The sequence below is a fragment of the Schistocerca piceifrons genome, chromosome 11 (assembly GCF_021461385.2).
Source record: "Schistocerca piceifrons isolate TAMUIC-IGC-003096 chromosome 11, iqSchPice1.1, whole genome shotgun sequence".
NCBI lineage: Eukaryota > Metazoa > Arthropoda > Insecta > Orthoptera > Acrididae > Schistocerca > Schistocerca piceifrons.
In genome coordinates this window covers 63,652,533-63,940,890 of record NC_060148.1, presented here as the reverse complement: position 1 = coordinate 63,940,890, position 288,358 = coordinate 63,652,533, and the positions used below count along the sequence as shown (strand labels likewise).

The window sequence follows — 288,358 nt, the reverse complement described above, 5'->3', positions numbered from 1 at the left end:
ACCTTTCTGAACTGCCTAACCTCCAACCTGCCAACAAGGAAACACAAAACCTGATTTCAGATTCTACTTTATCACTACACTTCGTCCGCACCACCTTCCCTGGCATTTCTGGTGGGATCCGGTGCAACCACAGTATGGGCACGCTACGCCCCCTCTTCCCAACGACGCTCCATTATGCTGTCTTCAACGCATTGCATAATTTAGCCCACCCTGGTGTTCGTGCGTCCGCCCGCCTCGTAGCGGAGCACTTTGTGTGGTGAAATGTCAGCAAGGACTACCAGCAATGGGCACACTCCTGCGTCGCATGCCAACGCTACAAAGTACACAAGCACACTTACCTTCATCCCCCCTCGGCGCCTTTTCGATCCCTCCTGGGCGTTTCCAGGATATTCACACTGACATTGTCGGCCCTCTCTCCCCCTCTAACAGCTTTCATTATGTTCTCTCGTCTATCAACCGAACAACTCTCTGGGTCGAGGCTGTCCCCCTCCCCAATATTACAGCAGAAACTGTTGCTTGAGACTTCGTCGAGTCATGGGTATCGCATTTTGGATGTCCAGCTATCATCACGGCTGGCCAGGGCAGACAATTTGAGTCAGCCCTGTTCAACAGGATTTATAACATTTGTGGCATCCGGCACATCTGTACCACAGCATATCACCTGCAAAGTAACGGGTTAGTCGAGCGCTGGCACCGCACTTTCAAGGTGGCTCTTCGATGCCACGACTCTCTATGGACGGAGGCCCCTCCTCTTGTGCTACTCGGCATTCATGAGATCTGTAAGGAAGACCTCAAAGGCACAACAGCCGAGTTTGTATACGGCCAGAACATTGTTCTCCCTGACGAACTTGTGAGCCCTTCCACTTCTCTCCCTCAGTCTGACTTACCTTCCTTCGTGGCCCGCATCAGACGCCACTTCATCAACCTCCATATCCCTCCACCCGCCAGTTATTCCCGCCCTAAGGTTCACGTCCCGAAATCTCTGGACAATTGCGAGTATGTCATGCTCCGAGATGACACTGTCCGTGCTCCCCTCCAACCTCCATATACCGGCCTGTACCGAGTTCTCAGCCAACACCTATCACATCCAGATAAAAGATTCAACTGTTACAGTCTCTCTCAACAGACTTAAGCCTGCTCATGTCGAGCCTTCTTCTACCACCCTTCAGGCCATGACCACACCACTCACTCATGGCTCACGACACTTCGACCACTCCCTCCACGTCGGACTTACACACTCAATCGAGTGACTTCCACCTCCAATCATTGAGCTCTCCTCTGACCTCACCTTCTACTCCAGTCTCACGCACTCCGTCAAGTGACCACATGCTCCCCACGTCATGCTTACGTACGATCACACCCTCGCTGCCGGGCCCTTCGCCGGTCCATTCGACCTCTCCACCATCGCCTGCCTCGCCCTGTCGAGGTTTCTCGTGGCCCCCCATCTAGAACGTGCCCTAGCTCGAGGTGTTTGTGCCTGTCCCCCCAGACATAATCCACAACATGTCAATAATACTGCGCGATTATACACTGTTTGGGTTGTGTTTCTCTTCACCCAGTGCTCATGACACAACCTCCGCCATTCCCTGCCACCCGATGAAATGTGTTCCCCTCCTGCCCGATGTCGACCTGGACATGCTTCGTGTGTTTGCCACACCCACCGGAGACGTCGTCGTCGCTCCGTTCCACCCACAAACCACCGGCCTACCTGTCACCGCACGACCAGCATGCCCAGTACGACTCCCGGCTCGCTTCAACGACTTCCAGGTTCGGTGGCCGAACTTTCCTTCATGACATCTACCCACACAGCTCCCTGACGATGCTTGACCCTGGTCCGGCTCCCGCAGACCACCCCTGCCGACGCCATAGTCACCCCTCTCCCCCCTGGCCTCTCAAGAGAACTCCTGGGGGACGGGCGGGAGGGGTGGGGGGGGTGGGGGGGCTATGTGCCGCTGATGAAATCGACACCAACATCGATATGCATTCATCTTTGGACTCTAAGCATTATCTTTGGCTGTTCTGCCATGTTCACTTCAGTTCTTTGTGATCCTTGTATGTGTTAAGGTTAATAAATGAACTATTGCTAAATAGGTGTGATCATTGGTGCAACCAGCCCGGTAATCCTCCTCAAATGAAACCCATGTCCTCTGATAGTTTCAGCACTGTATCTGGAAGTTTGTCACAGATTGATTGTAATTCAGATACTTCTGTTTGAATAATGGTTACATTTTTTTCTGACTTATGGTTCTTATTTCTGTAATATCATGCAGAAATGTTCCTTCCTCTCTCTTTGATATTTACACATGAAAGAAAAAAATTTACATTGTTAGTTTACATAAATTAATATTTTCATGTACATTTGTCCTGTCATGGTCACCGATTACAGTGTAATTTTTGAAAAGAAAGTGGTGATAGTTCTTATTAGAGAGAGTTTTTATCAAATATGTGGACAGTATTATTACTGTTCCTTTGTGAAATAACACTACATTGGATGACAGCGGCTGTGCCTATGATTCACATCATAAAGGGAAGAGAGAAATACAATTTCATTAACATTATTTATCAAAGTATCAAATACCTAAAATTTCGTTCCATAGCTGACCATTTATAAAAGAGATTTACAGTTTTTACACCATGACTGATGACATGCTGGCAGCATCTTGGCTTTGTTTTTGTCCTATTTATGACCAAGGCAATGTACATGATTTCTTCTCTGGCAGGTTGTAACAAATCACTTGACAAATAAATAAAACACACTTTGCTTTAACTTTAAACTGTATTTTTTTTTTCAGGAAATACATTCAGCATTCCAGTGATATTTTAGCCTGTTGGTAAGAAGAAAGGACAGACTGTGTTCTGGAATAATCTGAGAGAGTTTATAACACTACTGTCTGCTACTGCTATACCATAACCTTAAAGTTGAAGGCAGGTCGTGAAATAAAACTATCTTGTTAAAGCAATTATGGTATAAAGCAACAGAGCAGTGTTACCCTCTGAGAGGAATTTTGTTGTGTTGACCACATTGTACCTAACGGAGGTGGCTTATCGGAAGTGAAAGTCACAATTACATAAATATTTGAACAGTAACAAACAACACTTTTGCCTAGCTATACTGTTTAAAGAATAAGGAAAACGGTCGCCAGCCTAATTAGGCAAGAGAAAGATTAACGTTCTCATTTAAGAAAGTAGGTATGGGCAACTTTAACGGACAAACACAACCTATACTTGGCCACACGTGAGTGCAATGAACTCTGACACATACATATGTTTACGGTAAGATTGAAGCTAACAGCTAGAGCAGCACAAACTATTTGCAAAAATATAACAGATACTGAAACACACTATTATTTTCAGGGCTTGTTCAAACTGAATGGTCTTTATAAGATTACCATTAACATTCACTGCAGGATCATAAATTGGACATAGGTAAAGTCTCTCTCAGTGAAATACTTTACTATTTAAAATGAAAGTTGAGTGGAATCCACTAACAGGTTGCTTCTCGCTATCTTTTGAATAAAGAAATTATGATTTTCATAAATAGTGGTCTTCCCGTTACTTGTTACCTGGCATTAGCACAATAGACAAACTGTGGATTCTGTTATATTATTAATATGCACTTCCAATACACAAGAGAGACAAACACTTAGCAATCATGAACATATAATTTTCTACTATTGCAGTTTTCCACCTTTACCACAGTGAAACACAATGTTGACAAATTTGCAAGAAACTGACTCACCTTTTAAAATTTACTACAGGTAGCACTATGATCATTAACTAAGCAAAACTTCAACCTCAATTTTAAGTACTTTAATCTATAAAAGAAACAGCAAATTGTCTTTATTACCACAGTCTTCTACTTTCAAGTAAATGATTAAATAGGTGACTTTGAAACTTCACAAAGCTACATTTACTGCCTCCCACAATTTCACTAAAGCCACAGTAAATCTGAATATTCCCTTTTCATCAAAGATCAAACAACATTATGTAATTAACTGTCTAACTTTGAGGCTTTCATTTTTTTCCACAAAATAGGACACTCCGTAATCATAACTCAAATGGAGAGGAACCTGAGAGGTGTTGTGATAGGGAAAAAAATCAAGGTAGGTACATAAATTCAATTATAAGTTACCTTATATTTGTGCACACTAAATCGCCCAATAAGCTGATCCTTCACTGTACATTATTATAGTACTCCTTTACAGTGATTGTGCAATGTGGTGGCAACTGCATGTTGGTAGGCGGATTTGCAGACAGAATTGCTGGACTCTGTCCCTTCTTGGTGGCGATGATGGATACCAATTCCAGAATCGTTCCAGCTATTTGTCCATCCATCCGAGGCATTGGAAAGCGGCAGAAAAAACCTCTCTTGGAACCAACACAATATGCAACTTTTAAATGGCAGTTCACAGTTTGGTAGCTCGTCCCCGACTGACTCTCAATTCCAGCTTTTCTACCTAGGCCAACCATAATTTGCGCGCGCTACACAGTTCCATTCCTGAGGGGAACCACTACACCTTTTATATGCAAACTAACTAAGAAGCCTAAGTGAAGGTCAGCAGTTAACATAACAGCAAACATACATTTTAAATAAGACAGAACATTTGCACATATTGACATTTCTACAAAAAATTATTCACACAGGAATTACGATTATATACAGCAAGTTTTCTTTCCTCCAAATGGGACAAAGAATTTAAATGACAGATATACTACACTGCATATAATCAAACTGCGACATCAAAGTTTTAACAAAGGAAAGAGTATACAATTTTATGTTATCGATTCAAACACACACATTTACAGAAGCTCAACAATGTAACATTAAATAAAACAAAAGGCAAAATAAATCAGTAGAGCATTAGAGCTATGGTGTTACAAGTTTCTTGACATGTTTCATCCAAAGAGAGCCTCTAGCATCTAGAGGTGCACATTCACATGTACTGTCATCCATACCACTGCACTTGCAATAAAACAATCTTAATGTTATGAGTAAAACATAAATAAAAAATTAAAAAATTCCAGAGTAGCACTTGCAAAAATTTTCTTATCCTTTCTTGCTCCATATTTATTTATTATACTGCATTAACTTATGAGAAAGAAGAAAGTTCCATGCTTCTGATCACCATAAGCTTTAATATGATGAAATAAATGTAATAATTAAGTTATCTAAAAGACCAGATTACAACCAGTCAGGCTCTGAGTATGTCCTCTCACGTTCAGATAACACACTGCTTGCACAGCTGATGATGTTTATTTCGCTTGTGCCACTCTTTTGTACTATATGAAACAGTCAGTCATCAAGTCCAGAGCAGGATGCGACTGATGGAGCACAAAAGTCTTTTTCCACATCTGGATGGTGGAGCATATTTGAACATAACAAAGTCATTTGATTTGTTAAAAGCTTTCTGGCACTATGGTGTTCATATCTAGGGTACATTCTTCTTTAATAGGTCAAGCAGTTCTTGACTACTGAGGTGCTGTTTGGGAACAAAATTTCATAAGAAAACTCCTTCAACTGTTTCTTTATTGTAGGAAGAGGGAACTTCTATTAAGGTTTTATTTTATACAGGCCAGGAACAATCCTGGTAGCGGATATAATGTGTCCTAAGAATTTTATCTGCTGTTTGGCAAACTTTCATTTTCCAGGGTTGGCAGTAACACCCAATTCTAAAAACTTCTTTAATACTCTCAATAGAACATGCTCCCACCATGTATACATAACAGTCAGTAGATCATCCACATAAACGGCTATCTTTTCTAATAACTCTGGCTTGAGAACTGTATCAAGAGCAGGGCTAAACATACCAGAACTAATATTTAATCAGAATGGTAATACTTTAAGTCAATCTGAACATCCTGAGAGGATAAACACCATATACATTTTACAATCCTTTCATGAGTTCGCCTCCCAGTATGAGGATCTCAAATCGATAGTAGTTAGATAATTTGCTTCATGAAATCTCTGAAGCTGCTCCTTGAGCACTTCTGGTCAGACCCTAACAGGTACTACAACTTTTTTTATAGACCAGGGGTCAAAAACTATCCACACACTTGCTGCTTTCGATACTGCTAACAGTACACAGTTGTACACGGATAGTGAAGTTTCAGTGATATTCCAACCCAGCATGTTAAATACCTTCTGCTTCCACTGCATCCCTTTTCGCCCATGGAATGGAATAAGTTTGGTGTGGAAGGGTATTGTGGGGACTGACATTCATATGATATATGTAACCCCTCATCACTCCAGGTTTACTGTAGAAAATCTGAACAAATGACAGTACTAACTTTGCCAATTCAGCTGTCTGATGTTCGTGAAGGCACCCAGATTATTGTATCTTGGTGTAAATGTAGTCGGTATCAAGCAAATCTCTTCCACATTCATTGACACAGGTTCGTCACATTCATACAATGTCACCATCTGCCCACAGCACCTTGCTGGCTTCTATTTGTAACCTAAGAATCTGCCCTGACATGCTCTAGTACAAATTAAATTCAACATTATTTCTTCCCCCCCTCCCCCCCCCCCCTCCCCAATATTTAGTAGGCAGGTTCCACTTCAGAGGCTGACTGTTGCATCCCCACATTGTAGGTATTCCATATGCAGTGAGCAAGGCGCAGGTAACCTCTATTTGGGATGGGTCCATCACACTTGAGCAGTATTCTAGAACTGGTCATACAAGTGATTTGTAAGCAATCTACTTTGTAGACTGATGTCACTACCCCAGTATTGTTTCAATAAACCAAAGTCTTCTGTCTGCTTTACCCACAACTGAACACTGGTGTTATAATCATAGATTTCTGAAGTGCACAGTTTTGCAGTTCTGAACATTTGAAGCAAGTTGCCAATCTTTGCACCATTTTGAAATCTTATCAAGATATGAATGAATATTTATACAGCTTCTTTTGGATAGTACTTCATTATAGGTAACTGCATCATCTGAAAAAAGTCTCTGGTTACTACTGATATTGTCTTTAAGGTCATTAATACACAACATGAACAGCAAGGGTCCCAACACAGTTCCCTGGGGCACATCTGAAGTTACTTCTACATCTGCCGATGACACTCCACCAAAGATAACACGCCGTGTTGTCCCTAACAAAAAGTCCTTAATCCAGTCACAATTTCTGTTGATACCCCATATGGCCATACTTTTGACAATAAACGTAGGAGTGGCAATGAGTCAAATGCTTCTTGTAAATCAAGAAATATTTGATTAGAAGCTGGAAGCTGTTCTTCAGGGACCTTAATCACTTGTATAGGTTTGGAATGTTGCTATGGCCAACCAGGAGCTGGTTCAATGTAGGTTACTGGCCTATTGCATCCTATATATGTGGTGGTCCACTAAAATTATGTTGCTACTGATTTCCATTATTTGGAGGGGCCCTGTACTCCTCTTTAGGTGTATTTCTACCCATCTTGTATCCAGGATGGTACAATGTTCATTATTTTTGTTTTACCACAAAAAACCTGAACTGTTTTGCATCCGATTACGACCGTTTCCATTTTTAGGGGCAGCTGGATGCAGGGCGCCATTGTCGCAAGTGACAACATGATTCTGACCATTGTTACTGTGGTTCGTGGAATGCTGTGTTGTCATGCCAGCATCCCCCTGAATCAGATCGAGTGAATCTACTACAAACAGAAAGTTTTGTACAGTGTCTTCCAGTGCATGAATTGATTTTTCGCAAATGCAGTTTGCCTTTCAGTATTCCTATGACGCCTTTATATGCTACTGGATTATCCCAGTAGTGTGTTTCTCCTAAATACTTTGCAAAATGTGTTTGGAGTCTGTCTTGTTTTGAGATGTATGTCTCAGGACTGTACACCTCATATCTTAAGTGAGCTTGTATATGCTCTGACCAACACTTCACAAGGAAAGCCTGTTCAAATTGATCAAAAATTGAACGTGCTTTGGAAGTTGTGGTGGCCCACAGTGCAGATTCTCCTAGAATGTATGATACTACAAACTGTATTTTTTGTCTCTCACTTTAAGTTTTAGGTAAGATTTCCTCAAACTTGAAAAGATAGAATGTGGATACTTTTACTCAGGTGCATATACCTGGAAGTGCCAGTGCTTGGGAAAATTTTCCTCTAAAAAGCACACTCATTAATGTGGGTGCCTCAACTGAATCACATGAACATTCTGGGCATGCGCTACTACGCCCTTAGTAATGCAGAATAGACTGAACATATTGCGCTTGTGTTACCATACTTTTTTTTCATATGTACCAATGTATATATTGTTGGATTCAAATTAATGATATCAATATAATAGAAGGAAACATTCCACGTGGGAAAAATTATATATAAAATCAAAGATGAGGTGACTTACCGAACGAAAGCGCTGGCAGGTCGATAGACACACAAACAAACACAAACATACACACAAAATTCAAGCTTTCGCAACAAACTGTTGCCTCATCAGGAAAGAGGGAAGGAGAGGGGAAGACGAAAGGAAGTGGGTTTTAAGGGAGAGGGTAAGGAGTCATTCCAATCCCGGGAGCGGAAAGACTTACCTTAGGGGGAAAAAAGGACAGGTAGACACTCACACACACGCACATATCCATCCACACATACAGACACAAGCAGACATATTTAAAGTTGGTCTTTAAATATGTCTGCTTGTGTCTGTATGTGTGGATGGATATGTGCGTGTGTGTGAGTGTCTACCTGTCCTTTTTTCCCCCTAAGGTAAGTCTTTCCGCTCCCGGGATTGGAATGACTCCTTACCCTCTCCCTTAAAACCCACTTCCTTTCGTCTTCCCCTCTCCTTCCCTCTTTCCTGATGAGGCAACAGTTTGTTGCGAAAGCTTGAATTTTGTGTGTATGTTTGTGTTTGTTTGTGTGTCTATCGACCTGCCAGCGCTTTCGTTCGGTAAGTCACCTCATCTTTGATTTTATATATAATGTATATATTGTCTTATGCAGTGAGTACTTTATCATTTAACTTCCCGTTTCAGGACAGAGACCTGTGTATTGACAGTGTCACACCAGTCAGGTAAATATCTGTCTTATCTGGCCAAGCTCATGTTATATTGTCTCTCATGTAGTCCCTGGTTCAGATAGAATTCCTGCAGCAACAGATTGTACTACACCATGATTTTCCTTTTCAGCCTTCTCAAGAACATCAGTATTTTTCTCCGAAATACATTCATTAAACGTTTTGTTAAACTGTTCACCCTGAGCGGACAGGGTCTGATTTATTCTCAGTTCTTGCTCAAGTGACGAATATTAAGTTTTTGCTTAAATTTTAAAGTATTAGTTTCCACCCTAGTCTGAATACTTTTTATTTCTTAAAATCCTCTGACAATTGGCTCTGCACACCCAGTATTTCACAGTATGCTTCTGTAGGACTTGCTATTTCAGTTTTTATGGAAACCAAAGTGATGGTAATCTGATTCTTTATATCTCTACTTACATCACTGAACCTTTGTTCAATTCAGTTGTTTTACAACTGGATCCAATTTTTTTGAAAGGCCATATGGTTGAAAAATTTGAGATCTGAAAGATCTGAAATTGTTAGGCTAAGCAAAAAAATGCTACACAATTGAAATGCTCTATTTCATGTTCAGTGATGAACTTAATTTACTATACTTGCTATTTTTAAAATGTATCCTTTTATGTCTTCAGAGTAAATAAGGAATCCAAGTCAAATGGTGTGGACCCATGCAAGTTATTATATTATGTGCTAGTTCTTATTCAGTCTCTTCTGAAGCAAGTTATCATTCCCACCTATTCAGTTCAGAGAAAATATCTTGATACTGATTTCGAAAATCACCTAGATCGAAAGACATATCTTGCACACTTGTTTGAAAAAATATTCAGGAATTAAAAACAAAATCACCAAAGAAGAAGGAAAGAAAATATTGAAGAAACATGTGAAATTTTTTGTACTTGTTAAACAATCACAGCAAATATTGCTTGATAACATTGAAATACTGAGGAAATTTTCTCTTCTTTAAGTTTCAGAGGCAGTAGTAGTGATTCCTTAATTCCCTGTTCAAAAGCTTTCAATTTGATAATGGTACAATTACAAGGATTGAATTACAGTGGCAAAAGTTGACCATTGTACAGTGGGGTAACATTAACAATTCCTGTCAGTTTGTACTTCCTGGGTCGAATGGTGAGGTAGAAAGAATATTCAGCCAGTTGAATCTCCTGAAAATGAAGATAAGGAATTGAATGCGTATGGAAATGGTGAATGCCATATTAAGGATTGATGCAAGTCTTTGCAGAAAAATCAATGCTGCCCTAGCTATGTACTTCCTGAGTTAGTTCTCAAAACAATTAGGACAATTGAAGCATATAAATCAAGACCATCAACTTCTACTGTAGGTTCTCTTTCCCATGACGATGATAACAGTAATGATGAAGATGAAATTCTTATCCAATTTTAGGTAAGTTTAGTAAAAAGAATATTATTTATGCAGTCTATTTCTCGAGTGAATGGCATTCCATTATCACTTCTATGGTACCGAATAAAAATTTAATATCTAGTTCTTTTAAAGAATTTTAGTTTTTTACCCTCATTTCAATTGGAAAAAGTTATGCAGTGTGTGGCACTTAAAATCCAGACAAATGAAACTTTTTTTACAGCAAATTTATTAAACCAAATACAGATGAAAATGAAAATTCTTTTACAAATAAGTAGTTGTATGATTCAAGAGTAACATTACTTGATGTAACCCCCTTCAGAGGCAATGACCACCTCCAATGTCCTGAAGTGGTTGCATGCACTCTTTAAAACAGCGCCGATACTTCAGTAACAGTGTGTAGAGATGTGACATTAGGGTTCCTCGTCTTAGTATTAACTCTTTTGACTATGCTCTAAACATAGTAGTTGAGGGGGGTCAAATCTGGGCTATTTGGGAGCCAGAACTCCTTTGACCAGAACATGCCAACATTATATGAGAGCCAGTTTTGGACTAAATGGCTCATATGAGATCCTTCTCTGCCATCTGATGCATTGTTCGTTGGCTGACATTCAACACTGATGCCAATTTCCTCAGCGATTGCCCCAGGTCCTTATAAATCAGTGCCTGAGCTTTCTCAATGACTGCCACAGTTCACAATACACGTTTCCTTGAATGAGGTTTCCTTGCTGGTGTAGGGGTAATTTCACTACATAAAGGAAAACACTTGCGTGGATTATTTACTGGGAATATCACTTTTATTGTACTGCACAAACACAATACATACATACGTTAATGCGGGAATCGAACACACTGTTTCCTCCAAAGAACCTCACCCACAAAAAGAATGTTCCAGTGTCCGGTCGACTATCGACTTGTCACTCCCACAGAGGTCCCCCCCCCCCCCCCCCCCCTGAAGTGTGAAGCACCCGGTATGGTGGGGTAGTTAAACTTCAATTCTCTGTCTGCCCCAGTGCGGATTGTGCGGGTGTGGGTGCTGCTTGATGATTCCGCTGCTACATTAGGTCCCCTGGTGTGGAGCTCCGGTGGGTCACAGCTGTCTGGCTCTGCAGAAGGTGTGGTTTCATTGCGAGTTGTGTCTGAAGTTGTCTGTGAGATTGCAGTCGGTGCTGTCATTATCCTAGCGGCTTTTACGCACTCCGTGGAAACCTTGGTCGACTTTCCCTGGAGGAGAATATCTATTGTGTGTCTGCCCCGTCCTAACACTTGGTACGGTCCAGTGTATGGTGGCTGTAAAGAATGATGTACCAGGTCTGTGCAGAACATGATGTGGGAACAATTATCGAGGGACTTGTGTATGAACACTGGGTGCGTGCCGTGCTGAGATGTCAGGGCTGCACGTAGCATCTCTGCCTGCTTCCTCATTTGTGGGTGGGGTAGTTGTGTCTCATCTGGGAGAGGAACTGGTGCAAGGAATTCTGCTGGAACATGTAATGGTTCTCCATAAACCAACTCTGCCGGGGAACAACTGATGTCTGTTTTTAATGCTGTCCATAACCCCAGCAAAACCAATGGCAACGCTTGAGTCCATGAGTCCTCGTGGCACATCAGGGCAGTCTTTAGAGTCCGGTGCCACCTTTCCACCAAACTGTTATTGGCCAGGTGGTAGCTAGTTGTCCGGTTTCGTTGGAAGCCGCAGAGTTTCGACAGCTGTTGGAACAGTGTCAACTCGAATTGGCGTCCTTGGTCGGTGGAAACGAAAAATGGGCACCCAAAACGAGCTACCCAAGTTTCCAAGAATGCCCGTGCAGTAGTCTCTGCAGAAATGTCCCTGATTGGTGTGGACTCTGCCCACCGTGTGCAACGATCCACTGCCGTAAACAAGTACCTGTAACCTTCCGAAGGGAGGAGGGTTCCAACCAAGTCAATGTGTACATGCCGAAAACGTGCTGTTGGGGTTGGGAATTGTCCTACTGGAGTGTGAACATGGCATCCCACATTGCTATGTTGACACTGATAGCAGCTGCGGGCCCACTCCCGTCTATCTTTCTCGATTGAAGGCCACACAAAGTGGTCTGTCATTGACTTCACTGAGGCATTGGTTCCTGGGTGTGCCAGGTTGTGAATGCTGTCTAATACCTTTCGTTGGAACTGGGGAGTGACGTATGGGCGTGGTCTAACCATGGAGGTGTCGCACCATACCTTAAATGGGACTTATCCCGTTAATGCGCGAGAAATAGTCTGCCACAATGTTGTCGGCACCATGGGTGTGATGCACGTCTGTCGAAAACTGGCATATAAACTCGATATGGCGGGCTTGGCAGGGGGAACATGAATCGCTGATTTTGTAGAAAGCTGCCACGAGAGGTTTATGGTCGGTGTATATGGTGAATCGCCTGCCCTCAACAAAAGGGCGGAAGTGCCTGACACTTTCATACATTGCGAGGAGTTCCCTGTCGTATGCACTCTAATGAGTTTGACCCATCTGTAGTTTTTGTGAGAAAAAACTTAGTGGCTGCCAATGACCCTTCACTCCTGTTGTAGTGCTGCACCGATTTCAACTTGGCTTGCGTCCACTACTATGGCTAGCTGATCTTGTGGTGCAGGGTGTGCAAGCCCCACTGCGTTGTGAAGGCAGTTTTGCCATGCCTTGAAAGGAGAGTCCATCTCGGGTGTCCATGGGAGTGGGCAGTTGCCAGTTTTGTTGTGTTCAGCCAAGGCATTGTTCAGTGGCGTCTGGATTGCTGCTGTTCCGGGGAGGTGGCGACGATAGAAATTTATCATTCCTAGGAATCGTCGGAGATGGTGGTAGTTTTGAGGCTGTGGTAGGGTACGCAACAACTCCAGCTTCTCTGGCAGTGGGAAAATGCCCTGAGCTGACACTTTATAACCCAGGAAGGTCACCACAGGTTCCCCAAACCTGCACTTGTCCTTGTTCAGTGTTGCTCCATGAGTAATAAGCCTGCTTTGTACCTCGTTTATGTGTTTCTGATGGTCAGAAGCATTCCCTGAAAACACCAGAATATCGTCTAAATAGGCGATACAATATGGTAGCCCTCGTAACACTCTGTCCAGAGACCGTTGCCATGTTTGGGCAGCATTGTTCAGCCTGAATGGCATCACCAAAAATTCAAACAGCCCAAATGGGGTTGTCACTGCCGTCTTTGGTATGTCCTGCTCTGCCATTGGGATCTGATTATAAGTCTTACGGCAATCCAAAACACTAAATATGGTCGCCCCGGCCAGTGAATTGGTGAAATCCTGTATATGTGGCACAGGGTATCTGCCCGGAACAGCTCGGGCATTCAAAGCTCGATAATCACCGCATGGACGCCATGATCCATTCTTTTTATGGGCGAGGTGCAGAGCAGAGGACTGTGGTGTCACCGCCAGACACCACACTTGCTAGGTGGTAGCTTTAAATCGGCCGTGGTCCGTTAGTACATGTCGGACCCGCGTGTCGCCACTGTCAGTGATCGCAGACCGAGCGCCACCACAAGGCAGGTCTCGAGATACGGACTAGCACTCGCCCCAGTTGTACGGACGATGTAGCTAGCGATGCACACTGACGAAGCCTCGCTCATTTGCAGAGCAGATAGTTAGAATAGCCTTCAGCTAAGTCAATGGCTACGACCTAGCAAGGCGCCATTAGTAGTTTATTGCCTGAATCTACAGAGTCTCACTTGTATCGTCAATAGCGATGTACAACAAGGATGGATTAAAGTTAAGTATTCCAGCAGCTACGTACTTTTCTTTATAGCATTCATTACGTATCCTGTTTCAGACCTATCTCTAGCCTGCGTGAGTTAACGCGTGCCTTTCGGCTACTTCCGAGTGGCGTGGCTGTTAACCTACGTCACAACAAGGACCATGGACTGTTGGATGGCTTATAGTTCCTTCTTGTAGCATCTCGTTGAACGTGGTCTTGGTTTCCCACAAGTGTTCAGGTGCAAGCCTGCGAACACGTGAGGAGACTGGTGGGCCTGGAGTTGTACAGATGTGGTGCACCATCTCATGCTTCGCCCTGTTCTTTCTTGTTCCATGTTGTGGCTTAGGTGTCGCCTTTGCGGTTGAAGCAGCAGGAGCCTGTTGTTGTGCCGTCAACTGTTTTGATGTCATTTGAGTCATCTGCAGGTCAGATTCCTTCGTCGCTATGGTGTCCTCCCAGGTGGGTGCACTGAGGTTATCTACCCTTGGGCATGCATGAGACATCGGACATCCTTGTATTCCTAGGATAACCCATCCATTGGCAGAATGGACGAGTTGTGACTTGCGTAAATCCGCGGACAATGCATGTTTTGCCAGGAAATCAACACCTAGTATAGGTTGGACGATATCGGCCATAACGAAGGTCCAATTGCATTTTTCTGGTAGCCCAATGTCCACTGCCAGTGTTTTCTGTCCATATGTGTGGATGGCACAATCGTTGACTGCTTTCAAAGTGGTGTCTTCAGCACGTTTGTCTGAAGGGAAGAAATTTACAGGCAGAGTGCTGACATCTGAGCCAGTGTCAACCAAAAGCATCCATCCTGTAGAGCGATCGGGAACGAAAAGTCTGTTTCTAGCTTACAGCTGTGGGAGAAGGCCATCCGCATAACGTAGGCTCATGCTGGAACGGGGGTGTTCTCCTCCCATGCGTCTGTGAGATTAGGCGCAGTTGCTTGTTGTCACCGTCGGCTGCGCCTAAAGCAGGCCGTAGGATGCGTTTGGGTGCGAGCGCGGCGCCTTACACTTCGTAGCTTGCGCGCCGAAACGCTGGTGGAACCAGTAATAACCGGTGCCGTTGTTTGAAAGACGCGGCGGGCGCGTCGGCTGGCGACGACGCGTGTGTGTGTGTTAACCACCGCAACGTCTCGTGGTTCTAGCCACTGCAGCTGGGCAGCCAGCTGATCGATGGCAGCGCAGAGAGATCGGAAATCTTCGGTCCCGTCCGGCGCTCGCCGTCGCAGCACAAGTTGGAGGCACGTCAATCAGCTCCGGCCGTGCTCGGCTGGTGTCGTTGGCCGAGGTAGTTGCGGCGGCGGCCACTGTGGCGCGCGAGTCGAGCAGTGAGTGCGCTCTATTGGCCACTTGCAGCATCTCGCTTAATGGCGGGCCCTCGTAAGCAACGAGTTAAAATTTCATAGAGTGGCTACAGGTCCGCCATGTTTGAAGCAAATTGAAGTTCTGGCCGCCATGTTTTCTTTAGTCAAGGCTTTCGTCTGCTGTGTCCCGCCCCCTTGTAACTGCGTTTGACTTGCTTGAAATAGCCCATACTACCTTTATTTTTTCTAAAACAAGCAATAGACAGCAGTGATTTCAGTGTACACTGACAGCAAAAAGGGATGTTTTTGTCGAAATATGGCTAAACTTTTCGATGTAGATAACACTACAAGACAATTCAAATAAGTCTGTCCGTCCACTATAACGTTACTTGTTGCCCATAAATTAATGCAATTAGAGCAGGTACCACCAGAATATTACGGTGAAACTTCTAAACATGCTGTGGTTAACTATTAGAAACAGTAACGGGCGCAGAAATGCGATATTTTTGTCGCTATTTCAAAGTAAACAGTCAAAGCCTCAAAAACCAGTACACTGTGAACGAGAATTTATTTGAAATATGTGTTACAAGTAGTTAACACAAGCATAGTAATTCAATAACAAAATCGAAGCGTTCTTGGGTGGGGTAATTTCACAAATTTTCGTAAGTAGCTGTATTCCTTGGCAGAATAAAAGTGTAGGGTCAGGGCAAATTTCCTTATTTGCTGAGAATAATGGCATACGTTAGCACTGCACTGAAGTTCCAATAGCTCCTTCAACAAACCAACTACATGTTCACTGTTTAACATATCAGACACTGAACTACATAGCCTTCTTCTCAAACCAGCAACTAAAGTCTGTAACTGCACTATTCTTCTTTAGTGTCATACACTAAGTTGCTTCATTTGCTTTATCCGCTTCTTTAATCGCACATTCTCTGCTTATACTCTGTTATATTGTGTTTTCAACTTCTTAGGGCTTGGTAGACAGTAATTGTGGTCAGCAGAAACAGATGTGGGTTCGACAGGCACTGAAAGAATGTAGTTACATCATAAGTTTATAACAGAGTTACACCATAAGATTATAATAGAAAGTATGTAATTCAAAGTAATAAGAACACGGAGTAAAATTAAATTATTGACTTACTTTGTGTTAATGATGTCACTGTAATAGCACTATCTTGCAAATTGTCGAAAGATCGCTTTCTGGGTTGTGGTCGTAATACTTTATCTTGCTTTTGAAAATGTGGTGGAAAGTTAAAGATAGTAGGTACTGGTTTTGACAAAACCAGTACCAGACATTTGTGTGGTACATATATTTCTCTTCAAAATGAGCTGAACAGAGGTAACTGGCTGTAGTAGGAAACCAGTTTTCTCGCTTCATATTTATAACCCATCTTTTTGTAATTTCCTTATCTTTTAAAGGAAATCAGTAATCAACGATAAATAAATTACTTCCTGCATTTGTCTTAAGCATAATTACAGTTCCAATGCAAATGACTCTTTAATAAACATTAAAAAACGTGTGTCGTATTTCGGTACTAATATACTTACTTATAATATGAAATATTTGTTGTTTTATCGCTGCGATTTCTGCAGTTGAACGCTGAACACACTGCAGGCATGCTGACTTCATATTTTGTAACAAAAAAGTCAACTAGAAAAGTTAAATATTGCAGTAATATCACAACATCTGATACACTTCCAACACAAACAACAGTAACGCTTTCCTAATGTTTTGACTAAGGAGAACATGGCGGCCGAGTTAGCGTTGGTTGCCGCTAGGAGCGCTGTAACTAGTATCTCAGCCACTCTATGAAATTTTAACTCGTTGCTCGTAAGCAATTAAGGTTAAGCACACCTGTGGAGGTAACTGTTGTTGCCAGATGTGCACAAGTAATGTGCCTGAGAACGTGGAAGGATCCACTATAGCACGTAAATGCCACAGGTTTTGTGCAACGCGAAATTAACGCCGTCTTGGGGGTGGCGTAGGCTTGTTGTGGTGGGGGGTTACGTAATTATATCCGATACCACTGACCACACAGGTTGGTACTGGTTGCATATCACTAGCGTGAACTGTTCAAACTCATCGACTATTTGTTGCTGCACGAATATGTTCTCCATAATAGCGAACCAAATTTCCGGACGTTCGGGAACGAAAGGTGGGGGCCGAATTTGTTACCGCGACGCGGGTGGGCCACGAGAGCCGGCGAACGGAAAGTTTGAAACTCGTGGGAGCGGCACCGACGCGGGTGAGGAAAACGCGAGCACATTTGGTCTGATATCGGAGTGTCCTGCGGGCTGGTTGTGCGAGGCAATATCCTGTGGAGGCGGCGCAGGAACCGGCGGTTGCCGCGCCGCGGTTGGAAACGTAACGTCGTGGACGAATTCGGTATGAGATGTAGCAGTCCGTGGCACTGCGAACTGAGGGGTTTGCTGCATGGTGTCGAGCTCCTTCTTGATATTCTGGATGACGCCGTCGATGTCGCGGAAGAGGTTCTGTGCACACATGTCGATACGAGACGGCGCGGAAAATATCTAAAGAAACTTGTCTACTGCCACACCGCTTAGTTACAGGGTCACCACTTATATAGGGATAATTTCATTATATAAAGGAAAACGCTTGCGTGGATTTTATACTGGGAATAATCACTTTTATTGTACCGCACAAACGCAATACATACATACGTTAACGCGGGAAATGAACACTGTTTCCTCCAAAGAACCTCTCTCGCAAAGAGAATGTTTCAGTGTCCTGTCGACTATCGACTTGTCACTCCCACACAGTGTTACCTACACAGTTTTGAGGTGTTAGTGCTGATGGGAAAAGCATTGGAATTTGGTCCATTTCAAGTTGTCTTCGACAATGTTGAATACAACACCCAGACACTTGTTGGAATTAGTAGTTTCCATGTAATGGAGGGAATGTAATGTACCACACCACCCAAATATAAGCCATTTTCCACATTGTTGTTACTATAATTTTCCCATTGTGAAGTCTTGTGACCTCATTATTTTTAACAAAAATTGTACATTGTTTTCAACTCTACTTATTTACCTATTCCATAGTGTTAACTGAAATTAGTCATCTATTATCATACTTAGGTGTAACATACCTACATATATTCTCATTTTACTGATGAATTAAGTAAATATGGGGGCAGTGGTGCATAAATCGTGAAGAGAATGAAACTACTTTGAAATTTCTTCAAAATTATTGTATTAATAACAGAATATTATGATAATTATTATTACTGTTATCAAATGCAAACTAAAGCAAATTATTATATGATTTACATAAGTTATTTGAACACCTTTTGATTTTAGAAGTGATGAAAGCTTTCAATTTGTCATTTGAATGAACTTCATAACATATTACGAGATGAGGAATTGGATTTTACTGGTGGCGCCTAAAAATGAAATGAAATGTCGTGTGACGAGGGCCTCCCGTTGGCGCCTAAAATTATGCTAACTTTAACATGGGCCATACGTCATACAGTTGGTCTAACGAAAAAAGACGTTACAATCTATTCTGTGAGAAATTTTATGCTCTCTATTTTCAACAATAGACAACTTCGCCGAAAACTAATTCATTTCCGAGTTATAAGCGAAAAACCCAAAGAAGTGTATCTTCTGGGGTTTTTCCATTTTTGACTCACTTTCAGGATGAAATTTTGCTGGGACATTCAAAATTTGGATTCAGCACCCTCGAAAATACGTAGAAAGCTTGGCTATCTATCATAGAAGCTCGAAAATAGCGCCGAATTCTATGCGAGATTCTTATGATAGTTTCCACAATGAAACCTTGTCTAGAAACGTGGCAGAAAGTCCAAAGTTTCTGGTCATATGTGAAGTATGCTAGCAGCAAGAAACAATCAACGCCTTCGCTGTGTGACTGCAATGGAAATACTATCGACAACAGTACTGCCAAGCAGTGTACTAAACACATCCTTCCGAAATTCCTTCATCAAAGAAGGCGAAGTAAATAATCTAGAATTCGAATCAAGAACGGCTGCCAACATGAGTGACGTATAAGTAGCTATCCTCAGGGTAGTGACGCAACTTAAATCACTTAACAAAAGCAAGTCTTCCAGCTCAGATTGTATACCAATTAAGCTCCTTACAGAGTATACTGATACAATAGCTCCATACCTAACAAACATATACAACTGTTCACTCGACAAAAGATCCATAGCCAGAGACTGGAAATTTGCACATGTCACACCAATATTCAAGAAACACAGTCAGAGTAATCCACTAAATTACGGGCCCATATCATTAACGTCGATATGCGGGAAGATTCTGGAACATATATTGTATTCAAACATTATGAATTACCTCAAAGAGAATGGTCTATTCACACACAGTCAATACAGATTCAGAAAACATAGTGTTTCATAAGAACACAACTAGCTCTTTACTCACACGAAGTGTTGAGTGTATCGACAAATAATTTAAAATTTATTATGTATTTCTAGATTTCCAGAAGGCTTTTGACACTGTACCATAAAAGTGGCTTGTAGTGAAATTGTGTGCTTATGGAATATCGTCTCAATTATGTGATTAACGTCGATATGCAGGAAGATTCTGGAACATATATTGTATTAAAACATTATGAATTACCTCAAAGAGAATGGTCTATTCACACACAGTCAATACGGATTCAGAAAACATAGTGTTTCATAAGAACACAACTAGCTCTTTACTCACACGAAGTGTTGAGTGTATCAACAAATAATTTAAAATTTATTATATATTTCTAGATGTCCAGAAGGCTTTTGACACTGTACCATACAAGTGGCTTGTAGTGAAATTGTGTGCTTATGGAATATCGTTTCAATTATGTGATTGGGTTCGTGATTTCCTGCCAGAGGGATCACAGATGGTAGTAATTGATGGAAAGTCATCGAATAAAACAGAAGTGATATTCTGGCGTTCGCCCTCTGCTGTTCCTTACCTATGTAAACGATTTAGGACACAATCTGAGCAGCTGTCTTGCAGATGATACTGTCGTTTATCAACCAGTAAAGTCATCAGAACATCAAGATAAATTGCAAAACGATTTCAGAAAGATATCTTTATTGTAGAAAAATTGGCAATTGACCCTGAATAACGGAAACTTTGAGGTCATACACATTAGTGGTAAAAGGAATCCGTTTAACTTCGGTTACATAATAAATCACTCAAATCTGAAGGCCATAAATTCAACTAAATACCTAATAATTACAATTATGAACACCTTAAATTGGAACGAACACATAAGAAATGTTGTGGGGGAAGGCTAACCAAAGACTGGGTGTTATTGGCAGGATACTTAGAAAATGTAACAGATCTACTAAGGAGACTGCCTACACTATGCTTGTCTGTCCTCTTTTAGAATACTGCTGTGTGGTGTGGGATCCCTACCAGATGGGATTGACAGAGTACATCGAGAAAGTTCACAGAAGGGCAGCATGTTTTGTATTATCGCGAAATAGGGGAGAAAGTATCACTGAAATGATACAGGGTTTGGAAAGCGCATCATTAAAACAAAGGCGTTTTTCGTTGCGACAGAATCTTCCCACAAAATTTCAGTCATCAAGTTTCTCCGCAGAATGCGAAAATATTTTGTTGACGCCAACCTACATAGGGTGAAACGATCATCATAATAAAATAAGGGAAATCAGTCCTTGCACGGACAGACATAGGTGTTCAGTCTTTCTACGCACTGTAAGAGATTGGAATAATAGAGAATTATTGTCATGGTGTTTCCATAAAGCCTCTTCCAGGCACTTAAATGTGATTTGCAGAGTATCGATGTAGATGTAGAAAAATACTACAAAACGTTTATCTAAGAATCACCATCAGTCTCGGATAAGTAGTAGCATTGTGTACGAAATTGGCAGTATGCACATATGTGTACTTTTTTTGCTAATCATACATAAGATAATGTTGTTAATAGCAAATATACACCAACGAACCAGAACATATGACCACCTTCAACATGGCGACAATTGTGTGCTTCATGAATTTGACATGTCTCTAGTAGGTTTAAGGAGTGTCATTGATTTTCTATGGCAGTTTACACAGTTCCCAAAAATTATTGGCTGTTGATTTTTTGAGTGTGAGCCTGGTTCCATTAGCATCCCAGATGTGTTAGATAGCTTTAAGATCAGGCTAATTTGATGGGCAAGACATCACCATTTGGGGCAGCGGGTGGAATAATTGTTCAATGTTCCTATTATTTATTTAATGCTGTTGTTTGCCGTTCTCAACACTGGCTCTCTAACTACAATATTGGCAACCAGAAAGCGATTAGCAAAACGTGAAACCTGTAATTAGAATTCCTAGTGCCCACTTCATCTGAGAAATACATTTATAGCTAAAGCTTATAGCTCTGAGGAATTAGGAGATTGTCTGGGAATCATAATCAAAAACCATTCTCTCTGAAATGTTCACTATATTCTGAAAGTCACAGACCAAAAAGAATCCACACACTCCAACTACCAGAACAGTTCAGATTCTAATGTGCTGATGCAACTATAACTGTTCAAATTAAATGTTTAAGTGAATGCTCACCATAATTTGATGATAATGCTCATCAAACGCCACGCTAATAATAGTAGAATGTCTGTCCTGCGGCGGCACGTGAAAATACGACATACGCAAACTAAAGATAGATCATTAAAGTCATCCCAAAATTAACACTTCACTCGAAAACGATTTCATGGTTACGCGTATCCCGAGTAAATTATTACTGCATCCGAGGCTGTTTATATCAACGATACCGACGCGACGCGACTTCCAGCACAGGTGGTGTGCTAATCAGCATCTGGAGAGAACTGGGGCCTACCTTTTCTCTTGCAGCGCGTGTGGACGGCTAGGGGAACGCCTGATCGAATCTGCTCTTCCGACTAGCTGCTGGGCTAGTAATGCACCACTTTAAGTTATCGAATAAATCATTGCTTCCTTTGCTGATGGCCGATGAAGCTCTCAATTTAAATGTGCCATCAGCACACAGGTAGTTAATCATAATAAAAGTCTGACATGGCTAAGTCAAATATTTTGGGCGAGGGAATTAATTTAATTACACTACACGCAGTAGACGAGCTCTGAACTTGCTCTTTGGAGATACGCTATCGCTATAGTTTTATAGTTATTCAGTTGAAACTTCTCACATCTTTATGATTACAGCGGATCTCCCTTCTACTTAAATTTAAACATCCTAGCTTTATTTATTCGCCTACTTAATCTATCTTGCTTCCTTAATTTCTAAGACAAAAACCAGAAAATCATGAATTTCAACTAAAATTTTCATTTGTGAGATCCAGAATACTGTTTCTACTAAATTATTATGCAAAAGGAATCTAAATATAAATTTGTAAGTTTCTAGCTCTTTTCTGTTGCGCCAATGATTTTTACAGAAAAGCATTCAAATTTCGAAAATGGTTAAAGTTATTGAACTGATATTCAACACATATTGATTTTGTATTACTCCTGACATGCTAGAAACGTTTCAGCTTATTTACTTCATTTTAAAGTATTGCGGAATATTTATGATGTCAGAGCTAGTTACAGCAGACTGGCTGGCACACAATTGAAAGACTGATGTGAATTTTATAAGGCGTAAGTACGCTGCTTCCCTACAACCATGAGTTAACTCTCATGCTTCTCCAACCACTGTAGCATGATTCGCCCTTGTGGCATGGACATTTACCCCGCTGAAAGACGCCAGCACCAACAGGACAGACTGCAGGTAGTCCACAAAAATGTTCGCTTTGTCCACAGGTGTCACGGTACCCTCGAAGGCAACAACTGATCCCATGGTGTCTCAAGTGAATTTCTCCCATAGCATAATACTAGCCCGACTGGCCTGCATCTGAGGCACTGTTTCAAGCAGCCATTTGCCTAGATGATGGCATATCCAAACATGACCATTGACCTGGTGGAATCATGTAACTTATTTCTATTGATCTGGTCCAAACTCAATGATCCTGTGCTCACTGCAGTTGTTGGGTAAACACCGGGCGTATGGATCATCTGTGGTGTTCTCCATGTTTAACTGTGTGTGCTGAATGGTGTTCCCCAAAACACTTCCGGCTTCACCAGCGTCATAATCCATTGTTAGATCCACTACAAATCATTATTTCTTCTGCTTTAGAGAGCAAGCACGCCTCAAATGTCCTCATCTGACGTTCCTGGTCATAAATCAACTTGTGGTTTCTTGATGGCAGCGATCACAGTGAAAAATAATTGGCTGAAAATTTGGGTTGGGACAGCACTATCTACAGTCAATTATGTGGTCAATATAAATACACTCTTTGGTTCACAGGTTTCACTTCTATGATCGACAGACCCCCCTCCCTCACTGAATTAGTTATGGCCAGTCCATATCTTAATTATGTAATTAAGTCTCATTTACCAGGTATGCACATACAGCCCTTCTAATTATACAACAATAATCACTGTGCAGTATAATCTAATCAACCTGCAATGGTCTCACTCAGATGAAACAATACATGCGGCACTTTTAAATTACAGTTAGTCAGCAATCATTCTTAATTGTCCTTTACTGTTGGGGTTTTGCAAAAATTACAACTAAAGTTTCACATTGTTAAATACAAAATTTCGATCATTTACAATTGTAATTTTACATCTCAAATTAATTGAGGAGTGCAGAAAAATTGGTTGTGTCTGAACTTTATGTTACAATAAAAGTTTTGACTGAAATAAGCCTTCGTGATGAAGGTAACTGCAAAAATAGCTAAATAAACAATAACCTTCATAAAAGTGCCAAGTACCTGGAAAGTAATTTAGTGCTTTTGTTCCTATCATGTTTTGGAGATTAGCTACATCTGTTTACATGTCAACAATGTGACTGGAATAGGAAACAATTACTGTTAAGTAACTGAACTGAGCTTTAGCAAAACTAGTTACCTGAAATGGTTCAAATTAATTAGGAAATTATTGTGAGTAATGTAATTTAGCCAAGTTGGGCCGATCTTATCCTCAGAATTACAGAATTATCTCTTTATCTTTCACTAACACTAATGATAATTAAGATAACAAAAATGTATCATTCAAGGAGGCAAATAACAAAACAAAATGGGAATGGGTCCCATCTAATTTTGCTACACACCTCCTTTAGTGAGAAACGTGCAACACCCAGATCAAATTTGTCATCGTTGGTGATGAACTAGTGTAGCAGCCTAACATTTATTTTAATGATGGTTACTTAATGGATAACAGCTGATCGGATTTAACTGCTATGGGAGATGTTTCACCTGGAATTTAACTGCTCAATAATACTATGTTCAAGGTAGAGAGGTTTTCCAGTTATCCAGGTCACGAAAGTTTGCAGTATGTGAGTTAATATACTATCGTTAAACACAATAGGAGACAGTCGCTACCTATGCCATACCTATCTTCATGTCTAATCTGAACACAGGTCTAATACACTGAAATATCATCACTCAGTCTTATAATATTTTGCACATTTTATCCTCATTGCAGTCCATTTGCTGGTTTGTTAGATATGAATGCATAATATAGGCACCCTGTGTTTATAATCACATTTGCTAAAAATCCTTTGTGATCATTCAGTATAATTATATTTTATCGTGGATCAACCCACCACAATTGGGATGCACTTAGTCAGTATGGTATGCCTCCTCCTGCTATGTCACTGCAATCACCACACTCAGCTCACTGACTAAACTGCACATAACAACAACCTACAACTGTAGGTCCCTTACATCATTTCCATAAAAGACTTCTTTGGAGTCATGGGCAAAAAAGACAAGATAAAACGTTGTTGAGTGTTGCAAAAATAAGATAAACAACATTAAATTCAAGAACAAATAATAAAGATTGTGATGTATCATGGATTAAGTCCCTCTGACTTCAGTAGTGAACTGCCTGTACAAAAACATCATACAAAAATTTCAGCACATCTTAATGAAAAGTGGTAAACAATTTTGTAGCACAGTGCAACTCTCATTTAACTTCTTGCACTTGCCTCTTTGCTTTGTCATCCTTTCAGTAGGGCTTTTTTTGTTCATACTGACACCCTTATTTCAGCTTAATTTGGGCCCAAATTACGAAAGGTAGAGAAGAAATACCACAATTAATAACAATGCCATTTTATCCCTATCAAACTGTTGACATGAAATGTGAGGAACAAAACACAATTCAAATATATCAAATCAAGCAACTAATTGAGAATTCTTTACATTCTATTAGCTCAGTCGAAAATGTAGATGCTAACTTAATGTTCTAAAGATGATTTACAGAACTACACACAATTATAACTGATATGGTTGTCCAGAAATAAACTTTAGAAGAAATGGCCTTTTAGTTCGCAATAGAGTAATTATTGTGGTTAAATAGTTAAAATTATTGCCAGTAGGACTGATGTAGAGCTTCCTTGTTCAGTAGACATATGATAAAAAAACTTCAGCTGTTGTATTCATTATTTAGTAAATAGTAAAATAACTCTACTTATGAAGCTTAGTACAAATACGCTATTCATGAGAATAGTTTCACTTGTTATCTTCATGCTTTTTTCATCAGTTACATATAAATATATACAGATATAAATAGGACAACTCACGTGAAAACGAACGAGTGTTCAGGTATTAGCTCTGAAAATTCTTCATATTCAATATACCTTTCAAATCCCCATAAACGTTAAACATCCAATACATTCTCTCTCTCCCTCTCTCTCTCTCTCTCTCTCTCTCTCTCTTCCTCTTCCTCCATGCTCCTTAACTTCTGCGTTTTTTTTAAATTGGAAGCCCCATTTTTTATTACATATTCGTGTAGTATGTAAAGAAATATGAATATTTTAGTTGGACCACTTTTTTCGCCTTGTGATAGATGGCGCTGTAATAGTCACAAACGTATAAGTACATGGTATCACGTAACATTCCACCAGTGCGAACGATATTTGCATCGTGATACATTATCCGTGTTAAAATGGACTGTTTACCAATTGCAGAAAAGGTTGATATCGTGTTGATGTATCGCTATTGTGATCAAAATGCCCAACGGGCATGTGCTATATATGCTGCTCGGTATCCTGGACGACATCATTCAAATGTCCGGACCGTTCGCCGGATAGTTGCGTTATTTAAGGAAACAGGAAGTGTTCAGCTATATGTGAAACGTCAACCACGACCTGCAACAAATGATGATGCCCAAGTAGGTGTTTTAGCTGCTGTCACGGCTAATCTGCGCATCAGTAGCAGACAAATTGGGCGAGAATCGGGAATCTCAACACCATCGGTGTTAAAAATCCTACATCAACATCGATTGTATCCATACCATATTTCTATGCACCAGGAATTGCATGGCGACAACTTTGAACGTCGTGTACAGTTCTGCGACTGGGCACAAGAGAAATTACGGGACGATGACAGCTTTTCTAGCACGCGTTCTATTTCACGACAAAGTGTCATTCACCAACAGCGGTAATGTAAACCAGCATAATATGCACTATTGGGCAACAGAAAATCCACGATGGCTGCGACGAGTGGAACATCAGCGACCTGGACGGGTTAATGTATGGTGCGGCATTATGGGAGGAAAGATAATTGGCCCCCATTTTATCGATGGAAATCTAAATTGTGCAATGTATGCTGATTTCCTATGTAATGTTCTACCGATGTTACTACAAGATGTTTCACTGCATGACAGAATGGCAATGTACTTCCAACATGATGGATGTCTGGCACATAGCTCGCGTGTGGTTGAATCGGTATTGAATAACATATTTCATGACAGGTGGATTGGTCATCGAAGCACCATACTGTGGCCCGCCTGTTCACCGAACCTTACATCCCTAGATTTCTTTCTGTGGGGAAAGTTGAAGGATATTTGCTATCGTGATCCACCGACAACGCCTGACAACAGGCGTCAGCGCATTGTCAATGCATGTGCGAACATTACAGAAGGGGAACTACTTGCTGCTGACAGGAATGTCGTTACACGTTTTGCCAAATGCATTGAGGTTGACGGACATTATTTTGAGCATGTATTGCATTAATGTGGTATTTACAGGTAATGACGCTGTAACAGCATGCGTTCTCAGAAATGATAAGTTCACAAAGGTACATGTATCGCATTGGAACAGCCGAAATAAAATGTTTTAACATGCCTACGTTCTGTATTTTAATTTAAAAAACCTACCTGTTACCAACGGTTCGTCTAAAATTGTGAGCCATATGTTTGTGACTATTACAGCGCCATCCATCACAAAGCGAAAAAAGTGGTCCAACTAAAAAATTCATATTTCTTTACTTACTACACGAATATGTAATAAAAAATGGGGGTTCCTATTTTAAAAAAACGCACTTGTTATCCTTTTGACTTATGGCAGCGCCATCTACTGGGCCTATCATAGCGCTATCTGGTTTCCCCCTTCAAGGTAGATAAGTTTCGTTCTTTGTAGTTTTTTCGTTTGACGCTTATTTCGTGAGATATTTGGCTCGGTCACGGATAATGGACTACCCTGTATATTTCCTTGCAAATGGTTGACATCTTGCTTGATTTGCTGATCTTGGTTCTGCCTCTGTTTTGCTATCTCTTCCCTCTAATTCACAGTTAGATCAGTTTCCTCTGTTTCTAGTTATTAATAGTGATGTTGCTTTTTGTGGCACTTCTGTCATATCATTTAATGTGTTGGTCATAACGTATCTCATCTTCAATCTCCTCTTACATTTCAGCCTTAGCTTCCACAACATCTTTCTGTCCTCCTCCTGTTACCTCAGCTCTGAGTCTATTCATATCATCTCTGCCTCTATCTGAATTTCCTTGCAGTCTGGCACATCTTTCTTCATGGCCTTTGTTCCTTTTTCCTTCACACTCCTGCCACCACTTCTTCCAGCTTTCTTTACTCTCTTGGAATACTACCTTCATTCCTTTTAAATTTGTGTGATATCTTCTCTGTGGTTTCCTGGGATGTTTTTTCTAAACACTCTTTGGTTCTGTGCACACTTACTTTCTTGTTTTTAAAAACATTTCTAACTAGGGTTGTATCCTTTCCCCATATAGAGTTGGCTTCTCTCTTTCTCTTTTTACTGGCGTTCAGCGTAACTGGTTGACTGGTGTGTTGAGCTGTCAGCTGACAGTCGACAATTATTAATTTCTGAATCATCTCTATCTTCCTGTACAATCTCTCTTTTTCTTTACGTTTCACCCTCAACTCTTGTTCTGGCTCAGAAGACGTCTTGGTTATTCACAATGAGCTGAAAAGTTTCTGAATAGAACCCTTTGGTAAACCAAATGCTCCTCCTAATTAACAGTTAATTCAGTAAACCTTCACTGCAGCATTTCACTTAAACCAAATTAACAAAAAGGCTATCAGTACTGAATACAGTAATCTTCACAAGCCTACCAGAACCAAATCCGAAAATCAACATTTGGAGTTTTACACTAAACATTTACATGATTTATATCATACATTATAAACTGATCAACATATGAACATGTAATTCACCATAAATACTTCATCTGATTTGCTGCTCCTTCATAGCATCGCTGCTTAGTTGTATAAACATGCAAACTTGAGCATCCGATACTTCAGAGGAAAATCGTAAAATATATTGGAATTACTGTTTATAATTCTCTACATTAATGCAAAAAACGCAATTTGAAGCCATTTATTTGCTCTGAAGATTGCGTAATGTTGGTTACCATAGCGCCAGCAGATCGTATTCACTCATCCACTGACGCTAGCACAAGTAGCGATGTTTTGTATAACAACGGTGAGACGTGTAATGTGTGAGCAGATTTTGTGTCCGATATTGCCTGACCCCTATCTGTTTCTTTACAATTACTACTTGCTACATTGGAAGAGTATCAATTCACTTAACGTACAGTTGTCAAATGCAGCACAAAATTGCCTTGGAGATGGGTTGCTGCAAAAATCACCTCTGTGCCTTATAACTGAAAAAAGTTTTCTAATGTGTCTTGGTTAACTTTACGTGAGAATAATTATAATTTTGTTCCAGTCAGTACCTCATCAGCAAGCATTTTCAATGCACATATATTACTTGGAAGCTCCTTTACATATTTTATACTCTTGGAGTTATCTTTCCCATCACAGTCTAGAATTTCCAAGAATGAATCCATGACTTCATCACTTGTAGAACATCCAAATGCGCTGAATCACTACTGATATAATTTTTTAAAGGCACAAGCCCTTTGACACTTCATGTATTAAACGCATCTAAAACGTCATTAACTTTCTGAAAAAATACTGAAGTACCAATTGCATATAACGGCATACTACCACAAACACAAGTGTCAATACCAGCCGCCACTGTGTGGCTTAACACACAAATTGCAGTACCCACCTTCATTTTTGGAAAAGTTGACAGTTCCACAGCTTTTTTAGTGAGCTTGTGAGCTAACTTCTTTTTTCTTTGCAAGTCATTTGAATGGGGCTGGGAAATGTCCTTGCAAGAAGTAGTACCAACCGAACCATCATTTGGTGTATGAATTATGTCGTACTTATACAGATTGTTTCTCATAATCGTTAACAAATGTAGGTGTCATAGAAAAAATAGGTCTTCTGCTCCTCATATATCATACTTGGATTGTCCTGTGTAATTCCCAGTCCCTTTCTCCAAAAATTTGAACCCTGGTCAGTCACACAAGTCTTCACAACTAACCAAATTTCCTTACTTCTTTTGACTACTTCATGAATATAGCAGTCAAAAGGATAGCTGCCACTGTTCCATTATTAAAATAGCATAGCAATGGTTATTGAAACCTATTCGTCATTTTACTGTGCATGTAAAGTCCAAGTCCTCAAAGCTAATACCAGTCATAAGTGGTGTCATATCTTAAATTTGTCATTAGAGATATTCCATTCAATGATATATTCACTAGTCTACCAGTATTAGAGAAATGCTGCATTTTCTTCTTTAAAAGATGGATATATTGTCACTTATGCCACAATTTATTTTTATGCCTTCCACATACCTTTGTAATGTACGCATTGATGGAAGCATAAAACATTACGACGAAAACGTTTGTGGCAGTTTCCTTGTCACTGAGAGTTGAGATGGCTTATTTGGGATGTGAAACAGCGGCGACAATGTATTTCACACGAGTTAATTATTGTCTGCATTCATGAACTGGTTTGCTTTGAAGTGTATGAACAAAAGTTAACATTTTTATATGGCTAAACATGGTCTTTCTTCATAGGGTCTTCTCGTCTGCTATTCACAAGCCATTTTCTACTCCTAAAAAGAAACATTAATCGTAAATACATGCATAGTTTGCAAGCGAATCCTGATGATACAGATTAGGATCATAATGGTACATATCTCTCAGGGTCCTTAGGAAACTTAAAGACAGGCGGATGTGGTGGCGTCTTGTTGTTGCTGCAATTTATTTCGCCACAGATGCTCCCATTTGTAAAAATCATTGTACAAATAAAAATAAACAACTAGTAGTCACTTTGGCTTTCACGATCGCACTGTACTCAACAGTTTTACTTGTGCACCGCTTGGCGCGCTGCTAGCGAATTAAGCAACAAAATTGAGGTGAAGTGTCGCGACTATTATGTTACACTGTACCATTCGTGGCACTTGAAGTCGCTACTATCGCACGGCGCAGTGTGTGATTCGTGTGCTATGTCCAGATTCCTTGTACGTGGCAGGTGTAGTGACGTGTAGAATCATCTTGCCGCTTCCTGTTCTTTGGCTCGGTTTCTCCGGATGCTTGTGTGAGGTCAGTCAACAACTGCATCGCTGTCAAAACTAGTGTATACGTTATGGTTTATGGGTCATTGTAAAATCATCCGGTTTCAGCCTTTTGAGGCACAAAATTTTAGACAGAAAATCACAAGAAAAAACTGCTCTAATTAGTTCATAATGGGCATTTGGCCTTACTGGGTATGGTAATGTCCATAGAGGTCTTTCTTTAACGTCTGAATTTCACAGTTTTCTTACGCTGATTTTAACATTCACACTTTTAGACATTGTTCATTGTGACAGTTTCTACTGTTTGGCATTGTGAAAACACACATCATTCACGATATACAAACATTATTGCCCTGGACAGTCGAAATTATACTGTTGTTTCTGCAATTTTTGGCTTTCAAAATTAAGTTTTATCACACTCGCTGCAGTTTAATATTCATTATTATTTGATCCTAAGAATAGGTCCTAGGCATGGTACCCACGAAGCAACACCCCTGATTAAATTTGCTGTCGTTGGCGATCAAACAATGTAGCAGCCTAACCTTTTATGTTAATGTCTGTTACCTAATGGATAAGAGCTGATCGGCTTTAACCACTACAGAAGTTGTTTCAATAGAATTTTGGCAGCTCAATAACATTACGTTCAAGTAAAAGAGGTTCTGCAGCAATCAAGATCACAAAAGTTTGCAAAGAGTAAGGAAATATGAGGATGGATCAAAAAAATCATCTGATTTTAAAAAAAATAAATCATAACTACTTTGTTATTTGAGATATGTGCATGAACAATTTACAATTGGAAGGACCAAACTCTCAAGTTTTACATGGTTCCCACTAGGAAGCAGCAGTGTGTGGCCACTTCAGTTCTAGTAAAAATGGTGTTGGGACAATAGAAAGTGTTTCGAGTTCTACATTTTGCACAGTGTGGGTCAGTAATAACTGTTCAGCGTGACTTTCATACTACATGTGGTGTGGATTCTCCTACAGCACAGAGCATTAGATAATGGCGTGAACAATTGAGAGAAACAGGTTGTTTGTGTAACAAATCGCCGAGCTGTCCCCGAGTGTCTCACACAGATGTCAAACACATCCGCCATAGTTTCACAAGGAGTCCACAGAAATCCTTTCACTGGGCACCTCAACATGTCCTCAATGTCCGTCTATCGTGTGTTGCATTGACGTTTGAACATGAAAGCATACAAAATTTAGCTACTGCGTGCTCTTCATGAAGGTGACAAACAACAATGTGTGGAGTTCAGTAATTTCATTCTTTACAAGATGGAGGATGACAATTTTCTTCCATGCTTAGTGTTTAGTGACAAGGCAACCTTCCATTTAAATGGGAAGGTTAGCTGTCATAAGTGAGAATATGGGGTACGGAACAATGATATGAAGTTGCACAGCATGAGAGGGACTCTCCAAAATGTAATGTATTTTGTGCAGCTTCAAGGGAAAAGGTGTATGATCCATCTTTCTTTACTGAGAACACTGTTACAAGAAGCACATATCTCAATAGGCTTGAGAACTTTCTTTTCCCACAGTTGGAGACTGATTCAAATGAGTTCCTTTACCAAGAGGACGTTAAAAATGGGGTACAGCCACATTGGTAACTGGAAGCGCTCTAATTTTTAAATCAAGGTATTACTGAGCCATGGATCAGTCGCACTGGACCAAATGATTCAGCCTTATACACTACTGACCTCCAAGGTCACCAGGCCTGACTGTATGTGATTATTTCTTATGGGAGTTTATAAAAGACTCTGTTTATGTGGCTCCATTACCAACAACAATGAATGAGCTGTATGGATATGGTATCTGTTCTTTCAGACATGTCTGAAAGAACAGCTACCATAGGTGACCATGCAGTGCTCTAAAATGAAACAATAATTAAATCAAGACCCTACACTGCCAACAGGCATTGATATACGTCAATGGGGACAGCTGAAAATGTGTGCCCTGACCAGGACTCACATCCGGGATCTCCTGCTTACATGGCAGACACTATCCATCTGAGCCACCGAGGGCACAGAGGATAGTGCGACTGTTGCACGCTCCCCATCAGACCCACATTCCCAACCTAATGTGCACACACTACATTCATAGTGCCTCTGCCATCTTCATATAGTTAAGACTAACCGGCCATTGACCTCCTTCTTCTGTGCAGATGCACACATATTGCCTGAACTCTTACGGGACTCAGTAAGATTGTCTGCCATGAGTAATGAGTGTAAAGGGCAGGGGCACTACGAATATACTATGTGGACATTAAGTTGGGAATGTTGGTCTCACAGGGAGCGTGCAAGGGATAAGTCCCTGCAGTCGCACTATCCTCTGTGCCCTCGGTGGCTCAGATGGATAGAGCATCTGCCATGTAAGCAGGAGATCCCAGGTTCCAGTCCCAGTCGGGGCATACATTTTCAACTGCCCCCATTGATGTATATCAATGCCTGCCGGCAGCACAGGGTCTTGATTTAATTACCATTTCATGAATGAATTGAGTTGTGGCATAACAGCAGCTGTGGAAGCTGCAACTCAAGACATGCTCGCTGCAGTGTGGGAAGAATTTGAATACTGCATTGACATATGCCATATATCTCAAGGGAGCATATTGAACGCCTATGAAGAGGTATGAAAGAAACTTTTTGAGTTTCTCATTCACCAAAAAAATTCATTGTATATGTTCATTAGTTTCAGAAATATAGACAAGCATAATTGGAAGAATTTTTTTGATACACCCTGTGTTATCGTCAAACACCATAGGATACAGTCGCTACATTTGTCACACATATCTTCATGAGTAATCTCAGCTGAGGTACAGTATATGGAAATATCACCAATCCTCATTATAGTATTCTGCACACATTATCATTACTGCAATCCATAGGCTGACACAGTAGATATGAACACATAATATTGGTACTCCATAATTTTAATCACAATTTGCTAAAAATTATCTGTCAATACTCAGTATAATTCCTTTGGCTTACTGAGGGTCAACCCACGGCCATGAGAAGCATGGCTAAGAGGACATGTAGAATAGTGTAACCATAATAAGTGATTTAAATGGCAGAGCGGAGGTGTGCCCATAGGCTCAATAGCGCCCTCTTTTGTGTGACCTTACAGGTCACTATTACATAATGCTCAGTCAGTGTGGAAGCATCATATGACATGAAACAGTGAGGTGTATTTGGAACCAGTGGAAAGTAGAGGGCTGTACACTGATGACTGCCACTTGTCTGCTTGGCATAACAGACAGAAGAGTTTCACCCACAGTGTTGGTGTTACCTTGGAACACTGCAACGCTTATGGACATACCTTCTGCGGGCGGACTGGTGGCACACACGTGCCATTGCATCAGCTTCCATTGACCAGAATCCACCAATGTCGCAGGCTGCGATAGGCACATAATGCTGACACTGGTTTTCTGAGTGGCAAAATGTAGTGTTTTCAGATGAGCCCTACTTCACCTTATCCTACAGTGATTGTCGCATGTACATTCGATGCCACTGTGGTGAACACAGTTGTGCAGACTGTATTGTTGAGTGACGTAGCAGACACATGCCAAGTGTGATGATTCGGCCTGCCATTGCCTAGAACACACAATCCTTGCTCCTACAACTTGTGGGCAATCTGAACAGTTACTGCTAAATCAGGGAGGTTTTACAGCCTTCGGCACTGCACATCCTGCAGGCCATTCCACGTACCATATTTCAGCATGACAACACCCAGTCATGTTGTCAGAAATGTGTAAGCCTTCTTTGAAGAGAGCGGGTACCATTTGTTCACTGGATGGCCTGTTCACATGACATGTCGCCCATAAAACCTGTCTGAGATATGGTCAGTCAGCAACGTGTTTGTTCAGTTCCTCCTGTTGCCACAGTTGATGCTTTGTGGACTAGCCTACAAAACAAGTGGCAGAGTATTTCCCAACAGTGTATTCAAGCTCTCTTTGATTCTATGTCATGATGTCTAACAGCTCTGACTACAGAGTGTCATGATACTACTCTATACTGAATTTCCACAGTCACGATGCGTGTACAGGACTGTAATACTAATCATTTCTGTAGTATCATCATGAAAAATGAATTTCGTTATGACCACATCTCTCGGTCTTCGTGTTTCACTTTTTCAAAACAGCAGTGTATAGTTATCGCTGAGTGAGCCACCTTGGATCCCTCACACATGAACATCCAACACCAGATCGCCTACTCACAGTTTCACTATCCTTTAGTCACTTTCCATAGATGCTCACGAGAACAGCACTTGAGCAGCCAACCAGCGTTGCCGTTTCTGACATGCTTGTTCGCAGGTGCTGGGCCACAAAAATTTACACTTTGACAAAGTCACGTATGTCAGCTCATTTCTCCATTTGTGGCCTGCATTGTCACTAGGATGAGCCTGCATTGGTCTCCACTCTGCTTATCTGATTTCTGTACGGAATGCCTGCAGTGCTACCTGGCGCCATTCGTTCCTGCAGTGGACGGTGGCCAGAGTGTTTTGGTTCGTCACTGTACCTTCACACAAAAGTCAATTCATAAAATATATAGTACGACAAATTTTCCATCCTTGGTTGCCCTCTACACCAATACACTACTGTCTATTTGGAAGCAGATTGCAAATGAATCGCTTTTTTGTATTAAAAAGCACAGCATGCGATTTGGAGCTAAAGAGATTAGTTTTATACATAAATGAATTTAGTTGTTTGTGCGCTGTTTAGTACTGGGTAACGTCTACATACAGATAACTAGATAAGCATCTGCACCATCTAGCTTTAAACTATAATTTCATTTGCTAGTATAAAGCACATGGACAACACCTGAGAGAGCAGCAAGTGTGATTGTTCAGAACTGGAATTTAATTCAAATCCATGGTACTTAGGAAATCTATCAAAACAGTATTCTTTGTAATTGTCTCCTTTCTTATACTCTAAATATGATTTCATAGTTTGTATTTTTCTCACTTACTGTGAACAAACATGTTGTTTTCTCAAATCTCTGCTTTTATTTCATAATGTTTGTTGTTATGTAAGTGTCAGACTCTATTCCTAACTTTTAAGTTGTTATGACGTTTCTTATTTTCTACCAAATTCATATTGTGTCATGCCTGTAATAATGCAAAATATTCCTATCACATCCCAAGGGTGGAGTTTACAAGGGATATAGTGACAGGGGTGCCTGGTGCAGGGAATACAGAAGGTTGGCCAAAGTGAGAGGGAATCTTCTGCCCAACTGAACGTTTCCCCCTCGAAATTTAGGTACCAATTACAGCAATGGGGGTGGGAGGTGGATGACAACTACAGAAGTGAAACACTTCTATAGAACCAGTGAGCCCTAGCCCTAGTATAGAGAAAAGTGCAATGCGAAACAGCCCTAACATACTACAGGCTCAGGAGACATTGGAGAGTTGGTGGCGAGCATCAAGCACAGTTTTTTAACCTTCCCAGTGTCTGTTATGTGAGGCTATCTGCTAATGTTAGGATAATTTAACACATAGTGCAAAATTTTTTCAGAAGTTTAGAAGGAAATCCAGATTATGATTATGATTATTATTATTATTATTATTATTACTATTTTAGTGTTTCACCTCTTCTTGACAGGAGATTTTGTTAAGGAAACAGTTGTGCCATTGATGGAATGATATAACTTTAGAGAGGATTAGTTGCCAAGATTCTTGGTGGAAATAAGGGGTCAGGTGTTCTTTGCTGACTAGAAAGAAGGAGTTTCGCCTCTGAACCTGGCACTGAACACATAAATACATTGCAGGCAGCACTTTCAACTGAAACAGCAGAGTGGGGTCCAATGTTCGAGTACTTGCCACTGTGATTGTAGCATCGTACTGGATGGAACCCAGACATGGTGTCACATTGTGCTCATACTGCACTGACACCAATAGCGAACATGATTAGCGCCTCTGGTATGTTGGGACCTTCATGAACTAGAAGTTAAGTTTCACGATCTGTTTCACATTCCCATGTTTCTCAGTGCATTTTCGTTTGCATGGGCTTCTTCAGTTCTCTGTGTAGAAAATCAATCACAGTGATTGATGTGTAGCAGGATGAGGTAAATTTCAGAAAGTCAGATACGTGATTATTAACTAATGTTGACCCTCCACCAGCTAACTTTGCATTCAAATAGTTCACTTTAGAGATTCCCATAGTTAATATTCTAGGCTTGTAATTCTCATGATTTGACTATTTACTTATATGCTTGTCCATTCTAATGCTTTCTCCAACAAACTGAAGAGTTCAATTAAATCATGTCTTTGATTTGAGTAGCTGTTGCCTCCCATACCACATTTAGTATTTTTCAAAGATAAAATGCAAATTTCCCACCTAAAGATTCACTGCTTGGCCCATGACCTTTCATAGCGTTAATCGATCTGTTACATACATTTATTTCAGCACTGAGTCTCAAGAGTGTTATGTATCACGACTACTTCTGGTTCAGTTAAAGTCACACACACATATGGGGTTTTGCACACTTCATTTGTGTTCTTACAACAGTACCTTCAACTGTGAAGATTAAAGTTTGCCTCCTGATTTTTCTGGTTTAACAATCTCACCAATGAAAGTGAGAACATAGAGTTTCATAATAGAAATTAAGTAAAGTAACACTCAGTAGAATAGTTACAATGGGTTTTCGAAATTTCAAAATGGACTGGAACTTGGAATTTTACCAGGTTAAATTGGCACACTTCTGCACTTACCTTCAAGTCCGATGAAAATTAAAGGGTGGTGTGATTTTGTAAATTCAGTAGTATCACCATCGAAAATGTTCCCTGCACTTCCTTTCCTTGCATTGTCAGGTGAATTTCAATACACTACCTATGAAATGCTTTTCTCAAAATGCAGGCTGTAACTTTAAATACATTTATTACAAATTTGTAGCAGCATTTAAAACGTCTCCACATGACAAAATTTATCACAACACTCTGTCTCATACCACCATGCTTTTCCTATAATTTTGCAGTTATTAGAATTTCAGGCATATATTACTACTTGCACAAATTGCAGTAAGATTCTACAATCCTGGATAGCTAATTAGTTAATGCAGGAGCATTTCTTTATGAACGTTCATATGTAACAATAGCTTAACATAATTACACATGCTAACTTATTTGTCCCAATAATGCTTTCCACAAAAGTGTTAATTACTATCATATTATGTACTCATAAATACGCATGTTCCTAGCATGTTTTTGATTGTGTAATATGTGATACACTTACTACTTACTGAACCAGATGTCGAAATGGATCAATAACTGTGTTTGCTTATATACAAACAATGTTGGCGGCATTTTCAATACAATATTTCCATGTGCTGATTGAAATTTACACAATAGGTTGATCAATTACATTCAAAACATTCGTTTTAGTATGAATGATGCAAGAATAAAACATTCAAGTTGGATGTTGTATATGCACATAACAATTTGTGGTGTACTGCAGTTTCATTCTATATACATCATCACAATTTTCCACAGTACATACACACTCTCCCCACCCCACTGAATATCACACATAAGACATACAGATGAGACACTGACAGGGTATGCATGTAGTGGAAGTGGGAGATTTTTTACAAAAATGTTATGGTGTATGTCTGTTTGTACTAAAAGATAGTGACAACAAGCAATCTATCAATCACATTATATGAAGTTTGTTATTTACACAAAGTGTAAGTGTCAATCAATGTTTTTACATCAGAAATCAATTTACATAGACACACAATTTCCCATGTTGTGAAAGGTGTTCACCAAATCCTTTTCGATAGCACACGTGTGCCCCTCTTTCCTCACACAGTTTTAGAGTCACCTCCAAGATTCAAGTATGCACCTATCTTCATCATCTTGTCTCCTACTTCTTCCAAATCTGGTCTAGCACTTCAACCTCAACACATCAAGTAGTTTCAGAAAATTATGTATTGAACTCATTACCAAACAACCACTCACAGCATGATTAAAGGATAACAGACATCATCAAACAATCAATGCACTTGGGTAGGTTTAATAAATCATAATGTCACAATAATTCAGTCTTATGAAAGTAACAAATTATCACAAGCAATAACACGATTAAATGCAGGGATATACAGCTAAAATGTATACACCTCAAATAATATTAGTCGTTGACATGGAGAAGTTAGTAATAGTTTCTTTGCCATCCAACCAGTCATAATGCTATTTATAAGTGCAATTTATGCTAGCAGCAGGGATTTATGTGCTATATATGAATCAAGGTTACAAAATAAAAGTATTAATTAAATTTTCTACTAATTAGAACCAAGATTAAGTCATTTATATTCAGATTTATCTATATTATCTATTCATTATGGTTGAAGGCTCGTTCTCTATGTTTATTTTGTATGTGAGTTACATGGATAGACAGAGATTAATTCTCGCTGCCATGAGAACTTGGTAAATATATACACTTATGCTGTTTCATTACACCAATTTCGTAAAATCGATGAGTAGTGTTTACAGTGTAGACATGAGCAATGTGACAGCACAAATAGTATTTTAGTGTTTTATATGATCTTGTGAAGATGTGTTATGTAAAATCCATTTATCTCTCTCTGTTCATCTACTATGCTGTGTAATGATGTAGAAGGAATCCTTAGAACAGGTTTCCTCAGCTTAGATTATAAGTGACACAGAGATATAAATTATTTTTGTGTCCTTCTCTGAACTTTAGACACTGAATAGCAAAAGCTAGCAAATTTGCAAATAGATATCACATTAGTATTTACAATCTTAGATAGTAATTATAAGTCATGATCCTTAACAACAAGTTTCCTCTTACTTCAGTATATTCCAGTAGTAAATGAATCATAGTTAGGAGTGTTCCTTTGTAGTACTGTCATCTGTTCATCTTTCAGTCAACATAGTATACATCAGTGTTCTGGCATAATGTATGGATTAGAAATGGCTGAATTCAGTTACTGTGGCAATAATTAGTTGACTATGCTTCTGATATAATGATTGAAAAATAGTTTAAACAGTATCCATCAAATTCAGTTGGTTCATTGTATTTAAAAAGTGCTTTCACATAAATATAGATCATTCCAACAAGTTACTTGAAGTATTTGACTAACATTTACACATGACATTATGTGCATCCAGTCTTTCATACAGAAGCAACCATTAGAAAATCATATACTTAAATAATACCAGTTAGGTTGTACAAGCTGTTTCTGCCTATCCCAAATGATTATTAATCCACACTCATATAAAGAACGAATGAAGAAATGTTGAATATGAAATGTTGGTATTAACAAATGGATACTTCATGATTCAATAACACTTAGTACATGCAAGTACTCAACTGTATATATACTTCATATACGGCAAACCCTAATTGTAACAACATGAGAAAATGACCAATCCTGTTGTTCAGTAAGTATTTTCCAATTAAAATTTGAAAAATATCGTAACAAGTAATTTACATGCTTTACAAACTACCTCTGTGATTGAATGTGCTTCTAGACATCAATAGTCCATTGAATTTATCTTTTCACAAAATTATTTGATAACAGTAAAACTCCAAGTCTAGTATAGCATCAGAGACAACAATTTACCCACACGTTTTCTACGTCACAAATAACTCTCTGGCTTCATTCCTACTTGAGAAACCCCCAATTTCTCTTTGTGCATAATTCTCTTAAAGAGTCTAGACTTGCTACAAGAAACACTCAATTTGTATAAGTTTATTCCAAACGTTTTCCATAATTAACTGTTCTTCTATCTTGAGGATTGAAACACATGTTGCATCTCAGACCCATCAGATGTAATTCGTGTATTTCTTTATACAGCCATCAGACTTATAGTAAACACAAGACAAACCTCCATCTTATTCCCAGATACAAACATGTTACAGTAGAGAATACTACAACTACATAATAATAATCATCAAAGTATTCTAATACATATCATACTTCATGAATGTCTCAAAAAAAACATGAAGAAAATCCCTACATTCCATCATCACAGCATACATAAACCAACATGAACATCATAATATTCACATTCACACCCAATATGACAACATAGTTCCTCAATTCACTGCTTTCACATAGTAAAATATTCTGACTACAGTGCATTGATTTACAAATGACAATCATCCTGCACATGTTCAATACTTTCAACCTCTTTTGCAATATATATCAAACATTTATTCGGTTCACTGATAAAATTACACATACATGACACAAAGTACTCACATATTACAGTTCTCATAAATTACGCATGATCTGAAAAATAATATGCTCACTCCATGCATCACCCACAGTAAAATGTAGGCATGAAAAGAGACAAAAGTTGTTTAAGTTTGAAAACTGAGCTCAATATTCTCCTCTCACAACAAAATTCTACTAACAGTTCCATTTTCTCATAATAATTTCATTCAGATACTGACTTCAAATCTCAAACATGACAAAAGTAAACCAACAAGTCTGACTTCCTATCTTTCCAGCCACAAACAGAGCACAAGAGTTCCCTAAAACATTGAAAACTTTATGTTTTTCTGATTTCCATAAAAACAGATAGAACAGAAACCCAAAGTATATCTAATCTCAGAACATGCAAAATATCCTTTTTCTTCAAAATCAACCAAATTATTCCTTTTTAAAATAGAAGACAAATTAGTCGCTACATGAGCATAAATATAAACAGATTTTTCTATCTGAACAGCATAAAGTACCTTAAATGTAATCATATTACAGAATTCCTGAGAAGCAATATGAAATATTTCATTTCGGAAGCATAACATACTTTTTTAAATCTTTGGAAATTAATAGACAATCGTTTCAGTAACACTGTTGTGGATCCACAGTTGATAATATCTAATATATGTACACCTAGCACACGTAGGAGGAGGATAGCACAATAACAGGGGATAACTTATCTGTAGATTAGTCAGAGAATAAAAGTCGCAAAGAAATAGAACGTTTTCTAAAAGTATGCCACATTAGTGCAGGAACTGGTGTTCATCAAACACATAGTACACAAGTGAGTCTATTTCCACCTCTCCGCTCCCCGAGGGCACTGAAATTTTGTTTCATATAGATCATCGCTGTTTTTATCATTTTCTTGTACTTCTAACATGAATTTCTTTGAAAGCTCTTATTTCGACTTCACATTACATGTATACATCGAAAATGTGGAATGGTAGTTGGAGCTAGACGCAGGGGACTTTCTATTTCGGTAATCGTTAGGGAATTCAGTATTCTGAGATCAACAGTGTCCATAGTGTGCCAAGAGTGCCAAATTTCAGGCATTACCTCTTACAACAGGCAACGCCAACGACCTTCACTTATCTACCGACAGCGGTGGCGTTTGCGTAGAGTTGCCAGTGCTAACTGACAAGCAACACGGCGAGAAATAACCCCAGAATTCATTGTGCGACGTAGGACGACGTATCCGTTAGAACAGTGCGTTAATGGGCTATGGCAGCAGTAAACCAATGCAGGTGTCTTTGCTAACAGCACAACATCACCCGCAATGCCTCTCCTGAGCTGGTGATCATAGCAGTTCGACCCTAGATGGCTGGAAAGTCATAACCTGGTCATCTGAGTCCCGATTTCTGTTAGTGACAGCTGATGATAGGGTTCGAGTGTGGTGCAGACCCTAAGAAGCCACAGACCCAAGTTGTCAACAAGGTGCTGTGTGAGCTGATGGTGGCTCCATAATGGCGTGGGCTGTGTTTACATGGAATGGACTGTGTGTTCTGGTCCAGCTGAACAGATCATTAACTGGAAGTTGTTATAGTCAGCTACCTGGAGACCATTTGTTCCCAAACAATGATGTCACGTCACCAGCTCTGATGGTTCAGAATTGGTTTGAAGAACTTTCTGGATAACTCAAGAAAATGATTTGGCAACTCAGATCGCCAGCATCACTCACATCGAACATTTATGTGACATGATCGAGAGGTCCGTCCATGCACAACATCCTGCACTGACACAGTCACAATTATGGATGGCTATGGAGACAGCGTGGTTTAACATTTCTCAGGGGAATACCAACAACTTGTTGAATCCATGCTATGTCGAGTTGCTGTTCTATGCCAGATGCATGGTATTAGGAGATACCCCATGACTTTTGTCACCTGAATTATTACTATGTGTTTATGTTGTGTACAAAGTTCCACATAGTCAGCACGTACACAACTTTCCCACTAGAGCGCGCCCCGCTAAGCACAACAGTGCAGGCGCAGCGCTCGTCTGTCTCCGCACTACGAGATGGCGCTGCCTTAGAGACGGACCAAATTCTGCTTCTGCCGATCCGCATATTAATATGTAACACAGCCAATGAGATTGCTGCTAACGTAGAACCTTTTCTCCTCGCAGATCACACTCGCACAGGGATACCTGAACGCTCGAGGTATTATAATGAGTGTACAGACCTCCGATCAGTCAGTCTGCATTAGTCTGCACCAGTCTGCCTTAGTCTGTACCAGTCTATAGTCATGTTTCAGTCTGCGCCTAATAAGATTACCATATTCCTGTACATAGCCATGAAGATAAATGTATAGACACTTTGTCAAGTATCGGAGATATGTGAGAATAAGATTAACGTACCAAGACCAAAAGAACTTCAGGTTGTCAATTGTAAACAGCATCCAGAATCAAGTTACGTAATGTCTATTCTTTTTACTATTTTAATAAATGTGTGTGAAAATTAATCAAGTTCTGTTTAAAGTTGGTCACCGTCAATCTGCTACTCTAAGCGTGCAAGTGGCTTTTCTATCGTCTGACCTAACGGCAGAAGATAAACACGCCACGATAAGACCACGAGACATATTGCTGACGCTCGCCTACTTCGTTAGAGCGACAAGTCAAATAATCTGATGGTGTGTGTACTGAAGGTCTTACAGTACGCACATCGCAGTTTATTGGTATGTGGGTTCCGTTTTTTCATTATATGATTTTTGTACTGTGTTTGGGTCGAAATTGTTTATGTAGGCTATATATTGGAGTATACTTATTTCTTTCGGTATTATAAGTTGTTCTAGTGGTAGATTAGGAATCCCATTACTCATGGAATGGAAATACGTGTATTTTTGGGAGTCTGAATGATAAGCGTTATTGTGTCTGTTGTAGTTGCCACACAACAATCAGTAACATGCATAGATACGCAGACATTAGTGATGTCTCGCTGCAGTCGGCAACGATGAATAGGAGAGGCTGAAGAAGATACGCCCTCTTTCTCAGGACAGCAGCGTCCTCACACAGAGGTCAATATAGAGCCGAGCATGGTAGAGGTCTGTCCCAGTTCATGACCTCAGTTTCAGCTGTCAACATACATGATTAGGATTAAAGAGTTATTCAGGTCTTAGGTGGAAGTATACTTTTTTAAGTGCTGAACATTTTACTTTAAGGGATGCATTGTACTTTAAGTGATGTTTTAATAGTCAATGACATTTGTAAGTTACCAAGCACTTATGTGGAAAATAAAGAGAAGTAATATTTGGCATATTGTACTTCTGATGATTCATCTTCCAGAGCAATTAAAGAACCTACAGTTATGCCTAGATGATGGTAGCTTCGTCTGGTCATAACAGTACACGTTTCAGAAGTGTGTTTGTTGTTCTTGATTTTCATTTTTAATTCTAGGAGGTTAAAGATTCTTGAGCGTAAAATATGTTCCATAATTATCCAACGAATGAGACAATACGATATAGGCGCATAATTACTTCCATCTGCCCTATGACCTTTCTTTAAAACAGGAATGACCTGCGATATTTTTCAGTCACTAAGTAACCTCTGTGGCTCCAGTGATCAACGATAAAATCCTGCTAAAAGGGCAGCAAGTTCTTTCGCATAATCTTTGTAGAATCTTACAGGTGTCTTATCTGGTACTGATGCCTTTCCACTACAAAACGACAGGAGCTGTTTTTCTGTTCCGCTATCCGTCATCTCAGTTCTGCCATTTCCACGTTCGCACGATTATTGAAAGGAAGAACTGTGTGTTACGATCTTCCGCGGTGAAACAATTTCGGAAGGATGGACTCAACATTTCTGCTTTACCTCTGTTACCTTCCGTTTCCGTGCCAGAATGGTCACTGAGAGAATGAACAGAGGATTTCGAACCTGTTACTGATTTCAAAACTAAACTAAACAACGCCAGAACAGGCGATGAAGGCCCGACGGTACCGACCGACCGCCGTGTCATTCTCAGCCCAGAGGCGTCACTGGATGCGGATATGGCGGGGCATGTGGCCAGCACACCGCTCTCCCGGGCGTATACCCGTTTACGAGACCACTTACTGATCTTAGGTAAGACCAAACCTATTAGGGTTTTTACTCAGGTCGGTTGGCAAAATTTTACTTTCAGAGTCGTTGAACGCTTGTCTCATTGTTCCGCTTACACTCGTTTTCACTTCAGCTTTCGTTTGTCTGCTATGTTTTGACCCATCTTGAATCTGTGATGAAGCTCTCTCTGTTAACGTAGCAGTTTTATAACACCGCTATTAAACCATAGTGAGTTTCCCATCCCGTAAGTCCTCGTTCAGAACATACTTGTCTACAATGCTTTTGAATTTTTCTATTTGTGCTCCATATCTTCATCCTCATTATACTCTGCAATTTGCATCCTGTCTCTCTTGCTAAGTAAAAATGTCTTCCTACCCTTCTTAACATTCCTTGTAAAACCCGTAACCATGGTTGCTATGAGAGCCTTATGATCACAGATACCCACCTCTACGTTAACTGAGTCGATACTTTCAGATTTGTTTGTTGCTAGGAGCTCCGAGAGTTGTTTCGCTATCCGCTTGACGTAATTTTCTGATACGACATTCCGCATAATGTCACACAAATCCCTGTCTGTGATACCAGTTTAGATAGCATGACTCTCCAAAACTGTATCTGGCAAGGTGAAATCACCACCCTTTACAACCAGGAAAATTACTAACGATATTGCGTAAGCTCTCCCTGAAGTGCTGTACCACTATAGTTCCTGACCCAGGCGGGCTTTGAAAACACCCAAACACCATGTTTGACCGAGCTGTGATGCTTAACTTCACCCCATGGTATGGTCATGTGACTAGGGCCTCCCGTCAGGTAGACCGTACGTCGGGTTCTAGTCTTTCGATTTGACGCCACTTCGGTAACTTGCGCCTCGATGGCGATGAAATGATGATGATTAGGACAACTCAACACCCAGTCCCTGAGCGGAGAAAATCTCCGATCCAGCCAGGAATCGAACCGGGCCCTTAGGACTGACATTTTGTCGCTCTGACCAATCAGCTACTGGGGGCGGACAACTTGACCCAGATTAATTCAAATTCAGAATCCGTGATAACCTCGATGGATATTATCGAGTTCTCTACTGAAGGAAATACGCCACTACCGCTGGCGGACTAACCTATCCTTACTGTAAACATTCCATTCCTGAACTTGAGATTTCGTGATATTCAGATCCAGTTTCAACTAATGTTCTGTTCCTAATAATTTCTGAGTATCATAACCTTAAAGAAGCGATATTAATTCAGTGAGCTTTCCTTGGATACTGCTGCAGTTTACTGACATCATGTTAACCTTTTCTACACCCCACATGTTGGGACGAGCATGCACGAAAACATTGTGGCTGATATAACTTCGATTTTGGACGGCAATTCATCTCTGATCTCGGTGGAGGGGTGGGGGGCGGGGGGTGGCGGATTGGTCTAACCTAAAATCCCCCATGCACATGACATACACTCCGCTACACTATTAGCCGTTTCCTGCGTGTTAAGGGGACTCCTATAGTTGTGCAGTCGATAGCGGGGGTCGAGAAATTCGCATCCGATAGCGTCACAGAGGCGTCTGAGGCGCTGGCGTAGAGATTCCACTCTGCTACACACCAGAGGACCGCAATCAACCCTTGCTGTGTTTCCAGAATGAAATTTTCACTCTGCAGCGGAGTGTGCGCTGATATGAAACTTACTGGCAGATTAAAACTGTGTGCCCGACCGTGACTCGAACTCGGGACTTTTGCCTTTCACGGGCAAGTGCTCTACCATCTGAGCTACCGAAGCACGACTCACGCCCGGTACTCACAGCTTTACTTCTGCCAGTACCTCGTATCCTACCTTCCAAACTTTACAGAAGCTCTCCTGCGAACCTTGCAGAACCAGCACTCCTGAAAGAAAGGATATTGCGGAGACATGGCTTAGCCACAGCCTGGGGGATGTTTCCTTGCTGTGTTGCTATAAATAGCTTAGCCTCCACCCTGTGCGCAGGGAATATTGTTAAATTATTCTTGTAGTTCCTCTTTTAACCTCTCCCGTCTCAAGAGAGATATTAGAATGAGCACTAACAAGGGAACCTCCCCATCGCAGCCCCCTCAGATTTAGTTATAAGTTGGCACAGTGGATAGGCCTTGAAAAACTGAACGTAGATCAATCGAGAAAACAGGAAGAAGTTGTGTGGAACTATGAAAAAAAATAAGCAAAATATACAAACTGAGTGGTCCATGTGCAGGATAAGCTACATCAAGGATAGTGTGAGCCTGTGAGCGCCGTGGTCCCGTGGTTAGCGTGGGCAGCTGCGGGACGATAGGTCCTTGGTTGAAGTCTACCCTCGACTGAAAATTTTAATTTTTTATTTTCGCAAAGTTATGATCTGTCCGTTCGTTCATTGACGTCTCTGTTCACTGTAAGAAGTTTAGTGTCTGTGTTTTGCGACCGCACCGCAAAACCGTGCGATTAGTACACGAAAGGACGTGCCTCTCCAATGAGAACCGAAAACATTTGACCACAAGGTCATAGGTCAACCGATTCCTCCACAGAAAAACACGTCTGATATATTCTATACGACACTGGTGATGGCATGTGCGTCACATGACAGGAATATGTTGTCGACCCACCTAACTTCGAATGGGTTAAAAGATTCTGCTACCTTGCCCGATTTAGGTTTTCTTGTGGATGTGATAATCACTCCCAAAAAAGTGATGAAAATAAGAGTTTGTCACGTAAACTGCAACAAATGAATGCAACAGTTTCACAGTCGCAGAGTTTTCCCTGTGCTCTGTCAAAACATACGTTTTTAACGTTTTCAAATTTTTCCGTTTAGGTGTATCGTCCCCATGCTATGGCGCAGTCACCTCGCATCGGACGGACGGACGGACAGATAATAATTGTCTGAAAATAAAAAAATAAACTTTTCACTCGAGGGAAAACTTGAACCAAGGACCTCTCTCGTTCCGCAGCTGCTCACGCTAACCACGAGACCACGGCGCTCATGGGCGTAGGCTATCCTTGGTGTTCCCTATCTTGCGCATGGTCTTCTCAGTTTGTATATTTTGCTTATTTTTTCATAGTTCCACACAACTTCTTCCTGTTTTCTCGATTGATCTGTGTTTAGTTTTTCAAGGCCTATCCACTGTGCCAACTTATAACTAAATCTGAGGGGGGTGCGATGGGGAGGTTCCCTTGTAAGAGGCTTTTGTTATCCACCGCAACTAGCTCGCCATTCATCATTAATGTTCAGAGTGTCAGCGACTAAGAACGACAAGCACACAGTGACAGGATTGCTAGAACAGTGTGTCCATGGTTGCAAGTCCTTAAATAATTTCAAGCAAAGTCGGCTCCATTCAGCGAATGACGCCACACCTGTGATGGCGCCGTCTGTATGACTGATCTCGTGAGAACACGGTGCGCTGTCGTCGATTCCGATTGGGCAGACCGTTATCTTACGTGTCTGTCTGATACACCAGAGAAATACGAGCTCATTTCCTTTTTATGAGAAGCTTCTATTACATACGGCACCAACGAACGCTCATTCCCTCATGGTCACAAAATTTGTTGGACGCGATATCGTATTTGTAAACGGGGATTATTACTTTCGTAATTGTAAGATACGGCAGAGCTATAAATCTAATGTCCATTTAGCAACAGGAATAGGTAACCTTTGTAGCGTGTGTTGTACGCTTTGTTGACTTACACCATGGACATTTCAATGACATGGAACATTTACTGCAGACACGAACTCTACAAGCTGCTTCTGTCAATAATTTTACTTGCGAAGTTGTTTAACGTAGACCTCGTGCTGGAGGTTTGATAAAAGTTGCTCATAACGAAATTTTCAAGATGACGTACAAAATACAAAACTAACTCTCGGTAGTTATATTGCTAAGCAAAATAATTTCGCTTTGGTACCATTAACTTCTTGACCCGTCTACAATGCAGTTTCGATGGAGTTTCGATTTCTCGAAAAAAAGGCCTATTTATCTCATATTTATACTGAAACATACAAATAATGGGACACATAGGATATACGAGGGTAAGTCAGTTATTATCCACGAAGTACTTATAAGTGGTTCAAATGGCTCTGAGCACTATGGGACTTAACTTCTGCGGTCATCAGTCCCTTGAACTTAGAACTACTTAAACCTAACCAACCTAAGGACATCACACACATCCATGCCCGAGGCAGGATTCGAACCTGCGACCGTAGCGGTGGTGCGGATTCAGGCTGTAGCGCCTAGAACCACTCGGCCACACAGGCCGGCAAAGTATTTATAAACTTATATTGTTATCAAATAGGAAACTAAACAAGAACATCATTTTTCAGCATAGTCTCCTTGCATTGCAACACACTTTGTCCAAATTTGTACAAGCTTCCTGATGCCCTCATAAAAGAAGGTTCTCGGTTGAGCTGCGATCCAGGAAAGCACCGCTTCTTTCACTGCTTCGTCCGAGGCAAATCAGCGGCTGCTTAAGGCCTGTTTGTGGACCAAACAAATGATAGTCAGAAGGTGCAAGATCGGGACTATATGGAGGATGACCCAGTGCTTCAAATTTGAGTTTCTGGGGCTGAAACAGCGGTGTGGGCAGCAATATGCGGACGGGCATTGTCGTACAACAACAAAACACCTTTTGACAGCAATCCTCGGCGTTTGCTTCGAATTGCAGGCTTCAGCCTGGCAGTAAGCATCTCACCGTAACGTACACTGTTTACTGTTGTGCCCCTTCCCCCATAATGTTCCAGCACTGCTCCTTGTGCGTCCCAAAAAACCGTAAGCATCAGTTTTCCTGCGGACGGCTGGGTCTCGAACTTTTTCTTTCACGGCGAATTTGGATGTTTCCATTCCATACCCTGCCGTTTACTCTCCGGTTCGTAATGATACACTCCTGGAAATGGAAAAAAGAACACATTGACACCGGTGTGTCAGACCCACCATACTTGCTCCGGACACTGCGAGAGGGCTGTACAAGCAATGATCACACGCACGGCACAGCGGACACACCAGGAACCGCGGTGTTGGCCGTCGAATGGCGCTAGCTGCGCAGCATTTGTGCACCGCCGCCGTCAGTGTCAGCCAGTTTGTCGTGGCATACGGAGCTCCATCGCAGTCTTTAACACTGGTAGCATGCCGTGACAGCGTGGACGTGAACCGTATGTGAAGTTGACGGACTTTGAGCGAGGGCGTATAGTGGGCATGCGGGAGGCCGGGTGGACGTACCGCCGAATTGCTCAACACGTGGGGCGTGAGGTCTCCACAGTACATCGATGTTGTCGCCAGTGGTCGGCGGAAGGTGCACGTGCCCGTCGACCTGGGACCGGACCGCAGCGACGCACGGATGCACGCCAAGACCGTAGGATCCTACGCAGTGCCGTAGGGGACCGCACCGCCACTTCCCAGCAAATTAGGGACACTGTTGCTCCTGGGGTATCGGCGAGGACCATTCGCAACCGTCTCCATGAAGCTGGGCTACGGTCCCGCACACCGTTAGGCCGTCTTCCGCTCACGCCCCAACATCGTGCAGCCCGCCTCCAGTGGTGTCGCGACAGGCGTGAATGGAGGGACGAATGGAGACGTGTCGTCTTCAGCGATGAGAGCCGCTTCTGCCTTGGTGCCAATGATGGTCGTATGCGTGTTTGGCGCCGTGCAGGTGAGCGCCACAATCAGGACTGCATACGACCGAGGCACACAGGGCCAACACCCGGCATCATGGTGTGGGGAGCGATCTCCTACACTGGCCGTACACCACTGGTGATCGTCGAGGGGACACTGAATAGTGCACGGTACATCCAAACCGTCATCGAACGCATCGTTCTACCATTCCTAGACCGGCAAGGGAACTTGCTGTTCCAACAGGACAATGCACGTCCGCATGTATCCCGTGCCACCCAACGTGCTCTAGAAGGTGTAAGTCAACTACCCTGGCCAGCAAGATCTCCGGATCTGTCCCCCATTGAGCATGTTTGGGACTGGATGAAGCGTCGTCTCACGCGGTCTGCACGTCCAGCACGAACGCTGGTCCAACTGAGGCGCCAGGTGGAAATAGCATGGCAAGCCGTTCCACAGGACTACATCCAGCATCTCTACGATCGTCTCCATGGGAGAATAGCAGCCTGCATTGCTGCGAAAGGTGGATATACACTGTACTAGTGCCGACATTGTGCATGCTCTGTTGCCTATGTCTATGTGCCTGTGGTTCTGTCAGTGTGATCATGTAATGTATCTGACCCCAGGAATGTGTCAATAAAGTTTCCCCTTCCTGGGACAATGAATTCACGGTGTTCTTATTTCAATTTCCAGGAGTGTAGATCCATGTTTCGTCACCAGTAATGATCCCGTCTAAGAAGTTGTTCCCTTCGTTACCATAGCGATCCAAATGTTTTTTGCAGATGTCCAAGCGCGCTTGTTTATGCAACTGTGTGAGTTGTCTTGGGACCCACCTTGCTCGAACTTTATGAAACCCAAGTCTGTTGTGGATGATTTCGAAGGCAGAACAGTGACTAATTTGCAGACGATATGCCACTTCGTCAATAGTTAATCGTCTGTCTAAGAGAATCATTTCACGTGAACGATCAATGGTTTCTTAATTTGTGGCGGTAATCGGTCGTCCGGCACCTTCATCGGCGTAAAACTTGTGCGACCATTTCGGAACTTTTCAATCCATTCGTAGACAGTCTGTTGGGGCAAAAAACTGTTCCCGTACTGTATCGAAGGTCTTTGATGAGTTTCGGCCCCTGATACACCATCCGACCAGAAGAAAACTGATCACTGAAAGTTGCTCTTCTTTAGTGCAAATAGCGGAGCAGCCTTGATTAACAGCATGGCGCCGGCCTGAGTGGCCGAGCGGTTCTAGGCGCTACAGTCTGGAACCGCGCGACCGCTACGGTCGCAGGTTCGAATCCTGTCTCGGGAATGGATGTGTGTGATGTCTTTAGGTTAGTTAGGTTGAAGTAGTTCGAAGTTCTAGGGGACTGATGACCTCAGAAGTTAAGTCTCATAGTGCTCAGAGCCATTTTTAACAGCACGGCAGCGATAACGAAACGAACCAAGCAGCTTGATAATTGCGAAAATATAACAACAAATAAAAAAGCATGCGTCATCAACGTAAAACGGCAGTACTACCAAAATAAACAAAAATATAACTAAATTGCGGATAATAATTGACTTACCCTCGTAGTACAAATTAATGACGAAGTAGCATAAACAGTTGATGATGAGCTTTTTCATTTAGGACAGTCAAGGACAACCAGTGGAAAGAGTGGAAAAGAAATCAACAGAAGGGTTAAGCTAGGGTGCAGTAATGAACAGGATTTTCGAACCCAAATTTCGTAAACAGATTGAGCTTTATCAAATTTGCCAATTATATAACCTCGTTCTAAGATAAATGTTCTAAGAACTGTTATAGTTTTAAGTGTGGTAAAATAAGTTGTAGATTTTCCAGTGTAGTTTTTCACTGTTAAAGCTGAATCTTATTTTAGGTAAATGGTCTCTGCAAGACAGTGGTGACAAATGCTCTCAACGTATTAACCTTACTGCGCGCACAGTTATAACAAAGTGCTGTTATGCAAACTTAAACAAAATCGATACAATGTTACTGAATGAATGAAGAGAAACTTTTAGGAATCTACTGAACTGAGTTTACCCTCACTGTTAGGGTGTGAACGTGTTGCGTAATGTATACTGCTGTAAAAGAAATGGATAGACGTAATAATAATGATGAGCGTATGGCATTGGTGGCCGGGAGACCCCTCGCGGCCGGCCGGTGTGGCCGTCCGGTTCTAAGCGCTTCAGTTTGGAACCGCGTGACCGCTGCGGTCGCAGGTTCGAATCCTGCCTCGGGCATGGATGTGTGTGTGATGTCCTTAGGTTAGTTAGGTTTAAGTAGTTCTAAGTTCTAAGGCACTGATGACCTCAGTAGTTAAGTCCCATAGTGGTCAGAGCCATTTGAACCATTTTTTAGACCCCTCGCAGGGTGGTTCGGCCGCCACTCCACAAGTTCTTTGACGCCAGTACAGCGACTTGCGAGTGAATGAGGATGAAATGATGATGAAAGACACACGACAGCCAGTCATCTCGAGGCAGAGAAAATCCCCGATCCCGCCGGGAATCGAGAACGCTACCGCAAGACCACGAGCCGCGGACATGGATAGACGTATTTGTAGCTCATAGAGGTATACAGAGAGGTGACAAAAGCCACAGGATATCCCCTGAAATCTTGTTGGGCCTCCTTATGCCGGTTTAGTACAGCAACTCGAAGTAGTGTGGACTCAACAAGCTGTTGAAAGTCCCCTGCAGAAATACTGGGCCACTCTGCCTCTACAGCCGTCCACAATGGCAGTGGTTTTGCCGGAGTAGGATTCTGTGCACGAATCGACATCTCGATTACGTACCATAAATTATCGATGGGACTCATGTTGGGCGATCTGGCTGGCCGAATCATACGCTGGAGTTGTCCAGAATGTTCTTCAAACCAATCACGAAGAAGTGTGGCCTGGTGACATGGCACATTGTCATCCATAAACTTTCCATCGTTGTTTGTGAATAAGAAGCCCACGAATGCCTGAAAATGGTCTACAAGTAGCTAAACATAACCAGGATCCATCCCTTTCCTTACAAATCCACTCCACACCACTATGGGGCCATCGCCAGCTTGAGCAGTGCCTTGTTGACAACTTGAGTCCGTCCCTTCGTGGGGTGTGCACCACACTAGAACCCTACCATCAACTCTTACCAACTGAAATCAGGACTCATCTGACAGGCCAGGGTTGTCCAGTCATCTAGGGTCCAAATGGTACTAAGCTCAGGACACGGGCTACAGGTGATGATGTGCTCTTGGCAAAAGCACTCCCTTCGGTCGTCTTCTGCCATAGCCCATTAACACCAAATTTCGCCGCACTCTCCTAGTGGATACATCGCTCGTACGTCCCACATGGATTTATACGGTTATTTGACGCAGTATTGCTTGTCTGTTAGCACTGACGACTCTACAAATGGCTCTGAGCACTATGGGACTTAACATCAGAGGTCATCAGTCCCTTAGAACTTAGAACTACTTAATCCCAGCTAACCTAAGGACACCACACACATCCATGCCCGAGGCAGGATTCGAACCTGCCACCGTAGCAGTCGCGCTGTTCCAGACTGAAGCGCCTACACCTGCTCGGTAACTGTGGCCAGCGACGACTCTACGAAAATGTTGTGTTCTCGGCCGTTAAGTGAAGGCCTTCGGCCACTGTGTAGTCCGTGGAGAGAGGTAATGCCTGAAATTTGGCATCCTCGGCACACTCTTGTGACTATGAATCTCGGAATACTGAATTCCCTAACTATTTCCGGAATGGAATGTCCCAAGCTCCAACTACCATTCTGAGTTCAGAGTCTGTTAATTTCTGTCGTGCGGCCATAATCACGTCGGAAGCCTTTCCAGATGAGTCACGTCAGTGAAAATGACAGCTATGTATGTGCAGATCGCTATCGCATGATTTTTGTCATGTCAGTATGTTACTGATTAGATAATTAGAGGGTCCTTGAAATTCTATATTTTCGAGGAACAGGAAGTACGGAAACTCAATACACATAGCAGCTCTGAGTTTGTGACTAAGGCCAGTATTACACTATCAAATTTCTTTGTCAACTATCTTTGTCCAATATCTTTGTCAAAGATATTTGATGGTGTAATAGGGAACTTTGTCAAATGTCGTCCAATATTTGATCAAATCTAGGGCCTCGCTGTAGATTTGATCAAAGATGTCGCTTGTCTTCTGTTCACTGCAATGTGACATGTTACCACATGGAACGCTAGCATCGCTGCAGCATTCTGTCGTCTGTAGTGTTTTTATAAACATTGCCAGTAAATACAATTGGTGTGTGCTGACAACTACAAAATTAATAGAGATGTATGAAGCTGATGAGGCGCTTTACAATGTGAGGCACGCAGAATACAAAAATAGATTAAGAAGATTGGAGACCCAACCTGACCTGACCTAACCTAACCTAACCTAACCCAACCCTCTCCTGTAGCAAGGAATCGGAGTGTTACAGTGAGCCTGTCTTCTGCACATGTAGCAGTTCTTAAGTGAATATTGTGCTTTGTGATAAGAGGATACACTTCATTGAACACATACAGAAATGTATGTTCATCCATTCTTAAGTAATTGATGTACGACTTGACGTCCTCCACTATAAGCTCACGTAACAAGTTTTGTTGAATGCCCTTATTGTGTCGTCGTAAAACCCACAGCTTCACCCAGGTATGTTTCCTTTTATTCCCCCCTGCTTCTCCTCCACTGTGCACACAGTGCAACTGTGATACACGCAACTGCTGCGATTAATAACAAGTTGTTGTTGTCAACCATCTTCAACTTTGACGAAAAATATGGTGACTGTGTAATACCCCTTCTAGCGCTACGTCAAAGATCTTTGTCAAATATATTTGACGGAATATTTGATCACATCTTTGATCAAATCTTTGACAAAGAAATTTGATAGTGTAATACCGGCCTAAACAACGACGCAGACGGCGGTCCGCTGCGCAACACACGGGAGGCGGTGGCGGCGGTATATAAGGAGACGTGGCGGCTGGGGCTCGCAGTGGGGCAACGCCATCTGCGGTGACGACGATGGCTGTGCGCGCGCTGCGTCCACTGTTGGCAGCCCTGCTGGTTGTCATGGCGACGGCAGGTGTTCCCAAACAAGGTGGGTCTACGTCGCAGTAAAAATTATACACCGCAGATGAAACATCTGAAACGGCCAGACCAGATGTATGGTTAAAATTTTAATTAGCTTTTGTTATCACTGCAAAGCGTTAACCCATGCATCATTTCTTGACGTTTCTTATTACCTTTGCGTTTAGATTTTAACGGCACTCTCCAGTTACGCGCAATCATCCATTTTTATGGTTCTGTGCCTCATTTGGTAAAAACGGATCGCTTATAGGATCGCTTTGCTGCCCACCTGTCTCTGTCTGTCCCTCTGTTCGACTGTTAAGAACCATTTTTCTCAGGAATGGGTAGGCCTATCAAGTTGAAATTATATGGTGTGAAAAAAAAATTTTTTTTTGTTATTTACTCTCCATCCATCTGTTTTTATCAGGAACGGGTAGGCGTATCAGGAAGAAATCTACACTGCTGGCCATTAAAATTGCAACACCAAGACGAAATGCAGATGATAAAAGGGTATACATTCGACAAGCATACTAGAACTGACATGTGATTACATTTTCACGTAATTTGGGTGCATAGATCCTGAGAAATCAGTACCCAGAACAACCACCTCTGGTCGTAATAACGGCCTTGATACGCCTGAGCATTGAGTCAAACAGAGCTTGGATGGCGTGTACAGGTACAGCTGCCCATGCAGCTCCAACACGATACCACATTTCATCAAGAGTAGTGACTGGCGTATTGTGACCAGCCAGATGCTCGGCCACCATTGACAAGACGTTTTCAATTGGTGAAGGGTCTGCAGAATGTGCTGGCCAGGGCAGCAGTTGAACATATTCTGTATCCAGAAACGCCCGTACACTGGACTCGCATTCGGAAGGATGACGGTTCAATCCCGCGTCCGGCCATCCTGATTTAGGTTTTCCGTGATTTCCCTAAATCACTCCAGGCAAATGCCGGGATGGTTCCTCTGTAAGGGCACGGCCGACTTCCTTCCCCATCCTTCCCTAATCCGATGAGACCGATGACCACGCTGTCTGGTCTTCCCCAAACCAACCAACCAACCAGAAACGCCCGTACAGGACCTGCAACATGCGGTCGTGCATTATCCTGCTGAAATGTAGGGATTCGGAGGGATCGAATGAAGGGCAGAACCACGGGTCGTAACACGACTGAAATGTAACGTGCACTATTCAAAGTGCTGTCAATGCGAACGAGAGGTGACCGAGACGTGTAACCAATGGCACCACATACCATCACGCCGAGTGATACGCCAGTATGGCGATCACGAATACACGCTTCCAATGTGCGTTCACCGCGATGTCGCCAAACACAGATGCGACCATTGTGACGCTGTAACTGCAGCCACGGTCTCCGAGGTGATAGTCCGTGTTGCTGCAAACGTCATCGAACTGTTCATGCAGATGGTTGTTGTCTTGCAAACGTCCCCATCTGTTGACTGAGGGATCGAGACGTGGCTACACGATCCATTGCAGCCATGCGGATAAGATGCCTGTCATCTCGACTGCTAGTGATACGAGGCCGTTGGGATCCAGCACTGCGTTCCGTTTACCCTCCTGGACCCACCGATTCCATATTCTGCTAACAGTCATTGGATCTCGACCAACGCGTACAGCAATGTCGCCATACGATAAACTGCAATCGCGATAGACTAAAATCTGACCTTTATCAAAGTCGGAAACGTGATGGTACGCATTTTTCCTCCTTACACGAGGCATCACAACCACGTTTCACCACGCAACGCCGGTCAACTGCTGTTTGTGTATGAGAAACGGTTGGAAACTTTCATCATGTCAGGACGTTGGAGGTGTCGCCACCGGCGCCAACCTCGTGTGAATGCTCTGAAAAGCTAATCATTTGCATATCACAGCATCTTCTTCCTTTCGGTTAACTTTCACATCTGTAGCACTTCATCTTCGTGGTGTAGCAATTTTAATGGCCAGTAGTGTATGTCACATATTAAGGTACATAGTCCCTTAGCATTGTGACAAATGCTAGCCTCTAACACAAAACAAGCAAAAGATATACCGCCGTTTATGTCACATATTTTGACACTCACAAACTGACTCATAAAAACATGTAACGTACTACCCCTTGGCCTAGAATTATGAATTTGGGCAATAAGCAAGATTTCACAGTAACAGCAAAGGAAAAAATCCGAAAATTGAGAATTTGTAATTAAAGCTGAAATTTCTATCGTGTACTACGGTCTACCACCTCTTGGAGCTGTAAGAAGTTACGCTTCTAAGTCAATGCCATGAAAAGACAGTGTCATTTACGTGACATATTTTGATATTCGCAAACTCACTCATTGAAGCCTATAGGATACATCCCGTTGACGTAAAATCATTGAATTTGGGAAGAACCAAGGTTCCACAGAGCAAGGAAAGGAGAAAAATCATAAAACTGTTAATTTTTAATTATGTCACACAAAAAAGTTTCTTTTGAAATTTGTTATCTGTCTTCAAACTTAAAACATTCCCAGTAACGATATCTTGCCAGTATTAATGTCGATATCTCGCAAAAATGATCTAGATCCTCAACTCTCACTATGGAAGAACTCTCTGTATACACAAATAGAGCCACTGTTAGTATACACCCACCCAAATATGTAATTCCCCTGGACACACACACACTCACACACACACACACACACACACACACACACACACACACACACACACACATACATCCTTCATTGCATGTCAGAAGATATACTAAGGTTTAAATAAGAAATTAAAAACTTGTTGGAATGTAGTTTTTACTTTTAATTTCCTGCGCAAACAAAAACATATATTATGCTGACACTATATCTTACCAATTTTAGGTGGAGAGTGTTTTGAACTATGAATGCGTAAGATACCTGTAGGGGTTGCGTTGAACTACTTATCCCAACCGCAGCAAAAAATCCGCTGTAGCTACTACCAAATGCTTTGTGTACTCCAATTTGCTTTGTATTGTAGATTGCCTTTTTTCTTTTTCTTATTTTGAAATGAGTGGAGAGACTAATCCCGGTGCATAAGGGAATTCGACTGCGAGTCTCACCACAACAAAAGGAATCAGGGATTCCTATGACCATTTGTCACTTCTGATCTCGTGGTGGGTCAGAATGAGGACAAAGGTTGGCAGCCCTTCGAGAGGAAGGCGGGGCTTATGCCCCCACAGCACTTCGCTACCTGCGGACAGTCTACGTTCTCGCTTGTTTTACTGTCGCGGCCAACTGCCGCAATATACTATATGCATAATATCTGAAACGCTACCATATGGCTGCCATCAATTTCGCTGGCATATCATTATTCAGAATGACAGTGCATCATGTAATTTCAAATTATTTCGAAAATCAAGTTTATGGCAGATACAGTCTATAAAAATGAAAACAAGCATCTTCTGTTCACAGGCAACTCGTGTTGTTGCCGATTTGATCGAAATTTGTTGATAAGAGGCCGAAAGGGATAAAATTTGCAATAACAAAGATGGCTATAAAAAGAAAAATTAAAAACTGAACCCAGTTTGGCTTAATGTTTTTCATATGTGCCTAAAATCTGTTTGGTTAGAGGGATACAAATCGTAAATCGGATCTTGTAAAGACAAAATATGCATTTCAGCCAATGTTAACAGAAACATCGCAAATTAGGTGGAACTACTACCTCAGTCGCAGCATATTGACCTCGAGCTTCGGCAGAGATACATCAGCTCCTTCGAAAGAGTTTGTTTTTTAAACGAAAGTACAAAATAGAAAAGTTGAGCTATACTTTCGCATAAGGCTTTCATACTTGTGTAAAGATGGCCCCCGAATTTCGAGAAATAAATTATTTTTTTTCGAAATTCTTGATAGGTATATAGATATAGAGATAGATATATATAGATATATAGTCCTAGAGTTCTTTGTACAAAATTTGAATAAGTCTGCACAATTTCGAATTACGATCACAGTTATGAATACTTAACAAGAATGACCATACTGTTCAAAAGACTGTAAGCAGTATCGTAACGTGTATCCCTCACATCCTTCGCAGTTAACTTTTTTTTGCTGATTGTTGCCTACTTCTTTACTAATAGGCTTCAAAGACATTTCATCCAATTGATCGTGTTTTCTTTTAACAGAATTCCATGATATTCTTCTATTTAATAAATATTCTGCCGCTCGTGTTCCTCACGAGAAACAAATTTTTGTTGCCTCCTGTAAATTACCACAGGATCTCCATATTACTTCAGATTATAGAGTACTTCGCAGCGCAAATTAAATGTATGTTAGCACGATCACTGAAGACGCTGCAGAATCTATCCATGTCACAGTTTTACCTTAAAATGTTAAGTGAAATTAGGGGACGAAACTCTACGTAATCTTACACAGATGTCTAACCAATGGCGGGTTGACTGTTATGTTATCTGAGGAGAAAGTTTTCAAGTTTGAGTAAGTATCTAACTGACAATTTTCGGCAGGACTCTTGGACTGCTGTCCAGAACTGTAAACGAAACTGTTATAGAAATTAATTATTTTTTTTTACATAGAGAGGAGCCTCATTACTACAATTTTCCCGTAAACAATTATCATCACAAAGAAATGTGATTAGGGTTTTTTGCAGAAATCTTGGGAACTATTTAAAGCTGTGACCACCATTTTTTTTTCAAAACTGGCAAATAATTTTTTCACAAAGTTAAAATTTTCCCAAATAATTGCGAAATTCTGCAGAACTGGTTAAATTTTGCGCAGGTAACTCAAAAACTGTATCATATCTGTCAAGAACTCTGAACATAATGTATATGTTTGTCGAAAGTCGGGTGCTAGCTTCACCAGACTGTGTGTGAGAGAACAGTTGATGGAAGCGATGGCCCACGAAGTGTCTTACGACACTACAAATAAGAGGTGATTTTGTCTTTCAGCAAATGTTAGCTGTAATTTTTTTATTTTGCCGACTGGCTACTAGTTTCGGTACACAGTACCATCGTCAGGATATCCCCTGCCATGCACTCGTCACACTGGCTTCCCAAGTAAATGTGTCAAAAATGAGTATTTGACAAAGCCAGTGTGATAAGTGCATGGCAGATGATGTCCTGACGATGGTACTGTGTACCGAAACTAGTAGCCAGTCGGCAAAATAAAAAAATGGTGACTGTAGACTACGCGATATGCTTTTTCAGTGTCGCATTGTCGGCTGTTCCATCGACAATATGTCTGGAATGTGTGTTAGTCACAATTTCTAAAATGGATGGGGTTGTTGTGTTGTTTGGGGAAGGAGACCAGACAGTGAGGTCATCGGTCTCATCGGATTAGGGAAGGATGGGGAAGGAAGTCGGCCGTCCGCTTTCAAAGGAACCATCCCGGCATTTGCCTGGAGCGATTTAGGGGAATCACGGAACACCTAAATCTAAGATGGAAACCAAACGTGTAAACTTAAATTACGCGCTAAGAACTGAGAGACTAAACGGGGAACAGCGAGTATGAGTGGTAAAAATGCTTCCTGAAGCAAACGGAGTAAGTGACTGCCGAAGGTAAATGGCTGTTTATAAATAATGTGAGGTACCATCGAAACATCAGATGTTTTTTCCTAAAGTCAGTTCACATATAGTAAGAGATACTGTCAGAGAATGTAGTGCCCGTGCGCTATTTTTTGTAGTATATTAAAAATACCTCTACTTCTTAGTCTTAAAACAGGTACAAGTGACAAAACATTGTACTTACTGTGCTATGTTTTGAAGATGTTTTGTTACAACACACTGATGTACATAGTAAATTACATGATTATTCAAAAACAAGGATATGTGGTTAAATAAACAGAAATTAATATAATAAGCTGGAAAAATAAGTAAATACAAAAAAATTGGAATATGAAAACGAAAATTGGTGTAGATCCGACGCATATGAGCGATTATTCATAATCACTTTCTATAAATTGAGGTGACAAAATTCATAGGATGGTGACATGAACATGTACATGCAGCGGTAGTGTCAAGCGCAAAGGTATAAAAGGGCAGTGCATCATTTGTGCTCAGGTGATTCATGTAAGAAGCCATCCGGCGTGATTATGGCCGCAAAACGGGAATTAACAGACGTTGAATGCAGAGTGGTAGTTGGAGGTAGACGCATGGGGCATTCCATTTCAGAAAAGGTTACGGAATTCAATATTTCGAGATCCACAGTGTCAAGAGTGTGCCGAGAAGACCTCACCTCTCACTATGGACAATGCAGTGATTGACAGCCTTCACTTAACGACCAAGAGCAGCGGCATTTGCATACAGTTGTCAGTGCTAACAGACAAGCAACACTGCTTGAAGTAACCACAGAAATTAATGTGGGACATACAACGAACGAATCCGTTGGGACAATGCGGCGCAATTTGGCATTAACGGGCTATGGCAGCAGACGACTCACGTGAGTGCCTTTGCGAACAGCATCTCACCCGGGCTCGTGACCACTTCGGTTGGACCCTAGAGGACTGGAAAGCCATGGCCTGGTCAGATGAGTCCCTGTTTCACTTGGCAAGAGCTGATAGTCGGGTTTGAGTGTGAACCAGACCTCACGAAGCCATGGACCCAAGCTGTCAACAAAACACTGTGCAAGCCAGTGGTGGCTCCATGATGGTGTGGGCTGTGTTTACATGTAATGGACTAGGTTCTCTGGGCCAAGAGAATCGATCATTGACTGGAAATGGTTATCTTCAGCTACTCGGAGACCATATGCAATCATAGAATTCGTGTTCCCAAACAACGATGCCAAAAGCCACAGTTGTTCATCGTTGGTTTGAAGAACATTCTGGAGAGTTCGTGTGTATGCTTTGGCCACCCAGATCACCCGAACATTTATGGTACATAATTGAGAAGTCAGTTCGTGCGCAAAATCCTGCAGTGGGAACACTTTCGAAAGTATGGATGGCTGAAGAGACAGCAAGGCTCAATATTTCTGGAAGAGACTTTCAACCACTTGTTGGGCCCATGCTGTGTCAAGTTGCTTCACTATGCTGAACAAAAGGAGGTTGAACACGATATTATGAGGTATTTCATGACTTTTGTCACCTCAGTGCAAATCACAGTCAGTACATATAGAATCATAAGTATTTCCTCCTGTGGTATCTCTTAAACAACGCCCTTTCTGGGCAACACTCATGACGCTGTACCATTCTGTTGTGCAATTTTAAGTCATCTCTTGCCCCTCTCTACCATGTCCTCTACTTTCCCCACTTCCTCTTTTTACACCCACAGTAACTACTGTCTGAGAATGGGATATATAGTTATAAAACTCGTGATAAAGTGGGGAGATGTAGTTCTCCAGCTTCTTAGGACTTCTCCATTTCCCACATTTCATTTCAAACCCGTCTTATGCAAATGCTGCAGAAGAGATGTTGATGGGTGATCAATATCGATCCACCAAGAATCCTCTTACATGAACTCAAGATAACAGTTTAGTGAATATTCGAACTGCACGGTTAGTATTTCATTTGCTGATTCAGATGCACCTGATATTCCTCCTTTTTGTATTGTTTTCTTCTTTGTTTCTAGCAACTTTATCCTTTGGTGTGGCTTGCATGGGTTTCATTGAAAGAAAGTTTTATGTTTTAATTTTCACCATGCAAAACGTTTCGCTAAGCTGCTTCTCTTCTTCTATCCTGTCTTGGACGACAAAGCGCTTATTTACCTTTTCGCAGCGACCAAAAACTTTATCACCTCCCATATGCATATGGCAAGGTTCAAGGACCTTATGATTTATTGTGTCAACATCCAGCCATTGCCTCAAGATGTACAAGCGGTATTTCAAAAAAATAGCCTATTTAAACATGCATTAAATATTACTACAAGTAGTCGCAAAAGCATACACATCACGCTGTTGCTGTACTTTCAAGCAAGAAAAAAAAGAAAAAATACAAACCTGAAACTTCAGTAAAGACTAATTCTCCTTCTCTCCGTCATTTGACGTATACTAGCTGTGTTCTAACATTGGCTTAGAGCTTAAACTTTATCAAGACAGAATGAGTCGCTATGGACGAAATCGATTGTACTTCTTTTTCTAAGAAGAGATCAACACATTAATTTTCCAGATACGCATTTAGATCACTTTCCTGTGAAATGTCACTTGTACCACGTGCACTCATCGTCCCTGAAATGCAAGGTGAGTAATCGGAGCCGACCGGAGTGACCGAGCGGTGCTAGGCGCTTCAGTCTGGAACCGCGCGACCGCTGCGCTCACAGGTTCGAATCCCGCCTCGGGCATGGATGTGTGTGATGTCCGTAGGTTAGTTAGGTTTAAGTAGTTCTAAGTTCTAGGGGACTGATGACCTCAGTTGTTGAGTCCCATAGTACTCAGATCCATTTGAACCATTTGAATGATCGGAATGAAAAGATACTCATGTTGTCAATCAATTTTGTGTTGTAACCGAAAGTGTCTGTTGTATTACACCAGAACCAGCTTCGACAACATGAAAATTTATTTGCTGTGACGCCACATGCGCAGGACTGCTCAAATCGCTCGCCAATATTTTATGAAGTTTTAGACTTCAATACGTATTTAAAGGGTTATTACGAGGGCAGTTCAATAAGTAATGCAACACATTTTTTTTCTCAGCCAATTTTGGTTGAAAAAACCGGAAATTTCTTGTGGAATATTTTCAAACATTCCCGCTTCGTCTCGTATAGTTTCATTGACTTCCGACAGGTGGCAGCGCTGTACGGAGCTGTTAAAATGGCGTCTGTAACGGATGTGCGTTGCAAACAACGGGCAGTGATCGAGTTTCTTTTGGCGGAAAACCAGGGCATCTCAGATATTCATAGGCGCTTGCAGAATGTCTACGGTGATCTGGCAGTGGACAAAAGCACGGTGAGTCGTTGGGCAAAGCGTGTGTCATCATCGCCGCAAGGTCAAGCAAGACTGTCTGATCTCCCGCGTGCGGGCCGGCCGTGCACAGCTGTGACTCCTGCAATGGCGGAGCGTGCGAACACACTCGTTCGAGATGATCGACGGATCACCATCAAACAACTCAGTGCTCAACTTGACATCTCTGTTAGTAGTCCTGTCTCAATTGTTCACCAGTTGGGATATTCAAAGGTTTGTTCCCGCTGGGTCCCTCGTTGTCTAACCGAACACCATAAAGAGCAAAGGAGAACCATCTGTGCGGAATTGCTTGCTCGTCATGTGGCTGAGGGTGACAATTTCTTGTCAAAGATTGTTACAGGCGATGAAACATGGGTTCATCACTTCGAACCTGAAACAAAACGGCAATCAATGGAGTGGGGCCACACCCACTCCCCTAACAAGAAAAAGTTTAAAGCCATACCCTCAGCCGGTAGAGTCATGGTTACAGTCTTCTGGGACGCTGAAGGGGTTATTCTGTTCGATGTCCTTCCCCATGGTCAAACGATCAACTCTGAAGTGTATTGTGCTACTCTTCAGAAATTGAAGAAACGACTTCAGCGTGTTCGTAGGCACAAAAATCTGAACGAACTTCTCCTTCATCATGACAACGCAAGACCTCACACAAGTCTTCGCACCCGAGAGGAGCTCACAAAACTTCAGTGGACTGTTCTTCCTCATGCACCCTACAGCCCCGATCTCGCACCGTCGGATTTCCATATGTTTGGCCCAATGAAGGACGCAATCCGTGGGAGGCACTACGCGGATGATGAAGAAGTTATTGATGCAGTACGGCGTTGGCTCCGACATCGACCAGTGGAATGGTACCGTGCAGGCATACAGGCCCTCATTTCAAGGTGGCGTAAGGCCGTAGCATTGAATGTAGATTACGTTGAAAAATAGTGTTGTGTAGCTAAAAGGTTGGGGAATAAACTGGTGTATTTCAATGCTGAATAAAACAACCCCTGTTTCAGAAAAAAATGTGTTGCATTACTTATTGAACTGCCCTCGTAGTATTAATATTGCTGTAAAAGTAACTTATTAGTTGACTTTCATTCATCTGAGTCTTTATTTTTGTATTATTGAATCGAATGGTCTGTTATTTATGAGTGTGCTTACGTCGTTCATCGAAGTCTCAGCATTGTGCATTTCGCGGCGTGCAGTTGCAGCTGTGGCGGTTCTAAAGCTAGGTACTTACAAAGTTGTTTATGTACTGTTGTTCGGTTATTAAATTTATTAGTTTCCAACAGTGTCTCGTCCCATTTCCGGTGAAATAACGGTTCAATAAACATTTGGAGTTTTTGTCCACTGTGTTTATAGAGTTGTTTGTGCGTTGTAGTCATTTATTAAATTTAGTACTGTAGTTTACAACTCATGTTTCTTATCGCTTATAGTGAAATATTTCAGCGAAACTCCCTTTTACTGTATTTAATTTCGTTGGGTGTTCCAGTGGTCGCTTGAATTTTTGGTTCTAGATAATAAATTGTGTGAAGTTTTTATGATATTCGTATTGGTTGTAGTTTAGTCACATTAATGAAGTAGTTGCTTTCTTAGTACAGAATGAAACTCGAGATCACTGTTGTTAGTAATTTAAATAGTTCTACTGTAGTAACTGAACTTAGGTAATGTAGATGTTCAATTTCTTCAGTAACTTTACATTTTACCATGAGGGAGAAGTTTGGGCTTTACCGTAGGTTCGTGAATAGTGGGTTATGGTGTGAGATTTGTTCAAAGTATTTTCATTGGGGGGAATGCAGTGGGGAAACCAGTGGGCAGTCTAGCGAGATTCTCTCCGGGAAATGCAGAATTTGTAGCAGAAATAAAGTTGACAGAGGGGCAGGAGCGTAAGATCTGAGCTCTTCAGGTGCAGTTTCAAAATGCAAAGGAGGAACTACATATGATAAGGAGGGTGAATGACATTCGGGAATGGAACTGGCAGTTGGAAAAACTGCAGCTAGGAGGAGAAGATATTCAGACAGTTGTACTTTGCGTATAACCAGTAGATTTGACCAACTAGCAGAGTGTAGTGGAGCCCCTTGTAGCTGTAGATCTAGCAAACGTGCAGCAGTTCTCAGCAGTTAGGGAGCTTAAGTCAGTTGCAAAGTGTAACAGAAAGAAGAAGGTTCTGCTGCTAGGTAGATCACATGCCAGAGGTGTGGGCCAGCAGTTGCAGCAAGTGTTGGGGAGTGAGTAGCGGGTCCCAGCATTGTGAAGCCTAGTGCAGTGTTGGCTCAGGTGATTGTTAACATAAGGGAATTATGTAGGAATTTTACGAAAGAGAATCAGGTAGTGATTGAGGGTGGGGTTGGTAATAGTCTTGTTATGGGCGGGGAGTATGATGTAGATGGTGATCTGGTAAAGATAACTAGTCAAATTAATGGCACAAATGTGCACTTCGTGCAGCCGTTTCAGCGTCATGATCGGCCTCATCTTAATACTGCTGTTAAGCGTGTTAACATGGGATTGGAGAAGGCACTGATGGCAGAGGACATGGGTCACATTGCAGTGGTTCCAGTGGTGCCAGTTGAGTCCATCAGTCAGGTTTCACTAGGCATGGCCTGCACCTCAACAGGTATGGCAACGGGAGGCTGGCGAAGCTTATAGGTGAGAGTGCAGTGGGCGGTGGTGGGATCACTCATGGGAAAATTACTGTAGTAGCTGGTGTTAGAGCTGCGCCTTTTTTAGATTGAAGTCAGCTGATAGGTATCCCTGCTTCAAGGAAGTCCCTCCAACAAAGGAATTAACTTCAGAGGAGGCCAGATATCCAAGTAGTGAAGGAATTACCATATTTCGTCAAAATATAAGCCATTATTGGTACATCAGAGCACCACTTAAATAATTTGACGATTCAGAGGCTTCCTTTACCAGAATACGGATTAATTGGCTGTTATTCAAGGAATTCTTTCCGGAGTGAACATAAAAAACAGTATTCCACTTGAGTCCATGGACATGTAATGGCACAGCACTGAACAGGTATATGTATGTTGTGCAGGGGCAGTTGAATTTAGTGAAACTAAACTTCTAATTGTTGTTATTTATAGGTCCCCTAACTTCAGAGCATTTCTGCCCGAGTTAACAAGAGTTCTTGGTTCACTTTATAGGAAGTAACAAAAATTACTTCCATGTGGTGACTTCAGTACTAATTTTGTATGTGACTGTGCAAGAAAAAGGATTTTGGAAGATCTCCTAAATTCATACAACCTGATGCAGACTGTTTTCTCCAACCAGGGTGCAGCGAAACAGTAGCATAGCCATAGACAATATTTTTATTCATTCTTCATTATTAGATGGGCATTTTGTTAGTAAAAGGGTGAATTGCCTTTTAGACCATGATACACAAATTTTAACACTAATAGGATTTTGCACTCAAACAAATGTTGTACATAATTACAAAGTACGTAGGAAAGCTGATCCAAAGGCAATAGAGAGTTTTTTAAACCTCGTTAAGGAACAAGAGTTGCTGGTTGTTTATAGTGCTGATAACATAGATGATGAATATAATGCTTTCCTTAAAAATTTCTCATGCTCTTTGAGAGTTTCTTTCCATTAGAACGTCCTAAACAGGGTACTCGCAGTAAAAGGCAGCCTGGGTGGCTGACTTGTGGGATAAGGATATCATGTAGAACAAAGTGGGAATTATTTCAAAATGTTAGAAGTAGTCACGATCGAGGTACAGTAGCCCATTACGAACAGTATTGTAAAGTGCCTAAAATGTTATTATGAAAGCAGAGAGGATGTGGGATGCAAATACAATAAATAATTGGCAGGATAAAATTAAAACCATGTGGTTTTGTTGTGAAGGAAGTGTCTGGTCAGCAGCACAAGATCGACGATATAGTCAGTCCATAGTAAAAATATTTCTGTTACCGATAAATCAGACGTACAAACAGTATTTAACAATCATTTTCTGAGCATTGTCAGTGAATTAAATAAAAACTTAGTTTCTACAGGGAATCATATAACACGTTGGAAAATGCCTTGTCATGACTGATGACTGAGATACTACTCTGTGATAGTGACAACAGGGAGATTGAATCAATAATTAAATCACTGAAGACTATAGACTCTCATGAATATGATGGGGTACGTAGCATAATATTAAAGTACTGTGCCACAACTGTTAGCCCTGTACTTAGCCATATGTGTAATTTTTCTTGTAAGAAAGACCAGTTTCCTGAACGATTTAAGTAGTCAATAGTAAAGTTACTTTACAAAAATGGAGAAATGGATTATATAGATAATTTTAGACCCATTTCTATGCCATCGGTACTTGCTAAAGTTATTGAAAAATCTATACATTAAGGATAATTGATCATTTCATTTCACATTATTTGCTATGAAATGAACGGTTTTAAGAGTAGTTTAACAACTGAAAATGCTATAATCTCTTTTCTCTGTGAGGTACTAGATGGATTAAACAAAAGGTTTCGAACACTAGGCATTTTTTTATTTAACTAAGGCGTTTGATTTTGTTGATCACAAAATTTTGCTCCAGAAGTTGGACTATTGTGGAAAACTGTGAGTGACTCACAATTGGTTTACCTCTTACTTTAGCAGCAGACAGCAAAAGGTCATTATTTACAGTGTTGAGAAAGGCTGTGATGTGGGATATAGTGGGTTACAGTTAAATGGGGGTGCCCCAGGGGTCAGTGTTGGGGCCACTCGTGTTCCTTGTTTTATGTAAAAGATATGCCCTCTAGTATTGCAGATAATTCTAAAATGTTTCTTGGTAGTAAAGGATGTTGTGTGCAACGCTGGCACTGCTTCAAATACTGCAGTGCACGACGTAAGTTCGTGGCTTGTAGAAAATAAACTAACGCTAAATCACAGTATGACTCAGTTTTTAGAGAGTATAACACACAATTCAATTAAAACCGATGTTTAATTTCATGGAATGGGCGTATGATTAGTGAAACTGAATAGTTCAGATTTCTAGCTGCTCATATAGATAGTAAGCTTTCATCGAAAGCCCAAGCCGAGGATGTCGTTCAAACACTTAATGCTGCCATTTTCACTGTCCAAAAGTAATCTGAAGTAAGTGATAAGGCGGCAACTGTGGCCGAGAAGTTCTAGGCGCTTCAGTCTGGAACCGTGCTGCTGCTACGGTCGCAGGTTCGAATCCTGCCTCGGTCATGGATGTGTGTGATGTGCTTAGGTTAGTTAGGAATAAGTAATTCTAAGTCTAGGGGACTGATGACCTCAGATGTTGAGTTCCATAGTGTTTAGAGCCATTTGAACAATTTGTAAGTGATAGTTAGATACGAAAAGTAGTCTGCTTTGCTTTTTTTCCATTCGCTTATGACGTATGTATTATATTTTGGGGTAACTCTTCCCATTTTAAAATTTTTGTCTCATAAACGGGTGGCTCGGGTAATAAATGGTGCAATTCCCTCTTGTCGTCCCCTGTTCACTAGTCTGTATATTCTGACACTGGCCTCTCAATATACAGGGTGCGTCAAAAAAATTTATACACACCTTTAAGCGTCATAGAAAATTTATTTCCCATTCTACAATGTTAAATTTCTGGAAATCGAAAGCTTAAAGTCCAATTGGAAAAATAAATATACTTTGCAAATGTGATTAATGTTCAAACTGGTGGCCTTCAGCATCATACATTTCTGAGTATGAGTCACCAATGAGATTTCTGCGCACACCGCCTGAATCTCATTCCAAAGTGTGTCCAGGATACGCGGTTTACGTTTGTACACCTCATCTTTTACTGTGCCCCATAAGCGTGCAGGAAACTCGATTGGTGCCCTGCGTCCTATCCACTGGCCTGGCACATTGTGATCCAGGTATGCTCCTACGTCCCTATGATAGTGCGGCGGGGCGCCATCTTGTTGGAAATAAAACTCATCATTACCGTATAATGCACGAATGGCAGGGAATATGGAGTCGGAAAGCATTGTTAGGTACGTTTCTCCGGTAACAGTACCTTCAATGCGGAAAGGCCCCTTGCAGCCTTTTCAACTGTGAGGATTATCTTCAGCCCATTACACACAATTGTGCCTATTGACAGTTTCATTGAGTCTGAATTGGGCTTTATCCGACCAAATTATGCTACCCATAAATCCCGGTTCACGTCTCACCATCTCCTGAACCCATTCACAAAATTCTCACCTTCCATCTGGATCGTCGTCACTTAGCTGTTACACCACTTAATTATCTGCTTCCGCGCTTCAAAGCTCAAACGCACGACCGCCATGTTGCAGTTACTTCTTTGCCACTGCTGCCACCTGTTGAAGAAACATAACATTACTTTCTCACAGATATTTAACCTTGTAGAATGGGCAATAAATTGTCTATGTTAGTGCACAGTGTGTATACATTTTTTTGACGCACCCTGTATATGTTGTTGTTGTGGTCTTCAGTCCTGAGACTGGTTTGATGCAGCTCTCCACGCTACTCTATCCTGTTCAAGCTGCTTCATCTCCCAGTACCTACTGCAACTTACATCCTTCTCAATCTGCTTAGTGTGTTCATCTCTTGGTCTTCCTCTACCATTTTTACCCTCCACGCTTCCCTCCAATACTAAACTGGTGATCCCTTGATCCTCAGAACATGTCCTACCAACCGATCCCTTCTTCTAGCCAAGTTGTGCCACAAACTTCTCTTCTCCCCAATCCTATTGAATACCTCCTCATTAGTTATGTGATCTACCCATCTAATCTTCAGCATTCTTCTGTAGCACCACATTTCGAAAGCTTGTATTCTCTTCTTGTCCAAACTATTTATCGTCCATGTTTCACTTCCGTACATGGCTACACTCCATACAAATATTTTCAGGAACGACTTCCTGACACTTAAATCTATACTCGATGTTAGCAAATTTCTCTTCTTCAGAAATGCTTTTCTTGCCATTGCCAGTCTACATTTTATATCCTCTCTACTTCGACCATCATCAGTTATTTTGCTCACCAAATAGCAAAACTCCTTTACTACTTTAAGTCTCTCATTTCCTCAGCATCACCCAACTTAATTCGACTACACCCTGTATATATATATATATATATATATATATATATATATATATATATATATATATATATATATATATATATTCTTTATGCTCGCTTCTTGTCGACAATATCAGCTTATTCCCAAGACTTAGCAGATTTGACTCACTTAATACTAGGCACAGATCCAATCTACATTTGCATCTGACTTCCTTGACTCCTGTACAGAAAGTCGTGCAGTATACTGCTGCAACTATTTGCAGTAAGCTACCACAAGCATTCCGAAATTTTTGTAGTAACGCACGCACTTTCAAATCGAAACTGAAGAGTTTCGTCAAGGGTCACTGATTCCATTTTGTCGAGGAGTCCCTTGAAAAATTAATCTGATTCCTGTGTTATATTGCTGATTGCGTTTACATAAACTTATGGCTTGTCTTTTGTCTGGGTTCATAAACATTTTATTACATCTCTTATCACTTTTATGTTGGTCAAATGGCACAAATGGCTCTGAGCAGTATGCGACTTAACTTCTCACGCCATCAGTCGCCTAGAAGTTAGAACGACTTACACCTAACTAACCTAAGGACGTCACACACATATATGCCCGAGGCAGGATTCGAACCTGCGACCGTAGCGGTGGCTCGGTTCCAGACTGTAGCGCCTAGAACCGCACGGCCACTCCGGCCGGCTTTTATGTTGTAACTCCATGTACTGACACGTTCCATGACCTTGGACATTTGCTCCTCAATTTGGTCCTACGGAACCAGATGTGTAAAATGAAATAATTAGAATAGGTGACTACCGACAAACGGCATCCATTTGAAGCAGTCGACCATACACAAATCGAGTGCATTCAACCGACCTCAGACTGATTTCAAATGGTTGGAATGGCTCTGAGCACTATGGGACTTAACATCTAAGGTCATCAGTCCCCTAGAAGTTAGAACGACTTACACCTAACCAACCTAAGGACGTCACACACATATATGCCCGAGGCAGGATTCGAACCTGCGACCGTAGAGGTGGCTCGGTTCCAGACTGTAGCGCCTAGAACCGCACGGCCACTCCGGCCGGCTTTTATGTTGTAACTCCATGTACTGACACGTTCCATGACCTTGGACATTTGCTCCTCAATTTGGTCCTACGGAACCAGATGTGTAAAATGAAATAATTAGGATAGGTGACTATCGACAAACAGCATCCATTTGAAGCAGTCGACCATATACAAATCGAGTGCGTTCAACCGACCTCAGACTGATTTCAAATGGTTCGAATGGCTCTGAGCACTATGGGACTTAACATCTAAGGTCATCAGTCCCCTAGAACTTAGAACTACTTAAACCTAACTAAGCTAAGGACGTCACACACATCTATGCCCGAGGCGGGATTCGAACCTGCGACCGTAGCGGTGGCTCGGTTCCAGACTGTAGCGCCTAGAACCGCACGGCCACTCCGGCCGGCTTTTATGTTGTAACTCCATGTACTGACACGTTCCATGACCTTGGACATTTGCTCCTCAATTTGGTCCTACGGAACCAGATGTGTAAAATGAAATAATTAGGATAGGTGACTATCGACAAACAGCATCCATTTGAAGCAGTCGACCATATACAAATCGAGCGCGTTCAACCGACCTCAGACTGATTTCAAATGGTTCGAATGGCTCTGAGCACTATGGGACTTAACATCTAAGGTCATCAGTCCCCTAGAACTTAGAACTACTTAAACCTAACTAACCTAAGGACGTCACACACATCTATGCCCGAGGCGGGATTCGAACCTGCGACCGTAGCGGTGGTTCGGTTCCAGACTGTAGCGCCTAGAACCGCACGGCCACTCCGGCCGGCTTTTATGTTGTAACTCCATGTACTGACACGTTCCATGACCTTGGAAATTTGCTCCTCAATTTGGTCCTACGGAACCAGATGTGTAAAATGAAATAATTAGGATAGGTGACTATCGACAAACAGCATCCATTTGAAGCAGTCGACCATATACAAATCGAGCGCGTTCAACCGACCTCAGACTGATTTCAAATGGTTCGAATGGCTCTGAGCACTATGGGACTTAACATCTAAGGTCATCAGTCCCCTAGAACTTAGAACTACTTAAACCTAACTAACCTAAGGACGTCACACACATCTATGCCCGAGGCGGGATTCGAACCTGCGACCGTAGCGGTGGCTCGGTTCCAGACTGTAGCGCCTAGAACCGCACGGCCACTCCGGCCGGCTTTTATGTTGTAACTCCATGTACTGACACGTTCCATGACCTTGGACATTTGCTCCTCAATTTGGTCCTACGCAACCAGATGTGTAAAATGAGATAATTAGAATAGGTGACTACCGACAAACGGCATCCATTTGAAGCAGTCGACCATACACAAATCGAGTGCATTCAACCGACCTCCGACTGATTTCAAATGGTTCGAATGGCTCTGAGCACTATGGGACTTAACATCTAAGGTCATCAGTCCCCTAGAAGTTAGAACGACTTACACCTAACTAACCTAAGGACGTCACACACATATATGCCCGTGGCAGGATTCGAACCTGCGACCGTAGCGGTGGCTCGGTTCCAGACTGTAGCGCCTAGAACCGCACGGCCACTCCGGCCGGCTTTTATGTTGTAACTCCATGTACTGACACGTTCCATGACCTTGGACATTTGCTCCTCAATTTGGTCCTACGGAACCAGATGTGTAAAATGAAATAATTAGAATAGGTGACTACCGACAAACGGCATCCATTTGAAGCAGTCGACCATACACAAATCGAGTGCATTCAACCGACCTCAGACTGATTTCAAATGGTTGGAATGGCTCTGAGCACTATGGGACTTAACATCTAAGGTCATCAGTCCCCTAGAAGTTAGAACGACTTACACCTAACCAACCTAAGGACGTCACACACATATATGCCCGAGGCAGGATTCGAACCTGCGACCGTAGCGGTGGCTCGGTTCCAGACTGTAGCGCCTAGAACCGCACGGCCACTCCGGCCGGCTTTTATGTTGTAACTCCATGTACTGACACGTTCCATGACCTTGGACATTTGCTCCTCAATTTGGTCCTACGGAACCAGATGTGTAAAATGAAATAATTAGGATAGGTGACTACCGACAAACAGCATCCATTTGAAGCAGTCGACCATATACAAATCGAGTGCGTTCAACCGACCTCAGACTGATTTCAAATGGTTCGAATGGCTCTGAGCACTATGGGACTTAACATCTAAGGTCATCAGTCCCCTAGAACTTAGAACTACTTAAACCTAACTAAGCTAAGGACGTCACACACATCTATGCCCGAGGCGGGATTCGAACCTGCGACCGTAGCGGTGGCTCGGTTCCAGACTGTAGCGCCTAGAACCGCACGGCCACTCCGGCCGGCTTTTATGTTGTAACTCCATGTACTGACACGTTCCATGACCTTGGACATTTGCTCCTCAATTTGGTCCTACGGAACCAGATGTGTAAAATGAAATAATTAGGATAGGTGACTATCGACAAACAGCATCCATTTGAAGCAGTCGACCATATACAAATCGAGCGCGTTCAACCGACCTCAGACTGATTTCAAATGGTTCGAATGGCTCTGAGCACTATGGGACTTAACATCTAAGGTCATCAGTCCCCTAGAACTTAGAACTACTTAAACCTAACTAACCTAAGGACGTCACACACATCTATGCCCGAGGCGGGATTCGAACCTGCGACCGTAGCGGTGGTTCGGTTCCAGACTGTAGCGCCTAGAACCGCACGGCCACTCCGGCCGGCTTTTATGTTGTAACTCCATGTACTGACACGTTCCATGACCTTGGAAATTTGCTCCTCAATTTGGTCCTACGGAACCAGATGTGTAAAATGAAATAATTAGGATAGGTGACTATCGACAAACAGCATCCATTTGAAGCAGTCGACCATATACAAATCGAGCGCGTTCAACCGACCTCAGACTGATTTCAAATGGTTCGAATGGCTCTGAGCACTATGGGACTTAACATCTAAGGTCATCAGTCCCCTAGAACTTAGAACTACTTAAACCTAACTAACCTAAGGACGTCACACACATCTATGCCCGAGGCGGGATTCGAACCTGCGACCGTAGCGGTGGCTCGGTTCCAGACTGTAGCGCCTAGAACCGCACGGCCACTCCGGCCGGCTTTTATGTTGTAACTCCATGTACTGACACGTTCCATGACCTTGGACATTTGCTCCTCAATTTGGTCCTACGCAACCAGATGTGTAAAATGAGATAATTAGAATAGGTGACTACCGACAAACGGCATCCATTTGAAGCAGTCGACCATACACAAATCGACTGCATTCAACCGACCTCCGACTGATTTCAAATGGTTCGAATGGCTCTGAGCACTATGGGACTTAACATCTAAGGTCATCAGTCCCCTAGAAGTTAGAACGACTTACACCTAACTAACCTAAGGACGTCACACACATATATGCCCGTGGCAGGATTCGAACCTGCGACCGTAGCGGTGGCTCGGTTCCAGACTGTAGCGCCTAGAACCGCACGGCCACTCCGGCCGGCTTTTATGTTGTAACTCCATGTACTGACACGTTCCATGACCTTGGACATTTGCTCCTCAATTTGGTCCTACGGAACCAGATGTGTAAAATGAAATAATTAGGATAGGTGACTATCGACAAACAGCATCCATTTGAAGCAGTCGACCATATACAAATCGAGTGCGTTCAACCGACCTCAGACTGATTTCAAATGGTTCGAATGGCTCTGAGCACTATGGGACTTAACATCTAAGGTCATCAGTCCCCTAGAACTTAGAACTACTTAAACCTAACTAACCTAAGGACGTCACACACATCTATGCCCGAGGCGGGATTCGAACCTGCGACCGTAGCGGTGGCTCGGTTCCAGACTGTAGCGCCTAGAACCGCACGGCCACTCCGGCCGGCTTTTATGTTGTAACTCCATGTACTGACACGTTCCATGACCTTGGACATTTGCTCCTCAATTTGGTCCTACGGAACCAGATGTGTAAAATGAAATAATTAGGATAGGTGACTATCGACAAACAGCATCCATTTGAAGCAGTCGACCATATACAAATCGAGCGCGTTCAACCGACCTCAGACTGATTTCAAATGGTTCGAATGGCTCTGAGCACTATGGGACTTAACATCTAAGGTCATCAGTCCCCTAGAACTTAGAACTACTTAAACCTAACTAACCTAAGGACGTCACACACATCTATGCCCGAGGCGGGATTCGAACCTGCGACCGTAGCGGTGGTTCGGTTCCAGACTGTAGCGCCTAGAACCGCACGGCCACTCCGGCCGGCTTTTATGTTGTAACTCCATGTACTGACACGTTCCATGACCTTGGAAATTTGCTCCTCAATTTGGTCCTACGGAACCAGATGTGTAAAATGAAATAATTAGGATAGGTGACTATCGACAAACAGCATCCATTTGAAGCAGTCGACCATATACAAATCGAGCGCGTTCAACCGACCTCAGACTGATTTCAAATGGTTCGAATGGCTCTGAGCACTATGGGACTTAACATCTAAGGTCATCAGTCCCCTAGAACTTAGAACTACTTAAACCTAACTAACCTAAGGACGTCACACACATCTATGCCCGAGGCGGGATTCGAACCTGCGACCGTAGCGGTGGCTCGGTTCCAGACTGTAGCGCCTAGAACCGCACGGCCACTCCGGCCGGCTTTTATGTTGTAACTCCATGTACTGACACGTTCCATGACCTTGGACATTTGCTCCTCAATTTGGTCCTACGCAACCAGATGTGTAAAATGAGATAATTAGAATAGGTGACTACCGACAAACGGCATCCATTTGAAGCAGTCGACCATACACAAATCGACTGCATTCAACCGACCTCCGACTGATTTCAAATGGTTCGAATGGCTCTGAGCACTATGGGACTTAACATCTAAGGTCATCAGTCCCCTAGAAGTTAGAACGACTTACACCTAACTAACCTAAGGACGTCACACACATATATGCCCGTGGCAGGATTCGAACCTGCGACCGTAGCGGTGGCTCGGTTCCAGACTGTAGCGCCTAGAACCGCACGGCCACTCCGGCCGGCTTTTATGTTGTAACTCCATGTACTGACACGTTCCATGACCTTGGACATTTGCTCCTCAATTTGGTCCTACGGAACCAGATGTGTAAAATGAAATAATTAGGATAGGTGACTATCGACAAACAGCATCCATTTGAAGCAGTCGACCATATACAAATCGAGTGCGTTCAACCGACCTCAGACTGATTTCAAATGGTTCGAATGGCTCTGAGCACTATGGGACTTAACATCTAAGGTCATCAGTCCCCTAGAACTTAGAACTACTTAAACCTAACTAACCTAAGGACGTCACACACATCTATGCCCGAGGCGGGATTCGAACCTGCGACCGTAGCGGTGGCTCGGTTCCAGACTGTAGCGCCTAGAACCGCACGGCCACTCCGGCCGGCTTTTATGTTGTAACTCCATGTACTGACACGTTCCATGACCTTGGACATTTGCTCCTCAATTTGGTCCTACGGAACCAGATGTGTAAAATGAAATAATTAGGATAGGTGACTATCGACAAACAGCATCCATTTGAAGCAGTCGACCATATACAAATCGAGCGCGTTCAACCAACCTCAGACTGATTTCAAATGGTTCGAATGGCTCTGAGCACTATGGGACTTAACATCTAAGGTCATCAGTCCCCTAGAACTTAGAACTACTTAAACCTAACTAACCTAAGGACGTCACACACATCTATGCCCGAGGCGGGATTCGAACCTGCGACCGTAGCGGTGGCTCAGTTCCAGACTGTAGCGCCTAGAACCGCACGGCCACTCCGGCCGGCTTTTATGTTGTAACTCCATGTACTGACACGTTCCATGACCTTGGACATTTGCTCCTCAATTTGGTCCTACGCAACCAGATGTGTAAAATGAAATAATTAGAATAGGTGACTACCGACAAACGGCATCCATTTGAAGCAGTCGACCATACACAAATCGAGTGCATTCAACCGACCTCCGACTGATTTCAAATGGTTCGAATGGCTCTGAGCACTATGGGACTTAACATCTAAGGTCATCAGTCCCCTAGAAGTTAGAACGACTTACACCTAACTAACCTAAGGACGTCACACACATATATGCCCGAGGCAGGATTCGAACCTGCGACCGTAGCGGTGGCTCGGTTCCAGACTGTAGCGCCTAGAACCGCACGGCCACTCCGGCCGGCTTTTATGTTGTAACTCCATGTACTGACACGTTCCATGACCTTGGACATTTGCTCCTCAATTTGGTCCTACGCAACCAGATGTGTAAAATGAAATAATTAGGATAGGTGACTATCGACAAACAGCATCCATTTGAAGCAGTCGACCATATACAAATCGAGTGCGTTCAACCGACCTCAGACTGATTTCAAATGGTTGGAATGGCTCTGAGCACTATGGGACTTAACATCTAAGGTCATCAGTCCCCTAGAACTTAGAACTACTTAAACCTAACTAACCTAAGGACGTCACACACATCTATGCCCGAGGCGGGATTCGAACCTGCGACCGTAGCGGTGGCTCGGTTCCAGACTGTAGCGCCTAGAACCGCACGGTCACTCCGGCCGGCTTTTATGTTGTAACTCCATGTACTGACACGTTCCATGACCTTGGACATTTGCTCCTCAATTTGGTCCTACGCAACCAGATGTGTAAAATGAGATAATTAGAATAGGTGACTACCGACAAACGGCATCCATTTGAAGCAGTCGACCATACACAAATCGAGTGCATTCAACCGACCTCCGACTGATTTCAAATGGTTCGAATGGCTCTGAGCACTATGGGACTTAACATCTAAGGTCATCAGTCCCCTAGAAGTTAGAACGACTTACACCTAACTAACCTAAGGACGTCACACACATATATGCCCGAGGCAGGATTCGAACCTGCGACCGTAGCGGTGGCTCGGTTCCAGACTGTAGCGCCTAGAACCGCACGGCCACTCCGGCCGGCTTTTATGTTGTAACTCCATGTACTGACACGTTCCATGACCTTGGACATTTGCTCCTCAATTTGGTCCTACGGAACCAGATGTGTAAAATGAAATAATTAGGATAGGTGACTATCGACAAACAGCATCCATTTGAAGCAGTCGACCATATACAAATCGAGTGCGTTCAACCGACCTCAGACTGATTTCAAATGGTTGGAATGGCTCTGAGCACTATGGGACTTAACATCTAAGGTCATCAGTCCCCTAGAACTTAGAACTACTTAAACCTAACTAAGCTAAGGACGTCACACACATCTATGCCCGAGGCGGGATTCGAACCTGCGACCGTAGCGGTGGCTCGGTTCCAGACTGTAGCGCCTAGAACCGCACGGCCACTCCGGCCGGCTTTTATGTTGTAACTCCATGTACTGACACGTTCCATGACCTTGGACATTTGCTCCTCAATTTGGTCCTACGGAACCAGATGTGTAAAATGAAATAATTAGAATAGATGACTACCGACAAACGGCATCCATTTGAAGCAGTCGACCATACACAAATCGAGTGCATTCAACCGACCTCAGACTGATTTCAAATGGTTGGAATGGCTCTGAGCACTATGGGACTTAACATCTAAGGTCATCAGTCCCCTAGAAGTTAGAACGACTTACACCTAACTAACCTAAGGACGTCACACACATATATGCCCGAGGCAGGATTCGAACCTGCGACCGTAGCGGTAGCTCGGTTCCAGACTGTAGCGCCTAGAACCGCACGGCCACTCCGGCCGGCTTTTATGTTGTAACTCCATGTACTGACACGTTCCATGACCTTGGACATTTGCTCCTCAATTTGGTCCTACGGAACCAGATGTGTAAAATGAAATAATTAGGATAGGTGACTATCGACAAACAGCATCCATTTGAAGCAGTCGACCATATACAAATCGAGTGCGTTCAACCGACCTCAGACTGATTTCAAATGGTTGGAATGGCTCTGAGCACTATGGGACTTAACATCTAAGGTCATCAGTCCCCTAGAAGTTAGAACGACTTACACCTAACTAACCTAAGGACGTCACACACATATATGCCCGAGGCAGGATTCGAACCTGCGACCATAGCGGTGGCTCGGTTCCAGACTGTAGCGCCTAGAACCGCACGGCCACTCCGGCCGGCTTTTATGTTGTAACTCCATGTACTGACACGTTCCATGACCTTGGACATTTGCTCCTCAATTTGGTCCTACGGAACCAGATGTGTAAAATGAAATAATTAGAATAGGTGACTACCGACAAACGGCATCCATTTGAAGCAGTCGACCATACACAAATCGAGTGCATTCAACCGACCTCAGACTGATTTCAAATGGTTGGAATGGCTCTGAGCACTATGGGACTTAACATCCAAGGTCATCAGTCCCCTAGAAGTTAGAACGACTTACACCTAACTAACCTAAGGACGTCACACACATATATGCCCGAGGCAGGATTCGAACCTGCGACCGTAGCGGTGGCTCGGTTCCAGACTGTAGCGCCTAGAACCGCACGGCCACTCCGGCCGGCTTTTATGTTGTAACTCCATGTACTGACACGTTCCATGACCTTGGACATTTGCTCCTCAATTTGGTCCTACGGAACCAGATGTGTAAAATGAAATAATTAGAATAGGTGACTACCGACAAACGGCATCCATTTGAAGCAGTCGACCATACACAAATCGAGTGCATTCAACCGACCTCAGACTGATTTCAAATGGTTGGAATTTCTCTGAGCACTATGGGACTTAACATCTAAGGTCATCAGTCCCCTAGAAGTTAGAACGACTTACACCTAACTAACCTAAGGACGTCACACACATATATGCCCGAGGCAGGATTCGAACCTGCGACCGTAGCGGTGGCTCGGTTCCAGACTGTAGCGCCTAGAACCGCATGGCCACTCCGGCCAGCTTTTATGTTGTAACTCCATGTACTGACACGTTCCATGACCTTGGACATTTGCTGCTCAATTTGGTCCTACGGAACCAGATGTGTAAAATGAAATAATTAGAATAGGTGACTACCGACAAACGGCATCCATTTGAAGCAGTCGACCATACACAAATCGAGTGCATTCAACCGACCTCAGACTGATTTCAAATGGTTGGAATGGCTCTGAGCACTATGGGACTTAACATCTAAGGTCATCAGTCCCCTAGAAGTTAGAACGACTTACACCTAACTAACCTAAGGACGTCACACACATATATGCCCGAGGCAGGATTCGAACCTGCGACCGTAGCGGTGGCTCGGTTCCAGACTGTAGCGCCTAGAACCGCACGGCCACTCCGGCCGGCTTTTATGTTGTAACTCCATGTACTGACACGTTCCATGACCTTGGACATTTGCTCCTCAATTTGGTCCTACGGAACCAGATGTGTAAAATGAAATAATTAGAATAGGTGACTACCGACAAACGGCATCCATTTGAAGCAGTCGACCATACACAAATCGAGTGCATTCAACCGACCTCAGACTGATTTCAAATGGTTGGAATTTCTCTGAGCACTATGGGACTTAACATCTAAGGTCATCAGTCCCCTAGAACGACTTACACCTAACTAACCTAAGGACGTCACACACATATATGCCCGAGGCAGGATTCGAACCTGCGACCGTAGCGGTGGCTCGGTTCCAGACTGTAGCGCCTAGAACCGCACGGCCACTCCGGCCGGCTTTTATGTTGTAACTCCATGTACTGACACGTTCCATGACCTTGGACATTTGCTCCTCAATTTGGTCCTACGGAACCAGATGTGTAAAATGAAATAATTAGAATAGGTGACTACCGACAAACGGCATCCATTTGAAGCAGTCGACCATACACAAATCGAGTGCATTCAACCGACCTCAGACTGATTTCAAATGGTTGGAATTTCTCTGAGCACTATGGGACTTAACATCTAAGGTCATCAGTCCCCTAGAAGTTAGAACGACTTACACCTAACTAACCTAAGGACGTCACACACATATATGCCCGAGGCAGGATTCGAACCTGCGACCGTAGCGGTGGCTAGGTTCCAGACTGTAGCGCCTAGAACCGCATGGCCACTCCGGCCAGCTTTTATGTTGTAACTCCATGTACTGACACGTTCCATGACCTTGGACATTTGCTCCTCAATTTGGTCCTACGGAACCAGATGTGTAAAATGAAATAATTAGAATAGGTGACTACCGACAAACGGCATCCATTTGAAGCAGTCGACCATACACAAATCGAGTGCATTCAACCGACCTCAGACTGATTTCAAATGGTTGGAATGGCTCTGAGCACTATGGGACTTAACATCTAAGGTCATCAGTCCCCTAGAACTTAGAACGACTTACACCTAACTAACCTAAGGACGTCACACACATATATGCCCGAGGCAGGATTCGAACCTGCGACCGTAGCGGTGGCTCGGTTCCAGACTGTAGCGCCTAGAACCGCACGGCCACTCCGGCCGGCTTTTATGTTGTAACTCCATGTACTGACACGTTCCATGACCTTGGACATTTGCTCCTCAATTTGGTCCTACGGAACCAGATGTGTAAAATGAAATAATTAGAATAGGTGACTACCGACAAACGGCATCCATTTGAAGCAGTCGACCATACACAAATCGAGTGCATTCAACCGACCTCAGACTGATTTCAAATGGTTGGAATGGCTCTGAGCACTATGGGACTTAACATCTAAGGTCATCAGTCCCCTAGAAGTTAGAACGACTTACACCTAACTAACCTAAGGACGTCACACACATATATGCCCGAGGCAGGATTCGAACCTGCGACCGTAGCGGTGGCTCGGTTCCAGACTGTAGCGCCTAGAACCGCACGGCCACTCCGGCCGGCTTTTATGTTGTAACTCCATGTACTGACACGTTCCATGACCTTGGACATTTGCTCCTCAATTTGGTCCTACGGAACCAGATGTGTAAAATGAAATAATTAGGATAGGTGACTATCGACAAACAGCATCCATTTGAAGCAGTCGACCATATACAAATCGAGTGCGTTCAACCGACCTCAGACTGATTTCAAATGGTTCGAATGGCTCTGAGCACTATGGGACTTAACATCTAAGGTCATCAGTCCCCTAGAAGTTAGAACAACTTACACCTAACTAACCTAAGGACGTCACACACATATATGCCCGAGGCAGGATTCGAACCTGCGACCGTAGCGGTGGCTCGGTTCCAGACTGTAGCGCCTAGAACCGCACGGCCACTCCGGCCGGCTTTTATGTTGTAACTCCATGTACTGACACGTTCCATGACCTTGGACATTTGCTCCTCAATTTGGTCCTACGGAACCAGATGTGTAAAATGAAATAATTAGGATAGGTGACTATCGACAAACAGCATCCATTTGAAGCAGTCGACCATATACAAATCGAGTGCGTTCAACCGACCTCAGACTGATTTCAAATGGTTGGAATGGCTCTGAGCACTATGGGACTTAACATCTAAGGTCATCAGTCCCCTAGAAGTTAGAACGACTTACACCTAACTAACCTAAGGACGTCACACACATATATGCCCGAGGCAGGATTCGAACCTGCGACCGTAGCGGTGGCTCGGTTCCAGACTGTAGCGCCTAGAACCGCACGGCCACTCCGGCCGGCTTTTATGTTGTAACTCCATGTACTGACACGTTCCATGACCTTGGACATTTGCTCCTCAATTTGGTCCTACGGAACCAGATGTGTAAAATGAAATAATTAGAATAGGTGACTACCGACAAACGGCATCCATTTGAAGCAGTCGACCATACACAAATCGAGTGCATTCAACCGACCTCAGACTGATTTCAAATGGTTGGAATGGCTCTGAGCACTATGGGACTTAACATCTAAGGTCATCAGTCCCCTAGAAGTTAGAACGACTTACACCTAACTAACCTAAGGACGTCACACACATATATGCCCGAGGCAGGATTCGAACCTGCGACCGTAGCGGTGGCTCGGTTCCAGACTGTAGCGCCTAGAACCGCACGGCCACTCCGGCCGGCTTTTATGTTGTAACTCCATGTACTGACACGTTCCATGACCTTGGACATTTGCTCCTCAATTTGGTCCTACGGAACCAGATGTGTAAAATGAAATAATTAGGATAGGTGACTATCGACAAACAGCATCCATTTGAAGCAGTCGACCATATACAAATCGAGTGCGTTCAACCGACCTCAGACTGATTTCAAATGGTTGGAATGGCTCTGAGCACTATGGGACTTAACATCTAAGGTCATCAGTCCCCTAGAAGTTAGAACGACTTACACCTAACTAACCTAAGGACGTCACACACATCTATGCCCGAGGCGGGATTCGAACCTGCGACCGTAGCGGTGGCTCGGTTCCAGACTGTAGCGCCTAGAACCGCACGGTCACTCCGGCCGGCTTTTATGTTGTAACTCCATGTACTGACACGTTCCATGACCTTGGACATTTGCTCCTCAATTTGGTCCTACGCAACCAGATGTGTAAAATGAGATAATTAGAATAGGTGACTACCGACAAACGGCATCCATTTGAAGCAGTCGACCATACACAAATCGAGTGCATTCAACCGACCTCAGACTGATTTCAAATGGTTCGAATGGCTCTGAGCACTATGGGACTTAACATCTGTGGTCATCAGTCCCCTAGAAGTTAGAACGACTTACACCTAACTAACCTAAGGACGTCACAGACATCTATGCCCGAGGCAGGATTCGAACCTGCGACCGTAGCGGTCGCTCGGTTCCAGACTGTAGCGCCTAGAACCGCTCGGCCACACCGGCCGGCTCAGGCTGATTTGAAGAGAGCGGAGACCTGAGCAGGACGGTCTCACAACGTGACGTATTGTTTCAGGCAGGTGGAGGCCACTGGACGGGGCGAGAATCGTGAACGGCGCGCGCGCACTCGTCGGGCAGTTCCCGCACCAGGCGCTCGTCCTGGGGGACGGAGTGGTGCTGTGCGGCGGCTCGCTCATCTCCGAGCACTCCGTCCTGACGGCCGCACACTGCACCGTCAAGTGAGTGCGAACAGCAGCCGGGAGGCCGGCTGTGCGTGGCATTCAAAGAGTAACGTTGTCTCAAGCGGCAATACCTAACAAGGCAACCTCCCCATCGCACCCCCCTCGGATTTAGGTGTAAGTTGGCACAGTGGATAGGCCTTGAAAAACTCAACACAGATCAATCGAGAAAACAGGAAGAAGTTGTGTTGAACTACGAAAAAAATAAGCAAAATATACAAACTGAGTAGTCCATGCGCAACATAGGCGACATCAAGGGTAATACGAGCTCATGAGCGCCGTGGTCCAGTGGTGCCGGCACGGTAGCTCAGCGTGTTCCGTCACAGGGCTACGTGCTCTCTGTGATAAAAAAAAACTGAGTCAAAGAATCAACGATCAACTTGAACGGATGTCTTCTGACGTCCGCCCAGACCAAACGCAACGAACAACATCGAATAAAATGAACTAAAAAAAAAAGAAAAAAAAAGTGGTTAGCGTGAGCAGCTGCGAAATCAGGGGTCCTTGGTTCAAGTCTTCTCTCGAGTGAAAATTTTACTTTCTTTATTTTCGCAAAGTTATGATCTGTCCGTTCGTTCATTGACGGCTCTGTTCAGTGTAATAAGTTCAGTGTCTGTGTTTTACGACCGCACCGCAAAACCGTGCGATTAGTAGACGAAAGGACGTGCCTCTCCAAAGGGAACCGAAAACATTTGATCGCAAGGTCATAGGTCAACCGATTCCTTCACAGGAAGACACGTCTGATATATTCTATACGACGCTGGTGACGGCATGTGCGTCACAGGACAGGAATATGTCGTCGACCCACCTAACGTACACACTTGGTGTATGAGTAAAAAGATTCTTCTACCTTGCCCCATTTACGTTTTCTTGTAGATGTGGTAATCACTCCCAAAAAAGTGATGAAAAGACTTTGTCACATAATCTGCAACAAATGAATGCAACAGTTTCACAGTCTCACAGTTTTCCCTGTGCTCTGTCAAAACATGTTTTTCACGTTTTCAAATTTTTCCATGTGTAGACCGTCAAATCCTGCATATGTCCAAGCAAATCTGAACATGTCCTGGAATTTTGGAGAGCGAAGTTGGTTATGTGTGAGTGCCTCAACTTTGATAATTGCCTGAAAATAAAAAATTAAACTTTTCAGTCGAAGGAAGGTTTGAACCGAGGACCTCTCGTTCCGCAGCTGCGCACGCTAAACCACGGGACCACGGCGCTCGTGAGCTCACACGCTCCTTGATGTTGCCTATCTTGGATATGGACTACTCAGTTTGTATATTTTGCTTATTTTTTTCATAGTTCCACACAACTTCTTCCTCTTTTCTCGATTGATCTGCGTTCAGTTTTTCAAGGCCTATCCACTGTGCCAACTTATAACTGAATCTGAGGGGGGTGCGATGGGGAGGTTCCCTTGTAAAGTTCGTCTGCCGGCCGTAGTGGACGAGCGTTTCTAGGCGCTACAGTCTGGAACCGCGCGACCGCTACGGTCGCAAGTTCGAATCCTGCCTCGGGCATGGATGTGTATGATGTACTTAGGTTAGTTAGGTTTAAGTAGTTCTAAGTTCTAGGGGACTGATGACCTCAGCGGTTCAGTCCAATAGTGCTCAGAGCCATTTCAACCATTTTGAACCTAAGTTCGCGACCTGAGCCTTCTCTGTTAAGTGGATGTACAGGGTGAGCCCAAAGTCTTGCCCCAATAATAAGTTACATTTGATGCCGTTGCATATGTTAGTGTTAGTACGCTACTGGTCATTAAAATTGCTACACCACGAAGATGACGTGCTACAGACGCCAAATTTAACCGACAAGAAGAAGATGCTGTGATATGCAAATGATTAGCTTTTCAGAGCATTCACACAAGGCTGGCGCCTAGGGTGACACCTACAACGTGCTGACATGAGGAAAGTTTCCAACCGATTTCTCATACACAAACAGCAGTTGACAGTCGTTGCCTGCTGAAACGTTGATGTGATGCCTCGTGTAAGGAGGAGAAATGCGTATCATCACGTTTCCGACTTTGATAAAGGTCGGATTTTAGTCTATCGCGATTGCGGTTTATCGTATGGCGACATTGCTGCTCGCGTTGGTCGAGATCCAATGACTGTTAGCAGAATATGGAATCGGTGAATTCAGGAGGGTAATACGGAACGTCGTGCTGGATCCCAACGGCCTCGTATCACTAGCAGTCGAGATGACAGGCATCTTATCCGAATGGCTGTAACGGATCGTGCAGCCACGTCTCGATCCCTGAGTTAACAGATGGGGACGTTTGCAAGACAACAACCATCTGCACGAACAGTTCGACGACGTTTGCAGCACCATGGACTATCAGTTCGGAGACCGTGGCTGCTGTTAGCCTTGATGCGGCATCACGGACAGAAGCGCCTGCGATGGTGTACTGGACGACGAACCTGGGTGCGCGATTGGCAAACGTCATCTCTCGGCTGAATCCAGGTTCTGTTCACAGCATCATGATGGTCGCATCCGTGTTTGGCAACATCGGGGTGAGCGCACATTGGAAGCGCGTATTCGTCATCGCCATACTGGCGTATCACCCGGCGCGATGGTATGGGGTGCCATTGGTTACACGTCTCGGTCACCTCTTGTTCGCATTGACGGCACTTTGAACAGTGGACGTTACATTTCAGATGTGTTACGACCCGTGGCTCTACCCTTCATTCGATCCCCGCGAAACCCAATATTTCAGCAGGACAATGCACGACCGTATGTTGCACGTCCTGTACGGGCCTTTCTGGATACAGAAAATGTTCGACTGCTGCCTTGGCCAGCACATTCTCCAGATCTCTCACCAATTGAAAACGTCTGGTCAGTGGTGGTCGAGCAACTGGCTCGTCACAATACGCCAGTCACTACTCTTGATGAACTGTGGTATCGTGTTGAAGTGGCATGGGCAGCTGTACCTGTACACGCCATCCAAGCTCTGTTTGACTGAATGCCCAGGCGTATCGAGGCCGTTATTACGGCCAGAGGTGGTTGTTCTGGGTACAGATTTCTCAGGATCTATCCACCCAAATTGCGTGAAAATGTAATCACATGTCAGTTCTAGTATAAAATATTTGTCCAATGAATAGCCGTTTATCATCTGCATTTCTTCTTGATGTAGCAATTTTAATGGCCAGTAGTGTAGTTTTTTTAAGACCACTTACGTTAGTAAACCTGAATGTGTGTTCCCTTGGTAGCTCGAAGAATGTCGAGGCGTTATTCCAGTTGTCGCCAAGTGTTTCGTAACATATCTTCTGTCACAGTACCCACAGCAGCTTGTATTCTAGCCTTCAGTTCGTCGACGTCAGCAGCTGGTGTGCCGAGGACTATGTCCCTGATATAGCCCAAGGCTAGGCAACCACAAAGCCTTCACGATCTACCATTCCTTACCAACATATCAAAGTGACCAACTTTTAAAAATTCAGTTGTTACATTTTTAATTTTTGGATACCAGTACTGTAAAATAACTATTTAAAATAAGAGTTTTAAATCTTCACTACTTATTCGAAACATAATAATTTTATTTCATAATATTCTCAAATATATTCTCATACCAATAACACAAGAATTATTTTAAATTTAATGTGAAATCTGAGTAGCAGTTTTGTCAATAATTTCCTCGATATTTGGTGTAAACTTGTTACACTTAGTCGAATACACGAGTCCAGATGTTCATCAGTCAACCTTGTTCTGTTTCTATTATTTATAAAGTTCATATTTGAAAACAGTGATTCACACAGGTAGGTGGCAGCAAACAAGGCCCTTTATTCTAAGAGCAACACTAAAAATGACTCTGAGCACTATGGGACTTAACTTCTGAGGTCATCAGTCCCCTAGAACTTAGAACTACTTAAACCTAACTAACCTAAGGACATCACACACATACATGCCCGAGGCAGGAGTCGAACCTGCGACCGCAGCGGTCGCGCGGTTCCAGACTGTAGCCCCTAGAACCGCTCGGCCGCCCCGGCTGGCGAGAGCAACATCAAGAAAAATGGCATATTTCTCCTGAGGAATTAGAGGCCAACGTGTTTTGGGTTCTGCAACACTTTCGAGAAACAAATAATTTTTTAATAATATTATTTCAAGAGCTGCCCTATCTATTTCAAAAACTTTCGCAATGGAAGAAGATATATTCAATAGTTCAATGTCAGCCCAAGGGAAAGATACAGACTGAGTTACCACTGAAATCTATATTATAGCCCCAGAAAAAGTCAAGGGGCGTAATGTCTGGGGAGGGGAGTAATGTCCGCATCGGTGGTTTGGAAGGAACAGTCCAACACCCCGGTAACCACGCTGTCCAGACATTACGCCCCTTGACTTTTTTTGGGGGCCATATCAAGGACGGAGACTTCGTCACACCAGTTGCTGACGACGACGAACTGAAGGCTAGGATACAAGCTCCTGTGGGTACTGTGACAGAAGATATGTTACGAAACACCTGGCGGGATCTTGAAGCCGGCCGCGGTGGCCGAGGGGTTCTAGGCGCTTCAATCTGGAACCGCGCGACTGCTACGGCCGCAGGTTCGAATCCTGCCTCGGGCATGGATGTGTATGATGTACTTAGGTTAGTTAGGTTTAAGTAGTTCTAAGTTCTAGGGGACTGATGACCTCAGATGTTAAGTCCCATAGTGCTCAGAGCCATTTGAACCATTTTTTGGGGAACTTGAATACGGCCTCGACATTCTCCGAGCTACCAAGGGAGCACACGTTGAGGTTTACTAACGTAAGTGGTCTTAAAAAAAAACTAGTAACACTAATCTATGTAACGGCATCAAATGTAAATTATTATGTCAACGGTTATTCTGTTGTAAATTGTTATAATCAGGTCAAAACTCTCTACTCCTCCTGTACTATGTAACAGTTGCAGCTTAAAACACAGCTGATTCCAGTTCTTGCAGGTACTGTTTCAGTCATTTGCTTTTGTAACATTTCCCATGTTTGTCATGATGAGTAGTGAATATTAATGCCAGACTTCCCGATCATCAGGGATAGGTTGAGAGTACAGACTGGAAAATTTGAGGTGTAAAATGTAGCTCTGGTCGCGCAGGGTTGAGGCGTGGTGAATAACCGGAATGAAAAGACAAAGATAATGTCAATTTTGTGTTGTAACCGAAACTGTCTGTTATGTTACACCAGAACCAGGTTCGACAACGTGAAAATATTTTGGTGCGCTGGCCTGCTGTTCAAATCGCTCGCCAATATTTTATAGTTTTCAGCTTTGTAAAATGACTTTTTTTAATAATAATATCAATATTTATATATGCGTATGGAGAGAGAGAAATTGATTTTTGATTGAGATTTTTACTTTAAGTCGTAACTGGTACCTGAATTTTGGTTGCTGCCTCTTTGAATGATCAGCTTCTACACCAGTTGGTGACGTATTGCAATTTATGGTTTAAAATATGACTCTGTTAGTTACTTGGCCGTATTGCGGATAGCTTTGAGCCCAAGTTTTCGTAGCTTTTTATACCTAAGGGACCACTGTTGTAAGTAAGTAAGATCAAACAGCAATCTGCTTTTTGTGAGAAAAGGAGACTGCTTGGCACACAAACGTCCTTCAAACTACACGTCCTGCTACATCAAAATTAGTCAGTGGAGTTCAGCACCATACTGTTGTACAAGAACATAATCCAATTACTGTAATTAAGAAATTATGAGAGGTTGTTACTTACTGAATGAAAACTATAGAGAATGAATTCCTTTTTTTTTCCTGTACTTTAGTGAACTTTGTACACTTACAATTCTGTCGATTGATAGACGGCGACGACAATGAAGTTCACCTCCTTTTCCAAAAACAAGATATTTCTATTCTTCACTTCCAGAAAATTTGTATACATAAATGTTTGGCAATTCTTACACATACTTCACTCGGTTTTATCACTAAAATATCAATTTTCAGTAAATGTAACAATACGTTCTGAGCGACGGCCTAGCAACACGTCCTCTTTCCACAAGATACAGATCAATAGTCCTCTTTTTTATTAATAAATCGATTGTCTTTTTTTTTTTAGAGTCCATACTCAAAGATTCTCTAATACTATTGTTGCGGGGATTGCGCGCTAAGAGTTTCTTGCTGTTCAGCTGTGCTTCACTTCACTTCAAGTACTTTTTGAATCACATTTACATTTACGGTATTTACGTTCATTACTGACCTTCTCTGAATAAAATCAGGCACAAATTAGTTAAAGAAAAAAAAACAACTTCAGATACTTATTTTAAAGATTATTGGTGTGAATGTTTGCTGTAAAAGTAATTTATTAGTGGATTTTCATTCATCTCAATCTTTATTTTTGCGTTACTGATCGATTGGCCTGTTATTCCTGAGTGTGCTTAGTCTAGGGTGTCCATTTCATTTTCATTGAAAAAGGGGACATTTAAAATAAATTAGAGAAAAACGTGGGACAATGAAGGAAAAAAACGGGACTTAAATATTGTATTGACTAAATTTAATACACATACAAGTTTACCTTTACAACGTGCACTCAGATGATCCCAAATCACTTTTTTCAATTATTCTGCCACACTATCACCGTACTTTTCACTTTTATGTACTTTATCAAGAAGTGCATTTTCGTTTGAAATTGTATCATAAGAGTCGGTACACGATACACCATTAAAGTGTGTTTTGACAATGAGCAAGGCTCTCACTGTTTAAACTTTCATTCTGTTTTTTTTTCATCTGACCACAAAGAGTTCACTAACGAAAACACACGTTCCATAGCAGCATTTGACCCAGGAATTGCCAGACAAAACTCCACCAAATGAATCATGTTTTTCATGTTAATGTTTTTACTTTTGAAATAAGCAAATATTTTACACCACGTTGCACTAACACTTTCTTTGTCTCCTTCTTCACTTTTTATGAGGTTCTGTGCACACGATAATTCATCGAACAGTTCGTCTTCATCGACAGGAAAATTTGGTACAATACTTTTGACAAAACCACAACAGTCCTGAATATTATTTCTCTGTAGCTGCTCCTTTTCAGTATTAACCCAGTCAAATGCTTTAAAAGGTATGAGAAATGGTAAACACCATTCTTTAATATTTAAAATTACTTGCGATTTTTGACAGTTCGGTACGTGTTTGGGGTATGCTGAAAGTCATCACACGCCTCCTAGCGCTAAATAATTGCGCAGTTAATAGCTAGTCAAACAACGAGTAACGTAAAATACTCTAGCCAAGCGGAATCATAAAAAAAGGGACATTTGAGCGTCCCCAAAATAACTATCGGGACAGCGGGACATTTTGGTAAAAAACGGGACTGTCCCGGGGAAAACGGGACGAATGGACACCCTAGCTTAGTCGTTCATCGAAGTCCCAGCACTGTGCATTTCGCCCCGTGCATCTCCGACTATGGCGGTTCTAAAGCTAAGTACTGACAAAGCTGTTCGTGCACTGTTGTTCGCTTATTAAATTTATTAGTTTTCAACGGTGCCTCGTGCTGTTTTTGGTGAGACAACGGTTTGATAAACACTTGGAAACTTGGAACGGTCAGCAATTTCATTTAAGAACAATCTGTGTTCTATAGCTGTTCAGATTTCGGGAAATACTTGCTAGCGTGAATGAAAGAGTTTGTGCATGACTCTGTTAAGATTAGCACGGGTTCGGCAGTGAATGTGTGTATTATCAATGTTCTGAATATACCGAAGTTTTGCCGGTATTTCCACCTTTCATTCGAAATTAAAAAACCTTTTCCCGATTCTTGGAATAGTTACGTCGTATGCAGCCTGGTGCGAGTTGCAGTTCGGCAGGTTTCTGCTCGAATTTCCAACGGGAAACCTGCTGCAGTGAGTTCTACATCTACACCTACATCCACACTCCGCAAGCCACCTGACGGTGTGTGGCGGAGGGTACCTTGAGTACCTCTATCGGTTCTCCCTTCTATTCCAGTCTCGTATTGTTCGTGGAAAGAAGGATTGTCGGTGTGCCTCTGTGTGGGCTCTAATCTCTCTGGTTTTGTCCTCATGGCCTCTTCGCGAGATATACGCAGGAGGGAGCAATACTCTGCTTGACTCCTCGGTGAAGGTATGTTCTCGAAACTTCAACAAAAGCCCGTACCGAGCTACTGAGCGTCTCTCCTGCAGAGTCTTCCACTGGAGTTTATCTATCATCTCCGTAACGCTTTCGCGATTACTAAATGATCCTGTAACGAAGCGCGCTGCTCTCCGTTGGATCTTCTCTACCTCTTCTATCAACCCTACCTGGTACGGATCCCACACTGCTGAGCAGTATTCAAGCAGTGGGCGAACAAGTGTACTGTAACATACTTCCTTTGTTTTCGGATTGCATTTCCTTAGGATTCTTCCAATGAATCTCAGTCTGGCATCTGCTTTACCGACGATCAACTTTATATGATCATTCCATTTTAAATCACTCCTAATGCCTACTCTCAGATAATTTATGGAATTAACTGCTTCCAGTTGCTGACCTGCTATATTGTAGGTAAATGATAAGGGATCTATCTTTCTGTGTATTCGCAGCACATTACACTTGTCTACATTTAGATTCAATTGCCATTCCCTGCACCATGCGTCAATTCGCTGCAGATCCTCCTGCATTTCAGTACAATTTTCCATTGTTACAACCACTCGATATATTACAGCATCATCCGCAAAAAGGTGATGTACATACATATATTGCGAATAGCAACGGTCCTACGACACTCCCCTGCGGCACACCTGAAATCACTCTTACTTCGGAAGACTTCTCTTCATTGAGAAAGACATGCTGCGTTCTGATATCTAGGAACTCTTCAATCCAATCACTCAGTTGGTCTGATAGTCCATATGCTCTTACTTTGTTAATTAAACGACTGTGGGGAACTGTATCGAACGCCTTGCGGAAGTCAAGAAACACGGCATCTACCTGGGAACCCGTGTCTAGGACCCTCTGAGTCTCGTAGGTAGCTGCAGGCAAAGGATGAAAGGAAACCGCGCCGCCTCACATGGTGCATCTGTGCCGGGAAAACAGTTAAAAAGCCGTAGTAGAAAGTACGTTGAATCCGAGGTTGAGAGAAATTTTGTGAAAGACCGTACAGTGAACGATGATGAAAAATTAAGTAAATTGGTATAAGTGGAATTTTGAATGGAACCTGTAAGAGTTGCCGGAGAGACGTTCAAGAAAGAAAAAGATGTTGAACAGCCACAATCGTGCATCGAAGCAGCAGACGGCGTCATAGCGGTATCAACGAGCAGGGCAGCGCTGCCAACTTACACGACGAGCGGGGACCCTGAAACTGGGACGGCAGACGCAGGAGGTCGGACTCGCAATTTCAGCACGCCAAGGCTGCAGCATTTAACGAAAGGTAAGTTTTCTACATTTGTGTGTGGGTGTGTGTGCTGGAATACTGAGTAACATGCAAAGTGATGAAGATTTTGTAAATACGGTAATAGAGGAAGAACTCTTATTCAGTGTAAGTGCTTCACAAAATAACGCGCCTTAACAGAAAGAAGGAGTAGATGCTAAAGTAAAAGAGGAGGTTTTTGACGATACTTTTTGTTATTTATGGACAGTGTCGTAGAATGTGCTTCAGTACGTCAGTTAATGCAACTAGTGGGTGTAATGTAAATCCTGAAAGTGACATTAAGCATGAAATCGGTAACAATTTTGATGATGAGCACTAAAGTTTAGTGCCCAGGGAAAGGCATGTTGTAACGATGATAAGGAATATACAGTGGCCACATAGTTAAAGGAAGTTTAACTCATGTGACGAAAATTGTACCTGGATGAAACTGAAGAACAGTTATTATAAAAGGAATATGAAAGAATGTGGAGGTTATATATATATGTATATATAATTATGTTTCTGCCCAGTAGTAGTAAAAAACATAAAGAAGAAGTGATGCAAAGAGACACTGCATAAAAGTGGTAACTATGTATTATAAAATGTTTGTAAATAATTGCTTTATGTGAAATGTTTTTTTCACATTGTTCTCAAGCTGAGTTAAAGTAAAGAAAAAGTTTTGAAGTCTTGCTTTCAATAGCAACTATTTTTTTGTAAAAACTCATTAAGTCTTCTACAGGAAATAAATTCTGGAAGAAAATGTTCTAGTAGATTGGTTAAAGTAAAATAAAGAGGCAATACTCTGTTAATTTACTTTCACTTGAAGTCAAGTTAAACGAAATATAAAATTTCTAAATAAGTTCTTGCTATAATAAGTGATTGTGCATTAGAATGTATGTAAAGAAAGTAGTCTTAGATGGAAGTATGGTTCCAGGAACAATCTTGCATGGTTGTAAACCCTGGAAGGACAGATATGTGGAGAATGGAAGAATGCTATCGACAGTACAATGCAAAGTTGCCATAATCAAAAACAAGGGAAACATATGTGACTAAAAGACTATAGTGATGTGCCGGTGCTAAGGTAGGAGAAATGCCATTATTAAATGGAATGACACAAATCACAGTGCCTTAAAAAGAAGTGGACAAGTAGTTAACCTCAAAAAGCTTTCATGAAACATGAATTTAAGAATGTTGAAAATGTTATTAATATGTTGATAATTTGTATTGAAAATTTCCATCAATTTTGTGAAGTAAGAAATGATTTTTCATAAAGAAATTAAAAGATTAGAATAGGTTAGCTGTAGACTGCCAAGTCCAGAGTAAGCAATTTGTAGTTTTAGTTTACAAGAATGAGAATTTTTTGAAAGATTTAAAATTTGAAGCCAGGATCGATAATTTCTATAATTCTAAAACTTTTGAAAAAAAAAATTGTACTTATGTCGCTCCTGTCTAGAGTCTGTGTATCGGCAGAATGACTCATGCGTGCTCAGTGACAGATGGTGTGAAGCGGGTTCAGTCGAGTACATAGTTCTAATTTTCATCCACCACAGTACAGCAGCGGACAGAGACATTCAAAAACCAGGTCAAGAGAATGTTTTTGTGAGCTGTTCTGCTTATTTCTTAAAGGCTTTTTTGTCTATTTATGTTTGTACAATTTTGTATATGTTGTGTGAATGATGCATGAATGTGGTCTAAAGTAAATATGTTGATCATTGTTCTATTGATGAACTTTGTACAATGGGGAATTTTGTATCACAATATGTTAAGTAAGTTTATGGTAAAAGGAAAGCTAATTCAAGTGCAAATGAGAATAGTTAATGACGTCATGTATAAAAAAAATCAGTATGTTAAATATTTATTTCGCGAAAAAGCACAGTTGGAAAGTGTGTTATTTGTGATTGGTCAGTCATGAAAAGCGCGGGCTAACGCCGGAGAATAATGTTGTACTATTGGCCTTAAAGAAAACTGACCAATCAGAACAGAATATTCCTCGTGCACCTTTTCTCTTGGAGACATACAAGGTGCATCTTTGCAAGATGTGACAACCCTGCAGGCTTTCGTAGGCACAGCATCTTTGACCTTGGTCTATAAGCTGCTTCTAGTCCAAGCGGCACATCGATGCAACTGCTCAGTCGTGAGTTCTGCTGTAATAAGTTAACACGTGTTTGTGTATCTCGCCGTGGCAATGGAACCGCATAATATTGTGCAATGGTATGCCATTTCTTTTTGCGTTAAATTGGGTGAAAACGCGACAAAAACTTATGGTAAGCTTCAGAAGGCTTTTGGAGAGGAGGTTATGCCAAGAGCTTAAGTTTTTCGTTGGCATAAAATGTTTAGTGAAGGCAGAACAAATGTTGAAGTTGAAGACTGCAGTGGACGACCATCAACCTCATGGACAGATGTCAAATTCGCCAGGGAGGGTGAACTGGTACGATCTGATCGAAGATTATCCGTGAAAATGATTTCAGAAGAACTGAACATCAATCGAGGAACAGTTCGTCTAATAATGATTGAAGATCTTGGTGTGAGAAAGATTTGTGCATAATGGTCCCCAAAAACCTCACAGCACAACAGCGAGAAAGACGAAAAAATGCGGAAGCCGATCTGTTAGAGCAAGTGGAAATAAATCCGAATTGTTGAGCCGTGTTATCACTGGTGATGAAAGTTGGTTTTTTCAGTACGATCCGGAGACAAGACGCCAAAGTTCGCAATGGTGCTCAAAGGAAGCACTCAGACCAAAGAAAGCTCGCAAGTCAAAGTCAAAAGTGAAATGCATGCTTGTATGCACAGGGAACTGTTCATAATGAGTGGGTGCCTCCTGGACAAACAGTTAACCAATATTACTACAAAGAAATCTTAGAAAGACTTCGTAAAAGAGTACTTTGTGTCTGTGCCAACATTGCTGATAATTGGATTCTGCAATACGATAATGCGCTCTGTCAGAACAGCAATTTTTAATCTCAAAACAAATTTCAGTACTACCACAGGAACCTTACTCACCAGATAAAAGCTCTGTGCGACTTTTTTTCTATTTCCAAAAGTCAAAACGGCGGTCAAGGGACACCATTTTCAAACAACACAAAATGTCCAAAAAGCTGTGACGAGGGTCTTGGAGAATATTACAGAAGATGAGTTCCAGAAATGTTACCATCAATGGCAGAAGCGCTGGAAAAAATGTGTACAATCAGAAGGGAACTACTTTGAAGGAGACAACACTAAACTTGTCTAAAACGGTAAGCAAAAATTTTTTCACATCAGTCTCATTACTTTATTGTCGCACCTCGTAGAATGCTAACAACAATCTAAGGGGTCCGAGCCCAGACTTTCAATGGCATGGTCGGTGTGCCAGTGAAATTCGCACCCAGTGAAATTACGTGCCCTTAGCGCTAGGATTTCACCCGGAACAAGTCCCGCCCAGTCACCCCCCTCCACGCCTATCCATGGTGTAAGGCCCTCCCCTAAACAGCCGCCAGTTCCGCAAACTGGAAGCTACAACAAAGTTGTTATCGTCGCAGTCCAACACGTGTTATACTGTGACGAAATTCAGTAACGATAAGAAATTTAAGCTTTTCTGGATAGTAATGTAATATGAATCTGCATTATTAAAGAAATAAAAATATTTATAGAGAATGGAAAGCATCACCAGCAATAGAAAACAAAAAATAACGTGATGTTATTTAGGGGCAATAAGGAGAAATTTTCATTAACTAATTCACTTACTATAATATGTTTATTTGAGGGAAACAGCAAAGCAAACATACAATGCGAAAACAATGGCCTTGAATCTGTCATGTCGGCAGTAAAGCCACGGATGCTCTCGAATAACTCCGTTGTCTAAAATCACCGTTATATAGAAATAAGTGAAGGTTGTTTTGTTTATGTAGGCCCTCATAGTAGCTCACGAAAATTAAAGAATATAAGAATGTCATAAAGTAGAAATGCCTAATGAAAGCAGTAAGATATTTGCATGTATGACATATTTCGTTAGTATTTGCATGGGTAATGGGTGAATTTTAACTTGTAAATTCTTCCAATACCATACCTGCGCATTATAAACGAGGTTACAAAGAATTGTGGGTGTTTCTGTGTGATTAGTGACCTATATGCTGTTGCAAACGTCTCAGGAAAATAATGTGTCGTTATTCTTTGTCCTGTCTGTTTTTAACCAAAAGATTGATTAATTTCGTAAATGTCATTCAAACCATATTTTAAAAATAATAATGTGATGTTTATGTTTGTCACAGAGCAGTTATGGAGGAAATATATTCTGCGGTGTTTCACGGCTGTAAAACGTCCTTCATGGTGTGCTAGTTCTTCTTTCACCCCTAAAATTTTTCAGCAAAACTATTCAGTGAATAGCACGCAAAATCAGCTTGGATCGATCTAGCAACAACAAAGTAATTTTGATGCCCTCTGGAAGTATAGTGAACATTGGTGCTTGTTTCACATATATTGCCTGAGTTCTGAAACTTAAGTGTCAAGTACACTGTGGTTCCTCTTTCTCCAAACAAATTATTCTTTGAGGGTAGGTTTATCCTGTTTTAGGTTTGGGTGCTTTTCCTCACATAGAAGTATGTTTCTTAATAGGCTATTCATCTGGATACTGAGTTCTCGTATGTAAAGAATTCAGTGATACATTGTTTTCTGTGGAAGTACCTGGCACAGCTGAGGCCAATTGTGCACGTTTCTTGTAATGTGTCTTTTAACTACCGGGGAAAATTTAAGACCTAGCAAGATATTAATGTAACATTTACTGCAAGTGCAGCCGAACGCGGTAAACCACGTGGGTGAACTGAAACGATGCCCAGGCGTCGAACAAAGACCGGGAAAACCGGGGGTGAGTGGGCGGGACTTGTTCCGGGTGAAATCCTAGCGCTAACGATTCCTGTGAAATAATTGGCACCCAGAAAAGGTCGAGGAAAGGTCCTATAATCTCTCCGTCCGATCTCCGCCCGGCAGGTAGAAACGCCGCTCGGCAGGTAGGAGAGCCGAAAGCCTTATACACTCCTGGAAATTGAAATAAGAACACCGTGAATTCATTGTCCCAGGAAGGGGAAACTTTATTGACACATTCCTGGGGTCAGATACATCACATGATCACACTGACAGAACCACAGGCACATAGACACAGGCAACAGAGCATGCACAATGTCGGCACTAGTACAGTGTATATCCACCTTTCGCAGCAATGCAGGCTGCTATTCTCCCATGGAGACGATCGTAGAGATGCTGGATGTAGTCCTGTGGAACGGCTTGCCATGCCATTTCCACCTGGCGCCTCAGTTGGACCAGCGTTCGTGCTGGACGTGCAGACCGCGTGAGACGACGCTTCATCCAGTCCCAAACATGCTCAATGGGGGACAGATCCGGAGATCTTGCTGGCCAGGGTAGTTGACTTACACCCTCTAGAGCACGTTGGGTGGCACGGGATACATGCGGACGTGCATTGTCCTGTTGGAACAGCAAGTTCCCTTGCCGGTCTAGGAATGGTAGAACGATGGGTTCGATGACGGTTTGGATGTACCGTGCACTATTCAGTGTCCCCTCGACGATCACCAGTGGTGTACGGCCAGTGTAGGAGATGCACATACGGTTCACGTCCACGCTGTCGCGGCATGCTACCAGTGTTAAAGACTGCGATGGAGCTCCGTATGCCACGGCAAACTGGCTGACACTGACGGCGGCGGTGCACAAATGCTGCGCAGCTAGCGCCATTCGACGGCCAACACCGCGGTTCCTGGTGTGTCCGCTGTGCCGTGCGTGTGATCATTGCTTGTACAGCCCTCTCGCAGTGTCCGGAGCAAGTATGGTGGGTCTGACACACCGGTGTCAATGTGTTCTTTTTTCCATTTCCAGGAGTGTATTACTGCAATGTGTGGCCGCAGTAATGTTGCCAGCAACACTGCTGCAACACGTCAGTGCCCGGGCGATATCCGTCTCAGTTCTTGTCTGCATGTGTTTACGTTTCACTCGCAGCATCGATTCATGTATTCTTCTTCCTCAGCCGACAGTGCTGCTGTGTCAAACAGCATTATTTCGTTCTTGGAGATTAGGTTCGTCTAGTGAGTTACACGAACCACTGCTCCAAGAATGCAGAAATACAGAAGCAGCTACAGGTAAGTAAAACTGGGCAAACGAGACAGCCAATGAGAAATCCACGAACGTGATAAATACATCTACAACTAGAGGCGAAGAAGCAGAAAGTAATGTACATAAAGAGCGTTTTCTCAAAAATGGCGTTCTCACTGCTATCGTTTTAGCAGATCTGCAGTACTGAATAGAAATTTTATTCTACATCGGTTATTAAAACGCCTGAATATTTCTGAAGTTTCATCGAAAATTTTAACTGTGCATCAACTTGCAAACTGTTATTATTTTATTACGATGGTTGTATACATTACTTTGCACGCCTTATAACTCTGGTCAATTACTACTTTAATAAAATCTTTGAGCCCTTCCACCAAAGCATTGCAAATGCCTTGTACCATGAAGCATATTGAAAATTTTTCAGTGCGTCACATCTGGCAGCTCAAAAATGTGTAAGAAAAGACATTTTTTAAACATTTACAACAAAGCTGGTAGTTAATTCTTTAGTGTTGGTTGACTAGTTTCGGACTTCGCCCATTTTTACAAGCCACTTCTTACACAGAACAAAATCTTTTGCGATTCGATACGTTGATAGTAGATGATACAGGTATCATAAATAATATGGTTCATATGGTAAGTATTTACGTATTTTGTATTTAGGATGTGTTCGGTGTGACAATTCTACTTACGTCACCACACCTAAATGTATCTCATATCTTCGTTCGAAGATGTCACAATTATGTTTACACCTTACTGTACCGTATCATTTTCGGACATGTGTGAAAGAACAGATACCATCTTCATACACAAACAGAACTGTCCACACCAAACACATCCTAAATGCAAAGTACGTAAGTAGCTGCCATATGAAGCGTACTATTACTGATAGGCTACATTTATTACCTACTTTCGACGCATCGACTCATTACAAATTTTATTCTCTGTAACGACTGCCATCTGAAAATTGGCAAAGCCCAAAACTTGTCAGCCAATACTAAATAACTAGCAGCTCTGGTGTAAACTTTTAAAATTGTATTTCTTTCAGCTCTTGAGAGAGCTCTGTGTCAACCCCCACTAGCCGAAAACGAACGGTTGCAACTCGTATAGATATACGTAGATAATAGCGGTATTGGTTTTACCAGTTCTCGTACGAATTACTTTTGAACGACATATTCGAAATCGGATTTCAGCATTCGGGAAAAGGTATGTTCCCAGTCCCAAGCTAAAGCTTCGGAAGCAGTTAGCCTGTTTTAAAAAAGAAAGCATCCGTGATGCTCTATTTCTTTTCTTCTTACTAATTTTTTTCTTTGTAGAATGCAAATGTAGGAGAGCTCCACTCACATCCACTATCTTGCTTTTGTTTATTACGCGGCCATAGCGAGGCTCATGTAAACACATTTGGCCCGGAAATGTTTTGCCGCAAATATTGCCGGGCAACAGTGGCCGGCAATGTTGCCGTACAATTGGCTGTAATTCGTGTGGCCGTGGCATTTCCAGACAACACTGCCGGCCTATATTGTCTGCAAATTTTTACAGTCTCTGTAAACGTACTTTTACTTCGTCAAAGGGTGAAGGGGACTAGTGATGACCGAATACGATTCGTAATACTACGTTACTTATTATGAGAAGTGATCATTTTTTCTGTTAGATGATTTTTACTTATACTATATCTTCAGAGACTACAAGCGAAAACTGAGAAACCAATTTACAAACACAGAATTTAAAGATGTAATCACTTGTACTTCACAACGAATACTTTAAAATAAACATAATGTAAAATATGGGCCGCAGCCGTGGATCAGCATATAGTACATGTAATGTATCTAAGACGCATTGTCGTACTAACTAAAAGTCCAGGGTTTGGCGCGAGTATAGGTGAAATTGTTGTACACGGCTTCTCACGTTGCACCTAGAGTTACATACGCACAGCCCTTGTACAGGGGGCTTTCATCTTCGCACATTATGCGACAACACATGTACATGTTATACTATTCGTAGTTATGAGCCATACTTTTTGATGTTTATTTTAAAGTATGCTTTTGACAAATAGAAGAGATACAATTTTTAAATTATATGTTTGTAATTTTGTATATATGTTTCCGATTGTTTCCGGAGAGGGACGACGTTGGCCGACACAGGCCATATGAGAAAATTTTGTGATTGCATCAGAGAGAAAACGAAAAAACATGAACAGTCAATCATGGTACTCCAACATGAAACGTCATTTCTTATAGGAAATGATAACAGCCAATCATGGTACTCCAACATGAAACGTCGTTTCTTATAGGAAATGATAATGTTGCGTGTATGGATTTTTCTTAATAAACAGACTCCCATCACACTTTATCAGGGCTTTGGACTGGCTAAATGGCAAGAGCAAACTGTCATTTAGGCGTGTTTAAAATCAGTTTTTTGTGTTTTTAAAATTTTTTGTTTTTGTATTTAATCTTTTAAATTTTATATTTTATTTTTAAATTTGTAAGTTACTATGAGTATTTACATTCTGCCATTCTTTTCATATATATCGTCCAACATTAACATATGACTTCATTCAAATTTTTGGACATAAGAGATTGCTTTCAAACAAGCCTTCCTCTTCATACTTTCCTACTATTTTTTCCAGCCTTTCATCAAGTTTCCTATAAGTTGTTTTCTTTCGTTTGCCTTCCACACTTAACTGGGACCTCATTAATGCACATGCAGAGTTCTCTGCTTCTGTCCTCATACACTCGATCACGTCTTTAATTCCAGGATTCGGTTTTCCGAGAAGATTTTGAATTTTGCTGTGCCAACCTTCTACAGCGTTGGTGGTGCGATGGCACCGTCTGTGGCAGTTCCAAAGACTGATCGGGTTTTCATCATTTTCCAACCACCTGTCTACAAAATAGTCGAAAAACTGAGAAAGCTTGTGAATGTATCACGAGCCAGCCACTGCAGACATCTTCAGGTCGAAGGAACGCCAGAGCAGCACACATGCGAATTAGCAGCCTCACTTCTTCGTTTTCTCTGTATTCGCAAGTAAGTCCCAAGTCTTGCACTTTCCTCCACAGAGAGTTCTTCATATGGATATGGCTGGCATGCACTTGCACCGACACGATCACAACTTTTAGTGCAGAAATCGCAGCTGGTTCGAAATCAACGGTGACATTACTGGATTTCCATTCTGCATTGTGCACAACATTGCGGGAAAGACGGATATATGTTTATTTTCTTTCGTTTGTTAAGAATGCAAAAGCCACTGGATAGATGTTTGTTTCGTACTTTGAACTTCCGAAATCTGCATGAATACTATATATTTGAAAAATTGCTTGCTACAGCATTTGAAGGTCCCATCCATAAAAAAGTCTTGTTTGCTCTTTAGAGCCTCTCTTCCGGCTTTTACGTTAAAAACTATGATCCTACGAATCTCCAAAACTGTCACCACTTACGAGAATACTGCTGCCGTCATTCATGTTTAGTAACTCTGTTTGAAGGTCAATTTCTTGTCGTGTTTCTGGCTCTTTCTGACAGTCATTCGATTTACCCGATGGATGTATAATATCATCTTCATTGCTTGCTGTTCTGGCATTTCGGTAACAAAATCATACCCTCGATTTTGCAAGTCGCCTAACTCTTCGGTATATATTTTAGAAATCGAAGTCTCTTCCTCTCGTGAATGGCGAGGTTCATCTTTGCAAACCACGACACCACACAGTGCGATACAGATGGGCCCAACAACATGCCGAATGAACCGCTCAGGATTGGCATTAGGTTGTCTTCACCGATGAGTATCCCATATGCCTTCAAACAGACAATCGTCAGAGGCAGCGCGGTCAGGCTGAACGCCTTAGACACGCTGTCCAGCGAGGGTGTCTGGACAGTTGCCACTCCGGGCATTTGCCACGCCGGAGATTTGTCACGGTTTTACCTGCTCCGAAGGGTTCAGTCTCTTGTGTCCCCCCCCCCCCCCCACCACCACCTCCTCCTCATCTTCCTCCTCACCCGCCCGCCCAGTTTGCTTTCGAAGTTCCTAACGTGACCATCAGTATGGAAGTTATTACAACGAACAAGGGCCGGCCTCCTGCTCATTACAAAGGTTACGCGTATCTTAAACACAGGGAATCTAAAGAAGGCGGCCGAAGACTTCCGGCATAAGAAGTCAGCCTCATTCTGCCAACGGCCTTGTCAAAGAGGGCGAAGGAGCGGATAGAGGTTCAGGGCACTCTCTTGTCCTAGGGGTGGGAAATTGCCCCTAAAGGCGGAAGAATCAGCAATGATCAACGACATGAGGATGCAGAAGGCAATGGAAACCACTGCATTAAGGACACGTAACGTGTATCCACAGGACATGTGGCCTGTAATTGAAGAAGTGTCATGATGATCTCCCCATTGTCAAAACATTCCGGAATAATCCCCCATTCGGATTTCCTGGAGGGGACTGCCAAGGGGGAGGTTACCATGAGAAAAAGATTGAATAATCAACGAAAGGATAACGTTCTACGAGTCGGGGCGTGGAATGTCAGAAGCTTGAATGTGGTAGGGAAACTAGAAAATCTGAAAAGGGAAATGCAAAGGCTCAGTCTAGATATAGTAGGGGTCAGTGAAGTGAAGTGGAAGGAAGACAAGGATTTCTGGTCAGATGAGTATCGGGTAATATCAACAGCAGCATAAAATGGTATAACAGGTGTAGGATTCGTTATGAATAGGAAGGTAGAGCAGAGGGTGTGTTACTGTGAACAGTTCAGTGCCCGGGTTGTTCTGATCAGAATCGGCAGCAGACCAACACCGGCAACGATAGTTCAGGTATACATGCCGACGTCGCAAGCTGAAGATGAACAGATAGAGAAAGTGTATGAGGATATTGAAAGGGTAATGCAGTATGTAAAGGGTGACGAAAATCTAATAGTCATGGGCGACTGGAATGCAGTTGTAGGGGAAGGAGTAGAAGAAAAGGTTACAGGAGAATATGGACTTGGGACGAGGAATGAAAGAGGAGAAAGACTAATTGAGTTCTGTAACAAGTTTCAGCTAGTAATAGCGAATACCCTGTTCAAGAATCACAAGAGGAGGAGGTATTCTTGGAAAAGGCCGGGAGATACGGGAAGATTTCAATTAGATTACATTATGGTCAGACAGAGATTCCGAAATCAGATACTGGATTGTAAGGCGTACCCAGGAGCAGATATAGACTCAGATCACAATATAGTAGTGATGAAGAGTAGGCTGAAGTTCAAGACATTAGTCAGGAAGAATCAATACGCAAAGAAGTGGGATACGGAAGTACTAAGGAATGACGAGATACGTTTGAAGTTCTCTAACGCTATAGATACAGCAATAAGGAATAGCGCAGTAGGCAGTACAGTTGAAGAGGAGTGGACATCTCTAAAAAGGGCCATCACAGAAGTTGGGAAGGAAAACATAGGTACAAAGAAGGTAGCTGCGAAGAAACCATGGGTAACAGAAGAAATACTTCAGTTGATTGATGAAAGGAGGAAGTACAAACATGTTCCGGGAAAATCAGGAATACAGAAATACAAGTCGCTGAGGAATGAAATAAATAGGAAGTGCAGGGAAGCTAAGACGAAATGGTTGCAGGAAAAATGTGAAGACATCGAAAAAGATATGATTGTCGGAAGGACCGACTCAGCATACAGGAAAGTCAAAACAACCTTTGGTGACAATAAAAGCAACGGTGGTAACATTAAGAGTGCAACGGGAATTCCATTGTTAAATGCAGAGGAGAGAGCAGATAGGTGGAAAGAATACATTGAAAGCCTCTATCAGGGTGAAGATTTGTCTGATGTGATAGAAGAAGAAACAGGAGTCGATTTAGAAGAGATAGGGGATCCAGTATTAGAATCGGAATTTAAAAGAGCTTTGGAGGGCTTAACGGTCAAATAAGGCAGAAGGGATAGATAATATTCCATCAGAATTTCTAAAATCATTGGGGGAAGTGGCAACAAAACGACTATTCACATTGGTGTGTAGAATATATGAGTGTGGCGACATACCATCTGACTTTCGGAAAAGCATCATCCACACAATTCCGAAGACGGCAAGAGCTGACAATTGCGAGAATTATCGCACAATCAGCTTAACAGCTCATGCATCGAAGCTGCTTACAAGAATAATATACAGAAGAATGGAAAAGAAAATTGAGAATGCGCTAGGTGACGATCAGTTTGGCTCTAGGAAAAGTAAAGGGACGAGAGAGGCAATTCTGACGTTACGGCTAATAATGGAAGCAAGGCTAAAGAAAACTCAAGACACTTTCATAGGATTTGTCGACCTGGAAAAAGCGTTCGACAATATAAAATGGTGCAAGCTGTTCGAGGTTCTGAAAAAAGTAGGGGTAAGCTACAGGGAGAGACGGGTCATATACAATATGTACAACAACCAAGAGGGAATAATAAGAGTGGACGATCAAGAACGAAGTGCTCGTATTAAGAAGGGTGTAAGACAGGGCTGTAGCCTTTCGCCCCTACTCTTCAATCTGTACATCGAGGAAGCAATGATGGAAATAAAAGAACGCACACGCTATGCCCGAACTCGTACGTGACTTGGTAGATTAATCTGCCACGAGTAATGAGTATGATGGGCAAACATCTATTAGACGCACTACGAATGTAGTGTTGTGGACATGTTGGGAATGTGGATCTCACGGGGAGCGGGCAAGGGATAAGTCCCTGCAGACGCACTATCCTCTGTGCCCGCGGTGGCTCAGATGGATAGAGTGTCTGCCATGTAAGCAGGAGGTCCCGGGTTCGAGTCCCGGTCGGGGCACACATTTTCAACATGTCCCCAATGAAGTGTATCAACGCCTGCTTGCAGCTAGGGTGTCTATTTAATTACCATTTCAATAAAAGAAAGGTTCAGGAGTGGAATTAAAATACAATGTGAAAGGATATCTATGATACGATTCGGTGATGACATTGCTATCCTGAGTGAAAGTGAAGAAGAATTAAATGATCTGCTGAACGGAATGAACAGTCTAATGAGTACACAGTATGGTTTGAGAGTATATCGGAGAAAGACGAAGGTAATGAGAAGTAGTAGAAATGAGAACAGCGAGAAACTTAACATCAGGATTGATGGTCACGAAGTGAATGAAGTTAAGGAATTCTGCTACCTAGGCAGTAAAATAACCAATGACGGACGGAGCAAGGAGGACATCAAAAGCAGACTCGCTATGGCAAAAAAGGCATTTCTGGCCAAGAGAAGTCTACTAGTATCAAATACCGGCCTTAATTTGATGAAGAAATTTCTGAGGATGTACGTCTGGAGTACAGCATTGTATGGTAGTGAAACATGGAGTGTGGGAAAACCGGAACAGAAGAGAATCGAAGCATTTGAGATGTGGTGCTATAGACGAATGTTGGAAATTAGGTGGACTGATAAGGTAAGGAATGAGGAGGTTCTACGCAGAATCGGAGAAGAAAGGAATATGTGGAGAACACTGATAAGGAGAAGGGACTGGATGATAGGACATCTGCTAAGACATGAGGTACTAGAGGGAGCTGTAGAGGGCAAAAACTAGAGGAAGACAGAGATTGGAATACGTCAAGCAAATAATTGAGGACGTAGGTTGCAAGTGCTACTCTGAGATGAAGAGGTTAGCACAGGAAAGGAATTCGTGGCGGGCCGCATCGAACCAGTCAGTAGACTGATGAAAAAAAAAAAAAAAAGGTGTTGTTTCGTGGATGTGCTTACGCCGAAAAGCGGATCATTGCAAGAGAAAGCTGCTTTCGAGGAACAGAGAAGTGTTGAACGTGTTAGAACATCTTTGTGGACCACCTGACGATGCGGCTCAGAAAGTGAGAAAGCAAGCGGAGAGAGCGAAGAAAAAGCCTCGAGAAGAAACTACACAGTTATCGGAGATATACGCGGATGAAATGGGAAATCTACGTAATAAAGTTTATGACTTTGTTAAAGTGGTGCCTAATTCCGAATCTATGAAGAGAACCATGCGTCGTCGATGGAGTCAAGAGTGGGGGATCCAACAAGAGCCTAAGAACTCTTATGAAATTGATCTTCATGAAGTTCTATTAAAATGGGAGATGGCAGTAGTTTTCTTCTGGAAGACGATAGATTAGCTCCTGATAACTGAAGGTTCTCTCAATTTTTTGACTACTTTGTGGATAACTGGCTAGAGAATGAGGATATCGCAATAGAAATGTGGGACTGTTACGGAAAAAGGCACCGATCGACGAATGCTGTTGAAGGGTGGCACAACAAAATAAATAGTATTATTGGAAACCCTCACCCTAAAATCAACTATTTGGTGGAGTGCCTGAAAAAGGAAGCAGAGCTCACAAACTGCATGCACATGAAATTGGAAATGAATATTGAAGGTAAGAAGAGGAAGAAGAAGTACTTGAACCTGGACGACAGGATAGAGAGAATCGTAAATATGAAGAGACTGGCAACATTAGGCCTTGCTTGAAAGCCATTGCCCATATTCAGAAACTGGACTAAAATACGTTAAAAATAATGTATTAAAAACTATGAAGACCACTGAGTTCTCGCAGGTTACTGAGATAAAATTATTAAAACATTCAAGCAGCATTATCGGAGCTAATATTAAGTTGTAATTGTAAATAGAGTGTACATTAGTTCAGCGTATTTAGGCTGATTTTTACACACGCCAGAATGGTAGATGGTCATTTATCATTTTCACGGTCCAAAGCCTGTGCAATATCTTCCAGTATTATGGCCATACTATTAAATAATTGTGAGTTCTAAAATAATTTTCTGAAGCTTCAGAATCGCAACTAGTACCTAAAATATCATGGTTTGTTAAACTGATAGTATACGCTTTCGTAAAAGAAAATGGGAACTGAACCTTTGAATTGCACCTAAAATTGACATCCCAAAACTGATCTGATGCTAAGGTTGACAATTTCGGCACCTCAAATATTTTTTATTTAAGTATAGCTGCCAACATTTATAGTAGATGTAAATCTACTTCAGTACATTTAGATATAGTCCTTTAAAAATTAAAATTTCTTACTAAATTGTTGATTATCTTTAAACAGGTCAGTAAAGGCAAGGAGCTTACTACTGAAAATTAATTGTTACTAAAGAACATCAGAAAAATATGTATTAGACCTACTTTTGTTATACGTTAGAGATTTTTTGAAAAGATATTTGATCATTTCCTCTGTCACTGACAGTGTAATTTCAGTTGCTTTGCAACACCAGGGATATCTACTTCTAAATATCTACTTCTAAATTATGTTTGCAGCTGTTCTCATTTAGAATTCTGGAATATTTTCTTCGTCTTCTTTGGTGAAGGAATTTCGGAAAATGCATTTACTAACTCCACTTTAGTGGCACTGTCATCAGTAACATTAACGTCGCTGTCGCGCAGTAAAGGTACTTACTGAGCCTTTCCGCTGGTTTACTTAACATGGGACCAGTATCTCTTTGGATTTTTCGCCACATTTCTAGAGCGAGTTTCGTTGTGGAAACTATTAAATGCATCTCGCATTGAAATCCGCACCAAATTTCGAGACTCAGTAAAACTTCACCAATCTTGGAGATTTTGCGTTCGTCTAAATTCTACGTGCCTTTTTCGGTGCTCCTGCAACAGCTTTCTGTCATGTTTTGTGTACCAAATACCTTGAGTGCTGTTGATACTATTTCTTTGAACTTAAGCCACATATGGTATTCATTTACAAAGTTTGGAAGTATTGGAGACTATCTCTTAGAAAGATGTCACCCGAATTTTTAGCTGCTTTTATAAATAGATATATTTCGCGTTTAGTTTTGGTGAATTTCTTTGTTACGGAAGTGAGCCTCTCTACGACTGCGTGTTCACTAATCCCTATATCCGTCGTGATGCTCAGGATTATTTGTGGCTAAGAGGTCAGGTGTGTTTTCGTAACCATTTACAATTTGAATGGCCTCGTCAACTAATTGCTAAAAATAATTTTTAAAAAAAGCATTTAGAACAATTACGGAAGTTGTTTTCTATTTACAATAGGGTGTATGAAAATGTATTTTTGTCAACATGCGGAAGGTAGATTGAAGTAACTGCCAACTATAATTGTATGAGTAGGGTACCTATTTGTGATGAGACTCAAGTTTTCTTTTCTTTGAACTGTTCAGCAACTGTTTCATCTGAGACAGGGGGTCGGTAAAAGGAGCCAGTTATTAATTCATTCCGGTTGTCGAATATAACCTCTGCCCATACTAAGTCACAGGAACTACCTGCTTCAAAGTCGATTGTGAGCGTACATTACTTTTCCGTAAGTTGTCCTTCTTGTTTCTCTTGTAGTGCGGACAATTACAATTACGGCTTTTCCTTCCAGAACCTAAGATGCTTTCTCTGTGACCCTGTAAATACCAGAACTAAACAATGTAGAACAACAACGTACGTTACAAAAAATGTTTCAAATGGCTCTGAGCACTATGGGACTTAACATCTGAGGTCATCAGTCCCCTAGAACTTAGAACTACTTAAACCTAACTAACCTAAGGACATCATCACACACATCCATTCCCGAGGCAGGATTCGAACCTGCGACCGTAGAGGTCGTGCGGTTCCAGACTGAAGGGCCTAGAACCGCTCGGCCACACCACCACGTTACAAGCGTAGCGTTCTGTATTACTTCATTTCCTTATTTCTAACATTTTAAAATTCTAAGTCGACTTTAGATGACATGTCAATCATAGATGTTCTTATCTCTATTTAGCGAACGTGTTTTCAGTTATGTTTTGAGCATTGTTCCGCTACACTACATTAACTAATGTTTTTAGAGAGTAAATTAATATGGAGTATGTCGTTCTCCTTTTCAAACATTCACAAACCCATTTATGCGTTCCCTATTGTCTTTTGGGCATGCAGTTGTAGTAATTAAAGTAGGCACAAATGCAGTGGTCAAAAAGAAATGATTACCGTACATTCGCATTCTCTTTACATCGTTCCTTTCTTGTTGCTCCCCTGCCGATGGACTGTTTCAATCGCGATCAGTAAGCGTGAAAGGAAGCTACCGTACAGGCAGAGGGATCTATATTTATACGTGGCAGAACTAATTACATACTGACATAATCGTCGGTATTGCTTTCGGTTCCCAAAAGTAATAAATATTTCGATTTCGGAAAAGAAGCTCTGTATTTGGCCAATATGTCGAAGAAGAAGGTCCCTTACGTACTGGTCGTATCGAGTAAGATGTGGAGGCGGCGGTTTGAAAGCGGACAGAAGAAGTACGAGGAAGGGCGTCCCTTACCTGAGGGATCGCTACCTGGCGAAGGGGCAAGTGTGGCTAATGTCCGGCGTGGCAAATGTCCGGCATTCTCCAGCGAGTGCAGCAGGGCGGAGGTTCCCTGCTGTTTTGGGTTGGCATTATGTGGGGCCGACATACGCCGCTGTTGGTCACGGAAGGCGCCGTAACGGCTGTACAGTACATGAATGCTATCCTCTGACTGATGGTGCAACCATATTGGCGAGGCATTCGTCTTCATGGACGACAATTCGCGTGCATATCTTGTGAATGACTTCCTTCAGGATAACGACATGGCTCGACTAGAGTGGCCAGCATGTTCTCCAGACTTGAATCCTATCGAACATGCCTGGAATAGATTGAAAACGGATGACGTCACCCACCAACCACTCTGAGGGATATACGCCTAATCGCCGTTGAGGAGTGGGACAATCTGGACTAACAGTGACTTTATGAACTTGTGGATAGTATGCCACAACGAATACAGGCATGCATCAATGAAAGAGGACGAGCTACTGGGTATTAGAGGTACCGGTGTGTACAGCAATCTGGACCACCACCTCTGAAGGTCTCGCTCTATGGTGGTACAACATGCAATGTGTGGTTTCATGAGCAATAAAAAGGGCAGAAATGATGTTTATGTTGATCTCTATTCCAATTTTCTGTACAGGTTCCGGAATTCTCGGAACCGACGCGATGCAAAACTTCTTTTGATGTGTCTAGTTTGAAAACCATACAGCGTACTTAATATGCCACCGCATTATTACGAACTGGAAAAACTTTAATTGTAACATCATTGCAACAGCAGCCTGAAAGACTATATGATGCACTTCTCTTGTGACAAATACGAGTGACTGCTGGCTGAACTGAAGGCACCCTTAGGGAAAAATTGAGTTAAGGCTAAATCAGCAGTGATAAAAATTTTCATGGTCAGTTATCTGAATTCATTGAGTGTTTTAAAGCAAAGCCGGTTTGGCCGAGCGGTTCTAGGCGCTTCAGTCTGGAACCGATGGAACTGCGCCACCGCTACGGTCGCAGGTTCGAATCCTGCCTCGGGCATAGATGTGTGTGATGTCCTTAGGTTTGTTAGGTTTAAGTAGTTCTAAGTTCTAGGGGACTGATGACCTTAGATGTTAAGTCCCATAGTGCTCAGAGCCATTTGAACAATTTTTTTAATGTAGAGGAAGAACTGTTTGGTAATAAATATGGCTGATAACATCAAGCAATAATTAATCCTGTGGGAAAAATCAGCTTCAAGTTCACGATACAGAACACTTCGTGGAATTCGAGGAGATCATCTGTGCACCAGGTGTGGCTCATTATGTTTCAATAACTGAACCATTTCATCGTCAATTCTGAAAGAGATTCCAAGACGGTGCACTACTCAAGACGGACTTCATTTCATTTACCATACCGTTCTCGCTTGTGGCTGCTAATGTATCTCATTACTTCCAACTTGAGCTCCTCGACGTAGAGTGTAGTATCCGGGTCAGCTGTATCCAGCTCAGTGACCTGTATTTCCCGTCGAGAAATCTACAAGACATTTATGAAATGTACCGCAAGAGCAATCTCCCAATCACCAGACAAGATGCTTAAGTTATTTCAGTCTTTAGTTCAACATATGTACATGAACTTTTTTTTTCTGTTATGAATTTGACAAGGCCCTACGAAAGTTAGCATTTAACAAATTTTAATCTGTGTATTTTTATCTGTGTGACTGTTAAGAACCATTGTTCCAGATGCATTATACATTCTTATATCGAAGTGTCTTTAAATTTATAAACATCAGTCTTATTGTATATAAAACTTTTTGTAGTTCTGCTCATTTTATTAGTACGATCTAATGCACAAAGTTAGTGCTTGGTAGAAAAATAAAAAGTTGAAAATAAACACTAGTGACAAAACACTGGTTATAGAAGCATGCTACAATATTCGACTCTTAGAAACATTTGTGCTGCATTGCAGATACGTCATCCTAAGTTTGACAGTTGTGGAACCATCTCACTCACACACCTGCTTGGAATAACACAGTGGTGGGGGAAGCAGGAGCACGCGAGCGGACTCAACTGCTCTCGCCGAGTGAGAGTGCAAATCTTAGCCAGGCCTGGTCTAAATATAGGTCTCAAAGTTTTTATAGCGAACCTATTCATCCATTTCTACCAAAACGAGTAATATTTCTGTTCTTGTCTAATTTTGATGCCCAGTAATGTTATTCATCTCGTATGTAGGATAAATCAATTAGTAGACTATATATCATTTCCTAATTTTTAATCACTCGTCCTCGATTTTTTAGAAAGATCTACATCTACATACATACTCCGCAATCCATCATACGGTGCGTGGCGGAGGGTACCTCGTACCACAACTAGCATCTTCTCTCCCTGTTCCATTCCCAAACAGAACGAGGGAAAAATGACTGCCTATATGCCTCTGTACGAGCCCTAACCTCTCTTATCTTATTTTGTGGTCTTTCCGCGAAATGTAAGTTGGCGGCAGTAAAATTGTACTGCAGTCAGCCTCATATGCCGGTTCTCTAAATTTCCTCAGTAGCGATTCACGAGAAGAACGCCTCCTTTCCTCTAGAGACTCCCACCCGAGTTCCTGAAGCATTTCTGTAACACTCGCGTGATGATCAAACCTACCAGTAACAAATCTAGCAGCCCGCCTGTGAATTGCTATACGTGAAACCAAAGTATACAGTGCTATTGATCAACAGAGGTTTGCTCCATCACTAATCATTGTCACTCCATATGTATCTGTTTTAAACAAGACTGCACAACAGAGAAAAACATACACTTGTCGATACCACTGTTCGACAGCCTATTAATTCACTACAAATTCGCTGCCTGACTTCATGCAGCCAAGATCTAAAAAAAGATCATTATCAAAGAGTAAACTTAACTTCTAGCAAACACAGAATAATGTGAGAGTATGTTTATTTATGCCAACACTTCAGCACTTAACACATACATCCACTGATATTAAGAGTATTACACTAACGCAATAGTCGGTATGAACTCATCACAAGCATGTAACATCATATCACTAATATGAAAGAGATATAATTAGATTGTCCATGTGCAGTCAGATATAAAATTGTTGAAAGTGACCTCCATAATGCGATACACATCACTAAAAATATCACTGCACATTCGTAAAAAAATATTGTAATATTTATTGACTACTTGCACCAACATGTCATTCAGTTTGTTTTTGTGTTGAAATTTGATAAAACGTTGTAGTTCAGAATGAGATTTTCACTCTGCAGCGGAGTGTACGCTGATATGAAACTTCCTGACCGATTAAAACTGTGTGCCGGACCGAGACTCGAACTCGGGACCTTTGCCTTTCGTGGGCAAGTGCTCTACATTGTAGTTGTTTCTCGCCTCTCAGTTTCGAAAGTCCACCATGTATACGATCTCCCACCCGTAAATTCCTCTCTGACATAGCTCTTCTGTCTCCCTCTTTCCGTATTGTTTTTCGCTGTCCTCTTTTCTTTCTATAAAATGTAGTCCATTCTATCATCTTCTTAAGCTATCTGTCCTCACCCACATAGCGCACACACCCATATAGTCACCATCGTTTTGCTTTGAATATATCCATTACATCGACGCCCATGTTCATTCTCTTCCATATGTCTTCATTTTTAACTGTATCCCCTCAGTTTCAGTTTGTTTCTACAGTTTGATACTAGTGTGACGGTGATACTTGTAAGCAAAATTCTTGAAGTACCCTCATGAGAAATAATCAGGTGGGGTAGATCAGAACACAGGAGGTGCCAATTCCCTTTCAAAGTTACTACCACGAAAATACTCATGTATAAAAGTCATGGTGTACATGACGCAGAAGTGACATGCGGAAATCACTTCTAATTTGTTGGTGTTAATGTGCTATGTTTATGAATTGTGCATACAGTTTTCTCAGGTAAGTGAAAATGTGCATATCACTCACCTATGTGATACTGCATGCCATACTACCACCGTTTGAGAATGCAGACGTTACTCCCTGCGCTGGAGTCGATTTACCATTTCCCAAATGCATCAGTTCTGTCGAAGGTGCAAACATACCTCCTCACACAAAAGCCTGTCATCTAGCTCTTCATCATCTACAGTACCAGATGACAGTCAAAGAAAGACATACGTATGAATCTTCTTCTCACAACTCTTAAACAGCACACGTTCAGTACAGAAGCACCTTTACACACTTGAACGGTGCTGTGTGGACGCTACCAGTGTAGAGACGAGATTGGCTGGAGATATTGTCTCACACGGAGTTCAAAGGACTCGACGGTATCACCTTGCACATCCATAATTTTGCCATAAGGCACTATGAGTCACTGTGTAAGTGGATCCCTATGTATATCGTACTCTGTGGTGTAATGTGTAACACATTTCTCCTTCAGTTATAAAAACAACTCACCAAGCACAAAAATTTAGATTCTACCACAACAAAATTTACATTCTACGATAACGTTGCATCACAATTTGAATAACTGTGACATTAAGTTGGACCACAACATGAATCTGTTTGCCAAAAGCTGTCACCATACAAAGGATGTTTGCAGACACTCGCTGTGGAACTAAGTGCCAAATATTTCCTCAAAAATTAGCAAAACGAGGCCTTGGGCGACATATCACATCGAGCTCTCGCAACGTACAAAAGTCCTCTATTGCTGCATTTGACGACCACAGCTGATCAACTGCTCTCTCGCACCTACCATGTTGTGCACTACGTGTAGTCACCTTCTCGACCCCCTCCCCAACGAAGACATCAGGTGATGCTGCTCTTGGAAATCACCCTTCTCTCAGTCAAGATATCGCCCTCAGTGCCTTACCTACTTCAAAGCCTCAGAATCCACAGATTCAACATTCTCCAACGCAGAATGTTCTCACTGGCATGTCCCCTAAACTGCCTGTGAATTGAAAGACACCCCTTGAACCTTGTTTTCCCTGGCTGAAATCTCTTCAACCTGCGTGGCATAATGCATGAGGACTCATACTTTATCAGCCTGGTAAACCACCTACATGATCACAAAGACACTGTCAATTTCGGCCCACCAACTCTCCAGAATTGCTCAGCTGCCAAATCATCGATAATCTAGCAGCTATCGCGCCCTCCATCTGAAGTTAATGCGCTACATTGTCCACGAAGAAAGCTTTTGTTCACAAACTCCATCCGAATTCTGGGGCCAGCTATGGGCTCTAGTCAGTGCCTACTGATGCCTGACATCACTATCCACAGTGCTGCAGAGCTTCAGGTCCACCTCATTCCCAATCTTCATTTTCCACGCAGTTTCCACAGAGCAGATGTGGATAATCCCATACTGGATATAGACTTCCTGAAACATTTTGGGTTGTCACCTAGTATCCAGTCAGTTTCATTGCTTCACCACGCCTCCATCTCCCTACTCCCAGGGTTGTTTGGCTCTACTCCCTTTCCCCCCCTCTAATGACCCCCTCCTTATATCTCTCTCCAAGTGCTCCAATCTAATTGCTCAACTCCCCATATCACTGGTCAAGCTTACACTCGAGTTTCTGTGATGCGCCAGCTGATCAACGCAGCATCCATGCAATTGTTGTAAGCTCATCAGACACTGTCAGCTGTCCATTGAGTATCCATCACACGCCGACAACACTTTGGCAACCATGCCCACGTCCTCTCTGGCGCCATCTACTGCACAGGACTCCAACACCAAAGACATTTTTCTCTCCATGATTCCTCCCAATGCGTCCTGCCCTTTGGGCTAATGAAGACATTACTCCTGCAGCTTCACGTGATGATGGTTATGTACAATTAATAATAGTACTTTTCACAATACCAATATCATAGAGAGATCCCCTGTATGACATAAGGCCCATTGCCTCAATCCCAAAAAAACTGTGCTCCATTTGTGCAGGGTCTTCAAGGTTCTGAACCCTCGCACTATTACAGAAAATCATCTAGTTGCACACACTCAGGAGTTCACCCAACTGCATAATGGTGCACGTGTGTTCAGTCTACTTGATTGCCACAAAGCTCACCACCAAATTCCCTTGTTCAAGGACGACATCCCAAGAATGCTCTATGTCTTTGCAGTCTTCGAGTACTGTTTCACATACTGTATGGTCCCAAAAATTTGGCCCAGACTTGACAACGGTTTACTGATTCTTTAATTTTCAATCTCCAATTCGCATTTGCACATTCGGATGACACCTTGATTGTTCCCCCTCCGCAACAAACATCAACAACACTTGGCACATCCAGGATACACTCCAAAACAATTACGTCGAAATTAACTGCAAGAAGTTTCAACTACCTCGCTACAGCGTAACTTTTCTTGGTTTCATGGTATTGGCATCTCTTCGATAGCCAACTGCATTGAATTTATCTGACACCTACATCTACCAATTGGACTTTCATGAATTGTGAAGATTCCTAGAAGTTAAGACTTCTACTGTCACCATCTCCCTTATGCTGCCTCCATCCAGGCACTGCTCACTGACCACCATCTGCTTGCAGATGCCATCTTCAACCTGAGCAAAGAAGTGCTTCCCTGATGCCTGTGGTACATGGACCTAATCAGCCAGTTTTCGAGTCCATGGTGAATGATATCAAGTCCCCCACTGGCCTGGAGGAGTTGGCCCATCGGCGGGCCGACGACATCGAGGTGGCAGACGTGCTAAAGAACACAAAATGCTCGCTGGCTCACGTGCCACGCCAACTAGCTGGCTACTAATCTGCAACATTTAGGGGGGGGGGGGCGGTGTACTCTCCGACCATTGGTACCTCCCCCTCTCTGATGGTCAGCTCTCAACTTCCTATAATCTCTCGCTCACCCAGCCTCAAGCTGGCTGCCAAACGACTCGTCTGGCTGGGGGGAACGATTGTCGCGATTGGATGTGGATCAGTGTACATTTCCAAGGCAGTAAAGTGGGACGATATGCACAGCCTCCTCTGGGACAGTTCTCCATACCATAAATTCCAAAGCTCCCTGCCTGACATAATATTGACAAACTCCCAGAGGTGACTCTGCTATGAAATAATTAACAGTGACCTTGTTTCACATTACTGAAACGTATTTTAACGAATAACTACAACTACATACATAAGACACCAATGTAACGGAGTGTGATTTACTCAGAGTATCTTTAATTGATAAGGCAGTGTATCTGGTAGAAGTTCATAACCGAGTCTCTGAGTGAGAACATTCCCAAACATGCCATACATCCAACTGATCAAAGAGCAGTAGTCCTTCACTCAGAATAATGAAACTTTCGCCATCCCATCTAACTGTACCAACAGGACAGATCGAAGATTCATACACAAGAATTCATATCATGTAAGTTCAGTACAGCACTCTACTACAGCATCCCACTTGCAATGTCGTTAGCAGAGCTTCAGAAACCGCGAAACTGCCCGGCACTACCCCATCAGACAGTGTGCTACAATGCAAGTGGCAACAGAACGCTCATCAACACAACTCGTATCACTCGCTGGCCACAATCAAAAGTATCCATCCCAGTGCCAGTTCACCTTGGTATTTCTTTTCTAAAATTCACATATATCATTTTATACAATTTTGGCTCTGTAACATCAGAAAGTATGGTGAAGCTCAACAGCTTTTGGAAGCACATCCTCATGATTTCATTTAGTGAACTGAATACCTTCCATTCGGGAGGTCGACGGTTCAAACCGACGTCTGGACATCCAGATTTAGGTTTCCTGTGATTTCCCTAAATTGCTCCAGGCAAATTTCAGGATGGTTCCTTTGAAAGGGAATGGCCGATTTCCTTTCCCATCGTTGACAAAATCCTAGCTTGACCTCTACATTAAACCCAATATTCCTTCCTTTGAATGCCTTGTCCCTACCTACCATTGCTCACCACAGCACTACATATACAATTTCTGCTGTTGTCACTTGTTGGGTCCTTTGCAAGCTGCCTCTCTGCCTCGTGGCTCCATTCTTTTAGGAAAAAGAAGCTAAACACTAACTAGTAACAAAACCCCAGTCGATTTGGAGAATTGTGCCAGTCGCACAGCACAAAGGAGCCACATGTAACACTACTGGTTGCTACAGATACGGCTATCACATGATCTTTTTGGTCTCGCTATTACTTACATAGGACTATAAAAAATTTACCTAAGCTTTGACCTAAGGAATGTGTGAGTCACAGCAAAATCTCCTACGTTGTCACTTTCTGGTAGTAAACTGAATGGCAACACAGGTGTAAATACAAAGAGTAGTGGGAATAGTATGGCCAAAACCGACATACACAAAGTATACTCGGTGATTTTTGTTTCTGTTGAGGTATTCAATCAGAAGACTGGTTTGATGCAGTTACCCGTGCTAGTCTGCCCTGTTCAAGGCTCTTCTTTCTTCTCCTTCTTCTTTATCCTGGCCTTATCCGATGTCTCCAAGGGATCAGCTTGTCAGTGTTAGGATTTGGCAGAGTTAGGGGTAGAGAATGGTTGGATCCCTTCCTACCACTGCCACCACTCCTTTTCCCTCCTTTTGAATACAGCAAAATGCCATGGTGATCTAGTTTATTTTGTATAGGCACTACAAACCACATGACCACAGCATTTTGGTATATAGATCTTATTGTTGACACTCGCAAATAATGCGATAGGCATAAGCTTCTGAAGAGCACTAAGTACCACAAGCCTGTTAAGAAATTAAATTTCTTTTCTGCAACTCATTGCTGATTATTTCGCTCTGTTGTTGTTCTCAGTTTAGAGACTGGTTTGATGCAGCTCTCCATGCTACTCTATCCTGTCCAAGCGTCTTCATCTCCGAGTAACTACTGCAACCTACATACTTCTGAATCTGCTTACTGTATTCATCTCTTGGTCCCCCTCGACGATTTTTACTCCCTGCACTTCCTTCCAATACTAAACTGGTGATCCCTTAAGGCCTCAGAATGTCTCCTGCCAATTGATACTTTCTTATAGTCAAGTTGTGCCACAAATTCCTCTCCTCCCCAGTTCTAGTCAGTACCTGCTCATTAGTTATGTGATCTACCCATCTATTCTTCAATATTTTTCTGTAGCACCACATCTCAAAAGCTTCTGTTTTCTTCTTGTGTAAACTGCTTATCCTCCATGTTTCACTTCACTTGGCTACAGTCCATACAAATATTTTCAGAAAAGACTACCAGACACTTAAATCTATACTCGGTCATAACAAATGTCTCTTCTTCAGAAACGCTTTTCTTGCCATCGCCGGTCTACATTTTATATCCTCTCTATTTCGACCATCATCAGTTATTTTGTTGTCCAAATAGCAAAACTCATCTACTACATTAAGCGTCTCGTTTCCTAATCTAATTCCCTCAGCATCACCTGATTTAATTCGACTACATTCCTTTATCATCGTTTAGCTTTTGTTGATGTTCTTCTTATATCCTCCTTTCAAGACACTGGCCTTCTGTTAAACTGTTCTTCCAAGTCCTTTGCTGTCCCTAACTGAAATGCAATGTCATCGGCAATCATCAAGGTTTTTAGTACTTCTCCCTGGATTTTAATTCTTATTTCAAATTTTTCTTTTGTTTCCTTTAGTGCTTGTTAAATAAACAGATTGAATAGCATTGAGAATAGGCTGCAAACCTGTCTCACTTCTTTCACAACCATTGCTCCCCTTTCGTACTCCTAGACACTTATAGCTGCCACCTGATTTCTGTACAAATTGTAAATAGCCTTTTGCTCCCTGTAATTTACTCACCATCAGAATTTGAAAGAGAGTATTCCAGTGAACATGGTCAAAAGCTTTCTCTAAATCCACAAATGCTATAAAAGTATGTTTGCCTTTCCTTCACCTATCTTCTAAGATAAGTCGTAGGGTAGTATTGCCTTGTGTGCTCCTACATTTCTACACAATCCAAACCGATCGTCCTCAATGTCGGCTTCTGCCAGTTTTTCCATTCATCTATTAGGAATTCGTTTTAGTATTTAGCAACCGTGACTTTTTAAACTGATAGTTCGATAATTTTAACATCTGTCAGCACCTAATCTATTTGGAATTATTACATTCTTCATTACACTGAGGGTATTTCGTCTGTCTCATACATCTTGCTCACCATATGGAAGAGTTTTGTCATGGCTGGCTCTCCCAAGGCTGTGAGAGCTGTAACGGAATGTTGTTTACTCCCAGGGCTTTGTTTTGACTTAGGTCTTTCAGTGCTCTGTCAAATTCTTCATGAAGTATCATATCTCCCATCTCATCTTTATCTACATCCTCTTCCATTTTCATAATATTGCCTTCAAGTACCTCGCCCTTGTATAGACCCTCTATACACTTCTTCTACCGTTCTACTTTTCCTTCTTTGCTTGGGACTGGTTTCCCACCTGGGCTTTTGATAATTGTATGGGTGGATCTCTTTTCTCCAAAGGTCTCTTTAATTCTCCTGTAGGTGACATCTATCTTACCCCTAGTGATGTATGCTTCTACATCCTTAAATTTGTCGTCTAGCCACTCCCGCTTAGCCATTTTTCACTTCCTGTCGAGCTCATTTCTGAGACGTTTGTATTCCTTTTTTCCTGCTTCATTTGCTGAATTTTTATATTTCTCCTTTCATCAATTAAATTCAATATTCCCATCTATATAAGTCACAATTCTAAATACGAGGCCTGTTCAGAAAGTAAGCTCCGATTGATTGCCAAATTGAAACCACAGTGAACATCAGAAATGTTTTACTTGTAACAATTAGCTACACCTTTCAGCTACTTCTCTACGTAGTCGCCGTTCTGACTTAGACTTTTGTCATAGCGTTGTACCAACTTTTCAATAGCCTCATCATAGAAGGCAGCCGCCAGTGCTTTCCGCCAATTCTCCACGCTGGCCTACACCTCGTTGTCTGTGTCAAAATGTTGTCTTCAAAGACAGCGGTTCATGTGACCAGAGATGAAACTCAGGGGGAGACAATTGCGGACTGTATTGTGGGTAATCTCACATTTCCATTTGAAAACGATGCAGGAGCATCTTCATTGCCCCTGCAGAATGCGGCTGAGAATTGTCTTGAAGAAGAAACAGCACGACAGTTATGTAATGTTAGCTGCATAGCTTCAGGCGAAATTTCTCACCAGGCCCTCGTACTTGGCGGCAGACACTATTTTCTAGACATCTTTACGCACTCACTGCGAGCTCAGAAATGAGAAGAGCGACGTGATGCTAACTGAGGTTATACTAGAGACACCACCCAACACATCTGTGCAAAGCTTTATCGGATTTTCATAGTCGTTTCCATTTCGCGACCGATCGGAGCTTACTTTCTGAACGCCTCTCGTAAATCAAAATCTTATGACACATATAATATTAATTGACTGATGGTGCGAAACATCAATTGAATTCTAACTTATAGTCTCATCTCATCACATGTATGGCTAATCAAGTTTGGCATGTCAACAAATCGATAATGAGCATCTATCGAATTCATGTCATATTTGAGCCGTGCTGTGGCTCGCGTTGGTGCTGTTTGTAGGTTTCCGTCCCTGTTGCAGGCCAGACGGTATCATTTAGTTGGCATGGTTGCGGTTGTTTGTCTTCGTATGTTGACTGGCGCCACTCGGTTTTGCAAGCGTTATCTGTCCGCTAGTGGCAGCAGTGGCGATTATCGATATGTAGTAACTGTTGGCCTATCTGTGGGGCGACGTCGTTGTTTTTACAGAGCGTGTGAATGGGCCAGTTCGGTTGGGGACTCAGGAGGAGCCAGGTCCACGCAGTGCGAGAACACGCCGGGACCGCTGGCGGAGCGCATCTACTGCCGGATGGAAGGGCTGTGGTCACGAGGGTGCACGGCCTCGTCGTAAACCAGATCCTGCAGGCTTTAAGATGTGTCAATCCAAGTAGAGAAACCTCCACCATTGTGATATCTCGCGATTCCCCAGTGACCTGGGTTCGTGTTGCTGCTCGTAGTGTCACCGAGGCGAAGAGCAGCGAGTGGAGTGTTTCGGGAAAGCGGATCTGATTAGCTTTCCTCGATTTCTTATTACCACTTACTGCTTACATCTTATGACTACTTACTGCGTTAAGCTTGTTATAATTTGTTAAGTTCAACCAGCGGTAGTTTTCCTGCCTGGTGGCCGCTAACACCCCAGTTACCTGCCCTGGGGGTTAGTGTATGTAACGGCAGTGTACATTTCGTCGCCTTGCCGCTGCTGTGCAGAAAGGCGTGTAGTTTTGACAGCTTTCTTGATTGTAGGCCATTTGTGATTCTTCTACTCCAGTGGTAGTGATTCCTTTCTCGTTCCAGGCGTTCTAAGCACACTATTCTGGGGGCGCAATGCAGTCCACTAGTTCCAGCTTTGGCGTGTTGTTCCATTCTTGCATTTGGTTTATTAGACGTCAGGTAGCTTTAGCAAAATTATCATTAGTCATTCGTTAGACTGAGTTACCATCTTGTGAAGTGAATGCAACTTTTGGCTGCCTATCTCATCACTCATGAAAGTGTTTGTTGCCGGACCTTCTCAGAGGTGGATTCCTGGAGCACCATCTGTGACTGGCCCTTGTGTTTTGTTATTGTATTATTTTTTACCATACCTATTGTTACGACAGAAGGCCACTTGTTACGACTTCTGCAGTACTTGTTAACAGCATACACAGTGGCTGTGCCAAAGACTGAGACGGCGTGGAGTTTTACAATAATTTATTGAACTTTCTTTACAATTTTTCCCTCATCGTCGCTGCCCAGCCCTGCTGCTGCTGCTGTGTAGATTCTCCGACAATGTGCGCAATTCGCGCTGCTGCTCGCACTAGGCCAGCAGTGCTCCGCTGAAGCCAGGATGCCCTGTGGTTGAGATGAACTCGTCGCCGTGAAGTCAGCTGCCGCCGCCTGCTGCACCGGCGGCTGGGAAGCCGTCAGTCGCCGTGTCCGCGAGCTCCCGTCACGGACGGACCACGCGCCGTGGGGCCGGGTTGCCGTGGAGTCCGGGCGTCAGTCCCCGGCGGCGCCTGTGGCCGAGACCGCGCTGCGGCCGGTCCTGCTGGAAGTTCTCGCTGTAGTCAGTCAGCCGTGGTGCCGACCGAACTCGGGCCGACCCCCAGATATCTGGCGGCGAACAGATGACTCCTGCAATCTGGAACAGACTTCCGGAATCGTCACCTACGAAGATTGAACATTCGGACACGGACCACGTCCGTCCTCAGATCCCAACTTCTTCCTGATGGCTTCTGTCCGTTGCTGCCTGCGCTCCACTATTTATATCTGGCAGGAGGACGTTTCTTACCCTCGGTGGTAGCTTTTTGTTATTACCCGTGCAGTATATTGCAGCGTAACAGAGCGTGCCGGCCTCACTTCTCCTTACTCAGCACTCTCCAGGCTTCGCTCGGTGCTCGGTCCGTGTGCGTCCTTGCGTCAGCTTGTTGGTAGACTGCTGCTGTCAGCAAGGCTATCTGTGCCGCACTTACTTCGCAACGCCTCGGTCGCCAGCGTGCCTCTGTTTGGCCGTTCTCCACTGCGTGAAGCAATGCTTACTACATGTGGCCGCAACACTATATTAAAGGTTATGTATGTGTAGTTAATAGTTCTGGTCGCCTTCTGGAATAAATCTAGCAGTGTAAGGGTTGTTTTACAAGGTTACCATCATCTTATTTCACCCATTTTGGTGGTTAGTTTCTTGTTTCTTTTATTAACCTTTGCTTGTATTTGCTGTTTTACAGCAGATTTCTAAATTTTTTATATAATTGCCATTCCTAGCGTATAAGACCTTCAACTGTGACTGTGGTTATTTGCTTAAAAAATAATTGGAGATTTGTATTTTAGCAGTAAGCCTCAAAACCTTATTCACTGTCATTATCTACATTTATACTCCGCAAGCCACCCAACGGTGTGTGGCGGAGGGCACTTTACGTGCCACTGCCATTACCTCCCTTTCCTGTTCCAGTCGCTTATGGTTCGCGGGAAGAACGACTGTCTGAAAGCCTCCGTGCGCGCTCTAATCTCTCTAATTTTACATTCGTGATCTCCTCGGGAGGTATAAGTAGGGGGAAGCGATATATTCGATACCTCGTCCAGAAACGCACCCTCTCGAAACCTGGCGAGCAAGCTACACCGTGATGCAGAGCGCCTCTCTTGCAGAGTCTGCCACTTGAGTTTGTTAAACATCTCCGTAACACTATCACGGTTACCAAATAACCCTGTGACGAAACGCGCCGCTCTTCTCTGGATCTTCTCTATCTCCTCCGTCAGACCGATCTAGTACGCATCCCACACTGATGAGCAATACTCAAGTATAGGTCGAACGAGTGTTTTGTAAGCCACCTCCTTTGTTGATGGACTACATTTTCTAAGCACTCTCCTAATGAATCTCAACCTGGTACCCGCCTTACCAACAATTAATTTTATATGATCATTCCACTTCAAATCGTTCCGCACGCATACTCCCAGATATTTTACAGAAGTAACTGCTACCAGTGTTTGTTCCGCTATCATATAATCATACAATAAAGGATCCTTCTTTCTATGTATTCGCAATACATTACATTCCTGGTGTCTGAGACCTTCTGCTGTGGTTGTGGCCACTTACTTTTTAATATTTCAGTATCTGTAGGTTGTAATCGCAGCGAGTTCTAAAACATTCTTAATTTATTGCCATTCTTGGCGTGTAAGGCCTTCAGCCATGATCACGGTGGCTTGTTCTTTTTAAACATAATCTGTATCCGTATTTTATGGTGATTTGCTAAATTGTAATGCACTGAAAACATTATTATTTACACTGTTGTTTATTCCTTCATTAATAACGTGTGGTATTTTTTTATTTATTGTTGAGTCTGGAATTACTGTTTTAAAAATAAATGTGTGCAACTGTAAACGGCAACCAATAGTAACTGATTATGGCCCCGTCCACAATTGTAACCGAATCCTGCCTTTCCTTGACTACCACCTGGTTTCAATATTGATCTTATTCTTATAGATTTGCGGTATAAGGAGCCATTTGAATGTGCAGAAACAGAGGAAGCAGAGGAAAATAATTTAAACGAAATGTTGTCACGCAGACAAACTGATGGTTAAAATGGATCTGAGCACTATGGGACTTAACTTCTGAGGTCACCAGTCCCCTAGAACTTTTTTTTTTTTTGTCATCAGTCTACTGACTGGTTTGATGCGGCCCGCCCCGAATTCCTTTCCTGTGCTAACCTCTTCATCTCAGAGTAGCACTTGCAACCTACGTCCTCAATTATTTGCTTGACGTATTCCAATCTCTGACTTCCTCTACAACTTTTGCCCTCTACAGCTCCCTCTAGTACCATGGAAGTCATTCCCTCATGTCTTAGCAGATGTCCTATCATCCTGTCCCTTCTCCTTATCAGTGTTTTCCACATATTCCTTTCCTCTCCGATTCTGCGTAGAACCTCCTCATTCCTTACCTTATCAGTCCATATAATTTTCAACACTCGTCTATAGCACCACATCTCAAATGCTTCGATTCTCTTCTGTTCCGGTTTTTCCACAGTCCATGTTTCACTACCATACAATGCTGTACTCAAGACGTACATCCTCAGAAATTTCTTCCTGTTTTGATATTAGTAGACTTCTCTTGGCCAGAAATGCCTTTTTTCCCATAGCGAGTCTGCTTTTGATGTCCTCCTTGCTCCGTCCGTCATTGGTTATTTTACTGCCTAGGCAGCAGAATTCCTTAACTTCATTGACTTCGTGACCATCAATCCTGATGTTAAGTTTCTCGCTGTTCTCTTTTCTACTACTTCTCATTACCTTCCTCTTTCTCCGATTTACTCTCAAACCATACTGTGTACTCATTAGACTGTTCATTCCGTTCAGCAGATCATTTAATTCTTCTTCACTTTCACTCAGGATAGCAATGTCATCAGCGAATCGTATCATTGATATCCTTTCATCTTGTATTTTAATTCCACTCCGGAACCTTTCTTTTATTTCCATCATTGCTTCCTCGATGAACAGATTGAAGAGCAGGCGCGAAAGGCTACAGCCTTGTCTTACACCCTTCTCAATTCGAGCACTTAGTTCTTGATCGTCCACTCTTATTATTCCCTCTTGGTTGTTGGACATATTGTATATGACCCGTCTCTCCCTATAGCTTACCCCTACTTTTTTCAGAACCTCGAACAGCTTGCACCATTTTATATTGTCGAACGCTTTTTCCAGGTCGACAAATCCTATGAAAGTGTCTTGAGTTTTCTTTAGCCTTGCTTCCATTATTAGCCGTAACGTCAGAATTGCCTCTCTCGTTCCTTTACTATTCCTAAAGCCAAACTGATCGTCACCTAGCGCATTCTCAATTTTCTTTTCCATTCTTCTGTATATTATTGTTGTAAGCAGCTTCGATGCATGAGCTTTTATGCTGATTGTGCGATAATTCTCGCACTTGTCAGCTCTTGCCGTCTTCGGAATTGTGTGGATGATGCTTTTCCGAAAGTCAGATGGTATGTCGCCAGACTCATATATTCTAGACACCAACGTGAATAGTCGTTTTGTTGCCACTTCCCCCAATGATAGAACTTAGAACTACTTAAACCTAACTAACCTAAGGACATCACACACACATGCATGCCCGAGGCAGGATTCGAACCTGCGACCGTAGTGGTCGCGCGCTTCCAGACTGTACCGCCTGGAACCGCTCGGCCACCCCGGCCAGCAGACACACTGAAGCACCAAAACCTTAGATCTAGTCTCTATGAACCCAGTGAAGCCATTTTACTGTACACTCTTGGAGCCTGCAAAAAATAAAATCTGTTACTGATGCGTTTTAGGGTTATTTTCTTTACTTAATGAGTCCCAGTAACTCTGTGATTCATAGAACTCCTTTTCCTTCGCCAGTCGTAAGTCTTGGGTAGCTTCACCTGTTACTGCATTTCATGGAATTTGGTTCGTCTTTTAGTGTAGCGTTTCTGATGAAATACAGGTTACCCTTCAGGCCGACATGTGTAGTCCCTTGCATAACTGTTTATCCCCCAAATGTCCTATGGCTTCATTCCAGTTTTTTCCTCTGGAGTCTCCAGCACCGCGAAATAGCATTCCAAAGGCATAAACCACAATGTTATCAACCACGCCCATGAAAACAACCAAGGGTTTCGCTGCTAAGTGCTAGAAGACTGGTCCCTTGCTGATAGACTTTCAGGCTTTACTTCAGTATTCTGCCACGTCAACAACACCAACCGAAGCAAGTTATCTGCAGACATTCGTACTTCCTGCGGGCAGCGATGACAAAATTAACAAGCTGGCCACTTGAGTCATTGCAGTCGGCTGGTGCCCACACTGGGTTGCCCTGTCTCTCCACCTAGACTGCTGCATGCAAAAGCCGTGTGCTCTATGATGGGCAGGGCACGTCGCTATCTGAGCACGATGCTAGCCACGGCCAAGACACTTCGCTGCAATCTCAGATCAGTTTATCATGCGCTGCACTCATTTTGCTACCATATTTGGATTTCTCTCTTATCAGTGGTTTCGGACTGTGGTGTCACCGCCAGACGCCACCCTTGCTAGGTGGTAGCTTTAAATCGGCCGCGGTCTATTTAGTACATGTCGGACCCGCGTGTCGCCACTGTGTGATCGCAGACCGAGCGCCACCACAAGGCAGGTCTCGAGATACGGAAGAGCACTCGCCCCAGTTGTACGACGACTTTGCTAGCGACTACACTGACGAAGCCTTCTCTCATTTGCCGAGAGACAGAATAGCCTTCAGCTAAGTCCATGGCTACGACCTAGCAAGGCGCCATTAGCCTTACATAGTTTGATAGTTATCGTATGAAATGTCTCATCAAGAATGCTGTAATTCACATCAAAGAATAAAAGATAAGTATTCGAGGAGCTGCATACTTTTCTTGTTAGAATTCACTACTTGTCCTGTTCCAGAATTCACGCCCGTCTGCGTTAGATAGCGTGCCTTTAGGCCACCTCTATCTACAAGGTGTTGGCACATTTGCCAACACATCATTGGCGACGAGTCAACGGAAAGGGTCTTGTTCTTTCTAATTGCTTACATTTACTTGTGTCATGGCTTCGCCAGATGTACTGTCCGAATTTTATCTCTTGCAGAATCAGCAGACGCAGGCGTTATTGGATGCCCTTGGACAGCTCGTCCAGGGTCAACGTGCACTGCAACACGACGCGGCAGCCGCCGCTTCGCCGCTACCGCAGCCACAACATGCAGTTGCACCGCAGTTTCGCAATTTTGACGCGGCGCACGAGACTTGGACCGAGTGGTCACGCCAGTTTGGATTTCATCTCGCCGCCTACAGAATTCAAGGTAACGAGCGGCAGCCTCACTTATTGTCTTGTGTCGGCGTGCAAACGTATCGTGTGATAGTGAAATTGTTTTCCCGACGCGACGTAGCGACTCTGTCCTACGATGAAATTTTGTCGGCATTGGACGCCTATTTCAAAGAAACAGTTAATGGAGTTGCAAAACGGTATACGTTCTTTCGTACAAAACGTACGGCCGGTCAAACTAATCGGGAGTGGGTTGCAACTTTGCAAGGCCTTACTAGGGATTGTGCGTTTGAATGTGACTGTGGCCTTCCTTATTCAGATACTATGGTGCGTGATGCAATAGCACAGAACGTTTCTGATGTTCGCATACGAGAACAGATTTTGAAACTAGTTAATCCATCCCTTCAGCAAGTGATAGACATATTGGATAGACAAGACACACTTGACTGTGCTCAGGAATCATTTGAAACTTCGCCAGCTGTGTGTTGCATTAACCGGGCCGCCGGGCGCGCTGCAAGGAACTGCAAACAGCCTTCGCGCACGTCCGCACAACCACGTGTCCCGCGAAAGCGAGCAAATGCAGTGCTGAAATCATGCCCGCGGTGTGCAACTAGACATTCGCGTGAACATTGCCCGTCACGCCAAGCTATTTGCTTTTTCTGTAATAAGAAAGGACATGTTCAAAGTGTTTGCCAGAAAAAGCTCCGATCAGACAATCACAATCATTCCAGGCCCTTTGCTTCGCGCCGGAATCGAACCAAGGACACTCAAGCTCGTGGACCTTCGCCCATGGACATTCATATTGTTAATTCCACTTCGTTCAGTGCCACTGTCTCTAACTGTGACGGTGTTCGTCCCACAAAAAGTGTGCGGCGATGTCCCCGGAAATCACGTCAATTAGCAAGTGATGCTGTGCCTGTATCAGTTCAAATTGCACGAGACAGTCGCTCTTGTCGTCAGCAGGACAATAAACTTTTTGTAGATTTGGACTTTCATGGCAAGGTCATACCATTCCAGCTCGATACCGGAGCTGCAGTTTCATCTCAATCAGCTGCGCCTCTGTCGTCGCACGGGTTCTGCCGCTCCCCGTCTGCTTTCAGCGACGGTGCCGTCCGGTCAGCGCACTGGGGACCCATCTACTGGCTCGCCTCATCCCCAGGTGTTACCGACGATGCCTTCCATTTTGCCCCATGGCGACGCGCCGCCGCCGCCGCCTGTTCTCCCGCCGGCGCCGCCCGCACTCGACGCTTCGCTGCAGCCGCCAAGCGCCTCCCTGGGACACGCGCCGCCGATCGCTTCCCGTGACCAGCTGTCCTCCGCCATGGAACTTTTGCCCGCTCCGGACCACATGACGTCGTCGCGCGTCGGGTACCCCGACGCAATGGAGGTCGACCCTTCGGCCCCTCCTGTCTCATTACGGGTGCATACACCGCATGTTGACGTGCACCCTGGACTAGGTTTTCAGGCGTTTCCTAGCTCCCCTCGGACCGAATGGCCGGGTGCGGGTGGCACAGCCTCGCCTGTTGTTAGCCTCCCCACCTCATTGCATACGTCAACATGGGGTCCCCCCCCCACGGCGGGCGGAAGCCTTATAACACGACCGTTCGCCGATTTGCGGGGGAGGAATGTGGTGTCACCGCCAGACACCACACTTGCTAGGTGGTAGCTTAAATCGGCCGCGGTCTATTTAGTACATGTCGGACCCGCGTGTCGCCACTGTGTGATCGCAGACCGAGCGCCACCACAAGGCAGGTCTCGAGATACGGAAGAGCACTCGCCCCAGTTGTACGACGACTTTGCTAGCGACTACACTGACGAAGCCTTCTCTCATTTGCCGAGAGACAGTTAGAATAGCCTTCAGCTAGGTCCATGACTACGACCTAGCAAGGCGCCATTAGCCTTACATAGTTTGATAGTTATCGTATGAAATGTCTCATCAAGAATGCTGTAATTCACATCAAAGAATAAAAGATAAGTATTCGAGGAGCTGCATACTTTTCTTGTTAGAATCCACTACTTATCCTGTTCCAGAATTCACGCCCGTCTGCGTTAGATAGCGTGCATTTAGGCCGCCTCTATCTACAAGGTGTTGGCACATTTGCCAACACATCACGGACAGTTATCACATGGCTACGATGAAGTGCGAGAGCTTTTTTTACGTTTTCTATGCGTTCGACAAAACTACAGTATTGTGAATTTATTGGTAAATTAATTGCGCTTCTGTTTGTCACACTCTCTAAAAGTGTTTCTGCATATATCTGTAGACATTTCAAACATACACCTATTACAGCTGAGCAGCGACTTATAGACTGGTCTGCTGCATCTGAATGTCTCATGTATTGATTTTCAATCAACCATATGTAGCAATTAGTTCTACCGCCAGTCTCTGCTTAAAAACTGCTGATACTACATTTACTGTTGCAGCTTCAAGAAGTACCATATACGCCTGGGAGGCATCCACATGACGGAGAACGATGATACCACCATCTGGACCGCGGAAGCCATCTGGGCCAGGGCACATCCAGAATTCAACGCGTTTGGGAAATCAATCAATGATGTGGCTGTTATCTTCCTGCCTAAGCGTGCTCCTTTGAGCAGTGAGTGGTGCAAAGTACAAAATAACACAGACTTCTTGCTTCATAGGGCGCGAGCTGGTGCCTGCGCTCGTGTGCGTGTGTGTGTGTGTGTGTGTGTGTGTGTGTGTGTGTGTGTGTGTGTGTGTGAGGGAAAAAGAGAGAGAGAGAGAGAGAGAGTAGGGGAGTGCGCTGTTTGCAGTTACTAAATGTCAGTAATGTGATGAAACGTTGATGCATTTGCATTTCTTTCCGTTCTTGATTCATTTAATCAACTGTTCTTATGTTACCAGATTCTTCCATCGGTTCTTGGTAGAACAAAATTATAATAAGTGAGAAGCACCAGTTTCCTTTTGTTCTACAATACTACTTTCAATTTTGTTAACCGGGTTTCGGCTTATGAGGCCATCTTCAGACAATTACTGAGTATTGTTACCAAAGAAGTTACAATGTTTCCAAACAACATTGGAAGAGATGTCACACGTCTAGACTGAAGCATAAACATACAATAAGTAATATCGTTGACAGAGTGGTGGTAATGCAATGAAAAAGAACAAAGATTGAACAGTAAATAAATAAAAATGGAGTAGACAGGAAAAACTTTAACACAAAATAGGAACAGCATGCCTACATAATAGTTTCTATTAATAAAAAGACTAATGAAATAAAATAAAGTTAGTACTTGACGAGGTTACATCAGGAGGTATTATTATAATTGTTCAGATATTTATTACACAAGTTATCTGATCGTATGGTGTTGTCCAGTTATTTGTTGGTCGTAATCACATTCAGCATCAGCACTTTCTTGTCTCTAAGGCACTTGGCAATGTGCCAAGTCCATGGAGGAAAGAGGGGTCACTAGGCCATTCACGCCCCCCCCCCCCCCACATCAAGTGCCCCCACTAGTTAGCCAAATGTGGTAAAGTATCAGGATTTCCGAAGAAAATTGGCGGCAATGTTGCATTACTGACTCCCAAAAATTCGTTTTAGGACTGGATCACCAGACACAATGTTAAATTCCATTCGAAGCTATATATCATTCGCTGTGGAATACTGGAACGAGTGGGTAGCATATTTCTCTCTCTCTTTCTTTGGGTCCTCAGTCTTCTGACTGCTTGATGCAGCCCTCCATGAATTCCTCTTCTGTGACAGTCTTTTCATCTCAGAGTAGCGCTTGCAACCCAAGTTCTCAATTATTTGCTGGATGGTATTCCACTCTCTGTTTTCCCTCCAGTCTTTATTCTCTACAGCTCGCTCTAGTACAATGGAAGTTATTGCTTGATGTCTTAACAGATGTCCTATCATCCAGTCCCTTCTTCTTATCAGTGTTTTCCATATATTCCTTTCCTCACCAGTTCTAAGTCCCATAGTGCTCAGAGCCTCACCAGTTCAGCGTAGAACCTCCTCATTCCTTACCTTATCAGTCCACCTAATTTTCAACATTCTTCTGTAGCACCACATCTCAAATGCTTCGATTCTCTTCTGTTCCGGTTTTTCCACAGACCATGTTCGACTACCATACAGTGCTGTGCTGCAAACGTACATTCTCAGAAATTTCTTCCTCCAGTTAGGACCTACGTTTGATAGTAGTAGATTTATCTTGGTCAGAAATGCACTGTTTGGCAGTGCTAGTCTACATCTACATCTACATATATACTCCGCTAGCCACCAAGCGGTGTGTGGCGGAGGGCACAATTCGCGCCAAAGTCATATTTACCCCCTCTGTTCCACTCGTGGAACGCGCGAGGAAAAAACGACTGTCTGAACGCCTCAGTACTAGCTCTTATTTCCATTATCTTTGAATGATGATCATTACGCGATTTGAAAGTTGGTAGTAATAAAATATGCTCTACATTCTCGGTGAATATTGGATTTCGGAATTTTCTGTTTAGCGCGTCGGCTATCTCCAAGTGTGTCCCACTTCAAACTTTCTATGAGATTTGTAACGCTCTCGCGATGGCTAAATGCACCAGTCACGAATCTTCTTCCTTTTCTGTGGACCTTCTCAATCGCTTGAATCAGACCCAACTGGTAAGGGTCCCATACAGACGAACAATACTCTAAGACTTGAACCAACATATTGTAAGCTATTTCCTTTGTTGAAGGATTGCATCGCTTCAGGATTCTACCAATAAACCGCAATCTAGAGGTCGCCTTACCCGTTACTTGTGTAATCTGATCATTCCATTTGAGATCATTTCGAATAGTCACACCCAGACACTTGACTGATGTTACCGCTTCCAAAGACTGATCCTTTATTTTGTACTCGTACATTAATGGGGATTTTCGCCTTGTTATACGCAGTAGGTTACACTTACTAATGTTGAGAGAGAACTGCCAGCCATTACACCAGGCATTTATTTTCTGCAAATCCTCATTGATTTGTTCACAACTTTCGTTTGATACTACTTTCCTGTAGACTACAGCATCATCGACAGACAGTCTAAGGCTGCTGTCAATACCATCAACCAGATCGTTTATGTAAATACACTCCTGGAAATTGAAATAAGAACACCGTGAATTCATTGTCCCAGGAAGGGGAAATTTTATTGACACATTCCTGGGGTCAGATACATCACATGATCACACTGACAGAACCACAGGCACATAGACACAGGCAACAGAGCATGCACAATGTCGGCACTAGTACAGTGTATATCCACCTTTCGCAGCAATGCAGGCTGCTATTCTCCCATGGAGACGATCGTAGATATGCTGGATGTAGTCCTGTGGAACGGCTTGCCATGCCATTTCCACCTGGCGCCTCAGTTGGACCAGCGTTCGTGCTGGACGTGCAGACCGCGTGAGACGACGCTTCATCCAGTCCCAAACATGCTCAATGGGGGACAGATCCGGAGATCTTGCTGGCCAGGGTAGTTGACTTACACCTTCTAGAGCACGTTGGGTGGCACGGGATACATGCGGACGTGCATTGTCCTGTTGGAACAGCAAGTTCCCTTGCCGGTCTAGGAATGGTAGAACGATGGGTTCGATGACGGTTTGAATGTACCGTGCACTATTCAGTGTCCCCTCGACGATCACCAGTGGTGTACGGCCAGTGTAGGAGATCGCTCCCCACACCATGATGCCGGGTGTTGGCCCTGTGTGCCTCGGTCGTATGAAGTCCTGATTGTGGCGCTCACCTGCACGGCGCCAAACACGCATACGACCATCATTGGCACCAAGGCAGAAGCGACTCTCATCGCTGAAGACGACACGTCTCCATTCGTCCTTCCATTCACGCCTGTCGCGACACCACTGGAGGAGGGCTGCACGATGTTGGGGCGTGAGCAGAAGACGGCCTAACGGTGTGCGGGACCGTAGCCCAGCTTCATGGAGACGGTTGCGAATGGTCCTCACCGATACCCCAGGAGCAACAGTGTCCCTAATTTGCTGGGAAGTGGCGGTGCGGTCCCCTACGGCACTGCGTAGGATCCTACGGTCTTGGCGTGCATCCGTGCGTCGCTGCGGTCCGGTCCCAGGTCGACGGGCACGTGCACCTTCCGCCGACCACTGGCGACAACATCGATGTACTGTGGAGACCTCATGCCCCACGTGTTGAGCAATTCGGCGGCACGTCCACCCGGCCTCCCGCATGCCCACTATACGCCCTCGCTCAAAGTCCGTCAACTGCACATACGGTTCACGTCCACGCTGTCGCGGCATGCTACCAGTGTTAAAGACTGCGATGGAGCTCCGTATGCCACGGTAAACTGGCTGACACTGACGGCGGCGGTGCACAAATGCTGCGCAGCTAGCGCCATTCGACGGCCAACACCGCGGTTCCTGGTGTGTCCGCTGTGCCGTGCGTGTGATCATTGCTTGTACAGCCCTCTCGCAGTGTCCGGAGCAAGTATGGTGGGTCTGACACACCGGTGTCAGTGTGTTCTTTTTCCATTTCCAGGAGTGTATTAAAAAGGAGAGGACCTATTACGCTGCCCTGGGGCACACCTGAAGTTACGCTTGTTTCTGTTGAAGTTACCCCATTCAGGACGACATACTGCTCCCAGTCTGTCAGAAAACTTTCTATCCAACCGCATATGTCATTGGATAGACCGTAAGCGCGCACTTTTTGTAGCAAGCGACAGTGTGGAACCGAGTCGAACGCCTTTCGAAAGTCGAGAAATATGGCATCAACCCGGGAGCCGGTATGTAGAGCCTGTTGTATATCGTGCTCAAAGAGGGCCAGCTGTGTCTCGCATGACCGCTGTTTCCTAAAACCCTGCTGGTTTCTGCAGATGAGCTTCTCAGAGTCTAGAAAGGTCATTATGTCTGAATACAAAATATGTTCCATGATTCTGCAACAAATCGACGTCAGTGAAATTGGCCGGTAATTATATGCATCCGATTTTCTACCCTTTTTATAGATTGCTATGACTTGGGCCTTCTTCCAGTCCCGTGGAACTTTCCGCCGTTCCAATGATCTCTGATAGATGACGGATAAGAATGGTGCTATATTTGTAGCATAGTCAACATAAAATCTTACGGGGATACAATCTGGGCCAGATGCCTTTCTGGCGTCTAAGGATTTTAACTGTTTTACAATCCCAGATACACTAAACACTATGTCAGCCATCCTTTCGTTTGTTCGATAATTGAAAGGGGGAATGGTGCTGCAGTCCTCTATCGTAAACGAGTTTTTGAAAGCTAGGTTTAGAATTTCGGCCTTCTGTTTATCATCATCAGTTACATTACCCGTACTGCAGCAAGAGAAGGTATTGAATTATTTGTAGCGTTCATAGATTTTACGTACGACCAAAATGTTTTGGGATTATTTTTAGAATCTGCAGATAAAATATTGCTTTCAAATTCGTTAAAAGAGTCTCTCATTGTCCTTCTGACAACTGCTTTCATTTCGCATAATTTCGGTTTTGTCAGCAGGGCAGTGACTATGTTTAAAACGACTGTGCAAAATTCTCTGCTTTCTCAACAACTTCCTAATGTGTTTGTTGTACCAAGGTGGATCCTTCTATTTTTTATGTCGTCTTCCCTCTGTTCATCATAGCCAATTTTGCTGCCTAGGCACTATAACTCCTTAACTTCTTCTAAATTGTGATTCCTAGTTCTGATTCTCAGTTTCTCGATGTTCTCATTCCTACTACTTCTGTCTACCGTCAATCGATATTCTGTACCCATTAAGCTGTTCACCGAGGGAGGTACCTCAATGGTTATCACACTGGACTCGCATTCGGGAGGACGACGGTTCAAACCCGCGTCCGGCCATCCTGGTTTGGGTTTTCCGCGATTTCCCTAAAATCGCTACAGGCAAATGCCGGGATGGTTCCTTTGAAAGGGCACGGCCGATGTCCTTCCTCCCCATCCTTCCCTAATCCGAGCTCGTGCCCCGTCTCTAATGACCTCGTTCTTGACGGGACGTGAATCCTTTCACCTTGAATTCTAATTCGAGTCTTGAAACTTCCACCGCGCATGGTAGCCGCGCGGTCTCGAGCGCCTTGTCACGATCCGCGTGGCTTCCCCCCGTCGGAGGTTCGAGTCCTTCCCTCAGGCTTGGGTGTATGTGTTGTCCTCAGCGTAAGTTACATTAAGTAGTGCGTAAGCTTAGGGATCGGTGACCTTACTAGTTTGGTCCCATAATACCTTACCACATGTTTTGAAACTTCCATTAATTTCTGTCGTTGCTTCTTCAGGATATAGATTGAACAATAGGGGTGAAAGATTATATCCCTTTTTAATCTGAGCACTTCATTCTTGGTGTCCCAGTCTTATTGTTTCCTTTTGGTTCTTGCACATTTTGTATGTTACTCATCATTCCCCGTAGCTTACCCCTATTCTTATTATAATTTCGAACATCTTACATCAGTTTTCATTGCTGAAGAACGCTTTTTCCAGGTCGACAAGCCGTATGAACTTGACTTGATTTTTCTTTAGTCTTGCTTCCAGTATCAATTACGACGTCACAAATCCTTCTCTGATGCCTGTAGCTTTCCTAAGGCCCAAGTGATCGTCACGTTACTGATCTACAGTTTTCTTTTCCATTGTTCTGTATACTATTCTTGTCAGCAACTTGGATTCATGAGCTGTTAAACTGATTTGTGCTATAGTTACCGCACTTGTAGGCTCTTGGAAGCTTCGGAAATGTGTGGATGATATTTGTATAAAAGGCTCATGGTATATCTCCAGTCTCATACATTCTACACACACTAACGTGAATAGTCGTTCTGTTGCCACTTCCCCAAACGATTTTAGAAGTTACAGTGGGATGTTATTATTCCTTTTGCCTTATTTGATCTTAGGTTGTCCAAAGTTCTTTCAAATTCTGATTACAATACTGGATCCCCTAACTCTTTCCTGTCGACTCCTGTTCCTTCTTCTAGAACATCATCAGACAAGCCCCCCCTCCCCTACCCACCCAAAGAAGCCTTCAATGTATCCTTTCCACCTACTCACTCTCTCCTCTGTATTTGACAGTGGAATTCCCACTGCACTGCTGATGTTACAGCCCTTCCTTTCAATTTGACTGACGGTTGTTTTGACTATTTTACATGCTGAGTCAGTCCTTCTGACAATAATTTCATTTTCAATGTCATCAAATTTCTCAAGCAGCCATTTCGCCTTAGCTTCTTTGCACTTCCCGTTTATTTCATTCCTACGTGACTTGTTTTTCTACATTCCTGAATTTCCATGAACATTTTTGTACTTGTAATTCTTCATGCTTTCCCGGCGATCTGTTGTCATCTTGGATATTCGGGAATCCAGCCGGATGTTCGCGTCGTTCTCGCACGATATTTCAACAGCGTGCCTCGCTGTCTTCTTCAGGTGCTACCTGAGACTGGTCTCAGGTAGCACCTGAAGAAGACAGCGAGGCACGCTGTTGAAATATCGTGCGAGAACGACGCGAACATCCGGCTGGATTCCCGAATATCCAAGATGACATTTTTGTACTTCCTTCTTTCGTCGGTAAGCTGAAGTATTTCTTCTGTTACCCATTGTTTCTGCACACTCACTTTCCTTGAACTGATCTACCCACTGAGGTAATCCTTATTGCTGATCTATAGGCTCAGAAAACTTCAAGCATCTCTCCTCATTCCTTAGTACTTCCATATTCCACTTCTGTGCACACTGAGTCTTCCTCACCAGTATCTTAAAACTGCCACCTACTCTTCATCATTACTAAATTGTGGGCTGAGTCTATATCTGCTCCTGGGTATGTCTTATAGTCCAGTATCTGATTCCAGAATCTCTACTTGATCATGATGTAATATAATTGAAATCTTCCCGTATCACCCTGTCTTTTCCAAGTATACCTCCTCCTCTTGTGATTCTTGTACAGAATATTCGTTATTACTAGCTGAAATTTATTACAGATCTCAATTAGTCTTTCTCTTCTCTCTTTCCCACTACCAAGCCCATATGCTCCCGTAACTGTTTCTTCTACTCCTTCCCTACAACTACAACTGCTTTCCAGTCCCCCATGAGTACTTTATTTGTATCTCACTTTATTTCTCTAAAAGTAGTTAAAAACCAAGATTGTGCTTATAAAATATAAACAACAAATTAAGAACTCGTATTGTTGAAACTGAATTATACCTTAAATAGCATCCCACTAACGATGAAAACGTGAAATGAAAGCAAGTACTGTTTGATATTCCGCTTGCTCCTGGATCCATCAGATGGCTAAACTGTACAAAAGAATGCTTACTGCCACCAGCAGATGGCTGCGCTGTAAAATCGAGTAATGTTCGAACTTTGTACCACAGCGTCTTACTGCCACTAGTAGATTGGTGCAAGGTTAAAAAACGCAACAAAGCCGTAAATTAATTATTTTACACATCTGAGATGTTGAAAAATACTAAAATGTCTAAAATACGTAAGCAGTGCAAAAGCTGCGTCGTTAACACTGTGTATCCACAACCTGGTTGAGGCTAATACATGAAAAAACGCTTTAAGACTCAAATCAATTAATGTGATGTCACTATATTGGAAAAATGTGTCAGCATTTTAGAAGAAGGTACGAGTTAATTTCCATATATACACACATTAGTGTCCAAAGTGCTGAAGTATACAACCCACTGCTGGATTTCCACACCTAGTAACAGTTAACATTTGAGAATGAAGGGCTAATAATTCGATGACGTAGAACTAACCTGACTTGGATTATAACTACAGAAAAACACGTGCCGGCCGCGGTGGTCTCGCGGTTCTAGGCGCGCAGTCCGGAACCGCGCGACAGCTACGGTCGCAGGTTCGAATCCTGCCTCGGGCATGGATGTATGTGATGTCCTTAGGTTAGTTAGGTTTAAGTAGTTCTAAGTTCTAGGGGACTGATGACCACAGCAGTTAAGTCCCATAGTGCTCAGAGCCATTTGAACCATTTTGAAAAACACGTGATAGCTAAATTACTATGCTGAGCAGGCAGATTTACACTCTGATCGTAACTAAATGGGTCTACGGTTGTCAGTCACAGTACACCCTCAAAATAATAATTTTCTCATTTAAATTGTTCTTGGGCACCAGTTTAGGACGGACAAAGTTAATGTACCATGATATACACTAGAAAAAAAAAATAATCGATTTTGCTTCACATTACTGCTGTTGTTACAAATGGCACAGTGCTACTGGAGGCTATGTAAATAACATCAATTTGCAGTCAGAAGGCACCCTGAAAGCTACATAGACTGTGTTTTTTTTGTATTATTGCTCGCAATATCCTAAGTATATGTCAGCAATGCAAAAAAATGAGATGTTCACATTGTAGCGGCATGTAAATACGTGTAATGGTTTAATCAGTCTGTGCTGTTACATGTCTATAGATTGTGCCTCATGAAAATAAAACCTGTAACCAACTACAATACCACAAACACATGCGCGAGACAACTGTCTAACAGGGAAGCAACGAATAAGGTGCTTCTATTACCAACTATGTCCGCCTCCGTAGCTCATCGGTAGCTTTACCGCCTGCCACGCTAGGGAGCCCGGGTTGAATTTCCGCCAGGGGACTGGCTGTTGTGTGTCCTTCATCATCATTTTCACCATCACTGACACGCAAGTCGCCGAAGTGGCGTCAGCTACAAAGACTTGCAATGCGGCTACCGAACCCCGAAGGGGATATCCCGGCCATTAATTCCGTACGATCATTTCATTACCAAATATCGCTTAAACTTGTAACGTGCGCGTGGGGCACACAATACTCTTTAAAGCCTGTACTATGGTAAGTTAACGGGCTTCACCTTATGAGAAAGGACTTTAGTATAGATGTTGACCGCGTGTACCTAAATGGTGGCAAATCAGACTTACACCCACTCTGTAATAACAATGATACGTCAAATAAGTCCGAAATGCAACTACACGCCAGGACGGACAAAAAACAACACAGAAGATGCTACCAATTTGTTAATAATACGGTAGCCACGCTAATTAGGCATTAACTGAGTTTCTTCCCTGTACAAGTTGATGTACATTCGTGCAAAACAACACGTAGTAACACTGCATAATATAGTAAATTTTTAGAACCACAAAATCTATTGAACTGATCATTTCACTTTCTGTACTGATGTGGATAAACCATAAATACATAACACTACACTATAATGTTTACAACAAAACTTCGTACTGTCTATTGATCTGATTAAAATCGGGCATAGGTTATCCTAGAAATAGCACTTTCGAGTCACACATACAATGTCAATTTTGATAAAAATAAAACACTGATAAATTTTGGCTTTTATATTGGCTTTAACTTTTGCTGGTCAAATCAATTTAGAGCACTTCAGAATTCAAATGAAAAAAAAGGGGGGGGGGGCGGGGGACCCTGAAACTGTTATGATCACTCTATTAAAAATTTGATTATTGAAATCATTATGCGCTCAAGATTTCCAATATATGAGTTACTACTCTTTTTATCTTATTTCCTGCTTATTTAAATTATATCTGTCTCGAAATAATTAAACTTCATTACTAAATCCATATTAAAGTTATCTTCCAACTTTGTCAGACCTTCGTTATTCATTTACTGGTTCATTAACAAAACAGTTCTTTAAACATCATTCTAACATAGCTAGGTATGCAGGTAATTATTATTAACACAAACTTTAATTTTTCATCTCGGGACGCTCGGATTGCACAACATTTGGAAAGGGTCCTATCTAGGTTAGCTGAGAGGATAATTAAATGATAGGACAGTTCTGGTAAAATTTAAGTTGTTATTGAACAGTATGGAACAAAAATAACACTGGTCCATACCAATACAGTACTAAAAGTTTCAACCTGTTTGTATCGATGCGGCGGTTGGCGGGCGGCGAGATGGCGAGGCACAGAGCACACGTACAACCACAGCTATGGCTCTTGACGTATCGGCACTTTATTTCTTCATAGCGTCGCAATACTTTTCCATTTAGTGCCTATGGAATGTTGCCATGCTGTATGGGCACTGGAACGGCATACCCGAGGCTCAGTGAAACTACGTCTTCCAGGAGAGCCTCCTCGCTCCAGAGGGTGTTGCTCAGACCAGTGCCAAATTCCAACTACTACTGCTGAACCCCTTGTGCCGTGCAGTGCCCGCGCGCGTTTTCCCGCGCTCGCCTGCCATCCACCTTTTACCGCTCCCCTACAGACAGGGTATTCACCCGAGGTTTTGCATTCTACATATCCTAACACATTGCCTACGTATGGACCAGACGCACAGTTACAATTTTAAACATGTTACAACAGTTTCAACATTTGTTACCTTTCGATTCTATTACAATATTGCTTGACATTTGGCATAAACATTAATATTCACATTGAAAATTGTTTACAGTTTCCTTAACATAATGGCATGAAACAAAAAAGAAATGAAATCAGAACATCAATCACACTAGTTTATCGAAAAATCAGATGGAAAAAAATTTACTTATATGTACAGTAGTACAGCGTTGTTGTTGTTACAAACTGTAGAAGGATATGAACAACTTACGAATACACAAACAAGGACAGGAACAGTGAGATATGTGACATTCCAAAGACAGACAAATACAGAGTCAGTATCTCGGAAAATAAATAAAACTACACTCCTGGAAATTGAAATAAGAACACCGTGAATTCATTGTCCCAGGAAGGGGAAACTTTATTGACACATTCCTGGGGTCAGCTACATCACATGATCACACTGACAGAACCACAGGCACATAGACACAGGCAACAGAGCATGCACAATGTCGGCACTAGTACAGTGTATATCCACCTTTCGCAGCAATGCAGGCTGCTATTCTCCCATGGAGACGATCGTAGAGATGCTGGATGTAGTCCTGTGGAACGGCTTGCCATGCCATTTCCACCTGGCGCCTCAGTTGGACCAGCGTTCGTGCTGGACGTGCAGACCGCGTGAGACGACGCTTCGTCCAGTCCCAAACATGCTCAATGGGGGACAGATCCGGAGATCTTGCTGGCCAGGGTAGTTGACTTACACCTTCTAGAGCACGTTGGGTGGCACGGGATACATGCGGACGTGCATTGTCCTGTTGGAACAGCAAGTTCCCTTGCCGGTCTAGGAATGGTAGAACGATGGGTTCGATGACGGTTTGGATGTACCGTGCACTATTCAGTGTCCCCTCGACGATCACCAGTGGTGTACGGCCAGTGTAGGAGATCGCTCCCCACACCATGATGCCGGGTGTTGGCCCTGTGTGCCTCGGTCGTATGCAGTCCTGATTGTGGCGCTCACCTGCACGGCGCCAAACACGCATACGACCATCATTGGCACCAAGGCAGAAGCGACTCTCACCGCTGAAGACGACACGTCTCCATTCGTCCCTCCATTCACGCCTGTCGCGACACCACTGGAGGCGGGCTGCACGATGTTGGGGCGTGAGCGGAAGACGGCCTAACGGTGTGCGGGACCGTAGCCCAGCTTCATGGAGACGGTTGCGAATGGTCCTCGCCGATACCCCAGGAGCAACAGTGTCCCTAATTTGCTGGGAAGTGGCGGTGCGGTCCCCTACGGCACTGCGTAGGATCCTACGGTCTTGGCGTGCATCCGTGCGTCGCTGCGGTACGGTCCCAGGTCGACGGGCACGTGCACCTTCCGCCGCCCACTGGCGACAACATCGATGTACTGTGGAGACCTCACGCCCCACGTGTTGAGCAATTCGGCAGTACGTCCACCCGGCCTCCCGCATGCCCACTATACGCCCTCGCTCAAAGTCCGTCAACTGCACATACGGTTCACGTCCACGCTGTCGCGGCATGCTACCAGTGTTAAAGACTGCGATGGAGCTCCGTATGCCACGGCAAACTGGCTGACACTGACGGCGGCGGTGCACAAATGCTGCGCAGCTAGCGCCATTCGACGGCCAATACCGCGGTTCCTGGTGTGTCCGCTGTGCCGTGCGTGTGATCATTGCTTGTACAGCCCTCTCGCAGTGTCCAGAGCAAGTATGGTGGGTCTGACACACCGGCGTCAATGTGTTCTTTTTTCCATTTCCAGGAGTGTACTTACGATATATTATGAGCACTCTTGCAATGTACAAGCAAGGGTTAAATATTGCCGCATCTGAATAGTCAGTGTGCCTCATTAAAATACATGTTTATCGTGATACCAGCAAAATTGGTACGGAAATTCGATTTCGTATGCCTTGCAAGCACAATGAGCCACCAGAATACGCCTGACACCTAATGCAAGACATTGTATGACTACCCTTCATTCCTATAAATGCTAAACAAGTTCAGCGACATGTATGAAAGGAGTGTCTTCTCTATAAGGTATATATATATATATATATATATATATACTCCTGGAAATGGAAAAAAGAACACATTGACACCGGTGTGTCAGACCCACCATACTTGCTCCGGACACTGCGAGAGGGCTGTACAAGCAATGATCACACGCACGGCACAGCGGACACACCAGGAACCGCGGTGTTGGCCGTCGAATGGCGCTAGCTGCGCAGCATTTGTGCACCGCCGCCGTCAGTGTCAGCCAGTTTGCCGTGGCATACGGAGCTCCATCGCAGTCTTTAACACTGGTAGCGTGCCGCGACAGCGTGGACGTGAACCGTATGTGCAGTTGACGGACTTTGAGCGAGGGCGTATAGTGGGCATGCGGGAGGCCGGGTGGACGTACCGCCGAATTGCTCAACACGTGGGGCGTGAGGTCTCCACAGTACATCGATGTTGTCGCCAGTGGGCGGCGGAAGGTGCACGTGCCCGTCGACCTGGGACCGGACCGCAGCGACGCACGGATGCACGCCAAGACCGTTGGATTCTACGCAGTGCCCTAGGGGACCGCACCGCCACTTCCCAGCAAATTAGGGACACTGTTGCTCCTGGGGTATCGGCGAGGACCATTCGCAACCGTCTCCATGAAGCTGGGCTACGGTCCCGCACACCGTTAGGCCGTCTTCTGCTCACGCCCCAACATCGTGCAGCCCGCCTCCAGTGGTGTCGCGACAGGCGTGAATGGAGGGACGAATGGAGTCGTGTCGTCTTCAGCGATGAGAGTCGCTTCTGCCTTGGTGCCAATGATGGTCGTATGCGTGTTTGGCGCCGTGCAGGTGAGCGCCACAATCAGGACTGCATACGACCGAGGCACACAGGGCCAACACCCGGCATCATGGTGTGGGGAGCGATCTCCTACACTGGCCGTACACCACTGGTGATCGTCGAGGGGACACTGAATAGTGCACGGTACATCCAAACCGTCATCGAACCCATCGTTCTACCATTCCTAGACCGGCAAGGGAACTTGCTGTTCCAACAGGACAATGCACGTCCGCATGTATCCCGTGCCACCCAACGTGCTCTAGAAGGTGTAAGTCAACTACCCTGGCCAGCAAGATCTCCGGATCTGTCCCCCATTGAGCATGTTTGGGACTGGATGAAGCGTCGTCTCACGCGGTCTGCACGTCCAGCACGAACGCTGGTCCAACTGAGGCGCCAGGTGGAAATGGCATGGCAAGCCGTTCCACAGGACTACATCCAGCATCTCTACGATCGTCTCCATGGGAGAATAGCAGCCTGCATTGCTGCGAAAGGTGGATATACACTGTACTAGTGCCGACATTGTGCATGCTGTGTTGCCTGTGTCTATGTGCCTGTGGTTCTGTCAGTGTGATCATGTGATGTATCTGACCCCAGGAATGTGTCAATAAAGTTTCCCCTTCCTGGGACAATGAATTCACGGTGTTCTTATTTCAATTTCCAGGAGTATATATATATATATATATATATATATATATATATATATATATATATATATATATATATATAGGTGTACATGTGGGAACAGCGGTGGTATGTGTTTAGTGGGTCAATACCGGAAATGATGTTAGAGTTTCTGCCAATCCCTGGGGCTGCTTCAGCTGAAATATACACCTAATGGTAGGTACCCCTTGATATCGATCATGTGTGGACTTCCGATAATATTACGATGTATGGCATTGCAAACACTGCAGAGGGACAGCATGGCACTGGCAGTTTGCAGAGACTATGATATCGACGTCATGACACTTAGAAAACAGAGGCGAAATAATGTAGTTGCAGCAGCAACAGCAGCGAGGAATTACCAACAGTGATCATAGTAAGGCAATTATATTCCATAACAAAGGAGTTGAAAATAAAAGTACAAGTCATTGCGTACGAACCTAAGTAATTGTGCATAGGATCAAAGATACGAACCATTCTGTAGTGATCTCCAGCCTGGTTGTACCATGTTCTTTACCCAAGAGTGACGTAAACTTACGCATGGGCGCATGTCTGTGCACTTTAAAAGCTTATCAGCTGATTACCACCAACATTGCTGATGCCTGGCTTTGTCATTTGACACATTAATATATAATATAGGTTTTATTTTACAATTGGAGGTCATGCACCTTCAATAGTCAACCCCAACTATTTTATCATATAATATAACCGAAGGTGTTGCTGTATATGTGAGATGTCATTTCCAATCGAACATTGCCCTCCACTTAGGGACCTACAACTACCAAAGTAGGGTTATTCTGTAAAATGTAGTTTTGCGAGAGTAGTATGTGAATCCCACATGTGGCATGTATGAATTAATAATTCCATAGCATATTTTGCAAAAGAAAAAAAAAGGCAGCAAATACACTCCTGGAAATTGAAATAAGAACACCGTGAATTCATTGTCCCAGGAAGGGGAAACTTTATTGACACATTCCTGGGGTCAGATACATCACATGATCACACTGACAGAACCACAGGCACATAGACACAGGCAACACAGCATGCACAATGTCGGCACTAGTACAGTGTATATCCACCTTTCGCAGCAATGCAGGCTGCTATTCTCCCATGGAGACGATCGTAGAGATGCTGGATGTAGTCCTGTGGAACGGCTTGCCATGCCATTTCCACCTGGCGCCTCAGTTGGACCAGCGTTCGTGCTGGACGTGCAGACCGCGTGAGACGACGCTTCATCCAGTCCCAAACATGCTCAATGGGGGACAGATCCGGAGATCTTGCTGGCCAGGGTAGTTGACTTACACCTTCTAGAGCACGTTGGGTGGCACGGGATACATGCGGACGTGCATTGTCCTGTTGGAACAGCAAGTTCCCTTGCCGGTCTAGGAATGGTAGAACGACGGGTTCGATGACGGTTTGGATGTACCGTGCACTATTCAGTGTCCCCTCGACGATCACCAGTGGTGTACGGCCAGTGTAGGAGATCGCTCCCCACACCATGATGCCGGGTGTTGGCCCTGTGTGCCTCGGTCGTATGAAGTCCTGATTGTGGCGCTCACCTGCACGGCGCCAAACACGCATAGGACCATCATTGGCACCAAGGCAGAAGCGACTCTCATCGCTGAAGACGACACGTCTCCATTCGTCCCTCCATTGACGCCTGTCGCGACACCACTGGAGGCGGGCTGCACGATGTTGGGGCGTGAGCGGAAGACGGCCTAACGGTGTGCGGGACCGTAGCCCAGCTTCATGGAGACGGTTGCGAATGGTCCTCGCCGATACCCCAGAAGCAACAGTGTCCCTAATTTGCTGGGAAGTGGCGGTGCGGTCCCCTAGGGCACTGCGTAGGATCCAACGGTCTTGGCGCGCATCCGTGCGTCGCTGCGGTACGGTCCCAGGTCGACGGGCACGTGCACCTTCCGCCGACCACTGGCGACAACATCGATGTACTGTGGAGACCTCACGCCCCACGTGTTGAGGAATTCAGCGGTACGTCCACCCGGCCTCCCGCATGCCCACTATACGCCCTCTCTCAAAGTCCGTCAACTGCACATACGGTTCACGTCCACGCTGTCGCGGCATGCTACCAGTGTTAAAGACTGCGATGGAGCTCCGTATGCCACGGCAAACTGGCTGACACTGACGGCGGCGGTGCACAAATGCTGCGCAGCTAGCGCCATTCGACGGCCAACACCGCGGTTCCTGGTGTGTCCGCTGTGCCGTGCGTGTGATCATTGCTTGTACAGCCCTCTCGCAGTGTCCGGAGCAAGTATGGTGGGTCTGACACACCGGTGTCAATGTGTTCTTTTTTCGATTTCCAGGAGTGTAATAATGCAACAGGGTAATTTAAAGATAAAGACCATAATTTGTGTGTGAAAGAGTATCAAACAGCGATAGGCAAATTGCACCAATGATGGTATTGTGCAGCGAAACGCTTCCCCTGTTTTAATATAGCTATCCTGTTGGAATCAGAGTGGATTATTCTAGCCCTATGCAGATATGATATAGTTAACAGTCCACCTGTACAGCAATAGACAAAAAGCAGAAACATTGTGAAACACCACACTGTGACCGTTCTGTAAGTTATTCGTCAACTGACATCAAATGGAAGCAGCTGACTCGGTGCAGTGCCAGTCAGCAGTCAGCCCTATCGCGCTGCAACGCAGTGTTGCCTGAACCATCGCAATCCAAGGGGACTCCGACCCAATGCCAGCACAGCTGATGAAGTCACAACATACAAATATAGGAGGCGAATTACCAGACTGGGTACTCGAATACAATGTGTGAACCTGCTACAGTTGTGTGACTGTAAACTGTCATGCAAACGAGACAATCATCACTTGCCATCAGTCATCCAGTTCTCATATGCTGTAAACAGTTTTACTGTACAACTGCAGCGGTATTTGTGATCAGCAACAAGGCGACACCACTGACATGGTGCTCTCAGACCAGTCATTCTATGAATAGTACATCATAGAGTACATGCACATGGCTGCACACATATATTTGCTAAGGCGAATTTCCAAATAACGTCTGTACTTCATAGTATGAACATTGCTGTATATGATTTACATACTCACTAATAGCACTGTTTAATAGATATACAGGGCGAGCACAAAGTCTTGCCCTGCTTATAACAATTTATTACAGAATAACCGTCGACAGGAAGTGCAAAATGGCTAACCAGGGATGGCTGGAGGACAAAGTTAGCGATGTAGAGGCATATATTACTACTAGGGGTAAGATAGATGCTGCCTACAGGAAAACTAAAGAGACCTTTGGAGAAAAGAGAACCACCTGTATGAATATCAAACCAGTTCTAAGCAAAGAATGGAAAGCAGAAAGGTGGAAGGAGTAATATATAGAGGGTCTATGGTTCAAATGGCTCTGAGCACTATGCGACTTAACTTCTGAGGTCATCAGTCGCCTAGAACTTAGAACTAATTAAACCTAACTAATCTAGGGACATCACACACATCCATGCCCGAGGCAGGATTCGAACCTGCGTCCGTAGCGGTCGCTCGGCTCCAGACTGCAGCCCCTAGAACCGCACGGGAGGGTCTATACAAGGGCGATATTATGGGAGTGCAACAGAACGTAGATGAAGATGAAATGGGAGGTATGATACTGCGTGAAGAGTTTAAAAGAGCACTGAAAGACTTGAGTCGAATCAAGGCCCAGCGAGTAGACAACATCCCAGTAGAACTACTGATAGCTTTGGGACAGCCAGGCCTGACAAAACTCTACCATCTGGTGAGCAACATGTATGAGACAGTCGAATTATCCTCAGGCTTCAAGAAGAATATATTAATTCTAATCCCAAAGAAAACAATTGTTGACAGGTGTGAAAATTACCGAACTATCAGTTTCACTTTAAGTCACGGCTGCAAAATACTAACACGAATTCTTTACAGTCGAATGGAAAAACTGGTAGAAGCCGACTTCGGGGAAGATCAGTTTGGATTCCGTAGAAATGTAGGAACAGGTGAGGCAATACTGACCTTACGACTTATCTTAGAAGAAAGATTAAGGAAAGGCAAACCTACGTTTCTAGCGTTTGTAGACTCAGAGAAAGCTTTTGGCAATGTTGAGTGGCATGCTCTCTTTCAAATTCTGAAGGTGGCAGGTATAAAATACAGGGAGCGAAAGGGGTAAAATACAGGGAGCGAAAGGCTATTTACAATTTGTACAGAAACCAGATGGCAGTTATAAGAGTCGAGGGACATGAAAGGGAAGCAGTGGTTGGGAAAGGAGTGAGACAGGGTTGTAGCCTCTCCCCGATGTTATTCAATCTGTATATTGAGCAAGCAGTGACGGAAACAACAGAAAAGTATGGAGTAAGAATTAAAATCCATAGAGAAGAAATAGAGACTTTGAGGTTTGCCGACGACATTGTAATGCTGTCAGAGACAACAAAGGTCCTGGAAGAGCAGTTGAACGGAATGGACAGTGTCTTGAAAGGAGGATATAAAATGAACATCAACAAAAGCAAAACAAGGATAATGAAATATAGTCGAATTAAATCAGATGATGTTGAGGGAGTTAATTTAGGAAATGAGACATTTAAAGTAGTAGGTGAGTTTTGCTATTTGAGGAGCAAAATAACTGATGAAGGTCGAAGTAGAGAGGATATAAGATGTAGACTGGCAATGGCAAGGAAAGCGTTTCTGAAGAAGAGAAATTTGTTAACATCGAGTATAGATTTGAGTGTCAGGGAGTCGTTTCTGAAAGTATTTGTATGGAGTGTACCCATGTATGGAAGTGAAACATGGACGATGAATAGTTTAGGCAAGAAGAGAATAGAAGCTTTCGAAATGTGGTGCTACAGAAGAATGCTGAAGATCAGATGGGTAGTGGTAGGACATATTCTGAAGCATCAAGGGATCACCAGTTTAGTACTGGATGGCAGCGTGAAGGGTAAAAGTCGTAGAGGGAGACCAAGAGATGAATACACTAAACAGATTCAGAAGGATGTAGGTTGCAGTAAGTAGTCAGAGATGAAGAAACTTGCACAGGATAGAGTAGCATGGAGAGCTGTATCAAACCAGCCTCTGCACGGAAGACCACAACAACAACAACAGCATTTGAGAACTGTCAAGGTCAGTGTGGGTGGTGGGTATTTGTCATCTTAATATAAATCTGTATGTTTGTCAAACTAACATCTTAAACCTAGAAAAAACAGTATATTTTAGAATTAAAAAAAACATAGTAAATTAATATAGTGTGTGTATAATGGTTCCTGTATGCACATTAAAACCATTCAAATATCATGTCAGTGGATCAGATTTGATACCTAAGTGTGTGTGCTCCAATTTGAGCTGATCAAAAGTAACAACGTTTTACAAAAGAGTCATCTGGCATTACGTGCGCCTTTCATTAAGTCTGATGTCATTTGTGGTATTCGGCAATTTGTTCTCGTTTACTCTATTCAACTGAATTCGTAGTTCAAGTTACACATCACACTCACTCAGCGTAGCACTTGCAGGGGCAAACTCCTTGCAGTTCAAATATGTGTGAACTCTTATGGAACTTAACTGTTTAGGTCATCAGTCCCTAAGCTTACACTTTACTTAACCTAAATTATCCTAAGGACAAACACACACACACACCCATGCCCGAGGGAGGACTCGAACCTCCGCCGGTACCAGCCGAAACTGCTTGCAGTGTTAGCCCTCTGTGCGGCGACACGGAACTCGGCGGAGCCAGCATTGCCTTGACACCCCTTGCAACCTGTCAGTAAGCCCGTACTCTGCCAAAGAAGCAAACACGACCCACTACCTATTTGATCCTTCAATACAAATGCGCCTCGCTGGGTGAGGCTACGGAAGTCCCAACCCTGGATGACCGAACACACACAACAGAAGGTTCGTTAGGACAAAGACACACAAGCGCAGCAACAGGTACCGAGAACAAGACATGTGATTGCACTTTTTCACTCCTGATGCAGCAATCAGTGTCTTCACACGGAAAGAATACCGACCACAACACTGCACACCTCAGAGAATGGGACCTTTGCCTCAGTCAAAGTAAAATCAACCAAACAAATAAGCTTACGCATCAGCTCTCTCCACACAAAATTTGAACATGACACAAAAAAAAATCGAAATGCACTTTATCGAACACCATAAAATCCACCAAAAACCATTAAATCCAGTGCCACCTCCACACTTCAAAAATGGATCCACGGCATTAATTTGAATACAATTTACGGCCACAATAAACATACATCCAAAATGAAAACCCCAAAAATCTAACCTCTACCTATAAACAAACTGGCTACCTACTTTTCACCAGGAAGTGAACCTTTGAGAAGAATGCACTTCCAATTATTGCTAGCGTTCAACACAATATATATGTCCCAGTAACTAATGTTACTACCATACTTGGCCAGAAAGTCTGTGCCTAGAACAGTATTGGTACACAGATTTTGTACCACAAAAATTCTGTGCACATACACTATGTGATCAAAAGTATCCGGACACGTGGCTGAAAATGGTTTAAAAGTTCGTGGCGCCCTTCATAGGTAATACTGGAATTCAATATGTTGTTGGCGCACCCTTAGCCTTGATGACAGCTTCCATTCTCGCAGGCATACGTTCTATCAGGTGCTGGAAGGTTTCTTGGGGATTGGCAGCCCATTCTTCGCGGAGTGCTGCACTGAGGAGAGGTATCGATGTCGGTCGGTGAGGGCTGGCACGAAGTCGGCGTTCCAAAACATCCCAAAGATGTTCTATAGGATTCAGGTCAGGACACTGTGCAGGCCAGTCCATTGCAGGGATGTTACTGTCGTGTAACCACTCTGCCACAGGCCGTGCATTATGAACAGGTGCTCGATCGTGTTGAAAGATGCTATCGCCATCCCCGAGTTGCTCTTCAACAGTGGGAAGCAAGAAGGTGCTTAAAAAATCAATGTAGCCCTGTGCTGTGCTAGTGTCACGCAAAACAACAAGGGGTGCAAGCCCCCTCCGTGAAAATCACGACCACACCATAACACCAGCGCCTCCGAGTTTTACTGTTGGCACTACACACGCTGGCAGATGACGTTCACCAGTCATTCGCCATACCCACACCCTGCCATCGGATCGCCACATTGTGTACCGTGATTCGTCACTCTACAAACGTTTTTCCACTGTCAACCGTCCAATGTTTACGGTCCTTACACCAAGCCAGGCGTCGTTTGGCATTTATCGGCGTGATGGGTGGTTTATGAGCAGCCGCTCGACCATGAAATCGTGTGTGATGGTCTGGATAGATGTATGCCTATTACACATTACGAACCTCTTCAACTGTCGGCGGTCTCTGTCAGTCAACAGACGAGGTCGGCCTGTACGCTTTTGTGCTGTACGTGTCCCTTCAGGGTTCCACTTCACTATCAAACCGGAGACAGTGGACCTACGGATGTTTAGGAGTGTGGAAATCTCGCACACAGATGTATGACACAAGTGACACACAATCACTTGACCACGTTCAAAGTCCGTGAGTTCCAAGGAGCGCCTCATTGTGTTCTCTCACGATGACTACTGAGGTCGCTGATATGGAGCACCTGGCAGTAGGTGGCAGCACAATGCACCTAATATGAAAAACATATGGTTTCCGGGTGTCCCGATACTTTTGATCACGTAGTGTAAGTGACTCCATTCACATTTACCTTAAACGTGGCTTCATTTTTAATCGGCCTCCTGTGACTGCAAGTAGCTGTCTTCATCTTCACACTGCTGATAGGATAAACAACATCTACACTATTTAAATGATTAAAAAATGATTGCGAAACACAACTCACGTCGCTTCCCGTGTCCACCAGACAGTCCGCAGCCGCATTATTCGCCACATCGTTCATGATAGAAACCTTTTTACTTGTTCTTTCCTCAGCTCCATCTCTGCCAATAAGTCGCGCTCAGTCTCCTTAAAGTTATCAATCCATATACTGTTAGTTATAAAGTCGTTCGGAGATTCAGCACCACTATCACCGTAAAATATGTTAGAAATTCCGGCTCAATTTCTTTTCATCCGCATAATTTCCTTACCATTTTAATCTTCTCGGAGAACCTTCCTCTGTGGTAACAACTGATACAAATCTGCCCTATGCAACATGATGTTTCCGCTGGAACTCATCCTCCTCTTTACTGAGCCAATCAGGACAGATATCATCAAAGGCCACTTGCTCTTCAACACGAATAGAAAGTCTTTCACCTATTTCATCTATCTGAAATGCTCAAACTATTACCAATTTTTCTCTCATTAGATACCTGTGTGTCCACTCTCTGTGTCTGAAATAATATCTGCCACAGCTTCTTGCTGTTTCAACCATTTGCGATTCGTGTGTGTCTTTGTTAATATAAAATCCTTACGCTTTCTTCCTGCAGAAGATGAACTATATAGCTATATTTTCTTAAAATTTCTTTGTTTCCTCAGCTTGCCCATATTCCAATCTTTGAAGTGACTAGCAAGTAATAAGAGCCGATGTCATTACCTCTAAACACATCAATATCTCCTATTTGAGAGCTTTTTTTTTATTAGCTATTACATAGCTAATTATTGAGCGTGAACCTCTTGCGTTTCAGGCGTGTTTATTTGTGTGTTTATTTGTGAAGAAGGCATTTGTAAATATTAGCTCATTAAATGTAGCAAAATCTGTTCCTATTTTCATTTAAAATTCGTTTACCAAATGTGCCTACGTCATGTGCTATTGGTACCATTCCAATTCTTTCATTTATGTCTCCTAAATGACCGGTACATTATGTTTATTTATTTGTTTTTGCAGATCGTCATAAGATATTTTAGAATCTTCGCGTTTTCTTTCTTCAGGTGCATATACTCCAATGACGTATAAATATCCTCTATCAATTCTAAACCTAGCAATAACTATCCTTTCGCTTATGTAGTCACATGACTCTTTCTTTTCCATCTACAGGAATGCCTGCTCGACTCATTGCTCATTGTGTGTTTGACTCCACAGGAAATAAATGTGTAAAACCGCAGTCTTCCTTCTGTCTTCTGCCAGAGGTGTAGAAAAATACGAAAATTCCTTGAGAGCTAGAAAAGTGCGGAAACACATAAATTGTTCCGCACAACTGTGGGCGTTCCAAATTTGCAAAACAGAATGTAGTTTGGAGGCTTTCGAAAATAGAAGTTTTGTGGTTGTAGTCCACTGAAATGATGCAACTCTATAATATCGGCATCCACAGCCATTGAAATCCATGGTAAATTGAACTTGAATACAACCGCAAACAGCTGTGAATTGATGATTTATTCCCGAGAGGTTTCGCTGCATGAAAGCAGCATCTTCATGTGGTGCAAAATAGGAAGGAAAGCATCTTTGTAATTTATGGTTCAAATGGCTCTGAGCACTATGGGACTTAACATCTGAGGTCATCAGTCTCCTAGAACTTAGAACTACTTAATCCTAACTAACCTAAGGACATCACACACATCCATGCCCGAGGCAGGATTCGAACCTGCGACCGTAGCGGTCGCGCGGTTCCAGACTGAAGCGCCTAGAACCGCACGGTCACACCGGCCGGCTTTAAAGTTCTAACCCTCGTGTCTAAGAAAATGAAATTTTGACAGAAAATGTTTGCCACATCGCTACACTACTAAGGGCCAGTTCTCGGTTAACAGCCACTTAAGTTCTAATCTCGGAACTGCACGGAAAACGCGTTGTACGAACACGTAATAACTCCTAACCGGAGAGTAAACGGGGCATAACTAAACTGGTGATTCCGGCAGAGTTAATGAAGTTAATCAGAGAATAAGTTTTGACAATATCTGGAACAGTTACAGAATTTGTGATGACAAAGATGTTTGTTAGAACGAAGAAGCAGAAGAAACGGGGACGTCACATAAATAGTATGGAAGAAAATGAATATACTAAATTTATTTAAAAATTTCGTAGTACTATTAGTTTTCAATCTGATGATTGAGAAATGTGAAACTTAGGTGCTTTGTGAATTACATTCTGCCGTGTTATTTGTATAAATGAGGTAGATAAAAATGACCATTTGTGCCAAAACAGTCTCGCTTATTTTGCGCGTGTTACAAATGCTGCAAATTTAGAAAGGCCTACTTCGTTTCGTCTACCAGACAGTAACAAATAGACGTAATCTAATCGAGAAACCACACCAGCTTCTTCAGTATTAGACAACGATATTTTGATTTTTCATGTAGCAAAACGTTTAACGAACTTTCATGAGGTAATAGATTCTTTCGCAGAAAGGAAAGCACGCTGTGTAAAGCTGTAGCAAGTTCAGATAGAAACAAAAAATTCTGGGAGCTAAGGTTTGAAGAAATGTGTGTTACTTTGCTTGTCTCTTGTCTTCACTGCTCTTATGTTTCCTATGCTTAAATTTTATTCCACGCAAATGAGGAAGTTATTAGCCAATACGCAATTAAGAGTGAAAATTTCCTGAAGAGTTCTTATTCTCACACCCAATATTAACTGTGAGGTTTTTTTTAAGGGGGTAGGCTGGCCGACTGGGAGCAGGAGAGGCACCACGGGGAATTTTAATTTCCATTTCCACTGTCCTGAAAATAGGTTTGGTGGCTTACATTACAAAATATACACGTTTGAATTCCAGAGAGCGAAATACAGTGACGTGCGATAAAAGAATACTGTGTGAAGAAGCGTGGCACAGTACTTCAGCACACTTGTGACCAAATAACATGGCTTACATTTCCTCGAACATTTATGTTTTGCATATCAAACTCTTCAGAAAGGTATGCTCTACAAAATTAACATATTTTTGAAAAATTGACATTTTAAAAATATTTTTGATTTCCTGTCTCAAATGCTTGAGGGGAAGGGGGGGGGGGAGGGGGAGGGCACTTCAAGGTTTTGGCCCGGTTCGGAAATGTCGTACATCCAGGGCTGGTCACTTCCCCTAGAGCAGGGCCGGCCAGAAATTCTGCACGCGTGCGGTGCTCGTGCACATGTGCAACTTCCGGGTCACAGCGTGCACGCCGCAGCCGCCAGCGTTCATGTAGTGCATGTTTCTACGCACAGATGTCGCTCCTCTGTTACACAAAGTGCGTTATCGACACCTCGTATGTGTATCACAACCTGGGCTGTATCTGTAGGATCTGTTGCTTTATCGATCGCAACAGAGAAAGCAACAAAGTATTTAGCCTTATTCATTAGCTGCCTGTGCACATCGCTGACCATAGCACTGATACGTCTTCTCACTGTTTGTTTGGTTAGACTGATTTCTTGAAACCTGCTAACGTTCGTGGGACACACAAGTTCTGCAGCATCAATCAGACACCCTTTGACAAACTCCCCTTCGGAAAAGGGTTTCCCAGATTGTGCAATTCGTAATGGGATTTTAAAACTTGCTCGCAGTGAAGATTTAGTGTGGTTGTCATTCTGGAAAACAGTACATTGTACAGCGTACAGTAAAACAGACATAAATGTAACACAAGAAACTAAGAGCTCAAGAAGTATCAGTTACTTTGACGTACAGTAAAATCGGGTTGATGTGTCTCATCCATTTTCTTAAGGACATTTAATTTTGCTTGCCGTTCTTCACTGTTGAGTACACTACACTCGTCTTTGTGACATGTATTGCAATGTCTTTCAATTGAAAACTTACGCTGGACGCCTATTATTCGGCGGCACAGCAAACACTGTGAGCTTTCACCAACGGCTACAAAAAAAAAAATTGCAGTTCCCAGTCATTTTTAAACGACTGAGAACATGGATCTCCCGTCCTTTGCTTTTTCACAGTACTTGCCACTTCGCAGTACTTCTCTGTTAAGGTTACGGTTACCAGGGGTAAACAAGACTGGGTGTGTTGCGGTCTCGCTTGTACCACATAAACAGGGAAGTGGAGAGGCCGCTGTTCACTTAGGACACATGTCTAATAACAGATGTCGCTGTCGCACACGTGCGCACATGTACAGCACTTCCGCACGTCTGCACACTGTGCAGCGTTTGGCCGGCTCTGCCCTAGAGTCATGTATACTGGTTTCTCCCCGTTCCATTCTCTCATGGAGTGTGTGGGATGAATGACAGATTAAACGGCTGCTCACTCGATACTTTGTCTAACTTGATGCTCTCGGTCCCTACGACAATGATACATACGGAGTAGGAGCACATTCCTAGCTTTCTCATTCAATAATAACAGTCCGTGAAACTTCGTGAGTTGTCTTTCGCGGAACAGTCGGCGTCTACCTGTAAGCGTCTGCCATTTCCTGCTTTTCAGCAATTCTCGTTTCGCGTATCAAAGGTGATGGCACATTGATGTGAAGCCCTCATCAAGTCACCTGTAACATAAGCCTTGTAAGATCAAATTTTACTGTTATTGTCACAACCATCTGTACAAGGGTGAGTGTCATAATCAACTGTACAATGGTGGTCCGATAAGTCTGGTAAATTTCCGTGAAAGAATGAAACATTTTTGTTGCACATTCGTGGTTGATGAGCTTGGTTATTCCAAGGATCGTATAAAGAATTTCAACAATGTACAGCTTACAGGTCATTGATAACAGCCATCTGAATTAGTGTCTCGACTTCGACTGAAAATGGAGAACACTGAGTTTTGTGCTGGTATTAAACATTCTCATTTGAAGGATTGGACTGCCACACCAATTAAAATAGAACTTGATGAAGTGCACACTGATTCCGCACCATCACTGATGGCCAGTCATCTACATCTACATCGACATGAATACTTTGGAAATCACATTTAAGTGCCTGGCAGAGGGTTCATCGAAACACCTTCACAATTCTCTATTATTCCAATCTCGTATAGCGCACGGAAAATATGAACACCTATACCTTTCCGTACGAGCTCTGATTTCCCTTATTTTATCCTAGTGATCGTTTCTCTCTATGTAGGTCAACAAAATATTTTCGCATTCGGAGGAGGAAGTTTGTGATCGAAATTTCGTGAGAAGATTCCGTCGCAACGAGAAACTCCTTTCTTTTAATGATGCCCAGCCCAAATCCTGTATCATTTCTGTGGCACTCTCTCCCACATTTCGCGATAATACAAAACGTGCTGCCTTTCTTTGAACTTTTTCGATGTACTCCGTCAGTCCTACCTGGTAAGGATCCCACACCGCGCAGCAGTATTCTAAAAGAGGACGGACAAGCGTAGTGCAGGCAGTCTCCTTAGTAGGTCTGTCACATTTTCTAAGTGACCTGCCAATAAAACCAAGTCTTTGTTTAGCCTTCCCCACAACATTTTCTATGTGTTCCTTCCAATTTAAGTTGTCCGTAATTGTAATACCTAGGTATTTAGTTGAATTTTTGGCTTTTAGATTAGACTGATTATCGTGTAACCGAAGTTTAACGAGTTCCTTTTAGCACTCTTGTCGATGACCTCACACTTTTCGATATTTAGGGTCAACTGCCACTTTTCGCACCATTGAGACATTTTTTATAAATCGTTTTGGAGTTTGTTTTGATCTTCTGATGACTTTATTAGTCGATAAACGACAGCGTCATCTGCAAACAACGAAAGACGGCTGCTCAGATTGTCTCCCAAATCGTTTATATAGATAAGGAACAGCCAAGTCCCTATTACACTACCTAGGGGAACGCCAGAAATCATTCTGTTTTACTCGATGACTTTCCGTCAATTAATACGAACCATGACCTCTCTGATAGGAAATCACAAACGCAGTCACATAGCTGAGACGATATTACATAAGCACGCAATTTCACTACGAGCCCCTTGTGTGGTACAGTGTCAAAAGCCTTCCGGAAATCCAGAAATACGGAATGGATCTGAAATCCCTTGTCAATAGCACTCAGCTCTTCATGTGAATAAAGAGCTAGTTGTGTTTCACAGGAACGATGTTTTCTAAATCCATGTTGACTGTGTGTCATTAGACCGTTTGCTTTGAGGTAATTCATAATGTTCGAACACAATACATGTTGTAGAATCGTGCTGCATATCGATGTTAACGATATGGGCCTGTAATTTAGTGGATTACTCATACTTCCTTTCTTGAATATTGGTGTGACCTGTGCAACATTCCAGTCTTTGGGTACCGATCTTTCGTCGAGCGAACTGTTGTATATGAATGTTAAGTATGGAGCTAATTGGTATACAGTCTGGACCAGAAGACTTGCTTTTATTAAGTGATTTAAGTTGCTTCACTACTCCGAGGATATTTACTTCTACGTTACTCATGTTGGCAGCTGTTCTCGATTCGAATTCTGGAATATTTACTTCGTCTTCTTTTGTGAAGGCATTTCGGAAGACTGTGTTTAGTAACTCTGCTTTGGCAGCAATGTCTTCGATAGTATCTCCATTGCTATCGCACAGAGAAGGCATTGATGGTTTCTTGCCGCTAATATACTTCACATACGAGCAGAATCTCTTTGGATTTTCTGCCAGGTTTCGGGACAAAGAAAACCATTAGTTTTGGATTAATGAATTTAAATGTAGTCGGGCAAACAGCGGAAACGAAGCAAGCTCTGGCTGCCCATTTAAGGTCACCACAAAGGAAACCATTGACAAAATTCATGGTATGGTAATGCAAGATCGCCTAATAGAAATTCGTGAGATTACTGAGCATGAAGGCATCTCAAGTGAACAAGTGCATAACATCCTGCTTGTTGTGGCGTAGCAAGACAGCCACGCCACGGAAGTAGCCGAAAGGCACGCGTTTAGCTCACGCAGGCAAGAGATAGGTCTGTAACAGGATACGTAATGAATGCTATAAAGAAAAGTACGTAGCTACTTTAATCCATACTAGTGGTACATCGCTCTTGACGATACAAGTGAGACTCTGTAGATACATGCAATGTTACTAATGGCGCCTTGCTAGGTCGTAGCCATTGACTTAGCTGAAGCCTATTCTAACTATCTGCTCTGCAAATGAGCGAGGCTTCGACAGTGTGCATCGCTAGCTACGTCGTCCGTACAACTGGGGCGAGTGCTAGTCAGTCTCTCGAGACCTGCCTTGTGGTGGCGCTCGGTCTGCGATCACTGACAGTGGCGACACGCGGGTCCAACATGTACTAATGGACCGCGGCCGATTTAAAGCTACCACATACCAAGTGTGGTGTCTGGCGGTGACACCACACTGCTCAGAGTACTGGCTACGAAGGTTTGTGCGAGATAGGTGCCACGTTTCCTGACAATCGACCAAAGGCACATCCAGCACACCATTTCAACACAATGTCTGGTGATATTTAATCGCAATGCGCAAGATATTTAGTGCCGATTTGCGACTGTTAATGAAAACTGGATCCATGTTACAAACCAGAGTCAAAATAGTAGTAAAAACAACGGACGAGGGCTGGTGATAGAGCACCGAAGAAGGCCAAGACCATTTTGTCAGCTGGTAAGGTGATGTCCACTGATTTTTGGGATTCTTGAGGAATAACTTGAAAAAAGGCAGAACCATATCTGGGCCCTGTTGTGCTTCATTGTGGGATCGTTTGAATCTTGAGCTGCCTAAAACGGACCAAAAATGGTTCAAATGGCTCTGAGCACTATGGGACTTAACATCTGAGGTCATCAGTCCCCTAGAACTTAGAACTACTTAAACCTAAATAACCTAAGGACATCACACACATCCATGCCCGAGGCAGGATTCGAACCTGCGACCGTAGCGGTCACGCGGTTCCAGACTGAAGCGCCTAGAAGCGCTCGGCCACACCGGCCTGCGAAAACGGACCAAGGTTTGCATACAAAAAAAGTGATCTTCCAGCAGGATAATGCACCATCCCACACATCAGCTATAACTATGGCGAAAGTGCATGAATTGACCTTTGAAATGTTTCCTCATCCACACTATCCACCAGCCCCAAGTGACTTCTTCCTGTTCCATAACTTGAAACTCTGGCTTGGTGGGAAGAAATTTTCAACAAATGAGAAAGGCAACGAGTATTTTACGGCGTTTAACAGAACCTATCTTTCCGCTGGGATGAATAACCTAAAGCATCCCTAGACCAGGCGTATATCCCTCAAAGGAGACCACGTCGAGAATTAAGGTGAGTTGTTTAAGAAAAATTTTTTCTTGCTTTTTTACCAGATTTATCGAATCAACCTCGCATTACTACCTCACAGTATTACTGGTTAGGACATCTTGTCAAGACGAAATGCAAATTATAAAAGCGTAGTAAGTATATCGCTCTGTATCATTACATAGATACCACTTTCTTCATTTAGAGAATCCATAGTTAATGCATTGCTAGTGTGATTTGTAACATTTTGTTCTCAAGGTTCCATCAGTCTGGTGGAGTTACCTTCTTTTTCTGACCTACACGATACCTTCGAGGGACAACGAGCTTTCGTCAGCGGCTGGGGACTGGATGCCGACTGTAAGTGCACCGACAAGTTCACTTTGCTACACCTGTGAAAATACTGTAAAGAATTACTTGCGTTTGTGTCGGCCAGTACCTCTTGCATTCCTTCCTTGAGTACGATTTCTATTGTGTATTTACACATTACGGTGGCTCCTGTTTCACATCCTTTTGAAGTAATTTCTTCATTGGTTATTTCCCAGTCAGGATCCTTTTGGTGTAAAAATGACGTTTATGAAATTTCGGCTTTGTAGAATAAACAGAACAGGTTCAAAATGGGCAAATCCATAACAATAAAACCATCGATTTCGCAAAATGTTCTTCGTAGCAAATTCATTCATTACCCACTGTAAGCAGATATGTCTGCTGTATCATGTTTGACTGAATGCGTTCTCATGTCACGGGCTGCACTGGCTGAATGACACGATGGGTGCGTAGAGAGAGCTGAGCGAACCGAACCCTGCTGTTCGTATGTACCCCTAAATCCTGACCAGTTCAGCAGTCCCTCAGTTTCGTGGGAAGGCAACAGTCACAACAACGACGTTGCCTTCCAGTTCTATTCGTGTAGAGAAAAAAAATATTATTTAGTCAGGTATTACTTTCATGAAATAATTGGAAGCACACTGCCATATGTCAAACAATTGTTAAACATTCTTCTTTTACAGTTTGCATGTGTGTATATTAACATTCTAGCAAAGTGCCACACTAACCGCATGGGAAGTGATGATATATTGGGAAAAAGTATGGGGTCTTACTTAGGAGCTGAGAAACTGAACAGTAAAATTAACAAGATTTGTATCAATAACAGAGGTAAATGCAAAAACATGTTGAAAGGTTGTGGAACATTCATAAATGAAAATAATACAAATTTTGTTCACAAATTTAAAGAAATTTTTGACACAGCACGTGCTAATGCTTCACATACCATTGTTGTTGTTGTTGTGCTCTTCAGTCCTGAGACTGGTTTGATACAGATCTCCATGCTACTCTATCCTGTGCAAGCTTCTTCATCTCCCAGTACTTACTACAACCTACATCCTTCTTAATCTGCTTAGTGTATTCATTTCTTGGTCTCCCTCTACGATTTTTACCCTCCACGCTGCCCTCCAATGCTAAATTTGTGATCCCTTGATGCCTCAGAACATGCCCTACCAACCGGCCCCTTCTTCTTGTCAAGTTGTGCCACAAACTCCTCCCCTATTCTATTCAATACCTCTTCATTAGTTACGTGATCTACCCATTTAATCTTCAGCATTCTTCTGTAGCACTGCATTTCAAGAGCTCCTATTGTCTTCTTGTCCAAACTATTTATCGTACATGTTTCACTTCCATACATGGCTACACTCCAATTCCTATGGTAGCTCGCTGAAAATAGATGCCGCACTGTACTGCACACGTTTCTGCACAAGAGTTAAGGAAGTGCCACCCAAAAGCAGACTGGATTTCGGCCTAGGACCCACTAAGTGAAAGCTGCTAATTCTTACTCCATACAAATACTTTCAGAAACGACGTCCTGACACTTAAATCTATACTCGATGTTAACAAATTTCTCTTCTTCAGAAATGCCTTTCCTTGCCATTGCCAGTCTACATTTTATATCCTCTCTACTTCGACCATCATCAGTTATTTTGCTCCCCAAATAGCAAAACTGCTTTACTACTTTAAGTGTCTCATTTCCTATTCTAATTCCCTCAGCATCACCCGACTTAATTCGACTACATTCCATTATTCTCGTTTTGATTTTGTTTATGTTCATCTTATATTCTCCTTTCAAGACACTGTCCATTACTATTGAAAAAGGCGAAAAGACGAGGAGCAACCATCTGTTGATGCTCAGAATCGATTCCATGCTACTTAGAGACAGAACTCAAGAGTCCAAGGAAATAGAGGCAGGTGGAAAGAAGGTCGGTTGTTTAACTTTCTATGATTCATAACTTTTCTTAAAATTGTTCGTCCGAGCAAATTTACAAAATGAAAAGTCAAGTACGAGTAGTGCTGAACAAGAGTTATGTGATTTGGAGGAAGCTCCAGGAACATCGACTGATAACAATGTCCCAAAAATTCCGTCGCCACTAGTAAAAAATACAGACATCAAAAAAGTTTTGCATCACCTCGGTTCCGAGACATTCGGAATCTGTACAGAAAATTGGAATAGAGATCGACATAAACATCATTTCCGCCCTTTTTATTGCTCATGAAATCCACACATTGCATGTTGTACCACCATACAGAGAGACCTTCAGACGTGGTGGTCCAGACTGCTCTACACACCGGTATCTCTAATACCCAGTAGCATGTCCTCTTGCATTGCTGCCTGTATTCTTCGTGGCATACTATCCACAAGTTCATCAAGGCACTTATGGTCCAGATTGTCCCACTCCTCAACGGCGATTCGGCGTAGATCCCTCAGAGTGGTTGGTGGGTCACGTCATCCATAATGTATCCTAGGCATGTTCGATAGGGTTCATGTCTGGAGAACTTGCTGGCCACTCTAGTTGAGCGATGTCATTATCCAGAAGGATAATGTGCACGTTGGGGGCGCGAGTTATCGCCCATGAAGACGAATGCCTCGCCCATATGCTGCCGATATGGTTACACTATCAGTCGGAGGATGGCACTCACGTATCATACAGCCGTTACAGCAACTTCCATGACCACCAGCGGCGTACGTCGGCCCCACATAATGCCACCCCAAAACAGCAGGGAACCTCCACCTTGCTGCACTCGCTGGACAGTGTGTCTAACGCGTTCAGCCTGACCGGGTTGCCACCAAATACGTCTCCGACCATTGTCTGGTTGAAGGCATATGCGACACTCATCGGTGAAGAGAACGTGATGACAATCCTGAGCAGTCCATTCGGCATGTTGTTGGGCCCATCTGTACCGCGCTGCATGGTGTTGTGGTTGCAAAGATGGACCTCGCCATGGACGTCACGAGTGATGTTGCGCATCATGCCGCCTATTGCGCACGCAGTTTGCGTCGCAACTGGACGTCATGTGGCTGCACGAAAAGCATCATCAACATGGTGGCGTTGCTGTCAGGGTTCGTCCGAGCCATAGTCTGTAGGTATCGGTCATCCACTGGAGCAGTAACCCTTGAGCGGCCTGAGCGAGGCATGTCATCGACACTTCCTGTCTCTCTGTATCTCCTCCATGTCTGAACATCATCACTTTGGTTCACTGCAAGGCAGTTGGACACTTCCCTCGTTGAGAGCCCTTCCTGGTGCAAAGTAACAATGCGGACGTGATCGAACCGCAGTATTGGCCCTTCTAGGCATGGTTGAACTACAGACAATACGAACCATGTACGCCTTCTTAGTGGAATGATTGGAACTGATCGGCAGTCGGAACCCCTCCGTCTTAATAGACGCTACTCATGCACGGTTGTTTACACTTTTGGATGGGTTTAGTGATATCTCGGAACAGTCAAAGGGACTGTGTCTTTGATACAATATCCACAGTCAGTGGTTATCTTCAAGAGTTCTAAGAGCTTGGGTGATGCAAAACTTTTTTGATGTTTTACATAGCATCAGTTACAAGGTACACAGAACGTAAGAATTTCTGAGTAATAAACTGCAAAAGTTATAATCATAACCTTTTTAGTTACTAGCAATCACTGTTAGGTTTGTTAGTGAAATATGTTTGTTCAGATTCTTCCATTACAGCTGAGCATGAGCCAGTTCATTTCTTATCAATAATCAACTGAGAACACAGTAAATTTCATTCACAGATGTATACAACTTAGTATTCTGCACAACACATGACACGGATAAGCTTTATCTAAGTTGAACAATGGAACTAAAGGTGTGTCTCCTCTTTACTTCATATGTACTTAGCGTGTAATCGAAAATTCTTGAGTGGGATACAAGAAGTTGCCCAAAAGAAACAACTGCATATTGTCTTTCGTAACTCTGTGATGTCTCTTGTTATTAGCAACAGATTACTGTGATTGAATAATGTGCTCCTTGCTTGACCATGTAGACATTTACTGAAGAATATCAGCCCATTTATACGACCACTACTTTTGTGGGCATTGAGCCTGTTTGCTGGGAGAAAAAGCTTAGCGACCTTCTTGTTGCAGCCGGTCAGGATGGCCGAGCGGTTCTAGGCGTTACAGTCTGGAACCGCGCGACCGCTACGGTCGCAGGTTCGAATCCTGCCTCGGGCATGGATGTGTGTGATGTCCTTAGATTATTTAGGTTTAAGTAGTTCTAAGTTCTAGGTGACTGATGACCACAGCAGTTAAGTGCCATAGTGCTCAGAGCCATTTGAAACATTTGAGCCATTTGAACCTCCTTGTTCCTGAGGTGGGCCTAGGGTGTCCTTTGTCAGCAGAGGGCAGTCGACAGATCTCATTAAGTTAACCACGCCTCCATGGGGGCGAGGCAACCCTTGGTATAAGTCAAAGCTATGTCCTGCTTTAATAAGTCACAGATGCAAAATACTAACGCGAATTCTTTACAGATGAATGGAAAGACTGGTAGAAGCCGAACTCGGGGAAGATCAGTTTGGATTCCGTAGAAATGTTGGAACACGTGAGGCAATACTGACCTTATGACTTATCTTAGAAGAAAGATTAAGGAAAGGCAAACCTACGTTTCTAGTATTTGTAGACTTAGAGAAAGCTTTTGACAATGTTGACTGGAATACTGTCTTTCAAATTCTGAAGGTGGTAGGGGTAAAAAAACAGGAAGCGAAAGGCTATTTACAATTTGTACAGAAACCAGATGGCAGTTATAAGAGTCGATGGGCATGAAAGGGAAGCAGGGGTTGGGATGGGAGTGAGACAGGGTTGTAGCCTCTCCCCGATGTTATTCAATCTGTATATTGAGCAAGCAGTAAAGGAAACAAAAGAAAAATTCGGAGTAGGTATTAAAATCCATGGAGAAGAAATAAAAACTTTGAGGTTCGCCGATGACATTGTAATTCTGTCAGAGATAGCAAAGGACTTGGGAGAGCAGTTGAACGGAATGGACAGTATCTTGAAAGGAGGGTATAAGATGAACATCAACAAAAGCAAAACGAGGATCATGGAATGTAGTCGAATTAAGTCGGCAGATGCTGAGGGAATTAGATTAGGAAATGAGACACTTAAAGTAGTAAAGGAGTTTTTCTATTTGGGGAGCAAAATAACTGATGATGGTCGAAGTAGAGAGGATATAAAATGTAGACTAGCAATGGCAAGGAAAGCGTTTCTGAAGAAGAGAAATTTGTTGACATCGAGTATAGATTTAAGTGTCAGGAAGTCGTTTCTAAAAGTATTTGTATGGAGTGTAGCCATGTATGGAAGTGAAACATGGACGATAAATAGTTTGAACAAGAAGAGAATAGAAGCTTTCGAAATGTGGTGCTACAGAAGACTGCTGAAGATTAGATGGGTAGATCACATAACTAATGAGGAGGTATTGAATAGAATTGCGGAGAAGAGGAATTTGTGGCACAACTTGACCAGAAGAAGGGATCGGTTGGTAGGACATGTTCTGAGGCATCAAGGGATCACCAATTTAGTACTGGAGGGCAGCGTGGAGGGAAAAAATCGTAGAGGGAGACCAAGAGATGAATACACTAAGCAGATTCAGAAGGATGTAGGGTGCTGCAGGTACTGGGTGACGAAGAAGCTTGCACAGGATACAGTAGCATGGAGAGCTGCATCAAACCAGTCTCAGGACTGAAGACCGCAACAACAACAATGTCTGGGTGCTGGGCACTTTATACTGTGTCCACCTTACCACACCCTGGAGATACATCGAGCACGGCACTTTTGCGATTGTGTGCTGACTTTAAAGGCTTGGACACCATACTGCCAGTCGACTAATGCGGAAGTCTCGCATCTGTTGTCGCTCTAAAAATTTGGTTTACCTAGTGAGATTGCCTCGTGCCACCTAGTGCAAGTAACACTGCTTCTCCAGCGCCAAAATTTTGGATTGTGTATGCAAAGAGGGGAAAGTTTTCTGTCCTTTACCTGACTATCCGTAAATTTTATAATGTTTCTCGTCTGTCATGAATGGAGTCATCTCGTCCACCCTGGGGTTTCGAAAGGTTAGAAGCTGGGAAGAAGGAATTAACTGTTTGGGATTGGAGATTTGGCGGAGATGCAGCTGGAGGAAGTGAGAGCCGATGGATGCCCATCTGTCGCTGTAGGTGCACTCTTCGAACTTTGAGTAGAGGAAAGTATTCACAGTCCACAGTAGCGCAAACCACAGTCTGAGTACTTCACTACCCATACTTTTTGGGTGTGCAAACTGAATAGCTGACTTAATTCCAATTTGTATATGTTTTCTTTAATTTTACATCAGCGAGCTGCACAGACAAATGTATCTCACTGTGAACATTTTAGATTGGGCTTTACCGTTACTATTATTGACATCAAATAAAACAGATTACTATTACTAGTCATTGTTTATTTATCTCCAAGACGCGTTTCAAAGGTTTAAACCTCCATCGTCAAATGGATTTACATTTGTTAGTGTGACATATGTGTGTGTTGTGTTACGATGTCTGGAGGAACTTTGGGCACTGTCTCCAGTGGTCACAGGTTCCTTTCACTGTCCTAACAAAAATGGTTCAAATGGCTCTGAGCACTATGGAACTTAACTTCTGAGGTCATCAGTCCCCTATAATTTAGAACTACTTAAACCTAACTAACCTAAGGACATCACACACATCCATGCCCGAGGCAGGATTCGAACCTGTGACCATAGCGGTCGCGCGGTTCCAGACTGTAGCGCCTAGTACTGCTCGGCTGTCCTAACACATCACATGTATACTGCCATATTTCTTAAACAAAGCTGATGATGGAGGTTTAAACTTCCGAAATGCGTCGTGGATACAAATAAGCAGCGACTGGTAACAGTAAATTTGTTGTTTCTTGTGGTATCTTGGTGCTTTAGCCTCCATGTGGTACTGCTTCCATAGTGTTCCTCACATATTGTTATTCTCACTCTCTTGCTAACTTGATTATTCGTTCAGTTGATATTATTTGTTTGATAACATTTGATTAAATTTTGTGGAACCCAAGAATAAATAAAATTCCGTTAATGATAGACTTGATTTTTATTTAAAGACTATGACCTTTTTCTACTACTTTCCTCGTTGGGTGACCCATAAATAAATATAAACATATTCTCGCATTCTAGGAAGTTGTGCTTTACTGTGTCAGTGTTATTCTTTATGGACAGTGGTGGCATTAGACGATAAGATATCGATGTTTCACATTCTGCAACAGCAGCTAGCAAAGCCCACACGCTCTGCTCTTTAATTCAGTGGCCCCCTTCCAAGTCAACCCTGATCCTGGATCACATGTCTTTATGTTTCAGAAATTACCAGTTATAACCACAGAATGAAGCACCTCTTGGGGTATAAATACAAATATCAAAAAAAGTTCTGCATCACCTCGATTCCCAGAACTCTTGAAAATAAATGTTGACTGTGGATAATTGTATCATAGACACAGTCCCTTTGACTGTGCAGAGATGACACGAAATCCACCCAAAAGTGTAAACAACCATGCATGGGCAGCGCCTATTAGACGGAGGGGCCCCGACTGCCGATCTGTTCCATTCATTCCACCAGGAAGGAGGTACACGGAACGTGTTGTTTGTAGTTCAACCACGCCTAGACGGTCAATAGCGCGATTCGACCGCATCAGCATTGTGCCAGGAGGGGCTCTCAACAAGGGAAGTGTCCAGGCATCTCACAGTGAACCGAAGAGATGTTGTTCGGACATGGAGGAGACGCATAGAGTCAGGAAGTGTCGATGACATGCCTCGCTCAGGCCGCCGAAGGGCTCGTACTGCAGTGGATGACCGCTACTCACAGATTATGGCTCGGAGGAACCCTGACAGCAACACCACCATGTTGAATGATGCTTTTCGTGCAGCCACAGGACGTCGGGCTACGCCTCAAACTGTGCGCAATAGGCTGCATGATGCGCAACTTCAAGTCCATGGCGAGGTCTATCTTTGCAACCACGACACCATGCAACGCGGTACAGATGGGCCCAACAACATGCCGAATGGACCGCTCAGGATTGGCATCATGGTGTCTTCATTCATGAGTGTCGCATGTACCTCCAACCAGACAACCGTTGGAGACGTTTTTGGAGGCAACCCGGTCAGGCTGAACGCCTTAGACAAACTGTCCAGCGAGTGCAGCAAGGTGGAGGGTTCTCTTATGTGCAGGGGTGGCGTTATGTGTGGCCGACATATGCCGCTGGTGGTCACGGAAGGCGCCGTAGAGACTGAACGCTACGTGAATGCCATCCTCCAACCGATTTTGCAACCATATTGGCAGCAATTGGCGAAGCATTCGTCTTCATGGACGACAATTCTCGCCCCAATCGTGCACTTCTTGTGAATGACTTCCTTCTGGATAACGACATCGCTCGACTAGAGTGGCCAGCATGTTCCCCAGACATGAACCCTGTCGAACATGCCTGGGATAGTTTGGAAAGTGCTGTTTATGAACGACGTAACGCACCAACCACTCGGAGGGATCTACGCCTAATCGCCGTTGAGGAGTGGGACAATTTGTACCAACAGTGCTTTGATGAACTTGTAGATAGTATGCTACGACGAATACAGGCCTGCAACAATGCAAGAGGTCGTACTACTGGATGTTAGAGGTACCGGTGTGCACAGCAACTGGAACCACCACCTCTGAAGGTCTCGCTGTGGTTTTCATGAGGAATAAAAAGAACGGAAATTATGTTTATGTTGATTATTCCAATTTTCCGTACAGGTTCCGGAACTCTCGGAACCGAGGTGATGCAAAACTTTTTTTGATATGTGTAGTTACCTTATGTTGGATGTTCAAGTTCTTAAGGACACACGAGGTTGTTATAATGAATTTCTTTTGGTTACAGTGCGGTCACCTCCAGACCTTCTTCAATGGACCCAGGTGAAGGTTGTTCCCAATAACGTATGCGCGCAGTTCTACGACACTGGCAACGTTGTTGAAAGTACACTGTGTGCCATTGGAGAGCACACGGGTGGCTGCTCTGTGAGTAAAAACTGTGGTTCTCCTGAGCACTTGGTCTTTGGCAAGTTCTTCTCCTGTGCTTTTAAGAGCTCTGTAATAGTTGTGAAAACGTAAATGCTATTTCCAGTGAAGACCTGTAATTAATTAACATTGAGACAATTTATTTCATCAGATTAACTGTATTTACCAATTGGAGGCTGTGTCTCTCTCTCTCTCTCTCTCTCTCTCTCTCTCTCTCTCTCTCTCACACACACACACACACACACACACACACACACAAAATGTTCAAATATGTGTGAAATCTTATGGGACTTAACTGCTAAGGTCATCAGTCCCTAAGCTTACACACTACTTAACCTAAATTATCCTAAGGACAAACACACACACCCATGCCGAAGGGAGGACTCGAACCTCCGCCAGGAGAAAACACACACACACACACACGGACACACACACTATGCTTGCATGCACTGAATACCTATTGCTGTAGTATGTAATATAGCTACAAGCGACTGGTAATGCCCTCATATGTTCAGTCGTTATTAAAATGTTACCATCAACAGATGTCATTCTGACAGAAAAAGGACAAAGGAGAAATATTTTTTGCTGAGTGATAGTTTTGTTGATACAAACAATGGGAAGTAATTTTTGTTACGATAGAATTATTTATTGCCTGACATTGTGGAAATAATGAAAATTAATCAGAATTATTAATTATAAAAAATTTTGACTTGAATATGGTATCTCTAATCATTGACAGAAAAAAGAATTAGGTGTGGCAATTTGAGCATGGGAAACAGATTATAATATGATTGTTTTATTTAAGTTAAATACATATATTTTCGATGAGCATTTGCAAAGCTTTTTATCACACAGTTAACATATTCCCATCAAACACTACACTATTTAAGTTAAATACATATATTTTCGATGAGCACTTGCAAAGCTTTTTATCACACAGTTAACATTTTCCCATCAAACACTACAATCTGAAGAAAATGTGTAACATTCTCTGTCATCTCAGTGCTACTTTCCTATATGTCAGTCGTCACAGACTTTACACAGGAGTCCTCTTGCGCACTTCACTATTGGTCTCAGCAGTGATGGTGAGTTACTCTGTGAGCCTTGCAGTGGTGTGTCACTGCCTCGGCAGCAGGTGAAGTTGAGTGGCCTCTGCTCTGTGTTTTCCGTATCCTGTCCTTTGGCAGCAGTTACACATGCATCTCTCTCTGTCCCCAGATCCCTCTACCTTTTCTCTTTCAGTGTCAACTTGCTAACTACCTTCACCACCACCAGCACATGTGTCACAGCCTCACTGCACCAAACGAAGCCAGACCTGTACAACCCCCAGGCAACCATACACAACGTCATACCCTGCCACCCTCCATACCACAACCGCCCTTCCCTCAAACAGCCGTTAAGAAATCCACAAAACGTCAAACCACTGACATCTCTCCCACTCCCACACTTTAAAAACCACTAACTCAACCTGAAGACAGTATGTGGATACAGCTCCTTCTCAAACTTCTTCCCCTACCATCTACACCTTCACCCTCTCCAGCCCTTACCCAAAGTTCCTCCTTCGACATCAAAAAATACTTACCCAATCTCCACATCCAACAAATCATCCCAAAAAGAGACTCTGTCTTACTGATGTCCCTAAACCCCAACTTCCACACTGCCTTGCTCTCCAAAATTTCTCACATTACCTATGGTCCCAAAGGCTCTCCCCACCACATCCAGTGCTAAACAACCTCCCTGCTGTTCTCCCACCCTCACCACAGGGATCACAAAAGTCGACCTTGAAATCATGGATGAATAAATGGCATCTGAGCTGAGCAACCTCCTGGATTTAGGAGTCCAACAAGCCCTATGTGTCAATAATGACATGGTCCCACTCACCTCGACCATATTTTCCCTGAATCTTCCACCACCATAGACCTTCTCCTTAAAGAGGGAGCCCTGATCTATCACTGTTGCCACAAGGTAGAGCCTTCAAAATCCAATCCTACCACTGCCAAAAATCCTCCTGTTACAATGTCCACCTTACTGCAGACTGTAAAAACTCACCTACCCGTCCACACTGCAAAGCCTCACATTTTCTTAAACAGTGCCCTAACCTAGCATCCCCTCCTACCTGTAACACCTCCAATGGCTCCCACCCCACTTACTTTACAAAATGCAGAGCTAAGACACAACCCACCAAATCTGATCTCACTGTCCCAGTCCATCCAACTGATAGCTCATTCCAACAATTCCTTCTACCCAACTCCCAGTGCTTAAGATATTATCAAATTAATTACAGTCGTCCTCCAGAACACCTACCCATTACAATGTCTACACACCCTCCAGCAAATTTCCTGCTACTCACTCCATCTTCCATTTCAACACTCAAGCTGCTTACAACCATGTCCACTTCGTCTTCACCCACCATGACATCCTCATCTAAACCTCCTTAGATCTCACCTACACAAACCTGTCTTGTTCTTTACAATGGTGTAGCAGCACTACAAAATCTTGTACCTCCCCATCAACAAACATCTTTTAATGCATACCCTATCCCAACATAGTGTCCATACCTCTATCCTTAATGAAATATCCGTCCAACCTTATCACACTGTCTGAATCTCTCCCTACATTCTACACCACACAGATAACCCCTTCCCCTGCCCTGAGGTGGATTTTCAATTGGCCACAAGAACATCTCTGCTCGTCCACAACCTTATACTATACTCCCACTAAACACCTTATACTTAACCTCTTTTTCCAAATCTTAACCATTACCTGCTCCGCCATCTACATGCAACCCAAACCCCTGAAACTTCCTCACCCACATAGATTGTACCTTTTCCACCTATATTATTGCCATTGACCTCATCATCCATAGTAGATCACCCACAGAACTACAGTGGTGTCATCAGTTTACTGATTCCCAGCAAGGTGACATTGTTCCCATCCCACTTCTCACCTGTTCTGAAAGTAACACCAGTGTCATGCTAGCACCTCCCAACCCCATTAGACACCCCACTAGAAGAGATAACCTACCTTTAATTCTCATCAAATCCTACACACAACCTCATCCCCACCCATCCTATCCCAATCTCCATACAGGAGTTATCCAAGACTAATCCCACACCAACTGGAATGTCTATTAGAAATCCATAGAAATACAGACCGGAAGCAACCCGCTGTCCTCCAGCGACCTGATGATACACCTCATGCTACATCCTTTCTGCAACAGACCTTGTCAGACGCTTTATCCCCTCAAATTCTACCAATACCATACATCCTTACTGCGCCCCCCTTTCCCTACAAGCCCAACCACTCTTCTGAGAACCCCATTATATGTACTGCTCCTTTTTTCAGATTCATGATTGGTATACACTCACACACCACCATAAAATATTGAGACGTATCAGGAATTCTTTAAATGCAAAAAAACGTGGGAACTCGCGCCAGACATGCTCCAGACTCAGTGCTACACTCCCCATTAAACCTTCAAAGTACTGGAAAGCATTCACTCGACTCACTGGCAATAACCCCATACCTCACCACCCACTTCTCTATGGGAACCTTCCCTTACCTAACAACCTGAGCAGAGCTTATCATTTTCCACCCTAGTTGTCAGAGATCTTCTCCATCCCTGATGACTCCACATTTCGATGACTAACTTTTGCCTAACATCCACTAATGTACAAATACCGCTGTCCCACCTCTGGCCCCCAGCTATGAGTAATTGACAACACAACACAAACAGAATTAAATGCACTAATACAACATGAAACAAGTGTTCCACAAAAATTGCAAAACTTCCCCCAGTCACAACTGCACTACTTACGGATACGTCAAAGAATGCTTCCTCTCCTTTCTCACCACAATTGCAGCCCTTTACACTAGTATCCTCACCAGAAGTTACTATCCTCAACAATGGAAAAAATCCAAAATCCTACTTTTCCTCAAACCACACAAACCTCCTACTGATACTTTCCCTTCTGCCCCATCTGTCTCACCTCAGTGTTTAGCAAGGTCCTCGAATCCTTCCTCTCCTGACACATCTATCAACACTGGACAAACCACATACAGCAAAGTATTAAAAGAAAGCACCCAGTCAGAATGTAGTCTCAATAAATAAATGTAACAAATAAGTAAATTTACGAGAAGGTAGAACAAGCTGAACTATGTTTTATAGTCCTACACAACCTCCCCTTCCTCTTCCCTACCAGAACGTAGTATTCATATGATGCGCAAAAGCCGTGCCATGCTGCATTACTTAATTTTAAACTTAAAAAATTGTGTTTGCATCTATACCTCAGTATTTAATCAGTGTTTTATTACAAAGACGCATATAGCTTCCCATTCAAAGATATGTATTATATACATAAAATGGCGCACACACACAAGCACATACACACACCAGCATTGCCTAATATACCACCTTCCTGTCATCTCTTCCAATCAGAACCTAGTATTATAGCTGCCATAAAAAGAAACAGCGAATAACAATGGGGCCCCCATCTTTAGTGCACACAACAGTGTTCGAACAAACTGAAATATTATGTAAAACATTCTCGGTTTTCTTGCCGTGTCAATTCGGGCTAAAAATCTCAAGCTTTCGACGATAGCCTCCATCGTCATCGTCAGGAGCGACTGACTGTCTTCACCGCTGCTGTGGTAGCCTTATACAGCCCGTGGACGGCTTCTGATTGGTCGGCTTGTGACTGGTTGGCGATTACGTACCTTCCGAGGTTTATGTTCCAACGGAAGCGGTGGTGCCATTGACACCGTCTGTGACAGCAGTGCGTAATCGCCGACCAATCACAAACCGACCAATCAGAAGCTGTCCACGTGCTATATAAGGCTACCACACCAGCAGTGAAGACAGTCAGTCGCTCCTGACGATGGCGATGGAGGCTATCGTCGAAAGCTTGAGATTTTATCCCGAATTGGCGCGGCAAGAAAACCGAGAATGTTTTACATACAAGTGCCGTCGCGAAAGACTTCGTTCTCATAAACTGAAATATTTAACAAAAATACGTCGCACACTTTAAAAAGTATATGAGTTGTGTAAAATGACGAAGATACTGTGAACAATGATTTCATGAATGACTTAAAAAACTCATATGTGGACTGGGCTCATCAGCCACTTTGGCAGCTTCATTCAAAGCTACTTCATTCAAAGCTAGACGCTGATCAGGCAGAACATTATGACCACCTACGCAGTAGCCAGTATATACGCCTTAGACACAGGTAACAGTGTCGACATGTCATGGCATGGAAGCAATGAAGCCTTGATAGTTCGCTGGAGGGAATTGGAACCACATCTGCATGCACAAATCATCTAATTCCCGTAAATTCTAGGGAGGGAAGTGATGACCTCTGATTCTGCATTCAGTCACATGCCAGAAGTGCTCGATTGGGTTCAGATCTGGCGAGTTAGGGGAGGGGTCATCGCATCAATTGGAATTCCCAACTGTGTTCCTCGAACTACTCCATCAAACTCCTGGCCTTTCGACATGGCACACTGTTTTGTCGAAAAATGCTACTGTCATTGGGAAAGATGATCGTCATGAAGGGGTGTGCGTGGTCTGCAGCCAGTGTATGATACTCCTTGTCCATCATGGCGACTTGCACGAGCTCCACTGGACCCATGGATGTCCACTTGAACTTAATGGAGCCACCACCAGCTCACCTCCATCCCGCAGCTGTTCCTCTGGAAGACGACGTATTCGCGCCCTCCCATCGCCATGACGAAGAAGGCACTGGGATTCATCAGACCGTGCAGTGCTCTGCCACTGCGTCAACGTCCAGTGCCGATGGTCATGTGCCCATTTCAGTCGTAGATTGTCAGATGCAGACGCCCATCATTAGCAGCATACAGTGCACTGTGTGTTCAGAAAGAAATGGTCCAAATGGCTCTGAGCACTATGCGACTTAACTTCTGAGGTCATCACTCGCCTAGAACTTAGAACTACTTAAACCTAACTAACCTAAGGACATCACACACATCCATACCCGAGGCAGGATTCGAACCTGCGACCATAGCGTTCGCTCGGCTCCAGACTGTAGCGCCCAGAACCGCACGGCCACTCCGGCCGGCGTGTGTTCAGATACACTCGTAATCTGTCCAGCATTAAAGTCTGATGTTAGTTCCGTCACAGTTCGCTGCCTGCCCTGTTTTACCAATCCGCTCAGCCCACGACATCTGACATCTGTAATGAGGGTGGCTGCCAAACTCCGTGTCTGGACGTGGTTTCCGCCACATATTGAGGACACTACACACAGTACTCCTCGAGCATCTGACATGTTGTGTACTTTACAAAATGTTCATGCCAAGCTTCCATGCTATCACAGATTGCCCTCAGTGAAACTCACATAGATTGCACGTCTTCCCCATTTTACACGCATACATCATGCTCACTGATACTACATGCACCATGTGTGTGTCTGACTAGCAGTCATCCCTCGCCGTATGACACTGCTATCGCCTGCGTGGATCGGTATCAATAGTAAGAAGGTGCTCATGAAGTTCTGGCTGATCGGTGTATGTTAGTAATACATAGTTGCTAAAGACGAATTTTGCTTCATATATTATTCCACAATCCCAGAGAAACGCAAAATGCTATCAATTGCTGATTTATGCCCTCAGTTGCTTACTGCCGCCAAGAGATGTCTGCACTGGTAAAAACGATCGGAGATAGATCAGCGGCCTGCACTTGGTGTACAACACAAAAGAGTTTTAACAAATTATTTTCCAAATCCATGCCACTTGTCAAACGCCACAACATTTAAAAAAATCACCAAAATACACCAGCATTGTAAAAAAGGGCATAAATTACGTCATATATCACAATGTTTACTGCAACTATCACGATGTTGTGTTTCACACGTCTGTCAAATTCGCATCCAAACAACATGATTGCGAGTAGATATGCTGAGGGAGTTCCGGCATGCATTGCATTGTTGCCAGATTACCCTCTCTCCATCCTGTCTCCCCAAAATGACGTCGTGAACTGTAGGCAGGTTCCCCAAGCTTCTCTCCTCACGTCGCCAATGACATAGGGCAATTGCCCTATGTACAAACTGGCGAAAAATTAAAAATTTGGCAGGAAAATCAAAATTTGACAAAAATTAAGAAATCCAAAATAGGGCATTGTTGTTTTGGTATGGAATTCAAAAATTCAAGATGGCAATCCTAGATGGCGACCTTTGCCTACTGATCTGGGGTGTATGACATCAGAAACGAAGATTGTGACTGAAGATGGCTGACCTAGGATAATGGAGCAGCTTCATGATGTCAGAATCCAAGGTGATGATTCTAGATGGCTGACTTGGAATACAACATAGTCTGCACTGTTGGCAGATTTTCCGAGTTTTCGCATGATGTCACTCACCTAAGACAAATGATGTCCGTTTCCCTGTCACACTAAAGACGTTTTTCTCCTGCCAGTTTGAGCCTGTGGTTTTAGGACAAATGACATTGACCTGCAGGGTCACCTTCCTTCCACCTGGACTACAGCTTTGTTTCACAAGAGAGAAAAGGTACTTCTTCCCCCTTCCCACCCCCCCCCCCCCACCCCCCACTCCTCAATTGCAAGTCGAAGTTTGTCTGCTATTCACAACTGGGACAAAAGGTGTTTCCACAATGGCTTGAAGCCCATCTGGAAGTCAAAGGATGCCAGCTGAGCCTGTTAGCTACATGTAGATGTTTTCAACCAGCAGATAGTAGCCAGTCTGAAGCTGAATGCTGACCTACTTTCAGTTCATTTGAAGCAAATTCAATTGAAATTACATTAACACAGCATTGTAAAAAAAGGGCATTGTTTACATCATATATCACAATGTTTGCTTCAACTATCATGATGCTATGTTCCACAGACGTCCATCAAATTCGTGTCCAAACAACATCATAATCATTAGGGGATTCAGGTACACTTTGCATTGTTACCAGATTCCCCTTTCCCTATCCTGTTATCATGTTATCATGTACTGTATGTAGGTCCCCACACTTTTCTTCCCACGCCCAGAGATAAAGGCAATTGACCTATCTACAAAGTGGTGGGAGATTCAAAATATGGGGAAAAATTAAAAATTTTGCAGGAAATTCAAAATTTGTCAGAAAATTCAAAAATCCAAAATAGGCCATCGTCATGTTGGTGTGAAATTCAAGATGACGATCCTAGATTTTTTATTTTAAATTCAAACAAGGTTCAGAATCGGAGTCCCCTTTAAAAATCTAGCTAACCCAACTGTCCAAATATGCGACCATAAGTTTGGATTTGTCTACTTGTATTATAACAGGAATGTTTATGACTTTAAAAGGGTGAGCCTCTTCTCTGCAGTCACAAAATTCCCGAGCCCCAGACTGGTTGGGAAATTGAGTTTATGTCACCACCTGAGCGAAGTGCCTCAGTTGCTGAGTTGTGGGCAGCCAATATGCTGCACATTATACGCCAATCATTGTCAACATAACAAGAGCTCCACTCGCTGCAGTGACGCCATTGCTGCCACCATTGCCTCACTACAGTAGAGAGAACTGCGTATCTAGCCTCCAAAGCTCCACCCTTTTTTTCTTTTTTGTTATTTCATCCCTCTCATTCCATATGAGCTGTCAGTGGTAGAATATTCTGCTCCTCAGCCAAGACCATTCTGCATAATGTAACAAAAATGGGGCAGGGGGTAATATGAGGACTGATTTCGTTTTAAATTACGAAGGTTAATGAAGGACAGCTAAAAGAATGAAAAATATATACAATTTAAAAAACACAAATACGCAAATACAATGTGGCGATTTTCTTCTATGAAAAAACAGTGGAGCACTACACCTTCACTTAACAACTGGAGGACCTGCACTTTGTGAGAAGTATTGTGGAAGGGGGTAATACGTTCTGTAGAGGTTGAGAAGTGTGGGGAAGTTATGGAGATGATTGGTAGGAGGTGCAGTGGATAGTGGGAATAGAGGTGGTGGGAAAGACACAGGGTGAAAGGAGTAGGAGGAGTATACGGCGTGTGGGAAAGTTAGTGGTAAAAGATTAAATGGATAGGGGTGGATAGAGAGGGAAGAGCCCTGATATGGAGTGGGATAGGTGGGGAAGGATTAAAGCTGGTAGGAGAGATAAATTTCAGGGCAGATCTTATCTTCTGGGGAAGGAGTGAGTTGAAGTTGTATTGAGATGGGGTATAGAGTGTGTGAAGGTGCAGTAGCATACCAGTGTTGAGAGGTAAGACAATGGGGTTATTGGAATCTAGTTTGCAGATAATATAGGAAATGTGGAGGTGTTTGATGTGGGTGACAAGAGGTAGGAACATGATAAGGTAGTGGGGGATCCATGTGGGGGAAGGTAAATAGATATGGAAAGTGAGATGGAATACATTGCATGGCATTAGAGGATGTGGAGGGACTTTGCTAGGTTGGAGAGCCATGCTACATTTGCAAACTGTTAATTCTTTCAACAGTAATAATAATGTCGTGTGACGAGGGCCTCCCGTCGGGTAGACCGTTCGCGTGGTGCAAGTCTTTCGGTTTGACGCCACTTCGGCGACTTGCGCGTCGATGGGGATGAAATGATGATGATTAGGACAACACAACACCCGGTCCCTGAGTGGGGAAAATCTCCGACCCAGCCGGGAATCGAACCCGGCCCTTAGGATTGACATTCTGTCACGCTGACCACTCAGCTACCGGCGGCGTACCTTTCAACAGTAATTGTCGTAACTCATAATGCATTTATCCTGCTGTGGGAAAAGACGGTCAACATCTTCATGGAAAAATGTCTGTAATTGCCCACAGGACCTGGCATGCACCTCTTCGTCCGACGTAAATAGACGTCCATGACTGTCTTTCCTCAGGGTTCCAAACAATGGAAATCACATGGGGAGAAAGCGGGACTGTTTGGAAGATGAGCAAGGGCTTTCTAGCGAAACGTATGCAAAGTAGTCGAACAACACTGGCGACATTATCCTGAAACAGGATGAAGCTGTCTGCCAACATTCCTGCGAGTTCGCACTTGGTGGCACGTTTCAGTCCATACACAAGGGGAAGTGGACGTTTCGCTAAAATTGATGCACGCCATTAGGTAGTCGAAACGGTATCATCGTGTTGCAGGGTCCACACACATGTTTCCAAAGCTGTTTCGACTACACTGCAGACGTTTTGCTGGTAAGCCATCACACATCCTCCATATAGACCCTATACCTGGCCATGCGGTTTCCATAATTTTGGAGCCCTATAGGAAGACATTCTCTCGGATATTGTCATGGTTCCGTAGGCAACTGCAAACACTTTTCCCTGAAGACGCAGTCCGTCCTGTATCACAATGTACACTGAATTAAAAATGCTACACCAAGAAGAAATGCAGATGATTAACGGGTATTCATTGGACAAATATATTATACTAGAACTGACGTGTGATTACATTTTCACGCAATTTGGGTGCATACATCCTAAGAAATCAGCACCGAGAACAACCACCTCTGGCCGTAATAACGGCATTGATATGCCTGGGCATTGAGTCAAACAGAGGTTGGATGCGTGTACAGGTACAGATGCCCATGCAGCTTCAACACGATACCACAGTTCATCAAGAGTAGTACTGGCGTATTGTGACAAGCCAGTTGATCGGCCACCATTGACCAGACATTTTCAATTGGTGAAAGATCTGGAGAATGTGCTGGTCAGGGCAGCAGTCGAATATTTTCTGTATCCAGAAAGGCCCGTACAGGACATGCAACATGCGGTCGTGCATTATCCTGCTGAAATGTAAGGTTTCGCAGCGATCGAATGAGGGTAGAGCCGCGGGTCGTAACACATCTGAAATGTAACGTCCACTGTTCAAAGTGCCGTCAATGCGAACAAGAGGTGACCGAGACGTGTAACCAATGGCACCCCATACCATCACGCCGGGTGATGCGCCAGTATGGCGATGACGAATACACGCTTCCAATGTGCGTTCACCGCGATGTCGCCAAACACGGATGCGACCATCGTGATGCTGTAAACAGAATTTGGATTCATCGGAAAAATTGACGTTTTGCCATTCCTGCACCCAGGTTCGTCATCGAGTACACCATCGCAGCCGCTCGTGTCTGTGATGCAGCGTCATGGGTAACCACAGTCACGGTCTCCGAGCTGATAGCCCGTGCTGCTGCAAACGTCGTCGAACTGTTCGTGCAGATGGTTGTCGTCTTGCAAACGTCCCCATCTGTTGACTGAGGGATCGAGACGTGGCTGCACGATCCGTTACAGCCATGTGGATAAGATGCCTGTCATCTCGACTGCTAGTGATACGAGGCCGTTGGGATCGAGCACGGCGTTCCTTATTACCCTCCTGAACCCACCGATTCCATATTCTGCTAACAGTCATTCGATCTCGACCAATGCGAGCACCAATGACACGATACGATAAACAGCAATCGCGATAGGTTACAATCCGACCTTTATCAAAGTCGGAAACGTGATGGTACGCATTTCTCCTCCTTAAACGAGGCATCTGTAACCTCCCCCTCACTTATCGACCTTAATGACAGTGAAAAATGAAACTGCGTGTACCTAATGGGAATTTTGGAAAAGCCATCGTCACCGAAGTTAACCTGTCGGTAAAGAGGGAGGAAAGGGTTACATCTAAATGAAAGGAAAAATGCAAGTGAAACTGGTGGAAATTAATTTTGAAATAGGGATAAAGTTAATAAAGAAAGTAAATGTGCGGCCGTTACGTTAACAATCAACTAGCGGTAATTAGATATTTGAGTTTTGGGGGAAATTACGGTCGCCAGTCCTATGGACAATTACTATAATAACTGAAAAAGAAAGGTTATTACACATATAATTAGCACTAGAAGCGTGGCAACTGAAGGTTGACACGTGTAGTGTGAAAACTGAAAGTTTGTCAGAAGTAATAAATTTCGCTACACTTAATTTAGCAAAAGAATTAATGAAACCGGAAAATCGAAAGTTAATTTAGTGACTGAAGTTAATAGTGAGCTTTCTTTCTGAAGCACATCGAAATACAGTTAGTCTTGGACTACCTCAACAATCATTTCTAAAGCTACTTGAATCTACGCAATTTAGAAAGAAGAGATTTAACTTTGAACTTGAATTAAACGATTCTGAACAATTAACAATAGTAAAATTTAGTACGTACCAAGCTGAGCCGCAGTCACAGGTAAGCTAAAATACGGTAACAAAACTCGCACTCTTAATTTGTGCTTGTGTAATCTAACTATTGTAGCCAGCTATGAATACTTAAATTGAACTTTGAAATTAAAGCAGTGAAATGGAATTATGCTGGCGTTTGAATTTCAGCGACACTCGGGTTCATTTCGGAAAAGGAAGGGACCCTGCTTGGCAATGCAATTGGGACAATGAGCAACAAAGGTTCATGCTAAGTTGCTGTAATTTTGCGAGGCAAATGGAACAATTTGAAAAGCTGAGGTCTGCCATACAGTTCTGAAACTTTACGTGCTTTTAGTCTCCCCTGTTGGTTGATTGAAGGTTTGAAGCCGTCGATCGAGGAGGTGGCGACAGTCACTCATTGTCGGCCGTCGCTGTTGCAGAAGCTGGATGTTGGCGCGCCTTCTTCTCGACACGGTCACCAGGCGAAATGGGCTCTTGATGTGCGCCAGCTAATGCTTCCCGTCCGCGACACCATGTCAGAAACTTATCATCGCAAGTCGAGCGCAATTACATGCTGCCAAACCCGGAAAGCGCGGCAACTCGCGGGAGCGTCACACAACACACCTGCTCCACTCGCTACTCCAGCCAGACTCCCCCAGCTCTGCCCGCGCTCCACGCGGCAGAGTTAACACTACCAAAGATCCTACACACTTTGAGTCTTCACACGACCTATCGATGTAATCGTTCGATAGCAGTTTTCCCTAGGCAAGACCCAGCGTAAAAATACAAATAATATTTACGAAACAAACCAATTATACATCGACATAAATGCATAAATATATATATACAAATAGTAAAACAATTACAATATGTAAAGACACAGAAATGTCGTATATTCCGGTAACAAAAATAAGGAAAACAAATTATAGTACAATAGATGGAAATAGGAGGATATGCATTTCCGGCGTTACACATCACAACAACGTTTCACCAGGCAACGCCAGTCAGCTGCTGTTTGTGTATGAGAAATCGGTTGGAAACATTCCTCATGCCAGCACGTTGTACGTGTCACCACCGGCGCCAATCTTGTGTGAGTGCTCTGAAACGCTAATCATTTGCATATCACAGGATCTTCTTCCTGTCGGTTAAATTTCGCGTCTGTAGCACGTCATCTTCTTGGTGTAGCAATTTCAATGGCCAATAGTGTAATAACAACTATGGCGATTCCTTTTGAAATGATAAACGTTTAACTTACTTTTTCTCCATCTGTCCCGTTTTCATTTCACAGCCCCTTGTGGATCAGTGCGTGATTTCTCTTGAAAGCTGCCTCAATACTTGCAGCAGAACTGCATTATATGTATGAAAGAAAATTTTTTTTCTCGTTGCAGGGCGACAGCGGTAGTGCACTTGTTATCAAAACGAAAGACGGTTTCAAGCAGATCGGCGTGGTCAGCTTTGGGTCCGCGGACTGCGACACAGCTAAACCCTCCGCTTACGCCAGAGTAACCTCCTTCCTCGAGTGGATCACCAGGACTGCCAAAATGAGGAAATAAAAAGCTGGCGCCGTCCGTGATGCGGTTCACGAGTAACGTCATCTCGTTCAACGGTGGCCTACTTAATCATGAGCTGTGTGGAGTATTCAGCTTGACAGTTTCGTTTGTGCAAAGAAATATAGATAAGACGGCAAAATGGACAACAGTTTCTTTGAGGGAATCTTTATGGTATCTCTCTGTTTGCCATATTCATTAGCTCAAGACAAGTAATGTTTCCCGCATTTTGAACTTGTTTCTTCCTTAAATAATTTTGTTCTCGTTTTACCACAGATATGATGATGCTGTTTCAACAGTGCCTCATTTATGGATTATAAAAGAAATAAAATAAATTTTTCAATCATTATATTTGCCAAAACAATTTGGTCTCGGACTTTGCCGTGAACTTTATACTCAGTACCGTGGCAGTCCACTCTCAGTCAAGGTAAGACTCAGAGGTGCAACAGCTGTGGTGCTCGCTGTTACTCTATAGCTCGACGGAGTGTTTCATGGGCCTGAGCGAAGCTGGAGGCGTGTATCCAGTGCACTCTGGTTTACGATATTATGTCACAGCTCCTCGTAATTTCGTTTCCAATTATTGCTGTTTTATCCATTTAATTGCAGATGAGTGCGGACAGGGAAGGTGTCTGTGGATGGTAGGAGGCCATGACTACAGCTTCATGAGTTCGGACTAAATGAACTTGAAGTAACCAATATCAGGCCCGCCCAGCTAGCGCATGGTCTAACGGACTGATTCCCAAGCAGGAAGGCATGTCGGTCCTTGGCACGAATCCACCCAGCAGAGTAGCGTCGAGGCCCGGTGTGCCGGCCAGCCTGTGGGTGGTTTTTAAGGCGGTTTTCCATCTACCTCGGCGAATGCAGGCTGGTTGCCCTTATTCTGCCTCAGTTACAATGTGTCGGCGATGGCTCCACAAACACAGTTTCCACATACGCGTTCAACATAACTATTCTACCACGCACACATTTGGGGTTACACTCATCTGTCATGTGACATCCCAGGAGAGCCCACTGGGAGCCAAGCTGCACAGTAACCCTGGGTACGGTGTGGGGCAGCAGTTGGGTGGGTGGACCGCTGTGGCCTGTTGTGGGGTTGTGAACCACTGAGGGCTATGGTTGGACTAAGCCTCTCCATCGTTTCTAGGTTCCAGTTTAATACATAAATAGATATATGTAACTAAAATCAGAAAAGAAACACTTTCCTGACGTTCTGCAACTACTACATATATGATCACAAACCAGTTTGCGGCTTCCTTGACCATCTTTAGGTGACAAATGAATGTTGCAGCACAAATTAAATGACATGTTACACAAGAATTACATGCACCACAAATAGCTCTGTAAGTGGCACAGAGTAGTAGTAGTAGTAGTAGTAGAGTAGCACGGAGAGCTTGAGCCCAACAAAAGATGCCACTCCCTAGAATGTCATTGATGATGTCATGAACAACGTCTTGGGATTTCCCCGCTGTCCCATCCCGACAGCCCACTCTGGCAAAGATCAATAGCTATGTGTATAAAATGCCGGTAAATTCAAATTTTGGTGTGATATCCAAAATCTGTGTGTGAAATTAAAAAAAAATAGCCCAGTTGTGCTAGTGTGTTTCCTACGAGAGATTTTGTCCTAAGTAAAAACTGAAAGGAAATTCAAATTGGTACATCGTCATGCTAGTAGACCTAAGAAGCAAGCTAAAAAGTTCCACTCACTACATCACAAACTTTAAAAGGGTGAAATTACTCCATTGGGCACCAAATACAGCATTTATTCTGTCTGACAGAAGCTGTTTCTACGTTATATAACAGCAGCTGTTTAGGAAATTCATATCCAGCTACAGTTAGAACATTATGGCACACCTATAAAATGATCGTCAATGATGGTAGACGTATGTGAGGAAACAGCAACGTCTTATGAAAGTAGTACACTTTTCCCTTCTTACCCATGACATTTCATCACAAAAAACAACCACCAGTGTCAGATGCCAGATCATGCTTCATGCTGTATTTAACATTAACTTTATGTTCCAACTCGTACTTGACAACATAACTGCAGAGCAGTTACTATATGTCCACCATAGATTGAGTCTCCATATTACGAAGCATAAGGCGCACAGGTACAGCACATTCTAAGGCTTAAGGTTACTTCACAGGGGCACACACTCGTCCTCCCATTGCTCCATATGCAGCTGGAATAGCAAAAGGGGCCTACTAGCAGTTATATAAGATATTCTTCACAAGCAACCTTGCTGAGTATATACAATCGTCTTTCTAAAGATTGAAGTTTAATAGAAGTGGCATCAAATTCTTTTAACACCACGTTCAACACATACCTCTCATTTATGACGAATTGTGTGTTTGTACAGGAAAATGACGTATAATAGTTCACAGAGATGTGAGTGTCGGTGTGGCTCAGTTGGCATAGTACTATACTACATCTGTAGTAGTAGATTCAATCGATTCCAACAGTAAGCACAACGACGAATTCAGATTTCAATAGGTTCCCAACTAACCATTAGGTTAGGTTAGGTTAGTGTTGTTTTAACGTCCCGTCGACAACGAGGTCGTTAGAGTCGGAGCGCAAGCTCGGGTTAGGGAAGGTTGGGGAAGGAAATCGGCCGTGCCCTTTCAAAGGAACCATCCCGGCATTTGCCTGAAACGATTTAGGGAAATCACGGAAAACCTAAATCAGGATGGCTGGCGACGGGATTGAACCGTCGTCCTCCCAGTCCAGTCTGCTAACCACTGCGCCACCTCGCTCGGTTCCAACTAACCATAAGATGCTGAGCCATCTATACCCACAGAGACCCACACTCTCTTTTGATGGGTGACACTAAAACTTTTTAACTAACACTAATTTTTGCTGCAGACACGCCTTGGTCTGATGTGAATTTGGCATCAATGTAGACGAAATGTTAAGAGCTGACCCTCTTCCTATAAACAGAATTTTATCTAATGTCTCGACTGTCACTGCATTCTTAAGTGATGCCTCACATAAATTATAAGTGTTTTATGGTTGACATAGGACATCTAAAATTTCCAGCAGATTTCTATCCACTACTCACCAGTAGCATCCTGGCTTATTACCTATCATGAGCGAGGTCTCTGCTATGAATTTGTAGCATGTTATTCACATCTGATATACCAACACGATAAACCACAGAGGAGCGTAACGCTATTTCTGCGATGTCATCCTGCAGGTACTAACCTGCATGGTTCTAAGATTAGAATCCTTCACGTCTTCAATGGCGTCAGAATCCAAGATGGCGACCAGGGGATATGAACTCAGTCCAAAGTAGTTGTTCCAATTCCCATGGCGCTGTGGTCGTCTGCCCCACCATTGATCCTCAGCACAGGGCTACTAGCTATCAGGTGAGCCCACCACTTGTGCTCTGTACTCCATAGTGAAAGGCATGGTGTAGTGTCATCAGAGATCTATCACCTCCAGATGTAAGAAACTGACTTACACAGTTGATTGTAGCTACTAAACAATTCCTTTCTCTCCCATTGTTTATTTATTGTTCGACAGATCCCTGATGTAGACGTCACAGTGTCTGATGCATCTGAGGAGCAAAAGCAGCAGGAGATACAAATAAGCATGTGGCTCCCAACACAGAGTGAAAATCAAGTACATTTGAGCGACAAAAGAAGCAGAAGTCTAGTCACCATGGAGACAAGCCCCCTTATTGCAGCTCCTGGCACACTTGAGTGAAAATCGAGTCAGTATGCACAACCATATCCATTACTTACACCACTGAGTCAGCACACGGACTGACTCCATGATGCAGTGCCTGGCATATTGGAGTTGGACATAGAATTGTTTCTAGACTTCAGTTTAGCAACATATTCAACATATACGCCAATTGTCGAGCCCCAGCATTGCACAGTGCAACTGATACATCAGAGCAGAAATAAATTCACCACGTAGAACTGTTTCCAGACTTCGACTTTCCCCTATCACCGTCGTCTTAACCACTTGTCAAGCTGTTACCACAGTTTAATGCAGATATCAAAGTGGTATTATTTACTAAAACGTGAAGTTGAATGTGAATGACAGTAAAAGTGTAGTTGTAAGGATCTCCTCATATCATTAGTTAAACATAAAGGTAATTTTTGAAAATCCACGATTTAGTGCTTTCAGACTATGAATGGTACCAATTATGTCGAATTGAACACAAATAAATGCTATATTCAGCGCTCAAACACCTGCAGTGTTACTAGAGTTTCGTACAATATGTGCGGTGGACTATCCAAGAACAGAGAAAATATACAACAAGAAAACCACACAGTGCATTCACTTTCAGATGGCTATGTTCAGACACTTGATGTGTGCTAGTTCAGCCCTCCAGAGTGTAACGTCTGAGTATGATGAGTTGTGTGCATACATATATGGATTTTCTGGGAATATCTGGCACGTGCTTAGAGACCTTACACATCAGTTCAGAGGAAGCCTTGACTACGAATTTCGATGAGTTCTGTTGCAAGGATATTGATGCTCGCATTGGAAGAGCTGCGGCAACTTTTGGCAAACTCTCTATACATGTTTGGAAAAACAACAAACTCTCTTTGACCACCAAAATTCTTGTATACCAAACTTGAATCCTCAGCATCCTTTTGTATGCATCGGAAACATGGACTACCTATGCCAAACAAGAACGTCGCCTTAATGCTTTCCACATGCGGTGCCTGAGATCCATCCTCGGAGTAACGTGGAACGACCGAGTGACCAACGAAGCAATGCTATCTAAAACTAGCTGCAACAGTATTCCAGCTATCTTGAAGCAGAGACGACTCCGCTGGCTGGGACACGTCCACCGTATGGATCCTGACAGATTACCACGTGAGGTGCTTGGAGAGATCTCTATAGCCAAAAGACCTTTAGGACGTCCTGTGTTGAGGTTCAACGACTCCTGTAAACGAGATATGGAGATCTTTGGAATCGACACAAACAGATGGGAGGCACGGGCTAGCACGAGACCAGAGTGGCGTGATGATATATCATCGGGAATGTCGAAGCGTGATGAAGGCTTGTTAGACACATTAAGGCAGAAAAAGCTTCGCAATGCTACCACTGCTCCTGTCTCAGCAGCCAGATACGCTTGTGACAATTGCGGCAAGAGCTGCTGTGCTGCCATTGGCTTGACAAGTCATCTGAAAAAATGCGACCCATAAACACACAGACACTACAACAATCATCTACCAAGATGTCGTGGCCAGTATATATGTGCTTCGATACCCAGAATTTACGATGCATCTACATCATCACTACCAGACGTTGCTAGAGTATTATGTGCACATATATATTTATTTCTGTACGCTTGAAACGGAACTTGTTGTCCCGTTCCATATTATTATCAATAAATTCCGCTACCGGAAAACAATAGGGAGAGTGTTTTTACTCGGCAGAAGTAAACCATTGGGTAAGAAGCAGAACAGAATGGACCAGGCGGTGTTTATTTATTTATTCATTGATCTTTATTTCGTGTGTGCCACGTTTTCTTGCATACTTTCCCTTCCGCAACATGGACTGTATGAATGAGATATTACGTGAAGTAGTAGAAAACTTTGGTCAGAGGTCGTAGCATTGCATGAGTAGAGTGTTTCTGTGATACGATAGTACCAACCCCTAAACGCGAACAAGTTTGGCAAAGATAGTGTGCAAGTCAGGTTAGAGAGGTCGCGAAGGCACGAGTATTGGCTCCGTGAGGTTGGCGAACCATCCCCTCCGCCGCCTTTTGAACGAACAACGATCAGGCGAGGTGTCCGCAGGTCCACTTGTTCCTGGGCAGCAGCTCTCGATTCTGTTAATGTTAACAAAGGTATCAGAATGTCTCCAATTAGATTCTACACAGAGTACGCGAAAAACTTGCCCCCCTTCTAACAGCCGTGTACCGCAAGTCTCTAGAGGAACGGAAGGTTCCAAATGGTTGGAAAAGAGCACAGGCAGTCCCAGTGTTCAAGAAGGGTCGTCGAGCAGATGCGCAAAACTGTAGACCTATATCTATTTACAGACGCGCGAAATTTGGCACGGACTTCAGTGCGAAATGCCTTTAATAGGTTCCACAACGAAACATCGTCTCGAAATTTGGTAGAAAATCCGAAGAAATTCTGGTCGTATGTAAAGTACACAAGCGGCAAGATGCAGTCAATACCTTCGCTGCGCAGTGCCGATGGTACTGTTACCGACGACTGTGCCGCTAAAGCGGAGTTATTAAACGCAGTTTTCCGAAATTCCTTCACCAGGGAAGATGAATGGAATATTCCAGAATTCGAAACACGAACAGCTGCTAGCATGAGTTTCTTAGAAGTAGATACCTTAGGGGTTGCGAAACAACTCAAGTCGCTTGATACAGGCACGTCTTCAGGTCCAGATTGTATACCGATTAGGTTCCTTTCAGATTACGCTGATACAATAGCTCCCTACCTAGCAATCATATACAACCGCTCGCTCACCGATAGATCTGCACCTGCAGATTGGAAAATTGCGCAGGTCGCACCAGTGTTTAAGAAGGGTATTAGGAGTAATCCATCAAACTACAGACCTATATCATTGACGTCGGTTTGCAGTAGGGTTTTGGAGCATATACTGTATTCAAACATTATGAATCACCTCGAAGGGAACGATCTATTGATACGTAATCAGCATGGTTTCAGAAAACATCGTTCTTGTGCAGCGCAGCTAGCTCTTTATTCGCACGAAGTAATGGCCGCTATCGGCAGGGGATCTCAAGTTGATTCCGTATTTCTAGATTTCCGGAAAGCTTTTGACACTGTTCCTCACAAGCGACTTCTAATCAAGCTGCGGGCCTACGGGGTATCGTCTCAGTTGTGCGACTGGATTCGTGATTTCCTGTCAGGAAGGTCGCAGTTCGTAGTAATAGACGGCAAACCATCGAGTAAAACTGAAGTGATATTAGGTGTTCCCGCGGGGAAGCGTCCTGGGACGTCTGCTGTTCCTGATCTATATAAATGACCTGGGTGACAATCTGAGCAGTTCTCTTAGGTTGTTCACAGATGATGCTGTAATTTACCGTCTATTAAGGTCATCCGAAGACAAGTATGAGTTGCAAAGCGATTTATAAAATATTACTGTATGGTGTGGCAAGTGGCAGTTGACGCTAAATAACGAAAAGTGTAAGGTGATCCACACGAGTTCCAAAAGAAATCCGTTGGAATTCGATTACTCGATAAATAGTACAATTCTCAAGGCTGTCAATTCAACTAAGTACCTGGGTGTTAAAATTACGAACAACTTCACTTGGAAAGACCACATAAGTAATATTGTGGGGAAGGCGAGCCAAAAGTTGCGTTTCATTGGCAGGACACTTAGAAGATGCAACAAGTCCACTAAAGAGACAGCTTACACTACACTCGTTCGTCCTCTGTTAGAATATTGCTGCGCGGTGTGGGATCCTTACCAGGTGGGATTGACGGAGGACATCGAAAGGGTGCAAAAGGAGGGCATATCGTTTTGTATTATCACGTAATAGGGGAGAGAGTGTGGCAGATATGATACGCGATTTGGGATGGAAGTCATTAAAGCCAAGATGTTTTTCGTCGCGGCGAGATCTATTTACGAAATTTCAGTCACCAACTTTCTCTTCCGAATGCGAAAATATTTTGTTGAGCCCAACCTACGTAGGTAGGAATGATCATCAAAATAAAATAAGAGAAATCAGAGCTCGAACAGAAAGGTTTAGGTGATCGTTTTTCCCGCGCGCTGTTCGGGAGTGGAATGGTAGAGAGATAGTATGATTGTGGTTCGATGAACCCTCTGCCAAGCACTTAAATGTGAATTGCAGAGTAGTCATGTAGATGTAGATGTAGATGTAAATATCTCTGACGTCGATCTGTTGTAGAATTTTAGAACATGTTTTTTGCTCGCGTATCATGTTATTCCTGGAAACCCAGAATCTACTCCGTAGGAATCAACATGGATTCCGGAAACAGTGATCGTGTGAGACCCAACTCGCTTTATTTGTTCATGAGACCCAGAAAATATTAGATACAGGCTCCCAGGTAAATGCCATTTTCCTCGACTTCCGGAAGGCGTTCGATACAGTTCCGCACTGTCGCCTGATAAACAAAGTAAGAGCCTACGGAATATCAGACCAGCTGTGTGGCTGGATTGAAGAGTTTTTACCAAACAGAACACAGCATGTTGTTGTCAATGGAGAGACGTCTACAGACGTTAAAGTAACCTCTGGCGTGCCACAGGGGAGTGTTATGGGACCATTGCTTTTCACAATGTATATAAATGACGTAGTACATAGTGTCGGAAGTTGGAGACTTTTCGCGGATGATGCTGTAGTATACAGAAAAGTTGCAGCATTAGAAAATTGCAGGAAGATCTGCAGCGGATAGGGACTTGGTGCAGGGAGTGGCAACTGACCCTTAACATAGACAAATGTAATGTATTGCTGATACATAGAAAGAAGAATCCTTCATTGTATGATTATATGATAGCAGAACAAACACTGGTAGCAGTTACTTCTGTAAAATATCTGGGAGTATGCGTGGGGAACGATTTGAAGTGGAATGATCATATAAAATTAATTGTTGGTAAGGCGGGTGCCAGGTTGAGATTCATTGCGAGAGTCCTTAGAAAATGTAGTCCATCAACAAAGGAGATGGCTTACAAAACACTCGTTCGACCTATACTTGAGTATTTCTCATCAGTGTGGGATCCGTATAAGGTCGTGTTGACGGAGGAGAAAAAGAAGATCCAAAGAAGAGCGGCGCGTTTCGTCACAGGGTTATTTGGTAAGCGTGATAGCGTTACGGAGATGTTTAGCAAACTCAAGTGGCAGACTCTGCAAGAGAGGCGCTCTGCATCGCGGTGTAGCTTGCTGTCCAGGTTTCGAGAGGGTGCGTTTCTGGATGAGGTATCGAATATATTGCTTCCCCCTACTTATACCTCCCGAGGAGATCGCGAATATAAAATTAGAGAGATTGGAGTGCGCACGGAGGCTTTCCGACAGTCGTTCTTCCCGCGAACCATACGCGACTGGAACAGAAAAGGGAGGTAATGACAGTGGCACGTAAAGTGCCCTCCGCCACACACCGTTGTGTGGCTTGCGGAGTATAAATGTAGATGTAGATGTCTCAAAACTGCTCTTTAACAAAGTGCAGATGTTGAAATCAGGTTTGAGATTACCACCAAATCCCCATAAGGAAGTTTATTTTCATAATTTAGTCAGATTTCAGTAAGAACTTTGCGTTTGTGCCTTGGTCAGGCTACGCACCATGGGCCTTAAGCTCACGGCCGTATTATTGCTCTGTGTTTAACCGAAGTTCACTCATTTAATGTATTTTAATGTGGTCTTTCTTTTACAGTAATATTTGGGGGAATTTGTATTTATTTTTCATATGTTTTCTTTGTGTACTTGCTTTCCCGCCACGTGGTCGGTTGGAGCAACCGCCACATTGGTAAACCGCAGTTTCAGTCTGAAAATGTATAGCATGCGAGTGAATAACCATACGGTAGTGGGTGAGTGTAAGATAGAGAAGGAACAATCTTGTGTGTCCGTATTTTTTGCATTTCTTTGGGCTTCCGCTACTTGGCCCCGTGGATGGAATAGTATTGATGTGATAGTTAGTTGATGTTTCTTGTGCCCACCATAACTATTTGATTCGCCTACAATGAAGTGCATTAGGTAAAATAATCGGTTTAAACTCTTGTATCTAGAAAAGTTCAGATTTTAATACCATTGATGGAATAAAGACTTGCAAAAATTTTTCCGCCATATGATAGTAAATGTTCTCCCTCCCAACTCAGTAACGTGGTGTTGTTCTGAAAGCAAGATTCAGTCGTAGTTAAGTGCACCACTTGCCACCCTTTCTTCAGAGTACGTTTTAACGAAAATTGAAATATTTAGGCAAACACTCTTCCGTCCTGACCGAGTTCACTTTTAGTGTCTTTGCTGAACTTGTTCTGTGTGACCTATAGTAATTGATTGTAATAAGCATGGGTTTAGGTATAATTGTGTGACTGCATAAAATTACATTGAAGGTAGGTCTGCGCTCCCCTCTCCCTTTCCATAATTACATGGCGAAAGTGAATCATGTTAACTAGAGAGACCAGTTGTGTCGATGCATATTCCAACAGACACACGGCTAGTTATTGAAATGCCATCGGTGTTGAACAAATATCAGTTAACCCATACCCTCAATTGATTACTTCCTCCCATAATCATAAAGAATAGACCAAATATTCACCTGCATCAAATTTTGGAAAAGAAATGGGAACACACTAAAACAGTTCATAATCTTTTCATAGATTTTACAAAAGCATATGGTTCAGTATTGCAATCAAAACTGTAACAGAATTCTCTTGGAACTTGGAATACCAAAGAAGTATGTTAGACTTATAGAAGCAGTCATCAAAGGTACACGAGTGGGCCTTCGGCTCCGAAAGCCCATACCGATGATTTTTCGTTGAACTGCTCACACGCTGACACTTGCTGATGGCTCTGCATAGAAATCTGCAGCAATTTGCGGAAGGGTTGCACTTATGTCACGTTGAACGGTTCTCTTCAGTCGTCGTTCGTACCGTTCTTCCAGGATCTTTTTCCAGACGCAGCGATATCGGAGATATGATGTTTTACCGGATTCCTGATATTCACAGCGCACTCGTTAAATGGCCGCACGTGAAAATCGCCGCTTCATCGCTACCTCGGAGATGTTGTGTCCTGTCGCTCGTGCGCCGACTATAACACTACGTTCAAACTCACTTAAATCTTGATAACCTGCGATTGTCTTGTCTTATACAGGCGTTGCCGACCATGGAGGTAAAAATAAGAGGAGTTGTCATGACGTCACAAACTTGAAGCCGACCCAAGAGAAGGTCCGCCATGTTAGCTACCCCAAAACATTCGCTTCTGGTGGTTTGATTCCGTGTAGTCGTGAAGTGTTTTGATAAAAAAAATGCCGGGCTTGCGTCGCTCACGGGTGTACTAATCGTTCTGATTGTAGTCTAAAGTTTAAACAAATCACATTTCATTCGTAAGTGGACTTATTTAAGCGCTATTTTCTTATATATACTTGAAATTCTGATGCACTGTAAAGTTTTACAGTATGGTTTTATTTCTGCGATTTAACTTTAGATTTCCTATCAATCCAAGGCGAAGAGCTGTCTGGAAGTGAGCATTACACTTGGTTTTCACTGTGTGGTTATTCTGAAGTAACTGAAAAGTCCTGGCAAGAAATATCCTGGAAATGGGGACTAATGTTTTAAAATGCAATTATTTAATATAAAACTAATGTAACTACATGTAGTTAATTAAATCTTCAGTAAAATGTGTGGAACACCTGTTACAGTGGTTAAATTATAAGTACTTAAATGGTTACATATTTGTTAAAGCAAAGTCCCCTATCGAAGTCCTGGCTTAGATCGTTACATTAATCACTGTGTTGTCGTGTTACCCAGTAAATTTCTGTTCTTTGCCACACTGAATGTCATTTGGTAGGTTCAATTTAAAAAGAAAGCAGATGTGGAAATTGCAATGGGCCTGACAATCTTAAATTCAGTTCTGTTCCTTCGTAATTTAACGTATTTTTCACTTTGTTGACATGACAGCTGGCTTGTTTATATCATCCCTGCATACATCTATGGGACACCAAAGGAAATAAGGTAAGTTTCTTGCAAACGTGAACATTTAAAATTTGCATTTGACTTGAAAATGCAACGAATACAAATCGGTGCCTCTAAACTATCAATCATTGTTTTTGGAGTTCTGGCTTTATCAATTATCGACACAAACACAATGAAAGTGAATAGAAATGGATTACAAAAGCACGCTTTTCATAGCACATACGTCTCTTCTCGATTATTCTAAGCGTATAACCAAAAAGGAATTACAGTACTGAGGCAAGAAGCGTAATATTTTTACGTATTACTGTATCGAATACGCAATTAAGACGAGAAAAACGTTTGAAGTTGCGTTCCTTATGCTGTGTTGTTCACTAAAACCGAGTAACATTTACTATATAAAGCAAATATCACGTGCACACGACATAAATAACGAACAAGAAGCAATTGTAAACACTCGTCTGCTAATGTTTTGGGGGATCCAAGACGGCGGCAGGCCCCGCCCACTGGCTTCAAAACAACGTACAGCGTAAGTACGTAGCGCCATCTCCCCTTATTCTACCTCCATGTTGCCGACCGTAGCGCCGTATTCTGCCTGTTTACATATCTCTGCATTTGAATACGCGCGCCTATACCAGTTTCTTTGGCGCTTCAGTCTATTTGCTAATGGGTAAGCGGTTCTAGGCGCTGCAGTCTGGAACCGCGAGACCGCTACGGTCGCAGGTTCGAATCCTGCCTCGGGCATGGATGTGTGTGATGTCCTTAGGTTAGTTAGGTTTAAGTAGTTCTAAGTTTTGGGGGACTGATGACCTCAGAAGTTAAGTCCCATAGTACCCAGAGCCATTTTTTTCTATTTGCTAAGATAATCGATCTGTGCCGTTGTAATATTGTTGTAAGAAGCTTCTATTAATACCTGAATTGGAAAAAGCGACTTTTATCAGCAAATGATTATTAAACAATATGAATTGCTTCCAGGTAGAATTACTGTGCTTTCGTTACGTATCCCTCTGCTGACGTAACTGGCGTCCTCATATCTAGCCGCAGGGCTTCAAAGCGCCGTCCACTGACAACCCCATGTGGTCCACCGGTTCCTGCGTTGGGTTCTGAATTCTTATTCCCGACTGTGTATGTTCTACAGCACCGCTTCACTGACTGAATGCTGCATGACGCGATACAAAATGGTAAAACTGCAAAATATAAGGAAATGAAATGTGACTTGGAACTAAGGGGTACCTTACAACCATGAAACTAAACACAGCGTCATCAACCTACGTACGAACCAGCCAGCAGCGCGCGATAGCCGCGTGGTCTCGGGTGCCTTGCCACGGTTCGCGCGGTCGGAGGTTCGAGTCCTCCATTGTTCGTGCGCGCGCGCGCGCGCGCGCGCGCGTGTGTGTGTGTGTGTGTGTGTGTGTGTGTGTGTGCGTATTGTCCTTAGCGTAAGCTAGTTTAAGTCGGATTATGTAGTGTGTCAGCCCAAGGACCGATGGCCTTAGCAGTTTCGTCCCATACGAACTTACCACAATTTTCCCAAAATTTTTCCAACCATCCATTTGGGGTGAATTCGGCCCATAATGCTAGATTACGTTCCCCAGTATTCCTCACATCAGGTAGCTCTCGAGCAGGAAATGATGTGATCAGGACAGGCAGTTGCGAGATCTTCCACAGAAATGTTTATGCTTGGTTCCGGTATTACTGGCGTGTTAGAAACTGAAGGAAGTTATCTCTGATCCTCGAGCAGACTGTTACTTTTAGCGGACAAACAGATTCACGGAAGTAGCGCCGGCTCAGCTCTGTTCACATTGCGCAGTGATTACCGCCAGACCACAAAGAGATAATGCATGAGAATAGCACAAGTGGAAGCCAACATTTCCTGTAGAATCTTCAACATCCTGAAGTGATGTCAGTTCACGCATATGGCCATCACCAGAGTTTACTTCTGTTATTACAAAATCAATGATTAGCCGAGACAGCTGGTGAAGATGTAATGCTACTTGAGTTACGTAACCATTACGGCACCTCACCTCAACCTCTCGATACCAGCAATAGTCTACTGTGTTTCCGTAAAGTAGTTAACACATTTGTGAGACAACATTCAGATTTGATTTCATTAATGTAGAGGTAATTTAATACATCGATATGTTTATATTGCAATGATATTATTCTTATGTGAATTCTCTCTTTTGTCACTATGATCTTTGATGTACTTGTAACTCTGATTTTTGGGCGCGTAAGCGGTTATTAGAGAGTCAAGTCTTGGTCGTCATGTTGAAAAGACGCAAATTGTAGTCAGTTTATAAAATGCGAACTTTTAACAGTGAGGAAGATATTTTCAAGTATGTTTTATAATGTGATGTTTTGTGTGTAACGTGATACTGCAACAATAGTAATAAAAAAAGAAGTGCAACTTAAATTCGGAGTGCTGATTACTTTTTGACATCACCATTGTGCTAACTTTCAAAGGTTTAATCTTCGAGAATGGTTTGTGAAACACATCTATAAAACTTTTGAATACTGCAGAAGAACACCTAGGCCCCTTTGCATCCGAGCTTGTAATCATCACTACCTAGATTTTCGACGATAGAGCCATGAATTCACAACGAGACCAGCGTGGGAAACACGAAAAGATGAGTGCCTAGTTTCTCCATTATTTCATGAAATGATTTTATTATCTGTGCTCTAATGACACCTGCTACATAATATAACATTGTTGTTGCCCGAAAATGCAGTATTCAGCAGCGTGAGCAACACCACAACCCTAATTAATTTTTAACCTTTGTTGTGGTAGGGTTGTTAGAAAGAATAATACGATCAAACAAGAAAACGAATGAAATTTCCCGGCAGATTAAAACTGTGTGCCTGACGGAGACTCGAACTCGGGACCTCTTAGAAGATGAGGTACAGGCAGAAGTAAAGCTGCGAGGCTGGGTCATGAGTTGTGCTTTGGTACTTCAGTTGGTAGAGCAAGCACTTGCCCGCGAAAGGCAAAGGTCCCGAGTTCTAATCGCACAGTTTTAATCTGCCAGAAAGTTTCATGCCAGAGCACACTCCTCTGCAGAGTGAAAATGCATCCCGGAAAGAAAACTAATGTACTGAACTCGCTGTACTCCACCTGCAGGAACTCAGAGGTTGTGATTCTCGTACAGTGTGGCGAATCCTACGTTACAACATGCGCACAATCCACTGTAACCACGATGTCCCTTCCCTACCGGTTGGAGCACATTCGGTTTAGTCTGGGGCGCGACAGAGGCGGTGGCTGCAAAGACTCAGATACCACAACGCTTTCTTGCCCTGATAACTTTTCTTTATTTTATGAACCAATCGTCATGTAAAGATACCTTCAAACCGAAAACTAACTCCAACAAACTCGGTTGACAAGTGTTTTCAATTCGAAGTTTGACTCAGTTTTCAACTGTTGCCAACAGTAAACAAAACGACCTCCGTCTCAGATTCAAGACTTCGGTGACATACAAGAGGTGAACGAATCGAAAGCGAGTGTAGGAAAATCAATGAGAGAAGCGTTCAATGATTCTGAAAGTAAAATTTTGTCAGCCGATGTGGGTAAAGACCGTAAGAGTACTTGGTGTTAGGTAAAATCAATAAACTGTTGGAAATAAACTATTAATTTATTCAAAAACCGTACTGGTAACGAAACCCTAGAGAGAAGGCCGAAATACTGACATCTACATCTACATCTACATCTACATGAATACTCTACAAATCACATTTAAGTGCCTGCCAGAGTGTTCATCGAAACACCTTCACAATCTCGTATTGCGAGCGAAAAGAATGAACACCTATATCTTTCCGTACGAGCTCTGATTTCCCTTACTTTATCAAGGTAATCGTTCCTCCCTATGTAGGTCGGTGTCAACAAAATATTTTCGCATTCGGAGGAGAAAGTTGGAGACTGGAACTTGGTGAGAAGGTTTCGTCGCAACGAAAAACGCCTTTCTTTTAATGATGTCCAGCCCAAATCCTATATCATTTCTGTGACACACTCTCCCATATTTCACGATAATACAAAACGTGCTGCCTTTCTTTGGACTTTTTCTATGTAATCCGCAGTCCTACCTGGTAAGGATCCCACACCGCGCAGCAGTATTCTAAAAGAGGACGGACAAGCGTATTGTAGCCAGTCTGCTTAGTAGACCTGTTACATTTTCCAAGTGTCCTGGCAATAAAATGCAGTCTTTGGTTAGCCTTCCCCATAACATTTTCTGTGTGTTCCTTCCAATTTAAGTTGTTCATAATTGTAATACCTAGGTATTTAGTTGAATTTACGGCTTTTAGATTAGACTGATTTATCGTGTTACCGAAGTCTAACCACTTCCTTTTAGCATTCATGTGGATTACCTCACAATTTTCGATATTTAGGGTAAACTGCCACTTTTCGAACCATTCAGATATCTGAATTCGGTCTTCCGAAATTATTTCACAGCGGAAGATCGTAACACAATCCCTTCTTTCAATCATCGTACGGCCATCGAAATGGCAGATATTGAGATAACCGATCGCGGAATAGAAAAGCAACTTAGAAGTGGAAAGGCACCAGAATCAGATGAGATACATATACAACGATTATGGGTAAGAATTTGATCCCCTTCGAGCAATAAAATCCCAGTTCATTGTCGTTTCCAAAGAAGCTTGTAGGCTAGATGCACACAATTACAGACCTATATCGATGATGTCAATCTGCTGTAGTGTTAGGGAACATGGTGTATGTCACAGAACTATGACGTCTTTGAGGAACGAAAAATCTCCTCTATGATAGTCAGCATGGATATCGCAAACAGATATCTTGCGAAACTCATTTCGCTCTGTTTACCCATGAGGTCCATAGCGCTGTAGACATCAGCGCTCGGCTTGATGCCGTGTTCCTTGACTTGGGGAAAGTACAGGGTGATTCAAAAAGAATACCACAACTTTAAAAATGTGTATTTAATGAAAGAAACATAATATAACCTTCTGTTATACATCATTACAAAGAGTATTTAAAAAGGTTTTTTTTCACTCAAAAATGAGTTCAGAGATGTTCAATATGGCCCCCTCCAGACACTCGAGCAATATCAACCCGATACTCCAACTCGTTCCACACTCTCTGTAGCATATCAGGCGTAACAGTTTGGATAGCTGCTGTTATTTCTCGTTTCAAATCATCAATGGTGGCTGGGAGAGGTGGCCGAAACACCATATCCTTAACATACCCCCATAAGAAAAAATCGCAGGGGATAAGATCAGGGCTTCTTGGAGGCCAGTGATGAAGTGCTCTGTCACGGTCTCCCTTTGCACAAACACCCATTCTCTGTAAACTGTTTATACCAACGTTTAATACACCACCTATCAGGAGGTTTAACACCATACTTCGTTCGAAATGCACGCTGAACAACTGTCGTCGATTCACTTCTGCCGTACTCAATAACACAAAAAGCTTTCTGTTGAGCGGTCGCCATCTTAGCATCAACTGACGCTGACGCCTAGTCAACAGCGCCTCAAGCGAACAAATGTACAACTAAATGAAACTTTATAGCTCCCTTAATTCGCCGACAGATAGTGCTTAGCTCTGCCTTTTGTCGTTGCAGAGTTTTAAATTCCTAAAGTTGTGGCATTCTTTTTGAATCACCCTGTATTTGACACCGTCCCGCACTGCCGTTTTGTGAAACAAATACGAGCCTATCGAGTATCGGAGCAGATCAAAAATGGTTCAAATGGCTCTGAGCACTATGGGACAACATCTGAGGTCATCAGTCCCCTAGAACTTAGAACTACTTAAACCTAACTAACCGAAGGACATCACACACATCCATGCTCGAGGCAGGATTCGGACCTGCGACCGTAGTGGTCGCGCGGTTCCAGACTGAAGCGCCTAGAACCGCTCGGCCACACAGGCCGGCGGAGCAGATCTGCGGCTGGATTCACGACTTCTTTGCATGTAGACCTCAACACCTAACTGTTAACGGGACAAATTCGACGGGTGTAAAAGTAATTTCCTGAATACTCCAAGGAAATGTTATAACCGTAAATGTTCACGATGTACACTGCTGGCCACCGTAAATGCAACACCCTGAAGGAAACATCCGAATCAAGTGAAATTTACACCATGTGTTTGCAGCGATGAGATATGCAACTGATTAGAATTTCAGCGCAGACGCACATCACGCGCGCCTGTGGCGCCACCTCATAGCGCCATTTAAGGCCTGGCGATTTCGACGAGTGTACGTTCGGCACGTGTGTTTACCTTGTGGTTGTTTCACAAGACGATCAGTTACGCCTCGTAGACAACAGCGAACATCTTTTGATCAAGTATCCGAGTTAGACAGAGGAAGGATAGTGGCTTACCGAGATTGTGGATTATCATACAGAGAAATCGCTAGTCGTGTTGGACGAAACCAAACAACTGTAATGCGGATATGTGACCGTTGGATGCAGGAGGGTACGACGGACCGACGTGGTCGATCGCATTCACCTCGGTGCACCACTGCACGTGCTGATAGGCAAATTGTGCGCACGGCAGTGACGGATCGCTCAGTGACATCCCGAACCATAGCACAGCACATTGCGTCTGTAACGCATCATCCAGTGTCTGCGCGTACCATTCGACGCCGTTTACAGCAGAGTGGTCTGTCCGCAAGACGTCCATTGCTTCGTCTACCATTGACGCAGAACCACAGACGTCTCCGTCGCCAATGGTGTGATGACAGACGGATGTGGACGGCAGAATGGAGTGACGTTGTCTTTACTGACGAGGCACGCTTCTGTCTGCAGCACCACGATGGTCGGATTCGAGTGTGGAGACACCGTGGAGAGAGGATGCTGGACAGCTGCATTATGCACCGCCACACTGGTCTTGCACCGGATATTATGGTATGGGGCGGCATCGGATATTACTCTCGCACGCCTCTAGTACGCATTGCCGGTACTTTAAATAGCCGGCGCTACATATCCGAGGTGCTGGAGCCAGTTGTCCTTCCTTACATTCAGGGCTCGGCCACAGCCATATTTCAACAGGATAATGCGCGACCACACGTGGCACGCATTGTCCAAAGGTTCTTCGTCAATAACCAGATTGAATTGCTTCCCTGGCCGGCTCGCTCTCCGGATCTTTCGCCGATAGAAAACATGCGGCCCATGGTTGCTCAACGAGTGACCCAGATTACATCTCCAGCTGCCACACCAGATTATCTTTGGCAACGTGTGGAAGCTGCTTGGGCTGCTGTACCCCAGGAACACATCCAACGTCTCTTTGACTCAATGCCGAGACGTGTGGCAGTGGTGATCTCCAACAATGGCGGCTACTCTGGCTACTGATTCTGGCAGGAACCTTATATGGTCACAGACGTCTGTAAACGTAATCATTTGATACTTGGTCAACATGTTATCTACAAAATAAATCTTGTTGTCCTACCTCATGTCTTTCTTGGTGTTGCATTTACGGTGGCCAGCAGTGTATTTGAGTGATCTACTAGAAAGCGTCAGATACTATTTAACACTGTTCGGAGGTGATGTGGCCGTCTATAAGAAAGTAGCAACGCCAGAAGACAATAACGATTTGCATAACGGCCTGCACAGATCTGATTAACGGTTGACCCTGAACGTTAAAAAATGTAACGTATTGCGTACACACAGGAAGAGAAAGCTACTACTGTACAGCTATACTACTTATGAGATACTGCTGGAAACAGTATCTACCATAGAATATGTAGAACTAACTATCTAGAGCGCCCTTAAGGAGGGATGTAATGGGTTTTGGTAAAAACAAAAAAATCGATTTTTCAAAAATATTATTTTTTTGATCTACACAGTTTAATCTATGTTGTGTGTGTATGTTATCGCGATAGCAGCTTTAGAAATGCCTATAAATTGTTAAACTGATTAACTCTGCACTGGCGGCCATTCCCACATTTTCCGACATTTGGGGCACTGCTTGCTTCAGTGGAATTTTTGTCTGTGCGAAGGCTATTTTCTTTTGATATCTTTGGCTGACATCTATATCTCTGGTTGACATCTATATCTTTGCCTGAAAACTTTCTTGCATGTTGTTTATTTACGTTTTGACAATACCAACACGTATCAGTAGGTGGAAGGTTGAATTCACAAACCTTTACGTGGAAGTCAAGAATTATGGGTAATGGGTGGTGGAAAAGGCATTGAGAAACTGTGGCAAGAAAAGCATGCACTAGCATGCAATAAAATTATAGTGGCTCTGAAACATCCTCTCAGAAAAATTTTTGAATGACTGTGCTGGCAAAACCTCTACTTTATTTGATTTTGAAACAGCTGACCAAAACTGAACATACTCAGACATTTCTCCCTTTACTTATTCTGATAAACACTAAACTGACACAATATTTTTAGCGCAACGCAATCTGACTTTCTATAGTCCCTACAAAAGGAAGGCCGTGACTAGCAATAACCTATACCTTTCACGAATCACTCACCTCACAAAAATCTTCGTTACTCGAACTACTGCAATACAGCGAGCGCCAATACTGCCAGCTAAATAAAGGATTCTAACTACTGAAGGCACTAACTACTGATAGGCACAGTTAGCAAATGAAAGATTTTGATAGAGAACAAACAATGTATTTGCTTTAATAGTGTTCAAAAGCCATAATATATATATCAGTTAATGATATCCAGTATTACAAATTTACTGTCTGTGATGGACACACGTCCAGATCATCCGCTCTCAAAACTCCACCATCTCTCTCCCCACATCCACCACTGCTGGTGGCTCACCTCCAACTGCGTAACACTATGCACTGTTAACAGCCAACTGCCCAACACTACAATAGCGGCTATTCCAACAATGCAAACCAGCAACAGACTGCACACAGCACAGCCAGTGATTTTCACACAGAGCGCTGCGTGGCGTTACCAATATAGAAACCTAAACAGCCTACTTTTACCAACATAAAAACCTAAACAGCTTACTTACATAGCCCCCATGCTTCCCACAAAAAATTTTACAAATTGTTTTGGGCAGTGGCCAATAATATTTGAAAAATTTTTTATAATTGCAATAACAAAGAATTCAAATGCACATACTTATTGATTCAATGTTGGTCAAAAGCTAAAATTTTCTCACAGCCCATAAAGACAGTCCTGATCATTCATCACAGTATTAATTATAATTTTATGCACAAAGTCTGAGCAGTAAAAGAAATGCACATGGAAGTAGAGGATTTCCATGCAGTCTTGAAGAAGTAGTGTTGTCCTTCCAACAGAAAGATAATAGTGACTCTTGACATGCAGACAGGTAATGGGCCACAACAGTGCAAACCCACAGCAGAGTCAGTCGAAGTTTTGAAGAATATTGGTAGGTAGGTAATCACAGAACAGACCACTGTAGTCCTGTAGAGATTATGGTATTGGTGGGCCACCAGCTATGTAAGTAGGCTGTTTAGGTTTTTATGTTGGTAAAAGTAGGTTGTTTAGGTTTTTATATTGTCTGTTTCTATGGTTGTCTCTGTCACGTTCATTACTATAGAAATGCGATCTTTCTCTGTAATCATTACTACTCTGCCAACGGTTGTCATATGGGTGGTGTCTGTTTTGGTCACGATTTGCGTTGTAAGAACAGCCTTGTCGTGTCCAGTTATTATTTCTGTCATCGCAGAATTGTGACGGATGTGACCTGTAATTGTTGTGCTCCTGTTTTTGCTTTCCGCGATTGTCGGTGTCAATTTCCAATTCTTGTAACAGTCCCTGAAAAGCTTCTATGTCGTCTTTGCAACGTCTTGCCAAAATAATATGTCGTAAATGTTCAGGCATTTGATTAAGCAAATGTGGATGAGTCCTGAAGGGCTGTATGGGTTTGACAGGTACTGATTCTTGTGCAACATGTCTTCAAAATATTTCACAAGACTGGAAAACTCAGATTGTTCGAAATGTTTCATCAATATGATGCTATGTTTTACTCGGTCTTGTGTAGCTTGAGACCAACATGCTGACAGGAAGGCATGATAAAATTCTCCTTCACTGTGGCACTCGTGAATGACCGATCGCATTCGTACAGCTGGTTCATTCTCTAAGTAGCCACACATAAATTCTAATCAGTGCTCTAATAACCAGTTGGGAGGAAAACAATGAGAGAATTGATGAAGCCAGGCTTGTGGATGAATGTCGTTGCCAGAATTCTTAAATGTTTTGAATTTACGTGTAGTAATGAACAGCTTATAGTCAAAATCATCGTGTCGGCGAGTCGCATATCGGTCATCGTTACGTCGTGTCGGCGGTTCCATCTAAAAATTCGGTGCACCTTGCCAATTTCGTTCATAATTTCCTAAATGCACCACTGCTGGCGGCTCACCCCCAACTGCGTAACGCTACGCGCTGTTCACATCCAACTGCCCAACACTACAATAGCGACTATTCCAACAATGCCACCCAGCCACAGTCTGCACACAGCACCGCCAGTGATTTTCATACAGAGCGCTATGTGGCGTTACCAACATAAAAACCTAAACAGCCTACTTACAGCTCAAGTGGAGGGATGGGGGCTGCTGCAGTTGTGAGGATGTTCTCCAGATCTGAGGACCAGTATAGTGCTAGAAATACTAAATACCTTGGTGCTCTTCGTTTAAACCTGTGATAGATAAGAATCCGTACAATACAACAATAGAAAAGTTGGAATGTGTTGGCGACATGGAAAAGAGGTTTGGTGGTAGGCTTCGTCGCTTGCTAGAAGAGAAGAAAGGTGAAGTACTTGAGGATGGGACACCACTAGGAGGAAAAGGCAGGATTACTCGAAAAGAAGTTGATTCTCTTCAATTATTTTATGGTAGACCGATCGGGAAAAACACACATAATTTAGAAGCAATGAGGCGTGCTGCGTTGGCAATTTTTTTTTCCACAAACTATCCACTGACCAAACATCAATGCACAATCTGTGTCCGAAAGACGATTGGTGTAAGTTCAACAACAAAAATGAGACGAATGCAGTTTTATGTTACAATAACGGAAATAATGGCAGAATTGAAATGCTGAAGAGAGTTGGTATAGATCATGGTGTGTTTACAAGAAACGCATTTTACACCATCGACGAGAGCAGGGCCAAGAAAGCTAACAGATCAGTCAGCGTCTTACCTGCAAATACAGGCCAGGCAGATTCGAGGAGGAGAGAAGAGAAACCTGGAGGATGAGCAGTATCGGTATGGAGGATTTTAAAATTGAGGTAAGCTCATTACATGTACAAGTGTGACAAGAAAATCTTTGAACCTCATCTTACTTGTTTTACATGTTTTACATTATTATAAGTCTTTTCTCAAAAAGTATACGCGCTAATGCTATGAAATTTTCAGGAACTGTCTCCCTGGAACTAAAAAATACGAGATCCTGCAATTACATTCTGATTTGTAGATGACTGTATGTAGAAAAAAGTTAACTTTGGATGTGCAAAACTAAAAACTCTGTTAATGATACAATTTGTACCATAAATTAAAAACTGTAGTTCAGTGTTGTTATAACCTTCTCAGGACACAACAATAATATTTTCATATTATCTGCATATTTAGAATTTGACTTATGGCTTTTTATAAAAAGACAATAAAAAATTAAAAACTCAAATTTCTGACAAAATATTAATACTGAATATTTTATCATATTTTTCCGTTAAAACACAGCTGTTTTTTTTTTACACATGAAAAATTTTAGATTTGTACATTAATAAATATGGCTTTAATGGCTTTTTAAATAAATGTTTACGTTTTCCGTTACATCCCCCCTTAAGTGGAATGATCACATAAAACAGATAGTAGGGATAGTAGATGTCGGACTGAGAGTAATAGGAAGAGTCTTAAGGAAATGTAACTCGTTCACAATGAATGTGGCTTGTAAGGCGCTCGTTCGACTTATTCTCAGACTGATTCTTGAGTACTGGGAGCCTTACCGGGTGGGTCTGGTAGAAGAGGTAGATAACATCCAAAGAAAAGTCGCGCGTTTCGTCACGGGACCGTTTACTCGACGCGAGAGCTTTACCGAGATGTCAGTAAAGTGTAGTGCCTTATGTTTCAAAGAAAGAGAAGTTTGTTAATGCAATTTCGAGAGATTAGTTTCCGGGAAGAGTCGGAAAACATATTGCTTCGTCGCACATGCATCTCTCATAACGAGCAAGATGAGAAAATTCGAGAAATTGGAGCCAATTCAGAGGCTTGCGGACAATGATTCTTCCCTCGCGTCATTCGCGGGTAGCGCAAGGTAGGGTGATGAGTTAGCTGTACCAGAAGAACCCTACGCCACACACCATCAGGTGGCTTGCACAGTGTGAGGCAGATGTAGATGTACCGAACGATCAGTTTAACAAGGCTTGACTGCGAGACATTGTCGCGAACTACTTGTAGAACTAACTCTTCGAGCTAACCTAGAATGTAGGTCAACAAAAGGCAAAGCTACATTTAAAGTCCCTGTGCACCGTGGTGACAGAAGTCATGGGATGGCAATATTCACATACACAAATGGCGGTAGTGTGGTGTTCACACGGTATAAAAGGTCAGTGCATTGGCAGAGCTATCGTTTGCACTCAGGTGAATCGTGTGAAAAGTTTCCATCGTGATTATGGCTGCACGGCGGGAGTTAACAAACTTTCAAAGTGGAGTCATAGTTGGGGCTACAAGCACGGAAATTGCTTACGATTTCTTTCTGTGGGGAAAGCTGAAGGATTTTTGCTATCGTGATCCACCGACAACATGCGTCAGCGCATTGTCAATGCATGTACGAACATTACGGAAGGCGAACTACTCGCTGTTGAGAGGAATGTCGTTACACGTATTGCCAAATGCATTGAGGTTGACGGACATCATCTCGAGCATTTATTGCGTTAATGTGGTATTTACAGGTAATCACGATGTAACAGCATGTGTTCTCAGAAATTGTAAGTTCACACAGGTACGTGTATCACATCGGAACAACCGAAATAAAATGTTCAAATGTACCTACGTTCTGTATTTTAATTTAGAAAAACCTACCAGTTACCAACTGTTCATGTAAAATTGTGAGCCATATGTTTCCGACCATCACAGCGCCATCTATCAAAAAGCGAAAAAAGTGGTCCAACTAAAACATTCATATTTCTTTACGTACTACACGAATATGTAATAAAAGTGGGGCTTCCTATTTTTAAATAAATGCAGTTGATATCCGTTTGACCTATAGCAGCGCCATCTAGCGGGCCAACCATAGCGCCATCTGGTTTCCCCCTTCAAGCTAGACAAGTTTCGTTCTTTGTAGTTTTTTCGTTTGACGCTTATTTCGTGAGATATTTGGCCCGGTCACGATGAATGGACTACCCTGTATATACATATTCCTTACTGTCATTTCTTGTTAACAATATTAGCTTATTCCCAAGAATTATCAGCTTTCACTGAGTCAGTCCTAGGGCGAAGTCCAGTCTGCATTTGGGTCGCACTTCCTTAACTCTTGTGCAGAAACGTGCGCAGTATAATGCGGCATCTATTTTCGATGAGCTACTATAAGAATTAAAAATCTTTGCAGTAACACACGCGGTTTCAAAACGAAACTCAGGAGTTTCCTCATGGGCCACTCGTTCTGTTCTGTCGAGGAGTTCCTTGAAGAATTAAGCTGATTCCTACCTTATATTCTTGCCAGCGTGTACTTAAACTTATGGGTTGACTTTCTTTGGGCTCACGAACATTTCATTTTATCTGTTATTACTTTTATGGTGTAATTTCATGTACTGACACGTCCCGTGACTTTGGAGATTTGCTTCTCAATTTGGTCCTATGGACCTAGTCGTGTAAATAAATAAAACATAATAAACATTCAGGACATGATTTCGTAGACTTTCCCGGCATAATAACTGCTGATATTCTTCACGGGTTTGCAGCCGGATCATGTCGTCGTCCAGACACAATATTTCGGCGGACCGGCTGGCCGCCATCTTCAGGTGAGTTAATGCTCGCGCACTGCCTCGCCGGAACTGAATTCCAGCCATTTCTTTTTTTTTTCTTTATTGTGATTTTAAACACCTTATACAAAGGCGGGCTGTCAGCAGCACAATACGCCGCCCTTCAGCCTTGAGTTTGACAACAAGTAGTACATAAAGGTGGCACAGAGTAGACAGTAAAAACGGTGGGCAAAAAATGTAGACACTAAAAATCGAAAAAACATGGAGCCGTTCACGCTGGACGAGAAACATCACTAACACGAGGCGACACGGTGCACATAACATGGATGATGGCGACGGCACGTGAACGTATTCCAGCCACAACGACTGAAAACCTTTATACACGACGGACAGAGAACCGCGCGTGCACGACGTGATGGGCAGCGCCTCATGGCGGCAAGTAGACACGCAGCGCGCCGGCGGGAGAAGACGGCAGAAACGATAAATCGCAACAGCACTAGTTGGAACATGCTGTGAAGCTATGTGAAGCCGAGGGTAGCCATCTCAATCCGACCAAAACATTGCTGCTGTAAGCTTGTGTGCATAGGCTTCTCGTTCGCTTTTCGAAGGATTTTGCGCTATTATGGTGACTTGTGTGGTGTTCGTATGTACGAATCGTTCTGATTGTGATGCGAAATCGAAGGGAATAACATTTCATGTGGGCGAAGTTGTCTCGTTAAGTGTGATTTTACAACTTCATTGTGAATGAACGTGTGCTACATCGGTACTTGTACTATAGCGTGTTTTTCTCCTGTACGATTTTAGATTTCCTAAAAATGAAAGTCGGAAAGCTCTGTGGGAGAATGCCGTGAGGAGGAAGAATTGGCGTGCGTCTAAATGGAGCACTATATGCTGTACCATCAGTTTTCCCTACACACCCAAAACATTTGCAAAAGGTATGTTAATTCAAAGAATTAAATTCTTAATTTTCAAGTTCACGTTTCAGTATAATACGTACGTATCGTCGATAATCCAAGTGTTGAGTAACTCACTTTGTCTTCATCATGTACCAAATTAAAAGCTAACACTACATTAACTGGCGTAAAGTATAGGCCTAAACAGGACACTGTGTAGACTTGCCATTCTATGTACCGTATTTCAGTAAATATTGGTGGTAATGAACAGTGTTTCCCAGTAGTGTAACGTAACTGAAATGTACCAGTACGTATTACAAACAAGATGTATTTATGGGGCTTTGGAGGGAGGGTATAGCTAACTTAGTTTTCAGTTTCTATTATTTAGTTTGTGATACACGTTTATTACTGAATTAACAAAATTGTATCGTTTACATTGAAGGCTAGCTATTCGTGATATTACATTAAAAACTATTTTTAATCAGAAGAAACGCGGAATTTCGCCTTTGCGAGATTTTATTTTAAACAAAAACTTTGAAACAACCAATCTCATGACGTATATGGTGCAATTAGCGACTGTAATACACGCAGCGCCATAGCACACTGGCAATGTTTTGGTCAGAGTGTCATGGCAGCGAGCCACGCCCCCATGGCTTCAAAACGTAGTACGGCTGGGATACGTACCTCCATGAGTTGGAAGAATGCAATGATCGAAAAGAAGACCGTTGTTGTTTAATGTCGGACAAAATCGGATTCCATATCTTACTTAGAGGAAAACCTTTATCCCTGTTAATAATATTACTGGATACTCTAATTTCAATGGATTCTTTAAGAACACATTCCCAATAGCGAGAAGCAGGAGAGATCAATTGTGTCTTGTCATACATCATCCTGTGTCCTTCGTAAAGGCAGTGTTCCGCCACTGCCGACTTCTCAGGCTGGAACAACCGAGTGTGCCGATGATGTTCCACGCACCGGTCCTGAATAGTTCGAATTGTTTGACCAATATACTTCTTTCCACAGTAGCATGGAATTTCATAAACCCCGGGCCTCCTCAAGCCTAAATTATCGTTAACTGAGCCAAGAAGGGCTCTAGTCTTGGCCACCGGCGTAAAAACACGTTTAATATTATATTTTATGACATTCTTGAAATTTTGGATGATATACTTCCCGCAAAGGGTAAATAAGCAACAGCTTCAAAAGTATCCTCTATTGGCTCGCGTGACGGACCAAACTGAAGAGGACGGCACATTTGTTGTTCCGCATATCCATTATGTTTAAAAACAGTCTTCAAATGATCAAGTTCTTCTTTCAAATGTTCGTCGTCAGAAATGGCATAAGCTCTTTTGACCAGAGTCCGCAGAACTCCACTACGTTGGTGTGGTGGATGACAGCTGGCCGCATGAAGATAGCGGTCAGTATGAGAGAGTTTCCTATACACACTATGTCCAAAAGTCCCATCATCCTGTCTTTGCACTAAAACATCAACAAATGGAAGTTTACCATCACTTTCAATTTCCATAGTAAATTTAATACTTGGGTGTAGACAGTTAAAATGATCTAAGAAACGATTCAGAGCATCAATTCCATGTGGCCAAACCATAAAAATGTCATCAACGTATCTCAAAAAAACACTTTGGTTTAAGAAACGAAGTTCTGAGTGCCATGTCCTTAAAGTCTTCCATAAAAAGTTTGGCGACTATGGGGGAGAGTGGACTCCCCATAGCCACGCCGTCAGTTTGCTCTTTTTAATGATGTATATTTTGTCTGACATTAAACAACAACGGTCTTCTTTTCGATCATTGCATTCTTCCAACTAGTGCTGTTGCGATTTATCGTTTCTGCCGTCTTCTCCCACCGGCGCGCTTCATGTCTAGTTGCAGCCAGGAGGTGCTGCCCATCATCTCGCGCACGTGCGGTTCTCTGTCCGTCGTGTATAAAGGTTTCCGTCGTCGTGGCTGGAATTCAGTTCCGGCGAGGCAGTGCACGAGCATTAACTCAGCTGAAGATGGCGGCCAGCTGGTCCGCCGAAATATTGTGTCTGGACGACGACATGATCCGGCTGCAAACCCGTGAAGAATATCAACATTCAGGACCGTTAGTGCTAATGGTTTAGACAGCTATCGTACATGTACGGGATGGAATCCAGAGGTCACTTCGTACACAAAACCTTGCGCTGTCAAAAGTTTCGCAGTTATGGAATGCTGTAGAGGCGGAATGATTTGGTATTTCTCCAGGGGGCTTCCAGCGACTCGTTGACTGCACGTCACGTCGGGCTGCCGTACCACGCCAGGGGAAAGGAGGTCCGACACGATACGAGGAAGTGTCCGGTGACTTTGGTCACGTCGGTGTAGATTTACAGAAAGATTCTGACGGTGCTAATTGACATGCACTCTGCGAGTTTTGAAGGTAGCAGAGATGAAATACGGCCAGTGAGAGGTTATTTACAAATTCTACAGGAAACAGACTGCGGTTGTAGGAGTTCAAGGAAGAGGAAGGGAAGCGTCCGTGTTGTGAGAGATTGCGCACGATGTGGGACACGTGGGGAGGACGTGGTTCGCGGTGAGCGGGGGCGGGACGTGGGCGGGGGCAGAGGGGAGGCTGCGGAAGGTCCAGGCGGGGGGCGGCGGATAAAAGGCGGGGCTCGCGACCGGCCGCCACTGCAGCGGCGGAGGAGGCGACGCTGGTGAGTGTCTGCGCTGTCCTTCCATCAGTGCGCGGTTTGCTGTGTCTGTCACTCCACTCACCTTCACAGTCTCTCGTTCTCTGTGTCACCCACACTCGATAGCTGCGAAGTCGAGCAAACCGAAGAAAAAAACCCTGTTTTCTTCTTCTCGACTGTTTCCCACGAACTGTAGCGGAACAACTCTTCTGATGCATCCTGCCCCGGTACGTGTCAGTTACGCCACTTTAGCACCCTACTGCTGCTTACAGCGAAACCGAACGGGACCCGGTCTGGCAGAATTTCCTTCTCGCGGCCACACTAACTTTGATAGACCTCTCTCGATACCTACTTGTTCGAATCCACCCAAAATTGCAACATACGTAAGTTGTCATATTTTATGCGTATTACTTACAGGGGATAGGCGAATTAGTATGAACACCTGCACTTACTTGGTAACGGTTTGTTAATAAGGGACTGGACTCCCATTTGTCCGTAATACAGCTGCGATTCTTCTTGGAATACGGACTTTGCATGTGGTCAGGTGATTGGGTATCACTTGTGTCATACGCCTGTACGCGGGATGTGCGGTTAAAGGCGCTGCAGTCTGGAACCGCAAGACCGCTACGGTCGCAGGTTCGAATCCTGCCTCGGGCATGGATGTTTGTGATGTCCTTAGGTTCGTTAGGTTTAACTAGTTCTAAGTTCTAGGGGACTAATGACCTCAGCAGTTGAGTCCCATAGTGCTCAGAGCCATTTGAACCTTTTTTTTTTTTTTTTTTTTTTTTTTTTTTTTACGCGAGATTTCCACACTCCTAAACATCCCTAGCTCCACAGCTTCCGATGTGAGAGTGAAGTAGAAACGGGAAGGGACACGTACAGCACAATATGTCGATGACTGGTTGCAACTTCCCATACGGTAATTCCATCTACTATTGTCATAGTAGTTATTGTCCGCAGCTCGTGGTGTTGCGGTAGCGTTCTCGCTTCCCGCGAACGGGGTCCCGGGTTCGATTCCCGGCGGGGTCGGGCATTATCTCTGCCTCGTGATGACTGGGTGTTGTGTGTCTTTCATCATCATTGACGCGCAGTGTCGCCGAAGTGGCGTCAACTACAAAGAACTTCCAATACAGTGGCCGAACTTTCCCCCCCATGGGGCCTCCCGGCCAACAATGCCATACGATCATTTCATTTCGTAGTAGTTATTATGGTTTGGCCAGTATCCTTTATCATTGCCATAATAACTTTCTTATGTAAATTCGATGGACTGCAATCAATATGGTTCCAGATGGGTGACATGGTTCAAATGGCTCTGAGCACTATGGGACTCAACTGCTGACGTCATCAGTCGCCTAGAACTTAGAACTAGTTAAACCTAACTAACCTAAGGACATCACAAACATCCATGCCCGAGGCAGGATTCGAACCTGCGACCGTAGCGGTCTTGCGGTTCCAGACTGCAGCGCCTTTAACCGCACGGCCACTTCGGCCGGCTATGGGTGACATAATACACTTGTTTTTTTTCTTGTCCTACCACGATTATACCACTGCCGGTGCAGTGGAGGAGGTTGTGCTATACTGTTATCGTTGTTATTATTCAATTTAGCATCCTCTCGTATCAGGTCAAGTGATTGCAGCACACACATGAAGTGTTCCAGATCAGTTTCAGATTTCTCGACGCATTTGTTCCTAAGATGCAGTAGTTGACTGGCTTTTGATACTCTTCGAATGTCGCAGTTACATAGGTCTCATCCCAGTAACGTGTTTCATTTATGTATTTTTCAAAATACTTGCAGCGGATACAATGTCTGCTATTTAGGGATTCCGGATTAAGGACCTCCTTTCGACGTCTTTCCTGAACACAGCGAGATCAACATTTAGCTAAAATCTCTTGCTCGAATTGCTCGTAATCTTGACAATTCACTGCAGTCTCTATGGCCCAAAGTGCGACCTCGATCTGTATGAAACATGAGATGAAGTGAATTCTTCGTTGGTCAGTCTATGACGTCGTTAGTACACCCTTAAAATAGTTTATGAAAAAATGCAGTGGAGACTTTTTGTTTCTTCGATATCTGCGTGATTACACTATCTATTCACAATAAAGTGCCTTCAATGAACCACCTTCAAGCAGTCTCTCTACCGTTCCACTCTCGAACGGCGCACGGGAAAAACGAGCGCTTAAATATCTCCGTGCGAGCCCTGATTTCTCTTATTTTATCGTGATGATCATTTCTCCCTATGTAGGTGGGTGCCAACAGAATGTTTTCGCAATCGGAGGAGAAAATTGGTGAGTTAAATTTAATGCGAAAATCCTGTCGCAACGAAAAACGCCTTTGTTTTAACGACTGCCACTGCAGTTCACGTACCATGTCTGTGGCACTATCTCCCCTATTTCGCGATGATTCAAATAGAGCTGCTCTTCTTTGTACTTTTTCGATGTCATCCGTCAGTCCCATCTGATGTGAATCCCACACCGCGCATCAATATTCCGAAATATGGCGGACAAGGGTGGTGTAAGCAGTCTCTTTAGTAGGCTTGTTGCACCTTCTACGTGTTCTGCCAATGAATCGCAGTCTTTGATTTGCTCCACCTGAAACATTATCTATGTGATCGTTCCAATTTAGGGATTTTGTAACAGTAGTTAAATGCATCTGAGTACTTTAACAATTACTTGTAGTAACACAAGTACAGAAAAATGGCGCTGTTACAGGCAAGCACACCCCCATCCCTTGCTCCCTTTCGGAGAATCATCAGCTCATAATGTCACATACAGCACTTCAATTTGAGAAAAATAAAAATAAACTGAAGTTGATATCAATATGACCGCAACTAATATAGGTATGAAATAAGACTATGCGCCATTTAGAGAACACTTTTTCACAATTAATTTGGGGTAAGGAAGAATTACAGTGTCTTAAGCTATTTCAGATATTACTTAGCTGAATTAGGCAGTGTCTATTGGGCAGAACAGTGTGATATATATATCTTGTAAGAAACTGAATCATAAATAGTGTACCGAGCGAGGTGGCGCAGTGGTTAGCACACTGGACTCGCATTCGGGAGGACGACCGGTTCAATCCCGTCTCCAGCCATCCTGATTTAGGTTTTCCGTGATTTCCCTAAATCGTTTCAGGCAAATGCCGGGATGGTTCCTTTGAAAGGGCACGGCCGATTTCCTTCCCAATCCTTCCCTAACCCGAGCTTGCGCTCCGTCTCTAATGACCTCGTTGTCGACGGGACGTTAAACACTAACCACCACCACCACCATAAATAGTGTGAAACATTAATCTACACTAGCTAATTTACATTAAATTATGCTAACTAAAATTACTTGTAACTATATTTGTTACAGGTTGTTCTGCACGGTACAAATTTTTTGAAGGTTGTTTACCTGGCGTGATAATTTTTTCCTGGCACTATGTGTTGCAGAAGCATTTTGTGGTTCATCTGCATTTTTGTGGCGATAGTCACAGATTCCAGCCACAGTAGCCTGGCCTCTAATACAGGTAAAATATTTGTTTTTTTTTCAGATCATATAAGTTCGGGTAGAATTAATAACAATTTTGTATTAAGTGTGTTCAGTTTTTTCATAAGAATTTCCATTAATTTCATTTGCAGGCTCTGATTCTGAAGTCGTTGCGTATAGTTTAAGAACGGACAATGGAGGTAAGTGTTTCTTTCCATTATTCCTGAACACGTTTCATGGCTCAAGAAATTCATCTGATGCCAGCTTATTTCATTGTGGTAGTCTTACTTAGTGATTAAACAGCTTCTTTGAGTCACAGTGTAATCATGTGAGTCTATTGCCTATCACGGTACTCAGAATCACAAACATTCATAACTCTTGCTTGTGGTGTTACAGATCACTAGTTGGTGTGCTATTTATTTGTGTATTGTATACATGTTCCATAGATCCTTACAGTGATAATCGTAGCCTGACTTAGGAGGGCATCAGTTATATTTTCACGAAATGGTTTAATAACGCATCATTAGGCATCTGCAGTAGAAGAAGTGTTGTGTTGTGCTGTATATCTTACATCGTTTTTGCCAGATACACTGAGGCTGCAGTGTCCACCATTGAAACGCTAGAGTAGAAGGTGACACAAAACCGGCAAAGTGCAAAATTCGAGTAACTCGCATGGTTATTTACCGACATTCACATATATAATCTTACTTTTCTTGGTATCTGAATAAACTGACATATGTCAGATAAACTCGCCTCTGAAACTTAGATCCATATACTTCACCTTTTTTTGTTGATTGTATCAAATCTTCTGCTTGTGTCGCGATATAGTGTGTATTTTGTTATGTTGCATGCCGCCTGAAGCGTATTTTGTGCCGCAGCATCAGCTGTCATCGAAATTTGTACTCGATACGATACTAGCAGTGGTATCATCGTTCAAAGATCCGTTCACCCCCAATTCCAGTGTATATCAATATGTATAAATGCGAATTTTTGTGAATTTCTGGAAGGCATGACAGTTTTTCATGACAAATTCCACAAAAATTCGGCGTTTGTGACGTAGTTACTGTGGAAAAGCTGTAACTAACAGACCGTGTTGCACTCAGCTCTCTCCTTCAACAGGAATGTATACTGTCTCCATATATCGCAAGTTGCAATTTTTGAGTTTGACAGCGCTCAAAATCTCAAAAAATTTGAAGCAAATTAGGAAAGGTTATGCTAGGTCTTTCTGCGGCGTTAATATAAATCTCGTTTTGCGCTCCGATTGCCTCGTTTTGCGCTCCGATTGCTTCAATTCTTACTGCGAATTATCAGTAGTGTCAGCTACACTGATTGAGAAATTAAAAAACAATCAAAAGGCTTATTTTAATGTTATTTGTTTACTATTACGAAAAACATTAGGTCAGACTGTAATGGTACTTGAATTACGTAACCATTACGGCAGCTCAACTCAACCTCTCGATACCAGCAATATTCTACTGTGTTTCTGTAAAGTAGTTAACATATTTCTGAGACAACATTCAGATGTAATTTCATTAATGTAGAGGTACTTTGATACGTCGATATGTTTATATTGCAATGATATTACTCTTATGTGTATTCTTTGTCACTATGATCTTTGACGTTCTTGTAACTCTGATTTTTGGGCGCGTAAGCGATAAGCAGTTAGAGAGTCGGACCTTGAGAAAGTCAAGTCTTGGACGTCATTTTGGAAGGACGCATAACGTAGTCAGCTTACAAAATGTGAACTTTAACAGTGAGGAAGATGTTTTCAAGTATGTTTTGTATTGTGGTGTTTTGTGATTTACGTGATACTGCAACAAAAGTAATAAAAGAAGTGTAACTTAAATTCGGAGTGCTGATTATTTTTTTTTTACATCACCATTGTGCTAACTTTCGAAGGTTTAATCTTCAAGAATCGTTTCTGAAACACATCTATAAAACTTTTGAATATAGCAGAATAAAACCTAGGCCTCTTTGCATCTGAGCTTGGAATCATCATCACCTAGGTTTTCGACAGTTGAGCCATGATTTTACAACGAGACCAGCGTGGGAAACACGAAAAGATGAGTGCCTAGTTTAATCATTATTACATGAAATGACTTTATTAACTGTGCTCTAATGACACCTGCCACACAATAACTTTGTTGTTGCCCGAAAATGCAGGGGAGTGTCATAGGACCGTTGCTATTCACAATATACATAAATGACCTGGTGGATGACATCGGAAGTTCACTGAGGCTTTTTGCAGATGTTGCTGTGGTGTACCGAGATGTTGTAACAATGGAAAATTGTATTGAAATGCAGGAGGATCTGCAGCGAATTGACGCATGGTGCAGGGAATGGCAATTGAATCTCAATGTAGACAAGTGTAATGTGCTGCGAATATACAGAAAGATAGATCCTTTATCATTTAGCTACAAAATAGCAGGTCAGCAACTGGAAGCAGTTAATACCATAAATTATCTGGGAGTACGCATTAGGAGTGATTTAAAATGGAATGATCATATAATGTTGATCGTCGGTAAAGCAGATGCCAGACTGAGATTCATTGGAAGAATCCTAAGGAAATGCAATCCGAAAACAAAGGAAGTAGGTTACAGTACGCTTGTTCGCCCACTGCTTGAATACTGCTCAGCAGTGTGGGATCCGTACCAGATAGGGTTGATAGAAGAGATAGAGAAGATCCAACGGAGAGCAGCGCGCTTCGTTACAGGATCATTTAGTAATCGCGAAAGCGTTACGGAGATGATAGATAAACTCCAGTGGAAGACTCTGCAGGAGAGACGCTCAGTAGCTCGGTACGGGCTTTTATTGAAGTTTCGAGAACATACCTTCACCGAAGAGTCAAGCAGTATATTGCTCCCTCCTACGTATATCTCGCGAAGAGACCATGAGGATAAAACCAGAGAGATTAGAGCCCACACAGAGGCATACCGACAGTCCTTCTTTCCACGAACAATACGAGACTGGAATAGAAGGGAGAACCGATAGAGGTACTGAAGGTACCCTCCGCCACACACCGTCAGGTGGCTTGCGGAGTATGGACGTAGATGTAGATGTAGATTTACCAGCGTGAGCAACACCACAATCATTATTAAATTTTGACCTTTGTTGTGGTAGGGTTGTTAGAAGACGCAAAGAAGCACCACTCTTAACGTTGTTCTTGAACATGGGCAGAGGTAGTTAACGTTTGTAGCAGGTGGAATTCGCTCTGACTACTGTCAAATGATTGGAAGCTGCTGAACATTATACCCATCCTCCTTGCCAACAAAGTCGAGACGTTCCCCACTGACTATCCCGTGACTTTTGTCACAGCGGGGAGGGTATGGTCTAAGGGCAAAGTGCTGCAGAGTGACTCTGTTGACTCTACACTTCCGAATCTTTGACAGTGGAACCAGTTCAGAGGGATAAGGAGACCGCAGCTGTGGACCTGGCCGCCCTTCTGGACGCCGGGGACAGAGCCGTGGTGACGCTGGTGGCGGGCGACACACGTCTGGTGGCGCACAGGGCCGTCCTGGCTGCCAGGAGCACCGTGCTCGCCGCCATGTTGCGGAACACCACGCTGGAGACCAGCAGCGGCCACATTGCCATCTCGGGCGTGGAGGGTCCAGTGCTACGCCAGCTGCTGGTCTACATGTACACACTCCGGGTCCCCCAAGCGCACAGCATGGCGCCACAGCTGCTGGCCGCTGCTGACAGATACGGACTGTCCGCCCTGAAGGCGGAGTGTGAGCAGCTGGTGGCCGCACAGGTGTCTGGGGGGCCCGCAGCGGCCGCAGCTGTGCTCCAAGTCAGGCGCTCCTCTGACAGCCTCAGGCAGGCCGTGGTTGACTTCGTAAAGGCTCACCTGCTCCACGTGATGGGAGGGACTCTGCACAGCCAGCGTGAAGATCGGGCGGAAGTGAGCCACCTGCTGTCTGTTCCATCAGCAAAAACCAGGTAAGTTTGGGACAACTCACATGTTCATGTTGTAGAATTATATATGTACACTATGTGATCAAAAGTATCCGGACACCTGGCTGAAAATGACTTACAAGTTCGTGGCGCCCCCCATCAGTAATGCTGTGAATTCGATATGGTGTTGGCCCACGCTTTACCTCGACAGTAGCTTCCACTCTCGCAGGTGCTGGAAGGTTTCTTGGGGAATGGCAGCCCATTCTTCATGGAGTGCTGCACTGAGGAGAGGTATCTATAGTTCTGGACAACATGGTTGTGGAGAGAAGCAGCGATTAATATGATTAATCAATAATTCAAGAACAGTCCTAATCGCATTTATTATTGTTATAATACCACCAACCGGTTTCAACCCGACGTAGGGGTCATCTGCTGGGCGTTTACACCATTGGTCGACTGCTGGTGGTGTCACTCCTGTCTACCTAACGGCAGGAAACTGTCAATGGTGTAAACGCCCAGAAGATGACCCCCTACGTCGGGTTGAAACCGGTTGGTGGTATTATAACAATAATAAATGCGATTAGGACTGTTCTTGAATTATTGAGAGGTATCTATGTTGGTCAGTGAGGCCTGACACGAAGTCAGCATTCCAAAACGTCCCAAAAGTGTCAGTTGATTCTCGTGATATGTGCTGGACTTTTCTCCACTCCTTTCTATAACTCAAGTAGGAGGTGTTTTTTGGGACAAGGGCGCTGTATTTGCTTCTTGGAAGAGCCACAGTCAAATCTCATGCTGCTTGTCTTACGTGTAGCTATCTGTAGCGATACTAAAGGCTGTCTAGTGAATTCCAGTGCTTCATTCAACCAGGACTTCGCTAGTCCATGCACAGCAGCTACTAATCGGTCTCTAACATCCTCAAAATTGATATGACCTCCAGACAGAACTATCCTCAGTTAAATATAGTACAAGTCATCCTTACAAGTCTGGTGAGCAGTAATACTCATAATTTTCCTTTATTTCTCAGCTATTTTTAAATTTTTATTCAGTTTTTAACTAGAGTTCTTGCCTTCGAGATAACGGTGTCTGCATTGTCTGACTTATTTCTCATTTAATTGTATCCTGTCTCGTAAGCCACTCAAACCTGATCTCTCCTGCTCATTGTCGTGCAACACGAAAATGAATATTGGAAACAAAATACGTATCACCAGCAGTCTTTTCAAGATATCCTATGACACACACTTTAAACATATTCTGTCTGCAGTATTCAAATGTATATTTCAGAAAGTTGATAACTTAAATCGGATAATGTTATAATTCCTAACCATCATCTTCTTCAGTGCCACATGTTATGCATTATTATATGGTAATTGTATGTTTTCTCGTTAAAACATCAACTTCACAGCTTTTCATTAACATCACCTGTATGTCTATAAACAGCTTAATGTTATGTCAGTGGTAAATTCGTAGACGACTTTGCTAGATTAAGTAACCAGAACACACATTAACACACGACCACAAGAAATCTGTCAAATCTGTTAATTACAATACATTGAACAAGATACTCATTTTATTACATGGTCAAACGATTACTGCCTTAAAACATTGCTCCTACATGTGGCATGGTTAATAAAACTCTTAAAATGTTTCCTTTTTTCTTTTCCCATGACTACATCTCCTCGATCATTGGCTGCATTCGTAAATTCCATATCTAGTGTCACTCCTACCACAGTTGTTTCCATTTGCCAACACATTACCTACAAACTTCTGTGGAGAGGCTAACTTTGCACTGATCCATCCTGAAAACATTCCAACTATGTTTCAGGATTGCACTGAGATAAAAAAAGCCTGTCATATATTTCAAAATGTGTTACTCTAAATAAAGCAGTAAAATTAAATTACTAACCACAGGCATATAATTATTACACACACACACACACACACACACACAGTTCACTTTACAGACATTTTCTTCTACTATCTTCTCCTCTCTGCCCAAAATCACATTTGTCTTTAATCAATTTCTATACGCAATCATAAATTCCTGATTATTTACAAAAATACACTTTTTCTACTAACTTATCCAATATCTTTGTCACTATTTTCAATGACTTATCGAACATTTCAGTGTAACAAGAACAGTAGTCCCCCCAAATTATACACTGAACTTTTTTATTAATTTTTATATTCTAATGAAGAGTGGGAAATGGGCAAAGAAATTGTTCGTTTCCTTTGACATAATCAGGCTAATTGAGAAAACTATTGAGTGAATTGGGGAATACTTTAGACTGAATTTCTATAGCCACTTTCACCACGAAAAATCTGACAAAGATGGACAATTGGGGTATCAAATATAACAGTGTGAGGTGCAGGTTTGAAGAAAGATGTAATTACGTGAAGAAAAAATCAGGCTAGTAAAGAAAAATGTAATTGATCATTTCAAGGGAAACTGAAATATTTCATTATTAGATGCTACTAGCTGTGTAAATAAAGTGTCGAAATCTTAATCCCTTCAAGTCCTATCCATTTTCCACATATATAAACTCCTGGAAATAGAAATAAGAACACCGTGAATTCATTGTCCCAGAAAGGGGAAACTTTATTGACACATTCCTGGGGTCAGATACATCACATGATCACACTGACAGAACCACAGGCACATAGACACAGGCAACAGAGCATGCACAATGTCGGCACTAGTACAGTGTATATCCACCTTTCGCAGCAATGCAGGCTGCTATTCTCCCATGGAGACGATCGTAGAGATGCTGGATGTAGTCCTGTGGAACGGCTTGCCATGCCATTTCCACCTGGCGCCTCAGTTGGACCAGCGTTCGTGCTGGACGTGCAGACCGCGTGAGACGACGCTTCATCCAGTCCCAAACATGCTCAATGGGGGACAGATCCGGAGATCTTGCTGGCCAGGGTAGTTGACTTACACCTTCTAGAGCACGTTGGGTGGCACGGGATACATGCGGACGTGCATTGTCCTGTTGGAACAGCAAGTTCCCTTGCCGGTCTAGGAATGGTAGAACGATGGGTTCGATGACGGTTTGGATGTACCGTGCACTATTCAGTGTCCCCTCGACGATCACCAGTGGTGTACTGCCAGTGTAGGAGATCGCTCCCCACACCATGATGCCGGGTGTTGGCCCTGTGTGCCTCGGTCGTATGCAGTCCTGATTGTGGCGCTCACCTGCACGGCGCCAAACACGCATACGACCATCATTGGCACCAAGGCAGAAGCGACTCTCATCGCTGAAGACGACACGTCTCCATTCGTCCCTCCATTCACGCCTGTCGCGACACCACTGGAGGCGGGCTGCACGATGTTGGGGCGTGAGAGGAAGACGGCCTAACGGTGTGCGGGACCGTAGCCCAGCTTCATGGAGACGGTTGCGAATGGTCCTCGCCGATACCCCAGGAGCAACAGTGTCCCTAATTTGTTGGGAAGTGGCGGTGCGGTCCCCTACGGCACAGCGTAGGATCCTACGGTCTTGGCGTGCATCCGTGCGTCGCTGCGGTCCGGTCCCAGGTCGATGGGCACGTGCACCTTCCGCCGACCACTGGCGACAACATCGATGTACTGTGGAGACCTCACGCCCCACGTGTTGAGCAATTCGGCGGTATGTCCACCCGGCCTCCCGCATGCCCACTATACGCCCTCGCTCAAAGTCCGTCAACTGCACATACGGTTCACGTCCACGCTGTCGCGGCATGCTACCAGTGTTAAAGACTGCGATGGACCTCCGTATGCCACAGCAAACTGACTGACACTGACGGCGGCGGTGCACAAATGCTGCGCAGCTAGCGCCATTCGACGGGCAACACCGCGGTTCCTGGTGTGTCCGCTGTGCCGTGCGTGTGATCATTGCTTGTACAGCCCTCTCGCAGTGTCCGGAGCAAGTATGGTGGGTCTGACACACCGGTGTCAATGTGTTCTTTTTTCCATTTCCAGGAGTGTAGTTAATTGGTGTAATGTTTGACTGTTAAAAAGGCTTTCTTCGAATCAAGTTATACATTTAGGTTCTTTCGAGAACACAAGGGGCTAGGAACTAAATTGAGATATCAAAAACTTCTTCTCTTCAACGTCTGGCTATTTCGTGCATAAAAAGTAGCACTGGTGTAGTATTTAACTGTCAAAATGCCTTACTTCTAAGCAAGTGTTAAATTCAGGACACTTGGAGAACGGAAAACGTCAGGAGAAAGGGGATTCATGTTGAGCGATCTAAGTGGCCAAATCATTTGCTCGAGTTATTCAGAATGTTCTTCAAACTAGTTGTGAACAATTGTGAGCCAATAACGTCATATCGTTGCTGGGAACGTGAAGTTCAAGTAGCTGGACTCGAGCATTTCCAGTCAACGGTTCAGTCTGATAAGAGATGCCAATCTGTTCCATGTAAAAACCGCCCACGCCATTTTGAAGCCACCACCACCAGCTTGCACAGTGACTTGTTGCGGACTTGGCTCCATAGCTCTGTGAGGTCTGCGTCACCGTCAAACCGCACTATCAGCTCTTACCAACTGAAATCGGAACTCATCAGACTGGAGCACGGTTTTCCAGTCGTTGCAAGTCTATCGTGATCGACCGACATCTCTAGGGATGCTGAAAGACAACAATAGACGCCAATGCCTCACCATAACTCCGGACATGCTTTACAGTGCTGGTCACAACATTATTCCTCCACTATAGCTATTGTTGAGGAATGATGGTGGACATATTGAGCATTTCCTGTAAGGAACATCATCTTTGGTTTGTCTTACTTTGTTATGCTAATTATTGCTATTCTGATCAGATGAAGCGCCATCTGTCGGACATTTTTTGAACTTTTGTATTTTTTTTGGGTCTAATAAAACCCCATGTCATTCCAAGGATGTGTGTCAATTTTTACCTCTCTATCTACATTATTCCGTGGTTTATTAAGTTTTCAAATTTATACTGACTTTTTGATCACCCTGTATATATGCATGTCGGTATTCCATGACTTTTGTCACCCTAGTGTATTTTATTCAAACTGTTCTTTCGTACACCTACTGGTACTGGAAACTTGTGAGAAGTTGTGTGTAAACTGATTACTTAAATGACTGGCCATTCATATTGCGAATCGGCTGTTTCCTGTGGCAATGTGTGCCCTGTTATCAGTGTGCGGACATACCCTGAGCAATACTGCCCCCTGGCCTCCCCGTGAACACACTTTGCCATGCGTTGTCCCTGTGTGCAGCTCGCCAGCCACTGCCGACAGCTGGACGACCCCCGCCGCTCAGCCGCTCAGCGACCACAGCTGGAGTCCCGACGCAGCCGCACCGACCACGCCTACCCACCACACTCCCCCACCTGACAGCGTTGACATCGCTCTCCTGCGGTGAGTTGCGTCACTACTCGTGTGTCTCTTTCACATTCACAACACACCTTATTGGGGATTTCACGAAGTGTTATGGTCATGAAATGGTATGTCACTTTACTGTATTTCCTCTTTACATCTTATAAACATGTAATTGTGTATGTTTGTTCAACATCTCATTCTAAGTTACTGGAGCGATTTCAAGCAAACGTGACACATGTAACACTTCCTGTCTGGAATGAAGCACTGTGGAGGTAACAACCACCTACATCTCGAAGAGGTGAGGATGGGAATGTTATTGAAGCACATCGCCACATACTCTAATACCCAGTGTAGGAGACGTTTGTGGCTGCTTCAAAATCAGATTCAGACTACAGAGATTCCTCTCTCTTAACGGCCAAAAACACTGAGGCATATAACTGCCCATGTAACAGAACATGCACTTCCAGTAAGTTGGCCATCCAGAATACGTGTCAGACGGCAGCAGGAGCTTTGTAGCTCTGAAAGCATTGGTGAGGCAAACAGATTCCAAAAAATGCACAACATTGATGCAGTAATTGCTACGCTAAAGATCTTACAAGGCGACAGGTCCTATCAATTTGCATCTGGTTGCCGCTACAACAGTAGTGACAGAAAAACGTCTGGACCTGAACCATCTCGATTGCTCTATGAAAAAGTGCCTGATTCCACAGCCCAGACTTTCACTCACATTTTTAGTGTTGTTAGAATCTGTAGATGTGACTTTGACCTCTTTAACTGTTCTGTGTGTGTCAAAAGTAAGTAGCACCGTTGCAAGTGTTTAGTGTGAAATCGTGGGTCCTTGTGGACCAGTGCACACACCAGGCGAAGGCGCAATGTCTCCGACGAGACCACGCCTTGGAAAGCAACATGGGGCTCAAAACAGCATCCAGCCTGGTGGCCACTGTACCGTTGTTCAGAATTCTCATTACCTGTCTCACATTTCCATAGAAACGATCAAGAATCGTTTCCCATAGTTATCAGAATTGTAATATCCATTCTTAAAATATGACATATTTGATTTTCAGTCGGAAGGGTGACATTATCATCTCCATGTGCATATGATATTTATAGAGGAAGCAAATGAGTACTTAATCGATTGATGGAGTTTGGATTAATCAAGAATGATATCACATTTGGCAGGAAAATAACATGAAATTATCCTAAATTGTCTCTACCTTAAAAATAATTTGCTACATTTAATTGCTGGACGCCATTTTTAATATCAGAATTTTAGTATTATTTGTTCTGCTGATTGTGGTGAGGCAGTTACATGCAAATGGTATGGTGAATTTCTGAGGACATACATCAATCGTTAGACTTCCATGCTGTGTTTAGAAAGTCATTTGGAGCAAATGTGTGTGTGTGTAATTGATTGTCAGTGCATGTTTTGTTACTATGGAAGCACATTTATTTGTACAAATGAGGACTTGCACAAGAGAATGAGTTTCTGTATATAAGCAGTGGAGTCAAGTTACTGCTATAAAAATATTTTAGCCAAATTATTTCTTGATAAAGAGTAGGTTTCTGGGTTTGGTTAGGCTGTTTCAAAAAATTTGTGAATAACTTTTCTACAATGACAGGAAATACACACATAAAAAAAGCTTTGTATTGCCTCAGTTCAGAGAGTTCCAGAACCTGTACAGAAAATTGGAATAGAGATCAACATGAACATCATTTCCACTCTTTTCATTGTTCATGAAAACCACACACTGCATGTTGTACCACCATACAGTGAGACCTTCAGAGGTGGTCGTCCAGATTGCTGTACACACCGGTACCTCTAATACCCAGTAGCACATCCTCTTGCATTGATCCATGCCTGTATTCGTCGTGGCATACTATCCACAAGTTCATCAAGGCACTGTTGTTCCAGATTGTCCCACTCCTTAACAGCGATTCGGCATATATCCCTCAGAGTGGTTGGTGGGTCACGTCAGAACCTCTACCTTGCTGCCCTCGCTGGACAGCGTTCAGCCTGACCGGGTTGCCTCCAAACACGTCTCCAACGATTGTCCAGTTGAAGACATTTGCGACACTCGACGGTGAAGACAACGTGATGCCAATCCATTCAGCATGTTGTTGGACCCATCTGTACCGTGCTACATGGTGTCTTAGTTGCAAAGGTGGACCGCGCCATGGACCATCTAGGCATGGTTGAACAACAGACAATATGAGCCATGTACTTCCTTCCTGGTGAATGACTGGAACTGATCGGCTGTCGGACCCCCCTCTTTCCAATAGATGCTGCTCATGCATGGTTGTTTACGTCTTTGGGCGGGTTTAGTGACATCTCTGAACAGTCAAAGGGACTATGTCTGTGATACAATATCCACAGTGAAGGTCTATCTTCAGGAGGTCTTGAAACTGCAGTGATGCATAACTTTTTTTGATGTGTGTACTTAAATACCTGGAGATCTAATTAGTATTTTATGTTCTGTTTGCAACTGTCAGAATGGGTTGATGCACATAGGATATTATGACTGGGTGCAAGAATTATCTCTTTCAGTAGAGGCAACACTACTGAACTGTAGCATTTTGTGGTCAAGTGATGTTGCTGTTGGGGAATCGATGGGACAAAATTGTGAGACTCGATTTCATGAGAGAAGCAATGTAGGATCTATAACGGAGATATAATTAAGACTTTGAGAGTGTTGTGTTTGACTTCATACACAATGGTAAAGGGAGATGGGCTGCAGGGTGGTGAGGCAACTGTTTCCATAAGAAAGCTGGACAGGAGCAGAAATGATTAGCAAGCAAATTAACAAACAGGAGATTCCTTTTACTTGTATTTCTTTTCTCTCTCTCTCTCTCTCTTTTAGGGTCACCAGTCTACTGACTAGTTTCATGCGACCCGCCACGAATTCCTCTCCCGTGCTAACCTCTTCATCTCAGAGTAGCACTTGCAACCTACGTCCTCAATTACCTTCTGGATGTATTCCAATCTCTGTCTCCCTGGACAGGATTTGCCTTCTACATTCCTCTCTAGTACCATGGAAGTCATTCACTCATGTCTTAACAGATGCGATATCATCCTGTCCCTCCTCCTTATTAGTGTTGCTCACATATTCCTTTCCTCTCAGATTCTGCACAGAGCCTCCGCATTCTTTACCCTATCAGTCCACCTAATCGGCTGTTTCCTGTGGCAGTTTGTGCTCTATTGTCAGTGTGCGGACAGACCCACAGCAATACTGCCCTCTGGCCTCCACGTGGACACACTTTGCCACGCGTTGTCCCTGTGTGCAGCTCGCTGGCCACTGCAGACAGCTGGACGACCCCCGCCGCTCAGCCGCACAGCGACCACAGCTGGAGTCCCGACGCAGCCGCCCCGACCATGCCTACCCACCACACTCCCCCACCTGACAGCGTTGACATCGCTCTCCTGCGGTGAGTTGCGTCACTACTCGTGTGTCTCTTCCACGTTCACAACCCATCTTATTGGGGATTTCACAACGTGTTATGGTCATGAAATGGTATGTCACTTTACTGTATCTCCTCTTTACATCTTATAAACATGTAATTGTGTATGTTTGTTCAACATCCCATTCTAAATTACTGGAGCGATGTCCGCCCCGGTAGCTGAGTGGTCAGCGTGACAGACTGTCAATCCTAAGGGCCTGGGTTCGATTCCCGGCTGGGTCGGAGATTTTCTCAGCTCAGGGACTGGGTGTTGTGTTGTCATAATCATCATCATTTCATGCCCATCGACGCGCAGGTCGCCGAAGTGGCGTCAAATCGAAAGACCTGCACCAGGCGAACGGTCTACCTGACGGGAGGCCCTAGCCACACGACATTTCCATTTACATTTCCACTGGAGCGATTTCAAGCAAACGTGACACATGCAACACTTCCTGTCTGGAATGAAGCACTGTGTAGGTAACAACCACCTAGATCTCGAAGGGGTGAGGATGGGAATGTTATTGAAGCACACCGCCACATGCGCTAATACCCAGATTACATTCATCCAGTATTTGAGAATGAGAGTACTTAGTAACTCGAAATAAACTTTAAAACACAATTTCATACCTATTTCCTCTTTGATCCCCACTGGCACCTACGAAATAATGAAAGGATATTGCAGCGGCTGTGTTACCCCAAATTACGATGTAATGTGGCTTGGGACATGCATTCATGTCTGGAGGAATGCGACATCGTAATTCGGAATAACACCAACACTGCAATATCGTATTCATCCATCGATACTGGGCAAACGCCTTTCAAGTAAAATGTCTCCCCTGTATGGGAATATACATAATGTACGCACGAGAACAGGTTGTAGACACATGGTTGACAGCATATAAAAGTTCGCGTCGTGCTCAGATAGCGTAATGGTAGGGCGACTGTCGTGATAAGTGGGACATACGGATTCGAGTCCTGGTCTGGTACAAATCTTTACTGTCGTCATTCCGTTGTACGGTTCATGATTATCCATATTCGCAAATGCAAACACATATCATGAAAGGAAGAATATTTATCGTTCTCTAAATTTTCGCTGATCGTGCAGAAAAATTGCCGTTTCTCGTATGACGTTTTCATTTATTACTTTGTTACTACAAACTCCGTTCCTAACGCATTTTGCATACTGCATTCACACATAACGGATACGTCGCTGAAAAAACATATCATTGTACGGCACATAGTTCGGGGTAGATGATGTAATAAATACTGCCATGCGCAAAAATCTACCGTTCCCGGCGTGATGTTTCGCTATATCACTAACTCTATTCGCAACACATCCACGTACCAGATATGTTCAAAAAGTAATCGAAAATTTTATTTTCGCGTTGTTTATACATCCAATTTTCAAAATTTTCTTATGATGTTAGTACACATGTCTGTGATGTGTTCTTCAGGGTGTATACGTGGGACAAGGAAAAAAAATTCCCGGATTTCCTGGTTGAAAATACACTTTCTCCCGCATGAAAATAAACTTTTTCCGTGTTAAAAGACAGTATACTTTTCCTCGGCACTGTAAAACTTATCAATTCTTAGAATGTTTATGGTTTTCTACACAGACGTAGAATTTGCCGGCACTTTAGAAAACGAAACACAGGGGAAAAAAACACGTTTTGGAAAGATCTTTGATGTGCAGCAACATGTACGCTGCATTTCTTCGTTTTACGGAGATATAAATTCGAATTGCACCAAACACTGCATGTTACTCTCCGAAGCAATGAAATCGAGATTGCCACGCGCTTTTGTAAGCCAGTCATAGCTCATGTCACGTTATCTCGACAGCTGATGACAGCACAGGACACGAAGTGTAGTCAACCAATAGCAAGATCACTCTTAAGTTCCCTGAATCGTTTCAGGCAAATGCCGGGATGGTTCCTTTGACAGGGCACGGCCGATTTCCTTCCCCATCTTTCCCTAACCCGAGCTTGCGCTCCGTCTCCAATGACCTCGTTGTCGACGGGACGTTAAAACAAAAATACTCACTTTTAAGTAGCGCGAACACACAAAAACAAAAGTTAATGGTTTAAATTAATATACAGTTTTGCTAGAAGAAAAACAAAGCTTTCACAAATAATATTGGTCTTTAAGATTAATAAGCTGCATGAAAAGCTAAGCTTCCACATATAATGCTGATCATTTTGCGTGTGTTACACTTTTAGATACAGCACACAAATGTGCCAATAAAATTTTTAATAACGACGTAAATGTCTGATCTTGTGGGCTCGAAATTCTTCTAGATGGTCGTCCTCAAAGAGTTAATCTTTAAATGAGAGTGAAACGCTCTGTGATTTAAGAAATTCGTTGTACATTCTCGCACAAAGTTCATCTTGCGTAAAAGGAAATTTACTTTGAAAGTAACACTTTTCAAACCACCTTTCGCAATATTTTCCCGTGACCTGTTAGAAATTGGTTCGTTTCAGCAGTTGCCAGGGAGCGACAGATAACAGGCGTCACTGCGCCTGCCCAGCTATGACGACGCAGGAAGCCCGCATGTTCGTACGTGTAAAATATTAAAAGATCTTGCATTATGTCATAAAAGAAACAAGACATCAGAGGATACTTCAGGAGCATCGGAATTTCGTGAACTATACTAAAATGAATAATTCGGCTTAAAGTGCACAATCGTATGTCCAGATTCGGATGTAAGTTTTCTTGAGTACCAGTACTGTATTATCTCATGTTTGGTTCTTTATTATGGCATAACGCCATACAAGCTAGAAGATGGAAAACGTGCACTTGAAATGCTGCAAACAGTTGAAACTAGCCAACAGTGTGAAATTAAACACTTCGTTTCAAATAAATTGACTGCCTCAGTGAAAAATACAGGGTGATTCAAAAAGAATACCACAACTTTAGGAATTTAAAACTCTGCAACGACAAAAGGCAGAGCTAAGCACTATCTGTCGGCGAATTAAGGGAGCTATAAAGTTTCATTTAGTTGTACATTTGTTCGCTTGAGCCGCTGCTGACTAGGCGTCAGCGTCAGTTGATGCTAAGATGGCGACCGATCAACAGAAAGCTTTTTGTGTTATTGAGTACGGCAGACGTGAATCGACGACAGTTGTTCAGCGTGCATTTCGAACGAAGTATGGTGTTAAACCTCCTGATAGGTGGTGTATTAAACGTTGGTATAAACAGTTTACAGAGAATGGGTGTTTGTGCAAAGGGAAAAGTTCTGGACGGCCGAGAACGAGTGATGAAAATGTAGCACGCATCCAGCAAGCATTTGTTCGCAGCCCAGGAAAATCGACTCGCAGAGCTAGCAGAGAGCTGCAAATTCCACAATCAACTGTATGGAGAGTCCTACGAAAAAGGTTAGTTATGAAACCTTATCGTCTGAAACTGGTTCAAGGCAGGCAGCCCGTGACAGAGCACTTCATCACTGGCATCCAAAAAGCCCTGATTTTACCCCCTGCGATTTTTTCTTATGGGGGTATGTTAAGGATATGGTGTTTCGGCCACCTCTCCCAGCCACCATTGATGATTTGAAACGAGAAATAACAGCAGCTATCCAAACTGTTACGCCTGATATGCTACAGAGAGTGTGGGGTTATATTATGTTTCTTTCATTAAATACACATTTTCAAAGTTGTGGTATTCTTTTTGAATCACCCTGTATTAATAAAAGTCAAATCTCTTTAGCAAACCGACAAAAATAACTTCATCGTTGTGCAAGGTTATTAATGCTTGAGTGTCAGAAAGATGGAAATAAAACCTGAAACTAACAACATATTTTAGCCTTCCGTAACTATGCGAACTTATTTTAATTCATTTGGTAGGTCCCGGCCACAGAAATCCGTTTAGTTTTCATTTAATGTGAGAGCAATAAACGAAGAGGAAAGAGCAAAATCACTTAACGTAAGCACAGGTCACATGGAGACTAACCACCTCCTCACTACAACTCAGACTGCTCTGTGCATCAGCCCTGGATCTACGGTATTTCCGAACCGGAGCAATTTAGATAGTGGCACCCAGCCACACATCTGTGGCCGGAAGCGGAAGAAGGCGACTCAACTGCGCATGCGCAAGAGCCCGCCCGCAACTGCTCAAATGAATCATATGTAAACAACTGTCATGTCACGCTCATCGGAGGCAATTTGTTGTTAGGCAGCACTGCATATTCTTCCCAAAGCCTTTGACACACTTTGGTTGGTAGACGCTTGTATGAGCACTGTGTTTTGTTGTTGTATATGGCGCCATTTACTTTGCGACTTAAGTTTTATTTTCGTTTTTTTTTCTCTCGTTCATGTTTTTTTGCTGCAGCATTATTCTGCAGAAGCGGGATACAGTAATATTCTTCGTTATAGTATTGGTTCTTACCAGTCAAAATCACAAAAATTTAACTGGTAACTAAGACAAGGAAAAGTTCCCGGAATTCTAAGAAATTCCCGGTTTTTTGCCGGTTTTCTCCGGGACGAAAAAATTCCCGGGTTTTTCCCGGATCTCCCGGGTCGAATACACCCTGGTTCTTGCAATATCAGTTGGGTTGGGTTGTTTTGTGGGAAGAGACCAAACTGCGAGGTTATCGGTCTCGTCGGATGAGGGAAGGACGGGGAAGGAAGTCGGCCGTGCCCTTTCAAAGGAACCATCCCGGCATTTGCCTGGAGTGATTTAGGGAAATCACGGGAAACCTAAATCAGGATGGCCGGACGCGGGATTGAACCGTCGTCCTCCCGAATGCGAGTCCAGTGTGCTAACCACTTCGCCACCTCGCTCGGTCAGTTGATCTGAATATTTAGTTTAATGTTGACATTCGAAAAGGTTATACGTTTCTTAAGTTCCCATCGAATCTTTGTTGGCGAATAATATTGATCAACGAATTTGCAATAATTTTTAATTGAAAAATGGAATAAAGTTCAGCAATACATTCAACATTTTGATCGTGGTCTTTGGCGAATCTACTATAAATAAGACAAGAGTTTACGAGTGGTATAAAAGTATGACAGAGGGTCGAGAAGATGTTGACGATCGCCGTGAACGCTGTAAGATAGCCATTACTGAAGACAATGTGGAAGAAGCACACAAAATAGTTTTCCAAAATTCCCGAATCACCACCAGAGAGGTTGCTCATGATTTTGGTACGTCCTCTGGCCCACTCCAAGCAACTTTTCGGGCGTTTTCGGCATGAACTGTGTAGCACCAAAGTTTGTTCCAAGATTATTGAATTTCGACCAAAACCAACGCCACGTAGACTTCACTCAGAAACTGCTGAATGAAGTCGACAACGATCCAGATCGTCTAAAGGTTAGAACAGGTGATGAAAAATGGGCGTGTGGATATGACGTCAAAACTAAGGCCCAGTCGTCCTAATGGTAACTGCCTGAAGAGCGAAGACCGAAAAGGTTCGACGAGTTCGATCACGTGTGAAGGTTCATCTCACTATTTTCTTCTCTTACAATGGGATAGTGCGACAGGAGTTCTTGACTTATGATCGTACGTTCAGTAAGGAATACTACCTGGAAGTTATGCGCCGTTTGGGTGGAGAAATGCGAAGAAAACGACCAGAAATGTGACAAAACCGCTCGTGGAAATCGCATCGCAATAATGCTCCCACTGACACCTCAATATTTCTTCGTGAGTTATTGGCAAGAAACAAGGCCGTTATGTTTACTCAGCTAACCTACTCGCCGGACTTGGCGCTCTGCGACTGCTTTCTATTTCCGACGGTGAAGAGATGTCGTTGTGCCAACACTAATGAGAGAAAAAGAGGATCGCTGAAGGAGCTGATAACGATAACGAAAAGTGAGTTCCTGAAGTGCTTGCGAGATTGTAAAAGCTGGTGGCACAGGAGTGCTATATCTGAGGGGGATTACTCTGAAGAAAACACAGCGGATGTTGATGAATAAATAAAAATTCTTTAAGAAAGACAAAAATTCCCATTACTTTTTGAGCACACCTCGTATATCAGTGAATGTACTGCAAAATTATATCACAGTAATACACACATATCAGGAGATTGTTGGCCTCACATGGGCTGAGTGCACCACGCCTGCCAACAATGCTACGTAGACACAGGTCAAGGTGTTAACCAAGCTCGACAGTGTTTTTATGGGTGTTACCACTGTGGCAAGGCCGTTAGATGCCGGGGATGCCACTCACAAAAGCGTCTGGTGAGCTGTGTCCTGTAACTGTTCACCTGGGTGCAGGAGGAGGCTGGAGGCTGTCCTGTGTTCGCACCTCGGACACACTGCTATGGGTTTACACCACTGCTCGCCCTACAAGCATACACAGGCAGCCAAAGCAGAAACTCTTCCCAGTGTAGGAGACGTTTGTGGCTGCTTCAAAATCAGATTCAGACTGCAGAGTTTCCTCTCCTTTAACGGCCAAAAACACTCAGTCATATAAGTGCCCATGTATCTATAGTAACAGAACGTAGACTTCCAGTAAGTTGGCCATCCAGAATACGTGTCACACGGGAGCAGGAGTTTTGTAGCACTGGAGGCGTTGGTGAGGCAAACAGATTCCGAAAAATCCACAACAATGAAGCCAGTACTTGCTAGGCTAAAGATCTTACAATGCCACTGGTCCTATCAATTTGCATCTGGTTGCCGCTACAACAGTAGGAGTGATAGAAAAACGTCTGGACCTGAACCATGTCGATTACTCTATGCAAAAGTGCCTGATTCCACAGCCCAGACTTTCACTCACATTTTTAGTATTGTTAGAATCTGTAGATGTGACTTTGACCGTTTCAAGTGTTTAGTGTGAAATCGTGGGTGCTTGTGGGCCAGTACACACGCCAAAGACAGGCGAAGGCGCAATGTCTCCAACGAGACCACGCCTTGGAAAGCAACATTGGGCTCAAAACAACATCCAGCCTGTTAGCCACTGTACCGTCGTTCAGAATTCTCATTTCCTGTCTCACATTTCCATACAAACGATCAAGAATCGTTTCCCACAGTTATCAGAATTGTAATATCCATTCTTAAAATATGAAATATTTGATTTTGAGCCGGAAGGGCGACATTAGCAACTCCATGTGCATGTGATATTTATAAAGGAAGCAACTGAGTACTTAATCGATTGATGGATTTTGGATTAAACAGGAATGATATCACATTTGGCAGGAAAATAACATGAAATTATCCTAAATTGTCTCTACCTTAAAAATAGTTTGCTACATTTAATTGCTGGGCACCGTTTTTAATATCAGAATTTTAGTATTATGAGTTCTGCTGATTGTAGTGAGGCAGTTACATGCAAATGATATGGTGAATTTCTGAGGACATACATCAATCGTTACGAGTTCTATGCTGTGTTTAGGAAGTCAAGATTTACTTGGAGCAAAATTTATCATGGTAATCTAGCTAGCGCATGAGTCATTGATTCACTCTCTTATCCTGTGGTTTACTGTTGCGTTCAGATATGTTGCAACCAAAAGACTCCACGTTCATTGTGTGTGTGTGTGTGTGTGTGTGTGTGTGTGTGTGTGTAATTTATTGCAGGTGCATGTGTTTGTTATTATGCAAGCACATTTATCTGTACAAATGGGGACTTGGACATGAGAATGAGTTTCTGTATATATGCAGTGGAGTCAAGTTAGTGCTATACAAATATTTCAGCCAAAATATTTCTTGGTAAAGAGTAGGTTTCTGCATTTGGTTACGCTGTTTCGAGAAATTTGCGAATAACTTTTGCACAATGGCAGGAAATGCACGCACATAAAAAAACGTTTTTTATCGCCTCAGTTCAGAGAGTTCCGGAACCTGTGCAGAAAATTGATATAGAGATCAACATAAACATCATTTCCGCCCTTTTTATTGTTCATGAAAACCACACACTGCATGTTGTACCACCATAACAGCGAGACCTTCAGAGGTGGTGGTCCAGATTGCTGTACACACCGGTACCTCTAATACCCAGTAGCACGTCCTCTTGCATTGATCCATGCCGGTATTCGTCATGGCATACTGTCCACAAGTTCATCAAGGCACTGTTGATCCAGATTGTCCCACTCCTCAACGGCGATTCGTCGTAGACCCCTCCGAGTGGTTGGTGGGTCATGACGTCCATAAACAACCCTTTTCAATCCATCTCAGGCATGTGTGACAGGGTTCATGTCTGGAGAACATGCTGGCCACTCTATTCGAGCGATGTAGCTATCCTGTCAATGTCACAAGGGAGAAGCACGAATAAACTTGTTGCACCGTAGTGGCTCCAAGTCCATGCAGGGGGAGAGGCTGCCGCCGACCATCAAATTGTTCAAATAGCTCTGAGCACTATTGGACTTAACATCCGAGGTCATCAGACCCCTAGAGTTAGAACTACTTAAACCTAACTAACCTAAGGACATCACACACATCCATGCTCGAGGCAGGATTCGAACCTGCGACTGTAGCAGCACCACGGTTCTGGACTGAAGCGCCTAGAACTGTTCGGCCACAACAGCCAGCGCCGACCATCCTATACTGTGAATCTCGTGTTCCCATACTGTGATAATTTTCCTTATAAGGTGTGTGTGTGTGTGTGTGTGTGTGTGTGTGTGTGCGTGTGTGCGCGTGTGTGTGCGTGTGTGCGCGTGTGTGAGCGTGTGTGCGCGTGTTCGGAAATAGTGTTGGAACATCTGTGATTTTTTGCAGGACATTATCTGAAGAGGAGAAGGGCAGGAGGCTGATCCAGGCATCTATTCAGGGCTCAATGCAAGAGCTGCAGGCACTGCTGGCGGCTGGAGTGAACTTGGGGGCGAGGGACATGAACGAGCGGACCCCCCTGCATTGGGCAGGTATCAAGGGATACGAGGAGATGGCGAGGCGCCTGCTGGCGGCAGGTGCGGACGTGGGGGCGAGGGACAAGTTCCAGCAGACGCCGCTGCACTTCGCTGCGTGGGGCGGCAGCGCGGCTGTCGTCAGGCTGCTGGCGGCGTCCTCCGCCGACCCCGACGCCAGGGATGTGGACGGATGGACGCCGTTGCACACTGCAGCGTTCAGTGACGAGACGGAAGCGGCTACGGCGCTGCTGGAGGCAGGGGCCGACATGGGGGCCGTAGATAACAATGGGAACACCCCACTGGACATCGCCAGACAGTACAACAACCAGCACGTGATAGACGTGCTGTGATAAACCTGAGAGTCCCACACATGTCTGTGGACTAAAATAAATAAACATTTTTAGCAGTACTTTTCGTTGTTTGTAGAATAAAGCCTACAAAAACTCCTGCAGTAAGTTTTTGTACACATTCTTAGACAGTGTGTATAAATCTTGTAGTAACACCAGATGGATAGCATAACGATAAAAGCAGCTGTATAATGAAAAGTAAAAAGACTCGAGCTTCCATTCTTGAAAACTAGATAAAAATCGAAAAATAATCCATTAACAATAAACACTGTGGCCCAGTTGTGCTCTCTCACGATGTCTAATGGCTATTGAGGTCGCTGATATGGAGTAGCTGGCATGAGTCGTGCTTGGGTGGCTCAGATGGTAGAGCACTTGCCCGCAAAAGGCAAAGGTCCGGAGTTCAAGTCTCGGTCCGGCACACAGTTTTAATCCGTCAGGAAGTTTCATATCACCGCACACTCCGCTGCAGAGTGAAAATCTAATTCTACCTGGCAGTAGATGGCAGCACAATGCACCTAATATGAAAAACGTATGTTTTGGAGGGTCACCGGATACTTTTGATTACATAGTCTATGTAATTATTGAAAAATGCTTGGTAGGAGCATGTTTGGTGGTATCTAAAACTACTGTAGATTTCTCCATCGCGAAAATTTTGCTTTACAAGGTCTGTAAAGAGAATGCAATTTCACTTCAGGTCTAAGAATAAATTTACTGCTTCCTGTGCAGATGATGCAAAAACAGTCAACTGTATTTACAGTGTGACATGTTTAGCAACATTCACACCATTTCAGTTCTTATCCCAGAGTAAATTTACACTCATGTCTTCAGTACGCATAGTTCTGTAGCTACTGTGTTAAATTACAATTGGACGCTGGTACCAATATACACACCACATCATCAGAAGTCATGTTATCAGTCTATTGTCAGTTAAAAAGAATGGTACAACAACGTCGAAACATACACATTACAGGGTGCAGCAGCAAATTTTCCATCTTCCCATATTTCCCTTCTGCCCACCTTCAGTGAATTTCTTTTCAGCCCAGCGCCATGTCAGCAGAGCAGCTGCAGAGGCTGCAACACAACAAGCCGAACCTCAGCAGTCAGTCTGCTGAACTACGGCTCGTGGCAACTGGAAAACAGTTTTGGCCAGTCCTGTCGGAAAACTAAGCAAGCCACACAGCACGTGAACTGTACACCACTCCCAGGGAATGAAAGCCAATTGTGTTCTTAATATTTCGAAAAATGGCTACTTTGCAATTTGTCAGAATAGATTATAAATAATTGCGGTGATCAATCTCCATTATCAAACAGGTTATTTCCACTTGTAAGGGTGGGGGTTTGTTTCTTTTTTTTTATTCTAGAATGGAGAACATCTATGTGGGGAAAATGATAACTTTAATGTCGCAGTATTTCTCACCAAATTACAGCTTTAAAACAATTTTCAACTTGACAACATAAAAACAGCGCAATGGGTAACGCATCTTGCCAACATCAAAAAGGGAAATAATTTTATACATAACAATATTAAATATTAACTCTCTGAAAGAACACTAATCCTAAGCACAATATTATGAAAGTTTAATTGGAAGTTTCATTACACTATTGCTCCTACACATACGTTATGATGTTGGTCAGTACTACGAAAATCGTCCGATTCCAGTTCAAAGTTCAGTACTATTTAGGATGACAATCAAGTCTATGGTGGATGATTAGTCAAGTGACAAATCTGAGGGCAAGATTACTCAAGGCCGCTAGAGTTTACAGTGGACGCAAGCTGGTGAACCAACAAAGTTATGCCTCTGCACGCGGTATTTACCTTAAGCTTGCAGCTGTCTGCAAGGCCGATCTCTCCCACTGAAATTCCTACAAAACTAATCTGGCCTTTGCTGAACTTTCCAGCATAAACTTTCCTTATGTTTCTTGCTATGCAAGGAAACATGTACTCAGCCCTAGTCTTATTATACAGGCACATGGTTGGAGCAGTGTGCATATTATAGTGCTCTTTCAGTTCTCGCAAGAACAGTTAACTAATCTGGCTGGTTCGCTTCTCCACAGTTGGAGCTAACCGTTGCTGCAGCTAATTTTTTCGCTGGAGTGCAGCCACTGTGAATGCACTGTCCACATAAATTTCTTCTCTGCATCGTACGGAGCTTTAAGCGCTCCATTCTGCACTTGAGAAGAATCCACCTGAAAAATTTCTCTCTTTTCCTACTCATGGCAGAACTACCTTCCTCCACTTGGGTTCCTCTTTCACGTCACGGCTTTTTTCAACCACTCGGTACGCTCCCTTTCAGTATTTTTCTCCTTCCTAGTGCGTTTCCGCCAATCGGACGTTTTATGACTGTTCTAGACGCCTACAGTACATTGACCTTTCTCGTGTGTCACCCATGCTGGACGAAACTGCATCACTCTTTTGTACGTATCCCATTGGAATTACGAAATGCAGTTTTCTAAAGCTTCTTCTCTGCCCTTGTGCAGATGCCCCGCTACAGGCGGTCCTCTGGCTCGAATCACCTGGCCCAGGATCGCTGTCCTCCTTCCTGCCAGCCCTTTAAGTGGTTTCTGGCGTAACTCCTGCAGTGCAACTTTGCTACGCTGTTGTGGAGCTGGCTTTTGAAAACTAAAAGCAACTCGTGTTCCCTGTTCTACCTTCCACTCAAAGACATGCATTGTATAGGAATGGTGTGTTAATTACCATCAATTCCTTTTTGCATTTCATATTGATAGGCAAATGTTCTCATAACTGCCGATTTACATTATGTCATCTTCACCTTCTTGTTGCGATTTGTAAATGTCTCATGTAAGGTGCGAATCTGACCATTTATTCTGCCACCTTACACCCTGACTACCAGGAAGCAGTGACAGCATATCTTACAAGCCGTGATATAATGAGAATGTAAGCTAGCCCAACAGATATTCAAAAACAAAGTGATCATCTATGAAACATGCATATAGTTTGTTTATGGCAAAGGACACTGAAGCAGCCACCAGACATCATAACACCGTCACAAACGGTACACAGCACAGGCAAAAAGAACATTAATATCATCTTCATATTATTATGCCTACTTTTCAACATCAGACTTCAATAGTAAAAAAAATGCAATTGCCCTTCAGGCAGAAGACAGATTGTCAACTACCAGTGCAAGACAGCGAGACATATTTCACAATGCCGACTTCTGAGTTGTATTTCACCAACATTTACCAAAGATAGAAAACATTAATAATTGATTCTTTAATTTCACAATAATTAATAGGCTGCAACCATACCTCACTGAATTCGATATAATATTTATGTCCAGATTGTTAAGCAATCCTTTATTCTAACTCTTCATTTTCCCTCATTAGGCTTCCTAGTCACATCTGTCACAAAAATCCGAACTGATCCTCATTCCAACAATTACTACACATGTCCTTAAAATCACCACCAAAAAACTCGTGATAAATAGAGCTAAATTTGTATCATCTTGTCTACAAATATTTAAAAAATTTAGATTATTTCTCACTAGTTGGTTTGGTAACTTTCCAATATGTTCAGGCTTAATAAAAATTATCTACTCATGTCTATCTCAGGTAAAATAGTAACTAACAACATCCTGATTTTCAAGAATGAAGTCATTGAATACAAGTGAATTATCTTGACATTGATCCAGTGCAAGAATTTAATCATTATTTGCACTAGAAGTACTAAACTTTTTATTATTTTTGTCTTTCACTTTCTTATACACCTTTATAAATTCTTGATTTTTGGCTAATCTAAACTTTCAGAGTAAACATATGAATGACTGATTTTGTTCCATTTCAACCAGGTCAGAGGTAAAATATATTATTGTCAATCATTAATGCTGTCTTTCCACAATCATTAGGTCCTATTGTTGCACCCTGAATGAAATGTGATGAACGCTTACAATGCTTACTTTTTGATTTCTTCTCTGGAGTTATTTTTGGTTCACAATCAGTTTTCATTTCGTTAATGATATTTTTAGTAGTAATGAATTAGCCACTTATTTCAATTGAGTGACAAGCCATCTGTTCTAAAAAAAACAGAAAGGAAAAACGACTGACTGTACCTATACAGCACAGCTATAATAATATCACATTGGTTGGTTTATGTACAAAATTTTTGACACCAAATAATACATTGAAAAATATTAACTGTATTGTGATGAGGAAATGATAAAAATTCATGTTGGACCCTATAGCTTAAAAACCATAGCAAATTTTACTGGTGCCAAAAAGCCAAATATACCCATTCAACCAAATGAGATTTTAAAACGAGTTATTGTTGAGAGCTATGTTAAATTGTACATGGAAAAAAGATAACTGTTGATAGTGTGTTTAGATTTAGTAATACAACTATTACTGAAACTTCCTGGCAAATTAAAACTGTGTGCCAGACCAAGACTCGAACTCAGGATCTTTGCCTTTCATGGGCAAGTGCTCTACCATCTGAGCTATGGGCAAGTGCTCTACTATCTGAGCTACCCAAGCATGACTCATGAACCATCCCCACAGCTTCAATTCTGCCAGTACCTCGTCTCCTGTGAGGATGGGTTGTGAGTGGTGCTTGGTTACCTCAGATGATAGAGCACTTGCCCATGAAAGGCAAAGGTCCTGAGTTCGAGTCTCGGTCTGGCACACAGTTTTAATTTGCCAGGAAGTCTCATATCAGCATACAATCTACTGCAGAGCGAAAATCTCATTCAAGATGTTCTTAAAATTATTCCATTTGAATTAATTAACATTAATTGTAATTTAGCTGATGTGATGTTTGTGAAGTATAGTGATCACTTTCATCGAGAAACTAACATTATTGCTCCATTTGGGCCTAATGTAGGATTCAGAGCATTAGTAATTCATGAGTAATAGAACAGTGTATAAAGTTCAGGATTTAGAAATAACTGTAACTAATGAAAATGATAAGCTGGTTAACTTCAATGGTGCTAGTGGGACAGTTATTTGAGAAAAGTCTTAATAAATTTTTGTCGCTATCAGGTAAGTAACATTGACAGCTATCAGTTTTACTCATTCAATTTGAATGAGAAATCTAAAAAATAATCTAAATATTCCTAAGAAACATATTGAAATTAACATTCACATGAGTGCTGGTTCAGTTCATTCAAATCATGCTCAGTTCTACATGGGCTTTAGTATTGCTGATATTCATTATTATCCAGCATAAGATGGTAAATCCAACAAAAAATTAATCGATAGTTATGTGGCAAACGTATCTGATTTTATAACAGAAAAGAAAGGTAATAATATTCTGTACAGAACATCTTTTTATTTCACCATTAGATTTATTGTATTTGACTCAATCTCTTGTTGAAAAAATAAGCATGGAAGGGCATATAATTAACAACGGTAAAATAAATAGCAAGGAAAATGAAGTGTTTTATCCATCAGAAGTGTTTGGTGGCTTTTTTAAAAATTGTAAAGAAATTATGTGGGTGGTGATCCTACTGTAATTTTTACTTGGAGTTCCAGTGCTGGAGATGATATACTTACACGAGCTAACTACAATGTAACTAAAACTGAAGTAAAAGGTACTCTTCCAAAAGAAGGTGAAATTGTTGTAGAAAGCATAGAGATTCTTGTTACTATCGTTAAATACGAACCAACTTATAAGACTGAATATTGACAAAAACCGAAAATTCCAATATTTTTCTATGAATTGCAAACTGTAGAAGTGTCTGGGTTAAGTTCTAAGAAGAATTTCAAGCTAGATATCAGAAGTTACTGCAACTCACTAGAATTTTTCACGCCTGATTTTATTTTCGTTGCATTTCAGACTGATTGAATAATCAACTGTTTGTTTCATCACTGTATGATCAGGTTCAACTATAGACTTTCTATTCCAAAAATGAGATAAATGAAGTTTTCCTGAAGCAAATGTGGAATATTAATCCACCAAATAATATTTTTCTCAAAGCTTATGATGCATTTCCTGATTTTAAATGTGCCACATAGGTGAAGGGCGATGTAAATGTAAAGCCATATAATTTCATTACCAAATCTGATTTATACCATTAATACGATTCATAGAAAAATATTGCTAGAAGTCAAAAGATGATGATGATGATGAAACAGTGTGCAGCTTATCATAATTGGGAAAGAAAAGGGGGGAGGCAGAGAGAGAGAGAGAGAAAGAGAGAGAGAGAGAGAGAGAGAGAGAGAGAAAGCTGAAAATCCCTCTGATGTTTCCTTCAGGGGACTGAAGGTTTTGTTGAATTTTATTAATAAAAAATTTTTCTATGTAAATGGAAGCACTCAAGAAGAAGCTCAATAGTGCAAGAAATCCTAATTTGTTCTAAAAAATTTGTGAGCTGCCAATATATGTTCTGAATATTACTGACTGACTTTTTGAGTACTAGACATGCAGAAAAATTTGTATGCAACTGAATAACGAGTTTAAGAATATTCTGTCTCAGATATTTGAAATTAACTGATGACAATTTTTAGTTTTTTTAAAAGGAAACGTTAAATTACAATACAATGGAATGAAGAAGTTTACAAAAAATAATGAATTTCATTCACATTGTGAATTCCATTACAATATTTACCTTATTTACTTACCCTATCTTACTTGCTAAATTTGAAGAGAAAGTTATATTGATTACTAATGATATTTTATGCTTTATACATTATGGAATCTCTGGGTGATCAAGAATCCTTTCCCCAAATTATTACAAATATAAATGATTTTTTTGAACAATTCTTAGAAAATTTATGAGGGAAAATAAATAAATGACAAAATTACCCTTCATTTCCCTATGTTTTCATTTATTTCCTTCCATTTTTCTTCACTTCTGACCATTTCTTTATTTTTTACTAAGAAAATTTTTTAAAAATGATGAAAATTCCACAAAAATAATGAAAAAATGGTAAAGGTAGATATATATTTTGTAAGTTCTGGGCTATTTTTTCTTAAATGATATCAGAAATTAAGAAAATCCTACATCATAAAAAACTCATATCCACTTAAGGTTATGAATAATTTATTGAAAAATATAAAAAAAATTAAAATAAATAAATAACAATAAAAACTGACAAATAAATGAAATAAAAAAGTTAATCATTGAAATTTCCTTCCACTTCCCTCCATTCCAAACCATCTCCCTCCATTTCACTCTGTTTACCTATGTTTTCTTACTTTTTTGAAAAAAAAAAGAATTCCTCAAAATGAATAGTTTATAGTACAATAAATATTTAGGTTCCGGTTATTTTTATCTTAAAATACAGCAGAAATCGCGAAATTCCGGAGAAATTGTGCAATTTCGATGGTTGCAGGAAGAAATGAGCCTGAACTGACGTATTTATCCTACTCTACTAACTAGATGTTATATCGTTGCACTACTAATAATCCCTGCCAAAGTTACATAATTCCACATAATTATGAAGGGGGATTGTAACGGATTCTTACATTCCCAGGGGTTGGGCTGGCATAGTGATTCTGTACATAAGTAACACTCCTTACATTGGTGATTCACAGTGACTGTGTTGGATACCAGCTGTACTCCAGTATTGTCATCAGAATATGTGCAGGAACTAGTGGGGACTGCAGCAAGATTCTTGACTACTTTGTTAGACATCAATTACTAGACGCCACAATCTGATGCTGGTGATACCAGAGTTGCTTGTGTTGAAATCCTATGCATACGAATGATATGGACGAACACTGCCATAATATTTTATTCTTTTAGGCATCAGTATTTATCACGTTCATTGGTGGTCAGATTAACTTGTACGCTGAGCGGTTCTAGGCGCTTCAGTCCGGAACTGCGCTTCTGCTATGAATGCAGGTTCGAATCCTGCCTTGGGCATGGATGTGTGTAATGTCCTTAGGTGTGCAGTGTGGGATCCTTACCAGTAGGACTGACGGAGTACGTTGAAAAAGTTCAAAGAAAGGCAGCACATTTTGTATTATCACGAAATATGGGAGTGTGTCACAGAAATGATACGGAATTTGGGCTGGAAATCATTAGAAAAAAGGCGTTTTTCGTTGCTACGGAATCTTCTCACGAAATTACAATCACCAACTTTCTCCTCCGAATGCGAAAATATTTTGTTGACACCGACCTACAGAGGGCAGAACGATCACCACAATAAAATAAGGGAAATCAGAGCTTGTACGGAAATATATAGGTGTTCATTCTTTCCGCATGCTATACGTGATTCGAATAATAGAGAATTGTGAAGGTGGTTCGATGAACCCTCTGCCAGGCACTTAAATGTGATTTGTAGAGTATCCATGTAGATGAAATGATGTTGGAGGAAGTGGGGTGGTTCACTTTGAACAAGGGTGGCCTTTTTTCTAGGCATCAGTCTTGTGACCGCTATGATGTGGCCCACCATGAATTGCTCTCTTGTGCCAAGCTTTTCATCCCAGAAAAGTACTTGCAATCTATGTCATCAGTTATTTGCTTGGATGTATTCGAATCTCTGTCATCTTCAACAATTTATACCCCCTACAGTTCCCTCTAGTTATTCACTGATGTATTAGCAGGTGTTGTATCTCCTATTCCTCCTTCTAGTCAGTGTTTCTCATACATTCCTTTCCTCACCTATCCCATGGAGGACATCCTCATTTCTTACCTAATCAGTCCACTAATTTTTAATACCCTTCTGTAGCACCAGAACATCTCACTTACTTCGATTCTTTTCTGTTTCAGTATCCCAGTGTCCATGATTCAATATCATACAATACCGTGCTCTAAATGTATATTCTCAGAAGTTGCTTCCACAAATTAACGCCAATTTTTATACTAGTTGACTGCCCTTGGCTGGGAATGACCTTTATGCCAGTGCAGGTCTGCTTTTTATGTGCTCCTTGCTCCACCACAGATTATTTTACTGTCTAGGTAGCAGAATTACTTAACATCGTCTACTTCATTATACCCAGTTCTGATGTTAAGTTTCTCACTGTTCTCGTTTGTGTTACTTCTCACTATTTTAATCTTTCTTCAGTTGATTTTTAATCAATATTTTGTACTAATTACAATATTTCTTTCCTATCAGTACAGCCTGTAATTCTTCACTTTCACTGAGGATAGCAATGTCATCAGCGAATCTTATCACTGATTTACTTTCACCTTGTATTTTAAACCTACTCTTGAACCATTCTTTTATTTCCATCGTTGCTTCTTCGAAGCGTAGATTGAACAAAAGGGGCCGCAGACTACATCTGTGTGTTACACCATTTGTAATCTGAGCACTTAATTCTTCGTTTTCCACTGTGTGTTCCCTCTTGGTTCTTGAACATATTGTGTATTATCCATCTTTCCCTAAAGCTTACCCATATTTTTGTCAGAATTTCGAACATCTTGAACCGTCTTATTTTGTCAAATGCTTTTTCTGAGTTGGCAAATCCAATAAATACATCTTGATTTTTCTTCGGTCATGGTTAAATCATCAATCACTATATCAGAAATGTCTCTCCCCATGCCTTTATCCTTCCTAAAGCCAAAAAGATTGTCACCTAAAATGTCCGAAATTTTCTATTCTATGTATTATTCTTGTCATCAACTCAAATTATGAGCTGTTAAGCTGATTGTGGATAATTCTCGTACATATTAGCTCTTGCTGTTTTCAGAATTGTGTGGATGATATTTTTCTGAAAGTCTGATGGTACATCACCAATCTCTACATTCTACATGCCGCAGCGAGTAGTAGTTTGGTTTCCACTTCCCCCCACGAACTTAGAAATTCCGACTTGATGTTAACTAACCCTTCTACCTTATTTGGTCTCAAGTTATCACAAGCTTTTTTAAACTGTGGCTCTCTCTCTTCCCTTTCGACTCCTGTTACTTCTTCTATCACATCAACAGGCAAGTGCTCCATCTCACAGAGACTTATCTACTCTTTCCACCTATCTACTCTCAGGTTGTGTCGAGGTATAGTTTGAACAGTGATTCTCACTGTGTTTTCATATGGCGTGAACTAGGAACCAGATACCAACCGCTTAATGTTCTTGAAAGGGACCTGTATGGAGGTCTGGTTTGATGGTGTGGGGTGGGATTATGATTGGTGCACGTGCACCCCAGCATGTCTTTCACAGAGGAACTGTAACAGGTCAGGTGTATCAGGATGTCATTTTGCACCAGTTTGCCTGCCTTTCCACGGGTGCAGTGTGTCCTACCTTCCTCCCGATGGATGATAATACACGGCTCCACCGAGCTGCCATCATGGACGAGTACCTTGAAACAGAAGATATCAGGTGAATGGAGTGGCCTGCCTGTTCTCCAGACCTAAACCCTATAGAGCATGTCTGGAGTGCTCAGTCGACGTATCACTGCACATCTTCAAACCCCTATGACACTTCAGGAGCTCCAACAGGCACTGGTGCAAGAATGGGAGGCTATACCCCAGCAGCTGCTCGACTACCTGATCCAGAGTATGCCTGTGTACGTGTGCATGGTGATCATATCCCATATTGATGTTCGGGTACATGCACAGGGAACAGTGGCGTTTTGTAAGCAGCTTCCACTTATGTAAAATTTGAACAGCTTTCACTTAGTTATATTCAGCAGAAATCCAACCTGCATTTGGATTGGATCTCCTCAACTCTTGTGCAGAAAGGTGTGCAGTATACTGCTGCATCAATTATCAATAAGCTACCACAAGAATTCAAAAATCTCGGCAATAATCCACGCACTTTCAAATCGAAACTGAAGAGTGACCCCATGTGCCACTTCTATTCTATTGTAGAGTTCTTTGAAAAATTGAGTTGATTCTTATGTTATATTGTTGACTGCTTTTACTGAAATTTATGGTTTGTCTTTTTTTAGGTTCATTAACATTAGTTTTATCTGTTATCACTTTTATGTTGTAATTTCATGTACAGACACATTCCATGACCCTGGGAGATTTGCTTCTGAATGGCGGTGGCAATAATAAAGCAAAGGTGAAGCAAGAACGGAAAATGTAGACTGCAGCAGCTTGCAGCCCTGTGTTCAGCAAGATGGTTTGACTGATCACCATCCCAGATGAGCAGCATGACTCCCACATGATATGGAATGCTGCCCTCACGGAAGATCAAAGCAGACTGGAAGGAAATGCAAGAGTTCAAATCGATCACGAGGACACAATTTTGTTTCCTGGAGGAGGAAAACAAGGGGACGCTGTTATTCCAAGAGCAGCTGTAATTCCCCCTCATAGGAATGAATGCCACGAACATTCTGATGGAGGAGAGTCGTGATGGGGATAGGGGAGGAGGGGAACAAATGGAAGGTTGTTGCCTCAGCAGCTGCAGAGTGCCTACCTTCAAAGTCTCCCTGCTACAGGTACAGAGGCTGGAGGATATTATTCCATGAGATCTAGAGAGGTGTTAGCAGTCTCACAGGGTCAGCCTGCAGAATCCAGGGCAGAAAAACTGTTGGCAGTGTGAACTGGCGAAATGGACATTTGCTGGGTGAGATTATCACACAGTGACACTGTGGAAAAGGATCTCCAAGTCAGCAAAGTAGAAGACCATTTGTCTTTGTTTGATTTTTTCGAGCCTTTGCGGTTCGCAGATGAGGACTCAGGCGTCTGTCCTTTACGGCCTGCTGGTTGTGTAGCAGATGATTTTCCCACCTGTGGTGAAGGTTTGGTGGCATGTTTCGCAGCTGGAGGAGGAGATGGGAATGCTACTATGACACTGGGCGATTTTCAACTGTAGTGCTGAATATGAGGTCACAAGTCTGCGTGGCCATGCCCTTTGTGGAGCAAGGCATATCAAGAATGGTGAATGCCAGATGGTAAAATGCAAGGTTTTTGACTAGCCAGCAAGCTGCGAGTGACAGGGCAAAGCAGTTTTTCCTTCACCCAGTTCTCCTGGATGGCACACTCATCGAGATACATGGGACATTCTTAGGATGAGGCTGCATGGTCACCATTGCAATTCATACAGTGGGGAGAAAGAGGTAGGGAATTGCCCTTATGAGCATCCCTACAAAATGTACACAGTTGGCCATGTCTCAACAGGAATTCAAATGTGGCTGTAGTGTTGACACTGGTAACAGACCATCAGGTCTGGAACAAGCAATCTGACTGATGACTTCATAGTGTGCTCTGATCATTGACGGAAATAATACTCTGTCAAGTGTGAGGAAGTGTGTGTGTGTGTGTGTGTGTGTGTGTGTGTGTGTGTGTGTGTGTGTAGCGCAGGGGGCACTAAGGATACATCGACCTTTTTCATCACCCTATGGACTGGAGTGATGCCCCGATCAGGGAGGAAAGTTTGGATTTACCCCTGTCAGTCCATCAAGTAGCGTAATGTAAATAACAGTATGTGAAGAACTCAGCATTTGATGGACCTTGAGATGAACAGGATAGCTATGGAGGAGCAAAGCCATAAGCAGTTGTTGGGCTTGAAAATCGCAATTGGTCTCTAAAATCGAAGTTCCATTTCTTAAATGAGAGCACTATTTCCCAGTGCCTGTAATTGCATCAACACCTCTCTAAATAATAAACAGACTAACTGTACCGAAGGGCTGACTGTATTCAGTGCGTGATACATGATGAACTGACCTGCAGCTTGGAGATTCTTGGAATCTTTAGCCTCACTCAGTTTACATTTAGTAGACATACTCCGGGATGGTGACGGACTCGTTGTGAGAAAATCCTAAATGATTGCCAGTGTCTCTGATGGTGCGCTCCTTCCACCTGGGAGCCCCCTCAGAGTGGGGGCCTCACCCCCATTAAGTGATTGTTCACACCTCAGGTGACACCTCCCAGACTTCTAACAGAGGGACCAATTGGCAATATGGTAAGGTCACAGCTCAGCAATCACCCATCCCTGGGCCTGAGCTGTACCAGTGGGTACACAGGAACCCTACCTGTCGACCCAGAGCTGGGAATTATGCATTACCCAGTCACCTGTCACGCATCAGATGCATGGGCCAGCCTTCAGGAGCATACAGGTAGGAAGAAGAAGAAACAAGAAGCAATGAAGTGCACCGACACACAGTTTTAATCTGCTAGGAAGTTTCATATCGGCGCACACTCCGCTGTAGAGTGAAAATTTCATTCTAGAAACACCCCCTTTCTTCCTCAGATCGCTGAAAAATATTTACTACAGCAGACAGTTCCATCCCTCCACTTGTTCTCTCATAATTTTTTCAACAGTTCAGCTTATGGGCTTCTACTCTTTCTCTATCCACGCCAGCACATGTCCATCCTTGACAATATTTCGTCAAAATCTCAAGGTCCAGGACTTTTCCTGTGTCAGCACTTGTTGCCTTTTCAACTCCATTCTTAGATTTGTGTCCTCGTCTCTGCCAGGAACCATCAAAGGCAATACTGATATCAGTGCAACCATCATTTGCTTCCACTGCTTCTTTTGTTGCAAATATCATGTAATCTGTAGCCACTTCATTTACACAATCACCAACGACATTTGTGTAGTGTTTGTAGTGTTCATACTCTGTAGGACAGCCTGGTAAATTCATGATGCTGCACAACATTTTCCCAGCTGTCTGACCCTTCCCAATGCACCTCAGTCCATATACTAATCTTACGTTATTAGTATACAGGGTGGTCCATTGATCGTGACTGGGCCAAATCTCTCACGAAATAAGCGTCAAACAAAAAAACTACAAAGAACGAAACGTGTCTAGCTTGAAGGACTCCAAAAAGGCACCAAACCAAACCCCATGTATTTGTTCTTGCAGTGTGCTTCTGTAGTTCTCTTTGTCGCAAATGTTTGTTGTACAATAGGGGACAGTCTGAAGAGTAAATTCTGAGGCCGCTCGAAGAATCTGGATCTGATGTTGACAATGATGGGTTTGGAACTACAATTAGTTGTTCTGAAATAGATGGTACTTATAACTATGCGTTTAGGGATCACAATTATATTCTCGGCAGTTTCACTGATTCATTTATTTTGATGGTAACAATGTGTGTTCCAAAAATGAAAATGGGCTATCAGATGTATTACAACATTCAATGAAGCAGAGGCAGAATACAACAGAAGTAGTCCCAAAGCAATGTTGTTGACTGCGTAAATGACGATGTTCAACATCAATTACTGCTGTTTTAAGGTGCAAGTAATGTCTTGGCACGTTTTAACGCAAAAAGCACTGAATTTGGTTGTCGGAGCGTCTTTATTGACGCTAATGTCATAAAAAAACAAAGACAAAAACGAACTGCTACACTGCTGCAACAATTTCCAAATTGCGGAGGCAACATACGATAACTTCCAGGCCCATTTGGGCTGCTGTGACACTGCATGAGATGTATCAGTTTTTATCCAAAATTATTCACATGTGCCTTGTACAGAAACCCAATGTTATGGACTATTGGAGCAATGTGCTGATACTAGATTCTTCTTTACCTGCAAAACTCATGAAGAGGCAGATTTCGGTCAATTCACTTTGCGCTTCACTTGAATAACAATGATAATTACATAGGAAGGGGGTCAATCAAACCATGATCCTATACACAAAATCCAACCTTTTTTTGCTAACTTTGAACTGGAAAGCAAGAACGGGTTTCATCCTGGCGAAAATCTCACAGTTGATGAAGGTTTATGTCCATTCATAGGGAGAATTCGATTTCGAGCATATATCAAGAATGAACTGAGCAGGTATGCTATAAAATGTCTCATTGTAAGTGATTCAGCAACAGGATATGTTTTGAACTGTGAAGTATGCACTGGTGCAGATGAGAAAGACAACAGTGCAGATTCAGTGGTGCTACATTTGTGCAACAGTTACCGTATTTACTCGAATCTAAGCCGCACCTGAAAAATGAGACTCGAAATTCAAGGGAGAGAAAAATTATAGACCGCATCTCCAAATCGAAAAAAGTTGGTCCATTGTAATATGAGACAATTTAGGTCGAACGAATGACGACACAGCTACAGTAGTTTGGTTCGAGTCTTAAGCTTAGCAGTTAAGCTTTACCAAGTAGCCATTGCTATGCGTCAGGCGCTCCGTCTGTATTTATACGGATACCCTTCCTTTTCCACGTGCTTCGTCTGGTTTAATTGACTGCTTTTTTTTCTTTGATCTGATAAGCGCAGTTTTCTTTGTTATAGGTGCTTACGTCACTCTAAGCTGAAAATGCATTACTGTACTGTGTCATGCATTGTTTGTCGCATTCTGACAGTGCGTGTTTACAGCCTGTCGCCACTCGCGGCATGGCTTGCTTTTGTGCGCGCTAACGCCGCTTACAATTAAAAAAAAGAGGAATCATCTCATTAGCGAAATAATGACAAGAAACTCCTATTTGTTGTTACTTACACTGCTGCTTTCTTTGATAATGATCAACAAGAACCAAATAATAGACTGCGTATGATAGAAGATGTTCTGAACGAGAGTTTAGCGAAAATTTTTCTCCGTTCGAAAATCTTTGCAGGCGCCTCTTTAGTACATTACATTCTACACAGAAATTAGAGTCATCTTAGATTTAAAAATCTAGTCAATTGCCGTGCTTCGTTTCTGACTATCACTATTAGGCATAAGAATAATACGAATATAAACATGACATGATGTCTATTCTTCCGCGTTTGCTGTTGTCTCACTCTAGTTTCGTAGTTTATTCGGCAGACGGGATTTAAATGAGATAGCAGCAAACATGAAACAATACATGGCAAAATGTTTATATGCGTATTATTGTTATGGTGACGAGAATACTGCATGTGATAGTTCCTATTAGTAACCACCTCTTCTCACAGATAGGAAAAAATTCAGAACGTAGAGTAGACCATATTGACATACATCCCAAACAGTCTTGCCAGTCGGATTTTCGTAGTACATTGAAATGCTGCTACATTCGAAGATGAACAATACGAAATTTGTATTTACTTCGTTGGATAATGTATGAAAATGCAGTGGTCGAAACTCAGGGCGGAGAAAATAGCTCGTCTTCCACCTTTTTTAAAAAATTTATTTACTAACGCAGAGGTTTTGGCGCCAGTATTTATCTTTGTGCCTACAAAGCATGCCTGTGTAGCGCTACATAAATTCGACGGCAGAAGTAAGTTGTGGCGCCACCCCACCAACTTTTTTCAGAATTTACGTTTACTTTGCGCTCGATTCTAAGCCGCAGGCGGTTTTCTGGATTACAAAAACCGGAAAAAAAGTGCGGCTTAGATTCGAGTAAATACAGTATCTACATAAGTGTCATACACCGTACATGGGCCGGTTTTATACTCCTGTAAAATTATTTTAAAGATTGTTTGATGAGGGCACATCTGCTGTTGGCACAGTAATGAGAAACAGAAGAGGCCAACCACAGGAATTCAAACAGAATAAGCTAAAAAGAGATGAAATAGTATTCAAGAGAAAAAATTCACTGGAAAGATACTAGGGGTGTGTTTGCCCTTTCTACTAAACATAGAATGACAAGTAGTGTTAGAAAGACAAAATTCAAGGCTGGAATGATAGAAAAATTGAAGCCTGATACTTGATTACAATAGAAATATAACTGGTGTTGATCATGGGAGATCAGCTAGTGACCTATTATTTTCAACGACAAACAATGAAATGGTGGAAAAAGGTATTTTTTTCCATGTACACTCCTGGAAATTGAAATAAGAACACCGTGAATTCATTGTCCCAGGAAGGGGAAACTTTATTGACACATTCCTGGGGTCAGATACATCACATGATCACACTGACAGAACCACAGGCACATAGACACAGGCAACAGAGCATGCACAATGTCGGCACTAGTACAGTGTATATCCACCTTTCGCAGCAATGCAGGCTGCTATTCTCCCATGGAGACGATCGTAGAGATGCTGGATGTAGTCCTGTGGAACGGCTTGCCATGCCATTTCCACCTGGCGCCTCAGTTGGACCAGTGTTCGTGCTGGACTTGCAGACCGCGTGAGACGACGCTTCATCCAGTCCCAAACATGCTCAATGGAGAACAGATCCGGAGATCTTGCTGGCCAGGGTAGTTGACTTACACCTACTAGAGTACGTTGGGTGGCACGGGATACATGCGGACGTGCATTGTCCTGTTGGAACAGCAAGTTCCCTTGCCGGTCTAGGAATGGTAGAACGATGGATTCGATGACGGTTTGGATGTACCGTGCACTATTCAGTGTCCCCTTGACGATCACCAGTGGTGTACGGCCAGTGTAGGAGATCGCTCCCCACACCATGATGCCGGGTGTTGGACCTGTGTGCCTCTGTCGTATGCAGTCCTGATTGTGGCGCTCACCTGCACGGCGCCAAACACGCATACGACCATCATTGGCACCAAGGCAGAAGCGACTCTCATCGCTGAAGACGACACGTCTCCATTCGTCCCTCCATTCACGCCTGTCGCGACACCACTGGAGGCGTGCTGCGCGATGTTGGGGCGTGAGCGGAAGACGGCCTAACGGTGTGCGGGACCGTAGCCCAGCTTCATGGAGACGGTTGCGGATGGTCCTCCCCGATACCCCAGGAGCAACAGTGTCCCTAATTTGCTGGGAAGTGGCCGTGCGGTCCCCTACGGCACTGCGTAGGATCCTACGGTCTTGGCGTGCATCCGTGCGTCGCTGCGGTCCGGTCCCAGGTCGACGGGCACGTGCACCTTCCGCCGACCACTGGCGACAACATCGATGTACTGTGGAGACCTCACGCCCCACGTGTTGAGCAATTCGGCGGTACGTCCACCCGGCCTCCCGCATGCCCACTATACGCCCTCGCTCAAAGTCCGTCAACTGCACATACGGTTCACGTCCACGCTGTCGCGGCATGCTACCAGTGTTAAAGACTGCGATGGAGCTCCGTATGCCACGGCAGACTGGCTGACACTGACGGCGGCGGTGCACAAATGCTGCGCAGCTAGCGCCATTCAACGGCCAACACCGCGGTTCCTGGTGTGTCCGCTGTGCCGTGCGTGTGATCATTGCTTGTACAGCCCTCTCGCAGTGTCCGGAGCAAGTATGGTGGGTCTGACACACCGGTGTCAATGTGTTCTTTTTTCCATTTCCAGGAGTGTCTGTATGATGTGCGTCGTCCATTCTTACATTCTGTACAAGAAACTTCAGCCTGTCTCTCAAAACAATCCAGCTTGTTTACTTTTATGGTGAACCTGGGAAAACAAATAGCCTGTTTGCTGCTGAACCCTGCTTTTCATCTTCGTTGAAAGCTTCATGACTAACAGCAAGGCATTTCCCCACTCACATCGAATCAACAAGCAAGAAGTATGCATCAAGATACTGCATTGTTTGCTGTGTGAAGGGCACACGCAGTACCGACAAGTGAGAAGGGAGACCAGATGGTGGTGTGAAGAATGTAATGGAGGATTGTATCTACTTGACTGTTTCAAGCAGTATCTTAAAAAGACAAATTTTGCTCAATGGAAATGTTGTATACATTCAATGAACTAGTTCTAGTTTTGTACATTTCATAATAAATTCTGATTTATCGCAGTTACAAACTTTTTCTACCTCTGAATCTTCTAATTTTCAAAATATAATGATTCTGTAAGTATGTGATACCTTTCAAAAAACTTTAAACAAATGGTGAGATATAGGACGATAATACAAACATCAGTTAAAAGATTTCCTGACAAATAATGGCTGGTTGCGACAAATAATGGTTGGCCGAGACAAATAAAATAACTCCAACTGTAGAAACAGGGCAGAACGATAAACATGGGACAGCAAGCCGACTTCAAATAAAAGTCACTACACTCAGTGTTATGTTGTGTGGAATAAATGTTTGGCAACACTCTAGATCAACTGCAGCTGCAGACAGTGTGGCATTGGCAGAAAGTGGTCCAGGCCTGCTATGTGGGCTTCCCCCTACCACATCCACACTGAAACTAAACCGAACTACTCCCGAACAGGCCATGAAGGCCCAATGGTACCGACCAGCCGCAGTGTCATCCTCAGCCCATAGGCGTCCCTGGATGCGGACCTGGAGGGGCATGCAGTCAGCACACTGCTCTCCCGGCCGTATGTCAGTTTCAGAGACCGGAGCCGCTACTTCTCAATCAAGTAGCTACTCAGTTTGCCTCACAAGGGCCCAGTTCACTTAGCTTGCGAACAGTGCTCAGCACACCGGATGGTCACCCATCCAAGTGCTAGCCCAGCCCAACAGCACTTACCTTCGATGATCTGACGGGAACCGGTATTACCACTGCAGCAAGGCTGTTAGCACATCCACATTATCAACCCTAAAGTAATTTTGAACAGACTATACATGAAGGCATTACCGGAACAGTATGAAAACTTCATTGTCTACAGCTGTGGTTAGTTTCAGCAATATGGAATAGCTTATGTATTATAAACATTCAGAAAAGTTATTGCATGTTAACGTTCAATGAAAATCAGAGAAACTAATTTTCATCGATGTAGATATCATTTTGATTACTTATCGTAACAGTAAGTCACTTGTTTGACACCTATTGTCAATTACAATTATTTATTTGATTTATGGTCCAAAAGTAGGGAATTCTACCTGTACTTTCATGATTCTTGCAAGGTAAACTCCCTATTGCATCTCCCTCAAATTAAGTGGTAAGGTGGCCCAGTGCTCATCAAAAGTGATGATAGATCAACCATGAAAACAGGAAGATGGCACATTGAATGGTGAAAAACTCAAAATGGAAACAGTGAATGATCCCAGGTGAACAAGTGCAACATCTAGGGAAGTTTAAGACCTACAGTGTTGGGGTTAAGTGGTCATGTTGGACTGCCAAGCAGATGAGATGGGCTCAAGACTTTCCATTCATTTTTTGACAACATTGTTAACAGTCTGTCCAGTCATTGAAATGTTTGGCCTCTTCTGTAGTCTTAGCAGTTGTCATACTTTACATTGGTTATATAGAATATGGGTCATGTGGTAAGGATACATTCCATTGCAAGTTCATGAGATCAATAGTGAGAGCAGGCAAGATACCACAGACATCTAACAGAAGTGAAAACAACAGGCAAAGCATATGAACCATGTTACAACAATGGAACTCAAAAGTCACAACTTCCAAAAATAAAATGCAACTTAAATGTTAAAAACTTGTTTTGACAAAGTGCACAGAAACTGTGTGTTTGTGAAACTATTGTGTTCACTTGTTGCAGCTTATGTCATAAACTATTATGTTTTCATCATTTCCTTGAGAGTGATCACATTTGCATTCAAATGAACACCTAAATCAGGCAATCTCACTCATTCACCAGGTGTGCAAATTAGGTGCAGAAGTAAGATTTGTATCCTATGATACACCTACTGTCACTAAAGCCTTGTATGACTTAGAAGTGTTTTCCTTTGGAGGATGTGATTGACTTGTCACCTTGTTATAAAACTTTGCAGTTCCTATTCGAGAGCCACTTCCATTTGGTTAATACAGTAGTTGTGCAGAATCAACTTTCAGTATACATCCCTTCATTACACCTCACTGTAGAAATGGACGTTACAACACAACACAGGCACAAAGTTCATTACTGTGAATAGTTGGAAGAAAAAAAAAAAAAAAAAAAAAAAAAAAAGAAAAAAAAGGGAATGAAAAAACTTTGAACATGACTCACCCACTTTGTAGTCCAGCACTGTGACCCATTAACGACAACCCTGTGGCTTTTCCACATTGTTCTATGTTGCATTTGTGCTTGAACCATACTCCATTTCTATTTTGCTTCTTTTAATAATCCAATACACCTTCCTGTTTTCATGCTTAATTTGTGCTCAGTTTTTAATGAGCTGTCAACTGGGCCCTCTTACCACTAAATCTGAGGGTACAATGGGAACTTTCCCTTGTTAGTACCACCTCACCCGCACAACACTGACTGATTTATCAATTTTATGTGCAGCTTTGTGAAATATTTGTTCTCTTAGTTAATATCTCCTGCCTCAAATGCAGCTTCAATTTTTTTGACAGTTTATCAACAAAAGTATACATGACAATTTACAAGCTTAGAAATTTTATTATTTGCATGTGCTATCTTCTGTCTGTGGCTGTTGCTGAATATGCCCACTTTAACTGTTTTACAGTTAAGAAAATGGAACTCTGGCACATATAACATTATAGAATGCTTGACTATCCCAAAATTCAACAAAATATTGCAAGTTTTGCACAGTGTTATGTTACATTCATGTTGTATCACTGAAAATTGATGCTGTATTTTTTCCTCCCCTACTTTACGAAATAGGTAAGTTCCTTCTATCTGCATAGTAGCCTCATACAGTATTACAATGTCCATTGGTTGTTTTTCTGAGTGGTGGAATATTTGCATGTGGTGTGACATCTAGTTTTGTGGCCCGATTGTAGAAATTTTTAAGACTCGCCCATCAATTTTCCAGTTTGTCTGGCCTGTAGTTGGGCAGACTGCCTAGTGGGGGTAGTCATGGCATTATCAGCAGTGGCACCTGTCCATCTGGAGTTGCTACGTGCCAGGCTGCAGTTTCTCTGTTGACGTGACGCTGGACTGAGCAAAATGTGCTGAAGGTAGGGGGAATCTTGAAAGCATGATAATGTGCTGTAGCATGCTATACTGTGAGAGTGAAGGTCTGTGTTAGCTGACAGATGTATTTATATTTTTTAACTGCACCATTACAGCTGTGCAGGATGGGAATGTTGATGCAGTTCTTCGATTCTCTTTAATTAAGTGTAAAATGATAATAGGATTGCGGATGACAGGTGTATCATGCAGTGTGGTGTGAATATTGGTAGATATGGCATGAATATTCCTAGTAATGTCACACTGTAACCTAAATTTAGCTATGGGCATGTTAAAGTTCTTTTAACAAGATATGCGCACACATGCTTTCTGGGTCTACATGCCTCGTTACTAAATGCACTGATGATAGCTATACCACAGCAGAAATCTAGATAGATATGCCGTAACTGACACATGTGCAACATACTGATGTGTTCATCACTCATTATCACAATGTCAATAAACATATATGGCATCATCTGTACTGCAGACAAAGAAGCAAATGCTGCCTAAGATAAGAGCTGACAGTACATTCTAACCAAGCAACTTCTGTGGCAGGACCTGGCTGCAGTGCAGTTTACACAAGTTTAACATAGCACCATACATGTCCCTACTAAGTACATTTGAATAATGAAATGATGTAGAGGACTGTTTCACAGAGCTTATGGGGTGCCGCTGGGTGACATCTTTGGCAATCACTGGTGCTTTGCCATTTGTGACTTTAAAATCATCGAGTCTTCTCCTCTCAGACTATCAGGAGTTGTGTAAGACATAATTTGGAAGCATTGCCTTAAATTGTATGAACAGTTTATATGACAAGAAAAATTAAATTTTCCTGTGTGAACTGGTTCACTGCTACAGAAAAGCATTTAGGGTTCTGTCTTCGAAAGATAAGTTACTTACATGAGTTTACTGATGTCTCCTCTTGATACTGTTGCTGAGACATTACTAAATGAGACATGCACTATGTAATCACAGGTGCAAAGGAACAATTTGAAGGATGATTTTTTTTATCATTTATTTTGAAACTATGGAGAAGTGATATTGTGGAAATTTGTTTTACACCACATACACTACGAAAACTGCAAACTTGATTGTAGCAAGTCAACCACCTGATGGTTATTTTCCTGTATGGCGAAATCCAGAGCTGTTGTTCCAGCGTTATTTCTGGCTGCCTTGTCCGCTCCTGCCTCGAGCAGCATGGACACAACTGTGGCATTGCCTGCAACTGCTGCCCAGTGCAGTGGAGTCCTCCCACAGGTATCTACGACATCTGGGTAGTTACAGTCAAGGGGAGGGTCTGATGCCACCAGCAGCAGCCACACCACATACTCGTGGCCCCATATTGCCGCCAAGTGGAGAGGCGTAAGCTGCTCGAAGTACTCCACAGCCCCCACGTCTGCCCCAGCTCGCAGCAACCATCTCACCACCTCCACGTGCCCTCTGGCTGCTGCCCGGTGCAGAGCAGTCCACCCAAAGTGGTCCCTCACCCCCACATCAGCACCTGCCATCAGCAATGCCCGCAGCTCCTCCACTGCCCCCTTCTGAGCTGCCCAGAGTAGCAACTTGTCTCGCTCCTCTCCACAGAAGCTCCTGCACAAAAGATCAAGACGACATTTTTCGCTATAAGCGCACACACCAAATGAAGAAAACTATCAGAGAATCCTCTTTCCAGAGATAAATTACAAATCTAGAAATGTTCCTTCTGTGATACAAAACAGCTTCAAAGTCAATGCGTAAGCTACAGATGTAAAGCAGAATTCCCTGAGCATACTGTAGACATCTGTACTCTATCATGCTCACAAGACTGGCAAGATTTTCTGCTTTACCATTATGCCACCTGGTCATATGACCAATTTTTGTTGGAAGCTGATCTTTTCACCCTTTATTTCCAAACAGTAATACCAGACTGTTTCATATAAACCCTTTGTAGTAAGACAAGCCACAGTCCTCCACAGACTATTCTCTCAAAGTTGCTACTTCCACATATCCTGTGGGAGAATCTCTGATATTAGTGTTTGGAACTCAAAGGTGATCCATGTGCCCCCTAATGTCAAAACCTGTAAATGGAGAACCCTTCCTTAGAACCATAACCTCTTTTATCAAAAAAAACGCGACATACCACACAGCTTCTGACCATACAACTTGATTAACACCTCCATAAATGACGGAACTTACTCTCTGACACAAGTTGGATGGCAGCAGGCAGCCATGAGCAGTGCAGCTCTGACAGATGGGCAGTTGAAGTTGGTGTGGGACTAACTGCCGGCAGCGAGACGGAATGCTGTACACACAGAGATTCCACAAGTGAGTATTTACATGAGGACCAGAACTCATACTGCATACAAGAATAGCCTGTCAGTTAATATGAAGACTTACCAGAGAGCTAATCAGTTCCTATACTATTCTTACCACATTCTCTGTAGGCATAACAAGCATGCAGTACAACAAACTGTTGAAAATGAAGCACCAAGTAAAGGCAAATGCAAGGGCCAACAATGTTTCTGGGTTGACATAATACTAGTGATCACTTCAAATACGATTCCACAGCAATAGTCACACAGAGGTTAGAATAGCACTTATCAGGTTGTCTCAGACCTTTAAACATACACTTATCAGAAAGTCTTAAAAATCATTTGTAGCTGCTATAGTAAAACTGGCCTGTAAGAGGCACACACAAACAGGAGTTTGACAGGTTTTGAACTTAGCAGGGGAGGTAATTCAGAGATGGTAGTATTGCAGAAAACTAGCAATAGTAACAGGATGGAACTAAGGCAGTGGGTAAAAATATTATCACAGATGATTTAAATATCATCCAATAAACAAACTTGACACACATTGAAAAATTAGCACTGTTAGCAGGCAACCATTAAAAACATAAAACTCGGAATTTGGGTTATCAACATACTGTAGAAATGATATTAAGGATTTCATGCACATGCAGCAAATGTGAAGGAAAATTTGTCAAACTGATGATGGTCAGAAACTACAAAAAGGATTCTGTACAAATTATCAATAGCATTTTCAAAATATACTTCTAAACAAACCAGATAATGTAGAAGTATTTGAATGTTATTTTTCAGTAACAGAATTTTTTAAAAGAATGGTTTTCTTTTTCAAACATTAATTTTCATATAAAATTACTCTGAACAAAAGAGACAGATTTCAGAGTTTACTCTGAAGACAAAAAAAGTCTGCACAGTGCAGGCAATATCTCAAAGAGAATGTTAACAGTTGGATGAGTAGCCAGTTTCATACAGCATACGCATTTAAAAATATCTGAGAAATAAAGGGAAGCGACATGGACTGAGCACACGTATCTGATACAGTGTAGTAAAGGATAGTTCAATCTTAACATCTTGTCATCAGTATTGTGTGTTAGAGATGTATCAGTGATTGAATCAGGAGTACAGAAGGTCACCTGCTATTGGTGCCAATGACACCCTGGTCTTTGGTAGCATCACAGACAACTTCAGGCAAGGTACCAGGCCAAAGATTTGGTGCCTGCTCCTCCAGGATGCAGTACAGTGTGTTAACCAGTACATATTGTTCTGTGCTTTGTAGACAGGAGTATACTGTAGTGTAGCACATGTTCTGGGCCACTGCTGAACATAGCAAGGAGGAAATGTGAAGGTGAGGCTAACCTTTGTGTGCGACCACTGGAAGCTGTTGAGTCACTGTATGGACTGGATTGTGGTCATGTGGGGTAGGTATGAGGTGTACTTATATAGGAACTGTAAATGTTACTAGTCACACAGAAGGTTTTGATCAACTGCTTATTGGAACTGTTTTTATATACCTGTTTTTTATGCAGGTAATATGCAATTTTTTATAAAAGCAATAAGGAATGATGCAACAAAAATCACATGCACATGCACAGGAGGGGTACCTAGGAACACTTCAGAATGCAACATTTTGTGAATCTCAAAGCAGCTAGTCAGGAACTTTCGTAGACACACCATTTTGAACAAACATTAAAATTTTTATTTATATAGTTTCTTAAGCCGAACAAATGTCGTTATGCAATCGTCCTATAGACCCATAGCATTATCTTCATATTTAATCAAAAACTCTTAAAAGAGTTTTTGAAATGGTGGATAGAGAAACACCACTGTTCTGAAGATGCAGTTCGGATTCCCCAAGGGAAAACTGTTCGTGACAGCAGAGGGACTTTGATACATGATGTTCAACAGACCTTTATGAATAAATGTTTATATTCAGTATTGTGTGATAATAGCTGGCACTTATTACATTGTGACAATTATTACACTGGAAAGATAGTTTGTTTCTTCTGGGTCACACCTTATACTCATCTGTGGAATTAAATCTTTGCTTTGAGAAAGGAGAATCTATGTTCAGTACTATGCAAATGTCATCAGAACTGTGGGGGATGAGATAATTTCCCTCAGGCAGCTGTGCTGATCTCCCTCCTGTAAAATGTATGTGTGTGATCTTAAGAAATGTTGCTCACCAAGAGTATTCACCTTACAATTCACTGATAAACAATTTGACAGCTTATTCCAGTGACACACAAAAAGAAGATATTGTAGCATGCTGACTATATCCAGGCATCTACCATTTACACGAAAATTACAATCAGCCTGTGTAGTGTACTGCAGCATCACAGACAGTTGGCAAGCAAGGAATGTTGTCACGGCAGTAACTAGACAATGATGATGCAGTGCTGCAAGGCAGGTAGCTTCTTGAAACAGTTAACTCAACAGTATTGCACAGAGTACTGCAGCAAGGGGTAAGCCAGGTTTCCGAACTGACAATGGCAGTGGGATTTCAGGATATGTGAATGATACTGCGCCAATACCGACAGTTAATACTGAACGTTTTTGCAATGAAATTATTCCCAAACCCGCAGCCCTAACAGAAAAATAGGGCTGTACTGGGCAAGGGCGCTGCACAGATCTGACAGTGAAACTTACAGGGCGAGAAATAGCTCTAAGCAGCACATCTGGCCTACCCAGATCGACACCAGGAGCATGGCCGACTCCTGCCCGGGAGACAGCAGGTCCCTTCCTATGAATCACCAGCCACGTATAGAGGTTGGAAGAGCATCTTAATGTGGCAGGCTTACCATGATGCACCTGGACACTACTCTCAGCCATAGCAGAGATACAGCACGGCCGAATGCATTCGCCAATGGCATGCAAACTGCATTATCGAGGCGGCTGGTGCTCTGTGGAGAATACGTACAGACATTTTGGGGCATGCAAGTGTCCAGACCAGCAGAATTCAGTGGCCTGTCAGCCACTAACTCAGTGTACCAAGCAGTGCAGATGAATCAGTAAAGAATTGATCAAGTCGTAGGTGCCTTTCTCTGGAGTGTACCGCGCTCCCGCCTCACCACATCTGGCCACAACCCTCTAGCTTGTAGCCACCCCCTCTCCACTGGGGATGCTACGTAATGTATCATGCTGTGTCAAACATTGAGATTTAGCTGAAAAAGACTGGCCTGGGGATAATAGAAAAATCATTGGCAGTTGTTTTTACACAAAGAGGAGTTTCCCCATACCTGGAAAGTGCAAGACATGGAAAAACATCCCATTCAGAATTCAAGCAAAGTTCCTAGGCATTAGAATCGACTTGAGCTTAATATGGAGAGCTGAAGTCTTGCTAAAATCAAACTTGTTTGTGCGAATCTTACAGACAGGACCTTGTAATCAAAAGTTTAATGAATGTCACATACTATGCAGGATGGTGGTACTGAGTGAGGCAGTAACAAGGAGAGGTCACCAGTATTGGGATCAATATTTTGAAACCATCTATATTGTTATGTAGGTTATGATTCCAGGTAACACATCCTGCAGCCATTCACCCTGGTCAGCACGCGTCCGCGAGTTATCAACGAAAAAAGTTTGGAATTTTACATGACAGTAGCGTTTAAAAATAAGAATTTAGTAAATGGTAATATCGAGTAATGGATAGGGTATGGCTTTCAGGTGCTGATGGTCGTGGGTTTGAATCTAGTCCAGGTACTAGAAAGTTTTTGTTTTAAATATCTATCAAAATGGGTAATCATTTTTAATTTGAGTAATTTTTATTTCTGTTCTTTGTCACATTTTTCTTATTGTAAAAATTTCTCTTGCTCTCACTTTTCTTTATATTTTCCCACTGAATTTTTTTTAATGTTAATGTAATATTATACCTGTATTATAATATTTATTTGAAAATTCCAACATATTGGTTAAAAATCCAAACAAAATCTCTAAACTGACTGTGCAATCGTGTCGAAAATGTGTTTTTCGTTACAAGATGTGCATTTCTATGGTAATAGTTGTACAGAAATTTAAAATGTAGGATTAATTCCAGCTGCACTATGGGCAAACAAACAGATGAAAATTTGAATGGAAGAAGGGATTACAAGTGAAATGAATTTGAAGCAAAATGAGGAATAGAAACAATGAATGCAATAACATGGACAAAAAAATTAGGATGATAAAATGAAAAATTAAATCGAAATTCATACCTAAAATTAATCTCATATGAATAAGGATTTCAAGTGGAAAAAGTAATTATGGGAAGAAAAATGATGGCAAATTACGTTAAAACAATGATTAAAATGATGTCACAAAGGAATAGAATTTAAAAATAAAAGCACTTACACCAATTAATTGAACAACAGTATTGATAAAAGAAATTTAGATAATTTAAATATAACAAATTTCAATTATCTGAAGAGTTTCGAACCCACAGCCTTCTGCACAACAAGGACTTACCATATCAATTACACCACACAGTCAGTATGATACATTTTTAATGCCATCACGTGCCACACAAAATTTCGAAACTTTTTGTCAGTAACTTATAAACGAGGGCACACCAGGGTAAATGGCTAAAAAGTGTGATAGCTGGGATCTCAACCTACAGATGGTAATCATACAGATGGTTACAAAAAGTCCATCGAATGACTGGGGACCTCTCCTTGTAAGTGTACTGCAAAGTTTCTAAAGTCAAAATGGAACAAAAGTGTGCTGCCTATAATTACACTGAACAACAAATCTGAAGTGGAAGTGTGTAAACTGCATGATTTTGAGTTAGTTATGGTTATTTCAGTATAAAATGATACAAAATCATCATAAATATTTAGCTCTAGTTTTTTAAAAGTGATTCACATTTTTGTATAAATAACTCACTAACTAAATATGCATTCATCTGCCAAGATTCAACATAACAAAATTTAAGTTAATAATTACTTGAATCATGTTACGTGTTATGCATTGATAAATTTCAGTGCCATTCTGGAAGTACAAAAGTAAAATATTAAGAAAAACTGACTTAATATTACATGAATGGAAATACTTTGGAAGTCTACTTTGTACCAGAACTATGTAAAGCACAAAAGGAAATATATAAATTTGCTGGTCACAAATGTATATAAAGGAATACAAATGTTAAATGTCCATATGTACAGTATATACAACTACATATTTTGTTCAGAGATAAATTCAGAGGATGACCGTTTTCGTTTGGCTTGACGTTTATACACACATACTTGGGAACATCCCTTATGACAGTCTAGCAGTAATCTGCTGAAATAGTAGGGCTCCACTTTCTGGCAGACCTCTTCTCAAATGTGGCAAATATCTTTATGAAATCGCTCCCCATGTTCATTACTTACTGCACCACAATCTTTGGGGAAGAAGTCAAGATGAGAAAGTAGGAAATGCGATTTCAATAACTTGTTGGAACCAAGTTCTTCGAAAGATGACAACATGTTATCTACAATCTCCTTGTAATTTATTGCTCGTTTGCTCCCTAAGAACTGTAAACAGACTCTTAAAACATTCCCGTTCATGCTTTATCACCTTGTATGATTCCATCAAAAGTATGGTCTCCAAAAAGCTCTCGAATCTGTGGGCCTACAAAGATGCCCTCCTTTACTTTGGCACCACTTAAGGGAATTTTAGATGCAAGTACTTAAAAAGCATCACCATCTCTGTTCACTCCCTTATAGTTTTTCATGAGACTCAACTTTATGTGCAAGGGCGGCAGCAGAATCTTTTTAGGATCTACTAGAGGTCCGCTCAATGTTCTTTATACCTGGTTGAAGAGGTTTTCTGGTGGGCCACTCGTGTTTACTGCAATGAGATGCACGAGCTCGGCTATCCCATTCACAAAGAAAGCAATATTTAGTATACCCTAACTGCATACCTAATAGCAGTGCAACCACTTTCAAGTCACCACAAGTGCATTAATAAAGTCACAGGTTTAAGAGGAGGCAGACAAAAAGAAAATTGGTATCAAAATGTGTCCAAAATATTGCACACAAGTAGGGCCAGGGACAATAATATAATCCATTGTTACTAGTTATGACTGACAACCCATAATTTTATTTTAAACTTAACATAAAAATTTCGTATATAATCATCTCACCACAATAAAACAGTGTAAAATGAAAACTAGAGCTAATTTTGAATTGTCTGTGATATTCGTGATCGGCACATTAGAACTGATAGAAATTGGCTATTTTCATTCGATTTGCATTTTCATTGCCTCACAATGTTATAGATATGATTCAAGATGTGGCTATATGTGGCTACAAATAAGCAAACAGGAATAGTAACAAATTTCTTGTTTCTGGGGCACAGTGGCGTCTTTAGACGGCTTCACAAAGTAAGCCATGAACTTGAGCATAATCCTAAATGATGGTCGTCGACGAAACGTGAGCTCCAGCAACGAAACAGCGAGAAATGTCTATAATAATAATATTTTATTGTCGTTAAGCTTACAAAAGCAATAGACAACGTCAACCAATGCGGCACAACCAATGTGATTCGAACAAGATTTCCTAAAATAGCATTATTCCCCGGTTTACCGACTGGACTCTTAGCAGGCAACTCATAAAAAGGATTACGCACATGTGCTTCAGTCGTGGCCTGTTCCCAGCTCATCTGTTCCATATATGATCGAAGGAATCTCCAGTACACAACTTACGCAATGAAGGAGACGACATGAACCATCTACTATTTTTCTGTACCAGACACAAAACAACAGTAACCTTTCATCAGAGAATTAGTTAACACCAGAGGTTCGCTTCCAACATTAACTGCAGTGTTTCTGTCAACTGAATAGAATGAACCCAGTATTAAATGTGATGTGTAAGCTGAAAATTGTGTGTTTTTATCTTTATAATGCAAAAGCGCGACAGATGACGTACGGGGATTGACCCCACACTTTCGACACACTACTTAGTACACATTCTTGTGTGCGCGACGCTAATTGTTGTAACAGCTGGTGAGATCACTTTACTCGAAAGTTTTAATGCTTCAAGACTGGAAGATAGAGGCGAAGGTTTAGAAATTAGAACTTCGAGATCAAGGTAAGTCGCGGAAGTTTTCCTGCCTGGCCTGCTAGCTTATAACTGGTTTGAGACTGTGCAGTAGAAACACTGTAGATTAAGTGGGTGGAGTAGTAGCTTCTTTCCCTAACACCTTTGATAAAAACGGTCGTGCGGCATCTGGCACTATCAAAACGGACTGATGACACGCCCTAACTGTGGGGACAGATACCGCGATGTTTGCAATGCTACCAGGAGTCCATACTATTTTGTTTTACAGGAAAATGCCGAAAAAACGCATTAAAACAACGGACGGGGTAAAATGAACTGCAGATCTAATAGAGGCTGTGAGACTAATCGAAGGGGAATGTAAGGCTAAAAGGAAAGCAGCTCCGCAGCGCGGGATTAGCCGAGCTGTCTCAGGCGCTGCACTCGTGGACTGTGCGGCTGGTCCCGGCGGAGGTTCGAGTCCTCCCTCGGGCATGGGTGTTGGTGTTTGTCCTTACGATAATTTAGGTTACATAGTGTCTAAGCTTAGCGACTGATGACCTTAGGAGTTAACTCCCCCCCCAAAAAACTGCTCGAATGAAAAACATACCGGAACGAACACTTACGACGGACAAGACGTGCTACGCACAATTTCAAGGTAACAGGGTATGGGCCATCATACTTGGGTGAAAATGCAGAAAGGAAATTAGTTGCCTGCGAAAAGGAATTGCATGCATGTGATTTTCCTCGCAAACCGTCAGCTTTCAATAGATAGGATTGAAAAATTCAATCAAGAAATGAAACGTGCACGGAAAGATTGGCTTCTCTCATTTTTTGAACGAAATACAGACTATCTTCCAAAGCGCATGGGCTTTCTGCTGCCAGAGCGACTGGAGTGGACACAGGCTAAGTCAGTTCTTACTATGATCTATTGATAAAAACGTTGACAAATGGAATTTTGAATAAACCAGATAGTATCTACAAAGCAGACCAAACTGGTCTAGAGTTAAACAATGAGTATGGGAAGGTTGTGGTGGCGAAAGGAAGCAGAGATGTCCATGTCACTGTTTCCGCCGAAAAAGGAGACGGTAACAGCTATTGCCTGCTGTAATTGTGAAGGAAATTTTTTAGCACCTTATTGCATTCACACAGAGGCAGATAAAAAAACAAGACGCTATTGACAACATGTGTCCAGTATTAGATGTTCTAAGAAGAGAATCCGCTCATATCAACATCTTCATAGCTTGGTTCAGAAACCATTTCCTTACTAAAAACACCCCTGGCCTTGCCCTGCTCTGCTCCTGCTAGACGGTCATTTCCCTCATATGAATTATGTCACACTTTTGATAGCAGCTTTTGAAAACGAAGTGTCGATAGTTTGCCTGGTCATACGACGCACTGTTTACAGTCACTAGACCGACCTTTTTGAAGCCGCTTTAATCTCACTATAAAGAACCCTGTCATTCACGGGGTTGCAGCTAATGAAAGCAAAGACAGAAGAGCAACAAGGCAGCTCTTTGGAGAGTTTCCCTTATAGCACGGAGCCGTGCAGAAACTGTCCAGACAGGAGTATCCGGGTGTAGAGCTACTGCAAGTATCCTGCTTGATATGGCAGAAATTCCTAACTACACACACACATACACACACACACACACACACACACACACACATACACACACACACACACACATACACACACACACATACACACACACACACACACACACACACACACACACACACACACACAATGTACACATACACACACACATACACATACACATAATGTACACATAATGTACACATACACACACACACATACACATACACATACACATGGAAAAACTGCTTGAAGACAATTTCAGAAGAAGATTTAGCTCGTCCGAAGAATTAAATTTTCAAGGAAAAGAATGTGTAGAGTGCCTTGATCTTCAACGAGAAACTGTTTGGATTCCATGTGTAGAACTTTCTAGATGACTTCATGAATTACGCACACTGTGAGGACAAACACTACTGGCCATTAAAATTGCTACATCACGAAGATGACGTGCTACAAACGCGAAATTTAAACGACAGGAAGAAGATGCTGTGATATGTAAATGATTAGCTTTTCAGAGCATTCACACAAGGTTGGCGCCGGTGGCGACACCTACAACGTGCTGACATGAGGAAAGTTTCCAACCGATTTCTCATACACAAACAGCAGTCGGCCGGCGTTGCCTGGTGAAACGTTGTTGTGATACCTCGTGTGAGGAGGAGAAATGCGTACCATCACGTTTCCGACTTTTATAAAGGTCGGATTGTAGCCTATCGCGATTGCGGTTTATCGTATCGCGACATTGCTGCTCGCGTTGGTCGAAATCCAATGACTTAGCAGAATATGGAATCGCTGGCTTCAGGAGGGTAATACGGAAGGCAGTGCTGGATCCAACGGCCTCGTATCACTAGCAGTCGAGATGACAGGCATCTTATCCGCACGGCTGTAACGGATCGTGCAGCCACGTCTCAATCCCTGAGGCAACGGATGGGGACGTTTGCAAGACAACAACCACCTACACGAACAGTTCGACGACGTTTGCAGCAGCACGTACTATCAGCTCGGAGACTACGGCTGCGGTTACCCTTGACGCTGCATCACAGACAGGAGCGCCTGCGATGGTGTACTGGACGACGAACCTGGGTGCACGAATGGCAAACGCCATTTTTTCAGATGATCCAGGTTCTGTTTACAGTATCATGATGGTCGCATCCGTGTTAGGCGACATCGCGGTGAACGCACATTGCAAGCGTGTATTTGTCATCGCCATACTGGCGTATCACCCGGCGTGATGGTATGGGGTGCCATTGGTTACATGTCTGTCACCTTGTTCGCACTGAGGGCACTTTGAACAGTGGACGTTACATTTCAGATGTGTTACGAGCCGTGGCTCTACCCTTCATTCGATCATTTCAGAAGGATAATGCACGACCGCATGTTGCAGGTCCTGTACGGGCCCTCCTGCACTGAGATTTAAATATTTCGATATCAAAATAAGTTTCATAAATATCTCAGGTACCGACACTTACAAACATGACTAAGTATAACAAACTTTCACACATTATTTATGAAATTAACACTCTGTTTCTGGCAATGAAATCAGTCGTGCGGTCGCTAAGGTTTACACGTGTGAGCCCGTAACCTCGCGTCACATTTAACTGAAGTCTCTCGTGCTGAAGATCTCCGACAGAGGGGGATGGTGCGTGTGTTACGTGCGGGACGTGGCACTGAACCGCGCCTCCACTGCCGCGACCAAACTGTCAACCTTGTGAATTAATTTAATAGTTAATTCCCGAAACCGAATAACTCATTCCTTTACATTTTTCAGGAGAAACAAAAAACCGAAAACTGCCATATGTATTACAGTTACATTACTGGAATTTTTCACAACTGAAGGTGACTTCATTCTGCTTTCACAGAGACAAAAAGTTAACTTGCAGTACATCACTTCGATATTTAATGACTTCAAAGTTTGACTTATCTGGTTTCAACATTTTACAAACATGTCTTGCTTTTTTAGGATTTAATTGTATGAACACTGCATATTACATTAGCATGGTCTGACAAAATAGAACGAACTTAACGATTTTAACAGCAATAATGATTAACTGTACATTAGCTATAATTTTAGTCAACAACTGGCCGAGAAAGACTTTCATAGAACGATCTCTTGGCAGCAGGCACATATTCTGTTACTTTCATCACATCTTCCATCTTCATTCTGGAAATAGGTACTTGGTATGTTGGGTAGGCCATTGGAATGCTGTCCATTAATCCTGGAATGATGGGCTCATGCCTTTTGCTTAAGAGAAAGATCAGGAATGGCAAAATTAAAAGAAAATTGAACGAGGAGATTAGCTTCCTAGCTCACCCGTTCTCCATTCAGGAGCTACAAGATGCCATCAAAGATTTGAGAAACAATAAGGCCGCTGGCCTCGACGATCTGAGATCTGAGCAAATTAAACATTTTGGACCGGGAGTACAAGCATGGATCCTAGAGCTAATGAATAACTGTATAACAATGCAAATTCCTAAACTGTGGAGGAAAGCTCGGGTTATTGCGTTACTAAAACCAGGGAAAGACCCAGCTGAAGCTAAAAATTTCCGGCCTGTCTCACTGCTTTGTCATTTATTTAAAGTGCTGGAGCGAATAATCCTCAAACGCATAGCTGATTATGTGGACAAAGCCCTCATTAACGAATAAGCTGGATTCCGACCAGGAAAATCATGCTGTGGCCAAATCCTGAATCTCACACAGTACATCGAAGACGGCTATCAGAGAGGAGAAGTAACTGGGGTCGCATTCCTGGATCTCAGTGCTGCATATGACACAGTTAACCATAAGTTGCTTACCCAGAAAGTGTATAATGTCACTAATGACTACACCCTTTCTATGTTCGTGCAATGTACGCTACAGAACAGACGCTACTATGTAACCTTACAATCTAAAAACAGCCGATGGAGGACACAGAAAAATGGACTTGCACAGGGCAGTGTCTTGGCTCCAATATTATTTAACATCTATACCAATGATCTTCCCATCAGCCACCAGACACGAATGTTCATATATGCTGATGATGCAGCAGTGGCCACACAGGATAAAACCTTTGAACAAGTGGAGGAGAATCTCACAGGAGCCTTAACAGAACTTGCTACCTATTACGACGGCAATAATCTCAAACCAAACCCCAGTAAATCTCAAGTATCCGCCTTCCATCTTAGGAGCAAACAAGCCAAACGGAAACTCCGAGTCATGTGGCAAGGGGAAGAGCTGAAACATACAAACAGCCCAAAATACCTGGGAGTAACATTGGACAGAGCACTTACTATTAAGCAGCACTGTCACAACACTAAAAAAAAAAAAAAGGTCTGTGCCAGGAACAACATACTGCGGAAGCTAACAGGTTCATCGTGGGGAGCTCAACCACACGTTTTGCGCACCACAGGTCTGGTGCTGAGTATCTCAGCTGCGGAATATGCGGCGCCAGTTTGGAGGAACTCTGCCCACGCTAAGCAAGTTGCCGTCGCCGTAAACGAAACTGTTCGTATTGCCACAGGATGCCTCAAACCAACTCCCACAGACATCATTTACCCCATCATAGGCATAGCACCACCCACTATCCGCAGACAAGTAGCCGCCGAGATCGAAAGATCAAAACAAAAGAATGATCCTCGACACACGATGTATATGCACCAAAAACAACGTGTCCGGCTGAAATCCCGCAGGAGTTTCATGGAAACTACTGAAGAGCTCGCCACCAAGCCCGTCGCAAGGCGGCTATCTCTCTGGGAAGAAATGGTGCCACACTCCACAATGGAACTACTTGAGGAGGGATCTGCAGGATGTCAACTACCTTTTACAACTTGGAGGTCATTAAACCGGCTGCGCACTGGAGTAACTGGGTGCAAATCAAACCTATTTAAATGGGGTTACAGTGATAGCGATAGGTGTGAATGCGGAGCAATACAGGACTTGGACCACCTACTGATCTGCCCTGATATGTCTATAACATGCACTAAAGATGATATTTTGAAAGTCAATGACAAAGCAATCTACGTTGCTAATTACTGGGAAGGGAAGATATAATTGGTGCATCCGGACAAGGAAGAAGAAAAAAAAAAAAAAAAAGAAAAGTGTCTTGCTAATCCATCCATATACAGAGGGCCAACCACCTCTCCTGTCTCAATGTTTAGAAATGGATAGGCACTGTGATTACTGTGTACAGATGAGAGCGAGATGAGTTCGTGACGCTTCGCTTAAAGATCCATGCTGCTTTGGCTTCCGCCACACAGCCTGAGGCTGCTGCCAAAGGGCGTCACTGTCGGGCGTTAGACGCGGGGATGCCAGGGATGTCGAGAACGATCCACGTGTCCCCCCATCGATCCACTGCTGTGGCCGCCCCGGGTACTGCTTGCACCGAGGTTGACCTCTCACCTGTGGTCGAGTGGGAGATCATTCTAAAGTCTGGCAGGCGGCGAAAAACATTCCGTGGGGCCGATCGTAGAGCCTTCCCAGTTCGTTTGACGAATAGGTTTCGGCCGTTATCTGTGGCTGACGAAGTCTTTCAGCCGGATGCAGTCGTCCACCCAGTTCCAGAGGAAGCTTCTCGGCCCGCAAGGTCTGAGCTTTCACGAAGGGTGGGTTGCTGGTCGTTCGGAGCTCCAACGTTAGGCGCGTAATGGGGACCTTTAGGAACATGGCTTCCAAGGAGGGGAAGAAAGCCAGTGTGCACTCCGTGTGCATACTGTGTGCGGACATTTGCCACGCCGGATATTTGCCATACTTGCCCCTTCGCCAGGCAGCGATCCCTCAGGTAAGGGACGCCCTTCCTCCTACCTCCGTCCGCTTTCAAACCGCTGTCTCCACATCTTACTCGATACAACCAGTACGTAAGGGACCTCCTTAGACATCTTGGCCGAATACAGAGCTTCTTTTCCGAAATCGAAAAATTTATAACTTTTGGGAAACGAAAGCAATACCGACGATTATGTCAGTATGTAATTAGTTCTGCCAAGTATAAATATAGATTCCTCTGTACGGTAGCTTCCTTTCACGCTTACTGATTGCGATAGAAACAGTCTATCTGCATGGGAGCAACAAGAAAGGAACTATGTAACGAGAATGCGAATGTACGCTAATCATTTCTTTTTGACCACTGCATTTGCGCCTACTTTAATTACTACAACTGCATACCCAAAAGACAATAGGGAAAGAATAAATGGGTATGTGAATGTATGAAAAGAAGAACGACATACTCCATATTAATTTACTCTCTAAAAACATTAGTTAATAAAGTGTGGAGGGGCAATGTTCAAAACATAACTAAAAACACGTTCACTAAATAGAGATAAGAACATCTATGATTGAGGTGTCGTCTAAAGTCGACTTACAGTTTTAAAATGTTAGAAAAAAGGAAATTAAGTAATACAGAATGCTACGCTTGTAACATACGTTGTTCTACATTGTTTAGCTCTGGTATTTACGGGGTCACAGAGAAAGCATCTCAGGTTCTGGAGGGAAAAGGCGTAATTGTAATTACCTGCACTACAACAGAAACAAGGACAACTTACGGAAAAATAATGTAAGCTCACAGTCGACTTTGAAGCAGATAGTTCCCGTGACTTAGTATGGGCAGAGATTATATTCGACAACCCGAATAAATTAATAACTGGCTCCTTTTACCGACCCCCTGTCTCAGATGAAACAGTTGCTTAACAGTTCAAGGAAAACTTGAGTCATCATAAATAGGTACCCAACTCGTACAATTATAATTGGCAGTTACTTAAGTCTGCCTTCCGCGTGTTGACAAAAATATATTTTCATATACCCTATTGTAAACAGAAAACAACTTCCGTAATTGTTCTAAATGCTTTTTTAAAAATTATTTTTAGCATTTAGTTGACGAGGCCATTCAAATTGTAAATGGTTACGAAAACACACCTGACCTCTTAGCCACAAATAATCCTGAGCATCACGACGGATATAGGGATTAGTGAACACGCAGTCGTAGAGAGGCTCACTTCCGTAACAAAGAAATTCACCAAAACTAAACGCGAAATATATCTACTTATAAAAGCAGCTAAAAATTCGGGTGACATCTTTTTAAGAGGTAGTCTCCAATACTTCCAAACTTTGTAAATGAAGACCATATGTGGCTTGAGTTCAAAGAAATAGTATCAACAGCACTCAAGGTATTTGGTACACAAAACACGGCAGAAACCTGTTGCAGGAGCACCGAAAAAAAAAGGCGCGTAGAATTTAGACGAACGCAAAATCTCCAAGATTGGTGAAGTTTTACTGAGGCTCGAAATTTGGTGCGGATTTCAATGCGAGATGCATTTAATAGTTTCCACAACGAAACTCGCTCTAGAAATGTGGCGAAAAATCCAAAGAGATACTGGTCCCATGTTAAGTAAACCAGCGGAAAGGCTCAGTAAGTACCTTTACTGCGCGACAGCGACGGTAATGTTACTGATGACAGTGCCACTAAAGTGGCGTTAGTAAATGCATTTTCCGAAATTCCTTCACCAAAGTAGACGAAGTAAATATTCCATAATTCGAAACGAGAACAGCTGCAAACATAATTTAGAAGTAGATATCCCTGGTGTTGGAAAGCAACTGAAATTACACTGTCAGAGACAGAGGAAATGATCAAATATCTTTTTTAAAAGTCTCTAATGTAGAAGAAAAGTAGGTCAAATACATTTGATTCTGGTGTTCTTCAGTAACAATTTTCAGTAGCAAGCTCCTTGCTTTTACTGACCTGTTTAAAGATAATCAACAATTTAGTAAGAAATTAATTTTTAAAGGACTATATCTAAATATACTTGAGTATATTTAGATCCACTATAAATGTTGGCAGGTAAACTTAAAAAGTATTTGAGGTGCCAAAATTGTCAACCTTAGCATCAGATCAGTTTTGGGATGTCAATTTTAGGTGCAGTTCAAAGGTTCAGTTCCCATTTTCTTTTACAAAAGCGTATACTATCAGTTTAACAAACCATGATATTTTAGGTGATAGTTGCGATTCTGAAGCTTCAGAAAATTATTTTTGAACTCAATTATTTAACAGTATGGTCATAATATTGGATGGTAGAAAAAAGTTATCTTAACGTGACAACAATAAGGATACTTTTGTGAGGCTTGAAACACTTTAATTTTTACATTATGGACTACTTCGCATCACACTTTGCACAGGCTTTGGACCGTCAAAACGATAAATGACCATTTACCATTCTTGCGTGTGTAAAAATCAGCCTAAACACGCTGAACTAATGTACATTCTATTTACAATTACAACTTAATATTAGCTCCGATAATGCTGCTTATCTCAATAATCTGCGAGGACTCAGTGGTCTTCATAGTTCTTAATACATTATTTTTAACGTATTTCAGTCCAGTTTCTGAATATGGGCAATGGCTTTTAAGCAAAGCCTACTGTTGCCCGTCTCTTCATAATTCTTTACGATTCTCTCTATCCTGTCGTCCAGCTCCACGTACTTCTTCCTCTTCTTACCTTCGAGATTCATTTCCAATTTCATGTGCATGCAGTTTGTGAGCTCTACTTCCTTTTTCAAGCACTCCACCAAATATTTGATTTTAGGGTGAGGGTTTCCAATAATACTATATATTTTGTTGTGCCACCCTTCAACAGCATTCGTCGTTCGGTGCCTTTGTCCGTAACAGTCCCACATTTCTATTGCGATATCTTCATTCTCAAGCCAGTTATCCACAAAGTGGTCAAAAAATTGAGAGAACCTTCCGTTATCAGGAGCTTGTGCATGAATCTCAATCCATCCATTGCTTACTTTCTCCGGTTTTACAACTGCCAGCGCTGCACACATGCTGACGTGAAGTCTTAAATCCTCGTTCTAGCGGTACTCCTCAGACCGAGAATTCGAATTCTTCTCTATAAACTCTTCTTCATATGGAAATAGAATCCATTTATTTCAGTTGCGTGAATGGCCGATATCGCAGCTGCCTCAAAGTCCACCTTTACTTGTCTAGGACACCACTCAGAGACTGCCTGTTTTATCAGACAAAACAGACGAACATGTGTCTCTTCTTATTAGGGAGCAGTGCAAATACAGTAGGAAGAATGTTTGTTTCTTTAATCGGGCCTCCTAAGTCTACGTGTATGGTGTAGACCTGTGCAAACTGCTTGCTGCATCTCTTAAATGGTCCATCCATAAAAAAAAAAATGGGAACATGTTTTTAAACTTTCTTTTCCTTTGCTTCCACTAAAAATCATTAATCTCACCTCTAATCTATCGTCTTCCAGAAGAAAACTACTGCCATCGCCCATTTTTAGTAGATCTTCATGAAGATCAATTTCATAAGAGTTCTTAAGCTCTTGGTTCCCCCGCTCTTGACTCCATCGACGACGCATGGCCCTCTTCATAGATTGTGAATTAGGCACCACTTTAACAAAGTCATAAACTTAATTATGTAGATTTCCCATTTCATCCGCGTATATCTCCGATAACTAGTTTCTTCTCGAGACCTTCTCTTCGCCCTTTCCACTTGCTTTCTCACCGCATCGTCTGGTGGTCCACAGAGATGTTCTAACACGTTCAACACTTCTCCATTCCTCGAAAGCAGCTTTCCCTTGCAATGATCCGCTTTTCGGCGTAAGCACATCCATGTAACAACACCTCCTTTAGATTCCCTCTGTTTAAGATACGCGTAACCTTTGTAATGAGCAGGAGGCCGGCCCTTGTTCGTTGTAATAACTTCCATACTGATGGTCACGTTAGGAACTTCGAAAGCAAACTAATGGCTCTGAGCACTATGGGACTTGACATCTGTGGTCATCAGTCCCCAAGAACTTAGAACTACTTAAACCTAACTAACCTAAGGACAGCACACACATCCATGCCCGAGGCAGGAGTCGAACCTGCGACCGTAGTGGTAGCGCGGTTCCAGACTGAAGCGCCTAGAACCGGTCGGCCACACAGACCGGCCAAAAGCAAACTGGGCGGGCGGGTGAGGAGGAGGGGGGGGGGGGAGAGACAACGGACCCGACCCTTCGGAGCAGGTAAAATCGTGGAAAATGTCCGGACACCCTCGCCGCCCGACACGCAGTAAAGGTACTTACTGAGCCTTTCCGCTGGTTTTCTTAACATAGGACCAGAATCTCTATGGATTTTCCGCCACATTTCTAGGAAGAGTTTCGTTGAGGAAACTTAAATGCATTTCGCATTGAAATCCGCACCAAATTTCGAGCCACAGTAAAACTCCGCCAATCTTTGAGATTTTGCGCTCGTCTAAATTATACGTGCCTTTTTCGGTGCTCCTGCAGCAGCTTTCCGTCGTGTTTTGTGTACCGTGGGGTATCAGTTCCGTCTCATATTAATTTGTTTGGTATGAATCTCTCGAGTGCTGTTGATACTATTTCTTTGAACTTTAGCCACATATGGTCTTCACTTAGTTGGTTTGGAAGGATTAGAGACTGTCTCTTAGAAAGATGTCAACCCAATTTTTAGTTGCTTTTATAAATATATATATTTCGCGTTTAGTTTTGGTGAATTTCTTTGTTACGGAATTCAGCCTCGCTATGACTGCGTGTTCAATAATTCCTGTACCCGTCGTGATGCTCAGGATTATTTGTGGCTAAGAGGTCAAGTGTGTTTTCGTAACTATTTACAATTTGAATGGCCTTGTGAACTAATTGTTCAAAATAATTTTATAAAAAGCATTTAGAACAATTATGGAAGTTGTTTTCCATCTACAGTAAGGTCTGAAAATATTTTTGTCAACATATGGAAGGCAGATTGAAGTCACTGCCAACTGTAATTGTACGAGTAGGGTACCCATTTGCGATGAGGCTAGTTTTCTTTGAAATATTCAGCAACTGTTTCATCTGAGACCGGGGGTCGGTAAAAGGAGCCGGTTATTAATTTATTCCGGTTGTCGAATATAACCTTTGTCCATACTAAGTCACAGGAACTACCTGCTTCAATGTCGCTTGGGAGCTTGAACACACATTACATTACTTTCCTTAAGTTGTGCTTCTTGTTTCTGTTGTAGTGGAGATCACTACAATTACGGCTTTTCCCTCCAAAACCTAGGATGCTTTCTCTGTGATCCTGTAAATACCAGAGTTAAACAATCTAGAACAACAACGTACGTTACAAGCATAGAATTCTGTATTACTTCATTTCCTTATTTCTAACATTTTAAAATTGTACGTCGACTTTAGATGACACGTCAATCATAGATGTTCTTATCTCAGTTTATGAAAGTACTTTCAGTCATGTTTTGAACATTGTCCCACTACACTTTATTAGCTAATGTTTCGCCGCAAGGGATATCGCATTTTAGGGAGTAAATTAATATGGAGTGTCTCTTTTAAACAGTTCACATACCCATTTCTTCTTTCCTTATTGTCTTTTGGGAATGTAGTTGTAGCAAATAAAGTAGGCACAAATGCAGCGATCAAAAAGAAATGATGAGCGTACATTCGCATTCTCTTTACACCGTTCCTTTCTTGTTGCTCCCATGGCGATGGACTGTTTCTATCGCAATCGGTACAGGTGAAAGGAAACTACGGTACAGGTGAAAGGAAACTACGGTACAGGTGAAAGGAAACTACGGTACAGACAGAGGGATCTATATTTATACTTGGCAGAACTAATTACATACTGACAATCGTCAGAACTGCTTTCATTTCCCAAAAGATATAAATATTTCGATTTCGGAAAAGAAGCCCTGTATTTCGCCAAGATGTCGAAGAAGAAGGTCCCTGACGTACTGGTTGTATCGAGTAAGATGTGGAGACGGCGGTTTGAAAGCGGACAGAAGTAGTACGAGGAAGGGCGTCCCTTACCTGAGGGATCACTACCTGGGGAAGGAGCAAGTGTGGCAAATGGCTGGCGTGGCAAATGTCCGGCATTCGTGCATACTAGGGGGAGCCATTCCGGATGTGGAAAGGGTGCTATCGGATGCGATGAAGAGTACAGGGTGCAGCCAACTGCAGGTAGTAGCCCATGTCGGTACCGATGACGTGTGTCGTTTTGGATCTGAGGAGATTGTCTCTGGTTTCGGGCAGCTAGCGGTTGACTGCCAGTCTTTATTCCGAGATTAAGGCGGAGCTTGTAACGCCGGAAATGCATATACTCCTATTTCCATCTATTGTACTATTATTTTTTTTCCTTGTTTTGTTACCTCAAGATATGACATTTCTGTCTCTTTATATATTGTAATTGTTTTACTGTTTGTATATATATATTTATGCACTCATGTCGATGTATAATTAGTTTGTTTCGTAAATATTATTTGTATTTTTACGCTGGGTCTTGCCTAGGGAAAACTGCTATCGAACGATTACGTCGATAGGTCGTGTGACGAATCAAAGTGTGTAGGATCTTTGGTAGTGTGAACTCTGCCGCGTGGAGCGCGGGCTGAGCAGTGGGAGTCTGGCGGGAGTAGCGAGTGGAGCAGGTGTCGTGTGACGCTCCCGCGAGTTGCCGCGCTTTCGGGGTTTGGCAGCAAGTAATTGCGCTCGACTCGCGATGATAGTTTCTGACATGGTGTCGCGGACGGGAAGCATTAGCTGGCGCACATCAAGAGCCCGTTTCGCCTGGTGACCGTGTCGAGAAGAAGGCGCGCCAACATCCAGCTTCTGCAACAGCGACGGCCGACAATGAGTGACTGTCGCCACCTCCTCGATCGACGGCTTCAAACCTTCAATCAACCAACAAGGAAGACTAAAAGCACGTAAAGTTTCAGAACTGTATGGCAGACCTCAGCTTTTCAAATTGTTCCATTTGCCTCGCAAAATTACAGCAACTTAGCATGAGCCTTTGTTGCTCATTGTCCCAATTGCATTGCCAAGCAGGGTCCCTTCCTTTTCCGAAATGAACCCGAGTGTCGTTGAAATTCAAACGCCAGCATTAAAATAATATAATTAGATTTCACTGCTTTAATTTCAAAGTTCAGTAGCTGGCTACAATATTTAGGTTACACGAGCACAAATTTAGAGTGCGAGTTTTGTTAGCATATTTTAGCTTACCTGTGACTGCAGCTCAGCTTGGTACGTACTAAATTTTACTATTGTTAATAGTTCAGAATCATTTAATTCAAGTTCAAAGTTAAATCTCTTGTTTCTAAATTGCGTAGAGTCAAGTTGCTTTTGAAATGATTGTTGAGGTAGCCCAAGACTAACCGTATTTTACTGGATTTCGATGTGCTTCAGAAAGAAAGCTCACTATTAACTTCAGTCACTAAATTAATTTTCGATTTTCCGGTTTTATTAATTCTTTTGCTAAATTAAGTCAGAGTGTAGCGAAATTTATTACTTCTGACAAACTTTCAGTTTTCACACTACACGTGTCAACCTTCAGTAGCCACGCTTCTAGTGCTAATTATATGTGTAATAACCTTTCTTTTTCAGTTACTATAGTAATTGTCCTTAGGACTGGCGACCGTGATTTCCCCCAAATCTCAAATATCTAATTACCGCTAGTTAATTGTTAACGTAACGGCCGCACATTTACTTTCTTTATTAACTTTATCCCTATTTCAAAATTAATTTCCACCAGTTTCATTTGCATTTTTCCTTTCAGTAGATGTAACCCTTTCCTCCCTCTTTACCGATAGATTAACTTCGGTGACGATTGCTTTTCCCAAATTTCCATTAGGTACACGCGGTTTAATTTCTCACTGTCATTCAGGTCGATAAGTGAGGGGGGAGGTTACAAGCTCACCATCTGCAGCATTGTCGACAGAACCGACTGTGGTACAGAGCGGAGTGGAGGGTCCGTATCAGAGGCTCAGGCGGTTCTGTGACCGTGTAGGCTGCAGATTCCTTGACTTGCGCCATCGGGCGATGTGTTTCCGGGTTCCTCTTAATAGGTCAGGAGTCCACTACGCACAGGAAGCGGCTACAGGGGGGTAGATGGGGCTGTGTCTAAATGACTGGGCGCTTTCTTTAGGTTAGGGGGTCTCAGGAAACCACAGGAAGGGCGTTCGTCTAAAAGGGGGCAGGTAAAACACAGTAAGGTAGTTGTAGAAACGATCGGTATTTTAGTTGTAAATTGTCGTAGTTGTGTTGGGAAAGAACCGGAGCTCCAAGCCCTAATAGAAAGCACTGAAGCTCAAATAGTTATAGGTACAGAAAGCTGGCTAAAGCCTGAAAGAAGTTCAGCCGAAATTTTTTCAAACGATCTAACAGTGTTCAGAAAGAATAGATTAAATACAGTTCGTGGTGGAGTATTTATTGCTGTCAGAAGTACATAGTTCCTGCGAAATAGTATGGGTAGAGGTTATACTTGACAATCGGTCTAAACTATTAATTGGATCGTTTTACCGACCCCCGACTCAGAAGATATAGTTGAACAGTTTAAAGAAAACTTGAGTCTCATTTCAAATAGGTACCCCACTCAATTATAGTCGGTGGTTACTTCAATCTACCCTAGATATGCTGGAAAAAAATTATACATTTAAAGCCGGCAGCAGGAATAAAACATCATCCGAAATTTTACTGAATGCTTTCTCAGAAAATTATTTTGAACAATTAGTTCATGAGCCTACTCGAAGCGTAAATGGTTGCGAAAGCATACTTGACCTCTTATCAACAAATGATCATGGACAAATAGGGAGTATCACGACGAATACAAGGATTTGCGACCAGATGGCAGTTGCTGCTAGGCTGAATACCGTAACACCCACAACCATCAAAAAGAAGCGCAAAATACATGTATTTAAAGAAGCTGATAAAAATGCTCTTAACACCATTTTACGAGACAGTCTCCACTCCTTCCGATCTGATCATGTAAGCGTAGAAAAATTGTGGAATGATTTCAAAGAGATAGTATCGACAGCAATAGAGAGAGATACATACCACATAAATAAATGATGGTACTGATCCTCCATGGCACACAGAACGGGTCAGATCGCTGTTGCAGAAGCAACGAAACATGCATGTCAAATTTAAAAGAACGCAAAATCTCGAAGATTGGCAAAGTTTTGCAGAAGTTCGAAATATAGAGCGTGCTTCAATGCGAGATGTTTTTAATAATTTCCACAAGGAAACTGTCTCGGAAACTGGCAGAAACCCCAAAGAGATTCAGGTCATATATAAAGCACACCAGTGGCAGGACGCCATCAATACCTTCACTGCGCGATAACAACGGTGAAGTCCGAATTGTATACCAGTCAGATTCCTCTCCGGGTATGCTGGTACAATAGCTCCCTATTTAGCAATTATATACAACCGCTCCCCCACACAAAGATCCGTACCTAAAGACTGGAAAATTGCTCAAGTCACACCAATACGCAAAAAGGGAAGTGACACAGCACGGATTCAAAAAATATGGTTCTTGCGAAACAACTAGCTCTTTATACTCATAAAGTAATGAGTGCTATCGACAGGGGATGTCAATTTCACACCATATTTTTAGATTTTCGGAAGGCTTTCGACACCATTTTTCACAAGCGTCTTCTAACCAAATTGTGTGCCTACGGAATATCGCCTCAGTTGTGCCACTGGATTCATGATTTCCTGTCAAAGGTCACAGTTCGTAGTAGTAGACGGCAAGTAATCGAGTAAAACAGAAGTAACATCTGGCGTTCCCCAAGAAGTGTTATAGGCCCTCTATTGTTCCTGATCTATATTAACGGCATATGAGACAATCTGAGTAGCGCTCTTAGATTATTTGCAGATAATGCTGTCATTTACCGTCTTGTAAAGTCATCGGATGACCAAAATCAATTGCAAAATGATTCAGGTAGGATATCTGTGTGGTGTGAATAGTGGCAATTGACCCTGAGTAAAGGAAAGTACTACAAGAAATCCGCTAAATTTCGATTACGCGATAAGTCACTCAAATCTGAAGGCTGTATTTTCAACTAAATACTTAGGGATCACAACTACAAATAACCTAAATTGGAACGATCACATAGATAATGTTGTGGGTAGAGCAAACCAAAGACTGCGATTCATTGGCAGAACACTTAGAAGGTGCAACCGATCTACTAAAGAGACTGGTTACATTACACTTGTCCACCCTATTCTGGAGCACTGCTGTGCGGTGTGGATCCGTATCAGGCGGGACTGATGGATGACATCGAAAAAGTTCAAAGAAGGGCGGTTCGTTTTGTATTATCGCGTAATAGATAGTGCCCCAGGCATGATACGTGAATTGGAGTGGCAATCATTAAAACAAAGGCGTTTCTCGTTGCGACCGGATCCCCTCATGAAATTTCAATCTCCAGTTTTCTCCTCCAACTGCGGAAACATTCTGTTGGCACCCACCTACATAGGGAGAAATGATCATCACGATAAAATAAGCCAAATCAGAGCTCGCACAGAAAAATTTAAGTGCCCGTTTTTCCCGCGCAGCGTTAGAGTGTCAAACGGTAGAGAGACAGACTGAAGGTGGTTCATTGAACCCTCTGCCAGGCACGTTATTGTGAATAGTAGAGTAATCACGTAGACGCAGAAGGTATTTTATTTCTTTTAAGCTATTAAGAGCTAAGAGGATTTTTTATTGCGTTGTTCTGCCAACGTCTCACACGAAACAACACTTTTTCTAAAATATTTTGGGCACCAGTTTGTAAGGGGTCCGTAGGCCCTTACTATAAGTTTTGCGACAGCACAGGTCGACAGGACAAACAATCGATAGTGTGCGTCGGGTGGCGAAAGCGAGTGTCGAGATAGTAGTAGAGTGGGACCCAGGCTGCGGGCCGGTGGCCGTAATGCAAGGCCGTACCGACAAAGGGGGTGGCCATCGCCGCGGTTTAACCCCTTTTGTGTTAGAAATATACGGGAAAGTGAACAAGTACAATTACT

General features: G+C 42.8%; 3 protein-coding genes and 1 non-coding gene across 6 annotated transcripts; 3 read left to right on the top strand and 1 right to left on the bottom strand.

Moving 5' to 3' along the window:
• The first annotated feature begins 64,047 nt into the window (after positions 1-64,047).
• On the top strand, positions 64,048-186,171 carry LOC124719695 (chymotrypsin-like protease CTRL-1). Its single transcript, XM_047244903.1, has 5 exons — positions 64,048-64,090; positions 85,657-85,819; positions 132,985-133,157; positions 172,394-172,530; positions 186,007-186,171. Exons 1-5 carry the CDS (start codon positions 64,048-64,050, stop codon positions 186,169-186,171), a joined length of 681 nt encoding a protein of 226 aa, XP_047100859.1.
• On the top strand, positions 107,883-107,957 carry Trnat-ugu. The gene has a single exon. It is a non-coding gene; the product is annotated as a tRNA-Thr (tRNA).
• Positions 186,172-215,171: 29,000 nt separating the features above from the next.
• Positions 215,172-240,454, top strand: LOC124720458 (serine/threonine-protein phosphatase 6 regulatory ankyrin repeat subunit B-like). 3 transcript variants are annotated; one of them, XM_047245810.1, is made up of 7 exons: positions 215,172-215,189; positions 218,518-218,671; positions 218,784-218,831; positions 222,021-222,570; positions 227,745-227,885; positions 231,129-231,269; positions 239,918-240,454. In XM_047245810.1, the coding sequence occupies exons 2-7, from the start codon at positions 218,584-218,586 to the stop codon at positions 240,393-240,395; spliced, it is 1,446 nt and encodes a 481-aa protein (XP_047101766.1). In that variant the 5' UTR covers positions 215,172-215,189; positions 218,518-218,583; the 3' UTR covers positions 240,396-240,454. The 3 variants fall into 3 exon arrangements, with proteins under 3 accessions (XP_047101766.1, XP_047101768.1, XP_047101767.1); XM_047245812.1 differs by lacking the exon at positions 227,745-227,885; XM_047245811.1 differs by lacking the exon at positions 231,129-231,269.
• Positions 240,455-262,823: 22,369 nt separating this feature from the next.
• On the bottom strand, positions 262,824-265,341 carry LOC124719694 (ankyrin repeat domain-containing protein 65-like). Its single transcript, XM_047244902.1, has 2 exons — positions 265,172-265,341; positions 262,824-263,343 (listed from the first exon to the last, which is right to left on the bottom strand). The coding sequence occupies exons 1-2, from the start codon at positions 265,339-265,341 to the stop codon at positions 262,824-262,826; spliced, it is 690 nt and encodes a 229-aa protein (XP_047100858.1).
• Positions 265,342-288,358: the final 23,017 nt, after the last annotated feature.

Excerpts from the sequence above, each read along its gene's own strand:
- LOC124719695 (XM_047244903.1), top strand. The coding sequence starts at position 64,048 with ATGTCACTTGTACCACGTGCACTCATCGTCCCTGAAATGCAAG. Across the intron at positions 85,820-132,984 it reads GCCGCACACTGCACCGTCAA|CTTCAAGAAGTACCATATAC; the intron begins GTGAGTGCGAAC and ends TTACTGTTGCAG. Across the intron at positions 172,531-186,006 it reads AGCACACGGGTGGCTGCTCT|GGCGACAGCGGTAGTGCACT; the intron begins GTGAGTAAAAAC and ends TTCTCGTTGCAG.
- LOC124720458 (XM_047245810.1), top strand. The coding sequence starts at position 218,584 with ATGTGTTGCAGAAGCATTTTGTGGTTCATCTGCATTTTTGTGGCGATA. Across the intron at positions 227,886-231,128 it reads GTTGACATCGCTCTCCTGCG|CTCGCTGGCCACTGCAGACA; the intron begins GTGAGTTGCGTC and ends CCCTGTGTGCAG. Across the intron at positions 231,270-239,917 it reads GTTGACATCGCTCTCCTGCG|GACATTATCTGAAGAGGAGA; the intron begins GTGAGTTGCGTC and ends GATTTTTTGCAG.
- LOC124719694 (XM_047244902.1), bottom strand. The coding sequence starts at position 265,341 with ATGTGCTACACTACAGTATACTCCTGTCTACAAAGCACAGAACAATAT. Across the intron at positions 263,344-265,171 it reads GTCATTGGCACCAATAGCAG|GAGCTTCTGTGGAGAGGAGC; the intron begins GTGACCTTCTGT and ends TCTTTTGTGCAG.